General features: G+C 35.9%; 1 protein-coding gene and 1 long non-coding RNA gene across 5 annotated transcripts; one reads left to right on the top strand and one right to left on the bottom strand.

The window, feature by feature from the left end:
* Positions 1-81,948: 81,948 nt before the first annotated feature.
* Positions 81,949-155,835, bottom strand: LOC135272056 (uncharacterized). Of its 2 annotated transcripts, none has more exons than XR_010340162.1 (4): positions 155,717-155,835; positions 104,144-104,264; positions 96,150-96,217; positions 81,949-83,590 (listed from the first exon to the last, which is right to left on the bottom strand). It is a non-coding gene; the product is annotated as an uncharacterized LOC135272056 (long non-coding RNA). The 2 variants fall into 2 exon arrangements; XR_010340163.1 differs by having other exon boundaries at positions 104,144-104,261.
* Positions 155,836-166,738: 10,903 nt separating this feature from the next.
* On the top strand, positions 166,739-287,169 carry SNX7 (sorting nexin 7). Of its 3 annotated transcripts, none has more exons than XM_012458469.2 (9): positions 166,739-166,929; positions 193,024-193,206; positions 198,792-198,902; positions 199,242-199,406; positions 203,096-203,294; positions 206,889-207,088; positions 210,020-210,106; positions 244,695-244,847; positions 266,406-266,855. In XM_012458469.2, exons 1-9 carry the CDS (start codon positions 166,750-166,752, stop codon positions 266,481-266,483), a joined length of 1,356 nt encoding a protein of 451 aa, XP_012313892.2. In that variant the 5' UTR covers positions 166,739-166,749; the 3' UTR covers positions 266,484-266,855. The 3 variants fall into 3 exon arrangements, with proteins under 3 accessions (XP_012313892.2, XP_012313891.2, XP_064226298.1); XM_012458468.3 differs by lacking the exon at positions 266,406-266,855 and adding an exon at positions 287,011-287,169 and having other exon boundaries at positions 166,750-166,929; XM_064370228.1 differs by lacking the exon at positions 266,406-266,855 and adding an exon at positions 254,410-254,783 and having other exon boundaries at positions 166,750-166,929.
* Positions 287,170-288,358: the final 1,189 nt, after the last annotated feature.

Below are 288,358 nucleotides of genomic sequence, written 5' to 3'. Positions count from 1 at the left end.
TAGCTACAATCTATTTTCTAATGATTTGATCCTTATAATCAGCATTTGACCTTGTCTTTCTAGAATGCTAGTTTAATAAGAGCAATTTATAGTGCTATACAGCTTTGGCTGATCATTGAGAATGAACTCCCTAATCATTTTCATCCTGTTCAAACTCAACATTTCTATTGCCAAGAAATTATAAATTTGTGTATGAAAGAGAAAGAAATAGCTTTAGATTCTAAAGTGTTTTAGTTTTTAAAAATGTTTGTCATCCATAGGTTTTGGGGACATAGAAATCTCTAGATGCTCATCTTTCAGTATTTAAGTAGGATTGCTTGCTCATTCAGGCACTTCTGCCGCTTCAAAATTCTCAGCATAAAATAGTCCTCCTTCATGGAAAATCTGATTTCTGTAACTGCAAAGGTCATGGAATAATGTCAATTCGAAGAAGGAAATAGGAGAATCCATTTAATGTTCCTAAGGTATAATTATGCCCTAGAAAAGTCCTTTTCTCTAAACATACAGCATTATTTCTTGAACAAAGGCAAGGAGGCAAGGCTGTGGAAGCCAGCCCTATGAAATGCCTTGTTTCATAGAAAAGGTACCTAAAAACAAGAATTATAATACAGCAACTATGTCTAAACTCCCCCTATGTCCTGGATAACATCTGATCCCTGAGTTCAGCAGCCCAGAAATCCTCTTGTCTGTTCTAAGTTATAGTTTTTAAGTCTTAAGAAAAGCTAATCAGAAAATCAGGCACCTGGGAATAGATCCACATCTTTTTAGGGTTTCCTAACTATTCTCATAATATTAACTACCCTACATTTGCTATACCTTGTGGTTTCTGGAAAGGGAGATAATGTCATTTATAATCAAAAAAGTAAATAATCATAGATTGCAGGTAGTGTCATAAGGAAAAAGTACTGAAGGATGAATGGAAAATGTTAGCAGAAGGTGGAAGCTAGAGGCAGGGAGATGGATTGCTGGAGACAGGAGAAAAAATAAAAAGGAGAGCAAACAACAATTAGTTTTTCTCCCTCTTGCAAGGTTGGTGATGAACTGCAGATTGAAAATAGTGACGAGCTCTTTATGCCGCTGGTGCACTCATCACCTGGTGGCGCTCATGCAGATTTCTCAGAGGAAAGAATAAATCGAGCGTCCCTGTAAGAGCCTCAGAAATTGAGGGAGTCTTATTGAAAATACTCATCACATCGCCAGGCCTTCTAAGCTGAGCTAGTACACACATTTAAAATCTAAAATTTGACACCAAAGATGGGGGTGGGGTGGGGAGTATTTCCAGTTCTATAAACAACTACTGAAATCATATTGCCTTTTGCTAAACTTGTTAACGTAATTCAGTGGTAAGAGATCCATATTTTGTATTTCAGGCATGTTCAGGCATGCTGGAAAAGGGGCAAATGCCAAGCCTTGTATATCTCAGATCTCAGGAGGGACATTGAACTATTATCGGGTCTATATACATATATATCTGTATCTGTGCATTTGAGTGAACTTCTGAGACTTAGAGACATACACAAACATATCTACTAAAACATGCACTGATTCTCCATCACATACATGGTCAGTCACCTCACAAACAGCTCTCAAACAGCAATGCATAATAAGGGCAACTACAACATCCTCCAGTGTGGGGAACCTATCCTTCATCTCCATCTTCACTTTCACGTATATTAAATCTACCCATTGGATGAAGATGCAGAAGTGGCTTCTAACTGCTATGATAAAGAGTAGCATGCCCTTAACTTTCTAACTAAGAATTAAGAAGGTATTGTTTTCTGTAGACTCTCTTGTAGGACTGTAGAATACGGTTCCTGTAATTTATACATCAGCTACATTTTGAATTCAATAAGTTTTGATAGTTAGGTTGAAACACCAGCTATCGGTAAATGTTTTATTCCTATAGGAAAATGCATTCTGAGTGTTCAAGTAAAATTTCCAAACATGGTATTTATCAGCCCTTAATTGCAGGCATATGGAAATTGGAGTCCTGTTTGCTCTGTCTGGAAAGCGCTGGGAGAGGAGATGCCTGAATAGCCTTAGAAAGTGCTTTGGAGTCTAAACAGGCTTTTCTACTTAGGAGTCAAGGGGACCTTGGACATGTTACCTGAATTCAACGAGTCCCAGTTTCCTTCACTAGGAAAAATAACATGTTCATAAAACTTCTTTCCAGGGGTTTTGTGAGAATTAAATAAGAGAATGTATAGAAAGTGCTTAGCACCCAACTCTTACTCAAAAGATGGTAATTCTTTTACCATTTCATTTCTCTTACTCAGTAAAATATTGTTTCTTTTTCATTCTCAGTTTTGCCTGTAACATCATCTCCATATTCTCTTCTCTCGATCTTGATGGCAGTTTCTACTGTCTTTTCCTCCTGTCTTTATGCCTTTGCTTTCTCTGGACCTTAAACAATGCCATCATAGGCCACCATTGAATTGATTGAATTTTTTCCTAATACCCACTTCCCTTGAAAGTGCTCTCTCTCTCTCTCAATCTCTTTAGGAAGGTTTCTATAGGTAGTATTTCCTGCACACCTACTGTATGTCAAAAACTTGATGTGAATATCACGGATATTATGATTTCACTTAATCTTCATAACAACCTGTGCAAAATTATGTACTGGGAAATCTAAGGCTCAATGAGATTATATAGTATGCCCAGGATGAGAGAGCTGGCATATAAAATTTCTTCTATCTGCAACATTTTAGCTTTCAGTTAAGGTTAAAGGAAATGTTTCCTTTTGGTGTAAGCAAATAAGCACGCGCACACACACACACACACACACAGAGAGAGAGAGAGATAAGGAGGAAGAGAATGAGGAGGAGAAGAAGGAAGAAGGAGGAGGAGGAGGAGGGAAAAGAAAGAAGAAAGCAGAGACTCTGAGATATAAAAAGAAGAGAAACTAATGATATATAAACTTCATCTGATCTGAAATCCCACCATCCGCCTGTGAAGAGCATGTTCAGGTGTTTAAACACGATGTCCTTGTTTTTGAAAACAAGTTTGGGAATGTGAATCCCTTTTCTACTCTTTTCTGTACTGTGCCATAAATGTAATGACATGGTCTGAGAATTCTGTTTGTGAGTTGTATCGACAAACATTGTCTAGTGAAAACTCAGTAATAAAGATGTGTGGCTTTTCTGCTGGTGTGCAGATATTCCTGTGCACAGTGGGCTTCTCACTGCAGCATAAGGCACCTCCACTTCTCTATCGCTAGCATTCCTGGCTTAAAAAATGAAAACAAGGTGACATGTCTGTCACTTCCCTCTGAGTCATGCCACATGCCATAAAACACTTCCTTCACTCCTTGCACTTAGAGTAATTTTCTTTTTAGACTTGGCTTCTCAAGATTTTTCAGGTAAGCAGCATGAGATTAGTGTACATAATTACATAAAGAAGCGTGGATGCTTTTCCTTCACTGTTCTTTTTAAATTGAAATTGTAGCAAACAAGCCTAATTTAACAGTGATTTTTGAGCATTAATGAAGAATGAGAAAGAAAGAAATCCTATTATTGGGGAAACATCTCAACAATCTACATGATATTTCCAAGTAGTAGATTTTACCTCAAAATGTCTATGTCTAGAAATACATGGTATACAGTTCCAAGTAGTCAAAGTTTCCTGATATGGCTCCATGTGTACAGGCACATCATGATTGTGTCTGTATTTCTGTGAGTTTTCCAGGCCAAAGTTTCCTAGCTTGGCAACAATGAGGCACAGGGCCTGTTAGCTTAAGGCAATTGATTCTTCCCCTGATTTTGGCACTGCACTAGAACGGCTCTCAATCCAAAATCAGGGAGAGAAGAAAGAGAGAGTTGAAAAGACAAGAAGGGAGGGAGGATGCCAGGAAGGCGAGAGAGAAAAAAAGAAAAAAGATTACTGACAAAACACTACTTGATAACCAACATTGTCAGTACAATCATTGTCACTCGATTTCAGATGGCACAATTTAAAATTCATAATGAAATCTATTTTAACTGTGAAACATATAGATTTTGAAAACATTTTTCTTTTGCAAAAGTATGAATGCTGTGAAATACACGCTTCTTTTTTTCCATTGCATTTTAACCTCTTAGGATAACTTTACCATAAATGATGTGAAGTTGTAGCTATCAGCCATATCCAATTAAAAATGCTAAGCCAGTTTCATCTAGAGAGAGAGACACTGAGAATATCTAAATATATATATATATATGATAAATTAGTTATTGTCAAAGCTATCACTACTCATTATTGTGCTTATACAACAGTGTCATCTAGTGGACACTGGTCAGGCAAGTTGTAACTAAGATTCCTGAAGGAGCTTATTTGAAATGAGCTGTCCTTAAATGAAAATATGCTTTGTCTTTTTCAATTCTCTGAAACTAAAGCAATTTAAATAATTATTTCTAGTCCAGGCCATAATTTCAATTCATATTCTACCAGAATAGTAAAGGAACTGAGAACTTCTAGTGTCTGCAGAAAAAATAATTTTAAGATCACTTTTCTTCTTTAAGAAGGCAAAGAAGAACAAAAGAAAATAACAAAATTACTGTAAAAGGTAGATGTCAGTGTATGTATTAGGAAGAAGTTGGAGCTGAAAGATCATTAAGCAGAGTTCCAGTCTTTAAATCTAAGTGACTAGTGGCTACGTCAACAACGATAAAGCACAGGAAGTATATGGGAGTGCTGTTGTCTGACCTCCAAAGCTTTGCCATTTTTCTAGTACCTTCTTTGTACATTTGTGTAGAAGAGATATCTCCTTTGAAACACATTTTTTAAAAAAGCATCATTTCTTATAAAAGCATTAAATGTCATTCATTTTGAGTATTAAATTTCTGTGTTATCAAAGCCATTTAGGTTTAATTTTTCCCCGACAAATCAAATGCTGGAGACATATAATGGGCACTGCAATATATTTAATAATTTTCTTGATTCCCTGCATTTTTTTATTGAAAAAATATGTAAATACTACATTCACTTCTTTTTAGGATTTCATCGAAATAAATACAGACACTAATTTTGAAAACTAGTATAATATCGTGTGAAATGTTTTACATCAACTAAGTCGTGATGAACACCTACAGGCCCATACCCCTGCCTTGCATTTTGAAACTACTCAAAACTAAAGTGTGGTTTCAGGTTCTTTTTGTTACAGAGAAAGTGAGAGGGAAAGACATATTAAAGCTATTAATAGGTACAAAGTTTCTGTTTTTTAAGTATCGAGGTCTAGTTTTATGTTTCAGTTTCTCTAAATAGAATGTTTTATGCCGATTTGATATCTTTGATAGTATTATATTATTTGGTTTGCAAATGTTCAAGTGACGCTATTAAACAGATGCTAGTAAATATTTTTCCCTTTGATTTGACGATGTATTTTTTCCTCCCTGTTTAAGATGTTTAAAGTATTGTTGAGATGGAATACCTAACATAATATATTACGATAGTTAATTTAGAAAAAAATGACACAATACTATATTAGTATACTAAAGGTTCTTGCCTGTGTATTCCTCCATATTATTAAGAAAATATTTAGTTGTTAAAGTAATTTACCAATTTAAGTAAAGATGTAGCAAATCTGAACAATTATTTGAAATAATTACTATTTCCTCAGTAAATGAAATACTCAGCTTTTTCCAAATATTGTGCTTTTTCCTTTATTTTTTTAACAGTGTGATACAAGCAAATTAAGTACAAATTCCATGTGCTTTCCAGATATAATATTTATTGACCATTAATTCACAATTAGGAGGTTGGTATTTCAAGACAGAATCTTTACAGTAATTGGTATATAATTTGCTTGTAAAATTCACTAATTCTTTGTAATATAAGCCTACTATACATGTAAATAACATATTTTAAAGTATATGTGTGGGGTGTGCTTATTTGAAATGCTGAGTTTTGAATTGCAATACTCGGATCTTAATGTAGTAGAAGTGTGCAAGTTATTTGGGCTTTTCAGGGGGAAAGAAGATCTTGAATTTTGATGGCATCAGGGGAAGAAATTTTCTTTTCAAATTTACCCAGTTTTTCATTTTGCAGAACAAGTTACTTTATACTCACTCAAAATTAAATTGGCAAGTCATAGAATCGAACTGGCAGCTGATAGGCTGTGCTCAGGTTTGGTATTTTCAGCTGATTATTTTCCCAATAGGAAGTCAATAAATATTGAGTTCCTATTAGAGACTGAAAAGCATTGTGAGTGAGATAGAAAATGGGATAATGTTCTGTGACCTTCCCGAACCTTAAAATCCAGTTGAAGAGATAAAACTACATGAGTGAGAAATTAAATGGCAATGCAAGATTTAAATAACAGTTCACTTTGGTAATAGACATGTCACAGAAAGGTTCATGCTCATTTATCATATGAATAGTCTAGGAATTGAGAGATTCCCCTACCTGTAGAAGAATATTTTGTAATAAATCCTGGAGAACAGATTCCTAATGAAGGTCTTTGTAGAGTAGATGATGTACGATTAAGAGAAAGCAAGTGATACCTGTGATATCCCAGCCCATTTCTCCTTTTGTTTTCATGGGTAGTTTAGTAATACCTAGAAGCCAACATTGTTAATGCCAAGCCTTCACTGTAGGTGGATGGAATTTGTTTGATTTATATGAAAATATTAAGTTTCTCAGAAAAATCACTTCCAGTATCTGTCTCTTTAGTAAACACCACTCAACGGATAAATAGCACAGCCTAATGATCTACACTCAGAAGGGGCAAACTAGATTTTTGATTTCTTAACAAGACATTAACTACTGAGGAACCAGAAGTCTCATAAATTTTAAGGCCCATGTCTGGTTCATTTTTGAATCATAGACTCTTTGGAAAATCAGATCAATAATATGAAAACTTTCTAAAAATATTTAAAAGTGTTATCCTTATAAAATATTGTTTTGCTGCTTAAATTACTTCTCCCTGTTTTGTTCTATTCCTGAAATATTAATACATAATATAATTAATCATGCTACCTGCTACTAGGAAATAGGTAAATACATTTTTAAAAAGTGAATAACTTTATACATTAGTTTATGCCAGTTACCTAATATCATGGATATTTTTACATTATTTGTAGTAATTTATCTGTTATATTCCTCGATGACTTCATAATTGAATTAGTTATATAAAACCTTGATATAACATTAAGAGTTGTTTAACTTTCATACCTTTACCTCGCTGGTTCTTGGTTCAAGGTAAGGTTTTATAATCAAATTATGTATCTTGTTTTTTTTGTTGTTCTTGTTTCCATTTACACTGACCATGACCATTCTGATTTCATAAGACAGACTAGCTTGATTTTGTGAAAGAGACAGCATCTCTTTCTGTTGCCCAGGGTGAATGCAGTGATGCAATCAACGCTCATTGCAGCCTCCAACTCCTGGCCTCAAAGGATCCTCCTGCCTTGGCCTCCCAGAACATTGGGATGATAGGTGTGAAGCACTGTGCCTGATGTAACTTGGTTTTATAAATATTTTTCCGGAGTGTAATTTCTGTCATCTAATGTATACTTTCAATCAAAAAGTCCCCATTTTCCTATAGCAGGAGTTTTCCTACAGCAAAAGTTACTCCAGACACTTCTGTTTTAGGTAGATACAATAGAATTTAAAAATAGATAATGTATATTTCTAGGAAGGGATAAAGAAATCAGAAAGCATTCTCACTTATTTTTTTAAAGCAAACTTTGAATTTAAAATGGTGGTAACTAAAATTGCTACAGGACAGATTGTAGAACATATTTAAAAACCTCACAAGTTGTTGAGAAATTCAGTCATTCTTACATACTTTCAATTCATTCATTCCTTCAATCATTTATTCAATGGATATGTATTGATCGGTACCAGGCACTTTGCAAGGTCTACAATGTTTACCTCAAGAAGGTCAAGGAGCAATAGGAAATATATGTAAAACAACATGTAGACCTACGTCAGCCTAGTGTTTGACAGTTCATCCAGCAGCTGCAGGGGTGCAGAGCAAGGAGTTTCTCACCTCGCTCTCGCCCTCTGGGAACACCTTAATCTTCACAGAACTCTTTTAATAATATCATTGTAAACCCAGAGGCACCCAAACCACTGATCATTCCTCAGAGTTGAAATCAAAGTCTCTAATCATGCATATACTAGGTCACATTTTGAAAAGAATAGTCCTGGTTTCACTTCTGGTTATAGAAGTAATATGAGCTTGGTATGTAAAATTAGAAAATTATAAGGGAGTTTAAGAAGACAATTCATCTAATACCTAAAAAGAAAAAACCCTGGTTACACTGCATTTTATTTCTTTTCTCTAGTGTGTACACACACACACACACACACACACACACGCAGAGCCACCCGTTACGTAAGACATAGGACATTTTAACACATACAACAGTGGTTCCATGTGATTATAAATACTGTATTTTTATTGTACCTTTTCTGTGTTTACTTAAGTTTAGAAAGACAAATAATTACCACTGTGTTACAATTGTCAACACAATTCACTACAGTAACATGCTGCACAGGTCTGTAGACTGACAGCGATATGCTGTACCATGTAGCCCAGGTGAGCAGCAAACTATACCATCTAGGTGTGTGTAAGTATACTCTACGATGTTTGCACAATGACAAAAGCCCTAACAATGCATTTCTCACGGTGTAGCCTTGTTGTTAAGTGAGGCACGACTTTCTCTCTCTCTCTCTCTCTCTCTCTCTCTCTCTCTCTGTCTATCTCTCTCTCTCTACAGATAAATAATATTTCTATATATATACAATTTGGGGCTTTTTTCATAATTGAGACCATGTGTGAAGTAAGTTTCTTTTCAACACATCCTTTAAAATGAATCTAGGAACTAGTGTTTACATAATTTGAGGCTTGGAGAAAGCAATTCTACCTTGAAGCAAATCCTGGGAGATATTATCCAAAAGGGCATAGAGGAAGCACTTTCTATTATGTAACCGGGGAATATCCATTTCCAGGACTCAAGGGAGAAGAGATTTATTTGTTCATTTTGTGCCATTATGCTAATGTCATCATATTATGTTACTTGAGTGCTTGAGCTCAACTGGATACAGTCCTTCCTTTATCATGCTCTAGGGAGGGAAGTTTATCCTAAAGTACAACAGCTCCACCCTGATCAGACTTTTCTCCACCCTGATTCTGGGAACATGTGTTTTTCGGAGTTTGGATGTGATGCAGACCATTGAGTTTTTGATACAACATTTATAGCCAGTGCAGAGTTATAGCCTAATTCCACTGTTCTAGGAATATCATGCCACACTGTCACAACCTCTGAGCATTCAATTTTATTTGAAGAAGCTGTTTTTTCCAAAGCTAAATGGAGTTTCTTGAAGAGAATTTTAGTCGGGAAATTATCCTGATGATGGTGAGGGGAAAGACAAACAAATGGTTTCCTGGCAACATGGGTTTGGCTCTGCGTCCCCACCCAAATCTCATGTCGAATTGTAATCCTCACTTGTCAGAGGAGGGGCCTAATGGGAGGTGACTGGATCACGGGGGCAGATTTACCCCTTGCTGTTCTCATGACAGTAAGTTCTAATAAGCTCTAATGGTTTAACATGTGTGACACTTTCCCCTTTGCTCTTTCTCTTTCTCTCTCTCTCTCCTGCTCCACCATGGTAAGACATGCTTTCTTCCTCTTCACCTTCCACCATGATTGTAAGCTTCCTGAGGCTTCCCAGCCATGCTTCTGTACAGCCTGCAGAACTCTGAGTCAATTAAACCTCTTTTCTTCATAAATTACCCATTCTCATGTAGCTCTTTATAGCAATGTGAGAACAACTAATACACTTGGGCTGACATCAAGCAGGATCAAGAATGACCAATTATATAAAAGCAAATTGCCTGTAATAGGAAGTATTGCCTAACGAGATCAGCTTGCAACACAAGGCTTTGGGTGTTGAGATCCAGTAGCTCAGGAGATAAAGCTGATTCTTGGCAGACAGCTATCTAATAGAGTAAGGACTACTCTGCTCCTAAGGAAGATGATTTGACAAATAGTGTTACTTCAGTATAAATCTGAAACATTGTGTATCATATACACCAGCTCACACTCTTATTCTCCATGATTATTTGGCCACTCAGAGACAACTGCTGACCTACTCTGCCTCTGCAACCTAGAAGGCTTTTTACTTGAAAGCCCAACCCAGGCAATCCATAACCCACAAAAAATTACTTTCTGGCAAAGTTCTCAATCTGGTTTGCATGACTTCTCATCTGCATGTAAGAGTAGCTCTAAAACTCAGCCCTGGCCAGGCACGGTGGCTCACGCCTGTAATCCCAGCACTTTGGGAGGCTGAGGCGGGAGGATCATGAAGTCAGGAGTTCAAGACCAGCCTGACCAACGTGGTGAAACCCCGTCTCTACTAAAAATACAAGAAGTAGCTGAGCGTGGTGGCACATGCCTATAATCCCAGCTACTCGGGAGGCTGAGGCAGGAGCTTGCTTGAACCCGGGAGGCAGAGGTTGTAGTGAGCAGAGATTGCACCACTGCACTTCAGCCTCACTTCAGAGCAAGACTCTGTCTCAAAAAAAAAAAAAAAAAAAACCAAAACCAAAACCAAAAAACTCAGCCCTCTGATGCACTTTTCTGGCTGCTAATTACTATTGCAGTTAATTAACATCTCTTCCTCCAAAGCGAAATTCAAGGATGGTAAAATAGCAGCTTTGTCCTCACAGTCGCTGCCTGACTTTTCATCTTCTACCCATTTCTAAAGCGACTTAAGAGACTTCCATCAGAAAAAAGATTATGAAGGTATGTATCTATCATGACACCAATTTATCACAATAATGAAGATATAAATAACTTTGTTCCTAACAACCTGAAATAAAACTATTATTAAAATAATACCTTTTCTAGAGTTTCAATAGCACTTCCATATGTTGTATGAAACCAGATGAGAACTCCCTTCCGTAAGACCCTATCATCAATCTTGAACCGATTTACAATGTACTGCTATGTGTCTATGGGTATTAGTACTGCCGTGTGTCTGTGGGTATTACCAGACTGTCAGCTTCTATCAGATCTACCCAATTGTAAACTTCGGTAATGCCAGGATTATGTCTTATCCATTTTTTTAGTTCCACAAAATTAAGAATATATGTTAAAATTTTTTAATTTAATTTTTTATTTTCTAAGAGAATATATATTTTTAATACAGTCATAATGTATGAAGTAGGTAAGCAAAAAATACTGTAAATAAATAAACATTTCAATTACTATAATGAAGCAAAAACTAGCCTATACTTTCAGAAATCTTGGATGTGGTTAACTTTGCAAGAAGGCTAGTAAATGAGAGAAAACAAGGGGGTTTCGAGAGATGGTGGTAATGTTATGTTTCTTCATGGGGGCTACTTATATGGGTGTGCTCAGTTGAATTGCACACTATGTGTAATTGTCCTCATTATATTTCAATGAAGTAACAGCACATATATTCCAGGTACTACATAGAAGACCTTCATAGTACACTTGTTTCCTTGCATTAGGTTATAAAAATGATGACATTTTTTCAAAAGAACATGGTAATTTTGGTAGTGGGTAGAGAGGGAGTAGATTTGGTAAATTATACTACAAAATTAAATGGTTATTTAATTATGCAGTTAGATTTTACTCAGATGCTCCCCAGAGTGTCTAATATAGTACCCCAGATGGAGAACATGTTCCACTAATTATAGATGATTTAGATGCAGATATATACATATATATGCATATAAAAGCCACACATTTTTTTTGTGTATATATATACACACACAAAAGAAACATATATAACTTCAGAATGTTATTACAAGTTTTATCAATTGAGTTATCAATTGCATATGTGATCTATCTATTCTGCGTAAAATATTGGCTTCATAAGATTATGTAATTAAGTCAAACAGGTCAAGGGAACTTTTAAAAAATGCTTTAAAGTGACTCCCTTTTAAGGATGTATTTATTCATTTATTCAATTTTTTTTTTTTTTTTTTTGAGATGGAGTCTCTCTCTGTCACCCAGGCTGGAGTGCAGTGGCGATCTCAGCTCAATGCAACCTCCACCTCCCGGGTTCAAGCAATTCTCCTGCCTCAGCCCCCTGAGTAGCTAAGATTACAGGCACACACTACTACCCGTGGCTAATTTTGTTGTTGTTGTTTTGTATTTTTAGTAGAGACGGGGTTTCATCATGTTAGCCAGGCTGGTTTTGAATTCCCGACTTCAAGTGATCCACCCACCTTAGCTTCCCGAAGTGCTAGGATTACAGGCCTGAGCCACCGCGCACAGCCTTATTCAACAAATATTTATTACACCATGCTGGCAGGTGGTGACACAAAGATAAATACAATATGGATCCCTTGCCAAGAATTCATAGTCCACTAGGGAAGAAAGGTGCAAAGATACATAATTTCAGTGGAAAATAATAAGTCCAGTAAAGGAAACCTGTCCAAGGTAAAGGTGTAGTGTAAAGAAAGAAGAAATTTCATTAGGAGCAACAGAAAAGTTTAGTAGAAAATGAACCTCCTACACCAGGTGTTGAAATTTGAGTAGGAGAAAATCAGATGAATTAAAGATTTGGGAAGAAAAAAATGTTATTTTAGGCAAAGATAAAAGCAAGTGACAAGACCTGAAGGTTTGTAGTCAGTTTCATCAGAAGCTACTAGATGAATGGCTGGAAAAGCTGAAGGCCCTCAGCAATGTTCAAGAATTTGAGGAGTTATAAACTCACAACTCTTGAAGTCTCTCCCTTTTTCCCTACCTCTCTCCCTCAGTCTGTCATTTTAGCCCTTGTTATTTCTCTCCACTTATCTCTCACTCCCCAAATGGAATATTATTTGCACATAAATTATACTTGCTTATCTAAAAATGTTTACACATCACACCTGAGCATCTCAATGACTTAACATCCTCTGCACTTCTAGGTTAATCAAAATTGCTTTGCAATAAATCACACCCCTGAAAAACTCAGTAGTAGTGGCAATTTCAATTCCCATTCCAAATGTCTTCTTTAGTTATTTCAGTACATTCACAGACTATCTAAATGATGGTCTTTTTATTTTATTAATAATCTGTATTTTAAATAATTTTGGTGTCTTTGCAGCAAAAGTCACAATCTAAAGGCTAAAAGGGCCAGGATGGTAAGGTATACAGTATTAATTGGCATAAGAAAAACAATGGAAGTTGACTCTGAACTTCAGAGCAGGGGAAAAAGTACAGCAGGGAAGCTGAAAGACTCAAGAACACACACCACTACTACAGTGGAAACTTCCTATTTGCTTATGCAATTTTTGCCAACTGAGAATAAAGGTTATGTTTGTACACATTGGATTTTTTGAAAAGAAGCTAAAGATTCAGATCCTGTGTGAAATCTCTCAATTTTCAAATGTGGTCATCAAATTAAAATTTTCAAGACCACATTGGGTGGGTCAAATTAAACATGGCTAAGGACCACATAAACCATCTCACTTCTAATTTGTAACCTCTGTCCTAAAGGGATGTTTGTAAAGAGTTTAAGTGAGAATAATCTGAGAAAAATGCTTGACACAATACCTACCATGCAATTCTGACTGAGGTGGTTGCTATAAACGGTTGGATTGATTATAGCCTCCAAAGGAAGGTCTATCTGCAAAGACTATGCTGTCTTCTAAATAGGTGGATCCCTACTTTACTTGTTTACTATAGTCCTCCAGGTACTGACAAATTCTTCTTGAGCAGGAAATGGTATCTTAAAAGTCTTTTTATGCTTTGAACCTATGATAAGAACTCAATAAATTACTATGGTTGAATTAAAATTACAAAATACATTAAAGTCACAAGATTCTCTGATAAATCTCCTTCCTTATCTTCCTCTTTCAGTTATATTTTGTATCTTAGAAAAAGGAGTTTGCACAGTAATGACAAAAATACAATTTTTGCTACTTATTAGTAAATTGCTTAGAAATTTCTTTCCAGCCATTAAATTTTGGCACAATTAGTTCTGTTTAACAACACATTGATTGAGATCTCGGTTCTGGATTTAACTCTCAGATTTCCTTCTTTCTAGATAATTTACCTTAGCTTCGTTTACTTTTGTTCTCTGAATCTTCCTTTCTTCATATGCAAAATGGAGATGATAATAGTGTCTACCTCATAGGGATGTTTGTAAAGAATTTAAGTGAGATTAATCTGAGATAAAATGCTTGACACAATGCCTGCCATGCAATTCCGATGGAGGTCGTTATTGTAAACAGTTGGATTGTTTATAGCCTCCGAAGGAAGGTCTACTGCAAAGAAATGACATTAAGTGAACTAATGCCTCCTTTCTTCAGTTCAAACTTGAGATTTATTTGCATTCTATGCTTATATTTCAAAGACGTTAACTATATCAAACCTGTGCTAAAAAATAAAACAAAAAAATACAAGCACAACCACAACAAAACAGATCTTGGTTCGCTCAGGGCCTTCACATCTTTCAGTTTAGCCTACACATGCTTCTTCACGTCGTAATTTTGCTCATAACCCTGGCATTGCCTATTTTCCACTTAAGCTGAACAGAAATAAACCCCAGGGTTTCAATGAAATCTCAGAATGACACCTCCTCATCCAGCCCTCTGACTCCAATGGGTGGCATTACAAATGACTACATGTTCCCCTCCTCTGGAGAAGAAAAGATGAGAAAGTTCCATCTTCTTGGCTTTGAGTGTGTCTTCCCAGCACCACACCTTTTCATATGATTTTTTTTTAGAATGCAATGTGAGAGTGAAGCCAACAGAGAAAAGTTCCAACAAATGGAATTGCCATAGCAACACTCTACATTTCTCATCAAGTTTGGTCTTGTGTGGATCATCACATTAAAGCTTGTTTTTCAGCTTGGTGAAAGCCATGGCTGTAATCTTCAGTGAGAAAATCTCTTTGTCCTACCCAGAAGTTAAAAATAGAAGATAATAATTTGAATTGTTTTACGGACATAAAAATATAGCATTGCAGCTCCTCCACAAATGGAATTAACTTGTACAATGCTGACATTTGAGACCACTTGAATTTCCCGCTTATGTTTTCAAATTGGATTCAGCACTTGTCATTATAACTTATTATTTGTTGAGAGCTGATCAAGTACTCAATTCTAAGCAAAACAATGGCTATGGTACTTATTTCCTTCTAAGGGACAAGGTACAGAATCATAACATTGAAAAAGACATTGGACACTGGACAATGGTTTTATGTGTGTGTGTGTGTGTGTGTGTGTGTGTGATTTACTTGTTTTTGATAACTAGAAAATTAGTCCACATTAGGTTTTCCCTGGCCAATAAAGCACTATATTTTAAAAACTGCATTTGAAAAGGTTTCTTTGTGGTGAATTAAAAGTTTTTTAAAACAAGAAGTCTCACAAAAATAACAATATATTGTAAAGTGGTTTTAAAAAATGTTCTTCTAGAATCGCAAATTAGTCTTTGGAAGGCTGCTTTTTCTCTTCAAATGTCTGATGAAAAGCAGGACTTCTGAAATGAAGGGAATGTGAATATTAGGAATTTTTTTTCAAAGTGTACTCTATAGTAGTTAGCACAAAAATCAGATGTATTCTCAGTCCAACCTAATACTTAACATCACATATTCTTAATTTACTCCAATAAGTTGTCTGCCATGTGAACATTTTGCATGTTGCTATTTTAGGTTATACATGATAATAAAACTATAAATAAAAATACTTAAAATATGCTTCACCATTTTTCCTAGCAATAGGATATTATAAGTTGATCATTATTATCAAAGAATATAAACTTGCATTACAAATATTACATCAAAAACTAATTAAATCCTCTATGGTCATATATGGTACCTGGAATTTACAGAATTAATGAAGTATAAAAGAGATGAACCTATAGACATAAAAGATTAAGTTGGTTGATGCAGTATTTTAAATAAAAAAGATTGAAAAACTACTTATCAATTAGTACCTAAAAACATATGTATAAAGTTGATCATTTTCAAAAACAAATATCAATGGAATTCATTTATTGTTAGCAACACTCTAGTCACTTTGATTTGTTTTATATAGTAAAAGAGAGAAATTATTATTAAATTTTAAATGTTCCTTCTCTGTCTCTGAAACAGACACAGTCATGTAATTGGCATATTTTCACAACCTTTGGCAATGATGCACACAATTTTATTCATGGATATTAATTCTCTTTTTAAAACCACTAGCTCACCCCTCTAACTTCTCTCTTACTTCACATTGGTGTTTATTTCACTGCCACAAGCAGTGATGCATGGAAATTACACTATAGATATTCATAATTTTCCTGCTTTTGCCTTAGTGCATAAAATTTTCACTTGTACATTGTTAAGCGGTAAAAATTCCATCACTTCATCGCAGGTTTATCATTAAGTGACCTCCATCTTATGGTGATTAAATATCATGAGAGTCTGGCATAAAGATATCAACCAGCGGGGACGAGCTACAGGAACTGGTGACAGGGAAGACAGCTGTGTAACATCGACAGCTGCGAAATAACCTACGATCTTAAGGAAAAGTCAGCATTACATGTTATAACCTAACCATCGCTTGAAAGCTAAGCTTCTGTGACAAAAAGACTAGAAATTCCATTGTTTTCAAATGACATATTGGATTATGATATTTTTGTCAGCAATTACTTTGTCACAGAGTCATTTCTTCTTTTTTATTTTATTTTTTTCTTTTTTTCCCCCTGTGGAGTTGTGGAGATAGTGATGGGGACTCTGGCTTTTCCCAAAATAACCTTTAATTATAGTTTTTGATCTTGACATTCTTGAAAAATGCCCTACTGGCTAGTCTTCTGTAAGTACCATCTGTAGGTTTTGATCATAAACTAACTGGTCCTAGAATCTCCCTGGCAAAAAGCATTGCGAGTCATTTTGGGAAAAGTCAGGCATAGTCAATTTTCACAGTCTTGAAACTTGAAATGATTTCTTCCAGCTTACAGGAAGAAAAAAAATTTCTGGCAAGAAATTCTGTGTTAGAATTTTCAAACAAAAATAGGGAAGAAAGCTGGAATATAGCAAAAAAAATTAGACAGTGGAAATTTGAATATACTAGAAGCTGCATTTGTCAGGAAAATAAGAATTTGTGACTATATTGTCACAGTTACACCTAATTATATACTCCTAAAATGTGAGGAATTTATGAAGAATGTGAGGAACTTATGCATTTCTGAAGAATGCACCTAAGAACGAAAGAAAAGTAAAGAAAATATATAGTACAATATATTATAATAATGTAATAATATATACCAGTACTTATGAAGGAAGTTTTGTAAAGCCACTTTGAATTAGCCAGTGCCTTAACAAACAGCTAAAAACGGCTTTAACTGAGAGAAAAACAAAGAAGGGTGGAGAATATCATATTTATGCTGCTCTCTATCAGATAATGCTAGACACTGCTAATCTCTTACAATATGGCCGGTGCTTACTGTTGTTAGAAATAATAGCACTGCACATTCAACTCGATAGAGAGACGTTTAAGAGGCTGTTGCTTCTTTGAACAATCTCAGTGACTTAAGATTTTGACAAAAGTATTCCTTGGGAAGATGAGGTGGTTTCTGACCTAAGTGGTATTTTAGAAAAACTACTGCCCGCATTAATCTGCTTTATTTGCCTTTGTTGTTCATACTGTTAACCATAGATTCCTTGAAGTATGGAGACTGTTATGAGGTATTCTTTAAATAGCAAAATTTTTCTTCTTTTTAATATTTTATGAAAACATATCCCCGAAGAATCCTGGTGGATGGTATCTGTGCCAATCCAGAGAATAATGCATGTCTATACTTTTCTAAAGGGTCAAGAGTCTATGGAAGAGCCTTCTATGAAAGATCTACCTGTGGTACACTGGGATCATAGAATTAGCACGGCCTGAATTGTTACAAAAGTCCAGACTTATATGTACCAGAAAATTCATGTCAATGTTAATTATAAATAAATAAAGCTATTTTAAGAGAATTAGTTTTTGGTTCACATTGTCTTTTAATCTCAGTTTCCTACTGACTCTAATCTATCTTTCTGGAAATGAACACAGAGTGTTGTGATTAAGGCTTCTGTTTCTAATGTGAATTTTATTTCTGGTACCACTAAGCTTGCTAATTTAAAGCTATAAAAAATACACGTCTTTGCTCACTCATCCTTATATTCACTTTTTTGTCTTTTTTAAGAAATATAAACACATATCAGCTGAAAAACCTTTGCTTAATATTTAAATGATACTATGTTATGCTAATGTTAATAGTCATTGTAGTAGTGTGTGGTTGTAACTTATTGAGAGCTTATAACCTGTCAGCTGCTGTGCTTGGCAGGTTCATCACCATCATCACCATCATTATCAGTCACATACAATGTTTATTAATTGTTTATCTGGGAATGGACTCTATATATGGCATCCATTTAAAATCAAACAGAAGCTCAAAAAGTCTCATAACTAGTAAGAAGTTGGATCCTAAATTCAAATCCACATCTATCTTTATAATTTAGCAGCTCTGAAATAGTGCATAATAAGTTTTAAAATTCAATACATTTCGAAGTCTTCCCAAATAGTCCATTTTCAAAGCTGAACACACAATCTAATATATTCTTTACCTATTATATGATGGCTGTATCTGTTTGAACTGACTCTCTGGATATAGGCGTTACCTCTTAAGAGAATCTTCACATATAACAATTTTCATAGTTTTCAAAGCTATGAACTTTTGATACTAATGATTAGAGACGGAAGAAGAGCTCACATCACACAATGACACATTTTCTACCTCATCAGCTCCATCCCCTTTCCCCTCCCTCTTCCTCATTCTTACCTCTTTCCTGTGACACTGAAAGTGCCCACCCCTTATCCCTGAATGAGGAACACTCTACACATCAGGGAATCTCTTTAGTGACTGAACTTTGGAGAATGTATTGAAGTCCCAAGTGGGTTTATGAAAGAATTTTTTAGAGAAAATTTATTGTTCTCCCTGGAGGAAATCGTGGTAAATATAATTTTCTCTATCTCTCCTGCCAATTCACTTGAAATTATTCAAAAAGTAACAGCATTGTAGTTGCTGAGAGTATGCAGAGAATCCATGTATTCTTTTCTCAAAAGCCATGTATTTTTAAGCCGTGGTGGCTAAGACATTCTTTCCACATAATCTGATTAAAGGCTTACCACATACACAGTTTTTCTGTTAAGGGCAGTTGAAGAAAGCAAGAGAATGAAAGGATTGAAGAAGCAGTGCTTGTGAGAGGTTAACGATGCACTGAAAATGTCTAGTGACTGAAGACTTAGGAATGCACAACATGGTCAGATAGAGAGTAACAAAGAAGTTGATCATTTGCTATTTTTACCCCTTGGTGGGTTTTTTTTTTTTGTTGTTGTTGTTGTTTTTGTTCGTTTTGAGATAGGGTCTCGCTCTGTCACCCAGGCTGGAGTGCAGTGGTGCAAACTCAACTCACTGCAGCCTCCACTTTTTGGGTTCAAAGGATCCTTCTGCCTCAGCCTCCCAAGTAGCTGGGATTACAGGCACCCACCACCACATCCAGCTAATTTTTGTATTTTTAGTAGAGACAGGGTTTCACCATGTTGGCCAGGCTAGTCTCGAACTCCTGACCTCAAGTGATCTGCCTGCCTAGTCCTCCTAAAGTGCTGGGATTACAGGCATGAGACACCACACTCAGCCTACCCCTTGGTTTTGATACAGAAGTCCAATGAAGGTTTATAGAAGCGATCTTCCCAAACAATTCCACAAATGTCTTAGAATATAAGGAGAGAATTCCCGAGGGTCTGGAGAAAGACTGAATGCTGGGGAAGATGAAGAAAATATCTTGAAATTTGGGTCCAGTTTCTAGTTGACTTTGAAGCTCTTTTTCTAAGAGCATATTTGAAATAGAAATGTAAAGGGAAAAAAGCTCAATTAATTTAAGAGTAATTCCAAATTGAGCTAGAAGAGAAATAACAGAAAGCTAAAAGCATCCCATTTCTCAAATAGTCCTGAAAAGTGTACTCAATTTTGGCCACAGAAAGGGGATAGAGCACATCTATCATTTCCCATTGTTGTGAATGTCTTAAGGTTACTGAACCAAAGGGTCAAAGAATATAGAAAAATCAAACCAGTTTAGCAGAGTCTGAAAAGTCCACCTCAGATTTGGAAAGCAGAACAATGTTGTCAGGGGAAAATCATTATTATTAGATTTAAACATTGAACATGATCATTATATCAAAAGACAAGGCATTCAGTAAAACTCTACAAATCTCATGAAATGCTTGCTGCAAGCAGATTCTTTGTGGAAAGAAGTAAAGGGACCAAGTCACGGCAGAGTACCAGAGACAGAAGAGAGGTGTCTAGGTAGGTGAAGAGGAAGTATAAATTCAGTTGCCTACATCACTGACAAAAAGATTGCTTTAGCAGAATTTAAGAGCATATCTTATTATTGCTTTCTTTGGTTTGATCATGAAGGAAAAGTGTACCATCTTGTCAATTAAAATAATTCTGCCAACTTATCTCTGAATTCTTTCACAACTGCCATAGCAATAACTTCCTCTCTTCTTTATATCTCAAATTTCTATGGGTTTTACTTCTGATAGCTATGAACATGGTCTGGAGAATTTTTCTGCTGTCATCCTACTCTGCCAAGCTACTTTTCTCCCATTGCCATCTCTCTTCTTTTCATTCATTATCACCATACTTCCCAAATAAGGATTCATTGCTTTCTCTACTGCAGTACCCATCCATCCCTTTGTAATTTTTTGACTCTTTTATACCAATAATGTTTTTCTTTTGAATGGTAATACTATCCTGGTATTTGCCATGTTTAATGGCCTTTTTATGAAATCAGTGTTATTGAGATATAATTTACAAACAATAGAATTCTCTAATTATAGGTGTGCAATTCGTGCATTTTAACAAATGTATACAGTTGTTTAACCTCCACTAGAATCACAATATAGAACACTCTCATCACCCCCAAAAAAGATTCCTGGTTCCTGAACTCCTCTGCATAAGGAATTCTCCTTCTTATCTTTAATTTCTAAAATTCCTAAGACTACTTTGAATAACAGCAACAGTGACTCCTTTTTTTTTGAGATGGAGTCTTGCTCTGTTGCCCAGGCTGGAGTGCAGTGGTGCAATCTCGGCTCACAACAACCTCCACATCCTAGGTTCAAGTGATTCTCCTGCCTCAGCCTCCCAAGTAGCTAGGACTACAGAAGTGTGCCACCATGCTCCGCTAATTTTGTATTTTTAGTAAAGACGGGATTTCACCATGCTTGGCAGGCTAATCTTGAACTCCTGACCTCAGGTGATCCACCGGCCTCATTTCCTTCTTATTTTGTTTATATTTTCTTCCTAATTACAAGTAGTTTCCTCAAATAGCAAGAACAATGTGTTTTATCTCATTTACACCCTCCACAACATTGCCTAGGGCTGATCATAAAATTAAAATAATCATTATAATGACAATAATAATATAATACTACTACTAACATTTATTGAGGGCTTGTCATTGCTGGGAAATGTGTCAAGTGCTTTAAATGGATGAAATCACTAAAATCATTGGAACAACTGCATGAGATAGGTGTGATTATTGCTCCATTTTAGAGATGAGAAATCTAATCTTCAGAGGGGCAACTACAAGCAATTAAGTAGCTGTAACAGAAGACAGATCTGAGCAGTTTAACTCTGGATAATAAAATTGTACTTTGCCTATGTTATTTCTTGATTATCATTATAGTAAAAACAGACATATGCATTTGCCTTTATTTACATCCACTTTCATATCGATGAGTTTCATGCTCAGAATTTTACTTCTGAAGAAAGGCTGTATTGGAGGAGAGGGAAGACGAGTCAGAAAGCTCTTTAGGGTTTCCATCCCTAAAACTTCAGCTTTTTAAAAAATAGACTATCACTTCTCCCTCTTTCCTAGGTGCCTTTTGAGAAACAATTAAATTATTAGAGTAAAACATCGAAAGTGTCTCAGAAAACAAAAGTGCTTCATAAGTGTGATAATGTTAACTTCACCTAATAAGGTAACCTAAAATAATTACTGCTAAAATATGTACTTATTTCTATTTGTACTAGATTCAAAACCCTTTTAGCATTTTTGCTATATAAAAGGTGTATCCATTTTGTTTATATAACTACAATAATATCAGATTCTTTTAAGAAATCCTTCTCAAAAATTTATTAAATTAATTTTGTTAATTTAACTGACTATAGAACAGGGCTTGAGTAATAATTAGATTAACTGTGCAAAATGGCATTTTGGCCTTCTCGATTTAAAAAAAAATAAAAGAAAACTTATTTCAAAATCCAATAATGCCTCTAGCCTACACATTTGAATTCTATGTTGTATCAATGAATATAGAAACCATTAAACATAGAAAATGTATTTTTAGAGAAAACAGCAACTTTATATACTAACGTGGTTACAGTCTGAATTGTCTTTGATACAGAGATAGACCAAACGATTTGGCATGTTTTAGAAAAGAACAAGAGGCAGATGATCAACTATATGTAGATAAATATGAAATACATGTTGATGTATTTCAGGTTATAATGTTATCCTCCACCCTTTCCCCCCTTCATTTGGCCACTGAGGGAAACGTAATAACTGCTGATAATGAAAGTCTTACGAATGGTGAAAAGTCCTATCTTTACCATACATTAGGGACTAGCTTTTATATTGCTTCGATAACTCTTAAACCTTTAAACTGCTCTTTCTAGGGCAAATTCTGCCCTCCAAAACTTAATTGGGCAGAATCCTATGTTGACTCAGAGGGAATAAAATGCTCTCAGAGTAAATCACTCACTCATTAATTTTTCCAAGGCATCGAGGTATCATTTAGTTCCTGGAAAGAGGTAATTTACCTCATGGCACTTCGTAGGAGCTACTCACTGAGCAGTTTATTCCTAGGGAGAATGTAACTCACCCTGGTTCACTATAGAAACAGCCTCCTATTATAATCAGCATTATTACCCTCCGTTTACTCCCTTCCTCTGCCGGAGTCTCTCAGTAACAGCTGGGGGCCTCATTTATAAACACCCTGTGCTGGAAAAATGCCCATGATATACACAGTATGAAAACATAGGAACATGGTTTATCCTTGGGCATATTATTATTTTATTATTGTTTTATATGTATTCAGTGCATTTTCTCCAGAGAGCTGAAGGCATTTCATAAACTTTAAATAACCTGTAGGTATAAATCTCTGCCCTGTAAGTTACATTTAATAATAATAAAACAACTTGAGGGTGAAGAATTGGTATTATTTATTTATAGTTAGCCCATGAGAAAGGACATTTCAATAATCGTAGAAAAATGCTAATGTCAATTTTCCCCCTTATTTTGTTATTTACTATGGAATTAACTAAGTTTATGAGTTCAACACTTTCATTGCCTAGAGTGTAACAGTCTGCTTGTAAAGTATACTCAATAAATATTATTGAATGACCACTGAAATTATATTTTAATTGTATAAAATTACGTAAACTGTGTTGAAACTAACCTCAATTTCTATAGCCTAGTTATTTATAGATTTCCAAGCTTAGGAGCACAACATTTTCTTGAATATTTTGACAGATTTGCTTGGACCCTCATTTTACTAGTAGAAACCCATAGTCACCCACCGCACCCATAAATAGTTCCTAGATTCCTAAGGGGCTTATTTTTGTGGGTTACATGTTGCTCTAATCTCTTGCTTCTGGTGAATTTTCAATTTCCAATATGTCTTAGTTTCTGAGCTTCCTGAATCATTTTCCAGATGTGTTGACTCTACCCCCATGAGAGACAAACTCTTACTAAATCCAAACGTGTTCTGCTGGCCACACGGCAGCCCATAAGTCTGAGGCAAGGAGTTGGAGAAAGGAAAGTTACTTTATTTCTGAGCCATCAAACCAAGAAAATGGTGGACTAGTATCCTAAAGGATTATCTTAAGTCAGTACAAATTTCAGACTCTTCTTATGTTAAGGGCCTGGGGAAGAGGAGGGGTTTGATATCAAGACATGGCTGATGACCACAAACATCTGGGTGGTCTACAGAGACTGGAAACTTCTTTGTCCTTGGTCAGGTCACAATTCTCCTATACATCTTCAATGAAACATAGTTTGTTGTTACATACTTCCCCTTTAATTCCAGAGTTGGTTTCAAAAACTAAATGAGCGCTGTTTTTGCATATTATCTCAGTGCTCTAAAATTATCCTAGCCTATGTGCAGGAATGGGTAAAGACCCCTTTAAAAAATGGGGTTTGTTACGTTCATTCTTTGCTGTTTCACTGTTGCACCATGCCTTTGTTTCCTCTCTCTAATCCTCCAAAACCATAATCAAAGAACACTCCAGATTTTGTGAAGTTTGGGCCATGCTGGGTGTGGATGGGGACAGTAACAAAGCACAGTTCCAGTGAAGTTTAAAGTCCTGATCAGCTGTAACTGTATCTCCACTGGAAATTTCTGACAGACCATGTCCATCCTCACCAGGCCTCGGTTCTAGGCATTAGATTACTGCCATTTTCCCAAGTATCTCTTTCCATCTCGGGGCTCTTTTTTCCTACGTTTTAGCCAACTTACATCCACTGAATTTCTATTTATTAAATACAACAATTTAAGTCTTGTCTGTTTAAACTCTGTGATCTAAGCTAGGACCAAGGAAATATATCTTTTAAAACAGGTATATACATTAGGTAGAAAGCTTTTGCCCTCTCCTCTCCCCATCCCAATCAAAGAAACATTTTTATCTGAGAAGAATTCAACTTTTCTTCTGTAAAGTGTGTCCCAGATGGCCTGGGATAGTCCTGGTTTACGTCTATTGTCCAGGAGTAATTATTCATAGCACCTTTTCTCTCTCAAAAGTTCTCCAATTGGGATGATAGTGTTTTACCACTCACATGGCAAATATTTTCTTATACTCTTTTAAGAGAAAAGTCTTTGAAGACATATAACAGTGTATTTATTCATACATATTCATTGACATGTGTGTAATGGAGTAAAATGTTTAACCGATTTTACAATGCAGATGATGTGTACACCTTAGACTTAACCAAGACTGATAATGTAAAATGCTCCTTAGATTGCATCGGTTACTTTGATTACTTGGTCTTCCTACCCTCTGAAACACCCTACCTCCAACCCAAGAGTTCTTTTTCAAGATGATGTTTGGGTGTTTGTAACCTCGTGGTACAGGTGAAAATGTTCTTGGATAAGATGTTTGCAAGTCTTTTTGGTTTTACACAGGTGGCCCTCTCCACCTGTGCACTGCTTGCTAGCCAGAATTTGTGTCTGTAGTTGCTGCCTGGACTGATCTAGTCATCTCTCTCAGCTTGATTGAAGCCCAGTGGTCCTCCAAGGCTGTCTTCACCTGATTTGGGGTTATTTCAGGCGATCAGTGGTTTTGCTGTGCACGATTCAGCCCCTGCCTAGATTGATTGCTCTTTAGCCTCACTGAAGAGCCATTATGTCCCTTTTATATGACCCCTCTGGCAAGCACTCCAGACAGATTCTTTCATACTTCTGTGTTCCTTCTGTGAACACAGAAAACAAAAATGCCTCATGAAAGCCAAAAAGCATATTTGTATTATGTTGACTTCAAGCTGGCTGCTTCCTGAAGCCCCAAATGTGGAGTCAGGACAAGAACTCCCCACTCTTCTTTCCACACTGAGTTATCAGCATCTTTCTGTCCCTCTTTGCTCTCTTTCTCCCAACCCCTCTCCCACCAACACATTCACTTTGAACTGAAGTCCTTGGAGAGAATTAGGAATCACATACCTGACCATTCCCTTCTCCGATTACTACTTAAGATAGAAAGTTCCTTGTTCTTGCTGCCTTAGGTGGTATTGGCATCTTCTCTACACATTGGAAGAAGCTCTCCAGGTGTAAACTGTGATTTTTTTTTTTTTTTTGAGACAGGGTCTTGCTCTGTTGCCCAGGCTGAAGTACAATGGTGTGATCTCGGCTCACTGCAACCTCCACCTCCTGGGTTCAAGCGATTCTCGTGCCTCAGCCTCTTGAGTAGCTGGGATTACAAGTGTGCACCACCACACTCAGCTAATTTTTGTATTTTTAGTAGAGACAGGGTCTCATCATGTTGGCCAGAGTAGTCTCGAACTCCTAGCCTCAGGTGATCCACCCATCTCCTCCTCCCAAAGTGCTGGGATTATAAGGCGAACCACTGTGCCTAGCCTGTGATTTTTTTTTTTTTAGTAACAGAGATTTAGAAAATATTTAGAGTAGTAGCCTAGCTTACAAGAAAATTGACTTGTTACGTAATCTATTTTGAATGTCAGAAGTGAATTCCTTTTCTCTTTGCATTCTTTAAATTGCATTTTTAGTTTTCCCCACCCTCTACCACATTATCTCCCACACCTCCATCTCCTCTCTAGACAGTGAGCCTTAAGAAAAACAATTACTATATGCTGAAGCCCAGATGTTAATCAGGTAATCCTCGTCTTAAATGTCTATCCATTTTTTCTCCTTGATTTGAGAAAATAAAAGGCACATGAAATCCTGGCCTGAACAGTCATAGGAATTTCTTGTATGTTGCTTCCAAAATTTTAGGAGCATTTTGGGCAGACTGCTTGTAACACATGGCTACTTTCTACATTCAGCTGTCATTCACAGAATTTTCTACCACTAAGGACGATATCGTTTCCTAAAATCATAGCAGTGATGGTGTCTAACTGCCCAGAGAAAGAATGAAAAGTTAATATGGGTTTTTCTGTGTGTGTGTGTGTGTGTGTGTGTGGCCAAATCAGCAGTTGTTCATAACATGAAAGTTTCATGATGGGACATGTGGTACTACTTCTTTTTTAACTATTGAATTATTATTTTATTACTATTATAACAATTTGCTCATAGAGTTTTATAGTGACTTCATAGAAACATACCTTTTTTGCTATAAAACTATATTCAAAAAACATTCTTCAGTTGATTAGAACAAATTCTCATAAATCTTCTGATTCCATTTATGACTTTCCCATATGAAAGAGCCAAAAAAGAGAATGTCTGCTCTACCAAAATTCCCTGGCACGTCCTTTCAGTACTCAGTGGAAGATGGATGGGAACCTTCTGCAGCTGATGATGAACAATAATTACAAGCAAATGGTAGTGCATTTTAGAGGACACACATTTAGGAAATATTTGAAATACGCAGTAGGGAAAAGAGGGACTTCTGAACAAATAAAAAATGATCTAGAAAGCAAATCTGCAATCCAGCATGGTAATTTTTACACAGGAAAACTAAAATTAGGGCTATTTAGTTTTGTTTTTTTTTTTTAATACAAGGAGGAACAAGGAATAACAACAATTGTATGCCAGTGGGGTTGTATCTTGAATGGAAAAAAAAGCACTTGTGATAAATAAATTATTAGTTAAAGATATAAAACAACAGTAGGGCCAGCTGTAGAACATGTTGTAATTCAGAAATCTATGGAATTATCTTTTACATGTATTCTGCTTCTTTCAAGTTCAGATCAAAATCTACACCCTTCATAAATTGATGCCTTATTTTTAAAATATTTTCCATGGTGCCTATCTTAAAGGGATAAGTCTAAATTGAGTCCTTATGTCATACATATTTATTTCATTAAAGTGGAAGAATCTGAAATAAAATTTAAATTACAAATATGGAGGTGGCTTTGGATTTTCTTTTCGGTTTTGGCTTTTTTTCTTTTCTTTTTTTGTTCTGATAATTCAATCAAATGCAAACTATTAATATGAATAATGTATACTGAAGGTAGTTATGTTTTTGCTCATCCACCTGCTCCTTTATTCAAAACAATGTGCCTATTCTTGTTTAGAGAATACAGTGAATGGTATCTTTTCACCTGTAATATTGCTGAGGACAGGTGAATTCTAAGATTTCAGTATACATAGGGATAATTTCCCTTAAAATCAAAGATGAGGCTCTATGCAGAGGGTATCTTTACTTGTTCATCACATTGAGCGACCACTGTAAGTCAGGCCTTATTGGACAATGAACATATAATGCCAAGCAAGGAGACAGTCACTGCCAACAAAGGCTTCATTTGGGAAGGTCATGAATGACTTCTCAAAGACATCAGCAGTCAAGGCCACCAATAATAGAAAGCATATTATTAAACAGTCCATTTGAACTAAATTCCAATGTAGTATTAAAAACATTTTGAAAGATAATCCAGGGCCAGTTCAGGGGTAGGACGAGATTTACAATCAAACATTAAAAGTTGACCCTTTATCCAGTTGATTCTAACAGGCTTTTTAAAATTTTGATGCAAGGAAGAAAAATGATCAAAGACGTACTGCCTTCAGGAAAGCAGATGAATCAGTGGTGAACAAACGATGCCACAAAGAAAAGAGCAAGTAGAGGCAGTGCGTGTGGGATAGTTTGTGGATTCAATGTGGGAAAGGCTAAAGAGCTGTTAAGGGGCTATGGACTTGTTGGGTAGGTTGGTTTTGTTTTTTCCACCATGAATGTCATCCAAGTCCCTATGTTAGGCAAACCAGAAGGTCAGTGGAAATTGAGCAAATATAAAAGCATCACGGATGGGACACATTCCACAGGCAATGGAAGTATCAGATGAGAAATACCAGTGACAGAATTTGTCTTGGAAAGAAATAATTCTTCTTTTCTGAGAAGCAAAAGATGGTCTCAAGCGATGAAAGAGCAAAACACTTCAGTCACATATAATTTCTCACTCTTCCCACACAGGTCATGCTATTTGTGCCTCTGTACATTTACCCAGAATGTTTCCTCTGCTTAGAATTTTCACTATCTTTTCCACTTAAATATGACTTCCATAAAAATCTTCCCTGAACCCCATCCCTGCTTCAGTCCTAGGCAGATTTTTTTTCACTATTCTATGCTCCCACAATACATTTTGCATGCTAAAGTTATACCCATCATTTGTTCACTCAGTTATTTTAAAATATTTTAATTAATTTATTTTTTAACAACATATTTGTTTTTGTGTGTGTGTGTGAGATGGAGTCCCATTCTGTCACCCAGGTTGGAGTGCAGTGGCACAATCTCAGCTCTGCAACCTCTGCCTCTTGGGTTCAAGCAATTCTCCTGCCTCAGTCACCTGAGTAGCTGGGACTACAGGTGTGTGAGACCACACCTGGCTAATTTTTGCATTTTTAGTAGAGGCAGGTTTTCATCATGTTGACCAGCCTGGTCTTGAACTCCTGACCTCAAGGGATCCACCTGCTTTGGCCTCCCAAAGTGCTGGGATTACATGTGTGAGCCGTCACACTCATCAAAAAAAATATTTAAATGCCTACTATATAATAGGCACTTTTTTTAGTGTGTGAAATCACAAGGATTTATAAGATGTGCATAGTTCCTACCTTCATTAAGACTCCATTTTGACAGGGAGAAAACACTATAAACAGGAAAGCAGACAAAATATTTTCAATTTTATTAAGTGCTTTGAAGGAAACAAGCAAAGTGAAGAGATAGAAAATAATACAAATATTAGGAGTCAGAGAGTGAGGATATTCCTGATTTGAATAGGAATGTCAGGAAGAGAATGAGTGCTTCTTCAAGTCAAACTCTAAAGGTAGAGAAATAAGTAGCCATTTGAACAGTTTTGTGAGAGAGTTCCGGGGGGAACAGAAGTGCTCTAGGCAGAGAAAACATCATGTACACAGGCCCTGAGAACGAACACAACTTTTTATATGAAAGGAACTAATGGAATGGATAAAGGGCCAGAGTGCTTATGTTACAGAACCACAGGGTTCATATTCCCCCTGTGCAGTAACCAGTACACCAAGACAGTAGGGTTTGGAGCAGAGAAAGAGTTTAATGATTGAGGGGTGGCCAAGCAAGGATACAGAAGGGATCCTCAAATCCATCTCCCCAAGGAGTTCTGAGATGAGGGTTTCTAAGGGGTATTGTGGAGAGTGAGGGGCTGGAATATTGGGGAAATTGATTGGTCAGGGTAAGGGGAATGACGTCATCAGGATGCAGAAACTGCATTATGTGCTGAGTCAGCTTTTCATGGGGCCCTTCAGATGAGCTGGCATCAGAAATGTCAATGGTATGCAGGGCTGAAAGGATATTTCAAAGGGAAAACTTAATATTTCACAATGTCCAAGTTGTTATCTATAGAGCAGTTAAGAGGAATTATAATCTTGTGACAGGGTCACATGATTCTGTGGCAACTGGCACCAAACCATTATGAGGATGCAGGTCAGAGAGCAAGCTGGCCTAATGATTAATGCTGAATGTGCTGCAAGCTTGGTTTATTTTCATTTCTCCCCCTTCCTTCCTCTCTGGTTAATTCCATAAAGTTTATAGAGATGGTTTCAGTTAGACCTATGCTGTCCAATACAATAGCAATTAACATGTATATTTAAATTTAAATCTAAGTTTAAATTTAAATTAATATTAAATAAAATTTGAAGTGTAATTCTCAGTCCTACAAGTCACGCTTCAAGTGCTTAATATCCATGTGAGGATAGTGGCTGCTATACTGGATAGTACAAAAGGAGCACATTGCTGTAATCATGGAAGTTCTATTGGGAGGTTTATGGGTAGTACATGGACTAGGATGTAGTAAGTAATGAGCTGTGGATGCAGAAAAAGATACTGGACCATGCGGTGTCTGGGGCATGCAGTTATAATGGAACATGGCCTCTCTGTGAGCTTCTTAATGGCAGAAATAATGCAATGTTGCCCCTGTTGTTGTAAACATAGAATGCTTTTTGATAAATCAGCTAGTAAATAAATGAGCCAAAGTTGAGGTCATCTTTAAACCAAATTGGCTTATACTTTTCAAGTCATTTGAAAAAACTGGACAATGTAAAAGTGAGGAAACAAACAAAACAAGTATTTGAAGAGCTCATTTGGATCTTAACTAATCAGAAGTAATCTGCTGAAAATGTGGGTGGCAGAAATGGTTTCTAGAAAAATGCATTAGAAAATGTGAGGAAGACTTAGGCAATTAAAGAAATTGAATATGCCAGTTGAAACTAGATGGCTTAAATTTATTATACTCCCAACATCAAGATTTTCTCCACTTTCTTTGTAAAATAAATAAAATATTCATTTTTAAATTCATTTATTAAACAAATATTTATTGACCACATACTGTGATCAGTATTATAGATGCTGGTGATTCCACATCAAATAAAATTAACAGGTACAAAAAAAAAAGATAATTTTAGACTTCGACTTACAATAAGGAAATCAATAGGCTGACACATTAAAGAGTAATTGGGAGGCAGGTTGAATGTATTAGATCAGTTAAAGAACATGAAGACTGCCTACAAAATGAATCTGTTGGGATATTCTAATACGTAAAGTGAGCATCGTTGACACAGAGGCTGATTTGGGGTAGGGAGGCAAGTGGCGGTCATGCAGGAGTTGTGGAAAAATTGAGAGTGTGAAGTCTGAAATAAGGACAAAGAAGATTTGGTAACCTGAGAAATAGTACTGTTAGAAGGCAGTATGACTACAGTCAAATTAAAATGACTATTTTCAAATGAAAACTCAAATTTGAGATCATTGGAGCAGTGCTAAGTAACAGCAAGCCACAATTTTTTCCCCACTTTTTTTTTCCTTCAGGTTTTAGCTTAATCATGGCTTTCTCAGAAAAACCTCTTTTGACCTTTCTAAATGGGCCAATTTCCTCATTATGTACAATCATAGCAGAATACATTTATCTTATATAACATAGTTGTAATTTTAAGTGGTTCTGCTGGTTATTTGACAAGAAGATTGATGATACAGTCTTTGGAACTGAACAAAGATGAAAGCAAATAAGTTCAATTGAAGAAGTCTAAGTTTGCAAGTAACTGTGGAGTGAAGGTTTTAGAAGAAATAACAAGAATATTGATGTGAAAAAGAATATTATAGGCTGGCATGGTGGCTCATACCTGTAATCCTACACTTTGGGAGGCCAAAACCAGAAAATTGTTTGAGTCCAGGAGTTCAAGACAAGCCTAGGCAACATAGTGAGACTGTCTTTACAAAAAATATAAAAATTAGCTGAGCAATGTGATGCATGCTGTGTAGTCCCAGCTACTCAAGAGATTGAGGCAGAAGAATTGCTCGAGCCCCGTTCTGGGATGCAGTGAGCTGTGATTACGCCAGTCCACTCCAGCATAGATGACAGAATAAGATCCTGTCTCAAAAAGAAGAAAAAGAAGAAGAAGAAAAAGAAAAATGATTACATTAGCAGATACGTTGGACAGGGAAACTGAATCCAATGCTAATGTCAACCCAAGTAGAAACTGGAAAGGCCCTAAAGAAACAGTGAAGTCTTGGAAGATGTGACAAACTGTTATTAGAGACTAGAGACATGATCTTTTTCTTCAGTGGCAAAGATTTCAGTAACATTGTAAATGAAAAATGTGTCTAAGAACAGGTGGATTTCTAGAAGGAGACTTCCAGGCGTAACGTTCTAAGTGCTAACTGGCTTTTTTTAGCCATATATGGAAAGGTATGGATATAGAGACATGAACCAAAAAAAGTCCTATTCAATTTTTTAACAAGTTTCATAGAAAATATAAAGAATTTAAAACTTGCTTAGTTAAAAGATAGGATTATTTTCATCCTCACATTTTACAGCCGATGGGGACAAAAAGTTAAAAATGCCTTAGGGCACATATCAAATTCAGGGCATTGCCAGTAAACTGTAGCCCCAAGATAAAGTTGAGATCAAGGGTGTGGCTGAGAGAACCCTTAGGAAGCTGCCAAAAGATGTAAGACATGACTTAAAAGAATCTTAAGGGCATTGTCTTTCATTACAATGAATTTCAGCTACAGTTAGAAAATAAACAATTTCAAAGGAATTTGTAGGTAAGGCTTTTTGTTTTTGTCTGTAGTTTTGATGGACTGAATCCCAATGAGAGTCATAAGTAACTCATGAAGTTTTTAAAAATATTGTATTGGCAGAAGCACCACCAGCTTGAACTAAAGAGGACAGATACAGTTTTAAAAAATAAGAGTCTTTAAAAATCTAATCTTTTACAGGCGGAAACAGGCTAAGAAAGTTAGTCAGTGGGCAAGCATAGCAAATTCTAATAAAAAATGAAGGGTGACTCAGAGTGAAGGGTAGAGAAACACTCCCAGAGAGCATGACTGGACCCTAATCAAGAAGTTGGTGATATGTATCTGCCTGGATTTCAGAACTGCTGTCAAGTGGAGATATATTTCTGTCTTCTACTGTACCTTTAAAAGTAAATGTCTATTGCAGTTTATCAGGCTTTTTTTAAAACCATTTTATGTTGGATGTGTGTACTGTGTGTGAGGGAGAGACAGATAAGTCTTTTGTTCAGAGGCCTTAAAAATCAAACAGAAAATACTGCATCTGGACCTGATTAAATAATAATCTCTTCAACATCAAGCTTGAGCCAATGTGGTAATGAGATCAGATGCTGCAGGTCTGAAACTGCCTTTGCAAAATTATGGCAGTCAGAGAAATCTAACATAGTTGACTCCATCTTGCTTCTGACCTCCAAGCTATCCTGGGCCATTCTTGCTTGTAAACCAAGCTAACTTTGGGTGTAATTTAGTTTATGGTTTAACTTAAAAGCAAAGATGATAATAGTCCCTCTCTAAAACTAACCCCCTCCTTGTTAAGGAACCAAAAAACTACCTTTGCAAGACTAATGAGATAAGGTTTGGCTGTGTCCCCATCCATATCTCATCTTGAATTGTAGCTCCCATAATTCCCTTGTGTTGTTGGAGGGACTCAGTGGAAGATAATTGAATTATGGGGGCAGTTTCCTCCATGCTGTTTTCATGTTAGTGAATAAGTTTCATGAAATCTGATAGTTTTATAATGAAAAACCCCTTTGGCTTGGCTCTCATTCTCTTCTCTTGTCTGTCACCATGTAAGACATGATTTTCACCTCTGCCCTGATTGTGAGGCCTTCCCAGCCACATGGAACTGTGAGTCCATTAAATCTTTTTTTTTAATTGCCCAGTCTCAGGTAAGTCTTTATCAGCTGCCTGAAAATGGACTATACAAGGACTATGGGAATGGTCTGAACTCTGCTAAAATGTAGACGTAGTGTTTATAATCTGTTACTGCTCAGTAGTCATATGTCCAGGCCAGAGGTCACAAAATAGGACAGCTTCCATAATCCTTTATTGCTCAGGGTCATTGTGTCAAAGGTCACAAGACTGTGACTTCCCAATTGCTCCTATACATAACATCACTACTGTAGAACCTAAGATTGATTTTTCTTTTAAAAGATATTTTTCAGATTGACCCCACCTGGAACCCTGTGACTTATGATTCAACTGGTCCTGTGGCCCCATACAGAGGTGGACTCAGGGAAAGAGAACCGTTTTCCATACCCCTATGATTTTATTCCCAACCAATCAGCAGCACCCATTCCGTAGCTCCCTACCTACATATTTGATCATAAAACATCTAACTTCTGAGCCTTCAGTGATACTGATTTGAGTGATAAAACTCCTGTTCCTCCATGTAGGCTGGCCTTATGTTAATTAAAATCTTCTTCTACTGCAATGCCATAGTATCAGTGAATTCATGTTTTCTGTGCAGTAGGCAGGAAGAGCCCATTGGGTGATTATGAGGGATGAGTAGATTTTGCATTCATAAAGGAAGTGGATCATTGTCAAAAAGAAAGCAGACAAGATGGTCTGAAAATGAGCCATATTTATCAATATTCATAATATTATTCTGTTCCCTCCCCTAGAATCTGGGCTGGCTCAGAATTTTGACCAATAAAATGGTCAAATTATTCTCTGTCATTTCCAAAGCTAAGTATTAAGAAATCTTCAGTTATAGACACTCTTTGATACACCCATTAGGAATTCAACTCAACTGCCATACAGTGAGAGACTCAAGACACATAGAGAGAACATGGATGGGCATTCTAGGTGAGTTCCCAGGTAATAGCCAGTCAATTGCTTACTGTTAAGTGAGGCATGTTGGAAACCCAGTCCACTGGAACTTTCAGATATCCCCAACCCAGCTGATAATAGGTTATAACCATAGCAGAAATCGCAATCAAACCACCAGCTGGCCCCAATCAATAAACATCACTATGAGAGAGAATGATAAATTTTTGTTTTGAGTCATTAGAAGTCTCTATGTTTTCATGTGGTTTGTTACAAACGGGGATTTAATAAGAACAGACACAATATTTTCTATGTACATATTCTAATTTCCACTGTAGCTCATAAGCTTCTTCAGAACATGATCTATATTGTAGATACCTTTATATCCACAATAGTGTATAGCATATTTTATACGTTTTGTTATGTATTAATCAATATTTATTAAGTGAATAAACAGATTATATCCTATACTGTTAGCTAACCCACAGAAACTGTACTTGATTTTTAACAAAGCAAATCAAGTTAGTCCCCATTAGCAGATCTGCTTAATAGAAATTCTCTTTGTTTTCCTTCATCTGAGAATGCCTTTGTTTTATCTTCATCCCTGGAGAATATTTTCACTGGACATAGAATTCTAGGATGAAAATTCTTTACTTTCAGCATTTTTAAAAAAGTTTCACTTTCCTCTGGTCCACATGGTTGCTGATAAAAAATCCACATTCATTAGAATCTCATGCACCTATATGTTATGCATCAATTTTTATTTTTCTGGCTGTTTTTAGAGTATTTTTCTCAGTCTGTAGTTTGAAAAGTTTTATTATGATGTGTTTTAGCATGGATTTCTTTCAACTTATCCTCTTTAGGATTTTCTGAGTTACTCAAATATGTACGTTTAGGACTTTCAATAAATTTCGGAAATTTTCAGCCATTCAAATATACATATATATTTTACACCACTCTTTCTCCTCTCCTTTTTTGACTCCAGTGACACAAATGTCAGATGCTTTAGTATTATTTTACCAGCCCCTGGGGTTCTAGTCCTTTTTTTTCTAATCACTTTACTGTCTAGAGTTCAGATTAGATAATTTTTAATTATCTATGTTCAAGTTCACTGACTCCTTTGCCATTTCAATTCTGTTATTGAGTACAATAAGCAAAATTTTAAAATTTGGTTATTGCTCTAAAATTTTTCAGTCATAGCACTAAAATTTTTCAGTTATAGCTCTAAAATTTTCTATTGGTTTTATTTCTATCTTATCTTTCTTTTTGAGACTATTTTCCCATTTGCTTAAATGTATTCAGTCTTATTTCTTGGGACTTATTTCTAAAAACTTATAATGACTTTAATGTCTTTATCTTGTAATTTCAACATGTATGTCCTTTCAGCACTGGCATCTGTTGTCTTTTCTTTTGTGAGCTGAGATTTGCTTTGTTCTTCACATGCTGGTTCTTCATTTAGATGATATTCTGGATATTGTGAATATTATGTTACAGACTCTAGGTCTTGTTTAAATCTCAGGATTAGGGTTAATTATTATTGCCTAGTTTTATTTTAGTAGGCAACAAACAAACACGTTCAGAATGTATTTTCCAGGCCACCTACTGTGGGCTGTTGTCCCACTGAAAATATTTTTCACAACTCAATGGCTGATCTGGAACCTGGGAAGTTGTGTAGACTATAGTTTTAAATGCCTTTAGTATGCTGTTCGGGGCCAGATCCATGCATGTGTGCAGCATGGGAATGTGAGTTCAGTAGTTCATACACCAGTTTAAGCAATAGCTGCCTTAGAATTGCCTTCTCCCTGTGGTCTCAGAACTTTCTGCTTGCCTATGCTTTCATTTCATGATCCTCTAGTCAGAAAGCCAGGTCTTGGGTTTCTCTGTTTTACCACTTCCAAAAATTGAGACTGCATCTAGCACTAAGCAATAGGAGAACAGACAGAGAATATGACTCAAAGTAAATTCATACCTTGCTTTTAGAATCACTATTCCTTTGGACAAAAAAAAAAAAAAACCTCTCCACCCTTTAGTTTTTAGATGCCTGCCCAGACTCTGTGCCACTGAGGTATTGCCTGGGGAAAAGGGTAGTAAGAGAAAAAAAGAAAAGAAAACAATGATTTATCCATTCTTTTTAGACTTTAGGAGACTTGTTTCTAGCTTTTTGGTACAGAAAATGAGACTTTCTCTGTCTCCACCAGTTGGTACTTCTAGGTTTCAGGTTGCCTTTGAGTCTATGACAGGAGATAAAGGTAGAGGGAAAAAAAAAGAGACATTAATCTCTGGTTTTTTACAATAGGTATCTAGTCAGGCATGAGCAGGGCAGGAGAGGGCTCTCCCTAACCCAGGAATGTCAGATGACCATCAGGTGATGGTCAGGCTGTTGTTAAACTGTCCCTCTAAAATAATAATTGGTCATGGCCAGCACCAGGGAAAGACAGTCTCTCAGGAGATAGAAAAAATCTGAAATTGGTGATCATCAGCTTCCCAATGAGATGTCAGGAACTGGTGAATGGGCTTAAGCCCGTGCACTAAGTAGCAAAATGGTGGAATTTCTAATGTTGGACTGGTAAGGGAAGAATGCCTTAAGTAAGCATCCATACAACTCCAGTAAACACACTGCACATGCTCACCTCCCAAGTGCTAGCAGGCCTAGTGCATGTGGACAGCCCACACTAAGGGAAGAATCAGGGAGAAGGGACATAAGACTCTGGAAGCATGCCATCATTTAAAACCCCACATCAAAAGGTCAAACTGTGCACTTGATTTCTCAAGTCACCTGCTTGGCCCTCTTCCAAGTATACTTTGCTTTCTTTCATTCCCACTCTAAAGCTTTTTAATAAATTTTCACTCCTGCTCTAAAACTTTGAGTCCATGTCAGGTCTCTCCCTCTGCCTTATGTTCCCTTGGTCAAATTCTTTTTTCTGAGGAGGCAAGAATTGAGGTTACTACAGACCTGTATATATTCACCACTGCTAACAGTTTTGGGGTTACATCAAATTCTGGACTCCTTCACAAATCTTCCCACTACCATTTACTTTTTAGTCTTCAGATAGCTTCTCTATGCCTTCTGCTCAGGAGTTATATTTACGTTCAGTTGAAGAGCCAGGGTAGTGTCGTCGTGCCAAGAAGTGAAATATCTACAGAAATTATTTGAACAAATATTTACAGAAAATAGAAATAGCTTTTTATATGCTATAACCAAGGTCTAAAAATTCCTATCATTAAATGAACATATAAAATACTCTCAATGTATTTTTATAATATATGACCTTTCATAAAAGCATTGTCATAATTTAATCATTTTAATATGATCTTCATATTTATATTTAAGTAATCACATTTTAAATTAAGACAATCATTTCCCTGTGACCAATTTCAATATTTTTAATGTTATAAGTATTTAGAGTTCTTTAATGTCAAATTTAGTTTTTCCTAAAGACAAATACAAATATTAACCACAGAGAAAAGGAATTTAAAAAAGAAAGAAAAATAATCACAGGGGAAAAAATAGTAAAACGGTAACAGGGATTAAAATGTGCCAAAATGTAGCCATTCAACATATTTGGATAGAGTAATCTATTAAACATATTGCCATCTGTGTTTCTCAATACCTGGATTCCTGATTGAAAGCTTCATTTTTCACTCTGTTGTGGGCATTGTTCCATTCCTTCAAATAGAAAAATGAGCTCATATATCGAAAACAAATTAAAATTTAAGAGAAAAAGGGCCCCACCAGAACACTGGTGAAAGCCAATCAAGAAAAAGAAATATAAGAAAATGCAAATCAGTCTGTCTTGTTAAGCAAATCTAAAGCACTGCTTAAAGACTTTGCATAAAGGAAATACACTCTTTTTGCCAGCTGTGGTTTCTGCCTATTGTTGAGTCTAATGAATGGTTATTTTCCTTCTGATGTTTATTCTAGAATAACAATAAGGTCATTGATCTCAAATTCTAGGTTGTTATTGCTAATCATCCACCCACAATTTTATATTGTCTTATTTTTACATAATGTGTCTAATTTCCTTCAAATCTGCAAATAACAATTTTTTTAAAAGAAAGATTTCTTAGGTTTTAAAGCAATCATTTGTCGCTCTATAATCAAAGCTAAAAATCCAAGACAGCACATTTTCTTAGGTTTTCTGTTGACATTGTGTTAGGAACATTTTTTTGTTTTATTTTTAAGTCACATGCTAACAACCTGTTTTTCTCTGCTAAGCTTCATAGCATCTTTATGGAGAAGTAAAGCATGTCTTTGGAAAAATACCTTTTGTTTTTTTTAAAAAAAACGGAAGAAAATGTTGTAGGTTAAAGCGCAGTTCACAATGCCCATAGTAAAATGCTTATTTTCCTTGCTCTTTATTTTTTATCTGAATGCAAAAACATGGTATATATCCTAAGTGATAAAATATCTTCAATGGATTTCAAAGGAAATAGGAGATGTTATTTTAATCTGGACCTAACCTTCTTATCACTATAAGCTGTAATAAAACAGAAGCTTTACATCAGTAATACAAGGAAAGTGTAAGAAGCTTTAGAAAGGGTCATGTTTCTCAACCTGGCTCTGAAGAAAAAATGTATATCCACATATACATAGTCTGCGCTCTATCAGCAAATGTTCCAAAATATCCCCATCTTAAACCTTTCTTTTCATCTTGTTCTTGGTGTTGCCTTATCTTTGTCTCTCTACATCAGTAAGAGCATTCTAACATGCTGGATAGAACATGTAAGCACCTTTGAACATTTACATCAAAAACTTTACGCTATTAGAGGAAACCAAAAATATTTCACCCCAAAAGATACTTCTTTGACATATTTTGAGATGGTTACTTAGAAGGCTTGCAGACAGGAATAGCCTTGAAAAGCTGCCTTTGTGGAGATTTTTATCTATAGAGAAAAATCTACATTATTGAAATAAATAGGATTTCTTTGAGCATCCCCCTATCCCCATTGTCCAGATCAAGGAAAGATGAACTCAACCACAGGTTATCATCATTTTATTCTGGGGGTAGCTCTGAAATTACCTGATATATTTTCATCTGCATAACACGACAACCTTTGCTTGACATGCTTTCCCCCCTTCACTCTCTTATAACTTGTGAGCATCTCTCCATAACCAAGATAAATTTGATCCCAGGCCACTGTTTTTGAGCATATTCATTTCCCCTGGAAATAATTTACCTCTACATCCTCCACCCTCATCTTTTGTCTTCCCAATGAATGAAGGGGATATTTAAGCATCCCCCATCTGGCTCTCCTTTGAGCTTTCACATTTTATGACTTCCATGCCCATATGCACATTAATAAATTTGTATGCATTTTTCCTGTTAACCTATCTGTTATCATTTTGCTTTATAGGCTCAAATTGTTGAAACTACAGGAAAAATAATTAAATTTTCCTACATCATCAATACAAAGATTACCCAATTTTAAAGTAAGCAAATGAGTTGGCCATGGTGGCGAATGCCTGTAATCCCAGTTACTTAGGGGGGACAGGTAGAAGGATTGCTTAAGCCCAGGAATTTGAGATCAGCCTGAGCAACATAGTGAGAACCCCTTTTCAGGAAAAAGAGAAAGAGAGAGATAATTAAGAATATAAATAAAATAGGCTAAAGAATCAAGGGAATTTGATCTGATATAGAGGTTATGAGGCTTGTTTAAATATTTTACTGGGGCTTTTGGTTCCAAAATTGCAGTGTAGAAGCAAGCTGGCTCCATTCTCCCCACAAAAGCAAACCAAAAGAAAATATGTGATGTCAAGATTATTACTAGAAATATCCCAGAATCGTATATAATATGAGACAAATTCCCAAGCTACACAGAAGTGAAAAATCTCCATGCAATTGCTAAGAGAATTGAAACTTCCACATCTGTGATGCCTTTGCCCCGATTCTGTCTGGCAGGAAGCATATAGAAAAATTTCCCACAACTAACTGTTTCTATGCTGAAAACAGATTGAAATGGATAACGAGCTTTTCCACCATCTTGTTTTCTCTGGCATCACGAGTGCCTGAAGGGAGAAATGTCCCTGAGAACAGGCAGAAGCAAAGCAGGGATGTGCAACTACCATCCCTATCCCTGGAAACTCTGCTCTGTGACTTGGTCAAAAGAGACACCACATCAGAGTGGCTGTTCAACAGCAGCACCACATTGTAGTTTTGTCTCATAGGTCCCTTAGAAACAAACCATAAACCAGACTTTCCATACTGCTGAGATGTCACCTTTGAGACTGCCCCCACTTAAGAAGGGCAGCTTTTCCTTCATCTACTAGAGCTGAGGCAAACTTGGGCTTAAGGCATCACCCAGAGCTGAAAAAGACAGAGTGACCGAATGGTAAAGAAACTATAAACAAATATATCAAAAAAAAAAAAAAAAAAAAAAACCCAAAACAAGCCAGATAGAGAAGACTAGAATAAATTACTAATTCTTCAATGGAAAGACATCAACGGACATCCACAAGAAACAACAACAGAGAACAATTATCTCCCCAAGTGGACAAAATAAGAAACAAGTAACTGACCCTAACAAGATGGCAATGTGTGAGTTCTCTGCCAAGAATTCAGAATAGTAGTTTGAAGAAAATTTGAGATCTCAATATAACACAGAAAAGCAATTCAGAAATCTGTCAGAGAAATTTAACAAAAATATTGAAATATTAATTTAAAAAACAAGCAAAAATCTTGGGACTAAGAAATATATTTGCTAAACTAAAAAATTCATTAGAGGCTCTTAACAGCAGAATGAGTCAAACAGAAGAAAGAGTCAGTGAACTACAAGTCAGGCTATATGAAAATACACAGTATAGGAGAAAAAAGAAGACAGAATGAAAAGCAATGAAGTTTGCCTATAGAAAATTATCTCAAAATATAGAAAATTACCTCAAAAGGCCAAAGAATTATTGGTTTTCAAGTAGGAGTTCAACAAGAACAAAAAGTAGAAAGCTTATTCAAAGAAACAATAACAGAAAACATTCCCAAACTTGAGAAACATACAAATATCCAGGAACAGGAAGTTCAGAGAACACCAAACAGATTTGACGCAAATAAGACAGACCCAAGGCATATAATAATCAAACTAGCGAAGGTTAAAAACAAAGAGGCCTGGTGCAGTGGCTGACACCTGTAATCCCAGCACTTTGGGAGGCTGAAGTGGGTGGATCACTTGAAGCCAGGAGTTTGAGACCAGACTGCCCCAACATGGGAAACCCTGTCTCTACTAAAAATAGAAAAATTAGCCAGGTGTGGTGGCAAACTCTGGTAATCCCAGCTACTTGAGAGGTAGGAGAATTGCTTGAATCCAGGAGGCAGAGGTTGCAATGAGCCAAGATTGTGCCACTCCGTTCCAGCTTGGGCAAAAAAAAAAAAAAGCATCAAGAGAAAAGTAGGAAATGCCATATAAAGCAGTTCCAATTTATCGGCAGCAGGATTCTCAACAAATACCTGCTTTGGGTCAGGAGGGAAAATAATTATATTCTCAAAGTGCTAAAAAATACAAAACAACTGCCATCCAAGAATACTGTCCAGCAAAGTTATCCTTCAAAGTTATCTTTCCTAGACCAAAGCTGAGAGAATTTACCACTACCAGACCTATCTTAAAAGAATGCTAAAAAAATTCTTTAATCTCAAAGAAACAAAAAACTGAAACACTAACATGCGACACACATACAAACACCACAGATACGAAGTTATAAAACCCACTGATAAAATTAAATATACAGACAAACACAGACTACTCTTACTGTAGTTGTGTGCAATCAATTCATAACTTTAATATGCACCCCCAAAATAGATCTATCAAAAATAATAGTAGCTACCTGCTGAGAGACAAGTAATAATAAAATATGTAAATTGAGAGGACTAAAAGTCAAAATGGGAAGGGATGAAGTCAAGTGTAGAAATCTTTTTTCTTCATTTCTATTCTTTTATTTGTGATCTAAGATAAGCTGTTAACTCTTTGAAATAACTTTTCATATCGATAAGATCTTTTCTTGTAAGCCTCATAGTAGCCCGAGTGCAAAAACCTATAATAGATTCACTAAAAATAAAAACTAAGGTATTAAAACTTACTACCTGAGAAAGTCACAAACCAAAGAGGAAGACAGCAAGAAAGAAAAAAAGAGAGGAGCTATGAAACCACCAGAAAACAAGAAACAAATGGCAGTAGTAAGTCCCTACTTATCAATAATGACACTAAATATAAATGGACTCAATTCTCCAATTAAAAGGCATAAAGTGGTTGAATGTATAAAGAAACAAGACCTGATTATATATTGCCTACAAGAAGCCCACTTCCCCTATAAAGAAACACATAGATTGAAAGTGAGGAAGTTGGAAAAGATATTTCATGAAACTAGAAACCAAAAAAGGGCAAGAATAGCAATACTTTAGATAAAATGGACTACATATCAAAGACTGTAAAAAGAGATAAGGAAATTCAATATATACTGATAAGGGGATCAATTCAGTAAGAGGAGACAGCTATTATAAATATCTATACACTCAACATCAGAGTGCTCAATAATATAAGCAAATATGAATAGATTTAAAGGGAGAGAGACATTCCAATACTGCCATAGTAGAGGACTATAACCCTCCATTCTAAATAATGAACAGATAATCTAGTCAGAGAATCAACAACAACAACAAAAAAGTATTCAATAATCAAAATCCCAAAGGTCAAGGATAAAGAAAGAATTCTAAAAGCAGCAAGAGAAAAATAAGCACATAACATATGATGGAGCTTCAATACATCTGGCAACAGATTTTTCAGTGGAAATCTTACAGGACAGGAGAGAGTAGTATAACATATTTAAAGCACTGAAGGAAACATTTTTTTACCCTAGAATAGTATATTCAGTGAAAATAGCCTTCAAACATGAAGGACAAGTAAAGACTTTCCCAGGCAAACAAGAGCTGTGTGATTTCATCAACACCAGACCAGTCCTACACTAAATGCTAAGGTGAGTACTTCAATCAGAAAGAAAAGGACACTAATAGGCAATAAGGAATCATCTGAAGATGCAAAATTCACTAGCAATAATAAGTAATCAGAAAAACACAGAATATTACAGCACTGTAGTTTTGATGTGTAAACTACTCTTAAGTAGAAAACCTTAAAAATGAAACAAATCAAAAATAATAATTACGAATTTTCAGGACATACACAGTAAAATAAGACAAACATAAAAACAAGAAAGTTATAAAGTGGGAGGACAAAGTTAAAGTGTAGAGTTTTTATTCATTTTCTTTTTGCTTGTTTCTTTTTTTGCTTGCTCAAATGGTGTTAATTTGTTATCAGTTTAAAAGGATGGGTTATAAGATGATATTTGCAAGCCTCATGGTAACCTCAATTCAAAAAAACATACAACAGATACACAAAAAATAAAAAGAAAGAAATTAAACCACATCACTAGAGAAAATCACATTCACTAAAAGACAGACACAAAAAAGGAAAGAAGAAAGAGAAGACCACAAAACAACCAGAAAACAAGTAACAAAATGGCAGGAGTAAGTCTCTACTTATCAAGAATGACATTGAATGTAAATGGACTAAACTCTCTAATCAAAAGATATAGAGTGGCTGAATGGATTTTTAAAAAACCAACAAGATGCAATGATCTGTTGTCTACAGGAAACACACATCACCTACAAAGACACAAGTGCACTGAAAAGGATTAACAAAAACTATTCCATGCCAGTGGAAGCCAAAAAAGAGCACTTACATCACACAAAATAGATTTCAAGACAAAAACTAAGAAAAAACAGAAAAGGTTCATCTGTAATGATAAAGGAGTCAAATCAGCAAGAGGATATAACAACTGTAAGTATATACACATCCAAAAGTGGAGCACCCGCATATAAAAAGCAATTGTTAGCACTGAAGAGAGAGACAGGCCCCAATACAAGAATAACTGGAGACTTCGATGCCTCACTTTCAGTCTTGGACAGATCATGTAGACAGAAAAATCAACAAAGAAACATCAGACTTAACCGGTACCGTAAGATCAGATGGATTTAATAGATATTTACAGAATATTTCAGCCAATAGCTGCACAATATGCATTCTTTTCCTCAGCACATGGATGATCATTCTTAAGGATAGGCCATAGGTTAGGTCACCAAACAAGTCTTAAAACATACAAAAAATTGAAATAATATTAAGCATTTTCCCACCATTATAAAATAGACTAGAAATCGATAACAAGAGGAATTTTGGAAACTATACAAAAACCTGTATATTTGTTCATTTTCACACAGCTATAAATAACTAGCTGAGACTGAATAATTTATGAAGGAAAGAGATTTAATTGACTCACAGTTCTGCATGGCTGAGGAGGCCTCAGGAAACTTACAGTCATGGAGGAAGGAAGGCAGGAACATCTTACATAGTGGCAAGTGAGAGAGACAGCATGTGTGGGAGGGACTATCAAACATTTATAAAACCATCATATCTTGTGAGAACTCACTCACTATGGGTGGGGACATAGGGCCAAGCCATATCAACATGGCAATTAAACGACATGCTCCTGAACAACCGTAGGTCAATGAAGAAATTAAGAAGTAAATTAAAATATTTCATAAAACAAATGATAAGAAAAACGTAGCTTACCAAAACCTATGGGTTACAATTAAAGTAGTATAAACATAAGTGCCTTTATCAAAAAAGAAGAAATACTTCAAATAAATGACCTAATGATTCATATTGAACTAAAAAAGCAAGTGCAAATTAAACTCAAAATTAGTAGAAAAAAATAATGAATAGAGCAGAAATAAATGAAATTGAAATGAAGAAAACAACCAAGTAAAGAGTTGTTTTTTTTTTGAAAAGATAAACAAAACTGACAAACCTTTATCCAGATTAAGAAAAAAATAAATAAAACCCAAATACATAAAATCTGAGATGAAAAAGGAGACATTTCAACTGTTATCATAGAAATTCAAAGGATCGTTAGTGGCTACTAAGAGCCACTAAATGCCAACACATTGGAAAATCTAGAAGAAATGGATAAATGCCTAGACACATACATATGAAGTTTGAATTGAACCATGAAGAAATCCAAAACATGAACAGACCAATAACAAATAATGAGATTGAACCCATAATAAAAATTCTCCAAGCAAAGCTATTCTCCAGGACTCAATAGCTTTACTGCTGAATTCTACCTAATATTTAAAAAAGAACTAATATCAATATTATGTAAACTATTCCCAATAATGGACAAGGAGGAAATAATTCCAGACTCATTCCACCAGTCCAGTATTGCCCTGATAACAAAACCAGACAATCACGCATTAAACAAAAGAAAACTGTAGGCCAATATCTCCGATGAATATTGATACAAAAATTCTGAACAAAATACTAGCAAACTGAATTCAACAACACATTAAAAATATCATGCAATGTGACCAAGTGGGATTTATGTCAGGGATGCGAAGCTGCTCCGGCATATGCAAATCAATTAATGGTAATACATTATAACGACAGAATGAAAGACAAACTTTATGTGATCATTTCAATCGATGCTGGAAATGCATTTGATAAAAGTCAACATCCCTTGATGACAAAAAACATAAAAAAAACGGTACGGACAGAACACCCCTGAACATAATAAGCCATATACATTAGACCTACAGCTAGTATCATACTAAATGGGGAAAAACTGAAAGTCTTTACTCTGAGATTTGGAACACAACAAGAATGCCCACTTTACCACTATTATTCAACGTGGTGCTCAATGTCCTAGCTAGAGCAATCAGACAAGAGAAAGAAATAAAGCACATTTACACTGGAAAGGAAGAAGTCAAATTATCCTTATTTGCAGATGATATGATTATATATTTGGAGAAGCCTAAAGACTCCATCAATAAACCATAAGAACTGATAAACAAATTCAGTAAAGTTGAAGGATATAAAATCAACATGCAAAAATCAGCAGCATTGAAAGTAGTCTTATTTACAATAACTACAACTAAAATAAGATATCTAAGGATTAATAAAAGAAGTGAAAGACCTCTACAATGAAAACTACAGAACATTGATGCAAGAAATGGAACAGGACACAAAAATATAAAAGATATTTCATATTCATGGATTTAAAGAATCAAAATTGTTAAAAAGTCCATACTGCCCAAAGTAATTTACAGATTTAATGCAATCTTTATCAAAATACAAATGACTATCTAGACAGAAATTTAAAAAAAAAACCTAAAATGTATATGGAGCCACAAAAGACCCAGGATAGCCAAAGCTATCCCAAGCAAAAACGAATAAAACTGAAGGAATAACATTACCTGACTTTAAATTGTACTACAGAGCTATAGTAACCTAAATGGTATTATACTGGCATCAGAACAGACACAGCAATCAGTGGAACAAAATAGAAAACCCAGAGAAAAATTTATACATCTACAGTGAACTCATTTTTGACAAGGGTGCCAAAACATACACTACGGGAAAGATAGTTTCTTCAATAAATGATGCTAGGTAAACAGAATATCTCTGTATGCCAAAGAATGAAACTAGGACCCTATTTCTCACCATATAAGAAAATCAAATCAAAATAGATTGAAGCCTTAAATATCAGACCTCACACAATGAAACAACCACAAGAAAACATTGGGGAAACTCCAGAAATTTGGACTGGATAAAGATTTCTTGAGGAGTACCCCAAAAGCACAGGCAACCAAAGCAGAACAAATGGGATCACACCGAGTTAAACAGCTTCTGCAAAGCAAAGGCCACAATCAATGAAGTGAAGGGACAACTCACAGAGTGGGAGAAAATATTTGTAAACTACCCCACTGACAAGGAATTAGTAATCAGAATACACAAGGAGCTCAAACAGCTCTACAGGAAAAAAATCTAATAAGCCAATTTTTAAAAAGGAGAAAAGATCTGAATACACATTTTGCAAAAGAAGACATAAAATAGCAAGCAGGTATATGAAAAAATGCTAAACATCACTAATCATCAGAGAAATGCAAATCAAAACTGCAATGAGATATCATCTCACCCCAGTTAGAATGGTTTTTATACAAAAGAAGGGCAATAACAAATGCTGGCAAGAACATGGAGAAAAGGGAACACTTATACACTGTTAAAAAGAATGTAAGTTAGTACAACCATTAAGAAGAACAATTTGGAGATTCCTCAAAAATCAAAAAATCACACTATAATATGATCTAGCAATCTCACACTTAGGTATATACCCAAAAGAAAGAAAATCAGTATATCATGGATATATCTGCACCTTCATGTTTATTGAAGTACTGTTCACAACAGCCAAGATTTGGAAGCAACCTAAGTGTGCATCAACAGATGAATGGATACATAAAAGGTGGCATATATATGTAATGGAGTACTATTCAACCATAAAGAAGAATGAGAGCCTGTTATTTGCCACAACATGGATGGGACTGTAGTTCATTCTGTTAAGTAAAATAAGCCAGTTACAGAAAAACAAACTTCCTATGTTCTCACTTATTCATTGGAGCTAAACATTAATATGATTGAACTCATGGAGACAGAGAATAGAAGAATGGTTACCAGTGACTGAGAAGGGTAGTAGAGTGGGAGGTGTGAGGGGACAGGGGAAAGTGGGGACAGTTAGTGGCTATAAAAAAACAGAAAGAATAAATAAGACATAGTTATTTTCTAGCACAACAGGATGACTATAGTCAAAAATAATTTACTTGTACATTTAAACATAATTAAAAGAGTATTATTGGATTGTTTGTAATACAAAGGATAAATGCTTAAGGTGATGGATACCCCATTTACCCTGATGTGATTATTACACATTGCATGCCCATATCAAAGTATCTCATGTAACCCATAAATATATATATTATGTACCCACAAAAATTAAAAAAAAAATTAAAGGCTAGACATAGTTCCTAAGGGTTTTGTACTGTAGTATCATCAGACTTGAGTGTTACTCTTTAAGATAACCTGCATAGCTCCTTCCCTCCCATTCTTCAGATCTTGGCTCAATTGTCATTACCTGAGAGAAGCCTTCTCTGACCACCCTGTATAGTAGTACTCCCCAACAACCACCCTACCTGACACTGAAGTGCTTCCTGTCTCATTATTCTCTGTGTTTCTCACTAGAATGAAGGTTTCTTCAAAGCAGATAATTTTCCTGATGTGCTTACTGCGGAATTTCTAATATCTAAATCAACGAAGAAGGTGCTTAATGGATATACATTTTAAAAAATGGCAGAGATGGCATTTGTTGCACTATGTGAACCATATTTTGTTTTTTCCTGTTTTTCTCATTGTCTCATTAGCACAATAGAACTTTAGCATCTTCCTGCAGAAAATAAAACCCAACTTCACCCATAATTCGTCAAAGGACGACAAAAGGAAATGATAAAATAAGGTGTCCAATACATTCAATTTCCTTTTAAAACCCATTGTCTGGTGTACTTTAAATCCTCTCTAACTTATTTTAAGTTCTTTATTGAGGTGGACAAGAACATTGTCAAGTTTTCCTTAGTGACCTGGAAGGTGAAATGTAAGAAAATTAAATATACTAAAATAATTTTGCCAAATAATCACTATTGTATTCTTATGCCAGATGGAAGGCAGTGAACTATTATTACTGCTTGTGAGATTTTGAATAAAGTCTCCTCTAAAAGACACATTTTAAAAAATCTCTTACCGTATACTGTAAATATCCAGAAATGATACTGAGCTTTGCACAACTGTGAGACCAATTTACACTTTCAGGGACTATTAATTCCTTGGACAGAAAGATCAGCACTCATTTAAAATATCAAATTATTATTTTTAGATTTTAATCTCTCATCCATGTGAAACATCTGAATAAGTTAAATTATGAACATATTGTATATTTTACTCTACTCAGATCAGTTGTTGAACTCAAAAGGATTATTGAATAATATTTATCAGTTATAGTTATGATGTTAAGATGGATATAATTTATTAATAGCATTAGACAGAACCATATCATATTTATTTCCTGCTTAGAACATTGCAAAGGCTTTCCATTCCACACATTTTTCCACCTCTTCATCAACATTTGATATGGTCAATCTTTCAAATCTTGCTTTTCTGTTGGCTACATGGTAGTATCCAATTGTGTTTTAAATTTCACTTTCCTAATGACTAATAATGTTAAGCATTTTTTTCATGTGGCTATATAACTATATAACTTTTTTTGTAAAGTCTCCTTTCAAATCTTTAGCCCCAAATATGGCTGTCATGCTAAATGTTTGTATGTGGACCTAAAAAGAATGCATATTTGGCTGTTGGCAATTTCAGAGATCACATGGTGAGAGAGAAAGCAAGGAGGAGGGGAGGTGCCAGGTTCTTTTGAACAACCAACTCTTGTAGGAACTAATAGAGCAAAAACTCACTCACCTTCAAGGACAGCATTAATCAATTCATGAGGAATCTGCCCCCATGACCCAAACACCTTCCATTAAATGCCACCTCAAACACTGAGGGTCAAACTTCTTTTTCTATTCTTTATTACTACCATTTTTAGAGAAAGTGTCACTCTGTTGCCCAGGCTGGAGTGCAGTAGCTATTCACAGGTGCATCACAGAGAAATACAGCTTCCAACTCCTGGGCTCAGGTGATCCTTCTGCCTTTGCCTCTTGAGCTGGGACTCCCAGCTTTGAGGATCAAATTTCAGCATGAGCTTTTGTGGGATGCAACATCCAAACCATAGCAGGTTTTTCTCCTTTTACTTGCTTTTAGCATATTCCTTTTATAACTGATTGTAAGCAATTTGATTCTGGGGTGACTTGTTGTTTTCTTCACACCTCTTTTGCTCAGTATCTTTCAATTTCTTGGACATTTGGGTTTATAGTTCTCATTAATTTGGAAATTTTTCAGCCATTATTTTTTTCAAATATTTTTGTATATTCTCCTTTCTCTGCTCTCAACCAGGGATTCCAAATATATGCACATTCACTTACTTGAAGTTGTCCCACACCTCACTGATGCTGAGTTTTTTTTTTTTTTTTTTTTTTTTTTTTTTATGAGATGGAGTTTCGCTCTTGTTACCCAGGCTGGAGTGCAATGGCGCGATCTCGGCTCACTGCAACCTCCGCCTCCTGGGTTCAGGCAATTCTCCTGCCTCAGCCTCCTGAGTAGCTGGGATTACAGGCACGCGCCACCATACCCAGCTAATTTTTTTGTATTTTTAGTAGAGACGGGGTTTCACCATGTTGACTAGGATGGTCTCGATCTGTTGACCTCGTGATCCACCCACCTCGGCCTCCCAAAGTGCTGGGATTACAGGCGTGAGGCTGAGTTTTTTTTTTTAATTCTTTTTTTCTTTCTGTGGTTTCTGTTGGATGGTTTCTATTGCTATGTCTTCAAGTTTATCAACTTTTATCCTGCATCTTTATTAATATGCTGTTTATTCCTTTTCATTTTAGTAATTGTATTTTTCATCTCTAGGTAGTTAATGTGGGTCTGTTAGAAATATCTTTCGTGTATTTACTCAGTGTGTTCAGTTTTTCCTCTTTTTTAACATATGGACTATAGCTTTAATAAATATGTTTAAGTCCTTGTTTAGTAAGTTCATCATCTGTTTCATTTCAGGTTATTTTTCTCCCCACTATGACCTTTATTTTTGCATCTTTGCCTACCGAGTAATTTTTAGTTCAATGCCAACATTGTAAATTTTCCTTTGGTGAGCACTAAATACTTTTGTATTTCTATAAGTGCTCTTGAGCTTTTTTTCTGGTGTGCTTTACCTAGACACTATTTAATTTTTCCATGTTGCTTTTAATCTTGTAATGCACCCCAGAAAAGTATTTAGGCTAGGACTAATTTTGCCCAACTCCTAAAACAATACCCTTTGGTATTTCACCCAATGTGTCTTGAATTATGAAGCTTACTTCTTTAGCTGGTATAAATTAAAAAGATTCTCAGCCTTGTGTTAGCCCTGGGGATTGTTCCTGCTGCTGTTTCTGGATGATTTTCTCGTTTTTGGTTAATTTGTTTGCGCTGGTGAAGTCTTCCAGTCTTCCAGCTGAGGACTCAAATGTAGACACCCTGTAGCTCTGTGAGATCTCTGTGTAGAGGTCTCCCATCCTGCACTCTGTCTTGAGAACTCTAGTTTCCTTAGGCTTCAGGCCCTGAGCTTATTTGCTTAACTCAGGGAATCTGATGGCCTCTGCTTGGCTTCCCCTTTCCTGTGATACTTCTAGGAAACTCTTTGAGGCAGTTAGCTGGGAAAATTAATGATTTTACTTCCTTTGGTTATTCTCTCTCAGATTGAAAATCACTATTTCTTATATGTTGATTGATTTTTAGTTGTTTAAGGTATAAAGGCATATCCTGTTCCTTTTAGCCCCTTTTAGTTCAAAGCATAAAGCCACACAAATATTTTTGAAATATAGAAGACTGGTTCTATGCCTTAGAAAGCTAACACTAGCTTTTCCGCCTATCGGAGTATCAAAGGATTAGAGAAGTGATGAATACCTGCTTTTGTGGCAGGAGAGTGCTGCTGAAGCATCGAAATCATCCTATGTTCACAGAGTTTGTTGAAGCAGGAGATGCTATGACCCAAATGTGGAGTACATGGCAGAACACCGCAAGCTGTCCTTCTGTCTAATAGGTCCTGTTGTTGGCTTAAAAGGTCTCAGCAGAATGAGGTGAGAAGTGGACTGCAGGATGCTCAGTAGATGGGCAAGGAGGAACAGTAATCACAAAGAAGATATATGCATCCTCTTGGGTAAACCGGATGCTAGAATCATAGGCATGCAAAAAACTGTCTAAATAGCCTACGAAAAGGTTCCAAAAGACAGTCAGCTTTAATCTGCTAGGGATCCACTCAGACTCACTAAGTTTAACTACCTTCCAAGGCCAGAGAACATGAAGCCAAACAGCTCGGTGAAAATTGTCCTATCCTCTTTACCTCTTTACCCTGCCACTTAGCTTCAATCAAAATGGCTACAGTAATCAAAACAGCATGGTGCTGCTATCAAAACAGAGGTATAGACCAATGGAACAGAACAGAGGCCTCAGAAAGAATGCCACACAACTACAACCATCTCATCTGTGAAAACCTGACAAAAACAAGCAATGGGAAAAGGATTTCCTATTTAATAAATGTGTTGGGAAAACTTGCTAGCCATGTGCAGAAAACAGAAACTGGACCCCTTCCTGACACCTTACACTAAAATTAACTCCAGATGGATTAAAGACTTAAACACAAGACCTAACACCATAAAACCTCTAGAGGAAAATCTAGGCAATATCATCCAGGACATAGGCATGGGCAAGGACTTCATGAATAAAACACCAAAAGCAATGGCAACAAAAGCCAAAATAGAGAAATGAGATCTAATTAAACTTAAGAGCTTCTGCACAGCAAAAGAAACTATGAGTAGACTGAACTGGCAACCAACAGAATGGGAAAAAATGCTTGTAATCTACCTGTCTGACAAAGGACTACTATCCAGAATCTACAAAGAACTTAAACAAATTTACAAGAAAAAAACAACCCCATCAAAAAGTGGGCAAAGGATATGAACAGACACTTTTCAAAAGAAGACATTTATGCAGTCAACAAATATATGAAAAAAAGCTCATCATCACTGGTCATTAGAGAAATGCAAATCAAAACCACATTAAGATATCACTTCACACCAGTTAGAATGGTGATCATTAAAATATCAGGAGACAACAAATGCTGGAGAGATGTGGAGAAATAGGAACGCTTTTACCTGTTGGTGGGAGTGTAAATTAATTCAACCATTGTGGAAGACAGTGTGGTGATTCCTCAAGGATCTACAAATAGAAATACCATTTGACCCAGCAATCCCATTACTTGGTATATACCCAAAGGATTATAAATCATTGTATTATAAAGACACATGCACACATATGTTTATTGCGGCACTGTTCACAATAGCAAAGACTTGGAACCAACCCAAATGCCCATCAATGATAGACTAGATAAAGAAAACGTGGCATATACACCAGGGAATACTATCCAGTCATAAAAAGGGATGAATTCATATTCTTTGCAGGGTCATGGATGAAGCTGGAAACCATCATTCTCAGCAAACTGACACAAGAACAGAAAACCAAACACTGCATGTTCTTACTCATAAGTGGGTGGTTGAACAATGAGAACACACAGACGCACAGCAGGGAACATCACACACGGGGGCCTGGGGTGTTGGAGGCTAGGGGAGGAATAGCAGGAGGTAGGGGTATTGGGAGGGATAGCATTAAGAGGAATACCTAATGTACATGACGGGGTGACGGATGCAGTATATCACCACCATGGCACATGTATACCTGTGTAACAAACCTGTAAGATCTGTACATGTACTGCAGAACTTAAAGTATAATTAAAACAATAAGAATAAACAAATAAATAAATAAATAAAAATAAGAGGTGAGCAAAGAGAGAGCAGGTAGCAGAAGGAGCATATCTGCCTTCTCCACACCAGCTTCCAACCAACTCTAATAGGGAAGATGAAATTTAACTCTTACTTGATATGGTTTGGAGCTGTGTCTGCTCCCAAATCTCATGTTCAGTTGTAATTCTCAATGTTGAAGGTGGGGCCTGTTGAGAGGTAATTGGGTCATGTGGGCAGGTTTCTCATGAATGGTTTACCACCATGCCCATGGTGCTGTTCTCATGATAGTGAATGAGTTCTTCTGAAATCTGTTCATTTAAACACATTTAGCACCTCCCCCATCTCTTTCCTGCTCCTTTTATGGCCATGTGATGTGTATGCTCCCCTTTCACTTTCCACCATGTTTGTAAGTTTCCTGAGGCTTCCCAGAAGCTGAGCAGATGCCAGCACCATGCTTCCTGTGCAGCTTGTGGAACCATGAGCCAATTAAACCTCTTTTAAAGAAAAGAGGTTTATATTATCCAATCTCAGTTATTTTTTATAGTAGTGAGAGAACAGACTAACACAAACTCAAGCAAAGAGTTATCATTACACAGTGTATACTTTCTGAATATTGAATTGTGAATATGGTGTAACTGAAATTAACCTAAAAGAGATTGGCTGCCTTTTTAAGGATGTGGAGCTAGTCAGTGACAATGCTGAACTTAAAATACAGGTCTGTTCAACCCCAAGTTCCTTACCACCTAATAACTAAGTAAGCCATGTCTGTGCATTTCACACAAACAGACTTAGCTTAATAAGATATTTTAGGGTGAGGCACACAACTCTTCAGTTTTCCAACATATAAATAGGATTAAATAATAACTGTTGGGCTGGGCACAGTGGCTGATACCTGTCTCAGCACTTTGGCAGACCAAGACAAGAGAATTCCTTGAGGTCAGGAGTTCAAGACCAGCCTGGTCAACATAGTGAGACCCTGTCTCTACAAAAAATACAAATATTACCAGGGCGGGTAGTATGTGCTTTACTCCCAGCTACTTGGCAGACAGGTAAGAGGATCACTTGAGACCAGAAGTTCAAGGTTGCAGTGAACCATGATTGTTTCACTAAACTCCAGCCTGGATGACAGAAGGACACCATGTCTCATAATAATAACAACAACAACAACAATAATTGTTGATCAGTGGTCTAACAATCTCATTCAGTCAAAAGAAAATTCAGGGCTATATTTAAAGACCTTATGTATTCTGAATATCTCAGGACAATTCTGTGTAACTTTATTCTTTTAATTAAGTCAAATTACTATTTAATATATATTTATAACACTTCATATAAACAAGTTAAGAAATAAAAAAAAAATCCTTTCTCAGATAATGCATCACATTTTAAAATTCATTTGCTTATATATAAGAAATACCTGGGCCCTCCCATGAGCCTGGCCCTGGGGTAGTTGTTAGGGATACAGCAGAGATAAAGATAGATACAATCATGAACATTATAATTTAGTAACCAAAACTGATAGGAGCAAGTAACTGCAAATGTAAATTGTATTACAAAATATAAGTACAATACATTAATAACATCAAAGTCTAATCTGCTTAGGAGTGTTAGGGAGGGTTTTCCTAGAAGAAACAATGTTTGAGTACAAAGAAGGTGGACTAAATGAAGACGGCCTTAGTGGAAGAGTTGGGGACTGCCTAGACCATTATAATATGTCAATCAATATAGGATAGAGGATAGGCTGTGTTAGTGTTGTTGGAATTTCACTTTTTTTTATAATTATAAAATGTTTACTTTTGTATAAAATGCAAGTAGTACCAAAAAGAGATACAAAATATAAAATATACTCCCTGTAATTACTATGACCCCTGCTAACAGTTTGAAATATGATTTACAGAATTTTTTCATCTATCAAACATTATGCAAAGGTATACACATCCAAGAAAGGGTTGTACTGTAATAGTCCTTTTTTAGTGTTTTTTTTTTTTTTTAGACAGTCTTGCTCTGTCACTCAGGCTGAAGTGCAGTGGAGCCATCTTGGATCACTGCAACCTCCACCACCTCCCAGATTCAAGCAATTCCTGTGCCTTAGCTTCCCAAGTAGCTGCCCAACTAGTTTTTTTTTTGTTTTTTGGGTTTTTTTTGTATTTTTAGTAGAGATGAGATTTTACCATGTTGGCCAAGCTGGTCTCAAACTCCTGACCTTAAGTGATCCACCTACCTCAGCCTCCTAAAGTGCTAGAATTACAGGCACAAGCCACCACATCCGGTCCTATAATAGTCTTCTATATACATCATAAAATTTCTAGTGGATCTCTCTTTATAGCAATAAATATAAATATAACACACACTATCCTTAGGTCCATGGAGTATCAAAATTCATTAAGTCAATTTGTGTCAAAATTGTTTTCATTTTTAAAAATATTACTAACAATGGCAGAACAAATAATCTGTGGATATTTTTCTCAACTTTTCCAATTACCTCCAGAATAAATTATGAGTTGGAATTTATGGATCATATTTAAACTTGATATTTAAACAAAGCTGTTCAAAAATAATATAAATGCTATAGTCAATATGCTCACTTTTTAGATACTAGAATATCATCCTTATTTTTATCAAGAAATGTATTAAAATATATATAAAATATATCAGAATGTCCTCAATTGTACTCCACACTTATTCAGAATATCGACTCATTTAGACAGATAAACATGAGGTCAATTGGCCAAAATGAAACAAAAATGTCTAAATGGAATCAGTCAACATATGCTTATTTCACTGAAGTGTTGCAGAGGGAAATAAAGACACTAAATGAGAGTTTTTCTGAGCAGTAACTACTAACCAACTGTATGTATTAGTCTGTCCTTATGCTGCTATGAACAAATACCCGAGACTGGGTAATTTATAAAGAAAAGAGGTTTAATTGACTCACAGCTCTGCATAGCTGAGGAGGTCCCAAGAAACTTACAATCATGGCAGAAGTCACCTCTCCACAGAGTGGCAGGAGAGAGAAGTGCTGAGCAAAAGGGGGAAAAGCCCCTTATAAAAACCATCAGATCTCATGAGAACTCACTCACTCACTATCATGAGCACAGCATGAGGGTAACCACCCCCATGATGAAATTACCTACCACGGGGTCCCTCCCTCAACCTGTGGGGACTATGGGAACTAGAATTCAAGGTGAGATTTGGGTGGGGACACAGCCAAATCATACCAAAAAACAAAATATAAAATGCGAACTTAATATTTCCATTTTACTATTTGCCTTGTTTGGATTTATATTGGTATTTTTGGTAGTTTGGGTCCTGCCATATCAATTTGGATAATATTGATAAACTTAGATTTTAGTAATGAAAATTACTTAAGATTCATTTCATTTTGTCTTAGTTCATCTGCCATATTGAAACTAAAATATGGACAATAGCTTTTAAAAATGGCTATCTTGTGATCTGGAAAGATACCATGAGGTCACTCAAACCTTTATTATTATCCAACATTGAGCTACATTTTAAATTTGCTATCTGATGTGATTGCTATTTGCGGATATTGGCAGAAGTTGTTTACAAAAAGAAATATAGTTTGATTTCCTTTTTCATGTTAACATCAACTTTAAATTCTGATCTTAAGGAATAAAATGTCACTTGTTTTATTTAAACAAGAATTCTCTTCTTGAATTAGAATCTCTAGCCCATAATAGGTAGAATTTTTATACTAAAGTGCTTGAACACTATGCTCTAATTTTAATAATGACAATCTGTTATTCACAGCCTACAACCCATCCTTTATCTCTGACAGCACATGCAAAGTTAAAATTATTTTATCAGCAAGCATATCTAGATAAAAATGATACTCTTGATACATTTTAGACACATTGCTCAAGTTATGATGGAAAACTTGAAATTAATGTTACCATAATGTTTTAAGTTAAAAATAAAATGTATAGCTTTACAAGGGAAGTCCAGCTAGCAGAAACCCTATGGGAAGTTAATATCTTAGTGAATATGTTATGGTTCAAAATTTGGCCCTCAGACTTGCGGCACCAAACATTGTGCTTTATCAGTTCCTTTGAGGTTATTAGGCTTTCTATGATAAGCTCATATCAACCAAATTTCCAAAACATATATGTACATAGATGAGTAGATAAATAATAGTCAATTCCTTAAGTTAATTTTCTAAAAGAAATGGTTTTGTTATTCATCCCTATGTTGACAATTTTTTTTCCTAGTGTCAAGGTACCTGTGAAGTAGAATTAATAACTTTAAGGTTGCTTGATGAGGGTGAAATCAGATAAACTGCAAGAGAATAATTCAAATAGTTATCTTATTTGGGACAAGCTGAAGCTTTCTTCTCCAAAGGAGAGATCACCTCCCTGATGACCACGTATCTTTTATTGAATAATAAAGGAAAATATCCTAATCTACCTTTCACAACTGTCTCTGTAATCTGGTCACTGTCATGCATTGAAATTCTTTCTTTGGGCACAATAATGGCTTCAGGTAACTAAGGTGAAGTGTTGAGAGTTTGTTTATTCCCAATAGATAATTATTTAATTGCTTTACTTTTCAGAGCAAAATTTTATTTAATTTACAAATGCTTGGACATATTCCCGTACAGTCTACTCACAACACTTGCTAGCTTTTTACCATACAGAAATGTTCATAAGTTGTTGGATAAGGTCATGTAAATGTGTCTTCTCATTATGGCCATTAGATCTCATAGTCTAGCAAAGTGGAAAACAGTTATCAACATCCTGTCTCAATAAAATGTCATAGGCATACATTAGGAGTACAAAATTTCCAAATGGCATGCTGCATTTAATTTCAGAGCTTTTTATTTATCATTAGGAAAGTGATATTTAATCATTGTTGAAATTTTGGAATATTAGGAATTATATAGGGAAATAAATAAAAATTACCCATCCATGTAATGCCCAAAGATAATCACTCTGCTAGCTTGTTGTGTTTCTTAGTAGTTATTTCCATGCATATATGTTATTTTTATATAGCTATGATGATACTAAGTTGTTTTATGTGCTGCCTAAACATTTCCTCTTGTTAATAAAATTTCTTTGTAATCATTTTTCCTCAGCACTTACAAATTTATTGAGTATGTAGAAGGTACTCAACAAATGCTAAAGAGCTTGGGTGCTGTGGCTCACACCTGTAATTCCAGCACTTTAGGAAGCTGAGGCAGGTGCATCACTTGAGCACAGGGGTTTGAGACCAGCCCCGCAACATGGCAATACCCTGTCTCTATAAAAAAAAAAAATACAATAATTAGCTGGGTGTGTGCATCTGTCCCAACTACTTGGGAAGTTGAGGTAGGAGGACCACCTGATTCTGGGGAGGTCGAGGCTTCAGTGGGCTGTGATTTTGCCACTGCACTCCAGCCTGGGCAACAGAGTGAGACCCTGTCTCAAAAAAATAAAAATAAAAAATAAAGGGCAGGTGCTGTGGCTCATGCCTGTAATCCCAGCACTTCGGGAGGCCAAGGCAGTAGGATCATGAGGTCAGGAGTTGGAGACCAGCCTGGCCAATATGGTAAAACCCCGTCTCTACTAAAAATACAAAAATTACCTGGGCATGGTGGCAGGTGCCTGTAATCCCAGCTACTTGTGAGGTTGAGGCAGGAGAATCATTTGAACCTGGGAGGCAGAGGTTTCAATGAACTGAGATGGGTGACAGGGTGAGCCTCTGTCTCAAAAAACTAATAATAAAAATAAATAAATAATAATAATAAATTAAAAAAAAACAAATGCTACAGAGATGTTACTACCCAGACCTTTCTTAAACGGTCAATTATCTGCTGTATAACTTACTCTTTAATTGCAATTCCTGAGCATTGTTATTTAGCTTCTTCTCTCAACCAACAATTTATTTAGAAAAGATTCAAGCTTTTTATCTCAAGCACTTATAGTATAGTCAACATCTATGTCCCTTTCAACTTTGGTCCCTCATTGTTATCTTCTGCCACATTTGTTCTTTTCTTTTTTTTCTGTATATTCTGAATGATTGAGAAATAAGTTGCATATTAAACATATGTAGTTATATGTACATATACGTAGCAGAGAACTTCCTACTCTATGCTTCTAAGAGAATGAGAGTGAAAAAGACAAATAATATTTTAGCATTATTATAAACATACCTTTGTCCTTATGGAGTGCAGAAGAGTCTCAGGGACCAAAGGGTGTGTGCATATATAGTACACACATGTAAGTACACACATATAAAAAGTATTTCCAAAATATGATAATAAACTTATGTATTATATATATATTATACATTTGTACTTACATGGGTGTATATATAGTTCTGGGGTTAACAATATGTAGGGAAGTATTTATGCATCAATAGATAGTCCTTGATTATAGCATCATAATGGCTGCTTATAACTTCTTTACTTAATATCACAATTATTTAACCAATCTCCTATTTTTCTGTATTTATTTTGGATATTTTAAGAAAGGAATATTAACATTATTACTAATTTTCATTCCTACCAGAAATCTGTAGAGTTTTTTTGATGAATACAACTTGTAGTTTTCAGGGATTTTTTTTTTTTTTTGAGACAGAGTTTCACTCTGTCACCCAGGCTGGAGTGCAGTAGCGCAGTCTTGGCTTACTGCAACCTCTGGCTCCCCAGCTCAAGCAATTCTCCTGCCTCAGCCTCCAGAGTAGCTGGGATTACAAGAGTGTACCACCATGCTCGGCTAATTTTTGTATTTTTAGTAGAGACTGAGTTTTGCCATGTTGGCCAGGCTGGTTTCGAACCCCTAACCTCAAGTGATTCGCCTGCCTCAGCCTCCCAAAGTGCTGGGATTACAGGTGTGAGCCACCACGCCCAGGTTTATAACTTGTAATTTTCAATATGTTTGACCAACAATCCTAAAACTGTATATTCAATAAAGTGTTCATTAAAACTTTATCTACCATGTGATTGGAAATGCTTACTTTAGCACAGCAATTCTTAAACATTTTGGTTTCGGAACCTCTTTATACTCTTAAGTATTATTGAGGATCGAGTGTGCTGGCTCACACCTGTGGTCCCAGTACTTTGGGAGTCTGAACAGGGCAGATAACAAGGTCAAGAATTTGAGACCATCCTGGCCAACATAGTGAAACCCCGTCTTTACTAAAAAATACAAAAATTAGCTGGGCGTGGCAGTGGTTGCCTGTTAATCCCAGCTATTAGGGAGGCTGAGGTGGGAGAATTGCTTGAACCAGGAGGCAGAGGTTGCAGTGAGTCAAGATCGTGCCACTGCACTCCATCCTGGAAGACAGAGCAAGACTTCAACTCAAAAAAAAAATTATTGAGGACCCCATAGATCTTCTGTGTATGAAATATAAACACAAACAGGTTGTGTCTATTAATACTTAGGGCGTTTGACACTAAAAATTCATAAATTTGTATAGTATTTATTACTTGAAAAATAACGATAGACCTATTATGTGTTAATATAAATGAGATTTTGCACGGTGGCTCACGCCTGTAATCCTAGCACTTTGGGAGGTCAAGGTAGGTAGATCATCTGAGGTCAAGAGTTCAAGACCAGCCTGGCCATCATGGTGAAATCCCATCTTTAAAAAAAAAAAAAGAAAGAAAAATGTTTAGTGAGATGAGTGGCTTTGTCTTGTGTTTTTGCAAATATCTTTTGTATCTAGCTTAACAGAAGGTAGCTGGATTCTCTTATCTGTTTCTGCATTGAATTTGTTGCAATATGATGCACCATGTAGCTTCTGGAAAACTCACCACTGTATGCTCCTAAAAGAATGACAGTGAAAATGGCAAATAATATTTTAGTATTATTATAAATATATCTTTGTCCTCCTGGACTGCAGAAGAGTCTCATGAATCCTAGGGTTGCCCAAGGCACACTTTGAGGACACCTGCTTTAGCCTACCATGAAGTATTTTAATGCAGTGTTTAAGAATGTGGACTCTGAAAGTCAGAATGTCTGGGTAAAAATCAAATCTCCATAACTGATTTGGGTGACTTCAGGCAAGTTCTTTACACTCTTTCAAGCTTCATCTATGAAGAGGAGCTCACCTCATGGAGTTGTGAAAAGAAAATAAATGATGTAATATGCTTGAAAACATGTCTGGCACAGAATTAATTCTTAGTACGTGCAAGCTGTATATGATGATTGTAGATTTTGCATTCTTTTCCATGGATCTGTCTATTTCTGTACTATTCCCATACCATTTGAATCACTATAGCATTAAAATATATTTTAATACTGGTAGGGTACACCCTCTTTTACTAATCATCATTTTCAAAATATCTTGGCTGATAAATGATATTTCAGATCATTTTTCCAAGTTCTAATAATATGAATGATTGATTAGAATTACTCAAAAATTAAAATTGGCTTGCAATTATTATATGCTTTTGAAATCTGAAAGAGGGTATTTATTTCTGTTTATTTGAGTAGGTACTTTAAAATCTCAGTAATCTTTAAATAACTTAAGCACTATAGTTGCCTGGCAATTATATGAGAGTCTTTATCATGAAGTTTTCTATTTCTAAAACTGAAAAATAAACTTTAGGTTGTTTAATAATTTGAATAAAGCCTGTAATAAAATGTTTTTTAAATATCAAAATGAAAATATTCAATACATTTGCTAGGACTGGATGCTTAGTTTTTTAATAAATCAGTAGCATTTTAATTTGGATAGATAACTTTTCCTTGTCAAAATAAAGGCCACCAGTAGATACATTTCTATGATATATTTTTATCAGCAATAGGAACAGATTTTCTTTTACACTAATTATATTTTTTTGGCAGATAATTATTACTACCATGGCATATAAATCCCCTACCTGATTACAAGGTCAGCAAAGAATGCTTTTTGTTAAATACATGTATGGTCAGCAGACACTGGAAAATTTTGATCAATGTAGAAAATAGCACAGAACTACCTAAACTAAACTAAAGCTAAATTAGAACATCTAAGGGAGAGTTATCTATACCATAGAAACACTATTTTCAGTGGTTATTTACAAGCAACACTGTTTATTTTAAATACACATTTATTGAGAGCCCACCATGTTTTTGTAAGTATCATGGAGCATTGTATTTAATATATAGTCCCCCCTCTGAATTCCAAATCATTAAGTCATGTGCTGAGATAAATCATACAGCTGTGAAGTTACAGAGTGGGTTGTGAACCCACATCTTTGACTTCAAAAGCCTATGCACCCCACAATTATGTTTATTTTTTCTACTAAAGAATTCAGAGCCTTTTAACATTGCAAAAATATCCTGAGAATTAGGAGAAGCTGTTCACAAGTGGTGACACATGTGTGAGTCTCTAAAGCACCTTCATTGTTTGGGTTTCCCCAGTCTTGCAAAGTCAAGACTTCACTGCTGTCTTTAAAGCACTCCACTTATTGCCACTGGAGTCACTGCAGCCAGTTTGAAGGTCAAACTTTTTTTCCTTCTTGCAGCAGTCCCCTGGCTATCCCCATGCAGAACCCTTTTCCTTTCCTTTTTTTCACAACACTTATTCTTCCATTGGCATATTAACTGACTCACACGTATGTATTTATTGAGTGTCTCCATGAGCCTTAGTGCACAGTTCTAAGAGTTGTTTTCTTTCCATGCTCTGCTCTCCTGTCCTTTCTTGGTCTCTTCTTACTAAAGTCACATTTTTATTCTAAGGCCATGCAGCTTATAGGTGATCTGAAGCGTAGCAGAGGTAAAAATCTTGCCAAGCAAAATGCCATGAAGGCCTAAAACAAAGACTTCCTTTAAATTATTCTGTTTAATGACCTTGCTAAACACTTCCTTTCTCTGATTTCACAGCACTTTTTTTGAATTCTCATAAGTATATTTAACTGTTTGCTAAGGATGAGTATTGATTCACTTCTGCAATATTAGATCCCCTCCCAGTCCTGCAGTCTGCACATGGGCAGGATCACTTGCATTGTGTCAAATTGCATGCTCTATTAGGGAAACTCCCTTTATAAAATATATAATAGCACTACATAGTTATCCAGAGTTAACACTGTAACTCTTCTCTGGCTAGAAAATTTGAAAAATGTGTTTCTTTATCAAAGGATACCCTTTACACAGTAATGTCCTTGCAGAAAGAAAATGAAAAACTGTTTCTTGTTTTACTAGGGTGTAAAATTAAGAAGAAAAATAAAATTTAAAAAAAAGTTTCATTTTCACTTTAATTTTTTTCAGAAAAAAAAAAAAAGACCGTATCTTTTATAACTCAAAACAGTACAGGTTAAAATCAAACCCTTTATGTAGATTATAAAAATCTATTCTTTGGCCTAAAAATTTGCTTTCAACTTATCTATTATTTTATGTATGCCATAATGCATTAATTTGAAATTATATCACATTTACTGCTTATTTTATTTTATGTATTTTTTAAATGTTTATGGATACAAAATAGTTGTACACATTCATTGGGCACATGCACTATTTTGATACAAACATACAACGTGTAATGATGAAATCAGGATAATTGGGATACACATTATCTCAAACTTTTATCATTTCTTTGTGTTAGGAACACTCCAATTTTACTTCCAGAGTTATTTTCTAAAACACGAAAAATTGTTGTTAACTATAGTCACCTTATCTTGCGACTAAACACCAGATCTTATTCTTTCATCTAACTGTATTTTTGTACACACTAACCAATCTATCATTTTTCCCACTTCCTACTACCCTTCCCAACATCCTGGTAGCCATCATTCTGCCCTATTGATAACTGTCATTCTATTCTAGCTTCATGAGATTAATTTTTAAAGTTCCTACGTATATGATATTTGTCTTTCTCTGCTTGGCTTATTTCACTTAACATAATGTTCTCCAGTTCCATCCACATTGTTGTAAATAGCAGGATTTCATTCTGTTTCATGATTGAATGATAATTTTGTATATGTACCACGTTTACTTCATTCATCCATTGATGGACACTCAATGGATGGTTGATTCCATGTCTTGCCTATTGTGAATAGTGCTAAATTAAACATGGTAGTGAAGATGTCCCTTTAATGTACTGATTTCCTTTCTTTTGGACAGTACTTACAGCAGGATTGCTGGTACTGCTAATTAAAAAAAGAAAAAGGAAAAAGGATCCACAGCAGTAGAAACAAAATGTTACATTGACAAAAATCAGTCTTCTAAAGAAGAGTAAGGTGAACTGATCACTGCTCCAGGACTGCAATTACACATCTGTTGGTTTTATGAACACAGTCTAGGGTGCATTTCTGTATACTCAAAACAGAAATGGTTGCATGAAAGGATAAAAGGCTACATTCCCTAGAGGCTGAATTAATCATACATATAACTTTACTATTCCACTACACTTGCATAAAGCTCACAGATTTAACTTTTTGAGAAATATAAATTATGGTGCTTTTTCTGATCATTATTGTAAGAGATTTGTCAGAAATTAGTAGAGATGATTTTGCATGTGTTAAAAAAATTTTTGAGGTATGAAAATTAAGATGGCAAATGACAAATATCAAACTAAATGTTAAGCTGCAATATTTAATAGAATGCTGTATTAGCACTCTGACAAATCTTTCAACCATGGTCCTGTCTGCCTAGATTTCTGAACCATGATTCCAACTATCTAATGTCCACAAGCTGTACACTGAGAAGCTCTTGCTCTGTCCTTTAGTTCATTTATACTCAAATCTATTCTCTACCATCTCAATTAATTCTACAGTCCTCTAGTTACTTTGATACCTGAATGGTCTGCAATGCCTGGTAATATTCCCAATAATTCTCAGTCCTGGTAGCCCACCTGTCCCTAGGCCTATCTAAGCTAATAGGAATGGTCCAGAAGGATGACTGAATCAGACTTTGCTTCCACTTTTTACTTCCTCTCTCTGGAGGGGACTCTCTGGGGAAAAAACACAAAACAAAACACCAGTTCTGGGAACCTAACGTGGATAAAAGAAGGAAGAACATGCAAATAGGTAAACATTCTAGAAAGTAGCTGATTCATTTGTGTATAGCCAAGGCCTACCTTTCATCTACTTAACTTTCCCTTCCTAGGGAACATTTTGAAGTAAAGTTCCAAAATTATTATTTTTATATTTCTCAATTTTGCTTCCATTTTAATTAATTTATTTGTCTGCTAAACCAGGTAACTCCAAGTCTAGATCCTCTTAGGTTCCTTGTGGCAAGGCATCTTGCTCCTCTTTGGAAACCTGTTCTGCAGAAACATAACACTGTAGCTCCCTCTGCTCAGTTCATTCAGTTACTATCCACCTGTTTCTTAGCCTGTAAACTTTTCTTGAAATCAATCATCCATTAAAGCATCCTTTCTTACTCTTTTTTCTTTATGAGTTTATGTAGTTTTTCCTTTCCTTTTAGTGGTAAAGGAAGAGGATCAGGAAAAAAAATGTCCATAAATAACTCATATTATTTAGACAGAAATCGCTAACAATTTCTAATCTTTTGAGAAGTACTTACATGTAGCTTCCTGAAAAAAATCCTTTTCTAATTTTTAGAAATAAAACATAAATATTAGAAGTTCTCATTTTTGCAAGCCTAAAAAATACAAGAATTCTGAAGAGAAATTCATCTGGTCGTAAAAGCTGTGTGTATTTGATCATACAGCAAGTACTCAAATTACAAATACATTTACATTGATGAGGCCAGGTGCAGTGGCTCACGCCTGTAATACCAGCACTTTGGGAGGCCAAGGCGGGCAGATGACTTGAGTCTAGGGGTTCGAGACCAGTAGAGGGAACATGGTGAAACCTCATCTCTACTAAAAATACTAAAATTGGCTGAGTGTGGTGGCATATGCCTATAATTCCAGCTACTTGGGAGGCTGAGGCATAAGAATTGCTTGAACCCAGGGGACAGAGATTGTAGTGAGCTGAGATCATCCCACTGCACTCCAGCCTGGGTGACAGAGTGGGACTCTGTCTCAAAAAACAAAAATATAAAAATAAATACATTTACAATGATGAAAATCAAACAAGTTTAATGTTATTTGAAATGAATAGGTTATGCACCTTTCTGTTTAATTACTTTAAAATAAGTACCATGAGATATTTTTTCAAAAGACCAGTTTTTATATTATAAATATCAAATGATGAAAATAAAATGTTTAATTTTATTTTGAAATGAATATTTATTTATATTATATATTTTTCTGGTTAAATTGTTTTAAAATAAGCAGTATGAGAATTTGTTCCAATAGGTCAGTTTTTAAAATACGTTATAAATACTATTGTTTGCATTAAAAATAAAAATATTTTATAAATTGGTCCCAAATATTTTACTTGAAATAAACTCATCATATACTATAGAAAAATTTAAAAAGACTTAAGGATTTTAAAAATGCCACTTAATAAATTTTACTGTGAAAGGATTTGTGACTCAATAAATTTTAGGAAGTGCTGAGTGAGACACCCTGCAGCCCTTTCTAATGTGGGCTAAACCCTAACAGGGTGGGATGAAACCCCAACAGTTCTACTATTTTTAAATTACATTTTAACATTCACATATTTCTTAAAGTGAATTTTGAACGTGAGATATTTTAAACTTCTTCCATTTAACAAGTATTTACTGAACAGCAATTATCTGCCAGGGACTCTTCTAGGCAGTGGTATATAACAGTAAACTAAACAGATAAAGTCCTTAAGCTATCAGAGTGGGAGTAGAGATAACAGTAAATAAACAAACACATAAACAGGATAAGGGTGATGAAAATGTATGAAGGAAATAAAGAAATATGATAGGTATTATCTGGCTAATAGCATGGAAAACATTGCTCTTGGGGTAAGTGGTATTTATCCAGTTTTAGGGTTTCTTGAGAGGCTGTTGAGCCAGCTGAAGTTTTATCCTTTCTTTCAAATTGCTGAACACTATGGAGAAGACAAGGTGGTTAGACAATGCTAGCACGTTGTGTACCACCAACGAAGTCTGAGCATAGGAAGCAAGCCTCTTGGATTGTCTGCTCAGCCCACAAAGACCTCCTGTCTTGCCCCCTCTTCTGCCCCAGGATTTAGCCCTATAGTCATATATGTAAACCAAGATGCTTCTGCCTTGAGCACAGTGGATTAGAATAGGTCAGAACCATCACAAAGTTATTCTTTCAATGTGCTTGGAGACGGAATATGAACATGGGCAGCTAACTTCAACACACATTGTGGACTCACCTTGTGAAAGCTCATTCAATAAGAAAAAAAAAAACAAAAAACCAATGTAGATGTGCTGAGAGAAGCATTTATAGGAAAGAGAGTTCTGACTGTGTTACTAGGTTATCAATTGCCTTCAGGTGCTCAAATTTAGGCCTTCTCAGACCCTGCTGCCACATCCCATTTTTGAATCCTTATCAGAAAATAACAACTTAAAAAAAATTAAACTTAGCTACCATTTGTTTCTGTTATCAAAAATGATTGTTTGAAATAATATTTGAATGACAATACATAATTCACCTGAGTGTCCAGTATTGAGGAAATGACTAATTTTCACAAGAGCACACAAGTCCTTAACCAGCTACACCTAACCCACTTATTAAACCTGAAGAAATATTTATACTACTTATAAAATGGCTCTACTGCCTGAGATTAACCTTGTATTCTTGGATTTCATTTGTATCCCCATAAACAAGTGCAATCAATTTTTAAGCTTGACACATTAATCAGGCTTGATGTCTGGTGTGATAATTTCTGATAAATTCTTAAAGTTATCTTTGGTTAGTCCATCTTTAACAGGTCTAATATATGCTCAGGAAAAATTATGTCTCAATATATAACAGTAAAATATTAATTTTTGTTTGCCTTCTGTAAAGTTTTAAAAATTATTGTGATAAAATACACATAATACAAATTTACCATTTTAATCATTTTAAAGTGTACAGCTCAGTGGCATTAAGTAAATTCATATTGTTAGTTCTGCTAAAACTTACACACACACACACATGCACACAGACTAGCATTCATTGAATATTAAACAAACTAAAAACAATGTTCCTCATCTACAAGAGATACACAAAATTTTTATTCATTAATCAAACATTTGCCTATTTTGTGCCTGTCGTTGTGGTAGAAATTAGAGATACAAAGATGAATAACACATTGCTATAAAGAGTTTGCAGTCAACTGGGGAGTTTGATACTTGCATAAATACTTGACTACAATTTAGTAAGTAACAGTTTATACAAAGTACAATAGGTAAAATAAGCAAAAGCTTCACATTGCAGGAGATGCAGAAGCTAATTTTTGAGAGATGAGTAGGAGTTCATCAAGTGGAAAAGGCTAGGGGAGATTTGAAAGCTAAGCTACCAGCACAGCAAAGGAGTAACAGTGGTTAATATGGTAAATTTGCAGAGAGGCAAGTAGGTTGGGTTGGTGGACATCATAGTTGTTTCCCAGAGTTAGTCATCTGCATCTTAGGTTTCTGATTTGTGCCATATCCATGAAATAAGTGTAATATTTTCAAAAGTTTTTTCCTATATTTGTACATTTAATATTAATATTTAAATATTATTAATGCACTCAATTCACTTAACTGAAATAAATTTACTTTAAAAGGAAGTTCTATTTCACTGCCCTAAAAAGGAAACACTATCATTTTGTGAAAATCGAAGACAACACAATAAAAACAAAAGAAATAAATTATTAAATTCTAGTTATCTAACACTGACTGCTAAAAGACTCTAAAGCAGAGATTTGGGATTAAAGAAGGTTAGTATTAAAAGCTCTTAAAAATATACAAAATGGAGTACTGCTTCTTGAATTTATCAGAAAATATGAAAGAAAATTGAGAGAGGAATGTATTCTCAGTCTGTGATTCTGTGTTAAGACCATATTCATGTATCTCCCCAAAATCTTTTCAAGTACTATCAGTGAGACACATTGCATATTTTATAAAACCTGGATTACAGAATTTTGATGTTGGAGAGAGCAAGTGGGGAATAAAGAAGATTTGAAATATTTAAGGCCTTTGATGTTCAAATATTTAAGGCCATACAGTTGTTAATACATTGTATAAAAATATGATACAACTGCACTGATGAATTAGGAAATGAAGGAGGTGAAATGAGAAGAGATAGGGTTATCAAGGCAATGAAAAAGAGGAAAGATATTCGTGCAAGGCAAATTTCTCTGTCAAAAGTACATTATAGATTCTCAAAAAAAAAATGTTTGTTTCCTGCCTCTCATAGGAATCAAGAAGAACAGAAAGTGTTGGACAGTAGGTATTTGAAAAGAGCGAGAAATCCATTTAGTTAGAGATGCAGTGACTTAACATTGGCTAGACTGACTTCAGAGTTATTTTTCTCTAAAATCTATTACTTTCTTTACTCTTTCAGCAAATGACACTACTTCCTGGATGTGAATTTTTCTTGTTGCAGAAACAGAAATGATTATGAGTTTCGGCAACAGTGGAATTGTTGTGACCTTCCAGGCAGCTCCATGGATCTTGTTACTGATCATGTTTCCCTTATTGAATAAACTACTAATCATCTTTGTGCTGAATTGCTTTGTGACCCACCTTTAGCAAGTTTATAAACTTTCATTAAATACATTTGTGTACTCATGCCACTTTTAATTCTATTTTATTTTGTTATAATACCATAGTTTTCCATTTGTCTCATGCTTTTCTTTTGGTTGTATTTCTTTTGTTTTCTTTGTCTTTAATTTTTTCCTAAAATTTGTGCTGTTGATATTTAATCTTTTTAATTATAATTCTTTCCAGCCACCTTAAATTATCTTTGAAAATTTGTTTAGTATACAAAGTAAATAAATGGACTTCAAATTCCACTCAATTGTACAGATCAGAATCTGTAGTCACCTTTGATATGATGGTTTTATTACTGTATCTAATCAAACAATAAATATTACCTATTCCATTCTTTCAACTCCTTTCCAATCTGTCCCTTTTATATCAATCCACAGTTGCTACATTTATTATGCATTCAGGTTTCTTAAACAGGTTGATAAAGGAGTTTTCTAGCTGATCAGATGGTATCTACTTATTCCTGTGAGCTTTTCTTTATAGAGCCTCCATAGTGAATTTTCTTAAAATAAAACAAAAACAACTCATTAATATACTCCTCTGCTCAATCTCACTTAATGCCATCCAGCTTTCAGAATCAAGTCCAAACCCTGCAAAAGCATATAAGGCACCTAAAAATGTGCCTTCCCCCTTTTGCTGACTCTTCCTTTAAACATCCTCAGCCTCTTCTCTCACAATGAGACTCTTAGATGCTACATTATAGACCCACTGAACTATTTTTTATTTTCTACCATGCTGTGCACTCTCAACTGTCTCTTGCTAGACTACTCTTTCTAGGCCCTGCAGAGCCAGAGCAAACTGTCCTTGAACTCTTAAAGTATATAGGAGTTTTAAAATTAATAAGTATTGATCAGTAGGTCAAGTCTATGAGCAAGGCCATTTTAGGAGGTAGATGTTAAGTTGGTGATTGAGCTATACCTTATCCAGGGATCTAGGAAGAAATGAGAGAAAATAGACAAGTCTCAACTCCATCCTGCCTAAGGCAAGAAAGTTACTGCAAATCTATAAAAGAATATTCTCTCCTACTCCCATCTACCACCATATATCATAGATTATTGGAAGAGGGTCTAGTGTTTATATGATCAATAATGTAAGTGATTGGAACTTCTGGTCAAATTGATGTAACTTTTTCACTCTTTAGATGTTTTTCTTCTTCTTTTTTTTTTTTTTGTAAAAGTAGATTAAGAAATCTTAGCTTCTGTAATCCCTCACTTCTTGAGAGAATCTGTACAGGAAAAAAAAAATGACAGACCTGTCTACACCAATCTGGGGTGTTCCACCTATCTGATCTCAAAAGATAAAATAAGTTTATCATGCAGAATAAAGCTAAAAAAATACTTAGATAAAAGTTATAGGCCAAGCATGGTGGCTCATGCCTGTAATCCTAGCATTTTGGGAGGCCAAGGCAGAAGGATTGCTTGAGATCAGGAGTTTGAGACCAGCCTAGATAACATACTATGACCCCATTCTCTACAAAAATAATATTAAAAATTAGCTGGGCATGGTGGTGTATACCTGTAGTCCCAGCTATTCAGAAGGTTGAGGCAGGAGGCTCGCTGGAGCCCAGGAGTTCAAGGTTGCATGAACTGTGATCCCACTCTTATTCTCCAGCCTGGATAACAAGCAAGATTTGTCTCAAAAAATTAAAAAAGAAAAAGAAAAAGTTATAACAACTTATAAATTATTAAATTCCTATTGCCTCTTTGCTTTCTGGCATGGAAGACAAACTTTAAATTTCCTTGAGAGACTATATAGATTCTTGAACACATTATCAGTGGCAAAAAGAAGAACAGTAATTACTTGGTTGGAAATAAAAAACTGCTCCTTCAACAAAGGAGCGGATGTTGGATTTAAGCAATGGACTCCATTTGAGAAAAGTGTACCCATTAAAAAAATCAATACTTCTAGCTCTAGGGGGTCAAGCAAATGTTTTTAAACTCTGCAAAATAAATAAATAAATAAATAAAAATAAAAATAATGACTGTGAGCATTTCACCTGGCAAACATTTTAGGTTTAAGATTTGTCAGCCTTACAGACTTAGGAAGATGAAAACAAACAAACAAACAAATAAAATAACCTCTACATATCGATTGACAAATGATTTACAGAATTAACATATCATTAAAATGGTAACTGTATAAATAAGCTGCACAATCATATTTACAGTATACTTGACTCAGTCAGTAAGGAGTCAGGAAGGAGGCTGCATACTGCTTACTAATATACATATTTTTACATACACCAGACACTAAGAAAATGAATACACCTAGTTTCCCAGTAATACAAATTGAATGACTTCTTAACACTGGTCAGCACTGATTTCCCTTTTTGGATTTTTTGAAGGGGTTTAAAAAATCTTTTAAATCTTGCCATGATGGAGAATCATATAAACTCCTACAGGTTTATCTAATATCCCACGGGTATATTTGATAATTCAGTTCAAAATCAGTGATAGTTCATCATTCCACACAGGGTTTCAATGTTTCTATTTGAAATCTATGGAAAATGGAGCCAATTAGAAACAGCAAATTTTTTTATTTTAGATTCCCAGCTGGGATAATTCCATGGTAAGCAAAGGAATAAAACGTCTAACTCTTCTAAGGTTCAATCAAAATATCCTGACCTTAGAAACGGAGAATCATCAATGTAAATAACATATTTGGAGTTTGTTAAATGTGTTCATTTTTTCCCTCAGCCCATCATATATCAACAATAAAATGAAAAGGAGCTTTTCACATTCTCTCATCCCATTATTTTGGGTTGTAAGGGACAAAAAACAATCGCAATGCAACTGCATGGAAAGTTGAGTCGCCATTGCAAGATGGTGTGAGGGAATTACATCGAGTTCTTTCTGGAGTGCAGGGATTATTTTACTCTGGACAACTGCCCACATTATTTGTTCAGGAAATACAGAAGAGATTACTAAAAACCCTAATGATACCTTTCACTGGTAGGTTTAAAACAAAACAAAACAAAACTGTAGGCAACTCTGATGTTTTTATTATAAGAAGCAATTAGACTGAGTAAGGGAACAAAGAAAAGCAATGGTAGGTGTGGCTTGCTCCAGGTGCATGCAAAAAGCTTCATTCAATCTGTAAACTTAATTTCTACTGCTAAATTAATCTAAGAGATTCAGAGCTTTCAATATTGTGTTTGTCTTTTTTTTTTCTTCTATATCACTTTCTAAATGCTTATGGCAGTCAAATTTATGTCCTTTCAAATATTCTTTCCTTCTTGCAGGGCAAGTTTTCTTAGAAACTAGTAAATATTAGCTCAAATCCTAACATAAATTTGATTCCTGGTTTAGGTAAAATTTTTAAGTCACTTTTGTAGTTTTCCTTGACTTTATTTATCTTTCCTTGAGCTCTCTCTAAATCACTCTATCTTAGATTGCTTTTCAGTAAGGCGCCTGTAGTATTCTGTTGATATAAAAGGCTTCATTTTGAAGATAGCAAAGTGGCAGTTAAATATTGATTTGTTGATACACTGTAACCTTACTACCTCCATATCCCATTAATCTCAGACTTCTGGGCCATGATGGATTCCAAATTTGTTAATACTGTTGTTTTGAACTATTCAAAAAGTAGCAACCACAAGAGGTAAACAATTATATAGGGTGAATGCACAGATGGGACTTCAGAAATCATGTACTCCAGTCCCTCAGTTTTGTAGATGATGAAATAAACCAAAAAACATTGAATTACCTACATAAGAATGCACAGTTACTAGGTAGAAATGACAGCACTTAAAACTTGGTCTTATACACCCCTGTCTAGGAAGGAATACTACAGATGACTTTCCCTAACCTAAGCTTGTGTTTATAATCAATTATACTTCCTTCATATGGTTATTTACTTGCTTTTAATTAAGTAGTTCTTTTATTAAAATAACAATAAATATATAGAATATAATTTGTATTTCCATTAGCATCAAGAAACCCAGTGACTCATATTAAAGTCTAAAAACTATCTCAAATCCCAAAAAACAGTTTTCTATTTTGTCCAATTTTTATATTACTTGTTAATATAAAGCTCACAACTACCTTATGAAGCAAGTATACATATTATTTCCATATTATATATAAAACTGGGACTTAGGAAAGTCTACCAACTTATGCAAGATTATACAACCATTAACTCTACATAGCCGCTTAGAGAAGGCAGAAGTTCGTGTTCTGCGTAATAACCACAGTCTTTACATGGTCTTTAGTTTTGGAACCACTATTAAAGAAGCAGTATTCAACAAAATCAGAGTTACTTTACTCTTGAAAAATGCTTTTCACTAAGCTGCATTCAGTGTTGTGGCCTTGGCTTATATATCTTGGGGACTCTGTGAATAGCTGGGCAGTGTAAGTCTTGCATAATGTCAATGAGAGCCATTTGTATAGAAGACATTGAAAATGATGCCTCCCAGAGCTGTGAATTGCAGAAACTCTGCATGAAGCCATGGAAATAGAAACTGCTGTGTGATACCATTAGTACATTTATTACAGGGAAGTTATAGAGTAGCTCATTCTCACATGATGAAATAGCTTCTTTTTTGAAAAATGTTTTGAGAAAAATAGTTTCCTGACTACTAGGAAAAACTTTTTTTCTAAGAAATAAGTTCACATTTTCTTCATGAAAAATTTAGAGCAATGTTCACCATTTGTGTTTTGACTGCCATGAAGTTCAATTTAAGATATTTGGCAGTACCACAACTTGAACATCAGTAGACTAAACTTTTTCTAAATCTTATTTTTAAACTCTATCTTTATATTTCTCAGGCTTTCTTATGTTTTATTTTATATGCCATCCCTCTGACCTGAACATGAATATTTGGTATACCCATAGTAGAAGACTGGAAGTATTAAGTCAAGATTTGTCTGCAAATGGAATATACAAAGCTGGCTATAGTTTTTAATAATTGTACCGTGTAAATCAAAACATTTGAGACTTAGAGAGAAAAATGTCTTTCAGTGTTCCTAGGAGAGCTTCAAGAGAACCTTAAGTAGTAGAGAAATTGTGAATAAAATTAGAAACATTGTTCCCTTTTATTCTTCCTAGCCTTATAATCTTGCCTGTCCTACTTTGTATACAATTCAGATAACCTCTAAGAGGGCTATATAAAAAATTAAGTAAAATGATAGTGAATAGTTTTTTCACAGACCATATTTATCAGCCCAGGAAAGTTGAAACAAGCATAGGATAATGGCTAGATATAAAATACAATGTTATATTTGGACTTAGAATAGCAATATAAGTGAAGTTTCCAGCACATTTTTCCCATTTGAAATACCAGCTTTTATTTATTAATAAAAATAGCAAAGAACATTTCATTTAAATCCATGTAACTACGCATACAGAAATGGCCCATAGTTCTATCACTTTATTACCTATGAACTCCAAAGGCTCTGGAACTGTTTAAATTTTAAAGCTAATTATTTTCATGTAAATGTAAATTAGTACAAACACTATGGAGAACAGTCTGGAGGTTCCTCAAAACACTAAAATTTGAGCTACCATATCATCCTGCAATCCCACTGCTGGGGATATACTCAAAAGATAGAAAATTAGTATATCCAAGAGATAGCTGCACTCCCGTGTTTGCTGCAGCAGTGTTTACAATTCCTAAGATTTGGAAGCAACCTAAATGTCCATCAACAGATGAATGAATAAAGATAATGTAGTGGCTGGGTGTGGTGGCTCACACCTGTAATCTCAGCACTTTGGGAGGTCCAGGCAGGAGGATCATGAGGTCAGGAGATCGAGAACATCCTGGCCAACATGGGGAAACTAAAAATACAAAAATTAGCTGGGTATCGTGGCACACACCTATAGTCCCAGCTACTCAGGAAGCTGAAGCAGGAGAATGGCTTGAACCCAGGAGGTGGAGGTTGCAGTGAGCCAAGATCATGCCACTGCACTCCAGCCTGGATGACAGAGCGAGACTCCATCTCAATTAAAAAAAAAAGAAAGAAAGAAAATGTAGTACATATACATAATGGAGTCCTACTCAGCCATAAAAAAGAGTGAAAGCCAGTCATGTACAACAACATAGACTGACCTGGACATTATCATGTTAAATGAAATAAACCAGGCACAGAAAGATAAACTTTGCATGTTGTCACTTGTTTGTGGGATCTAAAAATTAAAACAATTTAACTCATAGACATAGAAAGTAGAAAGATGGTTACAAGAGCTGAGCAGGGTATTGGGGTTTGGGGATGGGTTGGTGGTGAGGATGGTTAATAAGTACAAATAAAAAAACAGAAAGAATGAATAAGATCTAGTATTTTCTAGCACAAGAGGGTGATTGTAGTCAATAATAACTGTACATTTTAAAATTACTTAAATAGTGTAGTTGGATTATTTGCAAGTTAATGGATAAAAACCTGAGGGGATGGATACTCTATTCTTCATGATGTACTTATTTCATGTTTCCCTGTCTTCATCAAAATATCTCATGTACCCCATAAATATACATACCTACTATATACACAAAGAAATTAAAAATTCAAAACCCTAATTATTTATATTATTAAAGGAAATATAAAACAAAAAAGACATAAATGATCTAATAACATAATATAATTAAATAGCTTGGAAAATGTGTGTATAAATATACCTATCAAAAAACACACATTCTTCTCCAACAGACACAGAAAACATTTTGATAAAAATTAGCATGTGGGGCCGGGCGCAGTGGCTCACGCCTGTAATCCGAGCACTTTGGGAGGCCGAGGCGGGTGGATCACGAGGTCAACAGATCGAGACCATCCTGGTCAACATGGTGAAACCCCGTCTCTACTAAAAATACAAAAAATTAGCTGGGCATGGTGGCGCATGCCTGTAATCCCAGCTACTCAGGAGGCTGAGGCAGGAGAATTGCCTGAACCCAGGAGGCGGAGGTTGCGGTGAGCCGAGATCGCGCCATTGCACTCCAGCCTGGGTAACAAGAGTGAAACTCCGTCTCAAAAAAAAAAAAAAAAAAAAAAAATTAGCATGTGTTAGGCAGCAAAGTAAGTTGCAATAACATCTGAAGAAACCTTTGGATAAAATTCAAGAAATAACCTTTGGATAAAATTCAAGAAGACAAGAAATAACTAAGATCAGAGCAGAACTGAAGGAGATAGAGACACAAAAAACCCTTCAAAAAATCAATAAATCCAGGAGCTGGTTTTTCGAAAAGATCAACAAAATAGACCACTAGCCAGATTAATGAAAAAGAAAAGAGAGAATAACCAAATAGATGCAATAAAAAATGATAAAGGGGATATCATCACAAATTCCACAGAAATTCAAACTATCATCAGAGATTATTACAAACAACTCTGTGCACATAAACTAGTAAACCTGGAAGAAATGGATAAATTCCTGGACAGTTGCCTCCTCCCAAGCCTAAACCAGGAAGAAGTGGAAACCCTGAAAAGACTAATAACAAGGTCTGAAGTTGAGGCAGCAATTAAAAGCCTACCACCCAAAAAAAGCCCAGGTCCAGATGGGTTCACAGCCGAATTCTACCAGCATACAAAGAGGAGCTGGTACCATTCCTTCTGAAACTATTTCAAATAATCCAAAAAGAGGGAATCCTTCCCAAATCATTTTATGAGACCAACATCATCCTGATACCAAAATCCAGCAGAGACTCAACAAGAAAAGAAAACTTCAGGCCAATATCCATGATGAACATAGATGTAAAAATCTTCAATAAAATACTGGCAAGCCGACTGCAACAGCACATCAAAAAGCTTATCCATCGTGATCAAGTGGGATTCATCCCAGGGATGCAAGGCTGGTTCAGCGTACGCAAGTCTATAAACGTAATTCATCACATAAATAGAACCAAAGACAAAAACCACATGATTATCTCAATTGATGTGGAGAAGGCCTTTGACAAAATTCAACAGCCATTTATGCTAAGAACCCTCAATAAACTAGGTATTGACGGAACGTATCTCAAAATAATAAAAGCTATTTATGACAAACCAACAGCCAATATCATACTGAATGGGCAAAAACTGGAAGCATTCCCTTTGAAATCTGGCACTAGACAAGGATGCCCTCTCTCACCACTCCTATTCAGTATAGTACTGGAAGTTCTAGCCAGAGCAATCAGGCAATAAAAAGAAATAACGGGTATTCAAATAGGAAAGGAGGAAGTCAAATTGTCTCTATTTGCAGACAACATGATTGCATATCTAGAAGACCCCATACTCTCAGCCCAAAATCTCCTGAAACTGATAAGCAACTTCAGCAAAGTCTCAGGATACAAAATCAATGTGCAGAAATCACAAGCATTCCTATACACCAATAACAGACTTAAAGAGAGCCAAATCAAGAATGAACTGCCATTCACAATTGCTACAAAGAGAATAAAATACCTAGGAATACAACTAACAAGGAACGTAAAGAACCTCTTCAAGGAGAACTACAAACCACTGCTCAACGAAATAAGAGAGGACACAAAGAGATGGAGAAACATTCCATGTTCATGGTTAGGAAGAATCAATATCGTGAAAATGGACATATCTGCCCAAAGTAATTTACAGATTCAGTGCTATCTCCATCAAGCTACCAATGACCTTCTTCACAGAACTGGAAAAAACCACCTTAAACTTCATATGGAACCAAAAGAGAGCCCGCATAGCCAAGTCAATTCTAGGCAAAAAGGAGAAAGCAGGAGGCATCACACTACTGGACTTCAAACTATACTACAAGGCTACAGTAATCAAAACAGCATGGTACTGGTACCAAAACAGAGATATAGACCAATGGAACAGAACAGAGGCTTCGGAGGCAACACAACATATCTACCACCACCTGATCTTTGACAAACCTGACAAAAACAAGCAATGGGGAACGGAGTCCCTGTTTAATAAATGGTGTTGGGAAAACTGGCTAGCCATGTGCAGAAAGCAGAAACTGGACCCCTTCCTGACACCTTACACTAAAATTGACTCCAGATGGATTAAACACTTCAACATAAGACCTAACACCATAAAAATCCTAGAAGAAAATCTAGGCAAAACCATTAGGACATAGGCATAGGAAAGGACTTCATGACCAAAACACCAAAAGCATTGGCAACAAAAGCCAAAATAGACAAATGGGACCTAATCAAACTCCACAGCTTCTGCACAGCAAAAGAAACAGTCATTAGAGTGAATTGGCAACCAACAGAATGGGAAAACAATTTTGCAGTTTACCTATCTGACAAAGGGCTGATATCCAGAATTTACAAAGAACTAAAACAGATTTACAAGAAAAAAAACAAACAAGCCCATTCAAAAGTGGGCAAAGGATATGAACAGACACTTTACAAAAGAAGACATACATGAGGCCAGCAAACATATGAAAAAATGCTCATCATCACTGGTCATTAGAGAGATGCAAATCAAAACTACATTGAGATACCATCTCACGCCAGTTAGAATGGCGATCATTAAAAAATCTAGAGACAACAGATGCTGGAGAGGATGTGGAGAAATAGGAACACTTTTACACTGTTGGTGGGAGTGTAAATTAGTTCAACCATTGTGGAAGACAGTGTGGCGATTCTTCAAGGACCTAGAAATAGAAATTCCATTTGACCCAGCAATCCCATTATTGGGTATATATCCAAAGGATTATAAATCGTCCTACTATAAGGACACATGCACATGAATGTTCACTGCAGCACGGTTTACAATAGCAAAGACCTGGAACCAACCCAAATGCCCATTGATGACAGACTGGACAGGGAAAATGTGGCACATATACACCATGGAATATTATGCAGCTATCAAAAACGATGAGTTTGTGTCCTTTGTAAGGACATGGATGAATCTGGAAATCATCATTCTCAGCAAACTGACACAAGAACAGAAAATCAGACACTGCATGTTCTCACTCATAGGCAGGTGTTGAACAATGAGAACACATGGACACAGGGAGGGGAGTACTACACACTGGGGTCTGTTGGGGAGAAATAGGGGAGGGACAGCAGGGGGTGGGGAGTTGGGGAGAGATAGCATGGGGAGAAATGCCACATACAGGTGAAGGGGAGGAAGGCAGCAAATCACATTGCCATATGTGTACCTATGCAACAATCCTGCATGGTCTTCACATGTACCCCAAAACCTAAAATGCAATAAAAAAAATCAAGAAACAATGGACTGTTGGGCAATTGCTCACTGACTGTTTTTATAAATAAAGCTTTTTTACAGCACAGTCTTGCCCATTGATTTATATATTGCCTACAGCTTCTTTTGAACAACAATGCCAGAGTTGATTAGTTGGACAGAGACCACATGTTCTGCAAAGCCTTGAATATTTACTTTCTGGCCCTTTACAGAAAAAAGTTTATAGACTGAAAATTTGAAAGTTACAATGGTAAAATTCCAGATTAGACAAAACAAAACCCAATGAAATAAGTTTTAAAAAATTACAATGAAGATGGAAACATATTTAAAACTGAACAATAATGAAATCATAATATATCAATGATGATAAATAGAGATGTAGCTAAGCATCACTTAGAAGGAATAGTATTAAATGCATTCACTATAAGAAAGAAGGAAAGAATCAAAGAAAGAAAGAATGAGAAAAAAGAAACTTGTTAAACAGAATTATACACCCAGTTAATATGGACAATATAAAGATCTTTTTATATAAACAAGACACAGTAGAGTTTATTACTAGCATTTATACATATTAAAGGAAATCCTTCAGACAGAAACTTGGAAACACATAAAGAAATGAAGAGCCTTGGAAATATTAAAAATTAAGGTAAATATAAAAGAAATAATTTAAAAATTATCTAAACAAAGCAATGTTTTGAATTTCTAACATAGGTAAAATAAAAAATATGATACAAATAGCAATGGATGGGAGAGGAAATTGAAAATATATTATTATATTTCTTACGGGACATATAAAGTAGTATTGTAAGATTTGAATCTAGATTGTGATGAATTAATGAGGTTTACAGTAAACTCTGGGGTAACTAGTAAGGAAAGATTAAAGAAAGTAGTATAACTATTAAGACAATTGTGAAAATAAAGTATAATTAGAAAAAATCTAATAAAAATAAAAATAGCATTATATTTAAATTTAACATTCACAGTGGTTACATTAAATATAAATGATCTAAACTCTGATTAATAGGCTGACTTGGTCAATGAGAAAAGAATACATACCACATAAAATTTAATCAGAAGAAAATAGGTCAGCTATATTGACATTAAAGAAACTTCAAAACAAGGATTATTTCCAAAAATAAAGACACAAAATGTTTTGATTATAATTGCTAATAATAAAAAAACCTAATCACTAAGGAGATCAAGCAATGCTAAATTTATACACATTTAACAGCAGAGCCTCAAAATACAGGAAATAAAACTCATAGAACCGAAGGTAGAAATAATAAATTCACAATTATTTTAATTACACACCTAGGAAACCGATAGAACATGTACACAGAAAATCAAGGATACAGAAGAATTGAACAATGTTGTCAACCAACTTGATCTAATTGATGTATATGGAACATTATACCCAGTAATATGCAAGGTACATAATTTTTTCAAGTACCTATAGGCATTTACCAAGATAGAACATATTGAGAGCCTTAAAACAAATTTTAATAAACTTTAACAAATTGAAAACATACAAGGTATATTATCTGAGCACAGTGAAATTTAACTAGAAATCAGTAGTCAAAAGGTATCTTGATAATATTCAAATACTGGAAATTAAGCAACATATTTCTAAGCAATTTATGGATCAATGAGGAAATTACAATGGAAGTTAGAAATTATTAATTAAGTGAAAATAAAAGCACATCATATCATAATATTTTGCATAAATCAAAGAAGTCCATAGAAAAAAATTTATAGCATTAAATGATTAGAAAAAGAACAGCTATCTGTGCTGCATTGCTAGAAAGAAATACCTAAGACTGGGTAATTTATAAAGGAAAGAGGTTTAGTGAGCTCACAGTTCTGCAGGCTCTACAGAAAGCATGGCACTGGCATTGGCTTGTCTCCTAGGGAGGCCTCAGGGAGTCCTGACACATTGTGGAAAGCACAGCAGGAGCAGGCACTGCACATGACCAGAGCAGGAGCAAGAGGGAGAGTGGGAGAGGTGCCACACACTCTAAACAACCAGATCCCAGGCAAACTCACTCACTACCTTGAGGACCACATCAGGCCATAAGGGATCTGCTCCAATAACCCAAACATTTCCCACCGGGACCCATCTCCAACACAGGGGATTATATCCCAACATGAGATTTGGAGGGGACATCCAAACTATAGCAGTAAACTAGAAAGAGAAGAATAAATTAAACCAAAAGAGAGCAAAGAAGAAAAATAAACTTATATATATTCTAATTGGATAAAAAGCCAAAACCCATCAGTATGCTGCATCCAGACTCATCTTACATGCAACAATACACAAAGACTCAAAACAAAGAGAAGGAGGAAGATTTACCAACCAAACAGAGAGTAAAAATAAATAAACAAAAAGCAGGAAATGCAATTCTCGCCTCTGATAAAGTAGACTTTAAAGCAACAAAGAGCAAAAGAGGCAAAGAAGGACATTACATAATGGCAAAAGGATTAATGTAACAAGAAGAGCTAACGATTCTATAGATCAACGAGACAGAAAATGAACAAGGCCACTCAGAACTTGAACTCAGACCTGGAACAAGTAAACTTAATAAACATTTATAGAACTCTCCACTTCAAATACACAAAACATACATTACCACCTCACACTTATTCCAAAAGTGACTACATAATTGGAAGTAAATCACTCCTCAGTAATCGCATAGCATTTCATAGGTTTAAATGAAATATTGGTTGGCTGTTTGTTTGTTATTTTCTTCCCTTATTTTTTCCTGACTACATCATTAAGTATAATTATCGGTATAAAAGAGGTTTTCAAAACTCATTACTAAATTGCATTCTAGCCTGGGCAAGAAAGCAATACTCCCATTCTCTCTCTCTTTTTCTCTTTATTTTTCCTCCTCTTCTTCATTCTTTTTTTCTTTCTTTCTAAAAAAAAAAAAGAAAGAAAAATAATAAAGACAAGAGAAGAAATCAGTGAAATTGAAGTACAATAAAGTCAATGTAACAAAATATCAATTTCTATGATAAATCAATAAAAACGGTAAACCCATAGCCAAATGTATCACAACAAAAAGAGAACACACAAATTACCCATATCAGGAATAAAAACATCACTATAGATGCTATAGATATTAAAAACTAAGAATATGATGAGTGACTTTTCCCACTAAATTCCACAAAAATGAAATGAACAAATTTTTTAAAAGGCATAAACTTCAAAAACTCACTCAAGATGAAATTGGTAAGTTGAATAGTTACATATCTATATCTATTTGGATGCACAGTTAAAGAGAGTTTGTATATTTATGAAGTTCAATTTATACTAACCATATGACTCAGCAATTCCCAAAACATGTGTTAAGCCAGGAATGAATAAAGCACATGATCTACAACGTAGGATCCAAAAAAGAAACTTAAAAGTCTGTTTATTTTATTATCATTTCATTTATATGACATCCTTCAAATGGGGACACTATAGGGGTAGAAAATCGATCAGTCATCGTCAGGGGCTGGAAAAGGAAGAGGGAATCAACAACAAGGGGTCACCAGTGAACTTTCTGGGGCAAAGTAAATGTTCCATTTTTTTTATTATGATGATAGAAGTACATTATTGTAAGTATATTAATAAAATCGAACACCTAACAAGGATGAACTTGATTGTGTATAAATTGAACCTCATAAATCCTAATCTAAAAAAGAAATTATAGCCTCTAAAACAAGATTTAAGACAAAAATGTATAAATATAACTCACTACATTGACATTATCATCTAACTAAACTCAGAAAGAGCATTTAATAAAATTCAAACCTCTTTTAGTTCCTAAGAAAAAGATAACATAAATATAGAAATGTATTAGTATCTCGTGTTTGGTTCTCCGCCAAAGAATCCTGACACAAGGATTCAGGTACAATTCTGCTGTATTATAGATGATTTCAGAAAGCACTAGTAGGGAAGTGGCGAAGTGAGACAGAGAAAAAAAGGCAATGAAGCATATGTTGTCAAAAAATCTATTACCATAGGTAATTTGAATTTAATTTCACCAAGAAACTCTAGGGGGCATTGCAGAGCACACATCTCAAAGTCAGCCCGTTGGAGGCACAAGCAATCTAGATATTTATCTACCAACTCTTATCAGTCTCATTGATATGTTGCAAAATTAGAGAAATTAAAACAGTGTCTTTTTAGCACAAGAGTATGTAGATAGGTTAGTAGAAAAGAATAGAGAACTCAGAAAGAGATACAACCAATTTGGAAACATGGTGTAAGATGTAATGTTTCAAATTAATTAAGAAAAGATTATATTCTATTAAAAGCATTGACCCAATTGCCCTTTTCTATGGAAACAGTGATGAAATCATAGCATACCACACACTATATGCAGAATAATTTCAAATTTGATTAAAAATACAAACTAAAGAAGAATCTTTCTAAAACTTGGGGAAAAAGTACGATTAATTTTACAAACTTGAGATAGAATGTTTTCCTTAACCAAAGTGGCTAAGGCTAAATTTTAAAGAAAAATCATTTGACATAAAATTACTTTTTTGATCAAACAGAATGCAACACAATTATTTTATAAGGAACAGAGTAGGGGAAGGCCAGTCGCGTTGGCTCACACCTATGATCCCAGCACTTTGGAAGGCAGAGGCAGGTGGATCACAAGGTCAAGAGACTGAGACCATCCTGGCCAACATGTTGAAACCCCATCTCTACTAAAAATGCAAAAATTAGCCGGGCATGGTGTCGCACACCTGGAGTCCCAGCTGCTCAGGAGGCTGAGGCAGAAGAATCACTTGAACCCAGGAGGTGGAGGTTGTAGTGAGCCAAGATCGCATCACTGCACTCCAGCCTGGCCACAGAGTGAGACTCTGTCCAAAACAAAACAAAAAAAGAGTAGGGGAAGATATACTAACTTCATTTAACAACAAAAATGTAAGCCAGATGGATGTTATTACATAAACAGATTAGATAGATGGAGATAATTTATTTTAAGAATCCCCATTAGAATTTAGTAAACCACCTTCTCCACATATTTTCTACATTAAGTAGACTTAAATACACATATTGTGCAAAAAAAAAAAAAAAAAAAAGCTTCTCGAATTGTGGACTCTGACCCAAGAAACATAATTCAAATATTCACTGCTATATTTCTTATGTTAACTTTCACATTAAACAAATAGGGCTTGCTTTTCTAAGTGAAATTCAAGTTATTTATCAAGATTTTGGGGGGCATTCTCAGGTAACAAAAATTTCTCAGGTTCTTGAGAAGTCACCTACATATATATTGATTTGTTTTCCATTTTAAAAAAATTATGTAGTTCAGTATTCTCAAGGAACTCCCACTTTTAACCAAGATGTAGTAGCAGGGATGTGATTTTTCCCTCACCTAAACAAAGACACAAGACAATAGTTATGAAACAAGAGTTTTTTTTTACTATACAACAAAGGCTAATGATTCCTGAGAAATGGAAAAGAAAAGAGGTGAAACCCACAAGCTTACAGCCTTGAGAAAGTTTCTGGAATGCAGTGCATGAAAGGGAAAATGAAGAAGAGCTCATTTGATTCCTGGAGCTGAGCAGACAGAGCTGAGAGCTTGAAGAGATTAGCACAGCTGGAACCTGTGGGTCAGAGTGACAGAAAAGAGGAAAGAATACTGGTAATCTGCAGCAGGTTCTCATAGACAGAGTTCTGCAGAATACAGATCAATGCATGTGTGTAAGAAACTACCCAAGGCTGAAGAAAGACTATCTGTAAGAAATAGAGAGAACAATGTCCGGTATTCACACAGGACTGGGAATGATGCCCATTACCACCAGCCAGACTGAAAAACACAATTCATAGGGCACTGGTTTGAGTATTCAGGAAGGTCTCGCCTCAGGAGAGATGAATAATTAGTACTACACTGAATGCTACTCTGATTCCATCCAACAATCTTAAAGACTCTAAAGGATCAAACTGTTTCCAAGTAACTTAACTGAGTCTTAGAACACAGCTCAAGACTAATAAGAGAAATATAAAATATCCAACACTACTCAAGATAAAAATCATGATCTGTACATCCAATCAAGGACTGCCCAACAGAAAAGAAATAGAAAAATATTACCCATAATAAGAATAATCAATCAACTGAAGCCAACACAGTACCTGCAAAGATGATAGAATTAGTAAATTCATTAAAAAAATTCTTATTACTTTTCATACATTCAAAATTTAAGTCAATACAAGGAAGATTTAAAAAATCCCAGATTGAAGTTCTAGATATGGAAACTACGATATCTGAGATGAAAATCATTAAATGTGGGAATGGGTGCCTGAAACCACAGATAGCACTGAACCCTACATATACTATATATTTTTCTATACATATATATATATGGTAAAGTTTAACTTACAAATTAGGTACAGTAAGATATTAACAACAATAATAAAATAGAACAATTATAACAATATGCTGCAAAAGAAATTATCATGTCCTGTGGCCATAATTTTTGCAGTTTAAGGTGTGACAACAAACCTAACATGAATTTCTTCACAATATCATGAATAAAAGTTATTCTTACTGCAGATCTTAGCAACCTCATTCAGTGTATGATTTTTTTCTTTACTTATTAAGTTGAGAATTTTCATTTATTCACTTAAAGAAGTGCTTTATGGCTTTTCTTTACCATATCTGAGTTGCCAGCACTTTGGGGACATTACTAAGTAGAATAAAGGTTAGTTGAGCACAAGCACTGCCATACCACAGCAGCTTATCTGATAGCAGAGTTGGCTATAAAGTGACTAATGGGTGGGTAGTGTATGCAGTGTGGATACATTGAACAAAATGATGATTTATGTCCCAGGCAGGATGGAGTGAGATTCTATCATGCTAATCAAAACAGTACGTAATTTAAAACTTATGAATTGTTTATTTCTAGAAATTTTCATTTAATATTTCAGATGATAATTAACCACATATAACTGAAACAGCTTGAAAGCAAAACTTCAGTAAGGAGAAACTACTGTACACTGGATAGGACTAACAGCAGACACAACATTGCACAAGAAAATACTAACAAACTTGAAGACATGACAATAGAAACCGTTCACAACGGAGCAAAGAAAAGAGAAAAAGGAAAAGATCAGCAGTGAACTGAAGGAAAACTTCAAGCTGTTTAATATATGTGAAATTCTAATACTCAAAGGAGAGGAGTGAGAAAGCAGGGCAAAACTTGGTGAAGAAACAATGGCTCAAAATGTGCCACATTTGATTAAAACTATAAGCCATTTTTATAGAAAGTTCAATAAACCCCAAGTAGAAGAAATATGAAGAAAATTATACCAATTCATCTAATAATCAATTTGCTCAAAACCAGCAATAGTAGAAAATCTTAAAAGTAGCCAAAGAAGTAAGACACCTTTCATTCAGAGGACCAAAGATGAGGACAAAAGCAAATTTTTCAGTGGAAACAAGCAACCATTAGCATTAACACCTTTAAACTACTAAAAGAAAGATAAAAAACTGCTGACCTAGAATTTTATACCCACATAAAATGCCTTTCAAAACAAAGGCAAAATATGCACGTTCTCAGACATATAAAAGTTGAAAGAATTCAGCAGCAGAAGACCTATATGACAAAAAATATTTCTAGAATGCCCTTCAGGAAAGGGAAAATGATATCAGATGGAATCATGGATCTGCATAAAAACAAGAATGAACAGCAAAACTGGTAAGTACAAGGTAAATATACAAGATATTTTTATATTATTTAAATATCATTAGGATAATTTACTCTTTAAACAAATATAATAGTACTGTCTTGTTGTGTTTACAGCTTATATGCAAGTAAAGCATATAAAAATATAGCCAGGAAGGGATAAGTGCATTCATACTATCGTAAGGTTGTTACACTATATGTGAAGGACATACAATCACTTGAAAAACAACTATGATAAGTTAAAAATATATATTATAAATCTTCAATCATCTACTAAAGTAACAAAACAAAGTGTTATAGCTAATGAGCCAATGAAAAGATAAAATGTCACCAAAAGCAATCCAAAAAAAAGCAGCAGAGAGAGAAAAGGGAACAAAGAACAGATCAATAGAAAACAAATAGCAAGATGACAGATTTAAATGTAAATATATCAATAATAGTTTTCTAGAAAAACTGTTTGAATATCCCCAATAAAAAAGCACAGATAATTGCTACATCTAGATATAAAAAAAGAGCATAGGATTAGGAAGGGGCTTTAAAGGTCCTGGTAATGTTTCATTGTTAACCTTAGTGGTGAGTATGTTCATGTTGACTTTATTATTTTCCTTTGATCTGCACATATGTGTTTTTCCCATGACCTGTACATGTGTGCTTTATGTGCTTCAATATTCATACTATATGTCACAATAAATCATTTTTTAAAAAGAGGTGAGAGAGAGTACGGAAAGTCATAAGAGAAGATAAGGAGGCAGTCTAGTTTGAAAAATTATAGAGGTGATTTACTCTAAAGAGCAATAGAAAAATATTTTGATAGCTGAGGGGGTTATGAAGTAGTGGGAAGGATTATTTCCTTTTAAAATGGGAGATATTACAGTATGTTTACATAATTATGGAAATGATCTCCTAGGCCAAAAAAAAAGAGAGAGAGCTAATGCTAGATTGAGAAGTTTCAGCTAGAGAAACCAACTTGTCAGGCAAAAGGGTTTGTGATTCAGTGCAGTCATCAAAGAAATGACCTTAAAAAAGGATATTTCAGCCATTGTTGCAGAAAGAAATGTAGAATATATTAGTGTAGACTCAGTGGGATGATAGATGTGGTCATAAGAGACTATGGAAGCACAAGAATAAAGATAACAAAAAAGAGTAAGAAAAAGAAACCAAATTTAAAATAGTAAAATGATTGGATAAAAGAAATTAATTGACATAAAAACATTTAAAAAGCCAGAAATTTAGAGGAGAATTTAAAAAAATGAATATTTTAGAATAAGATTGTTAGGTAAATCTAGAAACTCAACATTTAAGAGTGTATGATTCTAATTTTAGAATCAAGTAGAATTTAGAATTCTTATTTTAGAATCAAATATAAGTAATAGAGAAGATAGCATGTTCATGTGCTTAGTCCTTAAGCTCTTCTCTAAACATTCCTTATATTTCTTTTTCTAATGAAAGTCTGACTCCTTAAGATGTGAATTCACCTATAGTACCCCCAAATTATATATAGAAAAATGTGTGTTTTCTCTCACACATTTGTTACCACTGGTAGAGGAGGTAAATTTTGCATCTTCCCTGTTCTTCACTGCCATTTTCAGATTACTTTTTCTGCCTTCTGAGAAAGGCACATGATATGGTTTGGCTGTGTCCCCACCCAAATCTTATCTTTAAATGTAACTCCCACAATTCCCATGTGTCATGAGAAGAACACAGTGGGAGGTAATTGAATTATGGGGGGTGGTTCTTTCCCGTGCAGTTCTCATGATAGTGAATAAGTCTCAAGAGATCTGATGGTTTTAAAAATGGGAGTTCCTCTGCAAAATCTCTTTCTTTGCCTGCTGCCATCCATATAAGACACTACTTGCTTCTCCTTGTCTTCTCCCTTGATTGTGAGGCCTCCCCAGCCATGTGGAATTGTCAGTCCAATTAAACCTCTTTCTTTTGTAAATTGCCCAGTCTTAGGTATATCTTTATCAGCAGCATGAAAACAGACTAATACAGTAAACTGGTACCAGTAGACAGGGGCACTGCTGAAAAGATACCCAAAAATGTGGAAGTGACTTTGCAACTGGCAAACAGACAGAGCATGGAACAGTTTAGAAGGCTCAGAAAAAGACAGGAAAGTGTGGGAAAGTTTGGAACTTCCTAGAGACATGTTGAATGGCTTTTGACAAAAGTGCTGATAGTGATATGAATAATAAGGTCCAGGATGAGGTGGTCTCAGATGGAGATGAATGTAGAGATAGGTCAGGATGGTGGGAAAAATTATAAGGAAAGATGCAAACCTTCTTAGAAGGCCAGGAGGTTTTGCAAAAGCCTCCAGAGAAATTTGTGGTTGAAGGCAGCTAATTCCTCTATCTTGGGGCTAGGGCAAAGAGCAGGTTACAAGGGAGTGCAAAAAAATTTATCTAGATAAGTTTGTTTACATATTTCCCAGGAAACCAATCTTTGATCATCTGTGCACAGGACTGCTGTCTACTCGGGGGGGTCAGCAATGTTAATTACCCACAAATAGTGCTTGCTCAAGATCTTTGTCATTAAATCTGTTCTAAAATAAATGAGAGCATCTCTGGCATATGAGGGCTTCATAGCCAGACTCCCTCTTTGGGGTCTGTAAGCCATGGGTTCCCCTAGCAGCATGCTCACAGGAAAAATACCTGTGTCTGTGAACTCCTTTCATGTGTCACTCAGCCAGAGTCAGCAGATCAGACTCAGTGGATAAGGAACTTGTTGGGAACTAGAGCAAAGATGACCCTTGTTATGTTTCAGCAAAGAGACTGGGGGCATTTTGCCCCTGCTCTAGAGATCTGTGGAACTTTGAACTTGAGAGATGATTTAAGGTATCTGGTGGAAGAAATTTTTAAGCAGCAAAGCATTCAAAGGGCACTTGAGTGCTGTTAAAATTCTTCAGTTTTATAAGGGAAGCAGAACATAAAAATTTGGAAAATTTGCAACCTGGCAATGTGATAGAAAAGAAAATTCCATTTTATGAGGAGAAATTCAGCTGGCTCCAGAAATTTGCATAAGTAACGAGGAGCTAAATGTTAATTTCCAAGACAATGGGGAAAATGTCTCCAGGGCATGTCAGAGGTCTTCAAGGCAGTTTCCCCCTATCACAGGCCTAGAGGCCTAAGAGGAGAAAGTGGTTTCATGGAGGAGACTCAGGGTCCCCATGCTGTGTGCAGCCTAGGGACTTGGTGCCCTGCATCTCAGCTGCTTCAGCTGTGTCTGAAAGGGGCCAACATTGAGCTCAGGCTGTGGTTTCAGAGAGTGCAAGCCTCAAGCCTTGGCAGCTTTCACTTGGTGTTAAGCCTGTCAGTACACAGAAATTAAGAATTGGGTTTGGGGAACCTCTGCCTAGATTTCAGAAGATGTATGGAAATGCCTGGATGTCCAGGCAGAAGTTTGCTGCAGGGGCAGAGCCCTCATGAAGAACCTCTGCTAGGGCAGTACAGAAAAGAAATGTGGGGTTGGAGTCCCCACACTGAGTCCCTACTGAGGCATTGCCTACTGGAGCTTTAGGAAGAGGGCCACTGCCTTCTAGACGCCAGAACAGTAGATCCACTGACAGCTTGCACCATGCACCTGGAAAAAGCAGCAGACACTTAATGCTAGTCTGTGAGAGCAGCCTTGGGCAGCTCCAACCTGCAAAGCCACAGGAGTGGAGCTGCCCAAGACCATGGGAACCCACCTCTTGCATCAGCATGACCCAGATGTGAGACATGGAGGTAAAAAAGATAATTTTGAAACTTTAAGACTTGACTTCCCTGCTGGATTTCAGACTTGCATGGGGCCTGTAGCCCCTTTGTTTTGGCCAATTTTTCCCATTTGGAATGGCTGTATTTACCCAATGCCCACACCTCCATTGTGTCTAGGAAGTAACTAACTTGCTTTTGATTTTATAGGCTCATAGGTAGTAGAGTTTTGCCTTGTCTCATATAAAATGTAGATTTTTGAATTAATACTGACATAAGTTAAGACTTTGGGGGGTTGTTCGTAAGGCATGAGTGGTGTTGAAATGTGAAGACATGAGATTTGGAAGAGTCCAGGGGTGGAATGATATGGTTTAGCTGTGTCCCCACCCAAATCTCATCTTGAATTGTAACTTCCACAGTTCCCATGTGTCATGGGAGAAACCTAGTGGGAGGTGATTAAATTTTGGGGGTGGGATTTTCCTGTGCTGTTCTAATGATAGTGATTTAGTCTCAAGAGATCTGATAGTTTTAAAAATGAAAGTTTTCATGTGCAAGCTCTCTTTCTTTGACTGCTGGCATCTATGGAAGATGTGATTTGCTCCTCCTTGCCTTCTGCCATGATTGTGAGGCCTCTCCAGCCATGTGGAACTGTAAGGCCAATTAAACCTCTTTCTTTCGTAAATTGCCCAGTCTTGAGTATGTCTTTATCAGCACCATGAGAATAGACTAATACTGCAAAATTTTAAATTTCATAATATTAAGCTTTTATATCCACTATCCACTCCTTACTGTAATAATATAGAAATAATGCCAAAATGAGAGATTCACTCTCATTCTTTGAAATTTTAGCTCCCAGTTCACTGTCATTTTCTCTAACACTATTTCTGCCTTAGTTCTCAGAAATTTCAAAGTTATGTAAGTAATCCTTTTTATACCATGGACTCTCAGTTTTTTGACATCTCTCTCCAACTACCTTGCCCTCACCCAATCTCAGCCAATTCTTGTCATTACCAATAACTGCACTCCCTCTGTAATCACAGTTTAAAATGTCCACTCTAGAACCACCACCTTCTATCTCTCAGGCTTACACTCTTAGTATGCTGACTGTAATAATTCCACAGGGAAACAAAAGGATACTTGAAGACACCACTATAATGAGTGACACCAAAAAGATAAACTTTACTGCATTTCTAAGATAAAACAATGCTATGATAAAGGGATAATAAAAAGCACTTGGAAATTCAGAATATCACAACCAAAATTTTAGAAATTCAGTGGAATGGTAAAAGACACTTTCAAACAAACAAGACTGAAAAGTATGCTTTTCATGCCCCATTTCCTTGAGAGCTATTAAAGGATGTCATCCAGAAAAGCAGGCAATGAACTAAGAAGGAGGCAGAGAGAGAATCCGGGAAATAAGGATATAACGCAGATGAGTAGAAAGGGAAGTCTCTGAGGAGACAGCTGTGCAATAGACCCAGAGAGAAATCTGCCCAGAATAGAAGATAAATGAAAGTCTCTGTAGTACATATTCTAGAAAGAGCAAGAAAAAAAAACAAAGAAAGAAGTATAGATTAGTTGTCTAAGTTTTTGGAAAACTATACAAACTTATCAGTGCTCTTCAAAACAATTACCAAAACATACATAAGGATAAGTACGTAAAATAGCAAAGGAATAACTAATTCTGGGCATGCAGAAGATAGAAAAGGTTGTGCTAGAAAGGAAACAATCATGATATGCTACTTGGCTCCACAATGAATAATATCCATATTGGTAAAATGCAGCAGGAGCTTGACCAAATGTTGCAATATGACCATTTTTAGAAGGATAAGGGAGGGGGAATCAAGTTTATGTAGCAGAACTTATATAAAATGTAGTTAATAATATAGGTAAAAGATTAAGTTGAATAATAGCAATGTAAGCATATTATGTAAAAATGCCAGGAAAGACAGTGAAAGAGTTGAAAGAATGTTTCTAGGGATGACTTGAAGGATTTGAAGGCCACCATATTTCATTATAAGACTGTTAATACTAGCTGGTTTGTTATTTGATAAAAAGAAAAAAAAATTTTTAAATATTGATATAAATGTTTTTATTGTAATCCACCTCAAATTCTTTTGAGAATTAAATGAGATTATTTTAAGACTCTTTGGGCATTCATTTTTCCACCATCAGTCATTGATTTACTAGATAACAGCCCTTGTGCCAAAACATGTGAAAACAAGCTTCTCTAATGCTTTTTCAGAGCAGTTATCAAAAGCTTATTGTTAATCTGGCTCAGCATCAAGAATTCCATGACAGATGGAGTCCGAACTGCAAAAGTTTACAAACATGGCTCTGCTATACCTTCCCATTTCTTAATCAAAACTGTTTTCATTATTCTTATGAGAGTTGGATATATGTTCTCTTGTGAACAAACAAAAGACAGGCATCCTCCTTCACACCGATGACATGAACTATTTCTATGAAATAAAAGATTTCCAGAAATTGCCTTACTCGTTGACTGAGTGTGTGGCTCATTCACTCTTGTATTGACTTTCTGCTTTAGCTTTGTGAGAAGTTAAGCTAGTTGTGGCAACTGCCTCCCCTGGAGTGCTACTGATTAGCTGGTAAACACTGAGTGTTACTGCTGCTGCTGATTGTCTCCTTCTGACCAACTCTGCTCTCATCACAACAACTTTATACACTGCTTTTGGCTGGAGTTTTAGGAAAGGCTCATTTCTGGAAATTTTATGGCACCATGCTGGTGTGTAGAACCTCACTGACCTAATTAAGGACTAAACCCAACATTGAAAAGTGATGTGCCTTAAAGGTACAAAGAAGTCAACTGGCCCCTGTTCAAATGCCTGATTATCCTCTGAAGCATTCTGATCTTGAATTCAACCTGTAACAAAGCTTAAAAAAACTACGTTTTACGCCTCTTTCTATGAATGAACGCTGACTACCCTGTCTCTATCTTCTGTCCATTCCTTCCTCTTGAGCTCTGGGCCACTCTATCCAGCATGTGTTAGACATCTCCATTTGAATGCATCTAAGATGATTCAACTACAGCTTGTTCAGTATGAAACTCATCATATTCCCCCTCATGTATTCTGAATCGTAGTTACGTGTATTACAATATACCTTACCCTCACCCTCACTCTACTTCCTGAGTTTTTCCTAGCGCCTCTCTACCATGGCTGACAGAATTAATCAAAAAAACTTTAAAAAATGCAGATGCTTAGATCACACTCAGGCCTATTGAATTAGAATCTCCAGGAATGAGGTTTAGCGTGTGAAAATGTTAATAGTGCTGCAGTAACTGTGCTAGGGAATTAAGTTTGATAACCATTATATTTCTATCATCTCTTCTCCCACTCCTCCAATCACTGCATACATTTAGACCATCACCATCTCTTGTTGAGATTCTTGCTGTAGTTTCCAACTATATTTCCACCATCCTGTCTCAGCACCTTTAATAATATGTTCTCATAGGCCTGGCATTGAGTTTTTCTCCACCATGTTTCTCGAACCACTTTTCTATTGTCTTATCTTGATATTCTGGTGCTTGAAATTCTGTAACAGTTACAGTATAACAGCTCTTTCTTCACCCTCAGGACAAATTGCAAAGCCATTAAGGGAGCACTGCTTTTGCCCCAACTCTTCCACCAACTAAAATCCTTAGCCATGGTGTTTTCTGTTTCCTAAATATTCACAAATCTGATGGGATCATATATTACACAGCTTAAGAGCTCACTTACGGAATCCTTTAGATTTGGTTTCAAAACACCACTCTAGTACTTTGTATTCATAGCAAGTGGCTTAATTTTTTAAGCTCCAATTTTCTTCTCTGCAAAATAGATACAATAATGACTACCGCATAAGGATACTGGCATGAATAAATTAAATAATCTATGTAACGTGAGTAACGCAAAGCAAAGACTCAGTGTTGGTGACTGTTATTGATGGCCATTTTTATTTGCACATGTTATATTCTGCCTAGGATGTTATTCCTTCATGTTTTTGCCTGGATTATCTGTACTATTTAAAGCTCACCTAGTCACTCCCTTCTCAGAAAGACTTCCCTTGCCAACCACTCCTTACAGGAATCCTCATCTTACCTCTGTTTTAGGGATCACCCGACGATGGCCCATGGACCAAATCTGACTACCACCTGACTTCACACAGTCTGTAAATGAAGAAAATTTTTTACATTTTAAAATAGGTTGTAAAAGAAAACAAAAGGCTCTATGTGGAAATTACATAAAATTTAAATTTCAGTGTCCATAAATAAAATTGTCATGGAACACAGTCATGCCTCCCATTTGTTTACATATTATATAAGGCTGCTTTAACACACAGTAGGATTGAGGAGTTGTGACAGAAACTGTATGGCCAACAAAGCCTAAAATAGTTACTATCTGGTCTTTTTCGGAAAAAAACAAAATTAGTATGGTGTGGTGACCTGTACACCAGGCACACAAGAAGGCCTAGGTGGAAGGAGTGCTTGAGGCCAGGAGTTTGAGACCAGCCTGAGCAACATACTGAGACAACATCTCTAAAAAAAAAAATTTTAAACAATAAATTAGCAGGGCTGAGTGGTATGCACCTGTAGTGTAGCTACTCAGGAGGCTGAAGTGGGAAGATCACTAGAAGCAAGTAGTTTGAGGTTACAGTGAGCTATGTGATCATGACCCTGTACTCTGGCCTGGGACACAGAGCAAGACCTTGTCTCTAAATATAAAAAAAAGAAAAGTATAGAAGAATTTTTTGACTCTTTTTCTATGTTATCGTACCAGTTATTATCTGTTTTCCTGTTTCTCTTTTTTTTTTATGATTATACTTTAAGTTGGGATACATGTGCAGATCATGCAGGTTTGTTACATAGGTATACATGTGCCATGGTGATTTGCTGCATCCATCCCTACATTAGGTGTTTCTCCTAATGATATCCCTCCCCAATCCTCCCACCCCCATTATCCCTCTCCTACCACAAAAAAAATCCTTCAAAAAATCAACAAACCAGGAGCTGGTTTTTTGACAAGATCAACAAAATAGATAAACTGCTAGCCAGATTAATAAAAAAGAAGAGAGAGAAGAATTGAATAGATGCAATAAAAAATGATAAAGGGGATATCACCACCAATTCCACAAAAATAAACAACTCTATGCACATGAACCAGTAAATCTAGAAGAAATGGATGAATTCCTGGATACTTACACCCTACCAAGACTAAACCAGGAAGAAGCTGAATTCCTGAATAGACTAATAACAAGGTCTGAAGTTGAGGCAGCAATTAATAGCCTATCAACAAAAAAAGTCCAGGATCGGACGGGTTCACAGCCAAACTCTACCAGAGGTACAAAGAGGAGTTGGTACCATTCCTTCTGAAACTATTTCAAACAATAGAAAAAGAGGGAATCCACCCTAACTCATTTTATGAGACCAACATCATCCTGTTACCAAAACCTGGCAGAAACACAACTAAAAAAGAAAATTTCAGGCCAATATCCATAATGAACATTGATGTGAAAATCTTCAATAAAATACTGGAAAACCAAATTCAACAGCACATCAAAAAGTTCATCCACCATGATCAAGTCAGCTTCATCCTGGGGATGCAAGGCTGGTTCAACATCTGCAAATCTATAAATGTAATCCATCACATAAACAGAACCAAAGACAAAAACCACATGATTATCTCAATAGATGCAGAGAAGGCCTTCGACAAAATTCAACAGCGCTTTTTGCTAAAAACTCTCAATAAACTAGGTAATGGAACCTATTTCAAAATAATGAAAGCTATTTATGACAAACCCACAGCCAATATCATACTGAAGGGGCAAAAACTGGAAGCATTCCCTTTGAAAACTAGCACAAGACAAGGTGCACCAAGCCCGGCTAATTTTGTATTTTTAGTAAAGACGGGGTTTTTCCGCGTTGGTCAGGCTGGTCTTGAGCTCCTGACCTCAGGTGATCCACCTGCCTAGGCCTCACAAAGTGCTGGGATTACAGGCATGAGCCACTGTGCCCAGTGCTCAAATCTTAATAATCTATTGTTGCTGTCACTTTTCCCAGGCAAATGCTGGCAAACATTCAAAAAGCATATTACGTCTCTAACATAAAATGTACCTTGAAAGCTAGATTATTTATTATGGTTAAAATTAAAAGTTAGTAACAAGAATATATGACAAATGCAACTGTTTGGAAATATGATTCTGTCAGCCCCCAGAACATTCCTCACATTTTACATAAAATATAAAAAAATTTTATCAAAAAACTTCAAAGGTCATATAAAAATTAATAAATAATAATTGAAATATTATAGCAGGGAAAAATTCAAGTACATTGAAATCATTTGCTTGGACATTAATGAAATTTGACATAAATAAGGTCTTCAAATACAGACAAATTGAAATTCTATACTATAATCTCAGTCACTAGGGATCTATCTCAAGTCTCTTTCAGTTTATTAAGTAAATTCACTGTTAATGTTTTAGTTAAAATTCTCATTCTCGGTTTATTTTTCATAGCTTTTGTTATTATTATTACTACTTTTAGAGTATAGATAAGTCTATCTGCATGTAAAGAATGATTATACTATTTATCAACTCTTTAGAATGAACAATTAAAATATAAAAAAGCTGAAATTATTTATCAATAATTTATAGCAATAAAATGTTTGACAAGAGAGTTAAACCATTCTCAGTATAAAATGGAAACAAAAGTTTAATTTTCCATTAGAAAATAATGAGCAAAGGTAATAAATCTTTTTTTTGAGATGGAGTTTCACTCATGTTACCCTGGCTGGAGTGCAATGGCGCCATCTCAGCTCACTGCAACCTCCACCTCCTGGGTTCAAGCAATTCTCTTGCCTCAGCGTTCTGAGTAGCTGGGACTACAGGCATGCGCCATCATGCCCAGCTAATTTTTGTATTTTTAGTAGAGACGAGGTTTCACCATGTTGACCAGGATGGTCTCGATCTCTTGACTTCGTGATCCACCCGCCTCGGCCTCCCAAAGTGCTGGGATTATAGGCGTTAGCTACCGCGCCCAGTCTGGTAATAAATCTTTAGATGTGCAGAAATACAATGAGTCTAAAAGCTTCAAAAAATATTCTAATGATCTTTTTCATATAAGTTGGATGAGAAAATATCATGTTTAGTCTTTTGAATTTATCTAATGGCCACCCTTTATTATGTGCCAGATAAAATACTATCTCTGAAACAAGTCACTTGAATGTAGAAGAGGAATTTGCATTCTCTCCTAGAAGAATGGAAAGCAAGAATGTAAAGTAAAAGAAAATAAAGAATTTTGTTTTCAAAGACACAGAAAGGCAAACTTTAAATGTAGTTAAACTTTTCTATACTTTTAATTTTTAAAGATCAGAGCTTAGAGCTTGAACCTCTTTCTCTTTAAATAAAAAATTATGATAAAGGATCAATAGGCTTAATTTTCCATCAGAAAATAATGGGCAATTTTGTGTACACTCTTATGTTATCTGTGAATAAAGGCATTTCTACATCTTTCTTTCTGGACCATATTCCTCTTTTTTGTTTTGTTGCATATTGCACTGAATAACAACTCAGTTAAATATTAAATAGCAGGGGTGAGAGAAGCCACTCTGACTTACATCTTTCATTATGAAATATGTGTTAGAAATAGGATTTTTGTTTAATTTAATAGATAAGTGATAGTTTAAATCAATAATAGTAATAACATATTTTGGGATTTAGTATGACAAAGTTAGCACAAGGAATTGGAAGTAAACACTTACAAGAGTCTTATATGTGAAACAACATCATATTATTTGAAGATAGATTATGAAAAGTTAAATATGCATATTTAAAAATCTCTAGAAAAGAGGATAAATTTCCTTATGTAGATGAGAAAATCAAAAATCTCACAGCAAAGTGATAGATATAAATCCAACATAGCAGTATTATGTATAATAAAAATGACCTAAGCACTTAAGATAAAAAATATAAATTATCAGACTAAATTTAAAAGGAAAAGAAATTAGCCCAAACTCCATGCTGGCTTAAAACAACCCTTTTAAATATGAAGACACATATATGCAAAAGTAAAAGAGTAGGAATAAACATACAATTTAAGTATGAAGCATTAAAAATCTGGACTTGCTGTATTAATAAAGTAAATTTCAGAACAAGAAATACGACCAGAGAAATAGAGGGTCATTTCATTAAGATAAAAAGATCAATTTACCAACAATACATTCAATCTAAAATGTTTAAATACCTAATTATAGAGCTTCAAAAAACTGAAGCAAAAACTGACAGAACTCAAGGGATAAATAGACAAACCAACAATTTTATCTTAAATCTGACTAAATACTTATATCCAAACTATATAGACAGATAATGGATAGAAGATGGCAGATAGACATATGAACTCCTACAACTTTGTAAGAAACAAACAACTATATTTGTTTAAATGAAAAAAGATTAAATGAACATTCATAAAAGAAGAATGTCCAATGTATATATGTAAAGATACCCAATATCCTTTGTCAAGAGAGAAAAGCAAATTAAAACTGTAATAAGATAGCATTGCAGACTTGCCAGAATGGCAAAAATGTAAAAGACTGATAATACTAAATGTTAGCAAGGATGTGGGACCACTGAAACCCTCATACATTAATGATGGAGATGAAAAATTATACAACTACTTAGTTCCATTTGGCAATCTCTACTGAAATTTGACCTAAAGAGTCCCCAAATTACAAGTATTTAAATATTTTCCCCAAATTAAAAAATACATGCACATATTTGGACACACGTTTGTAGTAACTTTATTTGAAGAGTCAAAAACTAAAAATAACTCAAATATCCATTCAATAGATGTATTAATAAACAATTGTATTTTTATGATAGAATACCACTCAGCATTAAAAACCCTACTTATATACACAAAAACAAGGTTGAATATCAAAATCACTATATGAAGCCAAAGAGTCCGGGCATAAATGGGCACCTACTATTCAATTCCATTTAGGTGAAACTCTACAAACAACGAATCTAAGATAGATTCTCCTGGACTTATGATAGGATTATATTTATGTCATAAAATAACTCATCTCAAGTTTAAAACATTGCAGGTTGAAAATGCTTTTAATATACCTAATTTGCCAAAGACCACAGCTTAGCCTAGCCTGCCTGAAGCATGCTCAGAATGCTTACATCAGTCCACGATTGGGTAAAATCATCTAACACAAAGCCTACTTTACAATAAAGTGTTGAATATCTCAAATAATTTGTTGAATACAGTACAATACTGAAGTACAGTTTCTAAGTGCATATTACTTTTACACAATCATAAAGTCAAAAAGTTGTTAAGTTAGGGACCATGTGTATATAGTAATAGAAAGCAAATCAATGGTCACCAGCTGCCAAGGATAGGTAGGGGAATCACTTGGCAGAGGTTCAAGGGAACATGGGAGTGATGAAAAATGTTTTCATCTTTGTTGTGGAGACACTTACACATGTGTATTCATTTGTCAAAGCACATTGAAGTGTACACTAAAAATGCATCCTTTTTCTCAGATGTAATTTATAACTCAATAAAGCTGAGGTTAAAATATTATAGAAGCTGATGTTAAAATATTATAGCTGATGTAAAAATATTATAGATTTTCATTCAACAGTAAAGAAAAAATTAAAATTTTGGAAATAGGCTGTGTTAAAATACACTATCTGAAATTCCCAACTTTAAACAAAGGTAATTTCACAATATTTTCAAAAGCTGAAATGTATATATGTGCCTTCCACAGCAAATAATGTATACTAGAGTTACACATTTCCAAATTTAACCCAATATATATATACAATGGTATTCATTCCATAATTCTTTGTAATAGTAAAACAAGAATGAAATAATTTAAATGCCAATGGATAAAAGATTCACTGGTTAAACTAATGAGGCAATATTCACTCGATAGAGTACTACACTGCTATAAAAAAGAATGAGAATGTGCTTTATATTCTGAAGTGGAATAATATATAAGATACACTATTAAACGAAAAGTAAAAAGCAGATCAATTTTATAATATACTAAGTTTGTGACTTAAAATTTGTTTACTTTCATGTGCTTGAAGTTCTGAGGGAGGATATACAGAAAACCTATCACACTGGGTGTTCTGAATGGGAACCCTGTTAATGGGTGTCAGGAGTTGAGAATTTTTAAAACACATTGTTTTAAATTTTCTTACTTCAAACCATTCAAAAAAGAATGAAAAGCAATATGAATTTTTTTAAATAAAAATATTATTGGTATAATAATAGATAAAGAAATGGATTCATATGGAGAAACAGACTGATTTTTTTTCAATTTGAGGTCAGAATAAAGGAGGCACTTCAAATCATAAGATAGAATTGGCTATTTCATAAATGGCATTAGACAACTGAAAATAATTAGATCTGATTAATAAGCAATATTTTTATATCAAGTATTAGAAAAGCAAATTCAAATTGGTTTTAGCAAGGAAGGAATTTCTTGGCTTACACAATGCATGTTTAGGGGAGTACTAGGTTCATATGTGGCTTGATGACAGTGCATATAATATTTCAAAGATCTGTTTCTCTTAGTTACGCTCTTTTTGTTTTCTGTGCATTGTCTTCATTCTCAGTCTTTCCCTGAGACTTTTCAGCTCTAGATTGCACATTTTTTCTCTCCTCACATACTGTTACTACTTCTGTATTTATAAAGCAAATTGAATTTCATATGTCAATTGTAATTCACTACATTAATAAAATGAAAAGATAAAATATGCAATTTTCACACTAGGGGCTAGAAAGGCATTTGATAAAAGCCAAGCCTTTTTCTCATAAAAGGTGGTAGCAAATTAAAAATATAAGGGGCCTATCTTTAACTTGGTGAAAGATATAATGTGCACCAAAACCTACAGCAAACCTTGTACCTAATGGAAAAAATATTAATGCATTCCCTTTGAAACCAGGAACAAGATGAAAAGGTGTACCAGCACTGCTACTGTTAAAACACACTATTAGAAGTTTTGGCAAAGTCTACAAAGAAAAAACAAGAAATAATATAAGCTTTAGGAGATAAGACATAAAACTGTCATAATTTGCAGATAATGTGAATATCTTCTTATGAGATATTTGGTTCTCTACAGCAACAATAACCAGACAGTAATTTACAAAGAATAACATTCTCAATAGCAATGAAGACAATGAATTGTTTAGGAATAACTTTTAAAAAATACACAAGACCTCTATGGACAAAACTTTAAAACTGGAAATAACATGGAAGATGATCTGATTAAGGAAGAAGCATTTCATGTTCTTGTTTTCTCTATTACCAAAAGTCATTATTCCTTAAGTTAATGTAAATATTCAAGGAAACCGCAACAAAAGAAGGAAACTTGTTCTACCAGATATAAGATATTCTACAAAAGTCAGTAATAAATATAAGGTGCTATTGGTGCAATAACAGATGAACAAACCCATGACTATTCCAAAGAGTCCAGAGACAGATCCACGTGTGTAGGATAACTTTGTATATAATAAAGGCAGCATTGCACATCAATGAGGAAACCTTCAAGACCAAAGGTTGCAGGGAATTTTGTTCAAGGGGAATTCTCATACCAGGGGGAGGGTAAATTATTACAACCACTTTGGGATGCAATTTGAAATGAGCATTCTCATACACTGTAACAGATCAAGTTTTGCACAGGTGCCCTGAGAGTCTTGTATAAGTATGTTCATAGCAACACTGTTTATAATAGAAAGAACAAGGAAACAATCCGAATTGCCAACGTGTAGAGAATAGATGGGAAACTTAAATGATTGATATGTAGTATAAAACTGTATACACAGCAATAAAATGAAAGAACTACAGGTATACTCAAAAATACAGATGAGTTTTGCCAACAGTGTGTAATGAAAAAGCAAGTTCCAGAAAACCACATAATGTATGATACCATATTTATTATACCACAAAGCTGAAGGCATATGAAACAACTGCATGTTGTAAGAGGCATGTGTATGTGTGTTTGTATGTGTGCATACATGGAAATTAATTATTTTAAACACTATTTAAAAATAAAAAATCGTTCTTTGGAACTTCTGGCTTACCTTGTATACTCCAGCGAGGTTTCCTAGGCAGAGAGTTAGAGATGCGTACAGTAAAAATCCTTCTGCATTTACAGGAATGGTGAATGCCCAGAAGATACAGAGGGGACACCGACAATGCCTGCTATGCAAAGAAACAGAAACACAAAATTCAAGCTAATGATTACTTGTGGGGTTGCAGCAGGTGTATACAATAGGGGAGAGTGTTTAGTAGAGGAAATAATATTTGTGATCTGCTAGTTAGTGAATTTCAGCTGGGAAGGGTAAGTTTGTATCATTAATCTTATTAATAATGTTTCATAACATATATATATTCTTTCAATACTTCATAAGAATGATAAAAATAAAACATTTTTCTTGCAAAGGAAAGGCAAGCAAAAACAAAGAAAGAAAGAAAGAAGGTCCAATTAGGAAAGAACTGTTCCCAGTTACAAAACAAAACAAAAAACTGTTAATTGCAGCTCTGTTTTCTACAGAGTACAAGTAAGAAAATGTTTGATATTTCTTCAATAATTCCTTTGTTTACTTTTCCTTTTCTGTTTCTCAAGATTTCTTGGGCAGAATGTATAGCTATACATTTGTTAATATTAAACATATTAAAAATCTAGTTAGCTCTGTCTCGTAGATAATTCAGTGCTCACCTTTTCCCCACAGACAGTGCCTGCTAGATACTAAGTGAGAAGGACATGTTGTGGAGTGGACATTTCTCTTCCTCTTGTCCCCGCAATCCCTCTCCTTTTCCTTACAGCATCTCCAGAGTTGGAAAAGGAGAAAGGCAATACAGGGAAGGGGTGAAAGTCTTACTAACTGTGGCTATTATAGTCCACTCTTGGCTGATGTCCTCTGCCCAAGTGGGTACCTTCTACTACTCTCTGAGTCATTGGGGAAGCCCCACGAGAGGAGTCTAGTCACCACTGCTCAATTTCCTTGTGTGCAGGATGCATTGTCTCTCTAGCCTCTTATGCTCCCACTACCTTTGGTACTCCTAGCATCCGGCTGCTGTTGTCCCTTCTGCCAGCAACGTTCTCAAGAAAGGTGCCAACTTGGAGCACTGATATCTGGAAACTCAGATATCTGCCATCTCCGTTTTACTTATGAGATTTCCCTTTAGTTTATTGGACTTTGTTATGATAATTATTACAACAATCCTATAAGTCCTATTTTTAACATCATTTTACAAATAAGGAAAGTGGTGTTCTAAGAAATTAAGAAAGTTGCATGTGAATTCTGGGGCTGAGCAGAACTGAAGCAGTCTGACCTCAAAACCTGGAGCCAAATGATAATCAATAGGATTCTTGGAGGAAATGAAATCAGACAAATGGAGGTAATTTAATTCAGGCCATGTTCAGATGTGATGAATCGCTCCTGTCTACAACAAAAACCTTATTCATTTTCCTTGAGATTTACTGTTCATCTTTCCTGAACTATGCTGGTTGTTAAATCACTAATCCTTAAATGCCAGTACTTTGGCCTTTTTGCTTGTTCTTTCTAAATTCCATACTCATTAACATTTTCTTTAGATACATTTGAAGACATCAGTTAGGCTACAATTGTGTCTGATTAGAAATTTGAGAACCTATTCGCCTTATTTTTTTTTCAATATGAACATATTTTTAAAAATTGACAAGTAAAAATTATATATACTTATGGTATACAACATGATGTTTTGATACCTTGTGGAATGGCTAAGTCAAGGCAAAAGAATAGAATAATTAAAACAATTATAAAAAAAGATTAAAGTTAGAAGACTCAAACTGGTATATAGATTATCTAATATCTAGACTCCTTAAAAAAAAAGTTACAGTAATGAAGAAATCAAAAACATGGAGTATTTGTTGAAGGGCTAGATACATGGACTATTGGAAAGGATTGGAGAGCCTAAAAATAGATCTACAAAACCTAGTCAACCAATTTTGGGAACAGATGCAAAAGTAATTCAATAGAGAAAAATGCTATGGTCTTTTTGACAAAAAGTGATGGAACAATTGGGTGTACATATTAAAAAAAAGTGAACCTGACCTAAATATCAAGCCTAAAACAAAAATTAACTCAAAATAGAATTATAGACATAATGATAAAAAATATAAAACTATAAAACTCCTAAAAAATGAATCTTGGGTTTTGCAAAGAGTTCTAAGATATGATACTAAAATAGTATTTAAAATTTAAAAATAATAAATTAGACTTCACAAAAAGTAAAAACTTTGAAAATTTATTCTAAAACATATATTTGCCACACAAATCTAGCAATCCCATTTCGAGGTATTTATTCAAGTGAATTGAAATCTTTTGTTTATACACAAATCTTTATGAGAATGTTTATAGCAGCTTTATTCATAATCACCAAGAACTAGAAACAATCGAATTGTCCTCCAATGATGAGTGGCTAAATGAACTGTTATATCCACACAACGAAGTGATTGAATATAGGCCTTGAGCTGGGGAAAACAACGTGAGCCTGGAACATATTGTGATGTCAGAAAGGAAAGAAGTATTCAAAAAAGGAAAGCAAATAAATAATAAATAAAAAGAATGAAAATGATGGAGGTAAGCCAACCAAACAGAACCTCTAATGGCCAAACCTGGAAAAATTTGAACAAGAAAATTAATAATATAGGATTGAATTATAACTGAAAGTATAAAATAAATATTCATGAGTTCTCATTGAAATAAATAAACGATTGAATGAAGTAGTGAGAAGACACAATTAAAATTATTTCCAAATTAGCAGTCAAAAAATTCCAAGCATAGCTACAGGTTTTCCTTGGTTTGATAGAGACCATGTTTTAAAATGTTAAATCAATGCACAGCAAATACACAAAAAATGTACAACTCATTTAAATTGTCTTTCCTTTCTTCAGATATATTGTATGTTCTTTTGTTTCTTCCATTTTTTCAAAGAAAATAAAATTTATTTTTTCTTTTCTGTGAAAATGGTACAGTCTATTTTTGAGATTCCAAGTGTTCACTTTGCATTACTTTTGCTCCATTTTTCCTTTTAATTCTTTCTTCATAGCTTTATTAGGATGTGTTAGTTATAATACACTGCACTTATATTTATTTTTTATATTGTAAATGGCACTTATATTTTTAATTTTATAACTTTTATTTAATATTTTTTACTTCCTTGAGCTCTAGACCTGCAGAAAATTTTTTTAAATTTGATTGTTCTTTGTTCATTCTGACTGGTGTGAGATGGTATCTGGTTGTGGTTTTGATCTGCATTTCTCTAAAGAATTTTTCTAAAGAAAGTATATAAAGAACAAGTAATTTTCATATAGTCATCTGACATCTGCAACCTTATAACTATTTTTTTTTCTATATATATGATCATGTTATCTGTGGATCAAGACAGCTTTACCTTCTTCATTACAATTTGGATGTGTTTTATTTCTTTTATTGCCCTACCACACAGGATAGATCCTCCAGAACAATGCTTAATAGGAATTATGAGAGCAGAAATCCTTACCTTCTTTAAGATCCTAGAGGAAAGTTATTCAGTCTTTAACCAATATGCATGATATTATCTGTAGGGTTTTTGTTTTTAAAGTAATCCTAGATTTTTGACAATCAGACGGGCTTTCATTCTTGTTTTCTGGGCTAGATAGATTGAAAGAGAATCTGACCATTTTTGCATAGACATATTAAAGGTATTAAGATTTTTTTTAACTTTTATTTAGGTTCAGGGTTACGTGTGTGGGTTTGTTGTATAGATAAATTGTGTGTCATAGGGGTTTGGTATACAAATTATTTTGTCACCCAGGTAATATGCAAAGTATCTGACAGGTTGTTTTTTGATCCTCACTCTCCTTTCACTCTCTACTCTCAAGTAGGTTCTGGTGTTTTTTGTTTCCTACTTTGTGTTCATATGTTCTTAACGTTTAGCTCCCACTTACAAGTGAGAATATGCAGTGTTTGGTTTTCTGTTCCTGTGTTAGTTTGCTTAGGATAATGGCCTCCCACTTCTTCCATATTGCCGCAAAGGACATGATCTCATTCTTTTTTTATGGCTGAATAATATTCCATGGTGTACCACAATTTGTTTATCCAGTCTACTATGGATGGGTATCTAGGTTGACTCCATGTCTTTGCTATTTTAAATAGTGCTGTGATGAATATATACATACACATGTCTTTGTGGTGGAATGATTTCTATTCCTTTAGGTATAAACCCAATAATGGGATTACTGTGTCAAATGGTAATTCTGTTTTAAGTTCTTTGAGAAATTGCCAACCTGCTTTCCACAATGGCTGAACTAATTCATACTCCCACCATTAGTGCATAAGTGTTCCCATTTCTCCACAGCCTCACCAGCCAGCATCTGTTATTTTTTTACTTTTTTAACTTATTTTTTGACTTTAATTATTACAGTCATTCTGACTGGTGTAAGATGGTATCTCATTGTGGTTTTGATCTGCATTTCTCTAATTATTAGTGATGTTGAGCATTTTTTCTTATGCTTGTTGGCTGCATGAATGCCTGTAGCACTTTTGAAGATCCCTTTTATTTGGCTGAGGAAATTACTTTCTATTCCTATTTTGTTGAGTTGATTTTTGTTTCCAGAAAAGAATGTTGGGTTTTGTCAAATACCTTTCAACATCTATTCAGATGTTCATATTTATTATTATCATTGGCTAATGTGGCATGATCAATTACATTAATTGATTTATGCATGTTAAATCAACCTTGTATTACTGGAATAAATTCTACTTGGTTATGACATATGTTTCAATTTTCTAAAAAAAATTTTAACACTTTTGCAACTGTTTTCCTTATATCTTTCCGTGATGTGAATATCAGAATAATATTGGATTCACAGAATAAATTAGGAAGCATTTATCTTTTTTCAATTTCTTAGAAAAATTATTATTTCTTCCTTAAATAGTTGGTAGAATGTGCCAGAGAAGCAAATTGGGACTAAATTTTTCTTCATGGGAAGATTTTTAACTATAAATTTATTTTCTTTAATAAATATATGGTGATTCAATTTACATATTCATGAGCATCATTCAAGGAATTTGTCTATTTCATCTAAGTTATTGATTTGATTAACATAAAATTTTTCATAAACTTGTCTTATAATTCTTTTAAAGCCTTAAGGATCTGTAGTTATGTTATGTCTTTACTTCTTGATACTGGCGATTTGTGTCTTCTCAAATTTTTTCTTGATTGGTCTAAATCTGTTCAATTTGGTTTATCAATTTGATTTGCAGATGACATGATTATATATCTAGAAAATCCCATCGTCTCAGTCCAAAGGCTTCTTAAGCTGATAAACAACTTCAGCAAAGTCTTACAACACAAATTCAATGTACAAAAATTGCTAAGATCCTGATACAACAACAACAGGCATGCAGAGAGCCAAATAATGAAAGAACTCCCATTCACAATTACTACAGAGAATAAAACACCTAAGAATACATCTAACAAGGTAAGTGAAGGACATCTTCAATGAGAACTACAAACCACTGCTCAAGGAAATCAGAGAGGACACAAACAAATAGAAAAACATTCCATGTTCATTGACAAGAAGAATCAGTATCATGAAAATGGCCATACTTCCCAAAGTAATTTATAGATTCAATGCTATTCCAATTAAATTACCATTGACATTCTTCACATAATTGGAAAAATTACTTTAAAATTCATATGGAAACAAAAAAGAGCCCATATAGCCAAGACAATCCTAAGCAAAATGAACAAAGCTGGAGGCATCACACTACCCAACTTCAAACTATACTAGAAGGCTACAGAAACCAAAACAGCATGTTACTGGTACAAATTCAGAAACATAGACCAATGGAACACAATAGAGAACTCAGAAATAAGACTGCACACCTACAACCATCTGATCTTCAACAAACCAGACAAAAGCAATGGGTAAAGGATTCTCTATTTAATAAATGGTCCTGGGAGAACTGGCTAGTAATGCAGAAAATTTAAAATGGACTCCCTCCCTTATATCTTATAGAAAAATTAACTCAAAATGAATTAAAGATTTAAATGTAAAATCCCAAACAATAAAAAACCCTAGAAGAAATTATAGGCAATACTATTCAGGACATAGGCCTGGGCAAAGATTTCATGATGAAAATACCAAAAGCAATTGCAAGAAAAGAAAAAATTGACAAATTGGATCTAATTAAACTAAAGAGCTTCTGCACAGGAAAATAAATTATTATCAGAGTGAACAGGCAACCTACAGAATGGGAGAAAATTTTTTCAACCTATACATCTGACAAAGGTCTAATATCCACAGTCTACAAGGAACTTAAACAAATTTACAAGGAAAGAAACAACCCCATTAAAAAGTGGGCAACAGAGATAAACAGCCACTTCTCAAAAGAAGACATTCATGCAGCCAGCAAACATGAAAAAAAGCTCAACATCACTGATCATTAGAGAAATGCAAATAGAAGCCACAATGAGATACCATCTCATGCCAGTCAGAATGGTGATTATTAAAAAGTCAAGAAACAAGATGCTGGCGAGGTTGTGAAGAAAAAAGGAATATTTTTACACTGTTGGTAAGAATGTAAATTAGTCCAACTATTGTGGAAAACAGTGCAGTGATTCTTCAAAGATATAGAAGCAGAAATACCATTTTGACCCAGCAATTCTATTACTGGGTTTATACCCATAGGAATGCAAATCATTCTGTTACAAAGATACATACACACATATGTTCAATTTAGCACTATTAACAATAGCAAAGACATGGAATTAACCTAAATGTCCATCAATAATAGACTGAATAAGGGAAATATGGTACATACATATCATGAAATACTGTGCAGCCATTAAAATGAATGAGATCATGTTTTTTCCAAGGACATGGATGGAGCTGGAAGCTGTTATCCCCAAACCTAACGCAGGAACAGAAAACTAAACACCACATGTTCTCACTTCTAAGTAGGAGCTCACTGATGAAAACACACGGACAAATTGTGGGAAATTACACACACTGGGTCCTGTTGCTAGGGTGGGGTGAAGGAGAGCAACAGGAATAACAGCTAATGGATGCTGGGCTTGATTCCTAGGTGATGGGTTGTTCAATGCAGCAAACCACCATGGCACACGTTTATCTATGCAACAAACCTACATGTCCTGCATATGTACCCTGAAACTTAAAATAAAAGTTGATGAAAAAATATATAATGATGCAGTAGTAAATATAACTGCGTAAAATTAACTACTCTAATAATTTTGTAGCCACCTCCTGTTGCTATGGCAGTGAGTTCAACTGTTGCAAGTATCCACTTTAAAATGACATATGACTCTAATCTTCTCCATGTGAGCAGTTTGTCTCTCCAGTAAATTATGTATCACAGTAAAAAGTGATCGCTCACAGATCTTACTTATTTTTCATTGTGGTAGTGCAATACCATAAACCTTGAATAATACCAAAGAACTCAAATGAAGTGCCACTGGTAGGACTGGAAGTGCTTCCAAGAAGCAGAGAAAAGTCATGACATTACAAGAAAAAGTTGAATTGTTTGATAAGTACCATACATTAAGGTCTTCTGCTACAGTTGCCTACTATTTCAATATAAACAAAACCAGCATAGACTATTTTTAAAAAAGAAAAAAAATCATAAAGCTGTTGCTGCAGCTACATCACCAGGTATGAAATCCTTGTATTTTAAAAAAATTTTTTGCAAAATGCCTTTTTATGCAGCGTTTATGTGAGTGCAGGATTTTCCTAAGAAAGTCATATCTATAGACTCTTAATATGGTTCGAGGAAAAGTGAAGTTAGTATATGAACCCTTAAAACAAAAGGAAGGTGAAGGATATAAAACTGGAAAATTCAATGTCAGCAAAGGACAGTTTGATGATTTTAGAAGGTCATTTGACCTAAAAACTGTCAAGAAGCCGGGTATGGTGGCTCACACCTGCAAACCCAGGTTGGGTGTCTGTTAGCTCTTGAATTTCTGCAAGATCAATATCTTGAAACTTTTCACCCCGCATTCTTTTTGCCATATCCACAACCTCTCTGATGATCTCCTTGATTGGCTCTGTCATAAATCTTGTGAAGTCATGGACAATAATCTGAACACAGTTTTCCCCAGCAGGAATTTATGGTTTGGGGCTAGATGGCTTTTATAGCTTCTTCTATAACAGCAAAGGAATGAACAGAAGATAACTTCATGGAAATAAGCATTTCCAAACCAGTGCCAGACAATGAAGAAGAAGAGAGAAAAAGAACAGTGCCAGAAAAATTGACATTAGACAATCTGACAGGAGAGCTCTGATTATCCAAGGCTGCTTGTAACTTCTTTTACAAAATGAACCCTTCTACGATACAGGCACTTAAACTAAAACCAACAGTGGAAGAAAGATTGGTACTATATAGAAACATTTTTACAGAAATGAAAAAGCAAACAATCAGACAGAAATTACAGGGTCTTTATGTCCAGTTACAACAACTTTGCCTCCCACACCTGCTGTTCAACCTCATCCACCTCTTTCACTGCTGCCACCCCTGAGACCACAAGACCAATGGCTCCTCTTCCTCCTCCTCAAACTACTCAACGGGAAAATTATAAGGATGAAGACCTTTATGAAGATCCGCTTCCAGTTAATGAATATTACATATATTTTCTCTTCCTCATGATTTTCTTAATGACACTTTTTATCTAGCTCACTTTATTGTAAAAATATGGTATATGAAGCATATAACACACAAACTATGTGCTAATCAACTGCTATCGGTGAGGCTTCTGGTAAACAGAAAGCTGTTAGTGGTTAAGTTTTTGAGGAGTCAAAAGTTACATGCAGATTTTTGCCAGCTCAGGGTGTCTGCACCCTTAACCCCCATGTTGTTCAAGGGTCAACTGTATATATCCTCTTGGTTCTGTGTCTCTGAAGAATCTTGAATAAAATGATTTTTAAATATTTGGGACTATTCCAAAGGCCTTTCTATTTTTTAATTTCTAATTTTTCCATTGTAGTCAGACAACATACTTTGTATAATATGAATACTTTTAAGTTTAGGGAGAATTATTTCATTACCCACAATATGGACTATCTTGGTAAATGTTACATATATACTTAAAAATAATGTGTTTTCTGTTATTGCTAGGTAGAATGTTCCAAAAATGCCTTTTAGGTAACCTTGTTTGGAATTGTTGTTTAAGCTTCTATACCCTTACTTATTCAGTATTTTATTATATAGAATATTTGCTTTGTCCACTTTTGCAAAAGGAACATTGAAATGTACCACCATACTAGTGGATTTGTCTATTTTTCCTGCACTTAGTTTTTGCTCATTATTTTTAGCTCTGTTAATAGGTTCATAGTTCATAATGTTTAAGAATGTTATGTCCTATATAGTTTTTTTCTCTTTTTCTTTTAATTTTTAATTTTTGTGGGTACATAGTAGGTATATATGTTTATGGGTCACATAAAAATTTTTGATACAGGCATGCAATGCTTAACAATCACATCAGGGTAAATGGGGAAGCCATACCTCAAGCATCTATCCTTTGTATTACAAACAGTCCAGTAATACTCTTTTAGTTATTTAAAAATGTGCAAGTAAATTATTTTTTACTATAGTTATCCTGTTGTGCTAACAAATATTAGGTCTTATACATTCTTTCTACATATTTTTTCGTAGCCATTAGGCATTCCCCTCTCCCCTCTACTCCCCCACTACCCTTTCCAATTTCTGGTAACCATCCTTATACTCTATCTCTGTGAGTTCAATTGTCTTAATTTTTTTTCCTACAAATAAGTGAGAAGACAGGAAGTTTGTCTTTCTGTTCCTGGCTCATTTCACTTAACGTAATAACCTCCAGTTCCATTTATGTTTGCAAATGACAGGATCTCATTTTTTTTTAAATGTCTGAATAGTACTTCATTTTGTATAAGTACCACATTTTATTTATCCATTCATCTGTTGATGGACACAGGTTGCTTCCAAATCTTGGCTATTGTGAATAGTGCTGCAATAAACATGTGAGTGCAGATATCCCTTTGATATACTGACTTTCTTTATTTGGAGTAGATACCTAGCAATGGGATTGCTGGGTCATATGGTGGTGCCATTTTTAGGTGTTTTTTTGGTTTTTGTTTTTTTTGGAGACAGAGTCTCACTTTGCCACTCAGGCTGGAGTAAGGCAATCTCGGCTTACTGCAACCTCCTCCTCTTGGGTTCAAATGATTCTCATGCCTCAGCCTCCCGAGTAGCTGGGACTACAGGTATGCATCATTACGCCTGGCTAATTTTTTCTATTTTTAATATAGATGGTGTTTTGACATGTTGTCCTGAGCCCAGACAATCTTCCCACCTTGGCCACCCAAAGTGCTAGGATTACAGGTGTAAGCCACCACACTTGGCCCATTTTTAGTTTTTTGAGGAACCTCCAAACTCTCCATAGTGGTTGTTCTAGTTTATATTCCCACCAACTAGGTACAAGGATTGCCTTTTCTCCACATTCTTGCTAGCATTTGCTATTGCCTATTTTTTTGGATAAAGTCATTTTATCTGGGGTGAGATGATATCTCATTTTAGATTTGATTTGCATTTCTCTAATGATCAGTGATGATGAGCACCTTCTAATATGCCTGTTTGCCATTTCTATGTCTTCTTTTAAGAAAGGCCTATTCAAATTCTGTTGCCCATTTTAAGTTAGATTATTATATTTTTCCTATTGAGTTGTTTGAGCTCGTTACATATTCTGGTTATTAATCCCTTGTCAAATGGGATTTTTGGAAATAGTACCCCAATGATGACATGGGAGGTATATATTTCCCTAACGCATTGAAGTTGTGTTTCCAAGTGACTTGCTTTGGCCAATGGAATATGTCATGTGTCTAGGCTTACAGAGGCATCACCATGTTTCTACTTGTCCTTCTGAGTACTTCTATGCTTGAGCTTAATAAGAGCGTAACTGCTATAACTGCTGCCCCTCAGTCTGGGCCCCAGCTGACCCATAGACCTACTGTGTGGCAGGCATTTTCCTGATGGCTTTACATGAGTTAAGCAATTCTATCTTCAAAACAAGTCTTTGGGTTAGGTAAAATTATTCCCTCTATTTGAAGGTGGGGAAATTGAAGGCAAAAGAACTTAATTACCTGAGTTTATAGTAACAGAGGAGATTTTAAAATACTTTAGCTTCAGATACTGTACTTTGACCACATGACATTAAAAATAATGCCTTCTGCTATAGACTGAATATTTGTGCCCCTCTAAAACCCATATGTTGAAACCTAATCTCTAATGTGACGATACTAGGAGATAGAGCCTCTGGGAAGTAATTAGGTCATGAGAGCAGAACCCTAGGGAATGGGATTAGTACCCTTATCAAAGAGACTTCCTTTCCCTTTCTGCCATGTGAAGACATACTATGAAGATGGCTATCTATGAACCATGCAGAAGGCTCTCACCAGACACTAACTCTGCCAGCCTCTTAATCTTGGATTCCAGCCTCTAGAATCCTGAAAAAAAAAAAAAGTTTTGATGTCTATAAGGCTTCCAATCTATGGTATGTTATTGTAGCAGTCCTAACTGAATAAGACACCTTTGTTTTACAAAATGTCACAAAAATATCATTCTATATTTTATTCTAAAATGTTCTAAAGTTTTGTCTTTCAATTTCATACCTTTCGTCCATCTAAGAAAAATTTGTTTTTGTACATTTTTTTGTAAAAAGCTTTTCGTTTTTGTAAACCTGTTTTTGAAGTGAAGTAAAATTATCTTTTAACGTAAGATACTAATTAAAACTTCCTCAGTACCTGGTACATACATTTTATATGGAAGGCAATCAAACACCCTTCTGTAGGATTAAAATAATGTTCCTTTTGGTGTCTGAATTTTTATTTCAGGACAATCATTTATAATTTAAATCAGAGCACACTGGGAACTGTCCACTCCTGATTCCTCATGGCACCATTGTCCTGGTAGGTATGCACATAGGCAAGTAAATGAGTGTTAAAAGTTTTTTTAAAAAAGCATTTACACCTAATGCAGGAACATTTTCTGGTTTACTATCTGAAGCTACCAAGTAATCTCCATCCTCAAATTCATATATAAACTAGACCTCAGAAAAAATTTTTTCCATATGGCTAATATAACTCCAACAAAGAAACCAATATGCAAGTTTATTCATAAGTTGTTATTGAAGATCATTAAGAGCTTGGAATGAAGAGGAAGAAAGAGAGTAAAAAATGCTAACATGATTATTGTACTTTATAGAACCTACTTATTAAAAGTTTATACTTACATACTTATTTTTATATGACAATATAAAAGACAAAAAGGTATGATATATAAAGACTGGTGTGAATTCATCTGTCACTAAGCCTTAAAAGTACATTAAACTAAAACTAGATTACAATATGACAAAAATAATTGATCTTTTGCATTTTATCATTACTAGCTTTTTAAAAGTAAAAAGATGAATTAAAATAGAATTTAGGTTATTTTTTAACCTTATTTTATTAGGTGTTTATATACAAGATATCAGTGCTTTATATTGTATGTACTATAGATAAAAAATTAATGGAATTGTTCATGGAATATTCAAGACTTGAGGGAAGACTGCTTTTAATGGAAGTATAAACTCAAAACTCTTTGTGGATTATTCATTATTTTCTGCTTCTCACAGCACTTATATAAAGTTATACATTTAAGGTACTATGCAATTGTTTCTACATTTTAGCTTATCACTTGCCAATGATCTGGCTCAATTTTCATCTCCATTTAATTGAAAAGAAATGTGAAGTTAGAGATTACTGAAGTACTTTAGCTTCTCACACAAAATTAGGATATGTGATAGGGTTATTCTTTTTAGATTTTTAAGACTAAACTTTGAACTTACTTCACTGAATTAAAATTTATTGAAGTTTAATATACTCTTTTTAATCAACTCTGGGTGTTTCTAACATTAGCACAGAATGTTTTCAAGCAGAAAAAAAGCTTATTTTAATGATAATATATTAATAAATAAAGACCAAATTATGCTTCTAATGTTTTTTGTATCTAGGCATGGACTTATGTGTGTGTCCATTAACCACCCAGCTCCTGTTTTAGTCTATTTTCTGTTGCTATAACAGAATACCACAATCTAATTTATAAAGAAAATAGGTTTATTCGGTTCATGGTTTTGGAGGCTAGGAAGTACCAGATTGGGCAGCTACATCTGGTGAGGACCTCATGCTGCTTCATAGCAATGCAGAAAAGCAGAAGGGGAAACAGATCATGTCTGTGTAAGAGAAAAGGGAGCCAAACTCTCACAACACCTAATCATTCCCATGAGAAAGGTATTAATCTCTCTTAACAACCTAATCACTTCTTAGGCCCTACCTTCTAACACTACCACAATGGCAATCAGATTTCAACATGAGATTTAGAGGGGAAAAAATCTTATTCAAATCACAGCATCCACCAAGAATTCTTCTTCTTATTGCCCTATTGTAGCACTTTTCCTAATATGACTGCATGTTCCAGAATATACTGCAGAATATAATGTATAACCAAGCATCTACTGTTTCCAACATTTGCTTCCTGGAAATTGAAATCTCCTAATGAATGTACCTATTGAGTAGCCCCTGGTGCAGTAAGAGAAAAAGGGAAGAGATGAGATGATGATGTGGTAAAAAAGTAAGGGTTAGGGAAGGATACTGACATTGCTGTGTAAAGTTTCACCTAATGTTCTGATGAGAATGACCTCTGAACCAAATTAGGTGCCATTTATAGAGGCCATTCAAAGTCTTTAATACCTTCTTCTGGCCAATAATGCTTTTCTTAATCAGGATGTAGAGCATACATACTATGAGTTTCTTCCTTTTAAAAACTGCCTATGTCCTTGGTAGTCTACTGACTAGGAAAAAAGTTTTGTTTTTTTTTTTAATTAAAATTGCCTATGAAAATGATACTAGTAAAACATTTCCAAGTAAGGTCAATTTCTAATCTTTATTTTCTAGCATACATGCAAAGTATTTGTTTGTGTGTGTGTGTGTGTGTGTGTGTGTGTGTGTCCATATATCAGCCTAAAAGTTAACATCAGGCTGATTTTTGCTCCAATATAAACATTAATATCAAAACCAGAAATAAGAAAAATGCTTATGATTGGTGCTCTTATTAATTAGGCAGCTCTAATGAAGGTAAATAGCAATAGAAAGAAGTGGCATAAACTTTAAAAGGATAATGCAATATTATCATTAATTGCAGATTCTATTATTACATACTTAGAATATTCAAAAGATTGAGTTGTTTAGCTATTAGACATAAGAGAATTTACTTAGTTCGCTAGATATAAAAAAGATTATTGGCCAGGCTCGGTGGCTCACACCTGTAATCCAAGCACTTTGGGAGGCCAAGTCGGGGCAGATCAGATGAAGTGATCAAGACCATTTGGGTCAACATGGTGAAACCCTATCTCTACTAAAAATATAAAAATTAGCTGGAGGTGGTGGCAGGTGTCTGCAATCCCAGCTCCTCAGGAAGCTAAGGCAGGAGAATCACTTGAACCCAAGAGGTGGAGGTTGCAGTGAGCCAAGATCACGACACTGCACTTCAACCTGGTGACAGAGCAAGACTCCATCTCAAAAAAAAAAAAAAAAAAAAAAAATTATTGCCTTTCTAGACAATTAGAAAATATAATGGAAGTAAAAGGTAAATTTACAAAAGAAACTTCAATGAGACACCAAAGAAAAAACTTAGAAAAATATTCACTATTTGTATAATAAAAATTTTTTACTGCTATTGAGAGACGTTAAAAATATCTGAATAAATGCCAAGATTTATCATATTCTTGGATAAGAGGAATCAAAACTACAAATATTACAGTTCTCTAAATTTTGAAGCTAGACAAGAGAATTCTAAAATTTATTTAGAGAAAAACAGGTCAGTGAGAAAAGCCAGCCAATTTTAAAAAAGGAAACAAGAAAACACTAATCCTCTCAGGCATTATAAATTCACAGCAATTAAAACTATACTTATAAAATGTATATGGGACAAATGCTTGTATGAAGTGTTCAATATAAGCTATTAAAGTAGCCACTACCGCATGCCCTTTTATCAAATTTCTTTTATCTAATTAAGTTTGAAACATCGATGATTTAATAAAATCATAAAAGTTCTAAAATGAAGTATGGTAAGATTTTTTCCTCCACTAATATTTGAACTAGGAATGTTGCTAAAAGAAATAAAACCCAGAAAAAAAGGGGAAAAAAAGGAAAGATTGATAAATTTAACTGCACGAAAATTAAAGTATCTGCATAAAAACAGAAAGTCCAAGGACAAAAAGTAGGAAAAATGCAATACATGTTACAAATGGCTAATTTCTTTCATCTACAGAGCCATGTTGAATCAATTAGAAAAAGAAAACCCCAGCAGTACAGAAGCACAAAGAACAGTTTTCAGATAATAAAAATATATGAGATGTTTAAATATTTTTAAAGTTGCCTTACCTTACTTATAAGGACATGCGAAATAAAAATAGGGATTTTTATTATCTTAGGAAATGAAGAAAATTTGAAAATTCACACCATTGGAGAGGGTATGTGATAAAAGGAATCCTCAACTCATTGCCAGCTGGAGCGTAAATTAACATAAACTTTTAGAAGAACAATTTGATAGTGTGCATGAAAATTAGAACTATACACACTCTTTTTTTTTTTTTTCTGAGACAGAATTTCGCTCTTGTTACCCAGGCTGGAGTACAATGGTGCGATCTCAGCTCACCGCAACCTCCGCCTCCTGGGTTCAAGCAATTCTCCTGCCTCAGCCTCCTGAGTAGCTGGGATTACAGGCACACGCCACCATGCCCAGCTAATTTTTTGTATTTTTAGTAGAGACGGGGCTTCACCATGTTGACCAGGATGGTCTCGATCTCTTGAGGTAGCTCAACATCAAGAAATGCCTATAGGTTATACTACTAAAATTTCCAAATGACATATATACAAGCTATTTATTGAAGCCTTGTCTAGTAACAGAAGACTTGGTTTTATATATGCCCGTCAATGATTAAATAAATTATGATTTACCCACACAATGACATAATTTGTAGTAATGAAAAAGAATGAGGCATATCTATATCTCCATCCATATGTTGATATGAAATACATTAAAAATAAATTTATAAAGTCAAAAACAAGATGCAGGACAAAGTGGATAATTCATGTTTTGAGGTAGTGAATTTGTGACTAAACAAATTTATATATGTATCTATTAGTGTGGAATATTTTTGGGAAAATAGATACTACAAGAAGCTGCCAATGATTATTGTCGCTGCATTAGTGATCCGAGGCATTGGCCAATCCTATTTATTTTAAATAAAGATGTTTAGATCAGCTCAGTGGCACATGCCTGTAGTCTCAGCTACTTGAGAGGTTGAGGCAGAAGGATCACTTGAGCCCTGGAGTTAGACGCCAGTTTGGGCAACATAGGAACCACATCTCAAAGCAAAAAACCAAACCAAACAATTTTTAAAAATTAACATCAAAATGTTTTAAAGATAGCATTTGTGTGTACGCATGTGTGTGTGATCATAAAATGATCATCAATCATAAGGAAAAAGAAAAAAGTGAAAATATCAAAATCTTTGTTCACAATGAAACAATGTGAGTAATTTTATGCTAACAAAATTCACAATCTGCTGATAAAAATATATCATTGTTATTTTTTATTGGCAAATAGTTTATCATCAAGCTGTCTAGATTATAAAAATTTGAAAACACAAACAGGAATTTAGAGAAACACAATGATATTGGGATATTGAATACACTAATACACTAATACACAAAAATATATACTAATACTGGTGTCTGACTATTTGAGTAGAAAAGAATATGGAGAGCAAGGACTCATAAATAAAATTGCTGAATAAAACCCAATAAATATGGCATAGAACCTATGCACATAAAAGAAAAACACAATAAACAGAAATAAGTTCGTGTAATAGAAACATAGGACATGCCCTTTTTTGTTGAGATTCCATAGAGCTATTTAAAAAAAAAAAATAGTGTGTTGTAGACTGAAAGAATTTCCAAGAAGTAAAATTTTTTCTCTGACTACTACCTGCAGTAGAGAATACCCTAACCAAATGTAGGCTTCCTTGAGGTCCATGGAATAACGTAGAGATGAAAATATCTTAAGGGTATCGAATCAGTTTTATTTACCACTTGGCTTTACAAGGCAAGGGTGTGGAATTTCTCCAGGGGTGCACAAGTTCTTGTTCAGTTCTGCAAACCCCGTTCCTGAAGACTGCACTGAGTTCTTCTCTTTTCTTTATCATATCCATAATGCATGCTTTGATATGCATTGGAATAATGTAGTCCTTCTAACATTTTTAACTATCTTTCCATCTTGAAAGGATACCAGAAAGCAGGAATCTAGTGGACCATTTCACTGTAAACTATGCTTGTTGTCACCATATATGCCCTCCAATTTATTTATGAACTATTTATCCTATGGTTCTTCACTTTCTTTGTTGTGATTCTTCATATCCCAAATGTCTCTAGTTTTGAAATGAGGAATTCTTGATCTACCATAACATGGCACACTTGATATTCTACTTGGAAAAAAATTAATGTCACAAATTCATTTTTAGTATTCATATCAAAGTGTTAATAAAATATTAACACTTTGATATGAATAAATAAAATATTATTTTAAAATGATAAATAAAATATTATTTTAAAATATCAAGTGTTAAAATATTAACACTTGATATGAATACTAAAATCTTATATTTTATTTTATTTTATTTGAGGCAGAGTCTCATACTGTCGCCAGGCTGGAGTGCAGTGGCATAATCTTGGCTCACTGTAACCTCCACCTCCCAGGTTCAAGCAATTCTCCTGCCTCAGCCTCTCTCGAGTAGCTGGGACTACAGGCCAGCACCACCACACCCAGCTAATTTTTCTATTTTTAGTAGAGACAGGGTTTCACCATGTTGGCCAGGACAGTCTCAATCTCCTGACCTCGTGATCCCCTGTCTCAGACTCCCAAAGAGCTAGAATTACAGGCTTAAGCCACCGCACCCCGCCTAAAAGCTTATATTTTAAATATCACTTGGAGTTTACAAATCAGTCATAAAAAACATATTTGCAAACTGTGTGGAACATAGTACGGCCATATTTTTAAGAGGCTTTTTTCTTTCAGGACTATTTAAAGAAATGTTTTGAGATTAAATGACATCCTCTCTAGGATTTGCTTCAGAAAAAAATTACAGGGGAGAGAAAATATATACAAAAAATTATTGTCTATGAGTTGGTAATTGCTGAAAGTAGAAGATAAATATGATAATTATACTAAAGTAAATGGGTTTAAAAACATCGTACTTGTAGTTTTGTCTTTTTTAGTTCAATTGACCCTTGCTTCATGTAATTTGAGACCATGTTATTTGGTGCTACAAATTAGAACTCATATCTCTCTAGTGTGTTACCTACTTTTATCATTATGACATATCTTCCATTATTTCTAGCAAAACATCTTAAAGTCTAATTTTGGGGATATAATAATAATTAAGTACACTTTATTTGGTTAATAATTGCATAGCATTTTTTTTATTCCTTGAAAACATTTCTGCATCCTGTTTATAGTGTCTCTTGTAAAAAGTGTAACCTTGAATTCTTTGTTTTCACTTAGCCTGAAATCCATGTGAAAGTTTTTTTTTATTTTAATTTTATAGTTAAAGTACTTCATTTTAATTTTTTGCTTTAGGTAAATTTTTATATATTTGAAAATAAAAATTATCTAATTTGTCTTCTACTTATCCTATCTATTCTATGTTCCTTTTTCTTTACTATCTTGGCTTTTCCTGAATTAATCAAATATTTTTTTCTATCTCCTACTGGGTTGGTAATTATACATTTATAATTATCACAGTGATTACAACATTCATTGTTGGCTTATTAGAAGCTAATGTTTTTTACCATTTTTCAAACAAGTTAAAGGTCTGCCATCACTTTATGTCTATTGAATTCTCTTTCATCTCTCGTGCTGTTGTTGACATGTATTTTAATTCCACATTTATTTTTAAGCCCATAAATATTATCATAGTGTTACTCAGTTAATACTCACAGTTACCCACATTCATATTCTTTTTGTACCTTTTTGGTTTCATTCTATACTTCTATGGTTTTATCTGGCAGCATATGCCTAGATTTACAGAACTCACTTTAGTAACCCTTCTGTGTGACTCCACTAGAAAAGAATTTTCTCAGTTTTTGCTTGTTCAAAAATGTTTTCACTTCCTCTTCACTTTTGAAGAATAGTGTTATTGGTTAGCAATAAGTCTCTTTAACAGTTTAACACTCTGGTTTTAGTTTTCCTTACAATGTTTTTCTTTTCAAGAAGTTGAACCTCTTACTTTTCTATTTTAAAGCAGTGTGTCTGCTTCCTTTCGACAATTGATGATATTCTCTTTGTCTTAGGTGCCTTAAGGTTTTCCCTTTTATTTATCTTGCTTAGGGTTTGCAGCAACTCTTGGATCTCTTACTGATTACTTTAATCTTTAATTTGTAAAATACTCAGCCATTATCTCTTCTAATATTACCTCTTTCTTACTCTCTTCTCTCCCTGAGACTCGTAATACAAATATCTTAGAACCTTTCACCTTTTATATACATCGTTTAAGCTTTTTTTCTAAATATCTTGTGTCATTTCCTTGCTTCAGTCCAGATAATTTCAACTGACCTTTCTTTCAATTCACAAATGTTCTCTTCAGCTGTCTTTAGTTTGCTATTAAACCAGTCTATTGATGTCTTAATTTTAATTATTTGTCCATTCTAGAATTTTCATTATGCTCTTTTTATGGATTTCAGTTTTCTACTAAAATGATCCATTTTGTTATCTATTTTAAAACATACATTTTAAAACATACATGAATTGGCATTATTTGAAGGTCTAAGTTTGGTAAGTACATTATATGAATCATCTGTAGTTCTATTTATACTGCCTAAGTTTTTCTCTTGCCTTCAGTTACGTAAGTGTGTCTTGTTCTATGGGGATTTCATTTTGTTTTTAGTGCCACTAAAATATTCACTTTGTTTTTAGGACCACACATTTAGACTAATATGAGGTCCTTGGTAATGTCATTTTCCTCCAGAGAAGACTTCCATTTGTGTCTGGCTTGGGAGAAGATTACCTTACTCCAGTGTAGACAGTTGTTGAAAAACAACTGTCCATTTTTGTGAGGGATAACCTATTTTCTCTTTGTCTTTACTCCTAGTATATAACACTTCAGGAATTCCAACTGAATGTCTAGGGCCCTTATCTTTGGAAAGTCCTGAACTGAATTTTGTCTCCATCACATCATAAGAATGCTGAAAATTCTGCTAGGTTTCTAAGATTTTTGGCCAGTGCTTTCTGCTTGACTTAACTTCAGGGAAAATGGTGACATTGAATGTTAGGCTAACCTCAGTGCATTTTTTTTCTCAGAGATCCTGATCTCTCAAGGTCTGATGCCTGGTAGTTACCTAACGTTTATGAACAGCTTTTATTATTTTTTTAATTTATAATTTTTTTCAGTTGTTCATTGTAGAAATATTGGTCTGATAAAGTTAGCTCTTTACACCCAAAATCGGAAGCCTGAATTAGTTATCTCTGAGGTGTTGAAATTGTGAATAACTTTTATTACTATTGTAATTAGAAAAAGGCTTCTCGGCCTTTTGGCTAAGATCAAGTGTAGAAAAAGTAATAAATTCAATTTCTTTTATATATGTCTATTTTATAAATTGCATTTAGAGATTAGATATGGGAGAAATACATTTGCAGATGACTAAAAAGGACTGAATAAAGGAACAGAGGTAAAACCAAGACAATGTGGAAAACAAAAGTCAAGAGAAGAAAGTGAATGAAGACTATAGAGGAGACAATTTGTTGACTGATACTAGGATAAGTAGTATAAAGAAAAAAGGAAATATGATAATTCCAGATATTGGAATTAACCACTGAGTCACAAATACTACAAGTGTGGTACAGGTGTCAGATATATCAATTGAATACACTCAAAACCTATTAACAGACACAAAAATCTATGCAACTGTAACTGTTACTATTTTACCATAAAGGTGGTATTTCAAGTCAGTAAAGAGAAAAATGATTGATTAAATAGAGAGCATTGCAACCTCTAAGTACACTTACTGAAAAAAAAAATTTAGATCCTTACTTCACACTTGATATCAAAACAAATTCCAAATAGATCAAAGACAGAAACCAAATAAAATACCACATGGAGATACAGAAAAATAGGCCTCAATGATTTTCCTATCTAACAAAGCAATAAATTAATTTCATAAAAATTCACGAAGACATTATTGTCAAAACTTTAAAAAGACTTAGAAAATAATTTGAAACAAATTAAGATTATAATAAAATAAAACTAGAATTCAGGAAAATATTAAAACTACTGAGCATATGAAACAAGTATACTAGAAAAACTAAAATAGATAATTCTAATTATAAAAAGTAAGAAAAAAAGCCAGGCACAGTGGCTCATGCCTGTAATTCCAGCATTTTGGGAGGCTGAGGCGGGTGGATGGCTGGAGCTCAGGAGTTTGAGACCAGCCTGGTCAACATGGTGAAACCCCATTTCTGCAAACAAACAACAACCACAAATATTAGCCGGGTGTGGTGGCATGTGTCTGTAGTCCCAGCTACTTGGGAGGCTGAGGTGGGAGGATCTCTGGAGCCCTGAAGGTGAAGGTTGCTGTGAACCAAGATCATGTCATGACACTCCAGCCTGGGCAATAGAGCCAGATTTTATCTTAAAAAAAAAAGTGAGAAAATAAAAAAACTATGAAAATGCAATATATTAATAATAATTGGTTGTAATTTAATAATTGGTTGTAATAATAATTGGTTGTAATTGGCTCGGCATATATGAGGTGTGCGGTATTTACTACATTTTGTCCTTCTCTCTTTTTTTTTGTTTGTTTGCATTTGTCCACTTTGTTTATTTAGATGCTACAAATTGGTAGAATTAAATGTACTTACATTTTCAAGAAGACATTCCTGAAATGGTTTTTATTCTCATTTTCATGGGAACTATGTATGAAATAGACAAGTACTTGAAGCCTATGGAGGCTGCAAGTGGCAATAGGTTGATTTACTTTCTCTTATTCACTCATCTCCCTAGAAATAAGTACCTTGTAGTGGGTTGGCAGTCCAATGGTAATGTTCCCTGGGCTCCACCATCAGCTTCAAACAAACATGGAGTCAATGTCAAAATAATAATCTTTGATAGTTGGGACTATCAAATCTTGGAAGCTCAAAGAAGGTGCTCAGTGGAGCTGAACTTGTGTCCTCTAGAGAAGGCATCCTGCCTCGCTTCAATGGCTCTTATGACTGACCAAGATGAGGATGGTTCTGGAACAAACTTGAAGCTAGAACCAACTGCGCCTACTGGGGCAACACTCAAGCCTCATTCAGAGATCGCTTTTTTGTGTCTTTTTAATATCCCTTCCTGCTGGAAGCTTTACTAATTTCTCAGGCTATTCGTCTCTGTATTTTCACTCATCCTTCAAGCCCCAACTTCTTTCCTTTGTTTCCCTATCCTTTGAGTTAGGGAAACCTCTGAGCTGCTTCCTGTAGTTATTATTTTTGGTTACCCATGTCCCGTGGTTTGATTTGTCAGCTCTCTAGCTATGTAATGAAGTTTTCTATTAAATTTCCTTCGTGAAATTCCTTGGGTGGTTTAGAATGGATGTATTTCTTAATTGACAGGATCCTGACTAATATATTCTGCCTGGAGATGATACAGAAAGACCTTGCAGAAGTGTTACTGGAGCTAATTTTTGAAGGATATGTAAGAAAGCTAGAGAAAGCTTTATTAACTGAAAAAGTAAAAATTAGCTAAACCAGTCCATTTTAATCAAGTGATCAATGACTTAGAATAACTCTAATTCTGAACAGAGTTTTATAAGATTTTATTTGAAAAGAGAGTTCTTCAGCTTGCTTAAAAAAAAGAATTTGAGAAGTAACGCCCCAATACAAAGATATGAATCTAATTGGGAGCTATGTCAGTGACCACTATATTGAATCTTATTAATGGCAAAATATAATTTTCTTTGATCTTTTCGATAACATTGTAAAAATGGAGAAGAGGAAGGAAAAAGAACATATTAAAATAGTCTATGTAGACATTATTTTTATAATTTTACTGTTGAAAAATAAGGTTTTAAATAGATTTTTCAAAATCATATAATTTGTAGAGACAGATTTTTTTTTTTAAATTTGAGACAGGGTCTTGCTTTGTTGACCAGGTTGGTCTTGAACTCTTGGCATCAAGCAATCCTCCCATCTCGGCATCTCAAAGTGCTAGAATTGCAGGCTTGAGTCACATGCCTAGACTGTAAAAGATACCATCAGAATCTGGATTTTATAATATAAAAGTCAACCCATTGTTCACTACACCATGTTGTCTTTCACTGAAGATACGAGCTGTTTGGAAGCAGAGAGGGTTTAAAGCTATGCCAGATCATAGCCTGCTCATAAGGGGCCCTCTAAACATGGGCATGGCACTCTTTTTCCAGTAATAAATAACATTCATTTCGTATTTCCTATTTGCAGGGCATTTTGCTAACGTCGTCTCAGGAATTTTGTTAAATTCTCACAACTGTTATCTCTACCTTGCTGATGAGAAAACTAAGGCTTGGAGAGGTTAAGTCATTATCACAGAGCTGCTAAGTAAGGAACAAAGTCAGAATTTATACTAGGCATTCTGAATCCAGAAACCACATCTTAATCACTGCACTCTAATATGTCCCATATGGAGATATTTTTAAAATAGTATTGTAGGAAAACGTATTTTTATTTTAAATATCTGAATAAATAAATGTTTTATATTATAAATTAAACTTGAATTAGTATAGTTTATTTGCATACCTCTGCAAGTTTGAAATAAATATAGATTTATTTTTATAAATACATCAAAATACCAAAAGAAAAAGAAACAAACCCAAACCAACCCCCCAAAAAGGTGAGAGGGACATTTAGAAAATTTTGGAGGTGATGGATATGTGTATCACCTTGATTTCAGTAGTGGTTTCCTGAGTATATATGTATGTTCAAACTCATCAGATTGTATACATTAAATATGTACAGATTTTTATATTAATTATACCTCCATAAAGCTTAGAAAAATGAAATAAAACTGGTAGAAACAACAAAATTCTAACACCGATCTGAAATTGCCTTAATTTTAGTGAAGTAACAAAGCTTAAAACAATATTTTTGTTTTGTTTTGTTTATTGCATTTTATGTTTTGAGGTACATGTGAAGACCATGCAAGATTGTTGCATAGGTACACACATAGCAGTGTGATTTGTTGCCTTCCTCCCCATCACCTATATCTGGCATTTCTCCCCATGCTATCTCTCTCCAACTCCCTACCTCCCACTATCCCTCCCCTATCTCCCCCCGACAGACCCCAGTGTGTGATGCTCCCCTCCCTGTGTCCATGTGTTCTCATTGTTCAACACCTGCCTATGAGTGAGAACATGCGGTGTTTGATTTTCTGTTCTTGTGTCAGTTTGCCAAGAATGATGGTTTCCAGGTTCATCCATGTCCCTACAAAGGACACGAACTCATCGTTTTTGATGGCTGCATAATATTCCATGGTGTATATGTGCCACATTTTCCCTGTCCAGTCTATCATCAATGGGCATTTGGGTTGGTTCCAGGTCTTTGCTATTGTAAACTGTGATGTAATGAACATTCGTGTGCATGTGTCCTTATAGTAGAACGATTTATAATCCTTTAGATATATATCCAGTAATGGGATTGCTGGGTCAAATGAAATTTCTATGTCTAGGTCTTTGAGGATTCGCCACACTGTCTTCCACAATGGTTGAACTAATTTACACTCCCACCAACAGTGTAAAAGTGTTCCTATTTCTCCACATCCTCTCCAGCATCTGTTGTTTCCAGATTTTTTAATGATCGCCATTCTAACTGGCGTGAGATGGTATCTCAATGTAGTTTTGATTTGCATCTCTCTAATGACCAGTGATGATGAGCATTTTTTCATATGTTTGTTGGCCTCATGTATGTCTTCTTTTGTGAAGTGTCTGTTCATATCCTTCACCCACTTTTGAATGAGCTTGTTTGTTCACACATAACAATATTAACCCTAAATGTAAATGGGCTAAATGCCCCAATCAAAAGACACAGACTGGCAAATTGGATAAAAACCCAAAACCCATTGGTGCGCTGTATCCAAGAAACCCATCTCACATGCAAGGATACACAAAGGCTCAAAATAAAGGGATGGAGGAAGATTTACCAAGCAAATGGAGAGCAAAAAAAAGCAGGAGTTGCAATTCTCGTCTCTGATAAAATAGACTTTAAAGCAACAAAGATCAAAAGAGACAAAGAAGGACATTATATAATGGTAAAAAGATCAATGCAACAAGAAGAGCTAACTATCCTAAATATATACGCACCCAATACAGGAGCACCCAGATAAATAAGGCAAGTTCTTAATGACTTACAAAGAGACTTAGACTCCCACACAATAATAGTGGGAGACTTTAACACCCATTGTCAATATTAGACAGATCAACCAGACAGAAAATTAACAAGGATATCCAGGACTTGAACTCAGACCTGGACCAAGCAAACCTAATAGACATTTACAGAATTCTCCACCCCAAATACACAGAATATACATTCTTCTCAGCACCACATCGCACCTACTCTAAAATTGACCACATAATTGGAAGTAAATCACTCCTCAGCAAATGCAAAAGAATGGAAACCATAACAAACAGTCTCTCAGACCACAGTGCAATCAAGTTAGAACTCAGAATTGACAAACTAACTCAGAACTGCACAGCTTCTTGGAAACTGAATAACTGTCTCTTGAATGTTGACTGGATAAACAATGAAATGAAGGCAGAAATAAAGATGTTCTTCGAAGCCAACGAGAACGAAGACACAACATACCAGAATCTCTGGGACACATTTAAAGCAGTCTCTAGAGGAAAATATATAGCAATAAGTGCCCACATGAGAAGCAAGGAGAGATCTAAAATCGACACCCTATCGTCAAAATTGAAAGAGCTAGAGGAGCAAGATAAAAAAAAAAACTCAAAACCTAGCAGAAGACAAGAAATAACTAAGATCAGAGCAGAACTGAAGGAGATAGAGACACAAAAAACCCTTCAAAAAATCAATAAATTCAGGAGCTGGTTTTGTTTGTATTGTTTTATACCAAAACTTACTAACACTGGAAAATTGAAAATACATATATAGTAATTACTGAAGTGGATACAAAAACATTCACAATTATTCTGAATGGATACTTTTCTTTTGTGATTTTAAAATGTGATACTACATTCAAAAGTTAATTCTGTTTAAAAGACTGCTATTATTTTTCAAAAGACCTTGATATTATTAAACATATTGTATGCCAAAGTATGTACCATCCTTATACTCTGCTTTCTTCCATTTATGGATACTAATGAAAGGCAAAAGTCACATCAGTTTCTCTCACGTGATCTGTCTGCAATATTTCAATTTCTAAAGTACTAACATCAATTACTTTTTAAAAGCTATTCAGTTGTCAACTGTACTGACAAATAAAATCAGGCATAAATTATGAGTCACAGCTTTTGTAGACTAAATTGATTCTTTAGAACACTAATAAAGAAAACATCTACAGAATATTTCTTTTTAAAATACAAATGAATGCCTATTAATTGCATGAAATAACAACATAAGTCACAAAAACATTTTTCATAAAGGTTTTTTAAAATAATCACAAAGGAAATTGTCATATTTGGAAGATAATGTAAAAAAACTTTAAAAATTGGTCTGATAAGAGTAATCAAATGCTAGCTTGAGAATAAAATTTGTTCATTTTATTTGTCCAGTGTGCTGACTTTTAGATCAAACTATGCCAAGTGCTTTTGACTAGCTTTTTTTCTTCCAGAGCTAGTGGCAAAACAGCTGTTCAGCTTACTAATACCGTTTGCCCCACAAACCAGCAAGGTTGGAAATTGCCATCACTGTTCCTCGTCTAGAGTCTAAGGTTTATGCAACTGAATCATTCATGTCCCCACAAAACTCCCACAGGATAACTAGGCTGTCTTGCTGGAATCCTTTGCAGAAGGCTTTTAAATGCTTCATTTTGCTATCTTTCCCTGGACATTGATGCCTATTGGAGAAGCCTTAGCTCAGCATCCAGCCATCTCCTGCATACTAAGCCTTGTTTCTTTTCTTCTTAGTCTTCTATCTGGACACAAAGTCAGGAATGATACCTTAGCCCTGCATGCGACACACTTACAATCTCTGCTCAGTACTTACAAAGCTTTGTTTCCTCCACCTCCCAACCACTTCTCTGCAGCTCACTTTGGCCTTTTATTTTCTCAAATTCAGCTTCAAACACTTCATGATCATATCCAAGCATTTATAAGATTAAATATAAATACATATGCATATAGGTTTTCAAACTCATTGTTTTAGAAAATACATGTTTGTTCATAGGCATATTTCACTTATAGGCATGACAATACTTCATTAAACCGCTCCAAGTCAACATTTATGGCTGGAATTCATGAATGGCACTGGCTGTGTAATATTCCAGGGTAGAGTTCACAATTTCGTCATATAGAAATATGTTGAAATATTTTCCAGTTTTAGTCACTATATATGCTGCTGTAATTAAAAATTGAGATATATTGGCTGTTTTGCTTTTAAGGAATAAAATTTAATTTTAAAATTTTAATAAAGTTTTATGCTTTAACTATATCACAAATTTCTTTAAAATATGCTGCAATAGTTTACCTATCCCCTGTTGTTGAGGAGGGTAGTTTCTTCTTACATCCATAGCGGCGGTAGATACGATTAATTTCCAGAGCTTCTCTTGGTGAGGGGAAGGAGGAATGTCACCGGATGCAGGGGACGAGGAAAGGCAGCTGATACAGAGTATCTAATTGTTCTCCAGTCTTTGCCTTCAGGGGTCCCCAGTGCCCATGCTGCAAACTGCTACAGGTCCATGGCCTGTTAGAAATCAGGCCACATAGCAGGAAGTGAGCAGTAGGCTAGGAGGCATGACCACCTGGGCTCTGCCTCTTCTCAGATCAGCAGCTGCATTCAATTCTTACAGGCTTGTGAACTGTGCATGCCAGGGATCTAGGTTGCCCACTTCTTATAAGAATCTAATCATCTGAAGTGGAACAGCTTCATCCCAAAACCATCCCCTGCTCCCCCGACCCCTGCCACCCTTGTCCGTGGAAAAAAATTGTCTTCTATAAAACCATCCTAAATGCCAAAAAGTTTGGGGACCACTGCTTCTGAAAGGTCCATTTTTTCACTTTTCCTCCAGCTCCACTAGGCTTGCTTTGGTATGTTGTGAGGTTCTCCTCAATCACCTCACTCAGTCGCATTCACCCAGCTTCCTCTCTGGTCTTTTGTTACCTTCTTGCTTATCTCTTTGTCCATGAGTGCTTATGCCCTTTTTTCTATTGATCTTATTTTCTTGGGGTATAAGGAGGGAGCAAAGAAAAATAGTATGTTGCTCCTGTGGACTTTTTCAATGGCAGTTGCTTATTCAACTTTCAGATAGCATATGATTTCTCTATTATAGTTTTTTATTTCTTTTCCTTTTCTTTCTTTTTACTTTTTTTTTTTTTTTTTTTTTTTTTGAGATGGAGTCTCACTCTGTTGTCCAGGCTGGAGTGCAGTGGTATGATCTCGGCTCACTGCAACCTCTACCTCCCGGGTTCAAGTGATTCTTCTGTCTCAGCCTTCCAAGTAGCTGGGATTACAGGCGCCTGCCACCACGCCTAGCTAATTTTTGTGTTTTTAGGAGAGACAGGGTTTCACCAGGTTGGCTAGGCTGGTCTCAAACTCCTGGCCTCAGGTGATCCACCTACCTTGGCCTCCCAAAGTGCTGGGATTACAGGCCTGAGCCACGGCGCCCAGCCAGGTTTTTTATTTCTCTTTGGTTTTTGTTAGTATTCTCTTGTCACCTTAAATATTTTACTTTGTCAGGAACTATCCACATCCTACCATTTTCAAATCTGTGGCCATAGAGTTTATATAACATTCTTTTATAATTATTTTAGTCTTTGCATTTCTGGCTACAACACCTCTTTCATTCTAATCTTGTATGTTTTGGTTTCATCTTTTCTCCTTTATGATTCTCATGAGGAATTTATCTCCCTTGGTAATTTACAAAAGTAGCTTTGCTTTCGTATTTGTTTTGGCTTTATCCTACTTTTTCTCTTAATTATTTCAGATTTTATTAATTTCCACCTCCTATTTTATTTTTTACTGTTTTCGCTATTTTTCCAATTTCTTGACATGTGTTTAGTTGTTTTGATTTGCTGTTCACTTCCTCTTTAGTGCTCAGGGTAAAGAAAGCCACACATTTTCTTCTGGCTCAGACTTCACTGGGTTCATGGATTTTGGTGTGATGTATTCTTCTCTCATTGTTTTCTAGACAGTTTGCTATTTAAAACAGTATTTTTTAGTAAAAATGTTATGACATGTATATATTTTTAACTTCCAAGCAGTTATACTTTTGGAGATCTCTTGTGTATTTAAATCTGGTTTTACTCTCTCTGTCAATAAATAATTATATTTATTTATATAGCCTACTACATGCTCAGAATGATTCACGATGCCAGAGATTCACTGTGAATAAAGTCTCTATGCAGTCTCATTTATTGTTTATCTTGTGATCATCTTGAGATCTCCCATGCTTTATTCCTGGGTTGATTCTGAATGTTGAAGAACAATAAAAAAACACTTACAGTACTATGGCTATATAAATGTGATTCACCTCAAGGCAAGGTGTAGCATACTAAAACTGCAATCACTGTTCCTATAAAAGAACAATCCTCCAGACCAAATGAGCTTTTTCATTCTGATACATTAATTGTTAAGTGCTTCATCACATTTTAGTTTCTCTCCTATCTGTACCAGGGATAACTTACACAGTTTTACCTTTTTTCTTATGTTTCTTATGTTCTCTTGTATTTCATTTCCTTTCCCTTTATTGTAAGAAGAAACATGCTTTCCTCCTCATCTCACCCATATCCAATGTTTTAATTATGCTTTATGTTTTTTACTGTATATTTCATTCTTCTTCCTGAAGTCCCTTGATTTTCTGATCTAATTGGAACCAGGTACCCTTGCCAAACTGCCATCTCAGGGATCGTTTTAACTAGATTTTTGGGTTATTTTCATGAAAATAATTTAAATTAGAAGTTAGGAGAGTTTTCTTTTTTGTCTTCTAGAATTTAATTTTTCTGATGAGGTATCAGTTCCCAGCCTAAATAACATTAGTTTATAAATGACATTTTTCTCCTTACCATTTAAACTTCTAGGACTTTTTCTTCACCCTTGGTATTTTGGAATTTCATGATGACATGTCTATTTTAAGGTATGTCTACATTTATTCTGTTCACCATGAACATTTCAATTTGAAGGCTGGTGTTTCTTTTTGACACAAGGAACTTTTCTTCTATTATCTCTTTGATAATTTCTTCCCTCTTTTTTCACTCTCCTATTCTAGAACCCTTACTTACAGGATTGTAAACCACTTGGATTCATTACCTATATGTGATTATTTATCTCACACTTTCCATCTCTTAGTTCTTTTCTCTATGTTAAGAAATAATGCCTTAGAAATTATTCAATTATATGTTTAATTTTTAAGAGCTTTTTTCTTTCTTCTAGTTTACCTGTTTTGAATAATTTTTGGTAATATCTCTTCTGAAATATTTCTCAAGTAAATTACAGTAATTGTTGATTTGTTTTGTTTTTAGTTTCATATTCTTTCTTATTTTTCTCTGGATTATCTAGATGTTTTTATCAAGTGATCTGCTAGTATGCATTCTACTTCTCTGATACACTATTGCACTTGTTAATTCATATTTGGTGAGTTTATTTTTTTAAGACGGAGGACTTGGTTTAGGCTTATTAACTTAGTTATTAACTTATTAACTTAGTTTAGTTAGTTTAGGACTTTGTAGGCTTATTCTTTTCTGCTAGGCCCCTGTTTTGAGAGTTTCATGCCCAGGTTCAGTGATTCACTACAAGGTTACACAGGATTCAACATACAATATACTTTCAGTTATGGTTGATTGTAAAATGTGAAAACATACAAAGTAAAATCAGCAAAAGGAAAGGTCCATAAGGAAAAGTGTGGTAGAAATTAGGCATAGATTTCCAAGAGTCCTCAGCAGTCATATGGGACACATTTAATCTCTCCAGAAATGACTTAGGATCACAGATGATAAGTCTTATGTGCTAGGGAAATTCAACAGAGAATTAATATCTAAGGTTTTTATTGAAGGTTGGTTAGATAAGCACACTATGGCTAGCATGTTCCAAAATTTCAGACTCTGATAAAAGAAAAGCAAGTGTTTAGCATAAATCATCTTGTTCCTAAAGTCTAGGCACAATGAACCACCCATATCAGTTAACAGTTGACTTGAAACATTCAGAGAGCCAAGATCCCAAACCCCGGCAAGGACCAAATTTGCAATTAGGACTATCTAGTGATAGTAATCTCAAGCTATCATAGTTATCTCTATACGTCACACTTCTTCTCATGAATAAGATATCTATCTTAGAGCTCTGTATTTGTGAACTGGACTTGTTAACTTTCACATTATGATGAGTAGAATGCTAGCCTTAAGTTCAAAAAGGTGGATACACATGCCAGAAAAGGGAAGAAGTACAATATCCTAGGGCATTGGCATTTACCCAGGCATCTATATTTCTCCCCAACAGTTCCTTACTTCTTTGGAGAAGAGACCTTAATATTTTGCCTATGGTTAATTGCTGGTCTTCCAGACTTATTCAGCAAAGATGTGAAAAAGAGGAACAAGAGGGAATGATGGGAAGCTGTCTTTGTTAGCTTGGGCTTAGACAACACAGACTGGGTGTCATAAACAGTAAGCATCTATTTTTCACAGTCCTGAGGTCCAGAAAGTCTAAGATCAAGTTGCCAGAAGATCCAGTGTCTGGTGAGGGCACTCTTCCTGGCTTGCCAATCACTGTCTTCTTTCATACACTCACATGGCAGAGAGAGAGAAAATTCTAGCTGTTTTTATATAAGCACAAATCCCATTATGGGGGCTTCATCCCAGTGACCTCATCTAAGCCCAATTACCTCCCAAATTCTCTACCTCTTAATACCATCCTGTTAAGAGTTTGGGTTCAATATATGAATTTGGTGGGATACAGACATCCAGTCTATATTTAGGAGACAACTAATCTGGCTCCTATTAATAGGCGCCAACTAGCAAGATCATAGTATTGACATTTTGTCTGATGGATAGTCTATCCAACTAGCAGGGGGATAGAATTGAAATTCTGTCCATAAGACTATCCATCAGACAAAATTTTAATTCTATCCCCCTGCTAGTACCCTTTTGCATGCAAATGTGTGCATTAAGCCAATCATCTTGAACCAAAAATTATGGTAAATTTTTGAATATTTTGGTCAGAATGGTTCATATAAGCAAAATTTAAGAAATCCTTTGAGTATACAGTCAAAACTACTTTGAGTATATAGTCAAAACTACAATCTGTCAACAGCCACTTCCTTGTCTCTCTCCATTATGCACAAACCTATGCTATGTTCAAAGCTCTCCAAAGAGGCTCTGCACTTTCAAACTTCGGTGTCCCTGTGCATAATTTTTTCCCTGCCTGGATTCTACCATCCTCCCTTCTCCATTTTTTGAAAATGCCCCCATGTTTCAGAAACCAGCTGACACCTCCACTTTCTCCAATGCCAACAGGCAGACCTATTAGCGAAATTATTCAAAAATTGTATTGAGTACCAGGCATTGTGCTAGGAGATGAATGTATTATCAAAGTTCCTGCCCCCATAAAACTTAAAAGTGCTGGGATTTTATTACTAGTATCACATTTTAAATTATACAGTAAATCCACACATCTTTTCCAATAAATAGTGATTTCTTAGACGTTCTAAGACTTACTTAATTTTATGTCTACAATAGCACACATATATTAGATAATGAAATGCATTTCCTTCAAAGGCAAATACAGGGCATTTCCTTTTAATAAGCATCTCAGAATCTCAAAACATTGAGAATATTCCAATCTGGTACGCATATATTTGGGTAAAATTGAAAAAAAGAGAATGACACACTAAAAGAGCATGAATACAGTGAATGATAGTGTATTCACATCTGAGTATATGTTATATTAGCTCTAAAACTTAAAAGAAGATTAAAATGCTGCCCTGCACTCCTGAAAATCTAGCTCTGACATCAATATGTATCCCAATTTTACTTTTATTTTCTGAGATAAGACATTTCTAATGTTTTATCTTTAAATAAGACATATAGCTACCTTTGTAAGTGGCAATCCAAAGCAAATGGGTTTTCTATGAGATTGCAATCATCCTTTCTTTGTTGTTTCCATTATCATTTTGATAATACTTCCACGTAAAACCAGAATTTAAAAACCTACAAACCTAAAACTGCTGGTGTTTTTCTTCTCAGTGGACATACTGAAGAGAAAAGTTTGAAAGCCTCAAGTGTCTTTCAAGAGAGGGAAATTTGGAAGGCCTTCTTATTTTTTATGTTATTATTACTTTATTTGAAATATTTTTTATCTATTTAATTTTAGAATTTATTTTAGACTTTTAATATTAGTTTACCTGAAGGACTCATTTTATTTGCCTTAAAAATACTTAGCACATTTTCATTAACTTTTTCAAAATAATCAACATGTTTCTACTTTTATAGAAGATACAGACAGAATAAATTTCTTCTTTTATGAAACTAAAATACTTGTTTTAGATACTTGATTTCAATATTAACATTCCATAATTTCAGCATAGTGATTAGTTATCCTCATGTGCACATTCTGTGTTTGAATTTTGTAAATTTTAAAAATTATTATCTTTTAACTCACTGATAGCTCTTTCTGAACCACTTTTGCTGGTTCTTCTTCATCTCCCCAAACTCTAAACACTGGAACAACAAGGCTCAATCTTTAAATTTCTTCTTTATCTTTTACACATTAGGTGAGCTTATTAAATCTCATAGCTCTAAATACTATTCATATATTAATGACTTTCAGACTTTTATCTCCTGCCTAGACTTTATTTGAAACTCAAGTCACAACATCTAACTATGTATTCAACATCCCCATTTGGATATCTTACAGACTTCTCAAATTTAACATACATATTTATACTCCTAATTTTCACCCTTTCCAATATGTACCAATAATGAAAATTTTATCATCTCAGTAAGTAACATTCTTTTAAATGTTTATGCCAAAAATTTTGGAATCATTCCCTGGTTTCTCTTTGGTCTGTTGATAACTAAATTAAAAGAGATTGGCCTCTTTTATGACAATTTTATTCTTTCTTATATCCATCTTTGCCTTGGATATAAATCCCTGGCTCAATTACTTGTAGCCTGACCCAAGGTCTAACGTTTAATTGGATGGAAAATCCAGTTAGTTAGATCCGCAGGATTTATCCAGCAGTACCACTGCTTCTACCTTGGTCCAAACCACCCTTGTCCCTTGCCTGGATTATTGTAATAGCCTCTTTTCTAGTATCCCTACTTCTATTTTGCCCTCCTAAAGTCTACTTTCTAGACAGCAACCAGAGTAATTCTTGCAAAATGTAAGGGAGATTTTTTGGCTGAATGGATTTCCCAATGATTTTCTATCCTCCTCAGATTAAAAACAAAATTCTTGCAAACACTTGCAAAGGCCTTAGTGATGTGACTCCTAGCCACCCCTTTGACTGTATCTTTATTGCTCTTGCCCTTGCTCACCACCACAAACATGCCAAGAATTGTGATGTCTCAGGGCCTTTGCATTTACTGTTTCTTCTACCCGGAATGCTCTTCTTCAGCTATTTTATTGTTTCCCTTCTTTTTGTCTTTGTTCAAATATCACCTTATCAGACCGTACCATATAAAATAGAAGGACTCCTGACCTACTACAAAAAAATAGGAACTTCCCCCACTCCTGGCATTCTCTAACTTCCTTACTCAGTTTTATTTTTCTTCTTATACCCATATCAGCACCTGATATACTCTACATTTATTCTTTTAAATCATCTAATACCAGCCACTAAGCATGAAGGTAGGGACTTCATGACTTTGTTTTGTTTGTTGCAGTAACTTTGTCATTAAAATAGTAATCTATCGAGTAGTAGATGTTTAATAAATATTTATTTTTAAAAATGAATTAATTTAAAAGTAATTAATACTGGCCAGGAGTGGTGGCTGACACCTGTAATCCCAGCACTTTGGGATGTTGCAGTGGGTGGATTTTTTGAGCTCAGGAATTCGAGATCGGCCTTGGTAACATGGCGAAACCCTGTTTCTACCTCTTTCATAAGAGGAAGAAAATTTATTTCCTTTTAACCAGGGAAGAAGGTTCGCATCAAGACATCTGTTGGTGGAAGATGATTAAGTTATCATCAGGTAGTTTAAATTTTTTTTCTTCAAATGTGATAGCAATTACAGTTTTTTGTTTTGTTTTGTTTTGTTTTTGGCAAGGAGAAGAATAGTCTGTCAGCATTAGAAATTTAAGAAGAAAATAAAGGCATGAAATAGTAGCACTGGTGAGTGGGAAAGCAAGAAGGATCATCACTTGAAATGTAATTTTGCCTTCATACTTATCTTTGGAAAATAAAAATGTCTCACTTTATATAATATAGGACTTTCTCAGTTTTAAATTTAAAAAATAGGAAATTTATGTAATATAAATACTTATCTTTGGAAAATAAAAAATCTCACTTTATATAATACAGGACTTTTTGAGTTTTAAATTTAAAAAATAGGAAAAAATAAATTTCTCATGAGTAGTTCAAATTTATTATGTGTTGGTACCTAGGTAAATATAATGTGAGAATTGAAATAAATGTTACTTTTTAAACTTAAAATATAATGTGAGAACTGAAATAAATGTTACTTTTTGAACTTAAATTTTTTTATTAAAAATGTTAATTATTCGGAAATGAGATAAACAGAATTGAACTGTAAGTTTTCACAATTTACGGTAAAAGAAAACATCAGAAATGTTCTCCATGTCAGGAGTGTTATATGTTGGTCAGAGAAGACGGGTCAGATATAATTTTTTAAAAATCGGAGTCAGAGAAGCAAGCATTATCTATGACCATCTAAGTAACTTCTAGGGAATGGAAAGTATCAGCCTCTGAACCCCAAATATTTTAAATTTCAATGGTACTCCATCCCTACTGTTGAGATAAATGTGTGAAATTATAGTCAATTACTTCAAATCTTTCCATTTGCATCAAAAGATCACTCCCACTTTATCATGGCTGTATATGTCAGAGTTTCTTACTTAGCCTAATACTATTGAAAAAATTATTCCTCTAATTTCTTTTATTCAATTCCAACATAAAAAGCAAATATGCTGATGATGCTGAAATACGTATTTTGGGACAGTCTCAAAATACATTTAAGGAGAGAATCAATTGAATCTTTAATGATGGGGATGAGAAGGGAGAGGGAGCATTTACATCTAGATTTCTGACTTGGCTGATTAGTTTGATAGGCCATGCGCTGTAATAGGGAAACAGGAGGAAAATCATGATTGGAGAGGGAAATAATGAATTAAAGTCAACATAAGCTCAGGAAATTATTCTGATAGGATGCAGAATCTTTTCTTAGAAAGTAAAGAAAAACTATTTACAATCTCTTATAAAGAGCAGAATACTAACTGAAGAAAAATTGTCATTTTTTAGTGAAGAGAAAACCAAAGTATAGTTTTGTATCAGTCTAAAATTTAACACTCAATCTTCGTTAATAAATCCTATAAATAAACCCATCAAATTTCAGCTTTGAACAATAAATAAAATTCTTTTGGCAAACCTCCTACAACTTTTCATATCCATTCACATTTTGTCCTATGACTAGGCATTTTACTTTAGATAAAAATTACTCTTCTTGTTTCTTAACAGAAACACAACCTGCATACCTCTCATAATTAATTTACATAAGCTAAGGTTTTAAATTAATGAAAGACCTTAGAAACTTTGAGGTGATGTATTACATACAAACATAATTACTGTTGAAATAAAGTTTTGGCAGAATAAGTTTACTTTCATTAATTTCTAGGAATATTAGAAATAATTAAGGTCCGACGTGGTGAAAAGGAAGAAAGAATAACAGGAATGATGGTAAGGGAGAGATCTCAAGATGTCAGATGAGCCAATTTGGGGAGTTCCTAAGTTTCACAAAGAGGTCATTATGTTCTAAATTGCTTTTGGTAAAATGTGACTATTTCTGAGGATAAACTGGGTCACTGCCACAGGGTGAAGCATGTTGTCACATGTAGTCAACAGAGAAGAAGAGGAAAGAAGGAGACTTACTCATTGGATTATCAGAGAGTTAAGACAAAGTCAGAGAGTCAAGGGAAAAGGAAACCCCCACACACAATCTCTGAGGTTCTGGAAGCTAAGGAAATTCTTATCTGTAAATTCCAGATTAGGACTCCCTCAAGACACAGAAGAGGCTTCACAGAAGGAGTGAAGGAAAATCTCTCTGCCACAAAGAAGAAAAGTAACTTTTTACTATCATGCTACAATAGACAAGTGTCCTGAACACCGGATTAGATGAGGAGTTGTGATTCATCACCATGGATCCTGATTTCTCCCACCAGGAAAGGACACAAGGGCTTCCAGAGCCAGCATGGATACCTGGATGAAGACAGCGAGATCCAAGGGGTGGTCAGCATTTCCTTGAAAGCACAGAACCATTAATTAGCAAATAAAACATAAATCCTGATTTAGTAAAGAGAAACTGTATTCAAAACGATCATTGCAGAAAGAGGGGGAAGAGACTATAGCAATTAGGGGAAGGGATTATTGCATAGCAACTCTTGGATCCATATGACCACAGAGCTGCAAGTCTCTCTGAATTTAACTTGAAAAATGTTAAGATCAATGATTCTGCAGAGAGTTAGAAATGTATTAATCTGAAGCTTAAAAGAAAAAAAAATCAAAATATACATTTAACAATTGTTGACTTATGGAAACAATTGAAACCCTTTGATGTAACTGAGGGTGAGTTTGTACAGAGAGAAGGTAAAAGACAAATTCTGAGTAGCATCAACATTTAAGGACAGGTTGAGGAAGAAAAGCCTTACAGAGTAAAGAGGACCACCCAGAAACGTAAGAGAATAATCAGGAGCACAGAGTCCACAAAATCCAATCGAATAGAATCTGTCATGAAGGAAACAGAGATAGGAATCTGTGAAATAAGAAGGTTGAATAACATTGCAGTACAGGTCACACATACTAATGAAATGGATCAAATTTTTTTACAAGAAAAATCAAAAGGAGTATTCAAAAAATATGACCACAGGGGAGAGGGGAGAGTAACTGTAGAAAATAGTACTTGATTGCCTCAGCCATGATGCAACATACCAAAAGGTATCCAGTTAGAAAATACTTAATGAATTAATGAATGGGCTGTGCCTATCCCCATTGCCTGTCACCCTAGTTGCCAGTATAGATCCCCTATACTACCTGCAAGTTTTGGTACATAATGTATCAGACACTTCCTATCAGGAATTTGAAACTCAATTAAAGTATAAAATCCATCTTTCTGGTTGAATTGCTTGTCATGGAGTATTATTTCTTACTATCCAGTGATACAAAGTATCGTGGGTAAGTTTGCTATGATACCTCATGGTTTATGCTGAGGGCACGCCAAACACCCAAAAATGATCTTGAAAGGTCTACTTTCCTATTACGGATTTCACCTTTCCCATATTTTCCTGAAAGTAACATTTAGGCAGGATTCTCCGAAGAACTTTTTAACAATTATTTATTAAATAAAGAGTTCATATGTTGGGTACTGTGAACATTATGGATGTTTATTCAAGATCTTACTAATAAATCCAGACTGTCTAATTAAAAAAAGAAAGAAAGAAAATAAATCCAAAAAACAGTTGAATTGCCAGATTCCTCTGCAGCTAGGGATGACCTTATGACATAGATATAGTTAATAAGACATAAGTGGGTGGCTACTCATTCATGCTTCCAAAAACACTATGTTGTTTTCTGATTTTGAAAAGAAAGGACAGATTGATGGTATTTCCATTTTGCTCTTTGCCTTTCCTACTTCTTCTTAACTAAAATGCAGATTCAATATATAAACGTAAAGCAGTTATCCTGAAACCTGGAGAACAGAAGCCACATGCTAAGTAAGAATGGCCAAGCGGGTAGCTAGAAGAATTATCTAACCTTGACCGGCTACCTAATATTTGGAAGGCCTGACTTCTTGTCTAAAATAACTACAACCATAATAATAACTCCTTACTTGTTAAAGCTACTCCAGACACTATGCAATCACAATAGTCAATATGCACCCAACAGATCCATCCTATCCAAGACATATTCATGGGAGGGGTATCTGTTGTTAAATGACCAATGTGTTATCTGTCTTTCTAAATACTTCTCCCACCATTCCCTTCCTGCTAAATTCCTGAAGAATGCTTCTCTTTATTTCTGTGCCTTTACACATCCAATTCCTTCTTCCCAGAACTCACTTCTCAATTTTACCCCTCACTTACCTCACCGAGATTGTCCCTATTTTCCCCATAAGTTTCAGCTTAGATGTGACCCCCATGCAAAAAACCTTATCAGACCCCACATGGATGCCCCCACTGACACACACACACACACACACACACACACACACACACACACACATACACACTCAATGGTGCCTTGGGCAGAGTTTCTACCTTCAAAGAACTTATTGTCTGTTTTACTTCCAATACACAGAATGATCATGTGAAATAGTAGAACGAAAACACTTTGTAAGTAAATCTGTATTCACACCTCAGTTTTACTGCTTACTAACCTTGTGAGTTGGGATAATTTACCTATTCCTTTTGAATGCCTATATACTAATTGGTATAGTGACTTTAAAAAACAAATCTATATTATAAGTTATTCGTGAGTACAAAATGGGATGATATATGTAAGTGCCTACCATAGTCAGCTTGCAGTAATGTTGGAATGTTGGTCCTCTTCCTCTCTCAAAATGCACCTTCTTTTTAAGTTAACACAACCTTCTGCCCATGCATTCATTTAAAGGACTTAACTCTATCAGTTGTCTCAAAATGCTCTGCTTTATACAAGTCCTTTTCAATTCCTTGCTTATATAATAAAAAAAACTATAATGTTTAAGAAGAAGGTAAAATGAAATATTTATTTAGAAATTATATATAAATATAAATATAAAGAATATGTACACATGAAAAAGTTATTATGGATTTAATTTAAACTTAGTGAATTCAGGTTTTTTATATGACAAACACTACCAATAAACTTGTTGACCGATGGAAATATTCTATACATAATTTTGGTCATGGTTACATAACTGTATAAAATTGTCAAAACTCATCAAATTATACATTTAAATTTGGTGGAATATGGCCGGGTGCAGTGGCTCATGCCTGTAATCCCAGCATTTTGGGAGGCTGAGGTGGGCGATTACTTGTGGTCAGGAGTTCAAGACCAGCCTGGCCAACATGGTGAAACCCCATCTCTACTAAAAATACAAAAAATTAGCCAGGCATGGTGATACATGCCTGTAATCTTAGTTACTCTGGAGGCTGAGGTGGGAGGATCACTTTTACATGGGAGGCGGAGGTTGCAGTGAGCCGAGATCATGACACTGCACTCCAGCCTGGATGATAGAGCAAGACTCCATCTCAAATAATAATAATAAAGTTGGTGAAATATATTGACTGTAAACTACAGCTAGTAAAGCTTATTCAAATTTTAAAATAGATACCACCTATTTCCAGTAATAGATTGGTATTTCAGATCAACCTTTCTATCAGAAAAAGTTGGACTAAGTAAGTATTCAAAACATACAAAATGTGCTTCTGTCTTCAAGGTATTTGGCAACCCAGAAATATAGAATTTTAGAGTTTTCAGCCTCATCGGAGTAGACAAAAGAGTCCATGTCCTGTACAATATGAGGGTCTAATAGGAGCACCTCATGACACCTTTCACAATAAACTCGGTTCCCAAAGGGCTACACATCTGAGTAGGAGTATCCTGGGGGTGGAGCTCTCATGTACCTACTTTCAGATCTCTTTGAATTTAGTATTTAGCTTTTCAGAATGTACAGTTCTTTGGCATGTAAATGCCAAGAAAAAGGGATAATTCAAATAACTTAAATAATAAAGATATTCATCAGGACAGACGTGGTGGCTCACGTGTATAATCCCAGCACTCTGGGAAGCCCAGGTGGGTGGATCACGAGGTCAGGAGCTCAAGACCATCCTGGCCAACATGGTGAAACCTTTTCTCTACTAAAAATACAAAAATTAGCTGGGCATGCTGGTGCGTGCCTGTAATCCCAGCTACTCAAGAGGCTGAGGCAGGAGAACTGCTTGAACTAGGAGCCAAGAGACGGAGATTGCAGTGAGCTGAGATCACTCCACTGAACTCCAGCCTGGGCTACAGAGTGAGACCCCACCTCAAAAATAACAACAAAAGAAAAGGAAACAAAGAAAGGTATTCATCAGTTCATTCTTCATACAAACCTGTGAAGTGTCTGATAAGGACACCTCTAAATATACTTAACAAAATACTTAATACTGTCATTGAAGATTTATATATTTTCCCATTTCTAGTCTGCTGCGTTCATGGTGCTGGTTTTGTTTTCAGGATAAATCTTCCTGCAGTCCCAAAATAGGCTCAAAATTTCCGGATGTCATATGCAGAATTGACAAAGTCCAGGTTTTCAGAAGTGGAACAAGGATTGCATTAGAAAAAAGAGGAAAGGAGGATTACATGTAGACAGAAGTTAGTGGGTCTTCATGTTTGAGAACTGGAGCTTCTATTTTCTTTATAAAGTAGAAGATAAAGTCACCTGCTGAGAGTAAGAAGGGAGGCTGGGCAAGCAAGTTTCAGAAGACATTTGAAATAGTCATTGCAGGGAGTAACAACAAGAGTTAAACAAAGAAACAAATTAGAATAATTGAGCATTAGTGAGGACCCAGTCAAGGTGGGTGACTATAAAATTACTTGTCATGTTCAGTGACTTGTCATGTTCAGTGATTCTTCCATGAGCACTCAGCTACTCAGGTGTGAATACTGGGAAAATGAATAGCTGTAAGGTTGGAGGCATTAAAGGCACATGCAAAAGAAGAAAAGGGGAAGAAGGGGTTTGAATATTAGAATGACTAAAATGAAGGACCAGGAAATCTAAGCTGCACAGAGAAGTATTAGGGAGAGGTAAAGTGCCTCGAGAGACGCAGAGGCAATAGCTGAAAGAATAAGCCAGAACAACTAAATATTACACTTAGGAAACACAATGCTTGAATTAGTGCATTTGGCAGAAGAACCTTTAAAATTTTTAAATCCTTTATAAACCAGGAAAACATGAATGTATTCTCCTTTTATAACAATTTTAGATTTTTCTTATGCATCTTATCAATAAAGGCTAAAGTTGCCTTTGGCCACACAAATCCCCCTCCCTCTCTGCAAAGGGAAACCATGATTTTAAAAAAGAGCTTGGAAGGCAGAGCAAGATGGCAGAATAGAAAGCTCCACTGATCAGCCTCCACCACAAGAACACCAAATTAACAACTATCTACTCAGAAAAAAACACCTTTATACGAACCAAAAATCAGGTGAGAACACACAATACATGGTTTCAACTTCACATTGCTGAAAGAGACACTGAAGAGATTGAAAAACAGTCCTGAATTGCTGATACCAACCCTCCCCCACCCCTGGCAGCAGTGGTGTAGGGTGTAGTGAGCATCTCTGGGTGCTGGGGGAGGGAGAACACAGCAATTGTGAGGCACTGAACTCAGTGCTATTCTGCTAGAGCAGGAAGGAAAACTGGATCAAACTCAGCTGATGCTTGCCCATGAAGGGAGCATTTAAATAAGCCCTAGCCAGAGGGGAATTGATAATCCTAGTGGTCTGAAACTGAGTTCCCTTAAACTCCATCACGATGGGCTATAGCACTGTGTCTCCAAGTAAACTTGAACGGCAGTCCAGGTCATAAAGACTCCCGTGTAGGTGAGTCCTCACGCTGAGCTGGACCCAGAGACAGTGTATTGTAGGGGTGGGTGGGGTGTGGCACACAATATACTGAGACACCAGCTGGGGAAGCCAAGGGAGTGCTGGCATTACCTCTTCTCTAGACCCAAGCTTTACAGCTTGAAGCTTCAAAATAGACCACTTCCTTCTACTTGAAGAGAGGAGAGGGAAGAGTGGGGAGAACTTTGTCCTGCTTCTTGGATACTAGCCCAGCCGTGGCAGGATAGGACACTGAACAGAGTCAAGAGGCCCCTGTTCCAGGGCCTAGCTCCCAGAGACACCCTGGACCAGAAGAGAGCCTGCTGCCTTGAAGGAAAGGAACCAGTGCTGGCAGCATTTATCATCTGCTAACTGAAGAACTCTTAGGCCCTGAAAAAACAGCAGCAATACCCAGGTACTACATCAAGGGTCTTGGTTGAAACTCTGAGACTTGCTGGCTTCAGGTACCAGCTTGGCCACAGTGGGATAGAGCACCAAGTGGGCTCTTAGGATCTCTGATTCCAGAACTTGACTCTTGGATGGCATTTCTGGACCTGCCCCAGGCCAGAGGGGAGCCCACTGTCCTGAAGGGTGAGTCTTAGGCCAGGCAGCATTCATGACAAGGTGACTTAAGAGACCTTGGGCCTTAAGAGAATCAGTAGTACTCTGGCAATACTCTTTATGGCCTGAGGTGGCGAGGGCTACAGGGTGAGGCACCTTTGCCTTTGGAAAGGGGAAGGAAGAGGGAGAAGGACTCTTTTGTATCGTTTGAGTGCCACCTAAGTCACAGTACAATAGAATACTAGGTTTTGACTCTAGTCTCTGACTCCTGGACAACACTTCTGGACGCGCCTGGGTCTTGGGGGAACTTGTGCCCTGAATGGAAAGACATAGGTCTGGCTAGCTTTGTCACCTGCTGATTTTAGAGCTCCCGGGCCTTGAATCAACATAGGCAGAAGCCAGGGAGTGCATACAGCAGGCCTTGGGCGAGGCCCAGCACTGTGCAGGCTTCAAGTCTGTTGCAACACAGTCATAGTGGTGATGGTCACAGGGGTGTTTGTGTCACTCCACCCCCAGCTTTAGGTAGCTGAGAACACAGAGAGAGATTCTGTATGTTTTAGAGAAAATCTGGGAAGGGAACAAGAGTATCTGGTAAACTAGAGAATTCTCATGAATTCTGTCTAAGACCATCAAGGCAGTACTCCTATGAGTCTATAAGAACCACGGTACTACTGGAGTGTCCCCTAAAGAACAAACAGCTTAGATTATAATACCAAAGTTTCTTCAAATATCTGAAAAGCCTTATCAAGAATGATGGCTATAAATAATCCCAGACACAATATACTTACAAACAAAATTCAACAATACGTTAGAAAGATCATTCATCATGACCAAGTGGGATTTATCCCTTGGATGTAAGAATGGTTCCGCATATGCAAATCAATCAACATGACACATTATATCAACAGAATTCATGACACAAAACCGTATCTCATTTCAATTGATGTTGAAAAAGCATTTGATAAAATTCAACACAACCCTTCATGATAAATAAAAAACTCAAAAAATTGGGTATTGAAGGAACATAACATAATAAAAGCCATATATGACACACCACAGCTAGTATCAAACTGAATGAGGAAAAACTGAAAGCCTTTTTACTAAGACCTGGAACACAACAAGATGCTCACTGTCACCACTGTTATTTAACATAGTACTAAAAGTCCTAGCTAGAACAATCAGACAAGAAAAACATATGAAGGGCATCCAAATTGGAAATAAAGAAATCAAATTATCCTTGTTTGATGATATAATCATATATGGAAAAACCTAGACTCCATAAGAAAACTATTGTAACTGATAAACAAATTCAGTAAAGTTGCAGGATACAAAATCAACATACAAAAAGTCAGTAAGAGTTCTATCTGCCAACACTGAACAATGTGAAAAAGAAATAAAAAAGTAAATCCAAGTATAATTAGCCACACACAAAAAAATTTAGAAATTCACTAAACTGAAGAAATGAAAGATTTCCAAAATGAAAACAATAAAACATGGATGAAGGAAATTAAAGAGGGCATATATACACACACACACACACACACACACACACACACACACACACACACATATTCCATGTTCATGGATTGGAAGACTCAATGTTGTTAAAATGCCCATATTACCCGAAGCACTCTACAGATTCAATGTAATCCTTATCAAAATACAAATTACATTCTTCACAGAAATAGAAAGAACAACCCTTAAATTTATGTGGAACCACAAAAGACCCAGAATAGCCAAAACCATCCAAAGCAAAAAGGACAAAACAGGAGGAATCACACTGTTTGAATTCAAATTATACTACAAAGCTATAGTCACCAAAACAGCATGGTACTGGCCTAAAAACAGAAATAGACCAATAAAACTGGATGTTAAGACTGCTGCCCAGCCACTTTGGGCTTCACATGCCTCTGAACCAACAGGCAAACAAGGGAGTTGGCTTGCTGGCTGGGATGACTCATCCTAACTACCAAGAAGAAATTGAACTACTACTCCACAATGGAGGTAAGAAAGAGTGTGTCCAGAATATAGGAGATTCATTAAGGCATATCTTATTATAACCATGCCATGCGATTAAAGCCAATGGAAAACTACAACAATCCAAATGAGATGGTATTACTAATGGCCCAGACCCTTCAGGAATGAAAGTTTGGGTCATTCCACCAGGGAAAGAACCATGACCAGTTGAGTGCTTGCTGAAAGGTAAAGGGAATGCAGAATGGGTATGGAAGAAGGTAGTTATAAATTTCAGCTACAACCACACGACCAAAGCAAAAATAATAAATGGGATCACATAGAGTTAAAAAGTTTCTGCCCAGCAAAGGAAACAATAAACAAAATGAAGAGACAGCCCACAGAATGGGAGAAAATTATGAAAATGAGGACATAATGTCATAAGTATAAAACAAATGTCTTTGCTTTCTTCCCTTTCTTATTCCTTTATCATGTAACATAAGATACACAGAGTTTATATCATAGTATTCAGATATCGTTAGCTTTACATCATCGCAAAATTATGGGATATAAAGAAGAATAATCATAACTCAATGACTTTACCTTCTCTTCTGGAAAAGGGGTTAGTGAATGTACAGTTGTATGCAGGACAGTGGTATCATGTTAGATGGAATTACGACTTTGTTATCGTCTTTATTTGGAGATTAAGCGTGGTTAAAGTGAGGTGACACGTATGAGCACTGAAAAGAAAAAAACTCTTGTTTTCTTCTGTACATTCCCAACACTCTCAATACTTGACTCCTGACATGGTATGTGTGTGTGTGTGTGTGCATGTGTGTGTGTGTGTGTGTGTGTGTGTGTGTTTCTACAACAAAACAATTTAATTACCCAACAAACATCAACTGGATGTCGGCTGATTAAATTCAATTCTTCTACTGTCTACTTGGAGTTAGCATCACATCCCCAGGTTAATGACTCAGTTCCACTATACTACTTCCTATCATCTCACATGCCAATTCCAAGTAGTGTCTTCTCAAGTTACCCACAATATCTGTACAACTTGGCTATAGAACATGGGTTCCCATGACCCATCCTCAGTTTTAACAATTTGCTAGAAATACAGTATTTGGGGAAAAAGTTTACTTACTAGGTTACTAGTTTTTTATAAAAAGATAAAATTCAGAAACAGCCAGACAGAAGAAACGATTAGGGTGAGGTATGGGGGCAGGGTGTGGAGCTTCCACACTGTTTGTAGGAACACCATTCTCCAAGCACCTCCACATGTTCACCAACCTGGAAGCTCTTTGAACCCCAGCCTTCGGGATTTTATGAAAGATTCATTGCATAGGCATGATTTAATAAGTCATTGGCCATTTATGATTAAGTCAATTTGCAGCTTCTTTCCCCTCCTTAGAGGTTAGGGGGTAGGGCTGAAAATTTCAGCCTTCTTATCACATGGTTGATTCTCCTGGAAACCAGGAAAATCACTTCATAAATTACAAGGGGGTTAGGAGCACTGAATCAGAGATATAAAGCAAACATTAACTTCTTATTCTATTACAATATTACAGGTACCAAGTTGACAAAGGGTAGTTTATGATGGTTAGTTGTATGTATCCACTTGACTGGGCCATGGGGTGTGCAGTCACATGGATCAAGCAATTTGATCAAGCATTATTCTGGGCCATGGGGTGTGCAGTCACATGGATCAGTCAATTTGATCAAGCATTATTCTGGGTGTGTCTGTGAGATTTTTTAAAAAGATTAACTTTTAATTCAGTCTACTGAATAAAGTAGACTGAGGAGAGGAATAGACCAAATAGATTAACATTTAAATTGATAGGCCTAGACTTCTCCCATTAATGTGGATTGCCTAAATCGAACGAAAAGTCTGAGGGAACTCTTCTTGCCTAACTGCCTACAAGATGGAATTTTGATTTTTCACTGCATTTGGACTCCAGACTGAAACATCAGCCTCTTTCTGGGTTTGAAGGCTGCTGGTCTTTGGAATGGACTACACTATTAGCAATCTTGGTTCTCAGGCCTTCAAACTCAGACTGCAATTTTGTAAGTGACTCCCTGTGTTTCCATCTTGCCAATTGTAGATCTTAGGCCCGGTCTGTCTCCATAATCACATAAGCCAATGCCTTATAATATACCTCTTTATTTATAAATATAGGCAGATAGATAGATAGATATCCTCTATTACTTGTGGTTCTCTAGAAAACTCTGACAAATACAACTAGAAAATAAAAGAAAAGTAATCTATATTGGAAAAGAAGATGTGAAACTTACAAATACAACTGGAAAATAAAACAAAAGTAATCTATATTGGAAAAGAAGATGTGAAACTATCTCTATTTATAGATTACTTGCTTTTGTTTATTGAAATTCTAAAGAATCTATTTAAATACTATGGGAAGTAACAATGAAGTTAAACAGGGTTATAGAATAAATGATGAATATTACCCCACAAGCACAGGGCACCAAAGCAAAAATGACAAATGGAATCACATAGAGTTAAAAAGTTTCCGCCCAGCAAAGGAAACAATTAACAAAATGAAGAGACAGCCCATAGAATGGGAAAAAACATTTGCGAACTACCCATCTGACAAGGGATTAATAACCAGAATATATACAGAGCTCAAACAACTCTATAAGAAAAGAACTAATAACCCAATTTAGAAACGGGTAAAAATTCTGAATAGACATTTCTCAAAAGAAGATATACAAGTGGCAAATGGATATAGGCAAAAGTGCTCAACATCATTGATCATCAGAGAAATGCAAGTCAAAACTACAATGAGATATATCACCCAAGTTAAAATGGCTTTTATCCAAAAAACAGGCAATAACCAATGTTGGCAAGGAAGTGGAGGAAAAGGAACTCTAGGACACTGTTGGTGGGAATTTAAATTAGTACAACCACTATGGAGAACAGTTTGAAGGTCCTTGAAGAAAAACTAAAAGCTATGATACAATCCAGATATCCCATTTCTAGGTATATACCAAAAATAAAGGAAATCAAGATATCAAAGAGATATCTGTACTCTCATGTTTACTGCAGCAGTATTCATATTAGCCAACATCTGGAAACAACCTAAGAGTCCATCAACAGATGAGTGGAGAAATAAAATGTATTTATACACAGTGGAATACTATTCAGACATAAAAGAGAATGAGATCCTGTCATCTGCCACGACATGGATAGAACTGGAGATTATTATGTTCAGTGAAATAAACTAGGCACAGAAACAAAAATTTCCCATGTTCTTCACTTATTTTTGGGAGTTAAAAGTTAAAACAATTGAACTAATGGAGACAGAGAGCAGAATGATGGTTATTAGAGGCTAGGAAGTGTAGTGGGGAGGAGAGTTGTAGAAGTAAGGATGGTTAATGGGAACAAAATTAGTTAGAATAAATAAGATCTAGCATTTGATAGCACAACAGGGTAATAAAGGCAATAATAATTTAATTGTGCATTTAAAAATAACTAAAATAGTTGGATTGTTTATAACATGAAGAATAAACACTTCAGGTGATAGATACCTCATTTACCCTGAGGTGATTATTACACATTAATATGCCATCAAAATATCTCATGTACCCCATAAATATATACACTGACTATGTAGCCACAGAAATTAAAAACAAAGATTTTTTAAAAATATCAATATTAAAAAGTCAATTATATGCCATACAATAACAATGAACAATCTGAAAATAAAATTAATAATACAATTCCATTTTGATAGCATTATAAAGAATAAAATATCTAGGAAAAAAATTAACAAAGTAAGTGCTAAATGTATATGCACCTCTAGGTGCACTGGTGTAGAAGTCTCATTCTGCAGATGTGGGGAGCCTTGACTCCATGGCTTGGTTGGGTGCCACCAATATGCAGCTCTCACTGGTTGAAGTTAGACGCCTGCAGCACTCCCAAGCTGTAATCACAAGCTCGTAGCTCTGTCTGTATGGGATTGTGGAGTTGACACTACTCCCATGGATCTACATTGTCCTAGTGGGGAATCTCTGTGATGGCTCTCCCCAGTAGCAGTTCTTTGCCTGAGCCTCCTGCCTCTCTGGGGCATCCTTTGAAATCTAGATAGAGGTAGCTATACCCTCATAGCTTTGCTAAGCACAGTGCATACTGCATCTGGCTTGCTGGAGCTGCACCTGGGGTGGCTGCAGAGTGCTGTGACAGAATGTGGGGAACAAAGTCTGCCATGTGAAGTGGCACCAGCGGTGGTGGCCCCTTCTTTGAAATTGTTTTGCCTCCCAGGTCCTTACACTCTGGTACTGTAATAAGAGAGATAGCCATGATTACCTCGAAAATGGCTTTAAGGTCATTCTTCCATTGTCTTGGATAATATGTCCTGGTTTCTGTTTAGATGATTGACTAATCTCCCCATTATCTGCATGAATATCACCTAGCTTTTGTTGGAATGGTTGATCCATACTGAACTCATTATGTTTGGTCACACCATTTGCGTTCTCTCCCAAAAAGCTTTCTCATGTTTTCCAGTATGGATAGGCTGATACTTTTCCAAATTTATACATTTCACTTCTGTTTTGATTAACTATTTTATCATTAAGTCATCTCCCTTCTTGCATTTTACTATAAGCACTCAATTACAAAAACCAACCATGCTGCTCCTTAAATGCTTTGCCTAGAAATTGTCCCAGCCAAATATCCAATTTTATTGCTCAAACTTCTATCTTTCACAAATGATTAGGACATGTACATAATTAAGCCAAGTTCATTGTTACTTTATAATAGGGATGGCCTTTTCCCAATTGTCCAATATCATATTCCCCATTTCTGCCTGAGACCTCATCAGAATGGCCTTAGCTGTCTATATTTCTATCATGTTCATAATCACTTAGTTGTTCTCTAAGAAGATTGAGGTTCTCTCTACATCTCTCTTCTTCTATTTCTTCATCAAAATTTTCTTTAATGTTCTGTTCACTGCAATGCAGTCTTTTTCTAGAATGTACCTCAAAACACTTTAAGCCGCTACCCTTTATCCAGTTCCAAAGTTATTTCCGTATTTTTAGGTATTTTTTACAAGAGCACTCCTACATCTTAGTACCAATTTTCTGTTTTAGTGCATTTGGGCTGCTATACCAAAATATCATAACAGGGTAGTTTCAAATAAACAGAAAGTTATTTTAAAATTTCCAGAAATTTTAATGATTTCCTTTTGGAGCCTGGAAAATCCAAGATTAAGATGTTGGCAAACTCAGTCTCTGGTGAGGGTCTTACTGGCTCATGGACAGTTATCCTTTTACTACAACATCACATGTCAGAAGAGACAAGTCAGCTTTCTGGGGTCTCTTTTCTCTTTTACAAACACACTAATTCCATTCTTGAGGACTTTGCTTTCATAATCTAATCACTTCCCAAAGACCCTGCCCCCCAACCCAACTTTCTAATATCATCACCCTTAGAGTCAGGATTTCAACATATTAACTTTGGGAGGCACTAACATTCAGACCATAGCAATGATCTAGAATTAAGGCAAAACCTTCTTACACGTGACACTAAAGGTAAATGAGAACAAAATAAATAAATTGAACATCATCAAAATTAAAAACCTTTTTTTTTACTTTAAAGGATACCAACAAGAAAGTGAAAAGACAACTCATAGAATGTGAGAATATATTTTGAAACTCCACGTCTCATAAGATACTTGTGTCTATAATCTAATGAACTCTTATGACACTGTAATAAAGAGACAAATGGCCAAATAGGAATAGATACACTACTGAGAAGATTAACAAATGGCCAATAGTCACATGAAAAGACACTCAATATCATTAACCATCAGAGAATGCAAATCAAAATCACAATGACATATCACTTCACATCCACCAGAATGGCTATAACCAAAAGAAAAACAACAAATAATATCAAAAGTGTGAGGAAACTGGAATCCTCATCCACTGTTGGTGGGAATGTGAAATAATTGTATGGCTGCTTTAAAAACCCAATCCAGTAGTTTCTGTAAAGGTTAAACACAGAGTTATGATATTTTCACAGGATTCTTAGGGGGCTGCTTTACCAGCTGGAAGCCTTTGTGTCTGGTGGTGCCTTTGCCAGAGTTTTGCTTGGACTTGCTGGGCTCCTTCTTCCCATTTGGCCTGGCAGGCAAACTCGGCTTACACTACTGGCCCGAATCCCATACCTGCAAAGGACAAAACAGTTGTGGAGTGGTGAGGGGTGCATGAGTGAGCCAGTGGTCCAGCCACTGGGCACAGCCAGGCATACTGGCTATGGTGGGGCAAGCAGTTCCAGTCACAAGCACAGGAAGAAGTTCCCTGTGAGCCTGTGACTGGATCAGGCGTACTGCAAGTGGGTTCCACTGCTGGCACCAGGGAACATGGTGGTGCATGGAAGCTTGGAGATGTCAGACACTGCAGAGCCCCAAAGAGGGTGTCAGAGCCCTGGATTGGGGAGCTCCTAGGTCTGGGCCCCGAAAGAGCTGCAGCTCTACTTTTTTGTCACCTGCGATGTGGCAAACAAGGGGCATGTTTCAGCCCTGCTTGTGTTACAGCTCATTCAGTCCCACCATTTGGTGGGTCCTAAGTCCTTGTCCCACATCCAGGAAGAATGAGGTACATGGACAACTGAAGAGGTGCTTTATTGAGCAACAGTACAGCTCTTAGGAGACCTCAAAGTGGGTAGCTTTTTTCCGCAGGCAAGTCATCCTGATGTCTGCCCAAGTCTGGCTGAGTCAGGGGTTTTCATGGGCTTCAGGTGGGAGGAAGTATGTGCTGATTGCTCTGTGGGCAGCCATGTGTGGCTGGGAAAAAGCACTGTAAGTTCTCATGTTGGTCCATGGAACTGGCAGCCTGGCCCTCAGGCTTCAGGCTGTCCCAGGCCTCAAGGTGGGGCATTACCAGGGATCCTGGGGGCCAGGGACATTACCTGATGTCCCTGGCACCCAGGCTGTGCTGAGGGGCACCCACAGGCCCACACCAAGCCACTCTCAGCCCCCCAACCCCTGCCACCCTCCAGCGTCTTCAGAGTCCGGAGAGGAGGACAAGGCAGCAGGGGATGGCATGTCAGCGCTGCCTGGAGCGTACACACACCCAGCTAGGCCAGGATGGCACCCAGGCTTGGCCTCAACTTTGCTCTGAAATTAGAGCAGCACTGGGAGTAGGGAGAGGCTTGGCAGTGGGAGCAAGCATTTCTGAGTCTGTGGGATGAGGGGGACTTCCAGCTGTGCCCAGGAGGGTGGGGCTCCCACCCCTCCAACTTGGAAAGGAATGGGGTTTCTGCCTGTTCTTGGCTCAGACTGGCCTGTGGAGTGCATATCCCCAGCAGTGCCTTCCTGCTGCAGCCAGAATCTTTGCAGCAACTGCTCCATTTGGGCTGCTGCTGTCATCAGTATGACCTGGCAATTCCACTCCTAATGTACCCATGGGAAATGAAAATAGATGTCCAAACAAATACTTGCATGTAATTATTCATAGCAACATTATTAATAATAGCCAAAAAGTAGAAACAACTTAATGCCTATTAACTGATGAAATTATAAATAAAATACGGCATATTCATACAACAAGATACTATTTTGTGATGAAAAGGATGAAGTACTAATATATACTGCAGCATGGATGAACCTTGAAAACATTAAACTAAGTAAAAGAAACCAGTCACAAAAGACAACAATTATATGATTCCATTTATACGAAATGTGAAGAATAGGCAAATATACAGAGATAAAAAGTAGGCTTGTAGTTCTAGGAGCCAGGACTGAGGACAAATTACAGTGACTGCTAGTGAGTATAGAGCTTCTCTTTGGGGGTGATGAAAATGTTTTATAATTGATTTCAGTGATGATTGTACAACTCTGTGGACATACTCAAAACCACTGACTCATATGCTTTAAATAAGTGAATTGTATGCTATGTGAATTATGCATCCAGAAGTCTCTTATTTTTAAAGAAAGAGAAAGTAAATAAATGTTAGAGTCTTGCTTTTAAGATATGGTTCCTCTAGATTCTAAAACACCTTCACTTAAGGCCGTCAATAAATGTGTATGATTTATTAAAATAATTTTTTTCTAAAGTTTTCTTAAAGGAAGTAACTTCAAAGGAACTTGTTATAGTAATTAAATGAACTGCAAATACATTTTTATTACACTGGCACCATTTAAATGAAATTCTGTGACAGCAATGATCTGTCCTGTGAGTCTGTTCATGAAGCTGAGTACAGTGAATCTGAGAAGATTTCAAAAACAGTTAAATGTTTGTTTTAAGTTAAAAACATCAACACTTTAGAAAAGAGCTTGGCAATATTAAGCTGTATTTAAATTAGTTCATTTATAGAATTAATTAGGTAATATTTACTGAACAACTTTCTTACTGTGTTTACAGTTTGCCCTACTCTGTATTTTTAGTTTCATTAGATAATAAATTTGCTTTTTGTTTTTAAAGAAAATTCCTAGGTTCCTTCCTTTGGTAGTAGGATTATTGTATCCAGTTTAGGAGAAAAGCAGGCCATAATAGGTCATGGAATTACATGCATATTCCATATCCTTTCAGTTTTGCTACGATAAAGATGTTTAAAAATACCTTATTATTCTAATACATTTACTTATTTATTTGTTACAGTAAATGACAGAGGGCTTGAAATTGCCAGTTTCCCATAATAGTAAGCAAAATCTTTTTACAAAAACACATATTCTAGTAAAAACTACAAAGCATTCTGTTACATTATAAGAACTAACCAAATATTATTGATAGAGAGTTCAAATGAAATTACGGGTCAAATTTGGCAACCATATGCTACTACTTTAATTAACAATTAACAGCAATAGTAATAACACAATTAAAATTGATATAGGTCTTTAGTTCATAAATAATTTCACATATATTAGTTTCTTTGATTCTTATAACTTTTGAAGTATACATTATCAATTATCTCTACTTTGTTGATGGGAGAATTGAAGCTAATAAGTTAAAATACATGTCTGAGTTCTTTAAGCCAATAAGGAATTTCATGTAATGATCTATCCATTTGCAGAATAATTGAGTGTTAATCACAGGGTTAGGGGTATGGCCCCTTCATCAGATTAGCTGTGCCTCATTTTAATCACCTAGAATTAAGTGCTTTTAGGTTGTAACTGTCATTTGTGCTATTCAAGTATTTTTGACCCCCTGACTACTGAGCACAGAGTATTATTGTACTTCATGACCTCCTTTAGGTTGAGTGGAGCTGCACAATCATTTCTGGCCAATGAGTCATGAGCAAAAGAAACATGAGTTACCTCTAGGCCAGAAGCGGTAGGATGGAAAGAAAAATTCTGCAAGTAGGTTATTAGGTGTAACAGTAAGAGAAGTCACTCCTACTTCCACTCCTTGATTCCTGGGCCCATGTGTTCTACCTATGGGAGAGACTGTACCATATAATGGACTCTGATGCAAAGTGTACATTGAATCCTCCAAGACAGAACCCCATTATTTCAGGATGTTGTCTCCAAAATGGCACCATAACTGAGTCTACAGTAAGCCAATCCACCTTTCAGTCAAGCCAGTTACTTCCAAGCTATAAAATATACTGTAAGAACAGTTGATTTTATGTGCACGAGCCCATGATGACTTCTTTTACTGTGAAATGAGTTCCTTGATCAGATGTGATGCTCCATGGAATGCCATGGTGGTGAATAAGACATTCTCTGAATCCATAAACAGTGGTTTTGGAAGAAACATTAATGGCAGGGATGGTAGATTTATATCCAGATTGAGTTCATTTCAGCGAGGATGAATCTCTACCTACTCCATGATGGCAGAGATCCAACATAATCAACCTGCTGCCAGATGGCTGGCTTGGCCCCTATATCCCAGGAATGGTGCCATATTGAGGGCTCAGTGTTGGTTTGTGCTGTTGGCAGATTAGGTACTCAACAGTAGCATTAGCTAGATCAGCTTTGGTAAAGGGATGCTCATGTTATTGAGTCCATGCACAGAATCCATCTTTGCCACCATAGCCACTTAGTTCATGGACCCATTAAACAAGGAATATAATGGCTAGGGAAAAACGTTGACTGACATCCCGGAGTGCATAATTCTATCCACTTAAAGCCTCCTCTGCAGTAGTGGCCCTCTGGTGGGCACTTCACATTCACAAATATCTTAATCTGTGGCCATTCTGAAAAGTCGACCCACATATTTCTGTAAGCTCCCTTTTGACTAATCATCTAAAACGGTTCCTTCCAAGTCCTTGACCATTCAACTAAACAATTTGCAACTACCATGAATTATATGAACTTGTATTTCTTTTTTTCCCTCTGTCACCCAGGCTGGAGTGTAATGGTGCGATCTCGGCTCACTGCAACCTCCGTCTCCTAGGTTCAAGCGATTCTCCTGCCTTAGCCTCCCAAGGAGCTGGGATTATAGGCATGTGCTACCACGCCTGGCTAATTTTGTATTTTTAGTAGAGGTGGGGTTTTTCCATGTTGGTCAGGCTGGTCTTGAACTCCTGACCGCAGGTAATCGCCCACCTCAGCCTCCGAAAGTGCTGGGATTACAGGCGTGAGCCACCGGGCCCAGCCATGAGCTTGTATTTCTAGCCATCTCTCTCTCCAGACATACAGATGACCAAATGTCACACTTGAAGTTCTGGTCGCCGGGAGAATGTTCCTTCACCACTGTTCTTCGGGTTTACCCTTAAGTGGAGTTGCAGTGCTGTAGCTGCTCTTTCCAGATGGTGCTAGCACATTGTGAAGACCTATCTCTATGCCAAGCTCAGGGTATTTCTTCCTCAGTCACTTGGTTATAAGGAGATTCCCAAAATACCATTTTTGCAGGTTTATCTTCTGGGACCATTCCTGGTAGCAATTCTGTATTGTTCCATGTTCACTCAGGAGATAAAAAAATCACACAGTCATTTGAGGAGGCAAAATTTAATATAAAGTATTATTAACAGAGAATTGGAGTAATGAAGAATTGGCTAATGAGAGTCAAAATAATTCTATTAGTACACTAATATAATATAAAATGTGACCACTACCCATAGTGCTGAGATAAGTACCCAAGCACAAGCCCTCTCTTGCTAGGAGTGAAATCTAGATGTCACTGCCTTAGCTCCACCTTAGCTTCCTGAATGTTGGAGAAATCAATGAAGTACCTCATGGTAGGACTTAATGGAAATGGACTTAACCTCTGGTTGGTGTTGAGCCTCAGAACTTGTTAGATGCCAGGAGAAGCTGCTGCCTATTTTACAGACTCAGGAGCTTCACAAGTCCTCCTCTTCAGGAGTCTAGTGCACTAGGTCAGCTTTGGGCTGCTGTGCTTGACAGACGTCAGGGAATGGCTGGACTCCAGTGTTGTCCATGTGTGTCAATGCCTGGGACTAATAAGAGGGAAAGGGGTGCAGCAACCTGGGCTAGGGACAGGACCACAATATCTGGGACTATGCCAACACAGCTGTATGATTTTGATAGTGAGTCAAATACCATAAAAAGTTTTGCCCTACAGGAACCTCGCATTGAACAGAGGACAAAAAGAGCTCTCTGCAGGACACTGGTAAGAAAGCATACCAGAAATAGGAAGAGAAAATACCCTTCCTTCTGCAGTATCCCTCCAGATCCTCTACTGACAACATTTAACATCTTGGCAGGTGGCAAAGGAGAAATATCTATAAGGTTCATCTCCATTATCACAGAGCAGGCAATGAGAGTCCATTTGGAGCACAGAGGCAAAGAATTAACAATCAGCACACTGATCGTATTTTTCATTTCTATGACTTTTTGGTTCTTCTTTGTAGTCTGTTGTAGTTATTCTTTTATTTATTTTATAATTTATATTTTTGTATATTGTTTTATTATTTAAAGTTCTTTGAGGCTTTACTCATAAAAGTTTTATACGATGATTCTGATCCATGATAGTTTCCTTGAATGCTTTAAATTATGTCTTGTGATCTCATCTGCAGTATAGTTTTATCTGCTGAAACTGTCGAGTGGGTTGAGAAAGAGATATTTTTATTTGCTTATGCCAGAGATCCCAGTTACATCACTAACCCAAGAACACTTTTAATATTTTGAATTGTGACTTCCCAAATCATGGGTAGGATTTGGGAGGAGTTATCTTTCCTACATGGAGCCCAGGCTGATCATGTTATCGACTGATTATCTTTTAAGTTTACATTTCCATTATTCCTATGATAATTCAAATGCAAGCCTTTAGATTATTGAGACCAATCCTACACATTCCATCCTGGGGACAGGCAGAGTAGCAGCCCAAATGTTTACCAATCTCATTCTCTCACATAAAGTTACTTTGTTTTTTGTCTCCAGGAAGTTAATTACTTTTTTGCAACTTCAATCATGAATTTAAAGATTCTTATTACAGTTCTTCAGGATTGGCAGTGGAAGAATTTTAGAATTATCTGTTCTGCTAAATTCCAAGAGCTGAGAGCCCCTGAATATCCTTGTAAATCCTTCTTTATATTTTATTTTTCTTTAGAGATGGGGTCTTACTGTGTCATGGGTCTGGAGTGCAGTAACACAGTCGTAGCTCAGGGTAGCCTCGAACTCCTGAGCTCAAATGATTCTCACACCCAGCATCTCTAGTAGCTGAGACTACAGGCATGCACTACCAACAACAGCTAATTAATTTTTTTTAATACCAATGGAGTCTCCTTATGTTGCCAAGGCTGGTCATGAATTCCTGGCCTCAAGTGATCCTCCTGCTTCATCCTCCCAAAGTGTTAGGATTACAGGCATGAGCCACCACATTTGGCCCTCTTTTTAATTTTTTAAGACAACATATGCAACATTCTTTTCAATGAGGGGTAAATTATTTCCCACTGACTACTTACCTTGGGTAAATTACTAAACTCTGCTCATCAGTCTCCTCATCTGTAAAACGGGGATGGTAATAATAGCATCTATATCATAAGGTATTGGTGAAGATTAAATGAGTAACCATACATAAAGTACTTATAAGAGCGTCTGACTCAAAGTAGACACTAATTATCTTTCATTGTTAATACTACTGATGAGCCTGTAGAGAATATGAATACTCTCTGGGGCCTGTGACAAGTTCTGGAAGAAAGTTAAAAAAGACTAACATTTTGGAGCAAAACACGCTCTCTCTGATAGATTTAAGACACCAGCCCTTGGCTAGTTATCAGCTCTGGCAAAGACAAATGCATGAGTCTGTTTTGTGTTGCTCTGAAGGAATACCCGAGGCTGGGTGATTTATAAAGAAGAGAGATTAATTTAGCTCACAATTCTGCAGCCTGTGGCATCATCATCTTCTTGGCTTCTAGTGAGGCCTCAGGAAGCTCATAGTCATGGTGGAAGGCAAAGGGGGCACAGGCGTGTCATAAGGCAAGAGAGGGAGCAAGTGAGTGAGAGAGAAACAGAAAAAGAGGCAGAGAGAGAGAGAGGTGCTATGCTCTTTTTGTAAACAATTAGTTCTTGTGTGAATTAATAGAGCAAGAACTCACTCACTAGCACAGGGAAGACAGCAAGCCATTCATGAGGGATCCTCCCCCATGACCCAAACATCTCTACTAGGCCCCACCTCCAACGTTTAGGATCACATTTCTTTTTTTTTTTTTTTTTTTGAATCACATTTCAACATAACTTTAGAAGGGGACAAAGAGCCAAATGATATCAACTAGATGCATGAGCATGTGACATTAGGTGACAATGTGATCCAAGCAGTTCCTCATGAAATGGGTGCTATAACAATGAAAAAACTCCTAAAATTGAATGAGCTTTCCTTCAGCAAACCCTACTCATGTGGAAATGTTATTTAAGCATACATTGCGTGAGCATTTGGCTCTTGCTCCCAGCAGGTCTACCCCTATGATCTCATAGGGAGTTCTCTCCGAACAGTTAACTAAGGGGTGAAAACTCCAGATCTGGCTTACAGATGGATCTTTACCATTTGCAGAATCAGTTAGTAGTTGTTGCAGGGCAAAAGGGCAGTGGACAAAAGAAATCCTCCCCTTGGGATACAACAGTGTCAAATATGCTTCAAAGGGGAGTTAGAATGAGGATTCTATGCTGTTTGCAGGACAAAGGCTAGAGGTTTGACTTGACGGGACTTAGAAGAAACAAGGTAGGATCTTGGGGTCAAGAAGGTTTTGGAAAATGTATGTGGGTGAGTTTCTTCGAATGGCCCCAGAATAAAAGCATATTTATATGTAGCCCACAATGATGTTTTCCAAAAAAGCATTTCATTTGATAAATTTATATCATCAAAAATAAGTTTGACAATAATGCTTATTCTACTGTGGATGTTAATCCTATTGCTTTTTTAGAAACTCCAGTGCTTGTTCTACGGCTTCACATACCCAGTGGCCATAGTGGCAGGGATTTATGCTATGCACTCAAAAACAAGGATTTCTCCTCACTAAAGGATAATTGGCTACTGCTCAGGGCTCAACTTGCCACAGTAGCAGCTATGCAGGGCCCTTATTCTGCCACACTGGAGGATCCTATGATTTGTCTTTAGTAGAAAAGTCAGATTGGCTTTGCCTTCTCTGCTCACCAGATTTCCCTCAACATGCTCGTCCATGAACTTACCGACTGGTCTATTCCTCATCAGATTTTGCACATTATCTATTTTTTCTAACTCGTTAAACCATGTTCTAGCAAAAGAAGTAAAGCTTTTGGGCAACGCTCATGGGGTAATTTATCTTATTACAAAACCCATTACTAGAAACAGCAGACTTCATAGATGGTGGAATGGAATAGTAAAGACTCAGTTATGGTCTGAGGATATCCTATCTGGAAAGTACAAGGAAGAAAAAGCTTTTTGACAAGATGTATATTCATGAAACCAGAAATTAACGTATGATATTATTTCTCCTAAACAGGACAGAAGTGGGCAGGGCTCCTCTTAATATTATACCTATACTCGAAGTTTTGAACTATGCTGGTTTAAAGACTTTTAGTACCAGAATAAGAATTCTTCCATTAAAAAACCTAGTGACAGTCTCATGTAATGGGAAGCTGAGACTACAGAAGGAATAGGCATATTGCTTTGGAGTTGTACTAATAATGAGTAGGTTTGGGATTTTCTTCCTTTGGCGGGCTGTGAACTGCATGCTCAGGTCTTAAAGCATGGAGGTAGGGGCCGTATGTGAAGAAAGGTGATACTGTTGGACAGCCAAAGGGTGAATTACAGTCAGGTTTTTCCCTCCTCCTCTTCCTCATCCTCTTCTTCCTGTTGTTCATCCTCTTTTTTGGTTGACAAGCATCAAGATGACCTTTTGTATGTTTAGAAAATTCTTTGCCTTCGGAATCTCCATGGAACTTGGCCAAACTGGCCAGCAGACATACTCTCCACGGTTTTAATCCTAGAAAAATCAACACAGAGAAACAGGATGGTGGAGGCATTTTTGTGGCAGTAATAGCAGGGAAGTTCTGAGGCAGCTGTGGCACTGCTGTCAGGGACAGTAAGTGGAGTCCAGTAACATCAGTGTTAATGACAATATTGACACTGGTGAAGATGGTGTAGCATCCAGTATTAGGCAATGTCTGTACCATTGGCTCTGTGGCCTGGTTTTTGGCTACAATCCCAGCTGTGCAGCCTTGCTTTGTTCTTCCCATTTTCTGAGCCCATTCTCTATGCTTTCTAGCGATTCTGTGAGTTACAGCATTATTAAGAATTTCCTGGTTCAGATTGCAATTAGAAAACCTTGAATCTTTCTTACCAGCCAAAATGAGCTTAATGAGGAAAAAATAAAGTCTGTTAATAACTTATATTCTTTACAGACCTTAGCAGAGAGCATTTTCAGAGTACATCTGATACTGTGGTTAATACATATCAGGATCCCCAACCTGAAAATGTTATCATTTACTAAGGAATGTAAAGCATGTACATGAAACAAATACAATTTGCAGGATAGAATAAAATTAAATGCTAAGTTGAGAACAGACTGTCATTTAGAAAGTCTTTCTGAAAGAGATGGGACTACATTTAATTTCCGAAGGATGGGCAGGAGATCGCATTTAAGGTACAGAAATCACCAAGCACAGGAACAAGTCTGGATACTCATGAGGCAGTGACCAACCTGACTGAAGGGTGGGTGCATGTCTGAAATCAATGGGAGGTACATTTGAATGATGAAGAGACAATATATCATTATGGCCTTGCCTCTAATCAGAAATAAAGATATTCTCTATTTCCCCAAATAAGGAATTCTTACATATAGCTTAACGTATTTAAAAATTTTTATTTTTAAATGGGCCTACAGAAAAGAGGTGGGGCCGAGGGAAGTAAATAACAAAACCTGAAGATAAACGTGGCTCAATTTTCTATTATTTTTGAAAATTAGTTTTGTTTTTGAATAATAAGCAGTTAAATAATTAAAGCTTTGTCTTGGCAGTGCAAAAACTGAAGGTGATTTCTCGGTGGCAATTTTCCAGACTTGCTAGTTGTCTTTGGGTATTGGTAACATTCTGCTCATTAACTTCAGGAAGGAGTCCAGGAGTAAAGATGCATTTGAAAGTGGCTGAAAATAGTTTGTAAAGCTCGGCTTTCCTGGCTTGACAGTAAAATGACCGCACAGGCCAGTCACTGGGTCAAAAATCAATTACAAAACGGGAAGTTTTCATATCTTTATTTTTACATTAGCTCTAAAATCACAACCAAGAAGAAAGGCAACCATTAAATACAGGAAATACAGTATTGTTGCCTTTTTTTTTCTCTCTCTCTCTCTTGGCAGGCTGGGTCGGCTGCCTTCCAGCCTCTCTGTGAAAACCGCGAAGTGGACGGTTCGCTCCGAGGCTTCTTCCCAGACCCCGCCAACGCGGAAACCGTCACTCTGTGGTCCCCGACTAGGTCAATGCGAGGCCGCCCACTCCTACCTTCGAGTCTCTTCTCCAGAGGACAGTCGTCCCTTTCTCCACGTAGCCGGAGTCCGAGAGTCCCAGGCCCGCGCCTCCAGCCCGCCCTGGGATGCGCCCGGCCCGGGCCGGCGCTGGTCCCGGCAGTTCCGCGTCTGCGCAGCGGGCGAGGGGCTGGAGCGGGGCCGGCCGGGGAGGCGCGGGAGGCGCGGGAGCCAATGGGCACGCTCGGAGGAGCCGGGCTGGCGGCGGCGGCGGCCGGCCGGGCGCGCACTCTCGGGATGGAGGGCGAGCGCCGGGCATCTCAGGCGCGCTCCTCCGGCCTCCCGGCCGGGGGCGCCGACGGGGAGAGCCCCGGGGGCGGCACTCCCTTCCCGGGCAGCAGCGGCTCTTCCGCCCTGCTGCAGGCGGAGGTGCTGGATCTGGACGAGGACGAGGACGACCTGGAGGTGTTCAGCAAGGTGAGGGCGGCGGCGAGTCCCGGGAAACTTCCAACGCAACTCTGGGAGTTGCCAGCGTTGCGCTGACGGCTGTCTCTGGCGCGCTCGCCTTCTCGGGGCGGCGGCTCTGAGCTGCGGACGGGTGAGATCCCCCGGGCTGCTGGACCCCGCCTGCCGGCTCTGGCCTCACCCGGGGCCGCGTCGCCGCGGGGCCTCGAACCGCAGCCCATCTCTCCCCCGCACTTTGCCCTATTGTTTGGCGGGGCTGTGGCTTCTTGGAGTCTGCAAAGTTGTGATTTCTCTTTCTGCTTCTCTGCCACGGATCTCTCCTCGCTGCAGCTCCCGAACCTGGGAGGCGGGTGGCTCGAAACCGCCCCCGCCCCTGCTTAGCTGCTTTTCGGGCGAGGCCAACCCTGAACTCTGGGAGAGATCTCAGCCAAGTTTAGAGAAATTATTCTTGATTTAGTGTTGTTGTTTGTGGATTCGAGACTTGGGTGACACCCGAGTCGAGTCTCAGGTCCTGTGGGAATAGGTTCGAGGAAATCTCCCTGAACAGGAGAAAACGGTTGTTTCTAACAGGAAGCTCCTCCGCTGAGCAGCTAAGGATTTTTCAGGTGGTCAGCTACTGCCACCCAGCCCATAGCCAGCCCTTTCGTTTTTCCTTGCCCCCGGGAAAATTAGGACCAAAGACTCTTGGGTTATTTTACTGTTGGAGGGAAATTGACTGGTGGGGGTAGGCTTTTGGTACGTGTAGACTGCTAGTTGTAATTTCTTACAGGGTTTTAGAAAAGAAAAATACCTTTCTTGCAGGGAGGTTGAATGTCACTCCAGTTTCTCAAATTACTGCTGAGAGAAGATCTGAGTTCAGATCACAACGCTGTGCTGTGTTAATTACCAACAAGCCTGTTCAATTTAATGTTACCTGGAAATGTTAGGTAAAGCAAACTACCTACTTAACCACCGCATTTATTCTGAGAAAGCAAACCCAAGTTAGGAAGTGAACAAGCATACTCTGACACCAAAGAGGAGTATGCAAAACTTATTTCTACTTCGGGTTAAATGGAATGATAGGCCCAGGCTTGTATTGCGGACATTTAAACAGACTATCACAGTTTTGTGCTCTTGACTTTTCTATTAAATAGTAAAAAAATGGAATTATTTTATGTTTGGTTGTAAAAGGTCAACGACTTTTTATATACCATACATACTTTATGTTCAGATCGACGACAATTGGCCAGTTGGTTATTAATTTCCTTTCTTTACATCGCTGTTTAGATCAGGAATATTAGTCTATTGTTATGCATCGTGAACTTTCAGAATGGGATGGGATGGGATGTTGTAAGTGACAATAGCGTATCAGAATCATCGGGGTTTCCTTCTTTTTTTTTTTTTTTTTTTTTTTTTTGCCCACGCTGGACTCAAACTTCTGGCCTCAAGAGATTCTACCACCTCAAGCTCCCAAAGAGCTGGGATTACAGGCTTGAGCCACAGTGCCTGGCCCTGGGATTGTTTTAAACTTGTCAGGTGGTTTCTCTTTCCCCTGATTGTTTAAATGAGGTCCTCTCAGGAGCAGATCTAAGGTGAAGCTAAAGAAATTGAAGCTTCAGCGCTATTCATTTGCTTAGACCTCTAGGCGTGTTGGGGGTTGCTGGAGTTGCAGATATTCTAGGTGGGAAGGAAATGACAGGTTGCAACCAGAAGCATTTCTAAATAAGCATTTCTGGTGAATTGCATAAAGCTCTCTCAGACTAAGGAATCTAGATCTCCATGGCTCCATTCACTTAATGAGATTTCTTTTCTCATTCTGAATTATTTGTTTTTCCAACTAATTTTGTAGTCTTTTAAAAGGGGACCTTCCAAACTCTGTAAGCCCGTACACCTGGGTCCACCCTGCTTGTTAGTGTTAACTGCGTGTGTTGGATGTTTAGAAAAAGTTAATAACATCTGTAGAAACTGCCCACATAGATTAAGGCAAAGATATTAGTTAAAATCCAAAAAGAATAGTTGGAAGAGTTTAAAGTTAGCCATTTTCATCCATTTCAGTAAGTTGAATTTCTGAACCACTGTCTATAGTTAGGCAAGCAGATTTAATAAAGTCTCATCCATGTGGCCTTCCCTTTGCACTGCTGCCTTTGTTACCTGCTCCTCTGTAGAACAAACACCATTGCTCAGCCTACCCTAGGATAGACTCTCACAGTAACTTATGAAGCAGACTGTCCTTCCCCTTTAGTACTTTGAGGTTGGCAAATTGTATATTCAGTTTACCTTCACCTTTGTAGTCCTCTTATTCCCTTAGATTATTTTTGAATATACGTCTGGTGCCCTCTTCCAGAAGGTTTTTAAAGAGTATGAATTTCCCCACCACTTTGGGATGCTAAGGCGGGCAGATCACTTGAGGTCAGGAGTTCGAGACCAGTCTGGCCAACATGGTGAAACCCCATCATCTCTACTAAAAAATATAAAAATTAGGCGGGTGTGGTGGCAGGAGCCTTTAATCTCAGCTACTCAGGAAGATCAGGCAGGAGAATCGCTTGAATCTGGGAGGCAGAGGTTGCAGTGAGCTGAGATTGCACCGCTGCATTCCCACCTAAGTGACGAAGTGAGACTCTGTCTCCAAAAAAAAAAAAACCCAAAAACTTATTATTTTTTTCTACAACATATTACAAGTAAATGACAACTATATATTTTGTCTTAAGTGTGCTTTAAAAAAAATGCAAGATTTAGTTCTTGCTATCACAATCTTATAGTCCAGGTGGGAAGATGTGACAGAAACTCTAAAATAGCAGTACAAATCAAGAGGAATGGAAAGTAAAAGTTGTTCTGAATTTTCATATAGTCTAGTGAGAAGAAAATGATGCCAGATCTCAAGAGAATGCAGAGGTTATTGACTTAAAATAATGAGTATAGATATTAGGAGGAGGAGAACAGAACCAATCATTCAAAAACAGTAACATAAAAAAAGAAAAGAGATACAAATGGTAACAAGAGCCTAAGAATTATTTTAGAACTAGGTCAAAATGAGATGAGGCTTCCAAAATATTGAACTTGAGAAAAAGGGCCAATTTCTTCACGTTTAAAGGAAAAAGTTCTCCTTTTTGGGGGAAAAACAATAATTAAATTGCCTTTATTTTTGAATACTGTAATGTACAGAAGAAACAGCAGTGGATACAGTGTACGTGAATAGGTTACAATGAAGCACTGAGATGCTTATCTGGTACTCAGTAAATGATAGCTCTCATTGGCCTCTTTAGAGATATTTGGGATCACAAAGTGAGATATGTATATTACCTAGGATAATCAGGGAACTCACAGATGTAATCATCCTCATCACCACTAGTCATCTTTGAGAAATCATGAAATGCAGGAATGGTTCTCCCGAACTAGAGATAGGTAAATATTGTTTTTAAAAATAATGGGCAAAAAGAAAGTTCTGGAAGGTACTGAATAGTAGGCTTAATTTCAATCTTCAGGAAAGCCATGAAGTGAATTATTTGTATGTTGTTTATAAACACTTTGGAAAAAAAAATGATGAAACTAGCATGTTTTATAAGAATAATGAAAGACTTAAGATTGAGTTTATGGTAAATCAGAAATATAGTGAACATGCTTAATTGAGCAAGGCTTTTGAAAAAAATCACTCGTCTTTTAAGAAAAGGTTATTTTTGAAAGAATAAAGTTGAGACATGTAACACACTATGCATATCTTTTTATATATTTTTTTTCTGTCAATTTGGAAATTCAGTATAGTGATGGAGCAACATAATTGCACTATTCAACTATTCTATCAAATACTTAGAAAAAGATTAGGAAGTCCTACTAACTAATTTTTCACATATATTCTCTGAACAGTCCGTTTGGTTTCTGTTGTGCGCCTGTATCAGTCATCACCCTGATAAAAATCAGAATTCTTGCCAGTGGTTTAAATGAGAGTTGAATGAGGGGACTATTTATGAAATGATTGGCAGAGTTAGTGAACAAACAAGGAATACTGAGGCATTTAGAGAGTTATAGTAGGAAAAAGCTATTAGTGTCCCTAGCTTTAAAGGAACAAGATATAGAAATAGCATTGCTGGAAAGCACTCATACCTGGAGCTGTGGAGATGGGGACACTTCTTCAGGAACTCTATTTACAAGAGAGGTAGCTACTGCTGGAAACGTGCCAAAGCAGGAGGAAATAAGGGGTATGTTCCCTGAATTCCTCTCCTCCTGCCCTTGGATCTGCTTGTGCGCCTCATTGAGTGATCTTGCTAAGGTGATGTCATCCATAGGTGCCAGCCTCCTGGGGCATGTAAAATAGATGGGTGGGGTCATAGGACGCAGTGGAAGGACATATGGTGGAAGTGATGCTGTGCAACTTCCCAGGGTGGATCATGAAATGGAATGTAGGTTTCATGTTGCCCAGTAGGACACTGTGCATGTTGGAGCACCATGTAAGAAATACAACCTAAAACCTCCATGTTAGGAAACCCATGTTATTTTGAAAACACATGTAAATGCTTGGTCAGCAGCCCCAGCTGAAGTCTGAGCACTATCCAGCATTAAGTGGCAGGCTTTCATGTGAAGATGTCTGTATGATTTCAGCCTCCAGCATTCAGGTGCCCTTAGCCATAAAGTCTTTTCAGTTGAGGCCTCATCTATAATGGAGAAGAGACAAGCCATTTCTGCTGTGTGCTGCCTGAATTCCTGCCTAAATAAACCAGTGAGCATAATCTAAAATAATAAAATAGTTTTATACGACTAAGTTTTGAGATGGTTTGTTACACATCAGTAGTCACTTTAACAATAGCTAGTAGTCTGTATATCATAATCCGCCTTCCAAATCTTTTGATAAGTTAGAACATTGTGTTCAGGAATAGACTATGAAATTTAATTGGGATAAATATGACGTTATGAAGGAAGCTCTGTTAGTCATTGTGAATAAAAATACCATTAAGATGTAAGCTTAGTGGTTAGGAGTAGAAACACTCTTTTCATTTGAGACAGGGTCTCACTCTGTCACCCATGCTGGAGTGCAGTGGCATGATTTTGGCTCACTGCATCCTCTGTCTTCCCAGGCTCAAGCCATCCTCCTACCTCAGCCTCCCCAGTAGCTGGGACTACAGGCGCACTCTGCCAGACCCAGCTAATTTTTTTATTTTTATTTTTGTATTTTTAGTAGAGTCAGGGTTTTGCCATGCTGTCCAGGCTGGTCTCGAATTCCTGACCTCAGGTGATCTGCCCACCTAGGCCTCCCAGAGTGCTGGGATTGCAGGTGTGAGCCATTGCACCTGGCCCAGGAGTAGGGACTCTAACTACATTGCCTGCATTTGAAATCCTGGCTGTACTGCTTAGTAGCATTGTTCCCTAAAGCAAGTTATTTAATGTCAATGCCTCAGATTTTTCATCTATAAAATGAGGATAAATAATAAATATGACAATTGCATGATCTAATATATATGTTCCCTTTTCCCTAAGGCCTACATCCTGATCTTGTCTTAGTGGGTCTTATTATTTTGATGATTAGGCAAAAAACAATAAAATAGGACTGATCCAGGACTATTTATATTTATCTTGCAAAAAATTTCACTCTGTGCCATATAGCTCTCTTACAGGTTAAGTATTCTTTTATATTTATCGTTGAGGAGGAAGTCTAGGTAGATGAAGTATAAAGAAGGTGAAAAGCTCTCAGTTTCTCTTTTTGAGATAGCATATGTGATCACCAAAAAAACCAAAACAAATAAGGAAACTTCACAATAAGTTTGCAGAGACCTTGTATAGAACCATTTTATGTGCAAGCATTCCTAGTGGTTTTCAGTGACTGAAAAACCAGTATATACAAATGACACTATATTGAATTTAAATGCCATATTTTCAAGGTCATATAGGATATTAATTGTAATATAAATGGGACTGTCCATGCCACTTCTGAAGATCTATTCCACTCTTGGCATTTTAAAAGGAGGGTTAACAGTCGATGTCAAAACATGGCAGAAGAATATCTCATCTTCAGATGCCAGTGCCTTGTTATGGATTCTTTGGAATACTGAGTTAAGGTGGAGCTGAGATCTGGTCTGGGCTTAGCAGAAAGAGAGCTTAGATCCATTAACATTGTCTTCCATTGGCACAGGAAGTAGCAACAGTCTTGTCACATATTTGCCATCCATGAAAGAGAATCAACTAAGAGATTTCACTGATGATACATTCTGGTAACCATGGCCTGTGAAGAAACTCTGGGGAAGAACAAAAAGTGATTTAGCTTGGAAGAGATGGATTAATTCCTTTAATAACTCCTTACGAAGACATTATGATTGAGGTGGATTAAATGTTTACAGTTTTGAAGGGCAAAACTAGGACCTCTGGGTCAAAAAATATGGAGAAGGTTCAGACTAATTCAGAAAATAGATTTCTAATTAAAGGTTCTGGAATGAAAGGGATTACCCAACAGGATCATGAATTCTGTCACTAAAAATGTTCTAGTACAAGCTGGTGGACTGTTTCAGAAGAGAGGAGGGTGTGACAGTTGAACCGTCCTTTATTTTACTTTTAAGAGGCTATTCCAATGGAATTTTAACTTACTAAATTTAAGTGTAAGAACAGTGGAAAGTCTTAATTAGATGGGCCTTTTCATCCCTTCACTTTAATTCCAAAGTGGAATATGTTCTGTCGTTCTCCAGTTCTTCATTTCTCTTCCCAAACCCACTGTGTTTTCCATTTAATTTTCTCCTAGTGATGTAACAATTCTTTAGGTGTCCAGAATAAAATCCTCAGTGTTTACCTTCTAATCATCTCTCTCATGTACTCTCCATGTCTGCTCATATATCTGAATGTCCCCATCATTTTTATTTTTTTAGTTTCTCTGAAATTAGTTCCTTCTTTCAGTTTCCTCTCCTATGTTTGGAGTGGTTATGTGGTTACCTCTGGGAACTATTAAAATAGCCTCATAAAGTCTTCGTTCTCCTAATATTCTGTCTCCATTCTTTGTGTTCCCAGCAAATCAGTGTTTCCAGAGCACGTAACTCTGATCATATTGTCACCTTTAGCCATTCACAGCTGTTGATAATCAGGCTATTGGCCTTCTCCTTCACATCCACTCTCTTTCCTGGAGAACCTCACTGTTTAGTTCCATGACTGTTATAGCACCTGGGAGCTGGTTACAAATGCAGTCTCAGGCCCAGTGAATTGGAAACTGATTTAAGCAGGATTCCTGGTGATCCACCGTACATTAGAGAAGCAGTGATCTAAGTTGGTCCACTTGCCACCATATGAACTTACTCTGTGTTTTTCTTCTTTTGTGTAGTTATTGTTAGGGCAACAAAACAAAATATTTTCTGTTACTCATCATCCCTAAGAACCGTCTTCAATCCTCAGTTGAAATTAATTTTTTCCAGTCTGTGTTCTTCATACTAGTGTTTTGAATCATCTAATGCTTAATACATTCTGCCTAGATATCATTTCTCCTTTCCAAAATCTTGATTGCTTGTTTATTTTAAACAGATTAGGCTCCTCAAAGGTAGAAGAGTAGGAACTCTATTTACAGAATAAATACATTAATGAGTGGCATAGCCTCTGACTTTTTTTATATTTATAGAGCCAGATATTATAATTTTCTGGTGATCTGTTTTTAGTGAATTCAGTTTGTATCATATTGGTCTTTCCTGTCAGGATACTAAACTAAATATAATTAAATTAGTCTTAATTAATGGTGAGTAATGTTATTGTTGGATGATACAGAGAGTTATGTTGAGCCTCAATCCTGAACAGAATCTCCTATTTAGGTTATATTAGGAATAAACACAAAGCGTAAACAATCCAAAGAGAATAGAAATGTTCTTTTCTTGAAAAAACCACATTACGCTATGAATATTATAATGGCTCCTGTCTCAGGGAGCTTGGTTGCAAGTAGTGGAAACCAACTTTGTCAGGAAAGAAGTGTGGTCTTGAATATTAGGTTGCTCACGGAGTAGATGTGAAGGCTGGAAACATGGCTGCAGAAAGGGACAAGTACTAGCATGAACTATAGCCAATGGTATATAGTCACGCACTGTGTAAGAACATTTTAGTCAACGATGGACTGCCTAAGATTGTAATACCATGTCTTCACTGTAGCTTTTCTAATCATGTGTTGCAGTTGCCTGCAGTTTTCAGTACAGTAACAGGTACAGGTTTGTAGCCTAGGATCAATAGGCTGTACCATAGAGCTTATGTTTGAAGTAGGGTATACCATCTAGGTTTGTGTAAGTGAACTCTATAATGTTCACACAATGACAAAATTTCTGAAGGTTGCATTTCTCAGAACCTGTCTCTATCATTAAATGACACATGCTTGTATTTGGAAAGGGGATTGGATGTTGTATACACAAAGAAAATAATTCATGAGAACCTATAGGAAAGAGAGCTACAGTTCTTTTATGTAGAGACAGTGGTGTTTATTTATTTGTTGGTCAAGAGCAATGGGGAAAGTTACTACAAATATATTGAGAAAATGATGTTAAAAGCCTCCAGATTTAAAATCAGTGTACTCTAAGAAGAATATGTTATTTCCATGAGTTTTAAAGATAAAGTGTTATATTCATATCCTAGAGGGTTCTGATAATATGCTCTAGCACACTCTGAACTGATAGCCTGCTATAGTTTTACAAATAGCTAGTGTGATCAAAAGGAAACACAGATTCAATAACTATGTGGTTATAGTGTTCAAAATTTATTTTATTCGTGTTTATTGTGTCCCACACTTACCAAAGAAGATATGAGACCGTAAGTTAAACATTTACAGTTGAATCACCTTAAGTATATACTTTACAGTTTTCTCAATAAACAGGTAAAGAGTTATGTGCTTAGAAGATTTGGCCTATTTTAAACAGAATATTTGATTAACTTTGGATTGCGTATATCAATCAAGCTGGATAATATAGTGTTACCTGTAGTATTAATAAAAAAGACAATTAAAATTTTTAGCAAATACTGACATAAAACAATCTGCTTATGGTAAAATGCGGGGTTAAATCAACAGTTTTAACATTGAAATAGAAAAATATTATTATTTTTTGATTTTGAGAATGCTTTTATATGACATGCTCTTTTTTTCTTTTTAAATTCAACTTTATTGAGTATATTTTAAATACCATAAAATTCACCCATTTTGGGTGAATGATTTTTTTTTTAAAGAAAACTAACCAAATTGTATGACTATCACTATAAACCAGTTTTAGAACATTTTCGTCTCCCCAATATGGTCCATTATGCCTGCTTACAGTTAATTTCTGTTTTCTCTCTCAGTCATAGACAACCACTAATCTAAATTTTCTGTTTATGTAAATATGCCTCTTTAGGTAATTTCAAGTGAAAAGAGTCATATCATATATGCTTTATCATATTTTTGAGGTGCTTTCATTTGTCATGTTTTTAAGTTCATTTCTATTGCAAAAATGATTTTATATCATGGTTTTATTTTTAGGTAAGTTTTTGTTTTAATAAACAGAAGCTTAATCATTTAAAATGAAATATTAAAAAAAAAAAGTCTATTTAGAATTAAAATGAAAGCCTTATGTGTAACCCAAAACAAATGGCAAATTCTTGGTACATGAATCTTGAAAATTAGAAAAAAAATGAATCCCTGATTTGTTCTCCTATACTGACTCTGAGAAAAATGTGCATGTGTATTTTGTAATCTAATTGAACATTGAATGGTATCTTCATCAGGTTTCACTAGGTTATGCTGCAGTACAACCTTGAGATCTCAGTGGCTTGCTTACAATTAAATTTTCTTTCTTGCTTATGTACCTGTCAGCTCTGGCTAAACTGTGATCCTGTTCTAGACTTTGACTCTGTTCCATGTCTTCTTCATTTTGGGATCAAGGCTGAAGGAGTAACCCCTAACTGGGACATTTCTCTCCCGTGACAGAGGGAAAAGAATATGAGCACTGGTGGAAATAGGCAATGGCTCGCAGATCTTCTACCCAGATGCTGCCCTTGACCCAAAGCAAATAACCGGTCAAACCAATTGGGAGGCACTGAAAGTCACCTGGCAACTGGCCAGGAGGTGTAATCCTCTCACAGGAAGAAGAGGGATCATTAGGAGCAATCGCACCACCTCTGACAATGGTTCTGTGGCAAAGTTGCAGGCAAATGGCATCTTGGACCTTTCTGAATAAATAAAACCAAATTTCTAAAATAGAGTACTAAATGCAAGAAATAAAGTTTTCTACTAAGTATGGCATTATTCGAGTGTAATTGAGATAAATGGAGCTGCATTACATATGATTAATCAGCTCCAATTGGCTAATGCTTATAAATAGTCTGAATCCATACAGATGCTTAACAATCTCTAGTTGTGCAACAAATGTTTTACGTTGGGGTTTTCAGGTGTAACATTCATTTATCATAGAGCACTCCTCCCTTAAGACTGTTAAATAAAAGATATAAATACTTGAATTTTGACACAGCAAATATCAAAATGAGCTTTGCTGGTTATTCCTTCATCATAGTCTGTGTTCCAGCCATTTGTCTCCTTTCTTGTCCTCAAACATTCTTCCTGCCTTGGACCTCATCCTCTCCAAGTGTTTTGTATAGTTGACTCCTCCTCACATTACCTCCTCAAAGAAGCTTTCCCTGACAGCTCTATTGAAATCATTCTTCCTGCTCCCTGCAGCCCCTTTATCCAGCAGCCTGCTCCATTTTCTAACGCTTATTCTTCTCATCTGAAATTGTCTTACTTACCTATGTATTTGTTCATTCTATGTACCCTCGCCTTTCCTCTCAACTGAAGTATAAGCTTCATGAGAGCAGGAACTCTGCCAGTCTTGGCCACTATTGTATCCCCAGCTCAGTGCCTGACACATGGGTGACATCCAGTGAGCATTTGTTAAATAAAATCAAATTACTATACTGAGTGTTTTTTGTATGCACATGGATAGTGAGAGTGGTTGAGTGTTGCTATAAATTAAGAGATGAGTGATTTGGGGAGAATGATTATCATTCCTATACCACAAATTTATTCAACTGTAAAATATGGACACTGATAATTATACTTCCATCAGGTTGTTGAGAGGATTAAATGAAATAACGCATGTATATATTGCTAAGGCACATAGTCTCTGGCACTTAGAAAACTCTCAGTATTTGCTGTTATGGTATATCATGGTATATCAGATTAATGTTTTTGACTTGTATAAGCAGCCACTTCAAATTTGTAGTGAGGTCTTCAGAGGATCACAACAATATACTTGTTTCTGTCTTTAAGGAGCTTATACTTATTTAAGGGAAAATAGTGTGGCAATAAATTGATAATCTAGATGGGGCTATATATACATCATCTACTTAGTTAAGTATGGAAAGTATAGAAAAAATTTCTGTGGGTATAAAGGCTCCATGGAGATAAACCTTAGGAGGATAGGGTACTTCTAATTTGAAATAGTTAGAGCACATGTTTTTAAATTACCAGTATTTTGCTATCACCTTCAACAGTATTGTTTCTTAAGTGCTATAGTATATGCATAATTCCCTTTTTGAGTGAGTCCTTATATGTAATGTCTGCCAGGCAATTTAGAATTCTTGGAAAATTAGAATGTTTGGTGAATCTGTTTGAATCATCGACTGGTTTTCCTGATATATGTATAAGCATATATTGTCTTTTGAGAAATGCTCTGGCAATTTATTGGTGGAGTTAGATATCTAGGCTCTTTCTCTAGAGAATATAAAGACAACACTTTGGTTTAGAAGAATAATTGTAGATTACAATAAGACAGGATCCATTTTAGCCATGCCTATTAAGGGCACAATCAGCTGGTTGTGCTCCTTAAAACATTTCTGACTACATTCCTGAGTTGGGTCTGTAGTGTCATCTGTCTATAGGACATACATTAAACCTCTTCAGAAGTTCTAGTTAGAGTAATTATTTTTCCTGGCTTGTTTTGCTTCTAGTTAGTCATCATTGAAACACAATTGGGTAGTTGGCAGATACTGTGTTTTATGTGTGTATCCAGTACCCCAAACTTGTTTTAGGCAATTTCAGTTGACCTTTTATCATTTGTAGATTTAGTATTCATGGCTTTAAAATATTTGTGATATGCAGTAATATGACATATCGCTGAGGCACACATGCGAACTGCACTAATGTGCTGGAGGATGCACTTAGTGGGGGAGCCTTGCCTACCTTTCAGTCTTAGTGTTTTAGTTGTTGTTTACTTGTTCTTGTTTGTACATGGAGTAGTCTTTATTGTGGTGATTAAAACATTGATTTGTGAGTGTATGTGTCTGAGTGTAAAAAAAGTCCCTAGTAGAAAGGAAAATGCTACAAATAAGGAACTTAATTCTGCTTACCTGCCACTTGTCAAGAGGACTTGATTTTTATTTCTAAGTTTCATTAGAAAACTGTAAAGAGGCTGCGTGTGGTGGCTCACTCCTATAAGCCCAGCACTTTGGGAGGCTGAGGTAGGGGGACTGCTTGACACCAGGAGTTTGAGACAAGCCTGGGCAACATGATGAGACCCTGTCTCTGCAAATAATTTAAATAAATAGTCAGGTATGGTGGCTTGTGCCTATAGTTCTAGATAATTGGGAGGCTGAAGAAGGAGGATCTCTTGAACCCAGGAATTTGAGGTTACAGTAAACTGTGATTGCGCCACTGCACTCTAGCTTGGGCAAAAGAGTGAGACCCTGTCTCTAAAACAAAAAACAAAAATCAAAACAAAACTGAGAAGAAAATTAATGGACACTATATACTTATCTTACTCAAACATACCTTTTTAAAACTTTTTAGATGATTTTTATTATGGAATATTTTCATGCATATGAAACAATATGTATTTATAAAATATCTGTCTATAATAAATAGCTGTCTGTATAATATCTATAGTGTAAACCAGGAACAAGCAGCTTGTAGGCCAAATCTGATTGACCTTTTATAAATAAAGTTTTATTGGAACACAGTCACACCTATTTGTTTATGTATTGTCTATGACAGCTTTTACAATATAGTGGCCAAGTGAGAAGTTGTGACAGAAACCAGATGGCCTATAAAGAACCAAATATTTACCTTCTGGCCCTTTACAGAAAATTGTTGCAGACTCTTGGTAATCAAATGATAAAATTTGCATCCATGTTCCACCCTTCAGCTTAAGAAATAAAACATTCAAAAATTTTGACATCCCTGTATTCCCCTCCGTAGATTATCTTTCTCTTATAAAAAATAAACTAACAATCTGAATTTTGTGTTTATCATTTTTTTTTTTTTATGGAAGTTTATGTATGTATCTTGAAGTAATATATTTTAAAGATTTACTGATTTGGGGACCTTGAATGTTTTAGGACTTTAAAAAATGATACCAGCCTGTGCAAATTCTCCTATAACTTGCTTTTTTTCTCCTAATACTTGGTTTATGAATGTTGGCCATATTGCTGTATGAGGTTTTAGGTTATTTTCATTGCTGTATAGTATGCACACTCATATGCATATTTCACTGTTTATTCATTTTTCTGTTTCTAGTATTTTTCTAATTTCCAACAATGCTGCCTTGAATACGCTTTACTTCCTCAGGTTTTGTATGCTACAGAGCTCTGTACTGACCACATACATTTATTTATTCTTGCTTTAGATTTCGATTTAACTTCATGGGAAACTGAAAAAAGTGAATTCAGTGATGAGTCCCAGGGATCCCCTGTCATATTTTGATGTAAGATTATGATCCCTGTCATATTTGAGCTTATTGGCCATTAGCTTAAATCCTGGTTCTTTCACTTAATAGCAGTTGCAGTTTGAACAAATAATTTAATCTGAAAATAACAGGGGAAAGAGCACCTACCAATAGTATTTCTATCTGGCTAAGAAGGGGGAAAATATACTCTGCAGGATTGTGGTAAGGTTTAGATAAGATAATTCATATAAATCCTTCAAGCAGACATTGTGTACCACACATTTATTATCTCTATTCATCTTCTTCTTAGTCCTCTGTGATCTAAGGTGAGCTATGACCTCTCTAAGAAGTTGCAAGTAAGAATAAGAAAACTGAACCTCAGAAAAGTGACTTGACCAAGTTCACTCAGCTGGTACATGTGTAAACTTGGATTAACTTTATCACTGCCTAAATACAGAGACTTTTTCTTTTCTTATACCACTCTTTATTTTTTCTGTCAGAAGGGAAAATATGTTAAATAAAATTATGTGAAAAATTTCTAAGGTCTATAGCTCTGTAGTATATAAAACTTGAGAAGGACAAGCACATTCAAGACAGCACCATTAGAAAGTAGAAAAACGGGCCAGGTGCGGTGGCTCACACCTGTAATCCCAGCACTTTGGGAGGCCGAGGCAGGTGGATCACGAGGTCAAGAGATTGAGACCATCCTGGTCAACATGGTGAAACCCCGTCTCTACTAAAAATACAAAAATTTCCTATTAGCTGGGCATGGTGGTGCGTGCCTATAATCTCAGCTGCTCAGGAGGCTGAGGCAGGAGAATTGCCTGAACCCAGGAGGCGGAGGTTGCGGCGAGCCGAGATCGCGCCATTGCACTCCAGCCTGGGTAACAAGAGTGAAACTCCGTCTCAAAAAAAAGAAAGTAGAAAAACTAGAGATAGAAGAATGGATAAATAAATTGTGATACCTACATGCAAGGGTGTATATACTATGTAGTGATGAAAATCATGTCAAACAAGATTAGAGTGTTGTATGCCCCTTTATAGAATAAGACAGCGGCTGGCTTTCCCCCCAGTCACATTTTCAACAGTGTTCTACAGAAAGCCTTTCTCGTTTTTATTATTATTATAAGCAGGCAGATTGGAAGGATTTGTAAACCAAAACACAGCTGGTAAGTCTAAATTTAGGCCTATCAAGATGAGTGTCCTTCTTAACAACATGGTTTCTCAAACTCCTTCCACCTTAAGTTGCTTTTTTACCAGATGTGTCTGGGTGTGTGTGTTTCTTGTGCATCAGCAATTTTATTTGCATGGCCTTTTCATGCCAGTATTCTGATTTATCACACTTCTCACATTGATTTTTTTTCCCTGCGACTTGTAAAAAGAAAATAGCTGTTTGTGCACAGATGGTGGATGTGATTTAGTATTATCAGAGTAATTCACGTTATATTTATGAGACATTCCTGAGTAGCATTTCAGCGAGGAACCTTAGGGAAGGACGCCTCTTAGAGAGGTCACATCTCACCTTCTAACCTGTTTCTATTGGTGTTTATCACCTGAGCACTCAAATGTTGACAAACCATCATTTATTTTAAATTTCAGCTATTTTATTTATTTCAGTGGTAGAGTGTTGAGACCACCTAATTGCCTTAAAGGAGGATGGAAAAATTCTCAGAAATTCCTGGAGTTGACAACTAACCTGTTAAAAAAAAAAATAAAGAAGAATGGAGCAAGGATGAAATGTTTTAATTATGATTTCTTCCTTTTAGCTTTGCTTCCATATTCAAATTTTTATTGTGTACCATTTTAAGTGCAGAAATGTTGTGTGAGTTTGCCAGGGTTGCTGTAACAAAGTACCGCACACTGGGTGTCTTAAATAACAACTGTATTGACTCACAGTTCTGGAGGCTAGAAGTCTGAAATCAGGAGGTCAGCAGTTCATCCCTTCTGAGGGTTATGAGGGAGAGGTCTGTTCCAGGCTTCTCAATGTGGCTTATAGATCCGTCTTCTCCCAGTGTCTCTGCACACCCTCTTCCCTCTGTCCATGTTTCTGTGTCCGAATTTCCCATCTTTGTATAAAGATACCAGCCATAATTGGATTAGGACCTATCCTAATGACCTCCTTTTAACCTCATCAGATCTGTGAGGACCCTGTGACCAAATAATTTCTCACTCTGCGGATTTGGGCTCCAACATAGGAATTTGGGTGGGGGATATAATTCAACCCAAAACAAATGCTTATGATAAGGCCCAAGTAACAACAGAAAAACTTACACTTAATTTGAGAGTTTTGCAATACATTCCATTACCATGCTTACACCATTCCAATCCATTTATTTCAGTTAAGTTATTGAAGTGGTTTTTCTGACAGTGGATGTGTTGTTTTGGAGTAAGGATATTTATGACCATGAATTCTGGCAACACAGGCTTTCTTCTCTGTTGAACACACTCAAATCTCAGCCTGAAACCATACCAGGATTTTCGTGGTTTTATGTGTATGTGCATTTTCACTGTACTAGCTATAGGAGATTGGGTATTACATGTTATTTAAGAAATCGAGATTTGTCACACAGATGATTTTTATTCTGCTGTAATCTCTTGAAGGAAAAAATAAAAAGATATATTTTCATTGTTTAAATGACCCTAAGATAATGGTCTTATATCCAAATACTGAGAGACACACATCCATTATTGTGGAGGTGAGACCTTTGTTTGGAAAGGACAGATTTTTTTTTTTTTTTTTTTTTTTGAGACGGAGTTTCGCTCTTGTTACCCAGGCTGGAGTGCAATGGCGCGATCTCTGCTCACCACAACCTCCGCCTCCTGGGTTCAGGCAATTCTCCTGCCTCAGCCTCCTGAGTAGCTGGGATTACAGGCATGCACCACCATGCCCAGCTAATTTTTTGTATTTTTAGTAGAGACGGGGTTTCACCATGTTGACCAGGATGGTCTCGATCTCTTGACCTCGTGATCCACCTGCCTCGGCCTCCCAAAGTGCTGGGATTACAGGCGTGAGCCACCGCGAGGACAGATTTTAATAATCCATTTCTCCTGAAAAGCATCAACCACAAAAAGTTAAATGGAGTTCTTTTTGGTTAATTGTCTCTTCGGATCTTCCCAAACACTTATTTTCTTCAGTTATTCATGTCCAAATGTTAAGTCTTTTAAGTATTGTCAGTACATTTTCTTTCCTTTTTTTGAAGTGAATATAAAACATTTTAGATAGTCAGTTTTATTGAGGTTTTAAGAATGCTTTTGAGTGATTCATAGTAATTTAAATCCACTGAAATCTTGGATGTTGCTAAATTTCAGCCTGTAATTTTCTTCCTTTGCTAGATATCGAAGCATATTTTTATGACACCACACTATACTCGTTGGAATTGTGAGCCTTTGTAAATTCATGCAGATCTTTCCCACTCTACAAAAGGGTGCATTTCAAGCAGAAGAAATAGAATGTTAAATTATGTAGTAGGTAAAAGAAGTAGGCTGTGGTGAGTTGGGAGGGTGAGCAAAAAGAATGTCAAAGCACATTTGTACGTAATGTCAGTAAAATACAAAGTGCGTTTGCCCACCACATTAAAATTTGTCAGCTCACAGAGTTGCTATTTATACGAAATGGTTTTTGAGAGAGATTTTTGTACATGCTGATTACACATTTATTTGGAAGCTCTAAATTCTGGTTTTAATGGCTGCTTAGTATTTCATTGTGTTAGCATCCATAATTTATTATTTACTATGCAACCTTGTTAAGAAGGAAATCAAATATAATCCAAGGTATTCTGCCAGAATGGCCCTAGACAACTCTTTTATCCCTGTGGCTCTTACTGTCTCTGAGCACATCGTGTGCAATGTTGACTCTAACTATTTTAGCATTTTTTCTCATTACAAAATATAACATGTTTTGGAATATTTGTAAAATATAGAAAATCACATAGAAAAATATTAAACTAAACAGCAATCACAACATCTGGAATAATTCCTGTTAACTTTTTTTTTAATAGCTGCTAAATTCCCTGTTTCCCTCCCTGCCCATCCCCCCGTCATACACATACACACACACATTGGTGTTTGGTTTTACACAAATTTGATAATTTGCCATTTTTTCTGAATAACGTACTGTAAAACTTTTTCCAAGTTATTGTATGTTCTTCTAAATCATCTTTAAATCACTATATTGTATTTGATAATATGAATAGAATCATATCCTATTATAAAGATATAAAATGATTTATTTCACTAAATTTTTTTTTTTTTTTGAGACGGAGTCTCACTGTCACCCAGGCTGGAGTGCAATGGTGTGATCTCGGCTCACTGCAACCTCCACCTCCTGGGTTCAAGCAATTATCCTGCCTTAGCCTCCTGAGTGGTTGGGATTACAGGTGCCTGCCACTACACCCAGCTAATATTTGTATTTTTATAAATCAGGGACGGGATTTCACCATGTCGGCCCAGCTGGTCTTGAACTCCCAACCTCAGGTGATCTGCTCACCTTGGCCTCCCAAAGTGCTGGGATTATAGACATGAGCCACTGCACCTGAACTATTTCACTAAATTTTTTTACAAGGCATTTATTGCTTCTTTATTTTTGTGTGTCTGATTAATCTAACTGAAATTTGTCCTCTACTCCTTGGTCTAAATTATGCCTAACTGATCACAAATCTTTTTGTGATAATAGGCTGAACTTTCATAATCTTAATGACTATTCTTTCTTCAGTTAACACGTCCTATGATAATATCTCTTCTATTATTACATTGAAAGATGACCTAAATGTTACATTATAGTTCACAGAACTAAACTTTTTGTGAGAAGAGCCTTTAGAGCAGTGTTCTGAGTATTATTGATGCTCTGAAAGCATTTTTATTGATTTGGTTTGAGAGGAAAACAAGTCCATATTATGATTTTATCTTTTTTTCCCATTCATAGTTTCACAAAAAAAGTATATTTTCTTAAAACATCAGAATTTATTACATTGTAGTATATTAATGCATTTGGATCTGAGATATTTTGGAAATCATCATGTCCAACTTTGCAATTCAACATAGAAAAGCTGACTTAGTGGTTCAGTGCCTGCTTAGTCAATGGCAGAGATAGGACTAGAAGCCATTTTTGGCCACCTTTATAATGATTTTTTTTTTTTTAACTCAGTACTGGCCAACTTTGTTGCTAAGCTAAAATGGGCTTTATTGCAGATGTAATATTCAAATACATTGGTTAACTTTATAGTCTTTTACATAATAACAAATGAAACTTTTGATTCCAACATTTCTATTACTACTTTAGGGGAACAAATGTATCTAAAAGAAAAAGTATAGAGTTGGAAAACAAGTTCTTACTACCGCTGCAGAAATAACTCAAATATTCTATTGATAGTGTTCCTTTTATCTTTGCATGTGAAGAAACCATTATTTGAATTTAAAGTTTACTGTAATTATCCTTATGTTTCAAGTTTTATTTATAAAGAATCACTTGTAGCCCTTCCTTTTCCTTCCTTTCCCATCTTTTTCCTTCTTTTATTTAGACAAAACTGTTGAAGGTGACTGAACAAATCACCAGTGTTGCCAAATGAAATTGAAGCTGAGGAGGCATCCTGCATGGTTGGGGTTGAGAATGAGGCTGCCTTGGCCTGTGTGGTCAGAGCAGAGGAGCCAGCAGTGTGGTTGGGAGATTGGTTACATACAGGGGAACTGAGCCAATAAGTAAACATATTTGGGATAATGGGAACCAGGCTCCTGGCTCCTCACTGCTGGTGAAAAGAGTTATAAATATGGAAAAGGGAAACGCTAGACAAGCCATGTCATGTCAAATTAGAAATAGAGGTATATAATTCAGTTTTGTGAACTCTTGGTATTTTATATCTATATCTAGCCATAGATCTAGAGCTGTAGGAGTCTGTTTGTGCATGTGTGTGTGTTAGTCTGTTCTTGCATTGCTATAAAGAAATACCTGAGGCTGGGAATTTATATAGAAAAGAGGTTTATATAATTCGTTTATATAGAAAAGAGGTTCATTTTGGCTTACGGTTCTGCATGTGGTATAGGAAGCATGGTGCTGCCATCTACCTCTGGTGAGGGCTTTAGGCAGCTTACAGTTGTAATGAAAGGTGAAGGAGAGCCAGCATATCATATGGCCAGAGAGAGAGCAAGAGAAAGAGAAAGATCCAGGCTCTTTTATATACCAGATACTGCGTGAACTCATAGACTGAGAACTTACTCATTACTGTGAGGATGGCTCCAAGCCATTTATGAGGGATTCGCCCCACTGATCCAAACACCTCCCACTAGGCCCCACTGCCAACTCTTGGGGGTCACATTTCAACATGAGATTTGGAGAGGACAAACATCCAAACCATATTAGTGAATATATGTATGTGTATATCTCATACATTTATTTCCTAGCACTATTATCTTGATTTGTAAATAACAGTCTTCTCTAAGAGTAATCAGAGCTCCTTGGATAAATGCTTGATTCCAGAGCTTGCACAGGGAAAAAACAAAATATTATAAACTTGAAAAATCTTGTTCTAAAAAGTAAAGTGCTCAAAGAATAATGAAGACGTATCAAAAGCATACAGGTGCAGCTTTAAGGGACTCTCACTTGTCAAACTTGGGACTGTTTAAGCATCAAAATAAATTATGATGTCAATGAATTATACCCACTGATTAAATAGGAATCTGTGAGTCTACAGTCATATAATTAATTTGAGTCTATAGTCATATAATTAGTTAATTATAGTCATATAATTAAACAAAGTAGTATATTCTTTAGTGTTTTTAGTGGAAAACCTATTGATATCAAAATTGACAAAAATAGCAATATACATATATACACTGATACAGTTTGGAGCGAGTGAGCGGGAATTAATAAATGAATAATGAACACTCAGGAAAACAAAAACTGGGCTGGCACAGTGGCTCACACCTGCAATCCCAGCACTCTGGCAGGATATATTAATCCATTTTCGCGTTGCTGATAAAGACATACCCGAGACTGGGCAATTTAGACAGGAAAAAGAGTTTAATGGACTTACAGTTCCATGTGGCTGAAGAAGCCTCACAATCATGGTGGAAGACAAGGAGGAGCAGGTCACGTCTTACATGGATGGCAGCGGGCCAAAAGAGTGCAGAGAAACTCCCATTTTGAAAACCATCAGATCTCGTGAAACTTATTCTCTATCATGAAAACATCACCGGAAGACCTGCCCCCATGATTCAGTTACCTCCCACCAGGTGTTGTGGGAGGCTACAACATGTGGGAATTGTGGGGGTTACAATTCAAGATGAGATTTGGGTGGGGACACAGCCAAACCATATCATTCCACCCCGGCCCCTCCTAAATCTCACATCCTCACATTTCAAAAACAATCATGCCCTCCAAACAGTCCCCCAAAGTCTCAACTCATTTCACTATTAACTCAGAAGTCCACAGTCTGAAGTCTCATCTGAGACAAGGCAAGTTCCTTCCACTTATGAGCCTCTAAAAATCAAAAGGTTAGTTACTTCCTAGATACAATGGGGGTACAGGCATTGGGTAAACAGAGCCATTCCAAATGGGAGAAATTGGCCAAAACAAAGGGGCTGTAGGCCCCATGCAAGTCTGAAATCTAATGAGGCAGTCAAATCTTAAAACTCCAAAATGATTTCTTTTGACTCCATGTCTCACATACAGGTCACGCCGATGTAAGAAGTGGGTTCCCATATTCTTGGGCAGCTCTTTCCCTGTGACTTTGCAGGGTATAGCCTGCCACCTGTCTGCTGTCACAGGCTGATATTGAGTGTCTGTGGTTTTTCTAGGTGCACAGTGCAGGCTGTCAGTGGATCTACCATTCTGGGGTCTGGAGGGCAGCAGCCTTCTTCTCACAGCTACACTAGGTGGTGGTCCAGTAGAGACTGTGTCGAGGCTCCAACCCCACATTTCCCTTCTGCACCACCCTAACAGAGGTTCTCCATAACAGCTCTGTCCCCCAGCAAACTTCTGCCTGGATATACACACATTTCCATACATCCTCTTAAATGTAGGTGGAGGTTCCCAAACCCCAGTTCTTGACTTCTGTGCCTTGTCAGGCTCAACACCACGTGGAAGCTGCCAAGGCTTGAGGCTTGCACCCTCTGAAGCCATGACCTGAGCTATATGTTGGCTCCTTTCAGCCATAGCCAAAACAGCTGCAATGGCTGGGATGCAGGACGCAGTATGGGGACCCTAGGCCTGGCCCATGAAACCACTTTTTCCTCCTAGGCCTCTGGAAAGGAAGGCCATGAAGACCTCTAACATGCTCTGGAGAGATTTTCCCCATTGTCTTGGAGATTAACATTTGGTTCCTTATTACTGATGGAAATTTCTGCAGCCAGCTTGAATTTTTCCTCACAAAAGGAAATTTTCTTTGCTATTGCATTGTCAGCCTGCAAATTTTCTGAACTTTCATGCTCTGGTTCTCTTGTAAAACTGAATGCCTTTAACAGCACCCAAGTCACCTCTTGAAGGCTTTGCTGCTTAGAAATTTCCCACCAGATACCCTAAATCATGTCTCTCAAGTTTAAAGTTCCAAAAATCTCTAGGGCAGGAACAAAATGCCTCCAGTCTCTTTGCTAAAACATAACAAGAGTCACCTTTGCTCTAGTTCCCAACAAGTTCCTCATCTCCATCTGTGATCACCTCAGCCTGGATTTCATTGTCCATATAATTATCAGCAGTTTAGTCAAAGTCATTGAACAAGTCTCTAGGAAGTTCCTAATTTTCCCACATTTTCCTGTCTTCATCTGAGCCCTCCAAACTGTTCCAGCCACTACCTGTTGTCCAATTCCAAAATTGCTTCCACAGAAGGTATCTTTTCAGCAGCACCCCACTCTCAGTACCAACTAACTGTATTAGTCTGTTTTCATACTGCTGATAAAGACATACCTGAGACTGGGCAATTTGTATGGGAAAAATCATTTAATGGACTTACAATTCCACATGGCTGGGGAAGCATCACAGTCACAGTGGAAGGCAAGGAGGAGCAAGTCACATCTTAATGGACAGCAGCAGGCCAAAAGAACTTGTGCAGGGAAACTCCCGTTTTTAAAACCATCAGATCTCATGAGACTTATTCACTATCAGGAGAACAGCACGGGAAAGACCTACCCCCATGATTCAATTGTCTCCCAGCTGTTTCTTCCCATGACACTTGGGAATCGTGGGAGTTAGAATTCAAGATGACATTTGGGTCGGGACACAGCCAAACCTTGTCACAGGCCAAGGCAGGAGGATAGTTTGAAGCCAGGAGTTTGAGACCAGCCAGGGCAACATAGCAAGACCTTATCACTACAAAATATTTTTTAAAACAGTAGGAGAATGAAAATGTAATCATAATTCACTGTATGGCTTGGCTGTGAATAAAAATAATTGTTTTCTTAAACCTGGATCTACCTTAAAATGGTGATAAATTAAGATGATGGGAGAGAGAAAAACATGTCTGTATTTGAGAAAAGGAAACATAGCCTATAAAATAGTTTCAAAGAGGTCTATACCATAATAGAAAATGAAACATGAGAAATGGTTCCAGATTGAAGGAGACCAGTGGTATAATGGTGATATAAGAGGAATAATGGGGCAACATGTTTCCAGCTTACTCTCAATAAGGGAAAGTTTTCTCATCCCTTCTTTTCTCTCTTTTGCTTTCTCTATCCTTAACTTTCTTGTATCAATTATAGTTTATCTACAGATGTAACATAGGCATGCTTTCTCTCACATTTATGCCATTATTCTGTCAGTTTTCTTGCCTTCCTTTTTTCCTTTGCCCTCCTTTGACTTCCTTTTTTTCATTCCCTTTCTTCCTTGTTTTTCTCTCTCTCCTTTTCTTTTTCCTTCCCTCCTTTGCTTACTCCCCTTTCTTGTTCTGTTTTCCACCATCTCTTTTTCCTTCCTCCCTTGCTTCCTTTATTGTTTCTCCCTGTCATCTCCTTGACTCCTTGGGTATTTATTTTCCTGGTCCGGTCTATATGGGCTGTTCTCTAGGTTTGCTGCAAGGCTGTCAACCTGGAACATTATCTTCCAGGGAATTCCCTTTAATCTTCTGTTGTATCTCTTGTTTTGGGATTCTATTTCTTCTTTCTTGGCATATACCCTTATTTCAGAGAAGTAAAGAAGCTTCCAAAGAATAGGTACGTGGGAACTTAGTTTTTGAAGTCTTCTATGTCTGAAATGGCTTTATTCTGCCTGTATATTTGAATGACAATTGCCTGGCTGTGTATAATTCTAGGTGGAAAATACTTTTCTCTCAGAATTTTGAAGACATTAGTTTATTATTTAGTTTTCAGCATCGCCATTTAAAAACTCTGATGCCATTCTGATTCTCAAGATTCCTCCTTTATTTTACTTACATTCTTTCTTAAATCTTTCAGGAAGTAAAAAATCTTTAGTATTATGAAATGTCATGGTGATGGATGCTTGTAGGAGTACTAACTATCCAACCAGTGTCCTGTTCATTTTGGGGAGACATGACAAACCCTATCAACCTAGAAACACTTTATGTCAATGATATTTTTCTGTCTCATTTTCTGGAATTCCTTTTATTTGGGCACTGCCTGCCTGGATCCTTTCATTTAAAAAAAATCTTTTCTCATTTTCCATCTCTTGTTCTTTTGGTTCACATAGTGGGACAGTTCTTGAGCTCTGGTTTTCAAACCTTCTGTTGCGTTTTTATATTGCTATCCTATTTTAATTTTCATGAGTCTCTTTTTTGGTTGGTGGTGTTGCTGTTCTCTGAATATTCTTTCTAAAAACAGCATGGTTTCATTCATGGATTTAATATTTTCTATTATCTTTCTGGTGATTTCATAGTTTTTAAAAGTGTTTCTGTTCTGTTCTATCTGCTTCCTCTGATCTTTTGTTTTGGTTTGTTTGTGACTTTGCACCAAATAATAAAAGGCAGAGTAGACATTCTGTGGCATGGTAGGGGCTTCAATGTAGGGTGGTTATGTAGAGACCTGGCTAATTCATTAGGGGACCACAACTGTCAGTTTTTCTCCAAGATCAGCTAAGAGAGGAAGCTTGCAACTGTGGTGGGTGCTGTGGTGTGAATATTTGTATCCACCCAGAATTGATATATAGAAATGCTCATTGTCAAGGTGATGATAGTAGGAGATGGAGACTTTGGGAGGTGATTAGGTTATGAGGGTGGAGCTCTCATGATTAGGGTTGATGCCCTTATAAAAGACCCAAGACAGACCCTCACCCTTTTTACCATGTGAGATTATAGTGAGAGGAAGCTGTTCTGTAAACTAGAAAGCGGGCCCTCACCAGATGCTGAATCTGCTGGCATCTTGATCTTGGACTTCCTAGTTTAGAACTGTGAGAAATAAATTTCTGTTGTTTGTAAGCTAGCTAGTTGATCATATTTTTCTTTAATAGCATCCTAAATGGACCGTGATGGGGTGGGAGTTGTACCTTCCTGCCAGCATTCTTGGGACCAGGTGCGGAGGGTTGCATGTCTTTTGGTCTGGTATGCAGGACTTTCACTTGATATCTGTATTTTCATAGGACCTCTCCTCCGTCCTACTGGATGCTCCTGAGTTCAGACCTTTCAGAAAGTAAACTTCCAGTGTTCTGCCAAATTGGGGTGGGAAAGTTACCTCATTGCATAGGGTAGGTGAGGGAATCTGAGGTTCTAACTCTTTTTTGTTGTATTAGATCTTCTTAATAACAATTGTTTGGTTTTTTGCTCTGTCACAACCTCTATGTCCACAGGTTCTTGGTGGCTCCAATTCTTGAGGCTTTCTGGCATTCTACATCATAAATATCCTTGCTTCTTCCTAGTTTACTGTTCTCTTCTAGACTAATTTTCAGTTTTCTCCGCACTGCTGTTTTAGTTACCACTTGACGATCAGATCTCCAATTTCCAAAAAGTAGTTGAAACATTTTGCTTACTATAGTTTTTTCTTCTTACCCTTGCCTGAGACCATTTATGCCACTATGACAAAATATCTGAGACTGGGTAATTTATAAATAATGGAAATTGATTTCTCACTGTTCGGGAGGCTAGGACGTACAAGATTAAGGTGCTGGCAGTTTTGGCATCTGGTGAGGGATGCTCTCAGCTTCCAAGATCGTGTCTTTTTGCTGTGTCCCTACGTGGTAGAAGGTGAAAGGGCAGAAGAGGCACTAGCTAGTTCCCTACAGCCCTCCTATAAGGCAGCTAGTACCATTCATGAGGGCTCTACCCTTATGACTTAATCACCTCTAAAGGATCCACCTCTTAATACTGTTGCATTGGGGATTAAGTTTCAGCATGACATTTGGCGAGAACAGAAACATTCAAACCATAGCAATCCTTGAGGGTTTATACTTTTCATTTGTTTGTTTCTTTCTTTACTATCAACTTTTGGGGTAAAAATACATGTTCAATATATCACATTTAACTAAAAGCCCAATAATCCTTTTTGTTCTTGATATATTTCATTAATATTGATAGCATCTATAATTAGAAGTTTAATTTTTCTATCAATATTCATTTTTGAATGTTTTATTTCTTAGGATGCCTCATTGATGGATATGAACTCCTTCAGCCCTATGATGCCAACATCCCCTTTATCAATGATAAACCAAATCAAGTTTGAGGATGAACCAGATTTAAAGGATCTCTTCATCACAGTTGATGAACCTGAAAGTCACGTCACTACAATAGAAACTTTTATTACATATAGGATTATTACTAAGGTAAATGTTGGATGAATGTTTTCTTGAATATAACTGCGTTTTTTGAAGTTTTGGAAGTAAGTACCTCTTCATTGTAATTCTCAACATTCCAGGATCTTAGCTAAATTGACTTTTAGTTTTTCAAACCTTTTGGCTGGGACATTGCATCTTATCTGCCCTTCGCTTGTTCTGTGAAATTCAAATTGACTTGAGAAATAGTCACTCATTTTACAGCAGCTGTACTTCTTAGAATAAGAACATCTAGGTTTTCAATTTTAAAAAATTATTAAGAAATACCTTTGGAAAAGATGGGCCTCAAGTTGTTAATAAAAAAAGAAAATAGTTAAATAGGACACAGTATTTTGTTTTAGGATTTCTTTGGAAGATTATAAAATATAATACCATTTGTTTTCCACAGTGGGGCAGGTGGCCACTTTGTCTCATATATGAGATATTGTTATGTGTGCAATAATTCAAGGGCAAAGTAGATGTTAGAACACAGATCTCTTTAATCTTAGGGCAAACTGCTGCAAAGACAGTTTACCTCAGACGCAATTAAGCAACCATCTAGTATAATCTGCATTTTAAGTCCTTTATTTAATAGCATTTTTAAAGAATTCTCTCTATAATATTTTGTTTATAAAGCTTCACCTTAGACATTTACACTTCATAAATGTAAAAGTACGTCTCTTTTTTTTTAGCTAAAAAAGTTCTGAACTATGTTCCTATAATTGCTTCTTAGAATAAAACTGCCACACTACTATTGGTTGTATTTCCTGAAAATATATGTATCTGATTTCTTCACTCGAATTCTTAAAATCCTTTCTTGGCCCCTGATTTCAGGCAGAACAAAGTGCAGACTTTCTTGTATGACATATAAAGAGGCTTCTCAGTCTGGTGCCAACTTACCCTGAAGACTTACTTCTTACACCTCACATTTAGTACCCTTGCTCTCTACTCATGTAGAGCTGCTTCCGTTTTCAGAATATTTAGGTGATCTCTTGCTCTCATAACTTTGCATATACTTTTCCTTCTGTTTGCTGTGTCCATCCCCTTCTTAGACAAAAGAAATCATGTTTAGTTTTCAGTGTGCAACTCGGAATGTTAGATGCCTGTGAAGACTTCTCTAGTTGTTACTGTCCGTTGGCTGAAATAGTCATTCTTCCTCTGTTTTCTCATACTGTTCTGTTGAACTCTTAAGGAATGTAAAACATTAGAGTCAACACAGCAAAACATCAAAAGCATATATTTAATCCAACTAAGCTGTTTTTTTTTTTAAATCTATGAAACTGAGATAATAGAACCCACTTCTGTAGGGTTGCAGTCGAATAAATAATCAATGCAAACCCCACTTAGTAAGGTGCCTAACACATGGTAAGTGTTCAGTAATTGCCATCTCCCTGTATTTGAATAGATAACTATGTTTATTTGTATTTATGCTCAGTGAGTTTGTGAGTTTCTCAAGGAAGATAACTATATTTTAAGTTATCCATACTTCCAAACACAATACTTAGGACATAATAAGTAAACAATTTATTTTGTTGATAAATGAGTGAAGGAATTATCTTAACTATATCAAGATGTGGTAGAGCAAGACAACATGGAGTTGAATCTTGATTTCTCCCCTTCCTTGCTATGTGTCTTGGACAAGGTAATTAACCTCTCTATATTAGTTTCCTCATTTGTAAATAGGATAACAGTGCTAACCTCATAAAGTCTTTATGGAAATTGAATATGTTAATACAGGCATACTGCTAGGAATAGAGCCAGGTTTCTCCTATTACTACTGCTATAATTATCTATTGTCATTATCCATCATAGCAAATCAGTTGCAAAACTGAATTATTTTCCCATCACTTGGGTCTCTCAGAAAGATACTCTTTTTAAAACCTTATGAATTTCATTCTGATCACAGGCGTACAGTTCTTCTGAGTTTTCCATATTTACAACGTATTTTTTTTATTTATTTTATATATATATTTATATATGTATATATAAAATTGCATTTTAGGTTCTGGGATACATGTAAAGAACCTAAGAATATTTTAATATATTTGAATAGAACTTTTTTTTTTTTTTTTTTTGAGACGGAGTTTCGCTCCTGTTACCCAGGCTGGAGTGCAATGGCGCGATCTCAGCTCACCGCAACCTACGCCTCCTGGGTTCAGGCAGTTCTCTTGCCTCAGCCTCCTGAGTAGCTGGGATTACAGGCATGCGCCACCATGCCCAGCTAATTTTTTGTATTTTTAGTAGAGACGGGGTTTCACCATGTTGACCAGGATGGTCTCGATCTCTTGACCTCGTGATCCACCCGCCTTGGCCTCCCAAAGTGCTGGGATTACAGGCGTGAGCCACCGCGCCCGGCCTAGCAAGTCACATCTTACATGGCAGCAGGCAAGACAGCACTTGTGCAGGGGAACTCACACTTGTAAAACCATCAGATCTCATGAGACTTCTTCACTACCATTTGAACAGTATGGGGGAACTGCCCCTGTGATTCAGTTATCTTCATCACCTGGACCCACCCTTGACACATGGGGATTATTACAATTCAACGTGAGATTGGGGTGGGGACACAGCCAAACCATATCATATACTAAGTTATTTCTTTATAGTTATAAATGTTTTAAAGGAAAAATACTGGATACTATGAGCATGAGATACACCATCTAATTTGGAGGTTGAAAGATGGCTTCCCTGGTAAAATCTTAGTTTTGTAAATATTTATGTTCATGGATACTAAGGGTTATAAGGGTAAATGAATATACACATATGTACACTGACAGTCACTTATTTAGGAATACTTAAGAATGATCCAGCTGTAAATGATTGTATCAGGAAGACCACATTCCTGGTGTCTGTTCTTTTTATGGGAAATTACCCTTTATTGTCTAGGTTAGAGTATTGGAAGTGACTGTTCTAAAGATGTATTTTCTCTTTTGGAGATCTAGAGATGCATGTTCTCTTAGTATGTATAGGAGTAAGAACTAAGAGATTGAACAAGAGACTTTCCTTCTACTTCCTCTTTGTGAAAACAAACCTATAAATGCCTGTCATTATATAGTTAGGGGTTAAGCCCTGTTCTTGATTGGCTGAACTGACTATTAAAATTCATTTGCCCTCAAAAAAAGTTTTTTAAATTCTCAGAGTATAGAATAACTGTTCATATTTGACTGAAGATTGTTATTTTTGCAATGAATGCATTTTGGCATATAGTTCACACGAGTTCATTATTACTAAACTTTAAGTCCCCAAGCTTTTATGGTCAGACGTGAAAAATTGGCCACCATTTACAATATTGCTTCTATGGAAAACTGTATTTTATGTTAGAAGCATTATTTGTACTCCAAATGCACTTTATAAAATATATTTCTAAGTTGGAGATACGTCATCAAACCCAGTTATTCCTACAGTTAGGAAGCTTTTGTGCATCTTTTTTTTTCCTTTTTTTTGAGATGGAGCCTTGCTCTGATGCCCAGGCTGGAGTGCAGTGGTGCTATCTCAGTTCACAGCAACCTCCACCTCCCCGGTTCAAGAAATTCTCTTGCCTCAGCCTCCTGGATTACAGGCGCACACCACCACACCCGGCTAATTTTTTGTATTTTTGTAGAGACAGGGTTTCACCATGTTGGTCAGGCTGGTTTCGAGCTCCTGACCTCATGATCTGCCTGTCTCGACCTCCCAAAGTGCTGGGATTACAGGAGTGAGCCACTGCGTACTGGCATCTTATAATGACCAAATTCGTTCACTTTAGAGTAGACAATGATTCTAATCCTTGCTCTAGGGAAATTAGTCTTGTTCCAAACCCAGCTGATAATGACTGTTTTCCTTATCATATTCTTACATAAATATCTCTTATAACCCTTCAGGAGAAGAATGAAATCTTACAAGTAGGAAGAAGTAACACATTCTCCTGCATGCTTGCACGTATCCTCTGTCTTCTTCTGTTGCAGTACATTAGAGAATTCTTTTTAGTCAATGACAGAGTAATAAGGATAGACTGAACAATTATTTGACTTGATTTTATATCTTCTTGCTGGAATTTATACCAGATTGTTTTGTGTTTACTTAAAATGTTGGATATTCTTGAGGACATGTATAGCTCAATCTTATTTTAACTGCCGGGTTTTTTCTTTTTGAGTGCTTTATTGTTCATTATGCCAATTTATATTCTGAGAAATTGGTAGTGGACCTGTACATATGTACCCGGCACAAGGAGGTGCTCAGTAATACTTTTTAATGAGTTGCTGTAAACCATGTTTTGGGTGCATATGTATGTGTACATGCATGTGTCTATTTGCATATGGACATACATACACCAACCAGTCTATATTGTTAAACTGTGCTGGTACTAGATTTAGTTTTCCTGTTTTTACCGTTTCTGTATCTTGTACCATTTTGCATAATGGCTAAGATTTTGTAGTGTTTTGTGACCATTTAGTTTTCTTAGACTTCTGCATTTCATTTGCCCCACTTTTTCCCATTATAAAGGGAATGTTGTACAAAGAGACATTATATGATATTCTGAACATTCATTTTAAGAGAATGAACTTTGGAAAGTATAGCTTTCATAGACCTTATTTTATAACAATGAAGATTGCATCTTATGACTTGGACTATTTAATTTTACAATTGTGTCCATCTGTGTGGGTGATTGATATTTCTGGTGAGTGTGAAATATATTTGCAATGTGTTATTCCATCTTTACTTCTGCAGGAAAATCTCAACCTAAACATTCTGCATTTAATTTTTAGTATGCAAAAATTCAGTTAAATAAGATATTGGTGTGAGTGACTATTTTCTTATGAGAGGTGAGTATGCATTAGATGAATTCATATTTTTGTCTTTTACTTGGGACTCAGGCAGTAGAAATGAGGTTGATACTGTACCTATGTTCTTCTTGTCATATGTGTTGGCATGGATTTTTGGTTTGTTGAGAACTGATATTTTAATGTATTTGCTTAATTTTTAGAAGTTTAGGCATATAACTCAAAATAAAATTCCTTGAGAAATGACAGGAAGATTTTCTTTTCACATCAAATGTCTATTAATTACATCTTTTAAAACAGTGGTAAAATCACTTTGTAAAATGTTAGAACTTTCGTATACCAAAAGCAAATCCTAGCACAGCAATTCATTTGAGCAAATTCCAAGAAAACATTTTTCTCAGTTACATTCAGGTTATTTTCCAAATTGCAAAAATAGGACTTTCCTCAAATTCTGAATTCTAATCATCTCGAGAAAAGAAATATATTTGAAACCTAAATTCAGAACACACTTTCTTGTTAGCAAGAAAGTCATGCCAAAGATAATAGTAGTTAAAATCTTGTGGAAGGCAGATGGTTGTTGTAAGACAGATTTTTCAGTTTGGATTTTAAATTTAAGTATGATATTTGCTTTCTTTCTGGAAACACTGGAAAGTTTGCTTTGTTTCATCTGCTACATGAATAGATGACAAAAAAAATTACAGGCTGACAAACACTGAATAATTAGGATTTGTTAATTTTTCTTAGAGACCCATTTATTTCACAATGTCTAAAATAACATTAGGCAAATATCTTCTGTCTTCTATTGCATGTGCTGTTATTTTCTCCTGCTTTCTTCAGACATCTCGTGGGGAATTTGACTCCAGTGAATTTGAAGTTAGGAGACGGTATCAAGATTTCCTTTGGTTGAAGGGAAAACTGGAAGAAGCACACCCCACTGTGATTATTCCTGTAAGTTTGCAAATTTTTTTTCATAGAATAGCTACCAGTTTTCTAGTGAGTCTTTTAGAATGCCTAAAACCTAATTTCAGACCTTAAGTTCACTGTAATTCATTTATCTTAGGAACATTATTTCTAAATGCTTTAATCTATGTACACATTTTAAAAAAATCTTCATAATGTGTTATGATTTCTCAGTTTTGGTTCTAACATTGTGAATTTTTTAAAAATTATTTTTATAAGAAATGGTTAGATGTTCAACTAGTCTTCCAAAAGGGGAAAACATAGAATTCCTTATAAACCTGTGGCACATAATACTCAGATACCTTTTTTATTTTCTTTTTGCCTTAGCCATTGCCAGAAAAGTTTATGGTAAAAGGAATGGTGGAACGCTTTAATGATGACTTCATTGAGACGCGCAGGAAAGCTTTACATAAATTTTTGAACCGAATTGCTGATCATCCAACTTTAACATTTAATGAAGACTTCAAAATTTTTCTCACTGCACAAGCTTGGGTAACTAATTTTTATTTATACAGTCTTTGGGTGTCTGTATCTTTGTATTCTTCCTCTTGTCTGCCTTTACAAATCAGGCAGTGGCGTACTTGAATTGAGATGGAATTTTTCAGAAACACTGGAGAGTTATCCTTCAGATATAACCCAGTGTCAAGTTACATATAAGCATTACAGAAGTCTTGTATCTTTTTCCTATATATATGCGCGCATGTGCGCACGCGCGCGCACACACATTAATTTTGTTGGTAAAGTTTGTTTTAATGTCAGGGTGCTTCTTGCATAAATAGCAAATGCTGAACAGATATAAATATATTTCTTTCATTGACACTATTGCTGACCCTTGAACAACATGGGGGTTAGGGGAGCCAACGCTTTATGAAGTTGAAAATCCAAATATAACTTTTCAGTCCGCAGAAACTGAACTACTAGTAGCCTGCTGTTGGTTGGAAGCCTTAACTATAACATAAGCAGTTGGTTAACACATATTTATATCTTTTGTATGTTATATACTGTATTTTTGCATAAAGTAACCTAGAGTAAAGAAAATATTATTTAAGAAAATCACAAGGAAAAGAAAATACACTTACAGTATTCTACTGTATTCATTGATACCATAAGTTTATGTTGTCTGTTTACAAGGTGAATTGTCAGTCTGAAATGGAGGGCAACGATGGTGGCAGACCTCAATCTATGGTACTTATCAAGCAATTCAACTTTTTTTGTAAGCCATGACTTTTCTCCGCTTCTTGGGAACACTTCCAGCATCACTAGTGGTGCTTCATATGGGTCCCATGGTATTATTCCAGGTTTATAGTATTGCACTAAACACAATAAAAAAGTACATGGGAACCACAAGAGATCACTTTTTACTGCTATACCCAATTTACTGGAGAGATGAACTGCTCATACGGAGATGATTAGCATCACATGGTGTTTTAAGTGGATATTCACAATACTTGCGCTAGCCACAAATAGGAACAGGAGGGCTGCAAAAATAGTACAATAGTACAGTGTGCACTGTAGTTAATTTTAAACAGTTATGATTTAATACTGCATCTTTATGTTTGTTTACATTTCTCTGAACTGCAAATGGTGGCATGTGAGTCAAAATATGTGCATACATTTTGATAAATTTTAACTTTTTATAATAGATTTATATATTAGGGTAGTAAATGATAGACTAGTATCTACATATATTTTGTGCATTCATGACATACCTTTCTCTGAGTTTTTTCTGTATTTCTGGGCTACGTGGTTTGTGAGTTTTTTTTAACTGTCACAAATCTCAAAAAAATTTTCCAATATATTTACTGAAAAAAGTCCGCATGTGGCTGGGCTCAGTGGCCCATGCCTGTAATCGCAGCACTTCGGGAGGCTGAGGTGAGCGGATCACAAGGTCAAGAGATTGAGACCATCCTGGCCAACATGGTGAAACCCCATCTCTACTAAAATACAAAAATTAGCTGGGCGTTGGTGGCACGTGCCTGTAATCCCAGCTGCTCGGGAGGCTGAGGCAGGAGAATCACTTGAACCCAGGAGGCGGAGGCTGCAGTGAGCTGAGATGGCACCATGGCACTCAAGCCTGGCGACAGAGCGAGACTCTGTCTCAAAAAAAAAAAAACAGTCCACATGTGTGGACCTGCTCAGGTCACACCTGTACTGTTCAAGGGTGTACTTTATTTTGAGTAATAACGGGTCAGGGCTTTTAAAGTTAGGATAAAAGTATTTATTGAATGGATAGATGGATGGATGGATGGTTGGATAGATAGATAATATAATCTCCTTTTCTTTTAATTAAGTGGGGGAGTGTCTAATTTCTAATACAGAAACTTTATCTGTTCTACTTGTTTTTTCTTTTATTCTGTAAAGCTATAACTCAACAAGAAAGATACCAGATAGGACAAAGGGTCAATATTAAACAGTACTGAAAAATGTTGGATTTTATATCTCTCAGTTGTTGCCAGCGGTAGAAACTAAAAAGTTGTTTATTTCAATCTTGACAGTCCTGCTCTATGGAAGCCCTTTGTGACTTATGTGAAATGAATATGTGGCCTGACTTAAGAACCTTAGAAGTGTTAGAAATATTCTCCACAGTCAACAGTTTCAGTAACAGCTTGCCGGTTGTGATGTGCGCTGTCTCTGATAATGTTTACTCTTATCAAATGAGGCCATAGAACTCTTGGATGGATGTGTTGCCTGGTCAAGGATGGCATCTGTTATTTGCACACAAAAAAAAATCACACTGAATTGGAAATAAACAAGTTTACTTTGTATGTATTATTGTCTGTAAGATATTCAAGAAAGGAAAGCTGGAGGAAGATAGAATGTGCTATTTAGTATTTGGGTAAATAATAGATCATATTTTTATCTGTAGTTTAGGTAGTCAGTAGTATTTTATCTGATCCCAAGCTTGTGTTTCAACAAGGGCCAGAACAGTTATCAGGATCCCCTGTGCTTTTTTGTTTTCATTTGTTCTTTTATGCCATGCTTCTGAAGGGATATGATTGTGTGTGGTGTATTCTTTTTTTTTTTTTTTTTTTTTGAGACGGAGTTTTGCTCTTGATACCCAGGCTGGAGTGCAATGGCGCGATCTCGGCTCACCGCAACCTCCGCCTCCTGGGTTCAGGCAATTCTCCTGCCTCAGCCTCCTGAGTAGCTGGGATTACAGGCACGCGCCACCGTGCCCAGCTAATTTTTTGTATTAGTAGAGACGGGGTTTCACCATGTTGACCAGGATGGTCTCGATCTCTTGACCTCGTGATCCACCCGCCTCGGCCTCCCAAGGTGTATTCTTTTGTAGCATTTCTTCTATTAATTTTGCAAGTCTACAGTTGTGCCTCCTAGGTTAAGTATGAAATAACTGGTTACCTATTTTATTAAACATTTTCTCTGTAGCCAGCCAGCTAGTGAAGGTGGTGTCACAGTTTACCCACTTCATTTGGTTGAAGCACTATGGTCAGGTAGTGTCTACTTACAAACTATCCCAATGACTTTAAGGGGACAAAGCAAGTTAGTGCTTAATAGTGAAGCCTCTGGAATCAGACTTCCAGGATTCCACTTCTTGCTCTGTCACTTAATTGCTCTGGTATCTTGAGCAAGTTACTTGACTTCCTGGTGCCTCTATTTTCTTCCGTAAAATGAGGAAAATAATAAAACCTACCTCATAGGTTTATGGTGAATTACGTCTATAAAAATGTCAGTATAGTGCCCAGAACGTATTAAGCGCTCAATAAATGTTAGCTACTATTACACCCAAAGAATTAATGAAGTTTCCCAGTTCTCTTTTTCCGAGTATAACTTAGGCCCTGAGAAATCTTTCTCAATCATTTTCCATTAAATTCCTGTTATAAATGGCACATCATATTTTCCTTGTCTTCTCTAGTATCTCACTGAGCAGAGCACTATTCTGTCTGTTAAACCCTGTTCTTTTAAAGATTTATGGTCTGAGGAAAGACTATGCACCTGCTTTACATGAGTACTGTGAAAGGGAATATTATTGAGGAGGCTGCCACTTAAAGGAGACACTGTACCTGAATAAAACTAATCTGCTTCAAGCTAACATTGAAAAGATTGATGCCTACAAAACAATTTTATCTTAGTTTTATTCTCTTAATTAGGTTTCCTTTTGTATTGAATCTTGGAGTATTGCGACTTGTTTCACCAGAGATACTTCATTTTTTTGTTTCTAGGAACTCTCTTCTCACAAGAAGCAAGGTCCTGGATTGCTAAGCAGGATGGGACAAACAGTCAGAGCTGTTGCATCCTCAATGAGAGGAGTTAAAAACCGCCCAGAGGAGTTCATGGAAATGAATAACTTTATTGAACTATTTAGCCAGAAAATAAATTTGATAGATAAAATATCTCAGAGAATTTATAAGGAAGAAAGGGGTAAGTAGAATTACTGAAATGTGATTTCAAAGTTGTTCAGTTTCTGATGAATCTTCACATGTTGGTGTAGTATAGCAACTACACCATTGTACCTACAGCATTCAGTTAGAACTACAACCATTGCATTCAGTTAGAATGTCAGCTTCAAAGTGTGGCTTATTCCCAGCCATGTGGCAGACATTTCTGATTCCTAAATGATTTTGAAGGCAGTCTGCATTTTCGCTTTCACCAATCACTAGCAGCTCTACTTCCCATTCATAGAAGATAGTGGTAAAGTAAGCCCGAGTTTAAGATTGTGGATGTAGTTGTATGAAGTTTGTATTCAACATGGAACAGAGCTTAGAATCAAAGAAGTGATGTTTCAGGAAATAGGACATTTTCTAGTAATTATTTTTTTCTGGAGGGAACAGATATGCTCTATTAAGCCTGTCAAAGTATGGGAGAGAGATTTACGAATTGAAAAATCTGCCTTTTTTCCTATTCTCTCCTTCTTTTTTTTTTTTTAGTTTATAAATAAGAATTTATGATTTTTTTCTAATTCTAATCACGTGATGATTTTTCTGTAATTTTCTAATTGCAATAAAAATAGATAACTGAGTCAGCAGATAATTTCCAAATACAACTTGTTATTAGAGATGAGGAACTACTTAAAGACAAACCAAAAGTCCCTAAGTCGATGGCTTATTTGTTAATTGTGCTCTACTAAACTGTACTGCCCATCAGGATAAGCTGGGAAAGTTTTTTTTCTAGTATCCAGACAGTGTTCAAACATAATAAGTACTCAATTAAAATTTGTTTAATGATTGAAAAAAAAACACAAATGAATGAGCATAGCATTTGGAATGGTGTAGGAAAATGTACTTTTTTAAGAATTGATTGGTTTTAAAAAGAGATATAGAAAAAATATTACAACTGAATATCCTTTGCCCCTTTTCTGCCTTCTTTTTCATGCATTGACACCTGATGAGATTGTTGTGGCAACTGAATGTAGTATAATAATTTGTTTTGAACCTGCTTGGTTTGCCCTTGTATTTATTATTTGTCTCTTTTTTTAAAAAAAATCTGAAGAAGTAAATTATTGTAACTAGGTTCTGTGATTCTAGTTCTATTAAGTAGATTCTGGATGTATAGTTAGCTGGTATAGCAATTCAAAGAGATCTCTGGAAGCTATTGGCAATTAAAAGCCTTATAAACTATCAATGAGTATCAAAGAGTAATTAAGATTGTACCTGTTAAGCTCACAGTCTAGTTGGGAAATATATATATTAACAGACAAATTACAGTGCAGCTAATTAAGTATTTGCATACAGATGTGATTTGAGTGGTATGTAAGCACAGTTTAGAATTTTAGCAAAGCTTTGCCTATAAACATAAATATTATTTAGATTTAATGACAGGCATTGACATATACACAAATTGAGAAAAGAAAGTGGAAAATTTTCTTTTCTAGAAATTAGTTCAGTCTGGTCATTATTTTACATAAAGAGGCTTATGCTCAGGAGAATGGAGTTTGGAAGGATTACAGAGGTGATTAAATGTTCATTAGGTAGCAACTAATATCTCATTGTTTTTAAATTTTATGTTTTAAACTTTTTATTTGACACAAACTTTTAAAGTTTTAATAGTTTAATTTAGAGAAATACAACAGATGTCAGCAAATTCTAATGATTTGTAAGATGGTTAAATATAGAGAATTTAATTGTATTTATATGGATAGTGAACAAAAAAATGCTCACTGCCTGTAAATTTTCTATTGCAAAAAGCTATATGTCATTGAAAATTAAGTGTGAAAGTAAAAATGTAAAATTGTAAAAATATTCACATTTTAAAATGAAATCCACATTTTTGAATACATAGCATATCAAACACTGAATGATCTTTGGTTACTCATGTATGCATTCTTTCATTGATATGAAAATATTTATTGAACACATTAATAACTCAGTCCCTGCTTTTTTTGTTGTTGTTGTTTTGTTTTTTTTCTTTTGAGCTGGAGTCTCACTCTGTCGCCCAGGCTGGAGTACAGTGGTGCCATCTCAGCTCACTGCAACCTCCGCTTCCTGAGTTCAAGCAATTTTTCTGCCTCAGCCTCCAGAATACCTGGGGTTACAGGCATCCACTACCACCCCTGGTCAATTCTGTGTAGTTTTCGTAGAGACAGGGTTTCGGCATGTTAGCCAGGATGGTCTCCATCTCCTGACCTCATAATCCACCCACCTCATCCTCCCAAAGTGCTGGGATTACAGATGTGAGCCACTGCGCCAGGCTAGTCCCTGTTTTAAGGAGTATATGGCCTGCTTGCATTTGAGTCATCAGGCATCTATAATATAGTGGGATAATGCTTTAATAGAAGTATAAAATTATGATAGGCTCATTGAGAACCAAAGCAACTATTAGTCCTTTGGAACAGAATCAGAGGAGATTTATTTGAACTGGAATTTAAAGGGTTAGAAGTAGATTGTCAGGTGATAGAAATGGAGAACAAGGCAGAGGGACATGTGCAAATGTTTTTGTTAAGAGAAATCATGGGATATCCATGAATGAGCAAGCAATTTGGCTTGAGTTAAAATCTTAAGCAGAGAATTTCATGTTGTACCTAGAGAAGCAGACAGTGAGGACTAATGGTAATGGTTTAATCTAACTTATTCTACTTTAGCTACGAAGAGTCAAAATTTTTTTTTTTTTTTTTTTTTTTTTTTTTTGAGATGGAATCCTGCTCTGTCTCCCAGGCTGGAGTGCAGGGGTACGATCTCAGCTCACTGCATCCTCTGCCTCCCAAAGGTTCAAACGATTCTCTTGTCTCCACTTCCCAAGTAGCTGGGACTACAGGTGCATGCCAGCATGCGCAGTTAATTTTTGTAGAGACGGGGTTTCACAATGTTGGCCAGGATGGTCTCGATCTCTTGACCTTGTGATCTGCCCGCCTCAGACTCCCAAAGTGTGGGGATCACAGGCATGAGCCATCACACCCAACCGAGACAATGTTTCTATACTGTGACAAAATTAGAGGGAGAATAGTTAGGATACCCTTGAGGCAGTACCAGTTAGAGATGCTGATGGTGTGGAAGTGAAGATAAGTACATGGGGTAGGTAGATGGATAGCTTAAGATATAGAAGTATTGGAATTGGTGATTGACTGGCTCTGTGTAAGTATGATTCTAGGATAACCTCCTGATTTTTTGCTTAAATCTGTGGATAGTAATTACCACTAAGTGGAATATATAGTCAGAAAAAGAAGAGAAAGAAGATAAGTTTTTTTTAGGGCATGTTGCCTATGAGTCACTCAGATATGGTAGTGTGGTAGGCAGAAGTCTATTATAGATATGATGGTCATGTAATTTATTTTTCAAGCCAGGGCATTTTTGACAATGCAAAGGATTGTCGTTATTGATTACACTTGGACAGTAGTGATTCAAAGACTGACCTGGGCAAACCATGATGGCCAGTTGATTTAATGTAGGATGATATCTGTTTTCTTATGTTATTTTGTAACATGTGCACAATGAGGGAAATAAGGCCCTTTCTTGCTATCTATGATACAGGTATTTTGAAAACTTTTGTATATTGAAGAACTTATTAAGTCATTTGTTTTAGAATATTTTGACGAAATGAAAGAATATGGTCCAATTCATATTCTGTGGTCAGCATCAGAAGAGGATCTGGTTGATATTCTAAAAGATGTTGCCAGCTGCATTGACAGATGCTGTAAGGCCACTGAAAAGCGGATGTCTGGACTTGCAGAGGCCCTGCTTCCTGTTGTACATGAGTATGTGCTTTATAGTGAAATGTTAATGGTAAGAACGCCTAATTCTAATTGTACCTCAGTCCCTTACCTGATTATAAGCTCTATAAAGACAACTGTACTTCTTTTCTTTAAAACCAGTATCTTTTTGTCCTAGCTGGTTGTTTTGCATGTAGATAGATGTTCGACAAATATTTGTTCATTGTGTGCCTAAATAGATGAAGCAACCTATTGATAAAAAGCAAGAATCTTCAGTAGTCAATAGCAACACCAACAGTTTATCAGATTACACGTAGACTTGAAGCATCCTTAGTCGAAATTTATGTAGGGAATATGATTAGTTTTTCCAAACCTTTTGAAATTTTACTTTAAAATTTTTTTAGTGTGTTGGGGATTTCTTTTCATGAAATAACTACTCTCCTGCTTCTAGGTACATTTGATTTAGCAATATATTTAGTACCATTATGTGGAAAGTACTTGAGTCAGATCTTGATGTTCTGCCTTCTGGTTTCTTTTAAAATAAATCTTTCAAGTTAAAATGTTTTTCTTTCACTGTTTGAAAAGGCTTTTATTCCTCTTATATCAAAGTTTTGCATTTACTTCCTCAGTTCAAGTTAAGGTTTCCAGATATTTGGAATTCAGCAATGCTATCTGCAAAGCTAATGTTTTTCATCCAGTGTTTTTCTGTGCCCACAATACTTTGCACAGGCTAATTGGTACCCTCAGGTCTCTGGTGTTTTTAGGGTGGTAGTGGGGAAGGCGTCAGCTTGCATTCAGATATATAGCTCCTTTTTTCTGTTCTTTATAATGGGAACCATAGTTTCTTTTGACATGTACCCTTGATTTCTAGAGATTTCTTTCCATTTTTTTCTTTCTTTAAAACTTTTCCTTGTTTTGGTAAGAAAAGCTCACTTTGTCTTTCAGCTTGAGACTTGCCTCTCTCTTGTTTATCATGTGTAGGTTTCCTTTGACAGAGCCATTAAATATTACACAGACATTTCAGGCTTCTGTTGTTCTTCACTTTATTGGGGTCCACCTGTAAACAAAGCTTCTTGTTTCCCAAAAGCCTTCAGTGTTTCACTGTTGATGATTCTCTTGCCTCTCTCTATCCATTTCCTTGGCTGCATCCTTTGGTTTAACTTCATTATTGGTCACTCTCTTGTGTAAATCTTCAAGAAGATCTAATTTGTATATTCTGTTTCTTTAATTGGTGTTTTCTCCTATATTATATCAAGATGGAAATTATATAAGTGAAGTCTTACATTATTAAGGGCATGGAAAATTATAATAAACATAGTTATTTTATAGGTTCTCATTTGATTGAAATAATTTTTAGACTCCTAGGGTATAATAAGTAGTATTTATGCAGCCGTTCTTGTTCTTTTTGATATTGGAATGTTCTCTTCAATTCGAGCTAAAATAATGAAAAGTAATTCTTTGATTAAAATGATAAATTTCATGTAATTTTTACCAGTTGTCCCCTGAAGCAACCTTTTACTTAAAACACATTTGTGCATAGGAAGCCCAGTACTTCATCTTTATTGAAACAGACCTTAAATAAATAGAACTGAATTAGAGAGTCAGTCATTTGGGTCAAAGAAAGGAAGGTCTTTCCTGACATTAAGGACAATTAAGCATTGAGGTAAGTATAAAGGAATTTGTGATAATTAGTTGAATTTTCTGTGGACTTCTTCACAACTAGGAAAAGTGTTCGTTTTCTTTGAATTTTTTATTTTTATTTTTTGTTTTTTAAGAGACATGATCTCACTCTGTTGCACAGGCTGGAGTGCAGAGGCATGATCATAGCTCACTATATCCTCGAACTCCTGTGATCTTCCCATGTCTTTCTTCCAAAGTGCTGAGATGTGATATAGGTGTGAAGTACTGCACCTGGCCTGCTTTGAATGTCTTAAGAGTGCAAAACTCCAGGTGCAAAACTGTACTAGGTGATTCTCAGGATACTTTCTATTCTTAATGCTTTTTGGTTATTATTTTAATAGTGTAGAGCCATCTTGTTTGATGGAACTGATTTGTTTCTACTTTCTTTCCTTCTTTAAAACACCAGAAGGCCCTTCTCTTTTAAGGCCCTTCTCTTTCTAGCTGGTTGAATTGTTTTTATTTTTTCCTTAACCTGTTTAGGCCATTTGTGCTTATTAGAATGTCATTGTTTAATATTGTGAAAACCAGCAAAAGATGAGTACAAATAAAAAGAGTCCTTGTGTCCATAAAGTCTAAGTGAGGTGTCTTGGAAGAAATGTGAATTACTTAAATACGTTGTAAAATGAGAGATGTAGGTGGATTCTTCACTCAGATTTCTTCACACGGGTGCTTTAAGTTTGCAAACTCTGAAACATGAAATCAAGCAAACAAGATGAAACTCCTATTGGTAAAAGAGGATGCTATGATTTCTCATCAAAAGCTTGACTAACTGATTAATATTTTATATTTTGAGCTAAAATAAAATGCTTAGGATATGAATACATACTTCAGTTTTCTGATTTCCCACCATGATTTCCTGTTTGATTATCTGTCCCTTTGGAGTCAGATAAGAAGGCTGCCACAGACTGTAGATGTTTCCAGTTGAGTGGTCCATGTGACCTCCCGTCTGCAACTAGTTTATGCCATAGTATATAATTTTGGTGCTTCTGTTTTTTTCTTGTTTGTTTTGCTCTTTACTATTTTTGAAGAATTGTACATGCCTAGAGTATTCCATCAAATATAGCACGTATGTACAATGCTTCAATGGGTAAAATGTGCATTAGAAAAACTAATAAAACATTTATGGAAAAAAACCCCTCTTAAATACTTTATTTCAATTTACCTTTTAGAGATAAAAAAAGAAACAACTTTTTAAATATGTTATATCCCCAAATGACTGATGCCTTGGGGAAGAGATGCTATTTATATTCTTAAATATATATTTGTTATAGGAGATTATTAAAACTAAGTATAGCCTATTTTATCCATGTGTTTTAATGTAAAGGGTGTTATGAAAAGAAGAGACCAAATACAAGCAGAACTGGATTCCAAAGTTGAAGCTTTGACCTACAAAAAGGCAGATGCTGATCTGGTAAGTTTTTAAGTTTCTTGATAAAACTATGTAGAATTTATTGTCTAAAATTTTTATTGGCAATGTAGAGCTTCCTTACATGATTGTTTCTAAGCATTCAGCAAATTCTATTGAAACTACTTTTTAAAATCTATTGTACATTGAATACCATGTGAGTTTACAAGCTTAACGATGATGCTTTTCTGCTTATCTGACTTATGTCTCATACTATTAGCTCTAGTAAGAAAGGCAAAGATTAGAGGAGTTACAGTTATTGTGTAGAAAGATTGCAGTGATGATTTTTTAAAAAGGAGATAACATGTTGGAAAAAAGTATAAAAGGTAATGCTAGCATTATTCTAGCCTGGTAACTACTCAGTAGATAAATCTACTTTTTCCCTCACTTTTTGAGATATTTATATAAAATACATTAATGTTTCTATATACTTTTTTCTAGGTATTGTTAAAATCTTTATGAAAGGGAATATCTTTGCAAGTTTAATCTTTAAGATATTTTATTATGGAAATTTTCAAAGAAAATGAGATCTAAATAACATATAATGAGTTCTCATATATTCATTACTGGGCTTCATTAATTCTCAACATTTTGCTCAACTTTTATTGTCGCTCCTCATTTTAAATTTATACTGAAGTATTATAAAGCAAATTCTAGATATAGATTATTTTACCCATGGTATTTTTATATTTATATTTTCATATCTTTGCATTTTCAGAGTAATATTATCGGGTAGGAAGAATTATTCTTATTTTAAAAGAGAAAAGACACTTGAGAGAGAGTAACTTGCCTAAGTTTATATGTAGGTCTTGAAATGCAGAGTAGGATTGGAGGTGGTGATGTCTCTTGCCTGCCTCAGACAGTGCTCCCTGTCAGAAAGCAGGTATAGAAGAGAGAAATGGATTGTTACTCTAATGAACTTCTACTGAGTGTATTATGAAAGATTTTTCAAATTTTCCTTTTTATTTTTAAATTTTCCTTTAAATTTAAGGATTTAGGTTGTTATTGAATATAATATTGAGTGCACTTACATAAGGTGAGTGGGGGAGTCCTTGAAACTTCTTGTAAATGTGTAGTATTGCAGCCTCCTCAGCCCTGACCTGGCCAAGGACTCTGCATCCCGTCCCCGCCAGCACTTTAATTTTCTCCCAAACTTTAATCCCTTTATAACATAATATATGTCTTCCTAATTAATTTTCTTTGTATGTGTTTTACCTCTCTTGCCCTCTCCATAATTGAAACACCTTAAGGGCAGATTTTTGTTGTTGTTCACTGAGTATTCCCAGACCCTTGTGCACTGCCTGGCACGTGGTAGTCACTGAATAAATACATAGCGAAGGAACGAGTGGAAGCTGCAGTGACTTCTCTGATTTGTGAAAGCGTATTGAAGACCTGAAGCATGAAGTCTCTGCAAAACCAGTAAAAGCTTAGTCCAAATACAAAGAGTCCTTATGTCTATGAAGTCTAACTTGCATGTCTCTATGCAACTTAGAATTCTTATGCTATGAATTATTCTCATGTTTCTTGACTATGTATATTAACTGAAATGCTATTCTCCCCAGTGGAATGTGAGTGGGGAGTGGTGGGCTGCTGTGGACAGAGTAGGAGAAAGGAATCTGTGAGACAGAATAACAGAAAATATAGAATTAGAGGAACTAGTGCTCAAGGGAAAAATCATCTTTATGATTTAGAGAGAACCCAACATTAACCTCTTCCATTTAATAGGAAATAATCAACTCCTAACTCTCTCAATATATATATAATTATAGTTAAGAAACATATGTATGTATATATGTTTCTTATATATATACACACATGTGTATGTATATATACATATATAAGTATATATATTCTTATATATATGCAAGAATATATGAAATATATGCATATGTTTCTTAACTATATATACGTAGAGTTGAGTCAATTAGAAGGAACAATGAAAGGATGGATATGTGTATAGAAATTATAATTGCATCTTTTGAATTTTACAATTTGTTTTTAGTTGTTAAATAACTAAGGATATTAAAGTTAATTGTTAGACAGAATTTTGCTCTTGCAAAATACTAGGAACAGTAGAATATTTTAAAGTTTCAGGTGAATGATAGCATGGCTGAAAAACCAAGCATATGTTCAGAATGGCCTATATTCATGTTTTAAAATGAAAGGAAGATAAGTTGGGATTGTTCCAACCACAAAAACACAAGGGAAAATAAATAGCTTGGGTTCAAATATGGCTAGGATTTCCCAACTTAGTTTTAAAAAAAAACATTTATTTTTCCACTGGGCTTGCAAATATTTTGTCTTCTGCTTAATCAGAACTTCCTTGATACCTCATTATAACTTAATCATCAGTATATATTTATGATTTCATTTGTGTGTGTGTGTACGTGTCATGCATGTCTACTATAAAGTGCTTAATACCCATGTAGTTGCTACATTGTAAGATTGTAAAAATTTAGAGCTTTAATTATCTGCATTATAGCCTGTAAGATACTTTTGGTTGATTAAGTTTCAAAACAGACACATTTAACAGAGGCCTTGCAGGTATTTTTTTGTTACTCATCAAAACAAATCTTTCCTAAAATTTATGGGGACTGATTTAATGATTTGTGAATGGCACTGTTTATATTTTCAAACAATTAATTTGTTTATAGGCCTTCTCGCTTCTAAAATCCCTGTGTCTTACAATAGTATCTTTGGGAGAAACCTACCTGAATTACTCTAAAAATGAACCGGCCGTGATTGGCCACAGAGAGACTGAAAGGAAGTTGCTTAGAAATACGCAGGATAGGGTCACCATAGCAACGTGCCCTTGTGAGGTCCTTCTAAGGAGCAGTCCTTTGCAGTCACCATGACGACCCTGGCAGAGAACTGAATATAGCAATCCGCCTGGTTGTTTACCATGGCAACTCAGACAGGGCCATTTTGGAGACAACCTTGGGGCCATTTCTATGGAGACATCAGGGCAGCCTTCAGAGGCTTGGGTGGGATGCTACGTACAAACCCAGCAAAGCAACTGATAATGAAAAGGTCAGTGAAATGAAGCTCTAGTAAGAAAGGCAAAGGTGAGAGGAGTTACAGTTATTGTATAGAAAGATTGCAGTGATTTGGCGTTCCAGAGGGCATTTGACTACATCAGGTGACCTTTGTGTGGGTTTTATGGCATGCAAATACAAGAGCTCTGGTGTTTTTACCTTGCCTATAACCCCGCATGTGTTGTAAATGAACAATAATGGCATCACAGTTATTTTTTCTTATCACACAGATATATCCACAAAAGGTATGTGTCTTTCTGCAAACTAAAATAATAGCTGATAATGAGGTCCTTCATATATTACCTGGGTAGTTGTAAAGTGGCTCCTTCTTAGAGTTTGTGGCTTGTAGTTCTTACCTCACAGCAATAAAATTAATGGTTTCAAAATGACTTAAGTCAGTAAAAACATTCTGAATATTCATTTGAAGTTCATTTCAACTGTTTATGTAGAGTTTTGTCATCAAAGCTTTGGAATTTGATAGATCAGAGATCAAATCCTAGTTCACTTGTTTATTAATTTTGTGACCCAGGACAAGTTTTCTAACTTCTAGCCTCATTTTACCATGTATAGTTTGAGGAAATTATTAATACCTTTCTCATAGGCTTGTTTGAGGATTAAATTACATAATGCAAATAAATTGCTTGGCTCATAGTAAGCACTCAGTAGTATTTAGCTGCTGTTATTTTGATGATGGTATAGAGGTAATATTTGAGATTGGTCCTATGAAATGGCTATGGAATTGTTTATTGCAAAGCACAAGGAATATTTCGGGTAGAATGGATATTATGAAAAGCATTAGAAGCTCAAAAAGCATGCTAAATTGATTAAATGAGATTGGCTCATGGAGGGGAGGGTACAGTGAGGAAGAGGGAATGTGACTTAAAGGTGGACTACAGTCAGGTGGAAAGGAGGCCTTATCTGTCACGTTGAGAAATATGTACTTTATCCTTTGGTCAGTATGGATCTAGTGAGAACCTGAACTGAAGAGGGAGGCAGTGGAGTTGCAGAGAAGAGTTCATTTGAGAAAGAGGTAGGCAGAGGATAGGATCCATGTCACTTAAAGAATGAGGGGCAGCCAATGTTTCAAGTTGCTAATGACTCTAGCATTTCTGATTTGCAGCAGGGCAGATAGTGGCTCTCTATGCTGAGCTACAGATTAAAAAGTGAAGAAATTTAGAGGTGTGCAACTTCACATATTGATAAGATGATATTTAAGGTAGAGGTATTCAACAAAAACTTTTCAGCAAAGTTAATTAGGTATTTACCATATGAACATCACTATTCCCAGCACTGGGGAAAGAAACCAGTTCCTCATGAGGCTTATGTTCTAGTGGGTTAAAAAAAAAGAGTTAATAATTAAAATTTATAATATGTTGTGATATAGTGATAAGTGTGAAGGAGACAGAATGTTGAGGAGCAGTGCAATTTAGAATTAGGGGTCAGTAAGATATTCACTAAGGAGATAATGTGTAAGTAATATGTGTACCTGGGGGAAGAGGTTTCAGGCAGAGGGGACAGTATATGCAAAATGAAAGTATGCTTGTACATTCCAGATAATACAAGGTCAGTGTTGCAGAAGTGAAGTGAGCAAGTAGAAGAGTTGTGGGAAATGAAGTCAGAGGAGTAACCAGGGATTAGATCATATAGGGTCTTAAAAGGTTTTGATCTCAGTGAGACAGGAAAATAGTTGAATAGAGGAATCACATAATCAAACTTAAGTTATAAGACGATTATTGCGCTTGGGAAAAGCACAAGATGATGTGCATATGCTATGTGCATGGGATGGAGGAAAGCCAGAGCTGGAGAGTAGCTCTTACAGTATTACAGTGAGACATGATAGCCTGGACCAGAGCAGAAGTTATGTGAAGGGGTCAGAAGCTAAGTATATTTCATAGGAATAGCTGTTTGTTATTTGGTGGGCTGTGGATCATGAGACAATAAGGAGAGGCAAGGATGATTCGGAGGTTTCAGACTGAGCAACTGAAAGGTAATAGCTGGCATTAATTGAGATGAGGAGACTTTGGAAACAACAGGTTTAATGGGAAGATAAGTTTCTCATATTTGGTCAGGTAAAGTTGATTTGCCTATTAAGTCACCCAGGTGGAGCTATTGAGTAGGGAGTTACATGTAAAAATTCATAGGTTCAGCTGAAGATATATATTTGGAAGTTATTAGCAAATAGATGATATTTAAAGCTATGAGATTTGTCGAGGTCATTACAGTTTGAGAAGAGAGAAGAAAGACGGCCAGTAAGAGTCTTGGCATATTTCAACATTAAGAGATTAATGATAATGGAAGAATCAGAATTTCTGGCTGATGAGGAGAAAGAAAAGAATTTGATTCAGCTTTGATAAATCATTGCACCAGTAAGATGAACTAAACAGATCTGATTAGGGTCATCCAACTTTTTAAACCAATTCTCCATTTGTGAGGCATTTCTAAAAACAATTTGATATATGATAATTAAGATATTTCAAGAGTAATTGAGTTGGATTATGTATTCCAATAAAGAAGATATTCAATGAAATAGATACTGTTCTATAAAAGTTGTAATTTTTGACTGGGATAATAAAGGTATAATAATAACTGAGATTATGAGGAAACTCAGATATTTGGAGGAACTTGTGGGTTTTGCCATTTTGTTGTAAGTTTTCAGAGTCAGAGCTTCTGTTTGAAAATGCTTATTCATTTCACTGCTTAACTGTAAAATAAATAAGGTTCATCTGTGGTGCTAAATAATACTGCATATCTATTTTATTTTTATTTTTGAATGGATGATTTATAGTTTTCCACTCAAAGCATTCAAATATAAATGAATATGAATACATTTGACATTTAGCAATATGTGCATAGAATTGGAAAGTTGGATCTAGATATAATGCCATAGCTGTTTAGCAGTATATTTATGTGAGCAAAGAAATGCATTTTCATAAGATCATCATAGTCTGGATTTTTACACAGCCACATTCAGTAGATACAAACAGATACCAGAAGTATTCAAGCTGGTCCTTATTCAGTATGGCGTGCTATTTTTGGCTGGTGTTTTACTCTCATCCTTAAATAGAGGTTATTAATTTTCAAATGATCTTGGCAATGTACTAAATGCTGTACAGAGCAAGATTGCCTTCTGTCTAATTCCAGGAAGCTTTAAAGAAATAATATTGACATAGTGAACCTTTCTTGTGATCAGAGGTGAAGATCCCTTCTTCCTTTCCTTAAGTATTTTCTGGCTCACTTCTCTCCTGAACTTTTTACAAATTATTCCTTTCTATATGCCTCATTTCTTAATATAATCTATTTTCTACTGTGCTTTTTTTTATCTGTTTGCATGTATGTGTCTGTCTTTCATGCACAGATACACATGCATCCACACATGTACACACACATACATAGCAGTAAAGAACATGGCAGTGTCCAGTGGGATGAGAAGAGGCTTTTTTTTTTCTTGCATATTTCCTTTCATCAGTTTTAAGGGACATGGCTGACATTTCCTCAAAACTTATTGGTCAGAATTGTGAAAAGTCAGGATGAAATCAGTCACATGGAGTGGGAATGTGGCCATCAGAATTTACTTACCAACTACAATACACCCCCTGTTACAGATACGTGAAAAAATTGGGGCCTTTCCAAAATGGAATGTGGAGAATGGAGAATGGATTCTGGGTAAAACAATAATAAATGCTGGCCACAGACAGTGCATCAGGGTAGTGGGTTTGCATACACACAGCTGGCTAGGAATTTGGAATGGTGCGTGAGTGATGCCGTAATCAAGAAGGCCCTCAGCAGCCAGCTCCTCCCAGAAGAAAGTACCAGGGAGTGCCTAGAATTCCTTTCCCTCTCTGCCTTCTCTGGCAGCCCTCCTTCATCCAAGGCTTTATTGGCTTGAGTTGTAGGTATGAAAGCAAAACTGTGTGCTCCTATTTATATAATCTTGTAAAGGATAATAATGAATATTTGATTAAATTGCAAAAATTACTATATCTACCTTATGAATAAGAGTCTGTTGAGCCTGAGATCTCTGGTTGGAATTTTACCATGTTGGATTTTTCTCTCTGTCATTTACTTTTGTGCCCCTGACACTTCCAAACAGAGCAGTCTCTGAGAAGTATTTAATATAAGGTCTTAATCCCAGTTGCAGAGTTGTGTATAATTTAAAGCACAGCATTTTGTGGCAGAGGCCACTTACTGCCTTTATAGTCCTGGTCAAGTTACTTAGCATTCTCCATACTTTAGTTTTCTCAACTCTGAGAGATGTGGGTAATACCTTACCTAGGGTGTTGTTAAATGAGCATGTTGAAACTCTTAGCCCAGTGCCTAACCAGGATTAGATTGCAAATATTTCTAGAAACAATGTTAAAGGAACTTTCTTTGAAGTATATATTGGGTGTTCAAAGTTTGGAAAGTGTTAACTGCAGTCCTGCTTGTGAGACCTCCACAGTGTTAAAATAAGAAAAAAGGTAAAGCAAGGCAGCAATTAGCTTGAGCTGTATAGTGCCCTACCTGGCAGTTGCATAGATATTTGAAATTGTGTCTGAATTTATGCAGACTATTCACAAGTTGTGCTTTGGACTCTTATGGAATTATTTGCTAAACTCACTCGATGTTGTACCATTGATTTATAAGGAAGACATTTTAGGGAGAACCATAAATCCATTTACGATAAATGTCAACAGCACTGACTATTTTATATTTTTCCTTTATGAGACCTCAGGAGAAAGCTTTTATTTACCTTTCAGCACCAGCAATACAGTTTCATTTCTCCTGAGTAGCTAGTGTATTTTCAGCTTATACACATCTTGGGTTTTATACCTGATCCTATCACATTTATCTCACTTTTTACTTTAGTTACTAGACAATTGAGAGCCCCAACTCCAGAAATCCACTTCTTTCTGGCAAGTGTGTCTTTTGTGTGTCAGATTCACCATCGGCTTTATCTTGTTTTTTTTCCTTACTTTCATGTTCTCATTGCACTAATGTCTTTACCTTCTGTCTTTAAACTTGTAGAGTACAATTTTGGAAGCTCTCCTACATGGAATATGGAATCTAATAAGGAATAAATTAGAAACAAATTGATAAGAACTAGAGGCAAAGTATTCCAAATCATTTTAAAGACCACACATTTCTTACAACATATTGTGACCCACCCTGCCCAAACGTGTTTTTAGTTATTTCTTTTGAAATTCATAAACACCAGCATGTCTGTTATGAACACAAACCTGAACACAGAATGACTCATGCAACCGTTACCCAGAAAACTTGTCAAGAGATATTTGAGGGTGAGGCAAAAAATGCGGTACTCTTTTCAGATTTTACCCGTGAAATTTGCTTAGGAAAGTAACTGCATATTAAGGTTTACTAATTTGAAAACAGAACATATAAATGTACAGTCTTGAGAATAAGGCCTGTGTATGTTTGTGGTGGATGAGGGTGAAGGGGGAGAAGAAAGAAAAAGACAAAGACTGGAAAAAAGAGAGGCATTGTAACAGTGTTGCAGATAATTTCTAAAGAAAGACTAAACTCTGAGTCTTTCTCTAGGAAGATTTTTTTTTTTCTGTTGCCTTAACTGTAACAGAAAAAGTAACAGATGGACAAGTAAAAGGGGTAGTTTAAAATTCAAGTCATTTCTTCTCAGGATTTTAAGAAATGCTACTTACGTGTCCTTTGGATTTGTGGTGTGTTTTATGGGGTTTGCCTGCCATAGATAGAAAGTTTAAATAGCCTTCCTATATAGAAACTCAAAATAGATTCAATTTCTTTTTAATTTAGACTTTTTGTTAATAAGAAATATGTCCTAAGGATCTGTCCTACATATCTTTTTCCCTCCTGGCCCTGCCTGGGCACTTAATAAATATTTCATTATGCTTAGAGCAGTAACACACTGGGAATCAGAAGCCGGGAGAGCACTTTGATTCACTTTTATTTAACTTGTGACCTTAATCAGACATTAATTATTCTTTATCCATGAACATGCCGAAATTATGCTTAAAGAAATTTTTTTGAAGATGAATTAACGTTTATAAATCTAGGACTTGTATTAGTAAAAATTTTGGTAAGTTATAGTATGAATGTGTAAAGGGTTAGAGAATACATCATGATACTCTAAAACATTTAAAGTATAAATAGTTTGTTGTTGTTGTTGTTTTGAGACAGAGTCTAGCTCTGTCACCCAGGCTGGAGGGCAGTGGCACAATCTCAGCTCACTGTAACCTCCGTCTCCTGGGTTCAAGTGATTCTCCTGCCTCAGCCTCCCAAGTAACTGGGATTAAGGCATATGCTGCCATGCCGAGCTAATTTTTGTATTTTTTGTAGAGACAGGGTCTCACCATGTTGGCCAGGCTGGATCTCGAACTCCTGTCTCAAGTGATCCACATGCCTCGGCTTCCCAAAGTGCTGGGATTATAGGCGTGAGCCCCCACACCTGGCCTAAAGTATAAATAGTTTGCTATTAAAAATCAAAAGTTGTGTTCCCACAAAATAAAGAACCCATAGTTATCCTTCTAGCACATTTGGATATCACTAAATTGAGAATGCATTTTGATTTATTACAGGCATACCTTGGAGATACTGTGTTCAGTTTCAGACTGCCACAATAAAGCTATTCACAAGAAATTTTTGGTTTCTCAGTGCATATAAATGTTACGTTTGCACTATACTGTAGTCTATTAAGTGTGCAATAGCATTATGTCTTAAAAATGTACACACCTTATTTAAACAGTACATCATTGTTAAAAATGCTAATGATCATATGAGCCTTCAGAGGGCTGTAATCTTCTTGCTGGTAGAGTGTCTTGCCTCCCTGTTGACAGCTACTGATTAATCACGGTGGTGGTTGATGAAAATTGGGTGGCTATGGCAATTTCTGAAAGTATGAGAACAAGGAGGTTTGCTGCATAGATTGCTTCTTCCTTTCACCGATGAATTCTCTGCATGCAGTATTAACTAAGTTTACATAATATTCTGTATTCTGTGTAACTAAGTTTACATAATATTCTGAATTCTTTGTGGTCATCTTAACAAATATAGCATCTTTACCAGGAGCAGATCCTACTTAAAGAAATCAGTTTCTTTACTCATCCATAAGAAGCAACTCTTCATCTCTTCAAATTCTGTCATGAGATTATAGCAATTCAGCCACCTCTTCAGGTTCTACTTCTAATTATAGTTCTGTACAATTTCTATCACACCTGCAGTTGCTTCCTCTACTAAAGTCTTGAACCCTCAAAGTCATCTATAAGAGTTGGAAACTTCTTCCAAATTTCTATAAATGTTAATATTTTGATCTGCTCCCATGAATCACAAATATTATTCATGGAATCTAGAATGGTGTATTCTTTCCAGAAGATTTTTAATTCACTCGGTTCCATCAAGGGAACCACTATCTATGGCAGCTACAGCCTTACAAAATTTATTTCTTAAATAATATGACAGGAGACTCTAAATGACTCCTTGACCCATGGACTGTGGAAGTTATGTTAGCTGGCATGAAAGTAATATTAATCCCCTTGTACATTTCCATCATACTTGTCCAGTGACCAAGTACATTGTCAATAAACTAATATTTTGAAAGGAATCTTTTTTCTTGAGCAGTAGATCTCAAAAGTGGGCTTAAAATATTCAGTAAACCATGCTGTAAACAGATAACACTGTCATCCAGGCTTTGTTATTCCAGGTATAGAGCATAGGCAGAGTAGATTTATCATAATTCTTAAGGGACCTTAGATTTTCAGAACGGTAAATGGGCATTGGCTTCAACTTAAAATCACCAACTACATTAGCTCCTAACAAGAGAGTCAGGCTGTCCTTTGAAGCTAGGCATTGACTTTTCCTCTCTAGCTATGAACGTCTTAGATAACGTCTTCTTCCAATATAAAACTTTTGTGTACATTGAAAATCTGTTGTTTAGTATAGCCATCCTTTCAATGATCATAGTTATTTTCTGGATAACTTGTTACAACTTCTACAGCAGCAGTTGTTGCTTCACCTTGCATTTTTATATTACGGAAATAGGTTCTTTCCTTAAACCTGGCGAACCAACCTCTGCTAGCTTCAAACATTTCCTCTCCAGCTTCCTCACCTTTCCCAGCCTTCATAAAATTAAGAGTTAGGGCATTGCTCTGGATTAGGCTTTGGCTTAAGGGAATGTTATGGCTGGTTTGATCTTCTGTTCAGACCACTGAAACTTTCTCCATATCAGCAATAAGGCGTTTTTTGCTTTCTTATAATTGATGCATTTACTCTTTACTGGAATAGCAGTTTTAATTTCTTCCAAGGACTTTTTCTTTGCATTCAGAACTTGTCTAACTGTTCTGTGCAAGAGGCCCAGCTTGCAGCCAGTCTCAGCTTTCAAAATGCCTTCCTCACTAAATTTAATCATTTCTAGCTTTTGATTTAAAGTGAGAGATGCACAATTCTTCCTTCCACTTGAACACATAAAAGCCATTGTAGGGTTATTAATTGACCATATTTCAATATTATTAGGTCTCCAGGAATAGGAAGGAGAGGAACAGAGACAGAATGGTCAGTGGTTGTCAGAACATACACATTTATGGATTAGATTCACTGCTTTGTATGAACACAGTTCCCCCCCTCCAAATTACAGTGGCAACATGAAACACTACACAGATCACCATGACAGATATGATAATAATGAAAAAGTTTCATATCGTAAGAATTGCCAAAATGTGACACACATGAAGGAAGCACGTGTTGTTGGAAAAATGATGCTGATAGGCTTACTTAGTACAAGGTTGTCACAAAGCTTCAATTTGTTAAAAAAAAAAATGGAATATCTGCAAAGCACAGTAAAGCACAGTACAATAAAATAAAATACAGTATAATTAGTAGACTTTGGGGAGTAAGCCTTTTTTTTCTGCTGAATCTTAATAGTCAATTTAGGGGGATGTCAATGCCCCAATCACATGCCCATTCAACTTTTAGAGAATTTCTAGACCCAAACTACTGTTTTCATTTTATAAGCATATTTGACATCTATTTAGTACATTTTGTATGCCAGGCACTGTGCTGATCATTTGCATTTATCAGCCAATGTCTAATCCTATGAGACAGGTAGTAGTTTGTTCCCATTTTTGTAGATGAGAAAATTGAGTCCTAGAGAATAAATCAGCAAATAGTTCTTAGTGCCTTCGATGTCCAGGTCCTGGGTGGAGGAGATACTGTGGTGAAGAAGACTGACAAAGACTCTCTCCCTAAGAAGCTTATTCTCTAGTGGAAGGACAGTGAAAATAAGTAAAAAAAAAAAAAAAATTAAATGTATATGATAATTTTAGACCATGATTAGTGCTATAAAGAAAATAAAACAGGGTACTATGATAAAGAATACTAGGAGGGAAGTATCTAGAGTGATCAGAGGAGGTCTTTCTGAGGAGATGACCTTGAGAACAGAGCCAAATCATGATAAGGGGGCATTGATCCAAATTCCAGAGCACCAGTGTTGGAAGAAGGAGGAAGAGCCATGATCTTCTGCAATGAGAATGAATTCACATGTTCCAGGAGCCTCAGTAAAGTTGCAAGTAGCTAGATTATGAAGGACGGAGGGACAGCACTGTGGCATGAGGACTGAAAGCAAGAGGGTGAAGAACGTGTAGGCCTTGGGTTTTCTTCTGGTTGCAGTAGAGAGCCCTTGAAGGGTTTTGAGCAGGGAAGAGTTGTGATTTGACATGTTACATGTTTTTAAATTTATTTCCAAGTGACAAACTTACAGAAAAGTTGCAAGTACACTTCAAAGACCTTCATTTCCTTTGAACCATTGGAGAATAAGTTGTAAATCTAATAATGCTTGAATAGTGTGTTTCTTATAAACAAGAATATTTTCCTATATAACTATAATACAACCGTCAATCTCAATACATTATTTATATATTTATATTATTAAATGCTCAGACCCATTCAGGTTTCACCAGTGTTCTCTAATGTTTTTTCACAGTATTTAGTTAGATGTCTCCTTCAGTCTGGAACAGTTCTTTCATCTTCCCTTGACTTTCATGACCATTCTACATTTGAAGATTATTTTGTAGAATGCTTACTATTTTAACTTGTTTCATGTTTCCTTATGCTTAAATTTATATCATCATCTTTGACAGTAATATCACGTGTTACTGTGATCCTCTCATTGATTTCTTTTAGATTGTACATGATATTTATTTGTCCCATTAATGATCACTGATTAACGATCACTTGATCACTGATTAGGCAATGTCCCTCTAGCTTCTCCACTGTAAAATCACTCTTTTTCCAATGTAATTAATCAGTGTTTTGTGGGGAGCATCTTTGAGACTAATGATCCCATGCCTTGTTGTACTTTAAATGCATTCATGTGCGAATTTGTTTTTTATTTTAGGAAGTGGATTTTAGCCCACTATTGTCATTACTTGTTTTGATACATGAGTTACCCAAATTTGATGATTGGGACCATCTTCAAGCTGGCTTCTGTGCCCTTTTGACATGTTCATGTCAATTTGATCACTTCTTTGCTTCTGATATAACAAAACATTCTGACTCTCTTGTATTATACTTGTCTTAGCCCTGGAATCAGTCATTTCTCTAATGAGCCCTGGTCCCTTTTAGTAGAAAAAGTTATATTTAGAATACAATATCTTGGCATTAGATATGTTCATTGCTATTCAAGTATCACTATCTAAGACCTTCTTTATGAGCAGAGCTAGGGAGTATGTCTGTTTAATCATACACGTGCCATACACACACACACATTTTTATATCTACTATTTATTTGTGTATTTACGTATATAATAAAACAATGAATTTACACCAAGACTCCAATTTTAATCTAGTTATATGGATTCATCCTTGATATTTTTTTCCCCTTAGATGTAGTTCCTTTTCTGACAGTGAGAGACAGGCTCTCATTATCTTTTCTAAATCTACTTCTTTGATTGATCCCCCGTATGTAACCAATCCTGCATAGCCCAAGTCGTCTTTCCTAAGTGGTGGCACTCCTCACTCCACTTGGGCTTTCACATACTGCATGGGCCACACCTCTACTTTACCACACTTCTGTTTCCCCATGCCAGGTTTGCCTCCCATCCCCATATGGTGCCCTGTTCATCCTGCTTGGGCTCTTACTCCCTACTCTAGGCCACTGTTTGCAGGAACTACTTCCTCTTCTTGTTTTGACATTCTGTGCCAGGCCACCATGACTTTGCCTCCTTTTCTCCACCAATGTGGGCATTAGTCTTGTACCTGCAGCGATGAACCTTTAGAGCAGAGTTGTTGAGGAAGAAAAAGGAGAAAGGAAGAGTTGATAGTTGTTTTCAAATGCTCACTGTGTTTCCTGCATAGGAAAACAGAAAGTTATGTTGAATCCAGTACCATGGGTAGGAGGTGATGATGGCATAAACAAAGAAGGTAGTAGTGGAAATTTTGATAAGAAAGTTAAATGATTTGCTCACAGTTATACAGCTAGTTAAATAGCAGAGCCAGAGCTGTAACCTAACTCTGTACACTCCCTGATGTATCATAAATACATTTTTTTTTCCCTGATGGGTGGGTCTGAAGTCCAGTGAGATGAGAAAATTTTAAGGCAAGTAACAATTATTTGCTACTAAAATCAAAGCAAAAAGGAATAAAAGTTTGGTGTTTTCTTCTTTTATCTTCTTTAAAAAATATACTTAGTTTTCATAATAAATTATAAATTGAAACTTGGAAATGCTTTGAAATACATAGGGAGATGAGAAAATTTTAAGGCAAGTAACAATTATCTGCTACTAAAATCAAAGCAAAAAAGAATAAAAGTTTGGTGTTTTCTGCTTTTATCTTCTTTAAAAAATATACTTACGTTTCATGATAAATTGTAAATTGCTACTTGGAAATGCTTTGAAATATGTAGAGTTATAATTATCTCAGAGAGTTGAAAGTCTTTTTTTCTTTCAAGGAATTATTTTATAGAATTATGCATTAACTAGATCAACAAGTCATACTAAAACTATGACAATAATAATAGCTAACATTTCTTAAGCACACATGATGTGCCAGGCAGAGTTCTAAATGTTCTATGTGTATTGTTTCATTTAAGTCTCACATAATATGGTGGGGTGTAGGTACTATTATTTTCCTCATTTTATAAGCTTTTATATTTGTTATTAATGTGACAGTTGAGAAACAGAGGAATAGAATTACTTGAACAACATGCACATGTAGGAATTTTTGAAGCAGAACTTCAGAAATTGTGCTATTAACAATATTCCAGGACTTGAAAACTATATTCCAGGACAATACCTGTAAATAGTCTACTACTCCTTTACCCATAGCAGAAACCACTATATCTAATCCCAGAACAATCCTCAGAAAATACTTATCAACATGCTTCAAATGATTAATACCAATCAGAGTTTGCATGTGATAAATTATCTTTGGCCAGAACATCCTTGGTGACTTGAAATATTTCATTACAGTGAACTGGCAGTCTTGATAGTGTTTATTTTAGGTGAAATTGACCTACCTTGTTTATCTCTCAGTCACAAAGAGGGTATGAAATGAGTTAAGGAGGCAAAATTTTTTCCCTTAATGTATGTCAGTGGTTCTCATAAGAGGTGTGGCTAGGGAGAGCGTAAGAGGCATTTCAAAATACACAAAATTACAATGATACTGCCCTTCCCAGGAGGCAGATTCTGTTGCTTCTAAGACCTTCTTATTTAGAAGCTTTTTATCTAAACTCAGTAAGAAAAAATAGATATTCGTGAAATGCATTCAAAATAAACCTTAATGCATTTAAAGAGCTGTTGCAGACCCTTGTACCAGGAAAATGCAAGACATAATAGGTACTCCATACACGAGGAAATGAAAGGGGCATGCACATAGATCAGGTGGTGAGAGAAGTGGCGGATGTGGCAATTACCTATCCTATGTAGAAGTGCAAATGTAAGGCTTCCCTAACATGTTTCCTGAAGAAGGTTCCTCACCAAAAAATACAGTTTTTGTCCAGTGTCAAATTGTTAGTTACAATATCTAGATTAACTTTGTTCTACATAGTCAAGATCACAGATGAATGTGTGATTTTTATTATATATTAAATAATACATTAATATAGAAATAACACCTTTTTCTACTTTCACGTGCATTTTCAGTACTTCTTTTATCATCCAGCACTTTTATTGGAAGAGGAAATATGTACACACAATTTAACAATCAGGGAAAAGGAACTGAGTTCTGTTTTTATGCCTTATTTTCTGAATCCAGGTGTAATGTGTCCCTACAAATATTACTTCCCAACCACCACTACTCATTTATATAACATTAGGTACTTCAACATGTCATTCGTCCCATAAGATATATAGTCTTGATCTCATAACTAATTAGCACATTGCTTTTACAAATAACCCCAAATTATGATTTATTTGAATAGACAATATATTCACATTGCTCAAAATTTGTAAATTTAGAAAAAGACACACAGTTAAAAGTGTGCCCGTTCCAATATCCTATTCTTCCAAGTCCCACTACCCATGTTATTAATATAAGTACATCCTATTGTTAGTTACTTCTGCAGCCTTCCAGTTTCTTTATGGATATACAATAGATACCAATATACATTCTGACTTTTTAATGCAATGGTAATATGCTCTGAAGATTTCTGTACTTCGCTTTTTTAATGTAATAAGATATCTTGGAGATCATTCCACTTTTTGGTGTTTTACAGCTACATGATATTCTGTTGTATAGCTGTACACAATTTATTTAACCTGACCCCTGATGGTAGATATTTATTTCTAATATTTTGTGACTATAAACAGTACTTTGCTGAAGAATTTTGTACTGTTATTTATAAGTATACCAGTAGATCCTTAGAATAAATACTTAGAAGTGAAACTGCTAAATCGAAGGGTAATTTTGATAGCTCTTTACTAAATGAGTGATCTTGAGCAAATTAGGTAACTTCTCTGTGCCTTAGTTTCTTATTTTGTGGATTAGAGATAATAATAGTACCTAGCTCATAATGCTAAATGTGTTAACCATGTAGGGTGCTTAGAATATTGCCTGGCCCATAGGAAGGGATAAAAGAATTACCTCTTCTGCTGCTGCTGTTCTTGTTACTACCCAGTTGCTGTCCACAGGAGAGCTATTTACATTCTCACCGGCTGGCTTACCCCTGTACCCTCCACCCCCAGTCTTGCTAAGGGGAGATATCAAACTCCATCTCAAAAGTGAAAAATAAGACGGGCGCGGTGGCTCACGCCTGTAATCCCAGCACTTTGGGAGGCTGAGGCGGGTGGATCTTGAGGTCGAGAGATCGAGACCATCCTGGTCAACATGGTGAAACCCCGTCTCTACTAAAATGCAAAAAATTAGCTGGGCATGGTGGCACGTGCCTGTAACCCAGCTACTCAGGAGGCTGAGGCAGGAGAATTGCCTGAACCCAGGAGGTGGAGGTTGCGGTGAGCCGAGATCGCACCATTGCACTCCAGCCTGGGTAACAAGAGCGAAAACTCCATCTCAAAAAAAAAAAAAAAAAAAGTGAAAAATAGTATCTCCTTGTAGGTTTAATTTTGCATTTCTCTTCTGATGAGTGGGGCTAAGCATTGCTTTATATATTTAAGTAAATTTTTTTTTCTGTGTCTGGTTTTTGTTATATTTTTCTCTATTCTTAATCTCTGTCTCTCTGATTTATAGGAACTATTTGGGAAATTAGTCTTTATTTTCCATTTATATTGTAATTTTTTGTACTGATTTTTACTAGCAGAAATTTCTAATTTTTATAAAGTCAGATTTATCTATTTTTTTCTCAAGAATTTCACCTTTAAGGACAAGTTAGAAAGTGTGCTACTTTAGGTGACAGAAAAAATGTCTCATGGTTTCTTCCATTCATCTTTGAGCTTCCTTTTTTACATTAGAATCTCTGAGCCATTTGAAATTGGTTATAAATGTGAGGTTTTTGAGTAAACTATATTATATATATATATATGTGTATATATATATATATAAATAAATAAATAAATGATCTCTATCAAGTATATATATTATATATGTTTCAACTATATATATTATATACTCAACTATATATTAATAACTGTCCCAGTTGTGCCCAAGTTGTCTATTGAATAATCATGTTTTCCCTAGTGATTTGATGCTACCTTTGAAATATGCTTAATTTGTTTTCATATGCAAGACTTTCTGTGTGTCCGTTGGTCTGTTAATGCTCGAAGACCATACTGTGTCAATAATGGAGGTTTTGTAATATGTTTGATAAATGGCAGGACTTGTCTACCCCCACTCTATGGTCCTCTTATTTGTCTATTTACAGAACTTTTAAGAGTAAAGTATTTATAATGATAACCAAATACCTGAATCATGAGAGATTTCCTAGAAATAACTCTGTTGTTAATCTTTGTCTCCTCCCTTTAAAAACTAACTCCATTAGCAGACTACTGTGTATATTCAAAAGTACCATTAATTGAGTTTGCCTCAGGCTAATATATCTTACAAAATATTATCTCATTTTTTCAAAATGAAATGATTGAGAAAATACTCAGTAATATTAGAGCATTTCTAGGAAAACACATGAAAGCAATTTTATCCCTATTAAAGGACAGTTTTTTTGAGTGAACCCCTAATTTTTATGCTTGAGCTATACATGTGATGTTTACATGATCACAAATTTCTAAAGCCATGCTGTACATTATGGTACCCACTAGCCACATGTGCTATTTACTCTTACATTTGAATTAAAATTAAATATAATTAAAAATTCAGTTCCTCAGTCATGCTAGCTGAATTTCAGTAGTCACATGTGGCTTTTGATACCATGTTTGATGGTCCAGAATAGAGTATTACTGTCATCACAGAATGTTATATTTGGCTGGATTTGTTTTACAGCATGTTGCAGCTTTAGGTGCTGCTTTTTATATATGGTAGTTTGGTTGATTGAATCAAAGAAGGGAAGGCATTTCTCATGGAAGTTTTAGCTTTGGTAGGGATTCAGATAGAGAAGAGATGAATGTCTGAAAGAAACTTCAGGGGCATTCACCTGATTGAAACTATAATGTACACAGTACTATAGCGAAAATAATATGGTAGTCACCAAACTCTTTTGATCACATACTCCATCAGATAAATATTTTTTAAGCACACCTCCCAATAGATGTTCATTTTTTCTTTACAGATTATTTACTTGCACCTCAGGTTGAATATTTTCAACACATTTGTCCGAAACCCAAAATGCTCCAAAATCCGATACTTTTTGAGTACTGACGTGATGCCCACAGAAAATGCTCTTTGGAGCATTTTGGATTTTAGATTTTCAGATTAGGAATGCTGAACAGGTAGGTATAGTGCAGATATTCCAAAATATGAAACACTTTTGGTCCTAAGCATTTTGGATAAGGGATGCTTAACCTGTACTATACTCACATTTTACTTGTGTTATGAACTGTGCATGTAACTAGACATTAAAAACAATAACGGTTAAATATAAATAGAAGTTCCTTTATGTAGTACTGTGAGCTGTCTTGTATATGCCTTGAACCTCATCTATCCAATTTTGGAGTTTTGGAGTTTGTTGGGGTTCATATCACAAGCTTTAGAGAACCTAGGTTCTAGGTCGAAGTTTCAAAATAAGCCACTCCTAAATTTCAGTAAGCCTTATTTTTTCTTGTAAATAAACTGGGAAAAATAATATTTACCTTACAGGGTACATTGAGAACTAAATGAGATAATATATGAGACATTGTTTAGTTAAGTAGTGAGTGAAATACAAATATTTAATAACAGAAAATTGGCCTGCGAAGTTCTGTGAAATCAATAAATGTTTATTTTCGGCTTTGAAATAATTTTTAACTTTGGAAAACCTAATGGCAATAGAACATATTGCTTTTCTAGGCTTAGGTTATATTTTGCCGAAAAGTACAGGAAATTATATCTAAAGAGTTAAAAGACTGTGAATTTTGTTTTATTTTTAAGGAGCCACATCATTTTTTTAAGATAGGAATATATTAATGACTGATAGAAGCTCCTAGAAAGAAATGAATCCTTTGTATTCTAATGTATATTTAGTGGCTTTTGTTGTATAGACGATTCAGAGGAGAGCTCTACCTTTCCTAAAATGTGGCCCTTTAAATAATGGGCTTTCTGTTTCCTGCAATGTCACAAGAAATTATAATCATTATTTGAGGGATGTTAATGGTGTTGAAGGTGCTGGCTTGAAAGGTGATGTGTTAACTACTTTTGTGGGTGTTTTATGACTCCATTTGTCATTTTTAGAAAATGCATTGTATTTTACTGAACAAGTTACATTTGGATAACACAATCTGCAGTGGGTTTCAGGGAGAGAGGCTTCCACTTTTTAAGAAAAGTGTGTATTGTAAAGTATGTAAAAAAGGTACTACTTAGTAATCACATGTATGCTTAAGCAGCATTGTATAATCAAGCATCTAATTTCTTCAGACACATCTCACCTCTCTCACAAATCAGAAAATAATACAATTTTATTGTTAAGAACCCTCTTATCTTTCCCCTGCAATTTAATTAATACTTGTTAAGAAGAGGTAGCTGTCAGATTAGAAATGAATTTCAGAATTTTCTATTGTCTTCTGATGGAGTGGCAATCTAAATCCTTTTATTTAGATATATTATTTTCAAGAACTTTTCAAAATGATAATTTCCCAGCTTTTCTGATTATGAAGAGAAATTTTTAGCATTTGAATAAATAGATTGAATGGTTGATTTTTTTCCCCATAAAAGGAAAAATAGATAAGCCATTAAAAAAGGAAAACGATGATATTTTTAAGAATAACTCTCAAATAATAAAATTTTGAGCAAAATTTTATTATTTTGCTGGGGCAGAAGAATTGCTTAACCCAGGAGGCAGAGGTTGCAGTGAGCTGACATCATGCCACTGCACTCCAGCCTGGACAACAGAGCAAGACTTTGATGCAAAAAAAAAGGAAATTTTATCATGGTGAATATTGGCAATTTTGTCACATTTATTCAATACTTATACTTCATATTTCTTTTTTATTGTTAGTAAGCCGGCAAAATAAAACACATTATAATGTTCTTAATGATAGAACATTCTTGTATTTTTCCTGATTCTAAAGTAAATGCTTCCAAAATTTTATTATTTTGCTCAAAAATGTTGGCTTTAGGCACATCTGTGGTATTTAAAAGTGGAAAGAAATAATCCTCATAAAGCCAGTAGAGAAATAAGTCTAGATTAATTACTAACCTTGCACTTTCCTGAAATCATTCATTCAATCTACAGATGTTTACTAAATTCCCACCCAGTGTAAACACTGAGCATAACAATGAAAAGATAGACCCTTATGATAGTCCTTATATCCCAACAGAAAAGTACGAGACAAATAAAATAATTGCTAGATCTAAAGAATGTTAAGGAAATGAAGAATGGACTGAGGTAGGAAATGGCAAAAAAAAAAAAAAAAAAAAAAGAAACAAAGAACAACAACCCTACTTTGTATGTAAATGTTCTGGGAAGCATTATTTGGGAGCTATTATTTAAGCTGAGATGAAAGGAAAGAAAATTAGCAAAACATTTAAAATAGATGATTTTTTTAGATACTTCACTATTTGAAGCTCCTTCAATATCTCTCAATAAAGTTTTAAACTTTTTTTTCCCCAAAAAAGGCCATGTATACTTTTTGTTAAATTTATTACTAAGTACCTTATTTTGTTGGCTTGTATTTATGATAAATTTTGTATTTTAAAACATTTTATGGCCTTTTATTAAGCCAGAATTATAGAAAAGTAATTCACTTTTGCATATCTATTCTATATTTAATGATTTAAGTTATTTTTAATTTTAACAATTTATAGACTGGTTTTCTGTGTAGAAAATTCTAGGCTGGGTGCCGTGACTTATGCCTATAAGCCCAGCACTTTGGGAAGCTGGGGTGAGCAGATCACCTGAGGTCAGGAATTCAAGACCAGCCTGGCCAACAAAACCCTGTCTCTATTAAATATCCAAAAAATTAGCCAGACACAGTGGTACATGCCTGTAGTCCCAGCTACTCGGGAGCCTGGGGCAGGAGAATCACTTGAACCCAGGAGGTGGAGGTTGCAGTGAGCTGACATCATGCCACTGTACTCCAGCCTGGACGACAGAGTGAGACTTTGATTAAAAAAAAAAAAAGGAAATTCTATCACAAGTGAATATTGGCAATTTTGCCATATTTTTCAATAATTATACTTCATATGTCTATTTTATTGTAAGTTGGCAAAATAATAATATTATACTATTTTTAGTGATAGAACATTCTTGTATTTTTCCTGATTCTAAAGCAAATGTTTCCAAGATTTTTATCATAAGTAATAATGTTTGCTATAGTTTTGCATCCTAAATATTTTTAATCAGGCTGGGGCAGTTCTTGTCTACTCCTATTTGATGAGAGGTTGATTCAAAAGTTAGTATCGAACTTTCAGAATGATTTTCTGCGTCTTTTCAGATAATTGTACACTTTTTATAATTTTCTTGCAGCGACTTACACTAAAAGATTTTCTCATGTTAACCATGCTTGGGTCCTTGGGGTAAAGCTACTCTGGTCATTGCTGGGTTTGGCTTGCTCACTTTCTTTTTTAGGACTTTTGTATCCACATTTCTGAATAAGAATAATTTATCATTACAGTTGCTTCTGCCAGAAATGTCACTGTTTGTATCAAGGTTACGGTAGCCTCATAAATTTTTACATACTAGTTTGTATGAGAATGCTATTATTTGTTAATGAAGAAATGAACTCTTTTCATTTTCTTTAAAATCTCCTGTTTTAAAGTCTCATGTGACTATCCCTACTCCATAATATATTTATATTTGTTAATAAAAATAGTTTAATCTCTATAAAATATCTATGAAAATTATGTTTATTCATGACTTTGGCGATCCTTAGACCATCACTGAGTGTTGATATAGTTATAGGAATCCCAATTTTAGAAAAACATATTAAAGCATTCCTTAGTGGCCTCATCGTGAGGCTATATCTGAATTGGAAGGACTTTGTGATACTAGGCAAGGATGTGCCTCTATGAAAGAAGTGATCCAAAAATGAATGAGAAGGGAAGAAAACATTTCACATAGGGGCACTGTGCCTTATATGGTACTTGGCATGAAGTAAGTGCTCAATAAATAGTTGTTGGCTGAGTTAATATACTATTAAAATGCTGATCTCTGATAAAATCTAAAGGCCTAAAAAGATGTTTGGAAGTCGAAAGGAATGGTTTTGGCTTTTATTCTTCTTAGATTGCTAGACAGCTTTTTTTAGTTACCAGGAAGTATATTCTAAAATGCTTTCAGAGTCGGGGGGAAAATATCCATTTGCATATTTTGTGTTAGGGTATTTACATTCCATAATTTGCAAGACACAGAAATTTCTTGGATTGGAGAGGAATAACTTAGTGTGATGGTGTGGCAACCTAATTTTCTAAAATAGAGGTAATTTCTGGGCTTTTTGGCTTCACCTGATTGGGAGAAGGGTCTTACAGTAATAGAAGACTTTTTGACCTGAAGCATTTCATTGTTCAGTTCACCCACTAACACTCTCAGGCTTTGTCAGAGCTATTGAGGAGCTTACGGAGCTATTAATAACAGAGCACTCTGTTTCTCTGGTGGTTTTCTTTTCTTCCAGGTCCTCAATTGGGATTCCTTAACACAGGATAAGTGAGAGAGCAGATTCATTTAGGACAGTTCTGGTGCCTTAATAAAAATCTTCTCATACTCACACCAGGGTGCCGCATTTTACAGAGGAGGAAACTGCACACTTCTAAGGAAATGACCTTGTCTGCATTCACACAGTTAGGATTTGAACCCACAAGACTTCAGAGCCCAGGCTTTAGATCACTGACTGATAAATGTGTGTGATTGTAAACTTTTAAAGTTCAGTAAGAAAGGAGCAAGAGGAGCAGGTACCAACAAATTGTTAATATCCTAAGGCAACTGAGAAAGATGAAATGTTATTTCTTCAAAGTGGAGCTACCTGAGTGGCCAGTATAATCTGAGTCTTGACCTAGAGCCAGCAGCACGTGTTATTAGGAGACAGGGAACTTAGCGTTGAGGCAGGTGTTGCATCCTCCTCGTAACATACGTATCTTTCTCCCCACATGCAGCAGAGCACTGGACATGTAAAAATGTCCTAGAAATAAAGATGTCAGCCAACTGAGCTTGATTATGTCTGGTTGTTTACTTATCTATATTAGTATGTACCTTAATTTCATCAAGTGACTATTTAGTCCAATAAGGAATATCTATTGATTATAAAGATATATTTCCTTTTTACGTGGAGTCTTTGGATCTGGATCTTCTGGATTTCTTAAGATTTAGTTTGGAGAGGGTACTTATTTAATTTACTTAAACAAGAAAACTCATTGAGAAACTGATAGTTAACTATTAAGGTAGAATGCTAGGGAATGCCCAATGTGATGTGAATCTTAAGTCCCTGCTACACTGTAAGCTTCCAGAGTCAGGGACCTTCCCTCTCATATTCATCCTGTGTTCTTGGTCATGTGTCTAGGCCAATGCCTGGCACATAATAGGCACTTAAAAATAAAGATTTGTTAAATGATTGTTTAATTTTCTACCCAATTTGTTTTTCTTCCTTCTTATGGAAGGTAATAAGAAATTGTGTTTTAGTGGAGAATTGGGTGTGAAAGAGCACACATAAATAAAATTAAATGTCTTATTATTATTATTATTTAAAAAAAAAAAAACCAACTTAGAGAGGCCAAGATGGCCTACTAGAAACAGCTACAGTCAGAGGCTCCCACTGGGAGGAAGGAAAATGCCAAGTGATTCCTGCACCAGCAACTAAGGTATCCAGGATCTCCCAACTGACTAGGCAGTTGGCGTGACCCACAGAGAGCAAGGAAAAGTTAATCTAGCAGGCACATATTAAGAATCTGCAATATGCAACAGATTTGCTGAAACATAGCTCCCCTTACTAACCCTACTCTTATGACTCTCGTGAAGTCCCTACCCTTTCTTACTATCAAGTTATCCTTGATATATTAGAGAAAAAGAAAACATAAATTAAGATGATCAAAAGGCCTTCAAGCAAGAATGTAAAGATCAGGGCTGTTTGTTGTCTTCTTAATAACAAAGGTGGTTGCACCAGACTGAGTAAATAGTTCCCCATTTTTTTGTGTCCATCCCTCCAAAAGGTAATTGTTCTCTTTTGTAGTTCTTGCCAAGTCCAGAACTATTTTAAAGCAATTACTAAGTATTTAGCTGCACTCTCCGGCTCAAAAGTCCAAATAAACTCTCAAAGGCCATTTGTAAGATGTCCTAGGATAGCCAAGTGAATTCAGTGACTTCATTGTCTTTTCTATTAGTAAATTTGGAAGTAAAGTTCTTGCCTCTGTAATGGACATATATTGAGAGAAACAGCATCAGAGGATCAAACTTAAATCTTAAAAGATCTACCCAGTCATCTTTAAACACACTTTAATCTCTAAAAAGAAAAGCCCAGTCAATTTTTTAAATGTTTAGTGTTAAATCAAATGTATGCACTTTGGATACATTTTTTTTATCTTGTTTAGTTTATAAGTAATCTCATTTTATAAATTTTTTCTCCAAATTTAATTTGTTACAAAGTATTTTTAGAAGCTTAAATTTGTGGGGTATGTTCTTTTTAACAATTAAAACAATTTCTACATTTTATTTGCTACTCTAACCTTATGAGAATACAGTTCTCATCTGTAATGGTTATATATAGATATTTGTGGTATAATTCCCAATAACATATTTTATCAGAAAGAAAATACTATCTTTATTCTCTTAACAAGATTCCGAAATGTTCATCACTTTAATCTTTTTCATAAAGTTAATAAAATTATTTTAAGGTATTTTTTGTGAATTTTTTACTTTTCACATTTCAGTTAATCATTTGGTTGAAAAACCTAATAACCCATATTTTCAAAGATTTATACTTTAATATTAGGTCTGTTCCCGATGGTTATGCTTATGTAAAGATATGTTCTTGAAAGTTTAAATTTATAAAAGTAATATAAAAGTAAAATTTATAAAGTCACTTTCTAATGAAAATTATTAGACTACTATGTTTCTGGATTCGTTTTACCAAAAGTCAGTATTGAGTGTATAAGGAGAAAAACTTCCAGCATGATTAAATGGGCTTGTGAAATTAGTGCCCCAGTGGTGATGTTAGCAGTCATATGTTCTTTAAAAATGAAATAATATTAAAAACAGTGCACAGTATGCAGTTCTAGAAATGGTCCCATGAGTCCATGACAACAGACTCTAGGTTTATTTTCTAGCAATAATGTTTCTCACCTGCCTATGTGACCTACAAACATTCACAACGTGATGACCAGGGTTCACAATGCAGCCAGTGCTTATGGAACCCAGTGCGTCTGTTTTGGCCCTTTTAATCATCAGACCATTCTCTAGATAACTTGGAACTGAATCAGAAAAAGCAAGCCGGATCTAACAAGAAAGGGAGGAAATGCCCTTCAGCTGGATTGGGATACCTCCAATAGATGAAGTATGACATGAATCTCGTGCATCTTTTATTCATCCACTCCATGCTGCCTCCTATACTGTACTTCCCATGGATGAGAAATAACAAAATAACGTTTGTTTATGGTGGACTTATTTTTAGTATGTGGGTTTTTTTTTTTTTTCATTATTTTCTTTTTTTCCTCCTTTGTTTCTTCTCAGGGATCAGCAAATTCTGTTTTCACTTTTTAAGACTAATAATAATTTTAGAGAACTATATCAGCCTTAACAAAGTTTGGTCATATTCCCCTCTCAGGAAGAATAGTTTTAACCAAAAAACAATTTAGAGTTTATTCCTTTTTTAAAAAAAAAAAAAAAAAACAACTCCGAAGTATAGGAATACTGTTTTTTATAAGAATAAAAATTTTTAAAAAGGTACAAGAAAACTGTTTTATTTAGCCTCAAGTGCCTCAAGGAACTATGTGCTCATTGTTATTTGTATATTAAATGTATTTAATAAAGAGATTTTCCAGACAGGTCTTGTGTGGGCAACAAGGCCGTTTTATTTCTTGCTTGGGTGCAAGCGGGCCAAGTTTGAGAAAGGACGGGCAAAGGGGGTAAGGTGGGAATTGGCTTTATAGGTTGGGGTAGTTTTTTGGAGGGATGGGGGTGTTGCAGAGTAAGATTAGTTACAATGGTGGGGGGTAGGGGCAAGGAGTATACATGACCACAAGTTCAGTTACAGTGGCTGGTGGGGGTGAGGCAGAAGAGCAGTTACGATGGCAGGTTGGGTGAGAGATATTCACATGATCATAAGAACAGTTACGATGGCAGGTTGGGTGAGAGGTATTCACATGATCATAGGAACAGTTAAGATGGCAGGGTTGGGTGAGGGGCTTGTCCAGGGAAGCTCCACTGGGCAATCGGGGACAATGGCAAATGCAGGTGGGGGTGGGAGACAGTCACCTGAGGCAGGCAGGACTTTAGACTTTCAGGTTCCAGGCTTGCATATGGAGTTCCCTGACACTCACTAGATTGTATCTCTCATAATAGCTACAATGTACCTGGCCCATGGTAGACCAAGAATATTTATTAACTAAATGAATAAACCTCATCTTTTTAGTTCATAATTCCCACAAAGTAGTTATCTCAGTGAGCATGAACTACTTCAGAATTCCCTAATGCTGCCCTCTTTGTCTTTGGACTTCAGTAGAAAAATTTTCAGTTATTTTTCACATCTAATTTTCCATAACTCAATTACGATACAGTCATGTCTTACTAAATGATAGGGATATGTTCTGAAAAACATGTTTTTAGGCATTTTCATCATTGTGCGAATATTGCGGAGTATACTTAACATTACCTTCTGATGTCATATTCTACTACACACCCAGGCTCTGTGGTATAGCCTGTTGTTCCTGGGCTACAAACCTATACAGCATGTTATTTTGGTCAATTGAAAGACAGTATTTGTGTCTTTAGACAACAAAGGTAAATATTTGTGTATCTAGACATAGAAAAAGTACAGTAAAACTACCATATGGTCATCTTATGGAATCACTATCATATATGCAGATTGTCATTGACTGAAAGGTTGTTATGTGGCACATGACTCTACAAAGTCTTCTGAATTTGTTTGCATTTCTAACTAACTTGATTCTGCTATAGGTACACCAAACTTAAAGCTTTTGTTTAATTAAATGTGAATGACATTTGAATTACTTATAACCAGTAAAATGATTTACAGTTTTCAGATAACCCCGAAAGCTTAGCACTGCAAAATGCAGATGGTCCCTGAATTCTGATGGTTCGATTTAGGATTACTCAACTTTAAGATGGGGTTACAGTTTCTATTGAATGTGTTTGGCTTTCTCGCTATCCTAAAGTTGAAAAATCCTAAGTTGAATGATTGTAATTTGGAGACCATCTGCTGTGTTGCCAGCATTAAATACATTTTTGACTTACAATATTTACAACTAACAGTGGGTTTATTGGGATGTAAGAATAGCCCAAAAAAGTATCTGAGACAGGTCTTAATCAGTTTAGTTTATTTTGCCAAGGTTAGGGACATGCGTGGAGGAAATAAGCATGTAACCACAGAAACAGTCTATGGTCTGTAAGTTTCTCCAAAGATGATTTCGAGGGCTTCAATATTTAAAGGGGAAAAGTGGGCTGGAGGGGAAAGAGGCAGGGTACTGTTATCCACATGTTGAAAGAGAAAAGGCACATTCCTCTCAACCTCAGTGAATGGGCACTTTACTTAAGGTGAACCTGGAGTAGCTACCCATGGCAATGTTTAATCTTTTTATCTGTAGGTATCTGCTTAGGAACAAAAGGAAAGGCAGCCTCTTGCATGACTCAGCTTTCAGCTTATTTTTTTTCTTTTGGCATAGTGAATTGGGGTCCAGATTGGAGTTTTTGTTTTCTTTCACATAGGTTAAGTCAGGAACATCCATAATTGATTGTATCCAAAGAGGAATCAAAGAGGTCAGGGTCAACAAATAAAAAGATTTATATATTTATGTGTTTGAATGAGGAGGATTAGTCATTCATTTTTTAGAACCAAATGTTTGAACAGTTTCCAAAGGAGCCACATTATTGTTTTTAGTTCAAACAAGAATTCTAAAGCAGTTTAAGCATCATTAAAACATCAATATAAACCACCTTGATAATGGAGAGAGATCTCTCCCAAAAGAGCAGAGCTGCACATCAGTTGCTGTGAGATGCACAGTACTTCTCCAGGTTGTTTCTTACAGTTTTACTTCTTTCCTTAGACTTGTATCTGTAATTTTTTATTAAAAATATCAGCTCTGCTTTGGTGCAATCGGTATGTCATCGGTATATTCATATCATCTCCCAGCCTGCCCAAACCACCCAAATTAGTGTAGCAAAGTCTTTTTGGAAGCTTCAGGGCTTAACTTTAATCTTAATTCCTTCTAGCCTCCAAAAATTATTCGCTCTGTATGCAACTGAATGGTTTTGAATGTTTATATAACTGTCCCTCACCTTGCAACACTGTTTGGTAATACGTTGTGAAGTGTATTACCACCGTTAGCCCTCAGGCCCTTGTCTCCTATCACACTCTACCTGTCCTTCCCATTAACCTTATCAGCAATGCAGATTTTTCTCCAAGTGCCCACCATCTAGTCAGGGCTAGACCTGCCTGATTCTGTCTCCCAGCTTTTCAGTTGCTTCTTTTCAGTTTCTGTGGCTTCAGGAATCAGATCTTTACCACTGTTCTTTAGTCCTCTTTCTTAAACTCCTTCAGTGCCTCCGCTTGTCTTCTGTGAAAATCCGAACAACCTGCAGGAGAAATCCCTTTAGGACTTGGCACTGCCTGCCTCTCTGTCCTTTTCTTTAGCTCTTCATCTACTTGTTCTCTAGGTATCAACCTTAAAGAACCATCTGTAGTTTTGAGAAACTCCAAGGCAAACATGCTTTTGTGAACTAACTCTGCAGTTCGCTTTGCATGAATGCCTTTCACGTTTGCTTTTCCTGATTACTTCCTTCTTTCTCCCCATTGGTATGAGTCTGTGAGGGCAAGGTCCATTTCTTCCCCCTCCTTTTTCATTCCTAACAGAGACTAGATGGATGCTGAGTGGAAGCTGCTGGGTGAACGAGTGAGAACCAACCAAATCCTCCCTATTGCCTTTCGTGGTTGTTTCCTTAGTCCCATTTCAGATGAGCTGGTTTCCTTTATTCTCCTCTTCTTTTGTTTCTCTCTTAATGATTTCTTCATACCTCTAACTCAGTCTTCTGTAGTACAGCTCTCCCTTGATCAAAACCTTCAGTGGATTATTTTGTCTTGCAAAATCCTTTTCATGCTCAGTATAATTTCCAGCCTTTAGAGGTCAGTCTCTAATCTGCATTTGCAGCTGCATTTCCCATGCTGCTTCTTGCCAACTCCAGACCAGCCTCTTGTCCATTCTTTTGTCACACTGTAGCGTACTGTTTCTGTAGTTGTGTTCATATCATACCATCAGACAGGTGTTTCCTTGTCCTGGTCACTGCCTAGTGAATTAAAAGTCAAGTTTCCTCTACCCCACAATCAGAATTAATCCTCCATTTTGCATCTGTAAATACCACTGTAAGTTTTTCCTTCCATTATGGTATCTATCACACTCCACTTTTTATTATACCCTTTGGTTTTTGCTTTACTTTTGTGTATCTGTACCTAATAGATTACAAATGCCTGGAGGTAACAGCTCTATCAGTTTAGCCTTGAAAGCCACAGGCAAACTAGTCCAATCAATGGTTGATGCTATTCAATCAGTATGACTAGAGCATTTGCCTTGACTGACACACATTGGTTTGAATCCCTAATATGCCACAAATGCTATATAATCTCTGCCTTTTCTTTCTTCTAGTTTCCCAGCTTTTAATAGGAAGATAATACCAAATTTCTAACATGCTTATGCAGATTAAGTGAAATAATGTATGGAAAGCAAATAGCTTAAAACAGTGGCCCATGACAATGCCAAAAATAGTTGTGATTATCGCTGTTACTGTTACTATAGCTATGTAGTTACTATTGTAGAAACATACTGTTTTGTTTGAGCTTTTAGCATTAATGACTTTGTGTGGCCAATTTCTAGTTGAATATAACTGAAGCTAGAAATTACTCATTAGCCTGATTATTAAATATAAAGCATTTTTTCACTCTCTTACAGTCTTTTATCATTACTTATTTTGGCATTACAACATTTTTCTGGCAGCAAGGGTTGCTTGCTTCTTCAATTTTTCCAATAGCAGAGGACTGAACTGCTGTCAGTATTTGTGAAAAGAAGAATTATTGGAAGCCTTAAATCCTATCTAGCCCAGTCTTTTCCATGATATTTTGCAAGATATGAGTTGAATTTCCTATGGTTAGAGTTACTGAAACCTGCCATGTGGTGTTGGAGGGAACAGTAAAACACCAGAAGGACTTCTTTAGCCTGACAGTGGGCTGTTCTTGCCCTCAGGTTAACTTTTGTTGAGTAATATGTTCTATTAGAACCTGGATGGATGGCACAGTCAGAATGCATAGTCTTTGTACCAAAGAACTTGCTAAAATTGAAGTCAATTAAGGAGAAGGACATCTAATTATGCTTTTGTAAATTGTTAGAAAAGATATAGTGCAGATCATTCTTAATTTGAATTAGGTGTTTTGTGCTTATTATGTTAGTGTTTCTTAGAATTGAAATTATGGAAGATAATTCACTATGAGGAAATACCTAATTTTTTTACCTTCCTTTTTTCTAAGATTATGAAGAACTCAGAAAGAAAAAAAACTCTGATATGATCACCAAAAAAGCTAAGAATTGATCTTACATATTTAAAGCCTATGTATCATTTTCTACATTGGTGAAAATAGATTGAGGAAATAGCACTAGAAATTGACTTAAGATCTAGACACTGGTGGAAGAATGACATATTGCCAGAGACTAAAATACCAAAAGCAGAAAGGGAATTAATGTCAGTTTCACCAACTGGGGATGTTGGTGATGGTGGTGGTGAGAACATTTAGTAGGCAAATTTTCAGGCCCCGTGTAAGTCAATTAATGGTCATTATTTCATGCAAGTTTTATAAGAATCCCTATGAAATGCATGTTATTACTTTTACCTTTATTTTACAGATAAAGAAACTAGGACTTCAGCAGATAATCTTACCCAATGCCACATAAGTTGTAAAAGACAGAAGTGAGATTTACAGTACTCTTAATCCCAATACTGTACGGATAAGGCTGCAATCCTCCCTTTTTTCTGTAGGTGACAGTGAGGTCAAAGTTCTGAGAATGAGTTCCTAAGTTCTTCTCTAGGAACACAGTACCTGTTGGTCAGAGCAGAGCCACCAGCTAAGCAGACGACCACTTCAAAGGCTTTAATGAGGGGGATTTACAGATTGACATGGAAAAACTCTTTGTAGTAAATCTTTAGGAAGAAGAGGAAGATAGACCATGTGATTTAGATACTATGTTTCCTGAAAGCCAATTTCAGTAAAACCACTCTGTCAGTATTCCAGGCCATGCCATAGCAGCTTAAACTGCAAAGCCTAAGCAGAGGAGAGTAATGGTATGGTTACAATTGGTGTGTGTACCCCTTGATCCTAGATGGAGACATTCTGTTAATAAATCCCCCGCTGGCTGTGCAAATGGTGAGACTCCATCCAGCAACTCAGAGGTGTGAGGCTCTCTAACGTCCCTGAAGTCTCCTAGCCTACTCAGATGCTGTTTGAATTTGGCCTTTCAACAATTTTATTATGCCTGTGGGTGCCTATTTCCAGAATGCAAAAAATAGTTGTGATTATTGCTGTTACTGTTACTATAGCTATGTAGTTACTATTGTAGAAACATACTATTTTGTTTGAGCTTTTAGCATTAATGACTGTGTGTACGATAGGCACCCACAGCCTATCATTATTAGTTATTCAGTAGCATTCCATTAGACATGTTCTTTAAGATTCAGCAAAATAATTACCGAGAAGATTATAAATTCCCATAAAGTATTCTCACTGAGATAGTTTGACCCTACAAACAAAACAAGAGATTGAAAAAAACACAGACACAAACATGAAAGTCAGCCTTTCTACTGAAGTAGATCTCACATTGGTCATGCAAGATTTATATAATACCAAATATCTATTATTTGAGAAATGAAAGCACACATGGCTGCTGTAAAATAAGAACAGAAGTGAAATTTCATATCAAAAAAGGAGCTCTTTCAAACAAGCATCGGAAGTAACACATTTTATTGGTTCTAAGACGTACGTTTTGACATTTTAGCATCTTGAAATAGGAATTCTTTTAAAAGATGGCCTCTTACAAATACTTCGTCATGAAATGATGGTAACATATAAAACTCCTTTTAAAAATTGTCATTTTTGTTCAGATCTCCCTGGCTTTGGATCTCCATAAAATCCAAGAGCTTTACCATGGACTACATGGCTCAGTATGCTCTGGCCACTCACTGCTTCTCTAACCTCATTTCTCAGGACTTTCTCCTCCTCTTTTTTTTCTCTCTTTGTTGCAACCATGCTGGTCTTTCTGTTCTTAAATCACCTAGGCATACTTCCGCCTCCAGGTCATTGCCTTCGGTGTGTCCTCTGCTGGGAATGTGTTTCCCCTGAGAATCCATGGTTCACTCCCACATCTACTTCACATATTTATTCAAGTCACACTTATTTAGGCTTTGCCTAGCCACCTTCTCTAAAATTGCAACATCCTAACATTCCCTGTCTATGTTTCTGCTTCATTTTTCTCTTTAGCATTTATTACCAGCTGACAGTCCATATTTTATTTATCTTGCTTGTAGTTTATCTCTCCCCAGTAGAGTATAAGCTGTGGTAAAAATAGGAATTTTTGTGTATTTTCTTCACTACTGAATCTCTAGGTCTTAGACGAATGCCTGCTATATACAAGACACTTAATAAATATATGCTGAATATATGAATAGCTATAATATAAATATATAAATACTTATATGGGAATATGCCAAATATAAAAGAATAAATCAATGGAATACATGCTCAAAGGCTGACAAGGTAGGAAAGAAAGTAAATATTACACTAAGTCTGTCTAGTGGTTCATGATCTAGGATTTGGGCATCTTGAGCTATAAACTTACCTCTGTTACTAGCTATCTGGGTGAAGTTTGCAAGTTAATCTCCTGGGCCTCCAGCTGGGACCACAGAGTGTGGATATTATAACCAGCCTCTCAGTTAATTGAGCCTTCTGGTAAAAACAGTTGAAAAATGAGGACCAGAACTGGAAAGCTGAAGTGAATGAAGCCCTATCTTTTAACATAAATATCACCAGAAGTGGTGGTTGTAACGAGAGTCTTAATACAAAAGACTTTCGAGTTAATTTTTTGTTCAGTTGTGTTCGTTTTATAAATAGTGAAACTGAAGCCCAGGATTTGAGAGACTTAGCCAAGGTCGAGTGCTAATTGGTGGCCAACCATAGAACTGTACTCAACAACCCTGATTGAACCTAACGTTCTTTTTACTTTAATTAGTACGCATGGTAAATACTGGTGATTAAAAACAAAAAAGAGTTATCCTTACGCTGTTTTGGTATTTTGTTCAACTTAAATTTGATGAATTCACGTAATGGAAAGAATGTATAGATCAATTTATCTCTCTTTGTGACTTAATTCAGCTTCCAGAGGAGATTGGAAAACTCGAAGATAAAGTGGAATGCGCTAATAATGCCCTGAAAGCAGATTGGGAAAGATGGAAACAAAATATGCAAAATGATATCAAGTTAGCATTTACAGATATGGCTGAGGAGAATATCCACTACTATGAACAGGTAATTAGTGTTATTTGATATTGCTTCATTTTAAAGTTATATTCTCATTTACTTTTGATCCGTCCAATGTTGACAGAGTGTGTTAAAGAACCAGTGTCACATTCTGATGCCTCTCTGGTAGCTGAGTTTTGATGAACTTCTCAGTTACCATTTAGTTTTGTTTATCTTCAGTTGGTTGTTTTGGATTTGAATTCCTCTAAAGCATTTGATAATGCTTTCTAATGATTATCCTAACTTCTCCTCTTTCCTCTCTCTTTTCCATTTGTAAAGAGTTTGCAAAGGAAGGAAAGGAGCAGAGGTTTGAATGAACAGAAAATCAGTTCAGGACCTGTTCCCTATGTCCTTGCTGTCCCTGCCTTCTATAACTATTCTAAAACCATCAACAAAGAAGCACACTATTCCATCAGCAAAAGAGTAACAACATCTTTTTTTAAGTTCATTTTGTTTTTCAGATGATTGTATTTTATATTTTTACAGCTAACTTTTCCTCAAAGAAGCTTTTTTCTTTACTGTAAAGATAATTTTTCTTGAAAGTATATTTTAAAATAACATCTTTAACCTTATCTCTGGCTGAATTAATGAATATTTGAAATTATTACATCAACAAAATTATGTTTTACAGCCGTAGTCCCAGATCTTTTTAGCACCAGGGACAGGTTTCATGGAAGTCAATTTTTTTATGGACCTGGGTCGGGCGGGGTTAGTTTCAGGATGAAACTGTTCTACCTCAGATCATCAGGCATTAGTTAAATTGTTATAAATCAGAACTTAGATCCCTTCCATGGGCAGTTCACAATAGCATTCGCCCTGCTGTGAGAATCTGATGCTGCCTCTGATCTGATAGGAAGTAGGACTCTGGCAGTAATGCTCACCCGCCGCTCACCTCCTGCTGTGCAACTGGGTTTCTAACAGGCCAAAGACCAGTACCAGTCTGTGGCCCAGGGGTTGAGGACCCCTGTAATTTATAGTATATAGTGCTTATCAGTTTAAAAGAACTTTAAACTGAAATATTGTATATCTTGAAAGGTTAACTGATACTGATATTTTTATTCAACATGAGTTAATTAAGCTCCTGCTATCACCAGACATTATGCCTGGCCCTGGAGAGACCACAGTGTGCAAGACAAACCTAGTGCCTTTCTCATGAAGTTACAGTCAATGAAGGAAACAGTCACTTAGAAAGAGAGCATGATAAAGTGGTGTAAGGTTCACTATAGAAAGACATTACAGGGCCATATAACCTAATCTAGAAAGAATAAGGATATGTTTATGCAGAGACCTGAATGATGATTAAGGAGTTGCCAGATAAGGATGCGAGAAACTGAGTTGGAGGCAGAGAAAACACATGCACAAAAGCCTAGAAGAGAGAGAGAACATGTTCAGATAACTGAGGTTCTGTTTTGGAGGAAGAGGAGTGAAGGTATTTTGAATTGAAAGATTAGGCTGAAGAGTGCTTTATAAATTTGGTCTTTTATCTTTCATGGGAAATGGAAACCATTGAGTAGTTTTCAGCAGGGAAGTGACAGCATCAGACTTGCCTTTTGGAAAGGCCGTACGTGGGTCAGAGTGGAGCAACACTGGACATGATGAGACTAGTTAGGAGGCAGCAAAGGCAGAGATGTGTGAACTGACCTAGGAGTTTCATGTTAGTAGCCTGGAGATTAATGAACAGATCCATGGTTTAGTTTTGTTTTTTTAACTGGGTAGAATGGAAAGATCATATTCTGTCTCTCCTTAATTTTTTATTCTAGTAACAACCATAAGTGAATTCAAATATCTAAAGTGAATTTCTCATAAACCTCAGATTTTGAATGGTATAAAATATTTCTTTTTAATAAAGCACATTTATCAACATAAGGACTTATTGCCACTTAACTGTTTAAATTCATAGAATTAACCTTACCTGTCCTTTATAGTAGAACCTGTCTACACTTACATTACAGAATTGTTATGAAAGTCAACTTGATATGAATAACAAAGCAATAAAACCAAAAATTCAATTGAAATAATTTACAAGAAAATGTCTTAAATTAAAACATGCAGTTTTCTATAAATGATTATAAAACCTAAGTATATTAAGGTATAAAAATCACATGACAAATGCACTTAATATATTTTCCTTTAAATGAACAGATCTGCCAATTTTTCTAAATTTGGATTTTTTAAAAAGCATTCAAAACTATTCCACAGAATTCCAACTAAAATGTTTGGGTTTTGACTGTACTTCTCACATAAATATATATATTTTTTCAGTCTCATTGATTGAACTCAGTTTATACAAACATTCTTTTCTCAGAAACAGTTAAATGAGCATTGCTGTGCCATATTGTAAATTGTTTTTCACAGCGATTTCTATCAGTGTATGATGTTTTTAACTCTTTCCCTCAGTGTATTACATTTCTAAATGTTACAGAAATACAAGTGTACTACACCTTAGATGTATAAATTTGGAGGGATTATTGTTTCTCTTTTGTATAACTTCTAAAGATCCTTATAGCTCCAGTTATTCGTTGAATTTTTTCCTGAGTGAAAACCTTTTTGACAGATTTGGCACATCAGTCCAGTAAAACAAAATCAGGAATTTGGAGTCCTTAAATGATCAAGGATTCTTAGCAGAAAGATTAAGTCCTAAACAGCAATAATCTGCCATTAACTGTTAACTTCAGAATATCTCAGATACACAGGGAAGTGAAATGTTCCAGAGGCCATTCATTCCCTGTTTAATTTAATCATTCTAATGGAAATACTTTTTTCATCAGTATTCCCAAAAGGGTCTGTTCTTAGTGTAATGGATGAAACAGGGTATATATACGTTTGCCTTTGGACTTACATGTATGAAGTTCTGGTCACAGATTGTTAGAAATTAAAACTTAAATATCAAAGTGGCAGAAGGAAATCAGATTATAAATATGAGGTATGGGTCTGTCTCCAACTCCAGTTATTACAATATTGTACAATAATTGTGTCATGTTATACTTAGAGGCATCAATTACATCTAAGTACATGTAATAATCATTGTCATGTTGTACTTAGATGTATGAATTTATTGGGAGATAATTGATTCTAAATCCATAACAGGTGTCTCAAACTAAATTTTTACTAGGTAAAATGAGGTTATTCCCATTTTGTTCTATATGACCAATAATTAAGGATAAATGTGTTGAGTCTTTAACAAATGGATAAAATTAACAATCCAGGTGAGCAGGGTGAATACTGTCAAAGTACATTGATACCCAAGTAACCAAGGAAAATGACTTCCTGCTAATGTGAAGGGATTCTAAAAAAATAAAATAGGACATGTTGGATACAGGGCATGGATGTTTCCTAACTGCTTTCTTGAAGGTGCAAGAGAAAATCTGTTTTGTTGCCGTCAGTGCTGATGATGCTAATGGTGGAGGCTTGAGAGCAAGTGATTCCTGGCTGATCTTATAAATTGGAAGCATGCATTCTTCTCAAAGCTCATTTTAATATCATTGAATTCCCTTGGCTATCCTGTGTCCTCTTACAATTAGACTTTGAGGGTTTATTTGGACATTCTGGCAGAAAAATGCAGCTATTTAGGAATTGCTTTAGAATAGCTCTGGACTTGGCAAGAACTATTAATATAAAAGAGAACAATTACCTTTTGGCGGAATGAACACAAAAAATGGGGAGCCATCTACCCAGTCTAGTGAAATCACCTTTGTTGTTAAGGAGGTGACAGCTCTGATGTCCTTTTGGTCACTTAATGTCTTTGTTTTCTTTTTCTCTAACACATCAAGGACAAGGTTGATAGTTGGAAACGGTAGGGAATTCTCAAGAGAGTTATCATTAAGGTAGGGTTAGTAAAGGGAGCTGTGTTCAAGGGTGTCTATAGCACCTAGCAGATTCTTATATGTGCCTGCTAAATTAACATCTCTGAGTACCTGCTATGATCTGGCCCTGCTCTGTGTTTCACATGTGGCATCTCACATGACCTTCTCTGTAACTCTTGGGAATAGCGTTCTTCTCTCTCTGCAGTCTTGCTGGCCCATTTCTACTAATGTTAATTTTTGCTAAATTAAGCTGTTTGTGGTTAAGTGAATATGCTAAAGGAATATAGTTTATTCCTTTGCATAGTTTATTTTAAAATTATTAGTAGATATATGGAAGTGCTTGTTTTATTGTCTTATTTTTCTGGTTATAAAATTCATACAGGCTTACTGAAAACAAACAATTACTGCAAGAAAAGCTCCATAAAGAAATGTGTGATGCAGATAAAGAATACCCATATAATCCTTTCTCCTAGGGAGTGGTTTATTTTGACATTTTACCTAAACTTTTACTAGGTAAAATGATGTTATTCCCATTTTGTTCTATATGACCAATAATTAAGGATAAATGTGTTGAGTCTTTAACAAATGGATAAAATTGACAATCCAGGTGAGCAGAGTTATAATTAAATATAATTATAGAAAATAATTTGCTGTTTTAAGATTAAATTATTGTTAGATTTTCTGCCTGGCTCTTTAGAATGTGTCATAAAAAACACATGTTTACTAATTTATTTTGTGTCATAATGATTAAAATGAGTATATATGGTTTTGAGTTCCATATTTTTCATTTCTTTTACATCATAGTGTCATAGTTTTCTAATGATACCTCATACTGATGTATATTTATTAGCTTAGATAATTAATAGTTGAACATTTGTGTTTTTTCTTTCACAGCTATACTATTAAAATAATTATAACTATTAGCTTTTTAAAAACTTACTTGGTAAGAATTTCAAGAAATAAGCAGGTTTATGATTACTGTATTTCTTGTGCCATCAGTCTTATTTAGGAATGTCAGTTGCCTCATGTAAAATCATTCATTTGAGATTCTGTTATCAAAGTCCTGTGCTAAGCACTGGGGTAGCGGCAAGGGGAGAGGTGATCCATATTCACACTGAAATCTTGCTGTTAAGAGGCTAAAATTGATTAGGGAAGAATAATATATAAACATATTTATTCATTTATTTGATAATTACAGCCCTAAAGTTTTTTTTTCTAATGACTAAATATTTAAATTAGTTTTATTTGCTTGTTTGTAATGGACAGACTTAATAGAAGGTTCTCTTCTGAGCAGATAACACAAATATATGTATTTGTATGGACATCTAGAAAGCAGAAAAACAACTATAGCAAAGGAAATTTTCTGGAAGATAAATGAGGAAAATAAAACCATTACAAGGGTGTGCCATCTGGCCAGAGGAACAGTACTACTAATGTTTTCTTAAAATCCAAGTCTAGTTATTTATGGCTCGTTTAAAAATTGCAGAAATTTTATAAAAGTAGATCTCATAGCAGTCTTTTACAAACTAAGTATGAATAAGTACTGAGTGTCGAGAAGGTTCTTCAAGTGTAGTTTTACTTATTTAGGGATTTATTGCTTGTTGTGTTGGGAAAATGGTGAAATAAATTCTAGTGAAAGTGTTGTTTGTTTTAAACTTAAGAGTATATTACATGCTTAGGAACACTTTGTACATTTTGCAAATATTTACCAGAAAATATCCTTGTCCAAATTAGGACAATTCCCAAGTATTCTGACCTTAAGAGGTTAATCTGTATTGATAATGATGATAAAACTGCTACCTAGGCAAGATTTGGATAGATGCCATTTAAATTCCTATGAGAAATTTCATTCTATTCAAAGCTGAAAATCAGAAAAATTATTGACTTGTGCTCATCTGTGAGTTGAATGGAGCAATGAGGGGAATCGTTTCCCTAGTCTTAATTCTAACTAACAACTGTTACCTTAACATGATAGTTCCATTAGGAGACAATACTTTTTAAAATCTGGGAGGTGAAGGCAGAGGAAGGAAAATGTGGCCATTCTCAGTCATATTTCCTAGAATTTAGTCAAGTAGCTTAAAAAATTAGAGAAAAGCTAGTTATACTTTCAAAATCATAGACTCTAAATGAGACTATGACTTGAGAGGAATGGTCAATTCTAAAAAGTGCAAAGAATGAAGCAGGTAAAGAATCTGACACAATTATACCTGTGGAGCATGGAAACAAAGGCGATAGGGGGATACAGTCAAGGATGAATACAGAAAAAAACAGGCAATGTCAGGGAGAGCGTATGTCAGGAAGAAGAGAGTTTTGGGGAAAAAAATGTGAAGAGCTTCCAGACAGCCCCATAGTCAAATGATAGTAGGTATGAGGAGCCTCTTTGGAAGCAACAAAATTAATGTTATCAAAAAATTAATAAAAATGAATTCCTAGTGGAAACTCTGTAATGGAAACTAGGAAAACAGAGCTATCTCATTTCTATTTCACTGCTATTTTCTCCATGAAGGAGAATGAAAGTAAAAGATGAAGGGGTTAGGCAAATACAAATAAAATCCAGTACATTTGAAGAGGTAATAAAACAAAAACTATCCGTTGCCACAAAATGAGATGGCTGGGTGTATTCTTTTTTTCAGTGAGTGGTGCAAAAGCCCGCCCTCTACCAACCTGAAAGCCGTGCTTACAAAGCCTCAGTTGAAACCCTTAATTCTCAGTTTACTCATAGAAGGAAGATTGACAGACCTTCACTTATCCAGGAGAAGCCCAGGCCATGTTCCTTTCCTAGATGAATACTAAAATTACTCCCCCAGAGAAGATTTTCAGTAATACTGGAACAATGTTTCCAAAGTAGTTAACCTCCTTTGTAATTTCTGATACACACCATACACAGTCACCTAATACTGCTCAGCCCTTTGTCAACAGCCTGTCTTAGAGAGAGCAGGATGGATGTGATAGAGGAGTTACCCAGATAGAGTTGTTTAGCATAGTTTTCAGTCTAAGAAATGACAGGTAGTATTTGAGTGTTTGTTTAAATTGTTGAAACAGAGGTGTAATAGATGGTCTATATTGAATCACTTTTTTTTTTATGTTGGCCATAAAAAAGGCTCATAGACTGAATCTCTGTCAAGAGGCACCTTCTTTCAAGTTAAATTCTCCTTCCTTATTATGAAAACGAAGAAGTTGACTAGAGCTGGAATAATCCAGAGTCATCCAGGACAGGGAATTTTTAATCCGTATCAATGTGTATTTCCTTTTTCAATCATGTCTCCTAATAGTTACTAAAGCCTGCCTGACCTAAACCCTAGACCCCAGAAGACAGATGCCCTGATGGTGCTAATAGGGGCCTTCAGAAAAGAGCAGCCTGTATCTTTGGAACTATGTGAAGAATATCTCAGAACTACATTATACGCCCTAAAATTGAATAGATTCCAGTTACGTGTCTATATTTCTGGCAAAGCAAACACACCAGCTTGAGAGGATAAGAAGCTTAGAAGTTTACTCAGTCTAGCCATTTTTATACCAGTTAACTTTTCCAATTTGTTACATCCTTGTACCTACATTATCTACTGTCTTATTCATTGGGAAGTGCTCACTGAAAGCCTGAATGCATTAAGAAATTCAGGTTACGTCATGCTACTTTTCTGTGGATCATCTAATATATTTATGGATGATCCTCAAAAGGAAAACAACTCTTCATCTTCTTAATGCTGTTAAACGGCAATACATTGAATACATGTTTTCCTTGTGTTTCAAGAGACCAACATTATTATTATTTAATGGCTAATCTTGCCCTTTTTACCAAATATGTCACTTTTTTGTTGAGCAATCAGTTCTCATTTCAAATAGAATCTAAAGGCACATAGAAAAGATCAGAGCAATAGATACAGAGATGGAATAACCTCCTGTAATTCTAGAACACCTTTGAAGACAAGCTACCGTAGACTCCAAGAAACTGCCTTCTCAAGGTTGATAGATTATTACCAGGAAATTTGGGGAAGTGAAGAAGCAAGAATTGTAAGGTGAACTCAGGGAAATCTACATTTAAGATATTTCACAAATAACTTTTTAAAAATTGACTATAATAAATGTTAGAGGAAGTCCCTGGGCACGGTTCTTTGGGTCTCTAATTATTGTATATTTGTGGTATAGATGATCCCACAATCATTTACTTCCACTGGTTGAGTATGGCAACATGATAGCCAGATTCCTTTCATTTAGCTTATACTGTTTCGTTTTGTTGGAGAAGGTTGGTAGTACATCTTAGTGTGTTTAAGTTTCTAAGAAATTCTTAGGAAAGAAACCTATTCACCTTTCTTTATCCTCTCATATCTCAAATTTATTTGCTCCACAGAAGCCATTTATGGAGTAAATGTTCTGAAATGTTCTCTGGAAAACAGGGAAACGCATGATAGAGATATAAGATTTTTAATGCTCATTAGAGTGTTCATTTTAACACCACTTGAATGAGCTTAGGTAACCATGAGGTCTTGACAGAGTAGATTTTAATTCCACATGACTTAAAACACTGCTGTCTTTGAACTTATGTCTGCATAATTTGATGTAACTTTTCACTAATATTTAGATGAATATTGCCCTACCGTAGCAAATAAGAAGGTAAATATTATCTTCTATGTTGTTGATAAGGTCCTGCTTTCATATTCCAAGAGGTAAATCTAACTAGTTTCTTTCTGCAGGAATCTATATATTCAAGCCAAAGTTATTTTGTACAAGATGATTTTTAGTATGGAGAATGATTATATACTTTTTAGAGGTCAATTTATTTAATTTCCTAGGTATTTATTTGGTGACCTCTTATTAATTTTGAGAGAAAATTTTTTCAAATTTAAGTTTTATGAGAGTCATATTAAAATCCTGTTATATTAGAAGATACTTCTGACTTCTAAAAGAGCATAGTAATTATTAAGTAGTTAAGTAAGTTTATTTACTAAAGAAGTTCTCAGAGTATTTTATGTGTTTGTATGGTTAATCTGAAGACATAATAATTTTCTTGACTAGAACAGTGTTTCTTCTTGCAGGATGAGTTTTCCAGAGACCATAGCTTAGGAAATGTTGGGTAATAGTGTTGACTTTTAATGCTACTTTAAGTGTGGAGTGATATTCATTCCGTAAGTTATTACAGATTTAATTTAGAAGTTGAAAGTAATCAGTTGGAATCTTTGATAGCAATTAGACATTGCCAAGACATCCAAGTAGGTGATTAGGTTTGACTTGTTGAATTCTATGGAGCAATTCAAGTATTGTCCAGCTTTTGTGGTGATTTGTATGCGGCACGAACTACAGACTAGTCGTGGCCAGGAAGACCGTTTAATGGTCCTTGGTAGACTGAAAGAAAAAACAAACAAAAAAATAATTGTCTTTACCACAGGCAGTTGGAGAAGCATTGCTCTGAAGTTCCTTCCGGTTTTTACAAGTCTGTTGATCTCTTATACTTAATCTAGATAGTGTCATTTCTCATTTAAAAGTTTACAATTGATTTAATATTGAAGCATCATATAAAGCATATGAAACACAGTCAGTGGTAGAATTAAGTTTAAATGCAGCAGGATTTGATTTTTATTTCTAAGGAAACCTTAGAATCTACTAATTCTTAAATATTATGTACTTAACTATTTTGTTGTTTAAGTGTGATTTCTGCTCTGAATTAAATTTTCAAAAGCTATGGCTATAGCTCATGTTTCATATTTCCATCTAATTGTGAACCTCTTTTATTATGTGTCATATAAGTCTTAAATATTTTTGTTGTTTTACAGGTTTTTGCATTCTTTTTTTTTTTTTTTTTTTTTTGAGATGGAGTCTTGTTCTGTCACCTAGGCTGGAGCACAGTACTGCAATCTCAGCTCACTGCAACCTCTGCCTCCCAGGTTCAAGTGATTCTCCTGCCTCAGCCTCCCAAGTAGCTGGGATTACAGACATCTGCCACCATACCTAGATAATTTTTTGTATTTTTAGTAGAGGTGAGGTTTCAACATGTTGGCCAGGCTGGTCTCAAACTCCTGATCTCAAGTGATCTGCCTGCCTTGGCCTCCCAGAGTGCTGGGATTATAGGTGTGAGCCACCGCACCCAGCCAGGTTTCTGCAGTCTTAAAAACTTCTATTGAAAATATTCTCATCAGTCCCCTATATTCTAATGTAATTTGTTCTTAGTTATCTGTGCAAATAAAATGAGCTTAGGTGTGAAATAGACAGTTGTATCATGGCATAGTCTGTGCTTCTTCCCATCCTTTGGGCTATGTAAGTTTTTATGTAGTTAATCAGGGATTTGAATAGATGGACATTACACATTATAATGAAATAATTTCTAAAAATGTCTAGTTTGTGAATCAAGGACATTATGCTTATTGTGCTTTGTAAATGACAGACTACATGCTATGGGCCAATATAATAATTTCTGTATAGAAAAGGAAGAAATGATTTAAAAACACACACACACACACACACACACACACACTATATTATATCACATCTTAACTAAGAAAGGTGGGTCTTCTAATGGAAAAAATTAAAATTGGATATCATGATGTCCACATTTGCTAATTATAATATTCTAATCATGTCCTCTCTATATGCCCAGTTTGCTAATCTGCCAAATAGAGGTACTCCTCCCTTCCCCCACACCACACCCCATTCACATACACCCCTCACAAGTCTTTAGGAGAATAAAACTGGAACACATATATAACATGCCATAAAATGTGTTTAAACATCATAGTTGCACCTTAATAATCTTCTAATAATCCAAAGATAAATGTGCTCATCTGTTTAGTTTGTTGTACTTTCAATGTGTGCTTACACAAAAACAGGTAAGTTTGATGTCTGAACTGTCTAGCATTAAACTGGATAAACTTCATGTAATTGGCTCAGTTATAAGTAAACAACGGTGATGTGGTATAGAAAAAGTATGTGTTCATAAGGATATGAATTCAAATTTTGGCTCTTATATTAATTTCTTTTATAAAGATTTTCAATATATTAGATCTTTGAGAGCCACAATTTTCCCGTGTATAAAAATGAGGGAAATGAATAAATTTTATCTAAAGCTCCATCTGTCTTTATCAGATCTTGAGTTAGACATCTACAGAATAATAAAAAAAATGGACCACAAGATGGCGTTTGTAGCTAATGAGTTCTTTTGCATTAACTATCTGTTTCAACCATTTAAATATTTGCGATAATTACAAGTACACACTACATTCTTGAGAGATATGTAAAAATAATTTTTAGAAAAGTAATATGCAAATCCTGTTATTTTTAATTTATTGGTATTTCTAAAATTATAAATTGGCAGATGATTGATTCTCAGTAGCTGAATTTAGACTTTTCCAAAAATGAAATTTAATGAATAATTTTGAGCTATTGGAAAATAATAGAAGTAGCTTTTCTCTGGCAATATTAACTCTAATTTCCAGATTGATTACATTTCAGAATTTGAAAATACATAGCTCTTGAAAGTTTTCATTCGTGTTTATTTTAGGTTTAGGAAATTAAAAAATAGTTACTAAAATGTTACACACCCTATTGCCCTCATTTTAGGTATAGCCTACAATTTTTTAGATGCTAAATAATTTTGTGATGCTGTTGGCCTAGTATAGAAATGATTATGAATATGAGCCTCAATGTTTTCTCAAATGTAGGTGATATTATCTCTGTCCAGGATTACTTGAGACAACATTAAAATACTTAGAAGAAACTCAGACATATTTCCAATTGGTAGCTTATTGAGAAAGATGTAGTTATCATATCACTCTCTAAAAGGTGCTTTTTGATTAGAGGTAAAAAGAAGCACAGTGGTTTTATATGGCTTAATATGGGAGTTTCCAGTTTTAAAAGAAATATATGGGAAGGTGGCTTTTACATATTCTATAATAATAAGTATCATTGTTACTAGATAAATGTCCAGTTATTTTATTACCATACAAATACATGATTATATTTTAATTTAACTTATGTAATAATTTGGGTGAAAATAAATTTTCTATTAGCTGTTTCTATCAACAAGGCGGTATCGTCATCTATGGAGATATCAAATGTTATGTAGGCATCACATGGTGGCTAAGGACATGGGCTTTGGACAAGCATAACTTCTGACTCTTAGCTGAGTGAGCTTGAGGACTTTTTTTTATTTTAGTGAGCCTCAGTATCATCATCTATAACGTGCTGAAAATGCCATAGATTTATTTGGGGATTAAAATATAAATGTACATGCATATACATATATATATATGTGGAAAGAAATGTGTAAAGATGAAAGAAAAGTCTCAGAAGCAAAGTTTAACATTCCCAGTGAGTCACTAAAAATAGTGGGTAAGATTTTATTCTCGTCAGGTCTTTCCAGGAGTCTTAACCAGCATATGCCTTAAGCCACTAGTTTTACTTGAGCCCAATATTGCCACCATAGAAAATAGATTTTAAAGCTGCTAAATGAATGAATGGATGAATGAATGAAAGAAAAGCAGTTAACTTAGTGTCTAATAAGCATTCAGTAAACGTTGGCTACTAGTAGTAATAGCAGCTGTAGTGGTGATTTAAAATATTTCTCATATATTTGTGAATCTCATCTTTGGAAATTATAATGACAATTATAAATACCAAATGCTGGAAGGAGAAGTAAAATTTTATGTTTTGACACTGGGTCAAGTGAAGCAGAGCCAGGCATATTTATAAATTATATGTGATTTCATTTGCCAACTTCTTGTCAGCCACATGTAGCCTCTGGAAATCCTCAGTTTTAGTTCTGGGATGAAACTTAATTGATGCATATGGTTCAAGCCCCTTACTATGAATAGGTAAATGGGCCCAGAGCAGTAAAGAAATTTGCTTGAAATCACACTGTAGAACAGAACATCTTCCTATCCCACAAGCTTGAGAAAATAGTAATTCTCAAATGTGGACGCTTCCATTGAAAGCTGTATTGTATCTACAGAAATACCGTTATTGTCACCATTGACTCTTTAGAAAACTTGGTCACATCTGCTTGTGGGATTACTACCCACTTATAAGAACCGAAGAGACATTTACCTCTTCTAAGGCAAAATGTCACCACCTTTGCTGAAGTAGCAAGAGATTTAGTTTCAAAACTAAAAGTTAGTTTTGGAATTAAAACTTAATTTCCTACGTATTCCATCTGTGTGTACTGCATTTGAGACGGTTTTCAGCCTGTGTGTAGAAACAAAAAGGCTTTGTTTACCTGTTGGGTCTGTTTTCCCCACCTCGGGGTCACCTTCCTGTGGTGGCTCTCTTTCTTTGAGTTCTCTCCTCAAAGAGAAATTGCACTTGCCTTTGACTACAACTGCAGCCACCTAGGGAAAACGTGTACTGGATTCTCAACGAGAATTTGTGATAAACTTTTTTTCTGGTCAAGCCATACCCTGGCTAATTGCATGTATAGCATATTTATCAGTTTATTGTTTCTGCAGTGAGAAGGAGCTGTTCACCATGGTTTCATACAGAGCACTGGAAAAAAACATAGTACTGCACTGTGAGAATCAGCTTTCTTAACTATAAAATGTAAATACCTGATTTCGTCAGAAGATAACGGCATGAAATAAAACAGTATTTATGGAAAATTATGACACCTTATTCAAATGGAAGTGGAGTTTTCATTGTTGTTGGTTCTCCCATGATAGTTTGAGAATCCAAAGCTAGAATGAGCTAACCAGAACTGTTAAATGTCAGGCCAGCAGTGATGCTGGATATTTTCTATTACTATTCTAATTTTGACACATACTAACTTTCTTCACTCATTGTAATGATTTAAAAGTGGAAAAAGTTGTTTGATAACAATGCGAAGCCAAATAACAAATAGAACCTTTTAAAAAAATATTAACTTAAAAATATTAACCTTTTAAAAAAATATTATAAGCAAGTCTCACACTAAGTTTTGAGATTTTTTTGGTGGTTTTAATGATTCTTTATATCCTCCAATTATAATCCTGAGCACAGTAGATAGTCACTGAAATAAATTACTTAACTATGTGGCATAAACAATCTATTTCTTGAGGTTCTACTTAGGTTTCATAAGAAAGAGCAAAGGGATTTAAGGAGCCTTAGAGATCATCTTTTTGTTGTTTAAAAAGATTTGTGTACATTAACTTGATATATGTGCAGGATATCAGGTAACACAGGTGAATATTAAACATTGGTGGAAATAGGCAATTACATTTATGTAATTAAAAATCTGCTATCAAGAATCCCAAAGCAATCTGGTAGTGTCAGGGGCTGCATAATTCAAGGTCAGATTCTCAGCTTTGCAGACCTAGAAAAAAACCATATTGGTCAGCAACATAAGTGAGGATCAGGCTTTTAGGGCAAAACTTAATATTTACACATTTAGAGAGCAATAGAAACCAAGATATTAGTTGATTAGTGTTCAAATAGAAAAATGAAGTTTTCTGATGGCCAGCATCTTAGCATCAGTTGTTCAATATATTCCTTCTCTATATAGTCATCTGCATTTACTGAGCACTTACCATATTCCTGGCATGTATTAATTCAGTCATCTTTAAAGTATAGATCTGTTCCTATAAATATATATAGTATCTCTAAGTTTTTGAAGAGAATTAATTTCCATACACTCACCTTCTGTAAATACTCTTTCCTAAAATGTGATCAGCCTGATGCCCCTGCAGTCAGGGTTTCTTGCCCACTTACCCTTCCAAAATCATTCTTCCACTATATAAAGGAAACTTATCTCATTCTCATGGCCCAATGACTTATTAAGTTTACCCTGGTGATGGTTCAGGAGATTGGTTATCCACTTGTTGATGGATAAATACTGGCATACAACTTAAGAGATTTATAATACCATAAACACACTTAGACCATTTGAACCTCAGCCTTCTCATCCGTAAAATAGGATTCACAGTAGTCATTGTGAAGCTCAAAGAAGGTAACATATAAAGCAGTCATTATAATGCCTGACCAAGTATTCGTATCAATATATGGCAGTTGTTAATGTTATTTCTGTTATTATCCTATGTTAATTGTTCTATAATGTTCTGTATTTCTAAACACATACTTTTTCTGCCTCTGGAATGGAAGATAAGGAGTTGTGAAATAGCTAATTTGTCTATCCTATCATGTTTTACTGTCCCTTTTAGTACTTACTTTAGAAATGAAAATGTTAATTCACATCACTAATTAGCAAGGATGACACTGAATATCTTAAATCTTTATTAAGCTAGCATAGTTAATGCAGAACTTGAGAATGATAGTTTGTTCACTTGAGGACTAATGCCATCTTTGGTGCAATTTGGATCACTTATTTGATAGGAATTCTAAATAGAGCAGACTGCTTAGAATTTCATTTTGAATTTTACCTTGAGAATGTTCAGAAGTTTATTTAAATGACAGTTTTGCAGTTGTCAAAAATATACAATATCTTCTGAAAGTAGTAATTGCTTGGGGCTACCCTGCAGGGGTAACAGATACAGGATCGTGTATGGGTTTGCAGAGAGCAAACCAGAAAGCTCTCACAGAAAGATGGTCTCATAGAAAGAAAGTGCGGTTCTGTTCCTATCAGCCCTCTCAACCCAGTTAATAGGTTATGTTTATAAACATTGTGGATAGATTTTTTAAAGCTATACTTTGGTGTTTTTGTATTTCCTTCTTGTTTATACTTGACATTTGGTGAAGGAGATTTGTGAGTGGTTTATGAAACGAGTTAATTTCTTTTTTTTCTTGGTATTGAAAAGCAACAAAACACTAATAACAGCTAATATTTATTGCATATCTGCATGTGATATTAATTGTAGCTTGTTGTAGATATTATTCCTCAGGGTGTGGAGCTTCTCTTTTATTCCCAATTTGCTGAGAATTTTTTTTTTAATTAGGAATGGACATTGGAATTTGATAAATGTTTTTTCTCTATTGAGATGATAGTGCATTTAATATTGTCATTTGATAAATACGTGAATGTTAATCCAATCTTGCATTTCTGGGATAAACTCCATTTGGTTATGATGCCTAATTCTTTATATAGATTACTGAGTTTCATTTACAAAAATTTTATTTAGAATTTTTGCATCTCTATTTAGGAGGAATAATGGTCTGTAGTTTTCTATTCTTGGAATATCTTTGGTTTTGGTATTTTGGAAAGCATCCCCAAGTCTTCAATTTTCTGGAAAAGATTATATAGAATTAGTGTGATTTCTTCCTTAAATGTTTGATATAACATTTAAGGCCTGGAAATTTGTGTGTATGAAGACACTTAACTACAAATTCAAATTCATTTGGGTTATTGGTTTCTTCTGGGGTGAATTTTGGTATTTTATGTCTTTCAAGGAATTGGTTCATTTCATTTACGTTGTCAAATGTATAGGCATAAAGATGTTTGTAGTATTTTCTTTTTTCCTTTAGTAGAGTCTGAACTAACATTTACCCTCTCATTCCTGACCCTTGGCAATTTATGTCACTTTTTTTATGATCAACATGGCTAAAAGTTTACTAATTTTAATTTTCTCATAGATCTAACATCAGCTTTATTTATTTTCCTCTATCATTTTTCTTTTTCTTTCATTGAGTCCCAGTTTGCTCTTTTCTGTTTTGTTTTTGTTTTTTTCTTCTGCTTTTAATTGTTCCTTTTTTGGTTTTCAAGATAGAGACCAAACTCACTGATCTGAAGTATTTCCTCTTTTCATATGTACGCAATTAGTGCTAAAAAGTCTCTATGTTCTACTTTAGTAGCATACCAAAGTTTTTAGTATGTTGTGTTTTCATGTTCATTCAGTTCAAAACCCTTTCTCATTTCTCCTTTGATTTGTTCTTTGACACTGGAGGCTTTTTATAATTGTCCTGTTTAGATTTCAAATATTTGGTGATTTTAAAGATACCTTTTGATTTCTAATTTAAATCAATTATGTTCAGAGAACATACTTTATATGACTTGAATCTTTTAAAATTTATTGAGACTTCTTGTATGGCCCAGAATGTGATGTATATTGGTAAATGTTTTATGGGCACGTGAAAGAAAATATATATTCTGCTTTTATCCTGTAGATCTCAGTTAGGTCAGCTTGATGGATAGTGTTGTTCAGACGTTCTAAATATCGCGGATTTTTGGTCCACACATTCTATCAATTCCTGAGAGGGGTATAAAAATCAATTATAATTGTAGATTTGTCTTTCTCTTTGTATTTCTGTCAGTTTTCATGAAACTCATATGTATAAACATTTTAAATTGTGTCCTCTAGATGAATTGGCCCTTTTATCATTATGAAATGATCATCTTTATCTCTGATAATGATCTTTGCTTTAAAATCTACATTTCTGATACTAATCTAGCCATGCTAGCTTTTCTTTTGACATGTGTTACAGTAAAACGTGTATATTTTATTTAATTTTTTTTAATTAAAAGAAAATAATGCCAGGATTTCACTGTGTTGCCCAGGCTTATCTCAAACTTCTGGACTCAGTCGATCCTCCCACCTCAACTTCCCAAGGTGCTGGGATTACAGGCATGAGCCGTGGTGTCTGGCCATATATATATATATTTTTAAATCCTTTTAATTTTAACTGTATTTGGCCTTATATTTAAAATATTTATGAGAAATTTAAACAAAATATAGACAGGTCTTTTTTTTTAATTCAGTCGGCAATCTGCATGTTTTATTGTTGTGTTTAGCATATAGACATTTAAATAGATTATTGGATTATATAAGTTTGAATCTTTCGCTGTTTTTTATTTGTCTTATCTGTACATTGTTCCCATCTTTTTGCCTTCTTTTGAATTGATAGACAGTTTTATATGATTTCATTTTGCATCCCTTTGTGGTGTATTAGATACAACTTTTATGTATTAGGTATAACTCTCTTATTATTTTAGTGGTTACTTTTAGGTTACTGTATATGTCTTAAATTCATCATAGTCTACCTTCAAGTAGTGTTATACTGCTTCTAAAAGAACCTACAAATGTGTTTTTTCATTCCCTTTCACCTGGCTTTTATGTTGTTTTTGTCATACGTTTTACCTGTACATGTATTATAAGCCCTGTAAGAGTTTGCTATTTTTTATTTGTTATATTTTAAATACATTTAAATAATAAGAAAAGTATATATCATATTTACTCATGTAGTTACTATGTTATTTGCTTATAGATCCATATTTCTATCTGGTCTGGTTTTTTTTTCTGCCAGTTTTTTTTTTTTTTTAACATTTCTTGTAGTATGTTCTGCTGGTGATAAATTTTGTAGATAATGAATTAAGTGATTTTCCAGTCAAGCACATGGGATCCTGTACTATTGTAGGCCCTATGAGAATGCCGGATACTGTTTAATTCTTCCTGATGGCTTTTTTCCCTGTCTCTGGTAGTCTTCTCATATGCTTGCACCAGTCAGTACTCTGCTCGGTGTGGAAGACCCTCCACACATCTCCAGAGCTTTCTCTCCATGCACCACTCTCTTCTCTGATACTCTGGTCTATGAACTCTAGATTAGCTCTATCCTTTAAACTCTGTGAGTCAGCGAGGTCATGTCTTCCTTCATCGTGGCTTGGAAATTATGTTAAGGCAGTATAGATATTCGTCCCCGTCCAAATCTCATGTTGAAATGTCAACCCCAGTATTGGAGTTGGGCTGGTGGGAGGTGTTTGGATCATAGTGGTGGATCCCTTATGTATGGTTTGGGCCATCCCCTTGGTAATAAGTGAGCCCTTGTTCTGAGTTCACAGGAGATCTGGTTGTTTAAAAGTGTGTAGCACCACCCCCACCACTCCTGTATTCGCCATGTGGCATGCCTGTTCCCACTTCACCTTCTGCCATAATTGTAAACTTCCTCAGGCCTCCTCAGAGTCTGAGCAGATGCTGGCACCAGCTTCCTGTAAAGCCTACAGAACTGTGAGGCAATTAAACCTCTTTTCTTTATAAGTTACCCAGTCTCAGGTATTTCTTTATAGCAATACAGGAACAGCCCAATACAGATGCAATAGCACAGTTCCAAAGACTAGGTGGCTTAGGCAACGGAAATGTGTTTCCTCACAATTCTGGAGGCTGGAAATCTAAGATCAAGGTGTCAGCAGGCTGCTTTCTTCTAAGGTCCCTCTCTTGGCTTGCAGATGCCCACCTTCCTGCTGTGTCCTCAGATGGTTTTTCCTCCTTGCTCACATTTCTGGTTTCCTCTCTGTGTCCAGATTTCCTCTTCTTATAGGGACACCAGTCATATTAGATTAGGGCTCACCCATATGATCTTATTTTACCTTAATTACCTCTTTAAAGGACTTATCTCCAAATACAGTCACTTTCTGAGGTACTATAATTAGGGCTTCAGTTCATAACACTGGGGAAATCATGGAGCTTATTCTTATTTTTTTCTCAGGGACCACTGTCGTTTGTTGCCTGGTTCCAGGATATTGAAAACCACTGCTTTATACATATAGTGTCTACCTGATTGATTGATTGATTGATTTAGGCAAGAAAAGCCTTTCCAGTCCCTGTTAGACCCTCTGAGTCAGCAACAGAAGTCCTGAGCCTGAGTTCTTCACTATACTTTTTCACATTTACTTTTCACAAACATGCAGAGATTTAGGGGTCTGCCTTCTGCTTATCTTTTAGTCTGAATTCAGTGATCACTTCCACTAGGAAACGTTAGGATCCTCTGACTTAGATCCTATTACTGTTGCTTCCATCGTGTCCTGTAACATCACAGACCCTATAGTTGATTATATTTGCTTACTTGGGTTTCATGCGAAATCATAATTTCTGTTAGTGCTAGGGCACAGCCCAGAAACTGTCACAGTGCCTGACATGTAGTAAGTACCCCAAAATATTTGTTGAGTGAAGAGATTTTGTATGTCTACCTTCCATGCCCCCAAATCATGTATAGTTTGGACAATTACAAATTACTTAGGGTCCAAAATTTGAAAAATATACTAAATGTGAAGTATGGATCTTTTATGCCTTTTCATGAGTATAGACATTTAGATATACTTAAAGATACCTAAATTCTTCTCCTGTACTTTCTAAGACAAGACCACTCTTATTTGGTGGTTCTGGTAGCAACTACCTGACCCTGACTCCTCTCCCCTCTCCCATCTCCCCTCCCTCTCCTATTTTGTTTTGTTATTATTATTATATAATAAACTAGAGAGATTATTATTATTATACAAGGAACTAGAGAGGTTATTATTATTATACATCTAAGGAACTAGAGAGGTTATTATTATATATCTGAGGAACTAGAACATCATAAAGTTAGTAACTTACTGGAGGATAAAAGCAAATCCCAGAATCAATTCATTACAGTGACTGTGCTTCTTGGATTGTACTTGGCTTTCAGTACCTTCTAAAGCTTTTTAAAACAAAAAATATCCCTTAAAGTCTTGATATACTTGATACTTGATTATTCTAATGAGACCTACATTACTCCAAGCCTGGCCTTCAAAATGTACTACAAAATAAATATCCACTATTTCCCAGTAATTTATTGGGTAAATTTTACCAAGTATCTTTTTTATTTGACAATTAGGTCTTTCAATGTTTTACTGTTCTCATGTGATTATACATCTTTTAGCTTTATTATTAGCTTCCTAGGTTCTTGGAGCCATTCTCAGAATTAAATCACAGTATGTAATCTTTACGAAAATCTGGTTTGACATAGTACTTCCCATATTCTAAATCTTCAGTTTGAAAAAATTGTGTGTGTATACACACACACACACACACACAGACACATACATACTTTTTGGAGTGCAGCACACTTACCATTTTAGAGCTTTAAACATTTGAGTTTTTATAGTGTTTGCGAAATCTGTAGTCTGTTATTAGCATTGGTTGTCAGATATGGACACATTAAAGCTGTGAAAGGATTAGAAGCAAAAGCAATGACCTGGAAGTAGTTTAGCCAGGTAGACCGGTGTTAATCAGCCCAGCTTTGGAGTGTGTTATATAGAAACATACATGTCTATGGCAATCTATCCATGTCTTAAAAAATATGTAATTTCTTTCCTAATTCATTATAGCTCAGGCTGAATATACATTAGAGTAGGTATGTTTTAGAAAAATCCTAAATGTGTACAGACTATTATCTGTAGATAAACTTCATACAGATACTTGAGGATCATCCCCTGGCAAAACCAAATGGGCCACATTTATGTTTGTGTGCTCTCACTGCCTTCACACCCTTACAATCCTGTTTCATTTCCTGTGGCACATTAATAACCAGGTCTCTCCATCCCATCCCAACAGACCATCATAACCGTTGCTAACTTTCTGAGCATTCACTTTATGTAGGTATTCTGCTTAGAGATTTATACAGATTACATAAATTTAATTCTCACAGTTGTGGTAGTGGTAAGTACTATCATTAACCTAATTTATAGCTGTAGAAACTATAATAAAGGTTAATCAACTTTCTCAAACTCACACTTGATGTAATGGGATTCAAATCTGACTGAAGTATGTTTGTATCATCCCTCCTCTGTCTAGGTGCGTAATCCCTGCTCCTCAGCTCCAGCTGGGTCCATCTCTTTCTCTAGAACTTGGAGCTCTTATTTTTCTCTTGATATGGGGTAATAGATTATTTCAGCAAACTAATTCTTGCTAATCTTTTTAACCTTTAATATGTTTTCCCCTTACTTAGCAATAGCATCCCTCATGAAGAATTAAAATATGTCAAAAATGACAAGGATTCTGACAAGCTGATGGGAGAGAGGAATAGGGCAGATTGCAATAGGAACAGATGTGTTCGAATTTCTTAATCCCTTAACACTGAAGGTGAACTATTGCTGATTGCCTCATGGTGTGTTTCCATCATTCAGTGCCTTGCTACGTGGGAATCATTCCTTACATCACAGACCAATCTCCACTTGGAAGAAGCCTCTGAAGATAAACCTTAATCCCATTCAGGACTTCTGTTTGATCTTTGGGAGACAGCATTTATTAACCAAAGTTACTCTTTCTGGAGCTGCCGTGTCCCTTATAAAGTGGATGGAAAATGTTTTGTACTATCTGGAAAACCAACAACTTGAAACCTCAGATATTCCAGGTCACTGAAATGAATTTGAAGATGTATCTATCTGCATGGATATATATCTATATGTATATAGATATATAAATACAGAGAGAGAGAGATTTTGCTTGGTTTTAATTATGTTCTTAAATTTGTGTGCCAATAATTGCATATAGATTTTTTTCTTAGATATTTGACTGTGGAACATGACATTTTAAATATGTTGTAAGGACTGTTTTAATAAAAAGTTTAATATGAAGTGGCTGGCTGCTGTGTGTTCTTTTCCTCCCCTAGTAGCTCAAGCCTCTCTAACATATTCTAAAATAAGTTCAGCATGTGTTAACAAGTATACCGTGCATTTATTTTTATTTCATCTTTGTTTCCTCTGAACTACTCAGTTTAATATTAGGAATTCAAAGTAATATCCAAAAATTATTTGACATTATTAAAATCGATAACTGTTCAAAAATTGATTTGTTAAAAGTTATTTCCACAGTTAAAAAGTTTCCAAGATTTAAATTATTATTTGAGTTATTAGAAATCCTTCTACAATTATATTCTCACTAGTAGATACATTTGGACTTTTTAAAATTTTTGCATATTCTTTACAACACATATCTAGCTTTTACTTTTTAAGTTATAGTGTTTATCAAGTTTATTTTCCCATTCATTTATTGTCTACCTCATGCAAGGCACAGTTGTAGGTGCTTATGTTCTGTGGTGATGAAAAATATAATTTCAGAGCTTACGTTTTAGTAATATTGATCATACAGATTTTTTCTATTAATTTTATAACTATAAAAAAGCTAAATGTGTTGATTATTTAATTTTTGCTGATTTTTTGGAAATGGATACTTCTCAGGACTAAGTAAAATTTGAGGTAATTGGTCATGCATGCTGTCTTACACATATGACTGTATTTTGGGTATTAAGTGTCACAAAACTAGACATTTAAATTGTTTTAACTAAAACAAGGGATTCACTTATATACACACAGCTGTAAATATAAAGCTAAATGTTTTTCTTAAATATTGGTAAATATAATTTTTAAACCATTTGTAATAAGCTGGCTCCATTTTTTTACTTTTGGCTGCTAACAGCTTCTAAGTGTCACTCCTCTCTCTTCCTTTTCTGCCCCACATCTTATGGGCCAGCTGCTTTGAAAGCCCAAGTGCTTCCTCCTTTGGCACTGACAGGAACAAAGTTCTAACCGTGCAAGCCCCTCCCTGCGTATGGAATCCACCCCCTAACCATCATAAAATCCTTAAGCTGGTCTCGTTTTCCAAATGTCTCAAACCATTTTTGAATCAGTCTGAGAGGCCAGCTTTGCTGTCCCCCGAAAGCCTCATGGTATAAGTGATAACCCTTTTCATAGCCTCTTGGTGTGTTTGTGTCATCATGAGTCTTGACATCCCAAACAAATTTTAGGTGGGAGTCCTTCCTGTTTATCAAAATTGCCCCAACAGTATTGCTTCGCAAGCTCTTTAAGCTTTTTGAACTTCAGTTTTCCCATAGGGAGGTAATGGAGATAATAATCTCTAGCTCACAGATTGTTAGATGATACAGTAAACTTAGAAAACCTGGCAGAGAAATGATAGTCAATCAGATCATTAAATGATTCAGTGGGATAATATGAAATGTGCTTTGCTTTTAAGTGTAATGCCTTTTTCCCCTCTTTAATGCACTGTATGCCTCTCCTCATTCCTCTCCTCCTTTTCCATCCACATGACTACTATCCCAAATACGTACCATGCATAGCCACACAGGTAACCCATGTTAACTAGCAGGTACCCTTCCTTACACGTTTCCATGCTCATAATATACTGTACATACTTACAAGTGGTTTTTCTCATTAATCTAAAAATGACATCATGCTATACATGCTATTTTGCCTATTTCCTCACTTAACAATATCTTCTGGAAAGCCTTTAAGGTCAAAAATAGCTCTGCTTTTTAAATGACTGCACAGTGTATCATGAAATGAATCTGCAGTAATTTATGCAGTCATTTTCTTTATATTTATTTACTTTCCATTCACTTCTTCATCACTTCAAAAAGAATCCCCATCCCTTTTAACTGTCACTCCCTTAGCCCTCAACCCCCATCTCTCAAGGCCTAAGGAATCTTCTGTCTCTATATATTTGCCTATTCTGGATATTTCATATTAATAGAATCATATGTGATCTTTTGTGACTGGGTTCCTCCACTTAGGTTCATCAGCGTTGTAGTATTTGTCAATACTGCGTTATTTCTATGGCTAAAAATACTCCATTGTGTAGTTAGACCACATTTTGTTCATCTATTATATTTGTTTATCCTTTCACTGATGGGCATTTAGGTTGCTTCCAACGTTGGCTATTATGAATAATGCTGCTATGAAAATTGATATACAGGAGTTTGGGTGGACGTATGTTTTCATTTCTCTTTGGCCTTGAAAGTGGGATTGCTGGGTTATATTATAACTCTGTTTGGCCATTTGAGGAGCTGCTGGATTGTTTTCCAAAGTGATTGCACCATTTTACATTCCCTCCAGCAGTTGGATAAAGGTCCTAATTTCTCCACATCCTCACCAATATTTGTTACTATTTGATTTTTTATTATAACTGCCCTAGTGGGTATGAAGTAGCATGTCATTGTTTTTGAGTTGTATTTCCCTGATGCATCTTTTCATGTGCTTATTGGCCATTTATATTCAAATGTCTATTTACACATTTTTCCCACTTTTAAAATTGGGTTGTGTGTGTTTTTATTATTGAGTTGTAAGAGTTCTTTATATATTTAATATACAAATCTCTTATGGAATTATGATTTTTCACTTTCTTGATTATGCCATTTAAAGCACAGAAGTTTTTCATTTTGATGAAGTCCAAAGTATCTGTTTTTTCTTTTGTTACTCATGCTTTTGGTATCATATTTGAGAATTCATTGCCAAGTATGAGGTTATGAAGACTTATTCCTATATTTTCTTCTAAGAGTTTTAGGGCTTTAGTCAATTTTGATTTAAAGTTTGTATGTGGTGTGAGGAAAAGGCCCAATTTTATTCTTTTGCATGTAGGTATCCAGTTGTTCCAGCATTATTTGTTGAGAGACTATGCTTTGTTTCAGGATTCTTATTATTGAACTTGGCAAAAGAACAAATCAAACACTTTAAAAAAATGGAATTGACCAACTTACATAATCAAAAAGAAAAGGATATATTTTGGCATAACTGGTCCTGAACAGGTATCTTTTTCTTTCTGTCTTTAATCCCTACTTCTCTCGAATGGTTGGCCTCACTTTCTCCTATTGCTGCCTTTACATGAAGCTAATTCTGTGGTTCTCAGCTGGGGCAATGTGATCCCCAGGTGACAATTAGCAGAGCCTGAAGATACTGGTTGTCACACTTGTGGGGGAGGGTGCTACTGGTATCTAGTGGGTAGAGGTAAGAGATGTTGCTAAATATAATGCACAGTAGAGCTTCCAACTACAAAGAATTTTCTAACCCCAAATGTCAATACTGCTGAGGTTGAGAAGTCCTGGACTACCTTAATGTTTATTAGTAGCTCCTGGCTCACAAGTGCCCAGCTTTGCTACTAGGAAGGGGAGAGCTCTTCCTTCCACCTTCAATTCAGTTGAAACTCTTGAGGGAAGAACTAACTGGCTTGGGATATAGCCAAGCTCCCTCTTATCCCCACCCCCAATCCCTGTCTTAAGTCAGTCTTTGTGGCTAGGAGCCAATGTGCTATTATTAACACAGCCAAGGTCATTTCCTACTTTTACATGTATTACGGTAGGCAGAGAAGTTATGACCAAGAGGAGATGGCAGTTTTCATTCAATCATGTTGTATGTTTCACTCAACCACTATCTAAAAGAAGGGGCTGCTTTATCCAGAAGAAAGAAGAGTAATGGGGAAGATCGAGTAGTACATGTCCACACTATAATTTTGAATGAACATACATTTTTATCTAGAATTTTATTAGTTCTATATATTTATATAATTAACACCGTTATGCCTAAAATTCTTCAACAAGCAAGGACTCATGTAAAAATGGCTCTTCAAAGAATATTAGCAATTACAAGTGTGAATAAACCATTAGTCCAGCACATATAATTACACAGGAAGTCAGTCATAATTGTATTAGCTAAAAAATAGCACAAGACTGTGAAATTAGAGTTGTTAGTGCACTCATCTATTGAAAAAAAACAACCTTTACATTAGAATTGATTGAATAAGGAGTTCAATGTGTAAGAAATATTCTTATGCAGAAATACTGAAGATTCCATTGAAACACATGAGTTGTTAGAACTAAATTCTGAACATACTGTAAAAAAAAAAATGTCATTTTAGCATTTAAAATTCTGAGCTTGTGAGTTAACTATTCTAGGCCCCAATTTCCCATCTGTGGAAAAAGGGAATTAATCTGCCAGATCTACATTGCTGGGAAGTATAAGAATAAATTACAAACAGCTGACTTTGACTACTTACTTGGAATAAAAAAAGTTAAGTTCTGCCTCAGCCTCCCCTTGTCATCTACTAAATCTTTGAAACTCCGAATCCCTTCACAGGTGAATCCTGAGATAAAACAAACAATAGTCACATTTACCAAGGCATGTCCTAGTAGGATATGTTCAGAATGTCATGCATATGTGTGAATAGAAATAAATATAGACACATATTTAAGCTCATATTTATATAGATGGTATAGACGTGTTATGTGGTGTGTTTGTATGCATGTGTGGTGTGTGATGCGTACAGTGATCAGTGGAAAGATGGGAATAAAAATGGAGCAGGAAGCCAACTGCAGGCATGCTGTTACTTATCTCCCTGTCTTCATGTATTACAGTTCGCCCAGGTTTGAAAATGTATTTATGTGCCTGTTCATAAGGTTATTGTGCAGTGAGATCCCTTAAAATGGGACAGCTATTCAAATGTGTTTGCCATCACTTTTGCTTGTGTAATTCTTTAAGACTATAATTACATACGTTCAAAAGGGAAAATTTGTACTTCCACAATTCCTGTTTATATTTCTCTTAATGTAAATCATGATGATTGAAGAGACTGTTTGTGCTTTTTATCTTAAAACATGACAGGGTAATTTTTCGGTAAGATCAGAAGAACAATGCTTTCTCATTTTAAGGGGAATCATCCCACAACATGTAATTTAATAACTAATCAGAGCTGGTTAAATGAAGTGTTTGATAATTATGCATCAGAAATTTTCTTTTCCTACTTGAAGCATTATGATTACCGATTTTAAGATTAAATTATTGTTGCTTTTAGGTGGTTTATTTGAATAATCTGAGATTCTAAATTCTTTTGAAGGACTTTGCATTAAAATATCATCCATGCATCCTCTTATTCAGTAATTCACTAATTTCACAAATATTCCACTACTAATAGGTGCCAGACACCATCCTCTGTGTTGCTGTAAACAATTATGGTAGGTAAACATACCATACTCTCATAAAGCTAAAAGTCTAATGAAACAGACATCATACAATAAATGATAAATCTCAATTAATGCATGTATTAATGTATTATTCCCTAGGGATGCCTTATAAAAATACCAAGAACTGGGTGGCTTCAAACAATAGACACTTGTCTCACAGTTCTCGAGGCTAGAAATGGGAAATCAAGGTGTCTGCAGGACTGTGCTCTCCCTGATGATTCTAGGGGTGAATCTTTCTTTGCCTCTTCCAGTTTCTGGCGTTTGCCAGCAATCCTTGGCATTCCTTGGCTTGTAGGTGCATTACTTCAATCGTGTGGACATCTCCCTGTGTGTCCTCACATTGTCTCATCTCTGTGTCCAAATTTCCTTTTTTCACAAGGACACATGTCTTATTGGTAGGGCCCACCTTAGTAACATCATTTCAATTTGATTGCCTCTATAAGAACCCCCTAGTGAAATAAGATCACGTTCTGAGGTATTGAGGGTTAGGTCTTCAACACGTTTTTTCTTTGTTTGGAAAGAGACACAATTCAACCCATAACAATGCATAATTCCAAATTGTGTAAAGTGCTATGATGTAGTCAGACCACTAAGACGGAATAATATGGAACATCTATTTTAAATTGAGTAGACAGGGAAGCACAACTTAAGACACAGAAAATAAGAACAAACTAGGCAAAGGGGAGTAGACTGTGTCTGAGTGAAACAACACAGGCAAGGGCCCCAAGATGGGGAAAAGCTTAATGCATTGAGGAAAGTGAAAGAAAACCAGGGTTTCTGGACTGTAGTGAGTGAGAAGAGGTTCCAAGATGAGTTGTTTAAACTTACTGAATTTTTTTTTTTTAATTGTGAGCAATTACCAGAACTTGGTTGAGGGTAGTGTGAACTTCTAAGGGACCAAATCAATATGGTTTTTATGACCTCCTTTATAAGGACAAAGGTGGGGATATCGGAGCACATACGAAGCTAGGAACAGCGGAAGCATTAAAAACCTACAGCATAAATAAAAACGTCAGTAGAACTAATAGAAATTCAGGATACCAGGCTTCAAATTGTCATAAGCAGTGTTGATATTCAGGGTGGTTTGCAGTAGCACAGCCATACTTGTTAAATTATTTAGTACTATCTAGAGACATATGCCAGAAGGAAAAACAAATCATTTAAATACTTCGATAATAATTGCTAAATAGCTGCTGCTGTAGGCCTCGAATCACCCCACTGACTCGTATTCTAGAACTGTCCCCAGATCGTCCCCAAGTTTCAGAAATGAAAACATCTTATGAGACAGCACGGGCCTGGGAGACCCCTGCATCAGCTCTATTACTTGCTGCTCTGCTGTTCTTTATTCAAATTAGTTCACCTGTGATATACTGGATATGTCATAGTAAGAACTTTCAAATGTGATATTCAGACATAAATATAGAGAAAGGCATTTTGTCTCTTTATATAGATGTCTCTATGTCTATATACATGTACATATGTGCAAAAATATATATGCAAATGTATTTGTACACTTGCATATATTAGTGAAAATTAGCAAAATAAACTTAAAAGTTAATTATTGTGTATGTCTGTCTTTATATGCCCATAGTCTCTGAAATCTTAACCGTCCAGAGATGCAAAAGCATTAACTGACAGGGTAGTTGTAGGGGCTAGAGATGGAGAATACAGCTGGGTAAACAAAGAAGCAGAAAATCCAATAAATGATCAGGTAGACTTTGATGCAGACTGGTATTCACATCCAAATTGGTCCCATTCCACAGAGAAAGAATAAGAAGTGGTAGGCTGAGGCAGAGGCCAAGCCCGAAGTCCAGATAAACAACTGCGTGCCCATTCCAGGAAAGCAGCTGAGACATAAAGGACAGAATCCCCTCCACGTGGGAGGGAGCTGGGGCAAGGTGAATTCCAGGCAGGTTCCAACGTAAGTGGAGGCACAAAGGCTAACCCTCTCAAAGTAAGTGGGATGCATTCAGCCACGATAGGGAACGGACTCTAGCAGGTTTAAATGGAGAGAAAAATGTATCCTCATTTAACTAGGAAGTCACTGAGTAGAGGTGGCTTAGGATCAGCTTCATCTGATTACTCCACCCCTGTTTCTCTGTAGTTCCCTGGTCTGTGAGCATTTTGCTTATAGGCTTCCTTTCCTTACAGTATGAAAATGACTGGGTGGCTTTTAATTTTTTATCCACATACACGGTATAGAAAGGAAGCAGGAAGTTATCTTTTCCAATGGTTATTTGTTTAAGAATAGGAAAGCTCTTTTCCAGAATACCCAACATCCTCCTTGGGTCTCATTTCTCCAAATTTAAATTTATGCCTATCCTGAACCAATCCCTTTGACTATTTTGTCACACAACAGTTGGCCTAGGCCTGAGTTTCTAAGCTGATCCCAAATTAGGGCAATGAGATAACTTTATTTAACCTACTCCTGGATGTATTACCAGTTTGTAAAATTATTATTTAGAACAGGATCTTTTGCTTAGATTAACTCTCAATTTTGTTGAAAGTAAAGAATCAGAAAAGGATTTGATGCCCTGGTATTAGAGTGTCTCAGTTTGGGAGGCAGCCTCCAAGACAAAATTAGCAATGTCAAAGATTGATAGAAACTATACATAGAGGAGATAAAGAAGAGAGGGCCAAAGAAAGGCTTCAGACTGTCGCGCAGACTGGATCCACAAGAGGAGAGGTGGATCCGCAAGGGGAGAGGTGGAGGAAGAAAGTGGGTTTGAAGGGCCTCAGAATACAGTACAATTCTCAAAGTCTTAGGCCATAAGCAATTCCCAGAACAAAACTTTTCTGTTGTGAGTCCTGGCTTGGTAGAAGTGCCCCCCAACTCTGTTAGCTCTGCCAGGCTGTCGCTGGCTGAGAGGAGTCTGAGGGAAAGTAGGATGTTTGTGTGGAAATCACAGTGGATCTGAAGATGTGGCAGTGGGGGACTGCCTGCTGACTACACTTCTCACAGCAGGGTTTCTCTTGGAAGAAGAGCTAAGCTACAGACTCAGCGGCTAAGTGACTGTCACATAGAGCCTTCCTTCCCTTTTTAGTTTCTGGAAAATAGACAGCATAGATTTTACCAAAACTTATTCAATGACAATGACTAATCTTTTACTCTTTCACTTAGAGACACCTTGTTAAACAGAAAAGGTTAGGGAAATTTAAATATTGCTAATTGTAATAAACCTTTGCTATGACAATTTTTGATAAAGTGCTTTATTCTTATGTATTGTAAATTTTTTGTGAAAACTTTGGAGTTACAGACTTAGCCTGTTAAATTTATAGAAAATGTCAGCCATATAACCTAATCGATCAAGCCAACCCTCATTGTGAAATCAATCATTATATTTCAATTTAAATAAACATACAAATTCATATTTTCATGACAGCCATCTCCCTTCTGAATTTTAAGATTGTTACATGGACAGACAGGTGATAGGAGGATGGGTGCACAGATAGGTGAATAGATAGATCAGCTTGCTACTAGCTTGTCATTTGCATAAAATAAAGCATCACAACTTTCAGCATTTCTTAATAGACTCATTACTTTGCTCTCATGAGACACAGTCACTGGAGCAAAGCATGCTTTGATGATACTCCAGAGGCAGATGAGAGTGAGGTCACTAAATGAAAATTAAATAAACCCTGCATCACCCAAAATTATTCTGAACATTGCAACATTGACAAGAATCCAGCGTTTTTTATTACACAGTGCACACACACACACACACACACACCATATATATGAGAAATATTTTAATTTTCTCTTTATTTAGTGACTAGTGAATTTGTACCCTTAGGCAATTAGCCATAGTAAAATTCCAAATGTGTTAGAGCTATGCCTCTTTTTTAAAGTGAGAGAGTATCTACTGTAAAATGGAAAGAAAGAAAGAAAATTAGGTATGAAGCAAAAATATTCTCAAGCAGACAGTTTTAGAAAAGAATATATTTAGGAATTTAGTATCTAGAAACTGATAACCAAAAACACTACCCATACCAGAGTACTTTCTGGAAATTTTACTCTGTAGTTCCAGGCTAGTTTGAAGACTACTGGTCTGAATGACCTCCATACTTTTCATCTTCTCTAAAGTCCAAACATAGACTGACTTAGCATTCTCCAAACACTGTTGGACTTTCATTCGTCTATAATTTTGTTATGTTTTCCCTTCTATTGATGAGTTCTTCCTTCCTGCCTTTCAAACTCCTACTCATTTCAGACTCGCCTTAATGTCATCCAGTCTTTGATGCATTTTCCTATTATCTCCAAGAATCACTCTTCCCTCCCTCCTCCTGCGGCTTTATAGCTACGTTTATTTATTGAAACGTGTACCACTGTTACTGAAGTCTACTTGCTTAGATCATTCTGGGAATAATACAGTCACAGGAATAATAATTATTCCCTAATTCTGTGTCGTATTCTCAGCCTCACACTGTGCTGGTTCTATGCCATTAGAGAAAAATATGAAAATGTTCAGTGCATAACAAACCGAAGAGCTACATTTCAGCCAAAGGCTGAGACAGTAATTAGGAATTTATTGCTCTAGTCCACATTACAGATTGCTGAGATCTTAATTAAAGTTGTGGTAGTAGATATTTGAAAAGTGTGGCTAAAATATTAGAGGAAAAATCATAAGTTTATTTTGAAAGTGAAAGAAGGACAGAGTTTTAGGATACATAAAAAAGTAAAATGAATTGCTTCAAAGAGAGCTTATGGGAAATGGACCTACTGAACTAAGCAATTAGGAAATCCATGCTAACTATAATGAATAGTTTTGTTTATAGTTCAGTGGCCAGATTTCACCACAAACTCAATGGCCTGTCACATGGCACATCTACCTTTAAGGGATACTGGAGAATTTAATATTTATTTTTACAGACAGCTTCCACAGAATAAAATTAGAGCTCCACTACTAGTGTAAAATGGAAGTCTAGATATAAGGTGGATAACCAGCAGTATGTGTATTACATCACAACCTGCGGTGGACAGTACAGAAATTCCATTTCTCACAGCTGTCAGTCTGCTGCAGTGAATTGCCACGATTGCCCAGAGCTCCTCTTGAAGGTCTTATAGATAGATTCTTTCCCCACTGTTTATTTCTTTTGAATCATCATTGCAGTCATATAATTTTACTTTTGAATATTCTTTAATATAAAATATAAATCTTCCTTAGAATAGCATCACAATAACTTACCTTTTCCCCTTCCTTTCTTCATTCCTCTTTCCCCTTTATTTTCTTCTTTCCTTATAATCATTCTTTCTCTTGGTATTTCATTCTCCTGTATATTTCTGTCATAATGTAACACATCCCCTTTAAAGAAACAAAGTCAGATTCTAATATTTCAAGAGAGGGACAATTGTGCTAAAATCAATACTTTTCTGGAGAGAAAAGCTCTTAATTTACTTATGATACTACAAAAACATAAAAAACTCAAAATGGCTCAGTGGCATAATTTGTATCCTTTAATGAAGGCTTAAATACAACCAAAGAAATATAATGTCTGCTTTTAAACTTTAAATTTTAAGATTCAAAATACATAATAGCTGCATTTTCTTTTTTCTTCCAGAAGGACTTACGTAAATACTTTCTAACAGGCAAAATTACTTTGTGTTTCTTTAGAAATATGTGATATAAATCATCAAAAATTTCATTAATGATGTTATTATATTTTTCCCTTAAGGCAAGGATGATACAAATATGGAAGATATTTTGGTGAGTAAATCACTTTTAGAGAAAAACATCATCAAATTCTGCTGTAACAAGTGAATGTCATAATCTTTTCCGAATAAGAAACCATCATGATGTGAAATTCTAAATTCTGGATGGGACCATGGAAACAAAACTTAGCAAATCAGTTCCTGAATTTACAAATAAACTGTGAACCCAGGTCTTTGGACACAGTACATGACCTGTGTCGTTATGTAGGTTCCTAGGCTTACCAGGGCCCAACACTTGATTTAATGCTCTCCTGTCACCATCTTGAAAGTCTCAGTAATTTTTGAACAAAAGGCCTAATGTTTTCATCTTGCACTGTGCCACAACCCTCACATTATAGGGTGAGCCTTGGTTGCAGTTATTTGAAAACAGAGTCAGAATTAGAACTGTTTATCCCATCTCTTCGTACTCTCACTTCCTTAGCCAAATATGGCTTCAAGTGAATCTCCTTACTCCTTCTAACAACTTCCCTCCTAATATACAGTGTCTGGCTGCCTTTACTCCAGATAGTGTACCAGCATCTAATGCCATCGTTCTTAATTACATCAAGTAAATGGCAAAGAGGTGGAAAGGGAGATGCTTTCTTTATAATTTCCTTGCTCTATATAGGAGGCATTCTGTGGAGGCCCCTTTGGTTGTTGTTCATCATCATCACAAGTTCAGTGCAAAGTGCATATCCAAAAAAAGCTTTTAAAATGAAGGATCAGGTTGGGCATGATGGCTCACACCTGTATCCCAGTGCTTTGTGAAGCCGAGGTGAGAGGATCACTTGAGACCAGTTGAAGATCAGTCTGAACCACATAACAAGACCCTGTCTGTACAAAAACATACAAAAATTAGCTGGGTGTGGTGGTATGCAACAGTAGTCCCAGCTACTCAGGTGGCTGAGGCAGGAGGATTGCTTGAGCTTAGGAGGTCAAGGCTGCAGTGAGTTATGATTGTGCCACTGTACTCCAGCCTGGGTGACAGAGTGAAACTGTCTCTTAAAAAAAATGAAGTATTGCAAGTCTGATAGTAAATATGACATTTTATTTTTTAAAAAATAAAAGTTAATATTTTTATATTTCTAAAGCAATTTTGACTTACTACGTTGCTCTACATTTACAAGATGGGAAGGAAATAGTCAATAATACATGAAAGATATTCAATATCTGGGAGAAATGTATATGTGTATATATAGTGTATTTATAGCTTTATGTATTATACATTATAAGTATATGTTATGTAATTGTTTAGGGAGGGATAATACATAATTACTTTTTTCAGATATAAATTATCCCTCCTTCCCACTTTGCATCGATTGTTTTTTACATTTTACATTCTGAATGAAGATGCTTCTCTTCTTCTTAGCTGCTCTCTGTCCATTTTGAATAAATTACAGCCCCACTGTTACTAAACTGAAGAGTTTTCCAAGGAAACATTTGCCAAATCTTCTAAAAAGAACTCTTTTCTGAGGGAACGAGTGTGTGAAGCTGCTCTGACCTCAGATAAGAATCTGAGCCCCTTACTCCTGAAATGGTTCAGAAGCACCTAGAGATTTTGTGTTTGCTTTTTGCACTGTTGACTGGTGGAAACATCTCAGCCTCAGCACATCGGCCAGCTTGGGCTGCTAAGTCATTGCAAGTTTTCTAAATTTTCTTCATAAAGTAAAAATGTTCTCAAAAATGTTCTTTAAATTTTATGTCACTCAAAAAATGAATGCACCATATTCTGTTCCTTTTTACACTTAGAACAAGTATTTCTCTTTACGGCTTCATGCCTCCTAGACATTAATTTGCTTGACAATCCTTGAATAGACTGGTGAACAAATTTATCACCAGTTATTAATTATTGGCCACCTAATGTGCTGAGCATGATCAAAACCACAAAAATACTTGACATTAACTGTTATGCAGATAAGGCAACCAGGTTCTCTCTTAACTAGTGATCAAGAATGAGGGCCCTGAGGTTAAGATCCAGATTTGAATTAATCATTTATTGTCTGTGTTACTCTGGGCAACTTTATCAATTTTTTTTTAGTCTCAGCATTTTTATCTGTCATCTGTCTGTCTGTTTGTCCATCTGTCTATCAAAATAGTGCATTAGTTTGCTAGGGCTGCCGTAACAACAGACCATAATTCTGGAAGCTAGAAGTCCAAGATCAAGATGTCAGCAGATTTGGTTTCTTCTGAGGCCTCTCTCCGTGTTTTTGTTTTTAAGGACGCGACTTTTTCACTGTGTCCACACGTGGTCAACTGTTCCCCACCATCCTGCAGCAGCTGGCTTGACAGAATAGTGGAATGGCCTTTTGAAGACTCAGTTACAGCAACATCTGAGGGGTGATACCTTGCAGGGCTGGGTCAATATTCTGCAAGAGGCTTTACATACTCTGAATTAGTGTGCAGTATATCATACTGTTTCTTCCATAGCAAACACTCAAATGTCCAGGAATCAAGGGGTAGAAATGAGAGTCGCACCATTTGTAACCAACTAGCAAGATATTTGCTTTCTGTTCCTGTGACCTTATGCTCTGCTTGCCTGGAGGTCTCAGTTCCAAATGGGGGAATTCTTCCACCAGGACAGATAACAATGATCCCATTGAACCAGGAGTTAAGACTGCCACCCAACCACTTTAGGCTACTCATGCCTCTGAATCAATAGGCGAATATGGGAGTTACTGTGTTAGCTGGGGTGATTGATCCTAACTATTATACCAAGGAGAAATTGGACTGCTACTAAGGAAGAGTTTGTCTAATGCAAGAGATCCTTTAGGGTTTCTCATAGTATTAGCATACCCTGTAACTAAGATTGATGGAAAAATAAAACAACCCGATCCAGATAGAACTGCTAATGGCCCAGACCCTTCAGGAATGGTTTGGGTCACCCCACCAGGGAAGGAACTATGACCAGCTGAGGTGCTTGCTGAAAGCAAAGAGAATGCAGAATGGGCAGTGAAAGAAGCTAATTATAGATGCCAGCTATGGCCACGTGACCAGTTACAGAAATACATACTGTAATTGTCATGAGTATTTCTTTCTTATTTTGTTATCAGTATGTTTGTGTGTATATATGTACATACATATGTATGTACGCATTAATGTATATAATATATAGTATCTTTGTTTTCTTCCCTTTATTTCCCCCTTATTATGTGATACAAGATGTATTGACTTCATGTCATAGTATTAAGTATTGTTGACTTCATATCATAATATTTAAATTACAAGATATCAAGAGTAAACATCATGTAAGGACTTCATATTCTCTTCTGGAAAAAGAGTGAGTGCATTTTCAGTTGTACACAGGATAGTTGTGTCATGCTAGGTGGAAGTATGACCTTGCTATTGTCTTTATTGGAGATTAAAGTACAGTAGCCACCTATCTCTGGTTCCAGCACCCCCAGTGAATGCCTGAAACCAAGGATAATCCAAAACCTATAAATAGTATGCCTGAATTTCTTTTCACTGCTTCACAATTTCACAGATAGAACATTCATTTTCACTGTAGATCTTAACAACCTCAGCATATGATTTTTTTTCCTTCCTAAGTCGAGAACTTTTCACTTAAAGGAAGAACTTTATAACATCTCTTTAGCATACCCGAATTTCCAGTATCACTATTCTTGCACTTTGGGACCATTATTAAGTAAAATAAGGGCTACTTGAACACAGGCACCGTAAACCATGACAGTCGATTTGATAACCAAGTTAGCTACTAAGTAACTAATGGGCAGAGAGACTAGAGAGTGGATATGCTGAACAAAGGGAGGTTTACGTCTCAGGAGACAGAGTGGGATGGTGTGAGATGTCAGCACACTACTCGGAACAGTGTACAATGTAAAACTTATGCATGGATTATTTCTGGATTTTTTATTTAATATTTTTGGACCATGATTGACTTCAAGTAGCGGAAACCAGAGAAATCAAAACAACGGGTCTGAGGGGGCGGATTACTGTATGGTATGTGTGTGGGCACCAAGGTGACATGGAATAGGCTTGTGATGATCCATTTTATGTGTCTACTTGCCTGAGCTATGGTGCCCAGATAGTTGGTCAAATGTTATTCAGGATATTTCTTTCAAGATGTTTTTGGATGGCATTTACATTTAAATCCATGAACTTTGAATAAAACATATTATTCTTGGTAATGCAGGCCTGGATAGAACAAAAGACTGACTTGCTCTGAGTAAGAGGAAATTCTGCCAGCAGACTGCTTTGGACCTTCATCTGCCACATTGCCTCTTTCCTAGGTCTCCAGCCTCCTGGCCCACCATGAAGGTTTTTTTGGCAGCTTTCATAATCTTGAGAGCCTTAAAATAAATCTCCTTGACTTACAATGGGGTTATATCTTGATAAGCCCATCATACATTGCAATATCCTATGTCAAAACATATTTAGTATACCTAACCTACTGAACAGGGTATCTTAGTCTAGCCTACCTTAAATGTGCTGAGAACACTTACCTCAGGTCACGGTTGGGCAAAATCATCTAACACAAAGCCTATTATATAATATAATATTAAATAGCCCATACAAATTATTGAATGAGCTTTTTTAAAAATTATGTACTGAAAGTGAAAAACAGAATAGTGCATGGCTACTCGAAGTATGGTTTCTAATGAATACCTATTGCTTTTACACCATCATAAATTTGAAAAACCCTAAATCAAATCATTGTAAGTCAGGCACCATCTGTGTATGTAAATCCTATTGGTTCTGTTTCTCTGCAGAACTCTAACTACTACAGTGCCTCACAGTCTGTGTGTTGTCTGAGTCCCCAACTCCTCTTCTTCTAAGCATGTTGGTCATATTGGATTAGAGATTACCTATATGAGTTCATTTTACCTAACTTATTTATTTAAACACCCTATCTCCAAATACGGTCATATTCTGAGATACTGGGGTTGGGACTTCAACATATGAATTTTGAAAGGGGTATAATTCAGCCCATAACAAATAGTGTGATAATAGTGCCTCAGAGAGTTTTGAAGTGAGGATTAAATACGTTAACACATGTCAAGTACTAAATACAATGCCTGGCACGTAGCAACAGAAACATAATCACTGGAATTTTTTTTCACTAATAACGTTTTTAGTTCACTAAAATTTTTATGAAAAACTTAATTTGCGTAGCTGATGAGTGTTGGAACTGTAGGGCTCTGTGTATCTCAACATGTCCTGGGTTGTGTTAACATAGAAAACTGAGACATCCCTTTTCTCCTTAGGCAACTCCATAGCAGTAATGAATACTGGTGATTATTTTTGCAAAATATTCTCAAAACATGTCTCAAGAAAGTCAGAATTAGACCATTTTTTTGAGTTTTGTTTCTAAACTATAATGAACTAAGAAAGTCCAAACAAATTTATTCATGACACATGTATAATATATTTTTAAGTAAACAAGAGTAACCAATTGAAGCATTTATTTAAGAAATACTTATCTACCTATTGAATGCTACTATGTGCCAGGCACTATTATACACAGGGAGGATCCAGTGGTGAAGAAAATGACAAAGCCTGCTCTCTCAGAGCTTATATTGTAGTGGAGAGAGATCTAGAGTAAACAAATGGACAAAAATCTAATATAATGGCAACAAGTACAGTGAAGAAAACTATATCAAGGCAAGGGGTTAGAGGGCGGGGCAGCTGTGTGACCCAGGGTAGTCAGTGACTGCCTCTTTGAGAAGATAAAGATGCAGATGAAGTAGAGATCTGATGTAGTGATGACGCCAGTCTTTCGGGTACAGAGGAAGACTGTACCTATCTCCGGAGAGGGATGTTGAGATTCACTTGGGGTGGTCGGCAAAATATTACAGAAAATATTAAAGATATCTTAGGGAAAGTTGTAGATTAGTCTCAAGCCTTTTGGGGGGCCAAAAGGTTTTATTGGGGCAGGTCAAAGGAGGCCAGCCAGTCCATTAAGTTAGGGAAAGGTAGAGATAACCAAAGGCCTTACCCCACACCCCTTTGTCTCCACTCTACTTACTCATGTGGATTTTGTACTGGGTGGTCTCTCCAGGGAAGATCAAAGGGGAATTACCTGTTAATAGCATTTACTCTGGACCCCTGAACCTAAAGCTTTATTAGTCTTAAAACCATTTTCTTAACCATGTTAATCATACACAAGTGTATTAACTTAGAAACTCTGTTATAAGTAAAAGTGCGGACAAACAGAGGGTCTGGGTCAATTGGTTGCATTTCACGCTCTAAAAGCAGCCAATGGCCAGCCCTAGCCCACTTGAAACACTGTAATGGTGTAAGAGTGCATTCATTGATCCGTCAGGGTCTGCAGGTCAGACTTCCACAGCGGCAGGACCTACGTCTCAGGTGGTGACCCCGAAGTGATTAAGATCAAGGGCAAAGAGGGAACCGTAAATACAAATACTCTAAGCCAACATTAAACTTGGTGTCTTCAAGAACAACAGGGAAGCCAGGATGATTGGAACAATGTGAATGAGGGAGGGGAAGAGTGCTGGGGATTGTAACAGAGTGGTCACAGGTGACAGATTGTGTGATATATCCTCCGTCTTTCTGCACAAATTATGTTAAATCATTTTTAAATTGAAAAGTTGAAAGTAAGAGATGTTTTGAAAATTTGCTTCTCTTCAAAATGATCATGCTAACATTATCGTGTGTTTATGTCTTTGAAAAGAGACAATATACATGAAGCAGCCTACCTGTTGAGAGTATTGCAAACATTGTAGCTATTATTTTTATTTAAAATATATTTAATCTCCATACTTCACAGTTTATGATTTATGTACTATTTGACTCAATAATAAACAAGTATCTTTTGAGTATTTGTGCCAGTCACTCTCATTGGTGATAGAGTTAATATTTAAAAAGATGAACATCTCTGCTCACAAGCAGTCACCAGCAAATCCTTTTTCTACCAAGTGTGGGGCACAGGGATGTTAACACTGTGATAGCACTTAGAGGAAAACCTAGGTGTCAGATTATTAAAATCTGAGAAATTAACATACAATGGTTATATTTGATTTTGCATTCCTGGTTTGTATTCTCATTATACTTGGAAAGATTTATTCTAATAGTTATTTTACACCTGGCCGTTAGATACTATTATGATATTTACGCTAGAGCAAATATGGATATATAGCTCCAAGAATCAAATGCATTTTATATAACTTTCAGTGCCCTTCTTTTAGGATAATGTAAATAGTCTTGTCCTTGATGGGGATTACTGTACAATTGTGGAAATATATTAACCATCAGATAGAGAGAGCAACTTTATTACAGATTTGGCACAGTTAATTTATTCCTTTTATCAGAAATCCTTCGTAAAAGTAGATAACAAAGAGGCTAAGGTATAATCTTGTTGTGAGTGGGTGGTTATGCATTGAGATATCTGACACCCAGTTGTTAGAAGATCAGAAAAATGCAAAACCCAACTGAAAGACTAATTGTGTTTTCTCGTCACATGTGGCACAGAAGAAAAAGGGAGGCACATGGCGCAGGGAACACTCTGTCTGAAGGCTGAGAGCCATTCACTTTGCACCACGTCCAAACAAATCTTATGGAGAAGAATAAATTTGTTTCTATCATCTTCCTTCATTCAAAAGTTTATTATTCGTTCACCCAAAGATCTTTAAACATAAATAAGAGAAACATAATTTATATAAATGATTACTATTCCAACATACATTGACTCTAGTTCTAGTACAGGAAGCAAAGAGACACTTGACTGAATTAATTCAGTGATTCTCAAACTTTTGTCTTTCACCATTTCATTCTCTCCTATTACACTGCTACACTGAGTTTTCAGGAGCTGTTATCAACCAGCCACATGGCTCCCAGTCCTTCTTTGAATCCAGCTTGTTTTGAGGAAAAAGAGGATGTAAAGAGGGTTGTAGGAGATTGATCAGAGTGGTGGGAGAAACTATAGAGAAAGGAGCAGGCCTTCTGACAGGTCAGAAGGCGCCTGCAAAGCCTCAGAGGAGAATAGCTGAAGGCAGCTGTTCTCTAACACTGAGGCAGAGGGCAAAGAGTAGGTACAAGGGAGTGCAGGGGAATTTATCTTAAACAGGCTTGTTTACTTATGTTGACCAGGAACTGACCTTTGATCAGTGTGCCTGACTGTTCCCTGAAAGGGGAACAATAAATGTTAATTACCTACAGGTTGTGTTTGCTACAGGTTTTCTGCATTATGCCTGCACTGAATAAAAGCAAGCAGATCCAGCTTCTCAAGGCTGCTGCACTTTGGCCGCTAGAGCCAGGCAGTCCCCTAGCTGCTCTTACAACCCATTTCTGAATACTCATTTCATCCGTCGGTTGGCCAGGGTCTGCTGGACAGACCTGGCAGAGGGGAAAAAAGTGGAGAAAGACATTTTATTGAATTCCAGATTCTTTTTTTTTTTTTTTTTTTTTTTGTGAGATGGAGTTTCACTCTTGTAGCCCAGGCTGGAGTGCACTGGCCTGATCTTGGCTCATTGCAACCTCCGCCTCCTGGGTTCGAGTGATTCCTCTGCCTCAGCTTCCCAAGTAGCTGGGATTACAGGTGTGAGCCACCATGCCTGGCTAATTTTTGTATTTTTAGTAGCTACGGGATTTCACCATGTTGGCCAGGCTGGTCTCAAACTCCTGACCTCAGGTGATCCACCCCCGCCACCCACCAGCCTCCCAAAGTGCTGGGATTACAGGTAGGAGACACCATGCCTGGCCCCAATTCCAGATTCGTATGGATCATTGCCATCACCACTGCACTGGTACTGAAGCTCCATTGACACTCTATTTCCAAGCCCACGGTCCTTTGAGAAACCTGTGACCCCAGATAAATATGAAAGAAGTTTGTAATAACATGGTTTTGATTCCATCATGATATGTTTACAAGACTTAAACTTGAAGCATGACAGTTTTTTCAATGGCTGCCTCAATAAATTTGTAATCTATAAAAACATCATTTTTCCCCCCGTTGTGAATCTAGAGTAAAATAAGGGTCTACCAGACAACAGTGCTCTTCCAGGAAAGGAAACACAGGAGATGGGCAATCCTATTTTATGTGACAATGGATAATATTTTTTGACAGATACTGGGTTGTGCACGTTACATGTGATTATTCCTTATTTAGTATTATGAAAATGGAACAATTATTATGTTTATTCACATAAGGAAAGCAAGCCTTGGAGAAGTGAAATAGCTCATACAATTTCACACAACAATCAGTGTGATTCACATCTAAGTCAATGCTCTTAACCATGCTCTTAAGTTCCCTTCCCCAGTCCAAGAAATCAAGAAGTTCTTTTGGAAGCAACAGTCACTTTGTGCTTCTCTGAAACATTAGGTCTACAGTGGTGGGAAGCAGGGGAGCTTTCCCCGCAAAGTCTGTTGGAAGAGAGAAAGAGTGCCAGCCACCCTGTGTAGAGGCGGAAAGAAGCACTGCTTGCTGCCAGCCACAGCCTGTCTCCCTCACCTTTAGAAGCGCCATTGAGCCTCAGGGAGGAGGATCTATCAGTGTCCACAAATTTGATGATCTACCTGGTAAGTCTTTGAGAACTACTAACAATAGATCTGCATGGGTGGACTTTTATCCTGTCTTTGTGTGAAGTCACTTCACTTCCTAGAACTGCAAAATTAGGGAATGTATGAGCTGGCTGTTGAAGTATTTTCTAACTCTAAAATTATTTGGATCTATGAGATATCACATTTGGACAGTCTTTTACCCTCACCTTTACCTCAGCCCTCATTTTATATCATGATATTTATTTTCTCAGGCTCAGTCTGGCCTGCTTTCTTCTTTCTTAGCAAAACCATTCAGAGTTAGGAAAGAAACTAAACCAGTGAATGTACAGCTGTCTACTCAGCTTTAATCTGCAAGATTTCGAAGAAACTATACTATTCTTCCCAGTTGAGCTTTGCCTAAGTCTTTTAATCCCCCAAATCACATCCTAAGCAGAAACCTCCGTTTTTACTATGAGTAAGAAGTTTTAAGCCGGTCTATTGGTACCGTAACGCTTACTGACTTTTCAGTGACAAAATGTGCTGAGGTATACTTTGTAAATCTAGCATGGATATATTAATCTATTTATTGAATGCCATTTGAAGTCTCTATTTAAAGTTGTCAGTGGTCTGTGAGTAAAGATTGGGCCAGTTTCTTGCTGGTGTGTGTTTAATTCAGTTGTAACAGGTGTTCTATTTATTGTGTAAGTGGGATAATTCTAAGTTTTAGTTGGGATTTCCTCTCATTTACTATTATGTGTATAATGCATGCCATGGACAATTTGCAAGTAGCCAGTATCATTCCTCTAATGACACAGACACCTTAGATTTAAGGAGATTAATACCATGGTAACTTCAAAGTCCTTTGATGAAAAGCAGCATAGTTATAGAATAAAAAAGATTCAAAAATGGTTTCTTAGTTCTTTCTAGTACCCTTAGCACCTACTATTCCCAGATTCATGTTATAGCTCCATGTACAGCCAATTCAACCATTTTTGATTAAACAATCTGCCAGTTTCATACTTCGTAAGGATCCAACCAATTTAACTGAATTTTCAGGGATTTTGAAACAACTGAGCAGTCAATTCAGGCCAAGTAGCTCATTTTACCTGCAGATATAGTCTAAGCAATTGATTTGAAGTTTTTAAGTTAGTATGTTTTCTCCACTCAAAAATTATGTGTTATTATAAAAT

The sequence above is a fragment of the Aotus nancymaae genome, unplaced genomic scaffold (assembly GCF_030222135.1).
Source record: "Aotus nancymaae isolate 86718 unplaced genomic scaffold, 86718_ANA_hifiasm-v0.15.2.pri h1tg000103l, whole genome shotgun sequence".
Taxonomy (NCBI): domain Eukaryota; kingdom Metazoa; phylum Chordata; class Mammalia; order Primates; family Aotidae; genus Aotus; species Aotus nancymaae.
Note: the sequence above shows the minus strand (reverse complement) of the source record. Positions and strands in the feature narration are given on the sequence as shown.

Excerpts from the sequence above, each read along its gene's own strand:
- SNX7 (XM_012458468.3), top strand. The coding sequence starts at position 166,750 with ATGGAGGGCGAGCGCCGGGCATCTCAGGCGCGCTCCTCCGGCCTCCCG. Across the intron at positions 193,207-198,791 it reads CATATAGGATTATTACTAAG|ACATCTCGTGGGGAATTTGA; the intron begins GTAAATGTTGGA and ends TGCTTTCTTCAG. Across the intron at positions 198,903-199,241 it reads ACCCCACTGTGATTATTCCT|CCATTGCCAGAAAAGTTTAT; the intron begins GTAAGTTTGCAA and ends TTTTTGCCTTAG.